The following is a 288358-nucleotide window of genomic DNA, read 5'->3' on the forward strand; positions in this document are numbered from 1 at the left end:
GGTTAGACAAAGCTTGGAGCAACCTGGTATAGTGGAAAGTTCTCTGCCCACAACAGGGCAGTTGGAACAGGGTAATCCTGAAGGTTTCAACCCAAATCATTCAGTGATTCTACGACTGTAGGAAAGGACATTACTTAGAAAGTTACAGATATATAGTTAGCCACACTGAAATAGGCAGATTGCTTTAGAGATCAAATAAACACTGAACTTCTGACAGTCACAAATAAAATTTTACAGGATCCTTTCTACATGGAGCCCCATTGTACAGATGAGAAAATAAAGTTCAGTGGGCACGTTGTTTTTGCCCAGTTTCACAGTGCAAGTCCTTTGGCAAAACTTGAGGCTGATCTCTGGCTCTTTTACTCCCCGGTGCTTCAAGAACTCAACCATTCTCTCCTCAACTATACAAATAAAGATCTTAAGTAATTAAATATAAGTACTGAAGCGAAGCTCATAGCGAGCAAGAGTGAATTGGCATGAAATGCAAACACAAGCATGAGAAAACAATCCATGTTTTAACCATAAATGCCTGTTTTCTACAGGAAAAGCTGTGTTCTCCCATAACATTTACAAGCCATCTTGTCCCCAGCAAGGATTAACATTTGGCATCGAAGTACTGATCTGGCAAAGGGCTGCCAGTAACGTAATCTTTTTTACAACCAACAACATGCTTAAAGTCTTGACAGACTTGACCTCTGCCCATTGCTAATCCCTAACTTTCTTGCCCACTCAGATATACATCTTTAAAGAGATGGCACCGAATGTACAGCAAACAGCTAAACTTTAACTGATGGTGAAACAAGAGCTGCCCAGGGAAAATCACTGGATGGAGTTTACCCAGCCTGGCTGGGATTTTGGCTCCATGGTGGGTAGAGGTGCCTGCTCAGTTAGACATTTGTGGAGACTTTGTTGCTGCCCAGATGGGAGAACACACCTTTTGGCAAGAGAGGATATAATGTATTTGCTTGGATTACTGGAGAGCCCAAACTGTAATCAGACTCTTTGTGCTGAGAAAGTCTGAACAGTTCTTGATCCCAAAGGATAAAGCTAAACAAAGTAGATGAAACTCACGCATGGAAAATTGAGATATAAAGAGACCTTATATTTTACTGAATCAGTTTCTAAACTCCCAGTTCAGGCATCTGGTTGAAAAAACAGAGTGGTAGATTTACATTATATTCACAGAAAATAACAGTCAATCCAAAAAGATTCCAGCTGTCTTTTCTTTCATTTGTATGACAACCAGTCCTGGGACACATGCCAGCTCCTCAGATATTGCTGCTCCACAGTCTAGTTATTTTAACTTCTGGCAACTGGTTATTTGACCTCTTGGTGGCTTGTCATTTTAGTATCACTTTCTCTATGTGGATAATCTAGTGGGAATCCTTCTTTTAGAAGGCAACATGGTAATTGGCCAGAACACTTAAGCATTGTGCTGTAAAGTCCAGTCTTGAGCTACAGCTGAGGAGCTGTGGCACATGTGAAGCACATTTCAGTGTCTTGTTCATGAATTGGTAGTCATCAGACACTGGGAGAAAATGAATTTTTTTCTAAGCCATGTGTTATATATCAGTTTTGGATCACTCCATAAAGCCATGTGAAAGCAACCTGCTTTTCCTGGATGAGCACAGCCCGGGCTCCAAAGGACACACAAGGAGGAGAATTGAACAGCATCACCCTCAGCTTCTACTGGCTTGAGAATGCTGAGTTTGATCACTCTGGTCAGAGAAACCAGCCAGGTGTAAGAACTGATCTATCCTGCTCCATCCAGTCATTCCAAAGTGGCACAAAAGCCAGCGGAATTCTCTGTTTCCCATGGACATCCTCCAGGGACTGGCCAGCACTGCTGGATGAGGGTTGCTTTTCAGCAGTTTCCAAAGCAGCCTGAAAACTCTTCAGAAGAGCCTTGTGTCTGTAAACAGTTTCATCTGATGAGAAAAAGCAGTGAGAAATGTAAACGAAAGAGGCAGCCATATATCTTTGATTTAAGGCAATATTCCTTTGTCCACCTTGAGCAGTCAAAGCACAGCCATAGATTTTTTTCCAGTAGTCTGGGAATGGGATCTTAGAAAATGGTGTACTCAGTCTGACATGGACTTAAATAGGTTTCAGAATAATCCATTATGCATCAAGTGTTTAATTGACATAATTAATATTTTTAAGGGGAGCCATTTACATTGCAAGTTCTATACACATTATTTACAATTTCAACAGTAACAGTTAATGCTCTGTGACAAACTATATTGTTTCCAGCTTGTTATCCATTCATAACAAGGTCAATCTATTACCATTATTTTTGTGAATGTAGCTGTTACCTTGAGGCAAAAAGTTAATTGTAAATTACAGAGGAGGGATTATTGAGTTGGATTTTTAAACTGTATTCACTGCAATGTATGGTAATGCTGCTATTTTATGAAACATTTACTTTTAAAAGCATTTTGTTATTCATGTCACACATGCTGGACAAATTCACTTTTAAACTTCTCAAAAACTTACTCAATGGGAAGGGAAGAGACATTTGGAAGGATCCAGCTCAACACTTCATAACCACTGCAGTTAAAAACCAGATGGAGCCTCATTTATTTTTCCCCTTTGTCTGAGGCTGGTCCCTCTGCCATCACCATCCAACACAACTCTGAGAAGTGCTTAGTGCTCTGAGGAGCAGGAGCAGATTTGATTATAATTTAGAGTAACATCACAAAAGTGATCTTTAAGAGATGGAGCTGCAGATTTTATTCAGCCCCTGACACAGAGCAAGTACACAGGACCACTCTGATGGCTGAACTCTTCTTCTCCCTTCTTCTGCACAATTTCTACTGCATTGGTTGATGCCCTGGCAGGCAGAGCTAAATTTTATATTTACACCCTGCCTTGTTTGCTCCCACCTGAGCAAAAGTCAAAGGGTCCATGGCGTTGCTGCTTCCCAGATGGCAGTAAAATTGTCATTCAGAGGCTACACAGAAAAGGATGAAGAACCATCATAAAACCTGTCTTTCCCACATCATTTTAACAATGCATCTCAGGGCAAAACCCATGAGCTTTCCATTAGATCATGGACTTGTCCATCTTAATGGAGAGCTGACACCATTTAACTCCAATCTAGATCTGTCTGCAACATTGATCTCCACTTTAGTTTTCTTCTATATTGTACTTGGAATTAGGTGATTTATATAATCCCATTCTAGTCTGTCTTCAATTAAAACACTGTCATTTTATCTTCACAATCACTTCCAGAATAAGAGAAGACAAACTCATAAACACTGAATATTTTGAGCACACTAAAGAATGTAAGAGACTGATCAAATGCAGAAATGCATTTGCTGACACACAGAAATAAAAAAGCATGTTAGAGTTTTATCTTCCTTTCTCTACTTAAGAGAGGTGAGAGTTGTTGGGATATTTCCTTAACCAGCCTATAAGAGGTAAGTTCTAACTTCTCAGTGATGAAATTTGTGTAGTCTGCTGAATGTGTTTAGGTGAAATTTTATAGAGAACAATTTAAGCCTGTTACAATCTGAGTTGCTCACTTGAAAAAATTTATTCCTTTCTTCCTCAAGCCCTGATGAAAAATAAATTTGTCAGGCTTGTGTCTTATATTACAAATGTTTAATGTGCTATACCAGATGAATGTTTTTTCCTACCTCATGCTCTCAGAAACTTCAAGGCATCATCAGGTATTAGCATATCAAGCTTGGAATGGGTTAATTAACATTATTTCTGTGGTCTCCTTTGCTGGTAGCATGTTCAAAGTGCACAAAGCTCAGGACATGTGCATTCTTCATCCAATAACTTGTCCAGTAATTGGTATATTGATTGCTAATGTCATCATGTTTTAGTATATATAAACCCTCTCACTCTATCACACAGCCGCCAACAATCCAAGAAGTCATTGTTTATTCATTGTAACTCCCAAACTGGCCGTGTCAGATTCTGCTTCAGGCCTTGCTGATAAAAATCAGCAGATGATTGGGCACACACATTCTTGACATGGCTGACCCATGACATCTTAGGGCCAGCAGGGAGCCTGTCATTATGTGTACAATACTCTTCTTTCTTCCCCCTTATCTATTCCCAGATGACTTTGAGATTTTTATTAACTCATTAATGACTGAAGATGTCATTAAAGAAAGTGGGGAGGAAGGGGGAAGAAGGACACTGTGTTTGTTTGTTTAAAAGTGGGGAGCAGCAAGCCATTGGCTCCACTTAGAGAAAGGTGAGGAGCCTTAAAGACAAAGCTGAAGTATATCCAGAGGAAAAGATCATCAGTTCATTAGGATGACTAAAGCCAAGCTTTGAACAGAGAAAGATTATATTAGGTCATATTTGAAACAGAACTAAAAAGGGAGGGATTCATTTCTCTACAAAAAAAGCAAAAAAAAGGCTGGTCAGGTTTATTTAGCACAATCAGGAGCCCTTACAAGCAAATAAGAATATGTGCCTGGCACTGCCTGAGTGTTCAAACACTTTAGTATTCAGTCAGAAGGAGTTTTGTGCTCAGGTTTAGAATTTTATCATGTTTTTAAAAGAGCATCACTATACACAGAGAAATAGTGCCTGGGTATATGGGCTTTTTTGATTTTCGTGTATACATGTCAGTTCAAAGGACATTGAAAAGCATTAAATAGTAATCACACGTGAAGTTTTTCTCAGGGATTTTTTTTATCCTAAGTTTATAAATGCTATCTGTAAATGCAGAAAACTACTGTATATATAATTTTGCAGATTTTTACTATTTGGACAGAATTTTATTGCATTCAAATATATGTGTTTCAAGCAGAATTTTCATGTGAGTCTGTTGATAGCCTATTTCTGATCCTACAGTACGCAGTCCCAAAAATTACCATAAATTCAGGATAAACAGTCCTACCTTATAGATTTTTCTTCCACCTCAAAATATTGTTTATATTTCTTAATTTCTCCCTGAAACAATCTCAAATCTGATACTTTATTGGAAGCTGTATTCATATGAAAATGAAAGTAGCCTTTTTCTCCTGAAATTTGTGTGTTTCCTATAATTAGAGTCCTGTCAGTTTAGAACCAAGGACTTAATATTTTAAAGACTGCAATTATTTTATTTTAATGATTGCCATTTGTGGGTTGACTGAGGAATAGTGAATGTTTTCCTTTCCTGGGCAGCTGCCCTCCATATGGTTGTTGATCTCAACCTAAAAAACTCTGATGTGATTCTGTGATTCCTGGGTGCTAAAGTGACACAGAGCTTGGTGTCATCTGCATTGGCTGGCCCTTAATATTCCTTGTTTCCATGCCTTTCTGCTCCATGAGGTGAGTGGAAGAAAAATCAGCCTGTTTCTCAAAGGGAGCTGCAGGTATTGGTATAAAATTATGGAAATAACCTACACAGATTGGACCTGTGAGTTCCTGCAACCAACTCAAACAGGAATCTGCTTATTCCATCACATAAACTGCAGACAATGGATCAGATGTATCAATCTGATCTTATAGACTGAGTACAGTCAGTTTAAGTACTCCTAATAGGAGATAAATTAAAATAATTGAATTAAACCACATTGTTTGTGGCAACTCTTCATTCTCTCCACTCAATATGTGATCAGATCACCTGGGTCATAGGGTAAACATTTATTCTTGGGAATAATGATAATATTTGCTGTGTCCTAAGTCCTTGTTAAGACAGTGGATATTTTCTGCAATATTAGATGTAATTTCTGGTTTGCTTCTAGTCATTTCTATTCTTCTTTTGTCTCCTGTTAATTAACAGAACATTGTTTGTATTGTAGTGGGAGCTGGAGCTCTCCATCATAGGTCACAGACTTGTGGAAGATGCTGTCTGGGGCTTTAAAAAACTGCACATACATATATTTTTATATCCCTCTAGTCTCCAAAGGAGCACAGATGGGTTTAAAAATTAAAAAAAAAAATAGTCAAGCATTTGCTGGCCTAATCAGCTATGCCCTGATTAATCAAGGTGTGTCATTTCCCAAATGCACCTTTCTGAGAGCAAGCTTTCCTTTCTCCTCCCATTCTGCCATCCAGCCTCTCTTCCATCGTGTACCAGAGTGGGAACCTGTCATGAATCTTTGGATAATGGACTGTTGCTTTGACAAACTACTCCTGGTGAAACACGTGCCTGTCTTGGCAACAATAATAGCAAAGTGCAGATTTTGTGGAAGAAATAGAGGTTTTGAGGGCTACAGTGCCAGACTTTGAGTCTATAAATTGCTGGCCTGGGATGTTAGATGCCTTTTAATATTTTCAAACATCCAGTAGAGTAATGAAAGAACTGTAGGACTACCCTGATGTAAGACCTCGGGAGAGTTGTTTCCAGAGATCATGGGAGCTCCGAACTTGTTTAAGAACATGAAGTCCTATCCAAGTAATAGCTGGAAATAAGTTGCTTGATTTTTCTGTCCCTAAAGACAAATTCTTGTAATAGCAAAAGTGTAAAATCCAACAAAGAGGGGCTTGATACTTTCAGATACTCCAGCCACTTCACAGTGGGAAAAAAAAAAAAAGAAGAAGCAGACTGACAGTGAAACTATTTGGGGTAAATAATGAGGACAGACTTCTCAGAAATAAACTGGCATGGATTTGGCCATGAGATGTCAGATTCATAACTTGGGAAATGAAAGCCTCTATATACTAGAAAGCAGGCCTAGCCCAGCAGTGGCAATTCAGCCTTCTGAGCCACAGGGATTTCTTTATAAGCAGTGGTATATTAAATGTGGGATCGGGTAGGCCAAAGGGACAGCAGTAAAACAGAGACAACGTGCAGCGACCAAAAATGAGCTAAAGCCAGACACTAATTACTACACAGCAATTTGGTTTTCCTCTAGAGTTGACTAATACTGCTTGCTCCTGGAAAGTAAATGCTTCCCCTATCAGTTGGGTTTCAGGCCTAGTACGTTTTGTTTTTTTGCGTTTAAGTGAAACTGGGGAGAAAGCAGGTTTTGTTTATTTATCTGATTTTGCACCGTTTTCAACGTGAAGATGAGAGGTGGATTGTTACACTGTGCACATAGATGGAGTGGGCTGAGGAGGAGACAGGCCTAGGTCAACAAAGCAGATTCATCCATCACAGCTGCCAGGGTGGGAAGATAGTTGTCTGAATGTTCGGTCAACCCGAGACCTTTCTGCTGAGTCAACTGACAAGACTGCAGATACTCGTGACAACGAGGACACTTATCCACTAGCAAGTGGACTGAAGACCACCAACATGTTCTGGCGGTGGGTCTTCAGCTTGGGAAGCTCTGAACTCTTGAACACCACCAGTTTGCAGCCCTCCTCTCCTTACCCCCTGAGAATCTCTACCAAAAATTAAGATGGACTAAGATAAAAGAACAAAAGGAAGGGATTCTGAGGTGCTAATGGTGGAAGGTGTGAGAGTCGGTAGAAAGTACAGTAAAGAAACCCATGACAAGTCATGATAAATGGGTCGTTATAAAATTCATGTTTAGGCTGCACCAGTCTGGGGATAATGCCATTCGTCATGGCAACACTGGGGCACTAATGAGCCCTCATTGCATATTCATGGGTTTGGTGCCTCTCTCCTCTCTGCCTCCCTCCCACCCCGAACCAATGCCTGGTAAATATCTCCACCTCAAGCTGAAACTCGACTTAGGCTGCTTTTTTTTTTTTTTATTTGTTATGTTGCAGCAATTACACTGTAAAAGTGCTGCACAAGATTGATTGCTCTGATCTGTAGTTCAATTGTAAATTAGAATACACATCCCCCTGGGGACACACGGCCCCTATTTGTGATTAAGAAAAAAGCCCCATAATAGACTAATAGCTAAAGTTCTCTCTCTTTTACTTTCAGGCAATTAGCTTGATGAAATGGCCTCTTTTTGTGTACCCTGGAAGTGTAAACCGATATCATAATGAAGTATATGATGTTTATTCTATTATTTTCACCTTGCCATGTATGCAGGAATGCATAAATAATGGCTGCTTTGTCTAGTACATTTACTGATTCAGAAGTAAACTCTGTCTTAAAGATGCAGCGAGTGATCCTGTAGCCTCCTGGACATTGTGACTAGCCCCTATAAAAACTCACATTCTGCCCAAAGAACTTGGAGACCATTTTTAGACAGGTGATTAAATACTGTTTGCAAGACATTTTCATTTATGATGAACCTTAATTGGAAAATCCTCCTAATAACCTTGTGGAAAACAAGGTACATCCATTTTGCAGAAAGGAAAACTGAGGGGCAGATGCTGAACACGTTACACAAGCCCACACAGGACCTTAATAAGTACTTAAGAAATCCTACCTCCTTGAAGGTTTTTTCAGGCAATCAGAAGCTCCCTTTCCTCCCTCTTGTAAAGTTATTAATGCTGTCATGGATGGGTCATGGAGGGGCTCTGACCTTACTCTTCCTCAGCAGCATGTGACTCCGCGGTGTCACGGTTGCCTTCACTTCCATGTGACACACATGGCTAAAGCTCCTTCACCTGAATCCAAGGTGGATGTGGTCATGCCCATTCTCAATATCATGTGGTGGATGTTGGCTTTCCCAAGGCTCAGTTTGAGCTGTCAGTCTGAGCCAAGCAGTGGTGTTGTGCAACGGTGTTAGAACAGTTGGTGTTCGTGCAGTTGAGCTCCAGATAAATATCTGGGAAGAAAACTGCCATGTGATGATAGCTCTGGGCATATCTGCCTGCTGAGGAAAGGTGTTTCTGCATTAGCCTTTCACATTGGCCCAGGAGTGCACTTTTGAAGAGAATCCTCCAAATAACCCTTCTTACCCTGTCCCACCAGGCCAGGCAGCTTGGAGCACGCAAGCAGAATTCTTTAGTGTGGGATTAAAGCAGGTGATGTGGTCTGGGAGCTGCAGCAGCTAACGGGAATTCAGTCCACAGGAGCATGATAGGGATGGTCTGAGTAAACCTCTGCCATGCAGTGACCTGGGCCAGTCCCTGCTCCTCAGAGCACGGTGGAGACAGACCTTTCTCTGCCTACTTGCTGAGTGGAGCAGGGCTCCTATCCAAGTCATGACCAACTTGGGTAGTATGGTAGGGAGGACACGTGAAATGGCCTGAAAATCCTGCCTGAGGAAATGCACTGCTTTATGTATAACCCCATCAGTTCGCCTGCAATAGAAATGTCTCCATTTAGTTTAAATCCTGTGTGAGAAGGGTTCTGTAGGGGAACGTAACAGAGCTTGGAAACATTTTGCAAAGAAGCACTACCAGTGCAAACCTTCAAAGGGTAACTCTGTACATGGCTACAAAACCATATTCTGTTTAAACTTGTTCATCATTGTCTTCTTGCATGACAGCCCTGGCATTTAAAATATGTTAGAGGTGACACAATACTTTCACCTGGTGCAGACATATATCACTGGAAGGATGTTCTCATAAACAAAGTGCTGCAGGCTATGATCTTATCATTCTCCTCTTCCTTCTTCTCAGCTCAGTTCAATGACAAACACGTATTTCTCTTCTTTGCTCCAGTTTCTGCTCTACAGGAGCCTGGTGTTGGAGCAACAGGTGATGTTGCAAATCAGGAATGACAAGCGGTGGTGGTGGCCTGATGGGGGGAATCATCAGAGGGGGCAGAAAACAAATGCAGCAAATCTTATCCCAGTCTTATCCCAGCTCAGCTGGCGCTGACTCCGTGGCACGGGCAGAGGTGCCTCGGTGCGTGCCCGCACACGCGTGAGTTTTTTGAGAAAGACAAAGCAAATTAGAGCGTTCATGTGTAATTAGCTGACTATTAGTGCGGTTCAGCCAAGGCAATAGGCAGACAGTTAACTTGGAGATAGCTCGCAGATAAAAGGGCTGGGAAGGGTGTTCTGGGGAAAGCTGGAGGTAATAGTTCAGAAGATAAAATCCTGACAAATTGAGCAGGCATCTCAGAAGTTCTTTCCCCACACCATTAGCACAGTGAAGCTACACAGGCCTTCCCTCTGTGCCCTACAAAGCTTAACCCTTCACGGCATCCGGGGCTCTTTTTCCTTGGATAGCTCACTTCTAAATTATTTAATTACCATTTCCTGTTTAAATTCATTAGTTTGAAATAAAAGGGTGAAATTTCCCGCTCGTGCTTCCCACCCTCCTTCTTGTGCTAGCATATGAAACAGAGATTATTACCCCTGTAGAGGCTGGAATGCCTCCAGCTCTTTATCTGAGAGTGTCAGTGACCAGTCTAGTAAAAACATTATCATTAAATATCACACCTGGGGAGAAACCAAAAGTGTGTCCGAGTTCAAGTCTTTGCAACTTCTGTGAAGATGTGGGTGTTTTAGTAAATCTCTGTGCTAAATGAAAATGTCATTATAATTTTCACTCATTTTATAGCTGACAGGGAAGTGCTTTTTTCTGTCCTTTGGGAGTTTTCAGGATTTCATTTTTTTCAGCTAATTCTGTGGCTAACCAATAAGCTGCTAAAAAGTGAAAAATCTAACTGAGCCATTTGCTTCAGTAGTTTCAAAATATTTCATTTTTTTACTTTCACTTTTAAATTAAAAATTAAAATCAAAATATATTTCAAAGCAAATAAATGTTCACTTAGAATAATATGTATTGGGACACTTGCAATTCTTTTAGAAGTCTTTAATATCTTTTTTTTTTTTTTCAGCAGAGAAGCCTCATGAAAACTGCATTATTCAATCCAAACCTTTTTCTTTGTTTGGTATTTTCCAGGACAAAGTTCTCATTGAAAACCCTAGCCACAATCCACTTTTATCATTAATTCAGTGTATCAGGGTGTCCTTGGGCTTTTGGGAAAGAATAATTGAGAACTTCATGCTGAGTTGATCCAGCAGTGAAATTCTCAAATACTGTTGTAATTATCCATACTTCTGCGTATCCATTCCTGGAAAACTTACATTTCTCAAAGCTCTATATGCCTATGCCCCCTTCCATTCCTCTCAAACAGGATTAATTAAATTGATTATTACTTTTGTAGAAGTAAAAGTTTATCATGGGTTTTGTACAACCTGTGCACTGTTTCTCTGTCAGTATGTAAACTCTGTAGCAAGACTGTTAGAACTTTTTCCTGCAAGGAAAATGCACTCAGGGTATTTCAGATGAGATGTTCTTTTCTGTCATGCCAGACACAGAATTTACCAAACAGACAGGAAAAGCTTCACTGTTGGAGTGGGCAAAGCCATATTCACTGAAGAACACATTTTTTGCAGGCAAAAAAAACCCACTTCTCAGGGTACAGTTAGCAACATTTGTTTCATACCTATCCTTTAACCCCCAAAAGAAAATTCCCACTGCTACTTTTAATGTTTGTTTGTCCAAGCCTTGTGTAGACATTTGTCACAAGCAAAATTTGGAACAAATTCTCTGCAGAAGAAATGTGGAATCAAGAGTGGGCAAGACTGTGTTGGTGTTTCTGTTCATCTTGAAGGAGGGAGCCTTCTGCTGCAGATCTGAAGTGATGCTCGAGGGGAAGAACAGCACGTACCAGGAGGAGAGCCAAGTGCCTGCCACTAGAGAGAAACCCTGGGGACAGTATCAAGGTAAGGGCCCTCACCAGCCACTCAGCAAACGCTTTCCTTGTGACTCTTGCTGCCCCACTTACCTTCTTCCCATGTCCTGTTGTTTCCCTCATCCCATTCTGCACAATGCCAGGAAAGCCTGAGGTTTCACCCAGGTTTCTGGACAGAGGAGCAAGCTTTCAAACTGCTTGCCTGGCCTAAAGATAGCAAAGTTGGGTTACACCAGAGGTCCTGCAAGCCCTTCACCATCTGAGAAGCAGCTGAGGGAACCTGGGGTGTCCAGCCTGGAGAAAAGAAGGCTCAGGGAGGATTTTATCACTCCCTACAACTCCCTGACAGGAGCTGTGCCAGGTATGGGCCGGTCCCTTCCCCCAGGTACCAAGCAACAGGTCAAAAGGAAAAAGACTCAGGTTGCACCAGGGGAGGTTTATGCTGGATATTAGGGAAAATTTCATCACTGAGAGGGTGGTCAAGCACTGGAACAAGCTGTCTAGAGAAGAAGTGCAGTCAGTATACCTGGAGGTGCTCAAAAATGTGTGGATATGGTGCTTAGGAACACAGTTGAGTGATGGACCTGGCAGTGCTGGGTTAATGGTTGAAGTGATGATCTCAGAGTTCTCTTCCAACCTTAATGATTCCATGATTCTATGGCCCCAATGGCAGAAACTCCCAGCAGATACACAGAAAAATGTCAGAAGTCAAATTAATTCTTCTCATGAGGTATTTTCCCTGTTCCTATCACTCAGTGCATTAGAGACTGGCAGTAGAAGTTGCATAAAACAAGAATGTTTAATGGTATTTTAAGTTGATTATATTTTTTGTATCCTTTTGGCAGAAAGTCCTGCAATTTAATTAACTAATTGTGCTGCATGACAAAATTTTATTCACTTTAAACCTCTTTTGCTCCTTGTATTAACATAGTCTATAAATATTCCCCTCCTAAGAACATTCTCCATAATATTTGCCATGATATAAACCTCAGCCCCCTCCTTCCAAAGAGATCTAAATTTATCTAGTTTATCCTGGCATGGAAGCAGATACATACAATTACTGACAAGACAACCACTATCAAACCCAACTGTTGTTACTGAGACTGAAATTCTTCCAAAAATTAATTATTTAAAATAATCCAAACAGTGCAAATATCCAAAGATCAGACAGATCTATAAAACTTGCCTGTAGCAAAATCATGCAATTAGAATCATGCTCATAAGTGTTGCAGTCTTAAAACATTAATGGAAGGAGTTATTAAAATTGTATTTGATTTGCATTATTACAACACTGAATGCACTGTGGAAAACTGAGTCCATGAGTGAGGTGCAGCACAAGCCAGAGTCTTATTATTATCTGAGTTGGAACTTTAAAATAGACTGTGCTTTACAGTTCTGCCTGAATTTTCTTTAGTTTTATTGCTCTTCTAAATTGATAAGGATTCCTGGTTTTATATTAGAAATAGAAAATGAGGAGGAGGATAACAAAATAGTTGTAGATAAAGACTCAGAAAAGCAATTCAAGAAAAAAACAATCATTTCCAAAGTAAGTAATTTCTATCAGAAATGAGATGCGTTGTTGTGATCATAACTGCCATCAGAAGCCCCAAGAATTGCAGGGCTTCTGTGGACAACCTAGGGAAAAGTTGCCCCAAATGTGGAAGTGATTATAAAGAAATTCATGACTCACAGTAAGAATTTCTGGTTTTATTTCCATTACAAATAGACAGTAATTTGTGCATCTCTATCTGACATTTTTTTATTGGGCACTTACCCTCCCTGACATGTTTATAAAATTACCTGTTTCATTAGTGGGACATCACCAGGAAATCTGATGCACAAATACTGTCTTTAATCCAGCAGGAAACAGAGTTTGCTAAAGTCAATGGAATCATTTCAATCATTTCCAATAGAATTAGAGATAAACCTGTGAGGGTTAAAAAATATATATATAACCACTATTACGAAGTGTAAGAAGGAATACAGGGAATTTTCTTTGCAACTGAGATATTTTTAGGTTTTTTATTCTTTAGAATCCCTGTACAGGCACGTCCCTCATGCACAGTTGTCAAAAATAGTGTTTAGACATTTAGACTCAAGTTGATTTAATCCAGTACAGAAGTGTGCTCTAAATTTTTCAGGGCAGTGAAAATGTGTAAAAATGGTGTCTTCATGTTCAAAAGCTCAATTTCATTCAGAAGAACAGTGCCAATAATTTTTTTTAAATGAGATTATTTCTATTAAAAATATAAATAATGTCTTGTAGAAAAAACACTCTTCTAAACTCAAAACATGTTTTAAAATTCTGTATTCAGATCCTTAGCAGGTGTAAATCATCACAGAAATTATGCTGTTACACTTTACATGATATTACCAAATTGTCTTGCTGGTAATTAAGAATATCCTCTACGGAATAAGGACCAATGACAGGAGAAAGTATAAGTTGATATTGTCTCAGCACGCATAAGTGGTAGACAGAAATATTCATGTACATAATCTTGCACCTTCCCTACATGATACCCAGTGGGCTAAAGTAATAGTGTACAGAATTATCTTGGAAAAGGCAATTCTCAACAGAAACTAAAAAATCTTATGAGTTGTCTGTGTTTCTCATAATTATACATGGCAAAAATGAAGATAAAATTAACAGGCATGCTCTTGGAAAATGTTTATTTAATTTTTTTTTCTTTATAAAGTTTTTCTTTAAGCTTTCAGCATATTGTAGTCAAATGTTTTCCAAGCCCGAATTTTCTGTAATTCATTCCAAGAAAATCAGTATCCCTTTCTCCACTTCTTTTCATGTCTGTAACATACAGCCCAGGGAAACCAATGTCATTCCTATTACTCAGATGAATCAGATTGATTCATCTGATCAAAGATGAAATTTCTGAATTTCTGGTGTAAATTTCAGGGGAATTCAACAAACACTTCCATGAAGAGCCAAACAGCCACTCTGTCTTCTACAGCACAGCTCCTCTAACTCACCAGCTTTTCCAGAGAGAGTCTTTTCCAGAATCAAACTTTTCCTTAAAATGCAAGTGCTCTCCTTCTTCAGTATTAAAAGTGATTCTCACGAAAACTATTTTCAACAGCTCCCTTAAGGAAATGTCCATTATGAGCAGCAGAGGCTCAGGGCTGGAATTTCAGGTTTGAAATTTATCACAAAATGTGCTCTGACCTATGTGTTCAGCTCATGGCCCTTCCCAGTACCCTTTGGCCTTTAAAAATCAATTTTCTTTAATTCTAACTAAGTTACTGTGAGGATACAAGGTCTAAATTCCATGTAACATGATGTTATATCCATGGAACATCAGCATACAGCTGATGACCAAGTCCCTGTTTTCTCATTTTGGATACAAAGGTCAGTATTGGTTTCACTAGCCCCCCAAAAAAATCTGGAAATAGTCAACTGAGAGAGGAAAAAATACAATGCATAGTGGTAAATTATGCTTGGATGCATGTGTTTAAAATGTCCTGTAAGTGCAGAGTAACCAGAATCATGATGTCATAAACACATGACATTAAAAGGCCAAACATATTAAGACCAAAAAATATTCTGTATAGATGACTTGTGGGCATCCTTAGGGATATTCTAGATTCTAGCAGGACTCAAGAAAGAATTAGGCATGTATGTGTATATATAGGAGGAGTTTTTGATCTCATATAAAATGTAGAAGGTATAAAATACTGTGTATTAAAGTTCCCCAGAGCAAGAATTATTATCTCAGAATCTACTGCAAATACATTACCATCGGAAGACTTCTTCCAAGGTATGAAAAAAATCCACTAACAGCAGGAAATAGAAATGTTTGAAAGCTCCTCTGGAAGCCTCAGAACCAAAGCAGGATGCCTCTGTGTGAGGCAGGCTCCAGCAGCACGGTCCCTCCAGGAGCTCTGATCAGGCACTTTCCTGATCTTCATGTCTGCACACTCCACACAGGGACATGCTGAATATTAGCATCTTTCTGCTTAATGTGTGAGGCTCTATTTTAACCTCTTGGTATCCTGTCTGCTCGTGGAATGCAGAGAAGTGTAGTTTTTTCCTTATTAACACAGAACTTAAAAGTGAGAGATCACCTGTTGTAATGCAGGAAGAAATTTTTTACAGAGGGAAAATCCTGTGTCCTGCTCAAGCAGTTCCTTCTGTACATCCCATTTCGTTGCACATTGGAGTTTTCAAACCTCCAGAGTTTTGTGTTTAGCAAAGCAGATGTGCAAATGGAGATCTGGGTGACCTCCCCTCTGAGAAGCAGGCCTTTGACACACATTACTCCCCTGCTGACAGCAGGAGAAATGTGGATCAGTTGGCATTTCACACCTGCAACTAATGTAGAAGTTGTAACAATATGAGTGAGCATTAGGGAGAGAAAGGATCCTTTGGACATAAACCAGCTATATTTCACAGGAAAGGTGCAAATCCACATTATGACTCAGGATATGTATTAGCTGCAGCCCTTCGGTAACCTAGAAAGAAAGAATTATATCCAAGGGAACTTACCTCAAAGAGTTTCTCTTTCCTTAGGCAGAAGTGATGATTAGGCTAGAACTGGCCATTTGTTTTATCTGTGGGTCAGGAACAGACAATTTAGTCCTTGCAGCTTCAGCTGTCTTGCCTTGAGATCCTGACCTACAATAAATACCTCTTCCAATCAATAGAGCACTGAACTTGGAGCAGAGCCGAGGACCTTTCCTGGCAACTTTGGCCTGGACTGAGCTGACCTGGTATATCTGCAGGGTTTTGGGAGAGATCTCACTGAAAATCCTGAGTTCTCCAAGTCCTCTCTGCCTTGGGAGAGTCTGTGCCTCCAGTTAGGCTGCTGGGGACAAGAATTACAACAGCTTTTCACAAGCTGTTTTCTTACTGACAGATGCTCTGCACTGCTCCTTGGGCTTTTTGGACTTCCCTAATGCTGCAGCACACATCCTACAGCACTCATCACTGCTCAGGGCTCTCTTCACTGATCTGTCAACTGCAGAGCATTTGGGCTTGGATGTGTTTGCTCCCCCATTTAGGTGTAGCAAATCTTGTTGGGTGGATAGGAAGGCACCACCATCCATGGTCTAGCCCTGGGAACTTGTCTCCTCTGGATGAATTCTGGAGGTTTCTTTGCCAATGTCTAAAGGTGGCTGCCCTGATCCCTCCCTACAGCCTGATGCCTTCTGCCTTTCTTCCTGCCTGAGAAATGTCACAGCACTGAATGAGCAGCTTCAGCTCCTCCTGCCAGGGTGGGAAGGAGCAGCACATCTCTCCTTGAAAAGTCAGGGTGAAACCCCCGCCAAAGCTGGCCCCTGGGCAGTTACGTGACATTTCCTTGGGAAAGGAAACCGGTTTGTCACCTCTTGCTTAATGGTGTCACCTCAAGGCAGAACTGAGGAGGACCTATGGGCACGAGAGAGGAGATTGCATTATTAACACTATATTCATCTTGTTCTGAAGATCATAGAATCATAGGAAAGCTTGGGTTGAAAAAGACCTTAAAGATCACCTAGTTTCAATATATTCTATTTTCCAGCATCAAAATGTGATACATTAAAAATGTGGTGAGAGTCTCACATAAATATTAATTTATAGATTGTCCTACCAAAGAAAATAATGCATCTTCCTGATTTCTCTTAGAAGATACAACAGCTCCAAAGTAGCTGAGAGCTGTCATCATCCATGACCCCTTGGGCTGAGAGCTGTATGAAAACATAGAAAAAGTGCTCTTAATCCAGAATAATATAAACTACAGATGAAGTATGTGTGAATACTTTTGTGTGAGGTGATTGTATGTACTCTGCAAAATGCATTTTGGGTGTAGTTGAGAATAGGAGCGTACACAATTCAAAGTTACCAGGAATAGTAAGGTAATAATAAAGCAGGTGGGAAGGGCACAGAATAGACAAATTGTAGATAAAGGTAGGAAAAAAGGAAAGGTGATAGATGTGGACACAGCTAAGAGGATGACAGGTGTGACAGGCTGGAGCAGGTAGGACAAATCCAAAATGCCTCTCTGGCATCTGTTTTCCCACAGTGGTGTTACAGTTCTTTTTCTACTGCTACTACAAATGCAGCACTGAAGTCCTCCTGATTAGTTTTCCCCCCCTGTGTAAGATGTCCTTTACGCTGTGATGAGATCATTTGTGTATTATTTCATTTTAATCTTTTCAGAAGGAATCCAGGAACTGTGGTGAGGTCATGGCTGCAGTAATGTCTAAAAGGATGGTTTTATAGAGGAGGACAGAAATATTCCTCTCATTTAGCAAAGCTGTAACAGAATTTGTGGCTCTCAAGTGCATTGGACAAGTTAAGTTTTGGGTTTTTTTCTGTTGTGTGTTTGCAAAGGACAGCCTGCTTCATACTCTTGTTTTTTCCCTAAGTATTGGATAAGTCTAATAAAGGTTGCAGACAAAGCATCCTGTTAGAACTCCACCTGAACAATCCTCTAGGATCATCCCAACCCATGGCACCTCCCAGTCTTACCATGAAGAGCAGGGTAAAAATACCCAGACTTCTCTGATGGCCTGAGTGTCCTCACATCAGACCTTCTGCACCACTGAGAAGGCAGATACCTCACTGAAAACATTCTTGTTCCCATCACTTTCAATGAGAAAAATCCTTGGAGCATCCCCCAGGGCCATGGTATCACACTTTAATAAGATATATTTGTGCTTCATGGGTCAACGGGGCAATGTCAGGCATGAATTTGGACCGTGACATTTCGGGCAACGACCCAAAAATAAAAGTGCCAAAATTTCACTGTTACTCTGATTTTCACCTCCAGTCTTTTCCACTCTCTGTGGACGTGACAAGACTTAATGATATAATTCTGAAAGGTCTCTGTATGTATTTAGTACTGGAAAGAGACATGTAGACAGATGGAATCATGTGCCTTTCTTTGCCATGGCAAATATTTTAATGTGTTCTAATGAACTTTAAAATTACTCCCCAGCATGCATTGGTCAGAGGGGTTATTCCGAATGTGCCATCTTCCTTGAGATCATTCCCTCTGGATCTGCTGGATCAACAACAGAGTGGTGATAACAAATACACTGCTGCTTGAACCCAGCACTGTGCTTTCCCCCTCTTTGCTAAGTGAATTTGTGCATACCAAGAGTTACACTGCTCCTCTTTTAGCAACTTCAGGGCATTAGTCATGTGCTCAAAACCAGTTCCCCTTTCATATCTAGAGACCAAACGTCTTGGATGATCCATGGGACAAAGAAGGCACCACAGGCTTAGTTTTGCTCCAGGGGATTGGGAGATTTAGCTACCCAGAGAGGAGTGGGAGATTAATGGTGCTCGTTGATGGTGACAGGGACCTGTGTGCTCTAAATCCCATCACAAGCAGAGAAGAACCCACCTCTACACACTACTAATATGCATAACTATGGAAAGTTTTAAATAAAAAAGACTAATTAATAATGCTTAGTGGTCTAGGTGTCTAAGTATGAATTGTCAGGAATTTCTGCAGGCTTAGGGAGGTGGGGAAATGGGTTAACATCACATTGTTTCAAATTACAGGGTTTTAGATTGCTTCAAACGAGAAGCAGAGAGGGTTTCCACGCCAGATTTGAGACGTTTGCTCTCTTTTATTTGTACTCAAATTTTGGCTTCAGCTCACACAGTCATTCTACCCAGGCTGCTTCCCAGACCAGCTAATTTGTCTACCTGTGCTCCATTTTAGGCCTTGGTTTTAATTTGAGGATGATTCCTGCTAATACCAAAGACTGGATAGGACATCCATTAAAAGTCTACACAGCAATTGAAATGGAAAATTCCAAAAGAAACCCTATTAGAGTTTTTCTCCATCAAATCAACATTACAGACTTCTTATGCATTTCTTAATTAGACATTGATATTAACTGGACTGTTGCATGATTTAAATCTAGCTCTTAATCTCAGCTATTCTATGCTGCTGTAGTTTTTATGACATCCAACTAGCGACTGCTTTATGCATTAATCTATCTGGAAAACCACCTTCACTTTTTTTTTGTCTTTTTTTAGAAGAATAAAGGCCCCAAGAAGGAAATGAAAGCTTTTGGGTTCAGCCATTAGTAATTTTCTGCTTAGTATTTGAAAAATTGCTTATTTTAATTGCTTCATAGAAGAAAAAGATATCAAAGCTAACGTTCTTTCTCTCCAAACTTTGTAATTATTTCTCTCAGACTCTTATTTGAAATGCCTTGAAAGGATTTTCATTGAAATGTAGATTTCTTCTCTTTCAAAAGTACTTTTATTCCCCCGTGCTTCTTTCCCTTTTTTTTTTCCTATTGACTTCCTCTCTAGATTTAGAGCAAAAACATAGTCTCCAATGTCTGGGCACTGCAGCATGTGTCACACAGATGTCCCTAAAGTGACATCTTCTTTAAACCTAACCTTCCCATGGCCTATAGACTGTGCTGACAATTTGCCTTAGGTCTTAGTCTGGTACCCTTGGGCTTCCTCCAGGGATAGCAAAGAAAATTCATAGGTGATAGAAGGGTTTGCTCTATCAGTCTCTCCTCATTCTGAAAAGTATTGTGTGATTTGCTAATTAATATCACCACCACAATTAGGAACCTAGTGGAAAAATTCTATAAATATGAGTGAGGGTGTCAGTGAGCTGAAGCCATGGCACAGTATAGTTTGGGTTCTGTTTCCAGTAGTGCAAAACCTGAATATCCTAATCCAGAAGGGAATTTACTAACCAAGCCCTGTAGTTAATTCTGCATTGTATTTAAATGTCAGTAGCACAAAGCCTCAGGATCGTGTTGGCCTCTACAGTAAACTTTGATACCAATACAGCAATAGTAGCAAGTTCTTTATTTCACCTATACATTCAGAGAGCATTATTTACTAATAGATTATGATCTGGTCAAAATGATCTATACATTCATTACATCTGGAGTGGGCTTTCATAACTCACAGGACCTAAGAATGAGGCAAAACTCACATTTGTTTATAGTGCTGCAGTTCTGCTCAGCAAGAAAAGGTGCAGAGAAAACACTGTCCTAAGCACTTGTGGTCTGCTCTGGGTCCCAGGTGATTTCTCATGCCAGCTCACAAATATTTTTAAGAGCCTCAGAAGAGTGGGGACTTGGCTGCCTCTGAGCCACCTCAAAATACAGCTGTTCCTTTGCAAATCAGCCACCCCACAAGCCTCGTGCAGTCATGGCTGGGGTTATCTCCCAGGGGAAATCTTCCCAGTGGAACAAAACATTTGAAGAATAGACGATGGAAATGAAGCTAAAGCATTCTCAATATCAGATTTTGCACACATTTTTTTTTTTTTTGCAATAACACAGAAGGAAGAAAGAGAATAAGAAAATGAGTTAGAGGGAGATGGAGAGAGAGATGGTCTATTAAGCAAAGCTACTTTTTTACTCTCAGAATTTACAGTCCTGATAGACATCTTTTTTCAAAATTACTCATTTTTTATATTCAGATACTACAGCTTGCAGTACTAGGTCCTAGATTTGTCTGGACAGATTACCCTCTTATTTCCACAATGAAACTTAATTATCCTTTTTATGTCTTCAGATACTTCCAGTTATTTCCTGAACTGTTTCTGGGGACAGAAAGCAGCTGATGGGTCAGTCAGTGAAGTAAATACTATGCATCCCTACTGTTTTTAAAGTAAAAGCCCTTTGGCCCCAGGTGTTTTTAGAATATTTTGAGGGCTACTACATATAATTTGCTCAGATATACTTTTCAGAGCTTTTTTCTTTTTGTGACTAGGCAGAGAGTCATCATTTTCTCAGCACCTTTCTATGTATTACTTGGAAGCATCTAAATGTGACTAACTCACCTGGAATCCATAGAGGGATATTTGAATGCGTCATCTCTGAGACAAGAATAACTCCTCCTGAAATCCAGGGTGGAAAGGACTGCGTGGTTTCAAACACCCCTTCCTGTACCCCTGCTGTTGCAGCAAGAAGGAATTCATATGACTACTTAAAGCCCAAATGAATAAATAAATTGGTTCAAAGCAATGGTAGGAGCACAGAGGGGTGTGGAAGTTGCTGGTGTTGTTACTGGATTTTAGAACACTGTAGGTTTCATCTGTAAAGAAACCTATAATACATGATCCACTGTCACTGCCTTCTATCTGAGCAGAACTAACGCAGAGCAGTCAACATGAAAATGTCACCTAAGATAACCCAGGACATGCAGGACATGCAAGTACTGAACAGAAAATTATAATGAGTATCCATTCAGACTTTTAGAGTCATTTTTTAGCTTTTTATTTTTTAAGTCTCTGCTGTTCAAAATAGAAAGTAAAGAAGTGTTACAACTAATTAAAATATAAATTGGCTACAGAAAATCACCCAAATCATCAGGAATTTGAGAGAGAGCTCAACTAGGCATGTGTTATAGAATCCTTTATTAATTAAATGCTAAATCCTAAAGGGCTGAACTGACAAAATAATCTTAATATCTAAATAGAGCAGGTGTTGCTGTGGTACTCAGGTACACTTTACTGGATTGAATAAGTAGTGGTCAAATGCAGTTTAACTAGGCTGGGATGAACAACAGACTTTGTAAGGACTTTACATATTGTATACTCCCCAAATTAAACAAAACTTCTCTTACCCTGGCACAGTGTTCACACTGCAGTCACATCTCTGCATGGAAGTTTCTTCTTCCAAGTCCAACTTGTGTCCCCAGCCTGAAAGCAGGAACCAGGATGGTTCAGTATCACTGAGTCTGCCATACCAAAACCAGAAATTAAGATGTCACTGCGGTATAAAACACAAGTTTCTCTGTCACACCCAACCTACATTTTCTCCAGATGAGTTCATCCTACTCGGTTTCCATTATCCTCAGAGAACAGATAATCTGTTTTCTATAAATACAATAAAGAGTGCTTCAAATGACATGACATTTTTTCAATTCACCATTTCGGTGATTCAAAATAAGTGTGAAAAGAAAACATGCTGAAAGCAACAAGCAGCAGGATCTGAGGACTGAGGCCCTCAGGAGGCTGAGTCCCCATTTTTGCTGCTGATGGATTCTCCCAGCTCAGAGCTGCCACCTGAACCTTCACCTGGGTGTATTTACCTGCCTCCACAGGGTCCTGCAGCCCCGTGTGCTGCACAGTCTGCACAGCAATAAACTGGGTCCTGATCTCATCCCTGCAACTGGAAAAAGAGAGATAAAAAATAATAATAAGCCCGGAATAATTATGTATTGTTTTTATAGTGAAACAGGCCTTGAGCATTGTGAGCTCTCCACTGGGAGAAGTCCCATTTAAAAAATCTCCCTGGCACAAAAATGAATTGGGTCCTGTTACATGAATGGCCTGTGTTTACTATTCTTTTCACTTACCTTCTAGTCGTTCATTTTCTGAGCTGACTTGCGCCTCTTCCTCTGTTGTCAGCAGGAACTGGGTAACAAGAACTTGCTGGAAATGGAGTGGTAAACAAATAAACAAATACAGAAAAGAACCTGCTGACTTGGCAGATGCACTATTACAACCATGATGTAAAACTATCAAACAACAAATGCAACTTCTGGATGTCTCATGACTCACATCACAAACAGAAAGGGAGGAAACTGAAAGAGGATTTTAATCAGTGATAATGAATTTGGAACAACACTGGAATTTCAGATCATAGGAAAATCAGGACAAGTCTGGGTTGAATTCTTGTTCTGAATCAAATATTCTTCTTCCTGCAGCCATCAATCACTGCATCCATAATCTGTAAAAAGTCAGCACTTGGACTACCCCAATAGCAATGACCACTCTACTATAACCAAAAAGATCAGTCAGCATCTTTGCTTTAGGGTAAGGAAAATATTTGACACTTCAAAAGTACTCATCTCTCCTCCCAAGAGCCCAACACCTCTAAGCATGTAACCAGGGCTCCTTGCTTCATCTGTTTCAATTTTGAAGCTCTTGGAAAAGGTAACAGTTCACAACTGCTGCAGTGGTCTTGCCCCAGGGAGATGGACAAAAGATCAGGACAGAGGCAGAAACACCACAAGGAACCTAACGGATGTTTTCTTGGGGAAAAGGGGAGATTAATTAAAGGGCAAAATCTGCTGGTCATTAAGTGTCCTGGAGCAACTATTGTGACACTGAAGCAGTGAGTTTCTGTGTGGCTTTAAGACATCTGCCCTGAGGAAACATTCGCAATTGAAACTGCATCCTCTTTTTCCCAAGTCTCCGATTCCCATGGGCCAGCAGTTGCCTTGCTAAATGAAATGCTTCTTTGGGGAGACTGGCTGGCCCCAGGGATTGGTAATGCAATATAGAGCCTTTCATCTCTCACCCATGAACCCAAGTCAAACAGAGTTTGGTAAATGGCCAATAACCCCTACCATTCCAGGGCTGTTTGGTGACCTGTGTGAAATGAGGAGGGTCATCTCTGTGTCTGTTTACTAGAAGGCAAGTGTCAACTTCACCATAAAAAAAGAACACAGTTACTACTCATTATCACCCAATTTAACATTCTGAAGACAAGAGAATGAGCCTGGAAAACTCAGCCATCTTCTGACCCAACCATGGCGGTCCCAGTACATCAGGCCCTGAAGAACATTAATGAGGACAGTTGCATTGTGGCAAACCAGGCTGTGCCTCTCCTGCCAACAAGAAATCCAAGTCTGAGCTACTCCCAGCTGCATGTGATTACAGTCCTTCCCAGATCCACGTGGAAATCCACAGGATTCAGTCCAGGTTTTGGGTGCACCAGGCACTAAGGCACAACCATGAAGTCACAGAATGCTACAGACTTCTGCAAATCGGCATTTATGGTCTTAAACAGGCACAGGCAACCTTCACAGGGACCCAGAATCCAGCACAGACAGAGTTAATATGCTGAGAAGCCTGCACTGAAAGGCTCTGTTCCCTCACCCATCACGAATATACTGTTCTGGTTACCAAAATAGCTGTATTTGGCAGGGTTGAAGGCCAGAAGCTCACTGCAGTACCCACTCTTGCCCTATGCACTGCTCATTTTAAGGTCAGACCTTTAGCATCAGGAATCTGTTAGAAGAAAGAGGAATCGCTTTAAAAGTTGTTGCCACTCTGGGGATTACCCTGCAAGGTCTGAGAGGGTAAAGGAAAGGGCAGGGGCAGATAAACACTTGGCCACATGAAAAATCAGCTGCCCCTAAATTTCAATACATCTGCATAAACCTCCCAAAACTGCAGCCAGCTTGCTCTTCCTCACGGCCATCACTCTCATTTTGCAGCCCTTCTTATGCCACAGCAATGCTAACTCTGTCATTGTCCCCTCCTATCTTGCTTAATTGCATTAAATTGGTATACCTATGTTAATTAAACAGAAGATGGCAGAGGCAGTTTTACTTCTTGTTCTTTTGTGTAGATCATTTCCTAGGGCTTCACAGGTTGTGGAAAAATAACAATACAGACACAGCACACGTCATATTTCAGCACAGCTGATAAAGCTATTTTACTCATACAGTAGTCCATGATTCTTTTTGCATATCACAGCATAGGTTTAATTACCAGGCTGCTGCTGCATGGCAGCTCTTCTTGCTTTTTCTTTTTTTTTCTTATTTGTATTATTTGCAAGTCATAATCATGTTTTCCTGTCATCCCCGAGCAATGTGCATGCGTGCGTACAGGCAAATGCCAAGCCTGGAAAAGAAATTTGATGCGTGTCCATGAATTAGAGTTTTCAAACTTTGGCTGAAGATTAGTACATGTAAACATAGCTCTGCCCCCTTCATCTTGGATAATTGGTCACAAATGCTACTTGACACTTCTCAAATCAGACACTTTACATACTTCTGAGCATAGCTGAACTTTTTTGGCAGGAATTAATTTGCTTTGCAACTTAGCTGCTCATTCCTGGCCCGATCCCTGCTCCAGTGATTTCAGGGCAATGTTCTGCCAGTGTGAGGAGCACAGAGGCAGGACCGGATCTGTTTGCTAGCGCAGACGAGCCCGGCTTTGTTGACTCCCTCAGAAAAACAATTACTGCAGCTAATGTTCTGCCCTTTGCCAGCCTTGATTAACATCGGGATTTTTACCTTCAGGCCTCTCTTTCTATTCCAATTACTGAGCAAGTTACAATGCATCAGAGGACATCTTAAAATAATGGAGAAGGTGATGTAGCATCACCAGAAAATGAAACTTTCGACACACCGAGACCCTTCCACAGCATTTCCAGCTTTGTGGGAGATGTTACAGACACCATCCGAGGAGACTCTCTCACTTTTTTTCCTGCTCCTCCTGCAAACAGTGCACGCTCCAGCAGAGAAGGGAAATCCATTTCTGGAGTAGTGATGGAGTTTGAAGCAGGCACAGAATTCCGTGCTATTAAAGAGCCCCCTGTTTGCTCTGACAGTTCAGCGTGTTTACTCACCGTGCACCAGAGCTGCGAGAGCTGAGCAGACCATATGCTCACTTCGAAGGGCTGCCAGGTCTCAGGGAGCATTACTGTGCCTATTCCAGGAGGGGTTTGGGGCAAGAACACATTTCATAAAGGATTTCACTAGGAATATTGTATTTTATCTGGTGATTTATTTCTGTCCAGTCTCTGGACTAAATGGCAGATTATCAGCATTCAACCATGTAGATCTGTGAATAACCAGTGGAAAATCTCATTTGCCCTTTATTCACTGGGTTGTTGATAAGATGCAGCATATTAAAAAATTTGTCAGTTTGCTCTTCTCAGCTATCAAGTGGGGTATGCGCCAGCATTCCCTCCTCAAGCTGGCTGCTTCCTCCAGAAAATGGAGAGAAAATGATGCAACCATGTTGTTTCTAGAAGAGGGTGACCCTCTGAGTTATTTTAGGATTATTGCCTTGCTTCTAAACTAAAATCAAATCCATAAATTAGATTGAGCTCCTACCTGCAGAAGCAAAGAGTGGAACTTTGTGCAGTGCTTCAGGTGTAGACTATGAGAGGAGCAAATCCCTGGTGGTGCACTCGTGCTGCCTTGGTTCTCAGGGCTTTGTGCAGCTCAAAGCACTGATGAGGAGTAGCCAAGACAGAAGCAGTCCCCACCTCTGGTGGCTCGTGCCATGAGGAAGGGCTGACCACAGCACAGGGCCAGGGAAGCAGCTGCATCAGCCAACTCCCTGAGTGCTTGGTCCCCACACTTTCCAGTCATGGTTTTGTGATGGTTCATCTCTAGAAAAGAAGGGTAGCTCATGTTATCAGAAATGTGGCTGATTCACTGTGGAGAAGCAATAATTTGCTTCCCCAGAATTCCCCAGAATTTGCCATGGAATAACGAAAAAATCCACATTGCATATTAGGATGTCTTGAGTTTTTATAGATTCATGCTTTATAATAAACAAATTGAGATGTATTTTGCTTCCTTCTGTTTAACTCTGATATTTGAATCACTGTGGTAGTGGTGGGTATGATATTTCTAGGTGAGCAAGGCAACAATTGGCCAAGAGATACAGCACAGCTCTAAAGTCTGAACTAAAGAGGATGCTTGGTTTCCATTACTATTATCTATCACTATAAATTTAGCTTTCAGGTCCTAGACATTTTAAAATAACATGTCTAGTGTTGGAATAGGAGACTATCAGAAAAAATGAATTACACGTTACAGGCTTCCAGGATTTGCAGTAAAAGAGCTATTACTGTAATTACACCTGTAGAGTACTCATTTATGTTGTTATTAGGGGAAAGGGATGGGAGAATTAGGATGTATGGAAAGAAAACATTGCAGAAGGGGAGCTAAATAGTCTAACTGGGACAAAGCTCCTGGTCACACTTCTGTTTTCAGCATGTGAAGTCACCATGTGCATGTGGACCTGCAATGTCCAGGGATTTAGGTGAAACAATAATAGATCACCAATATCTGCTACAAATGGACACAAACCCCAGCCCTCAGAAAGGCCCAGCCTCACACTCAGCCCCCAGATTGGGAGCTGATACCTTTTGTACCACTGAACATCTCCATGGTCTTTGCTGGGTGCAAATGGGGATTGATCAAGTGACTCCATGAGCTCCATTCTTCAGAGACAAAAGTCCTTCCCCATCCTCAAAGAAGATCAAACCCAGATTCTTGAACATTAGAAATGAGACTAGAATAAGGAAAACCAAAATATTTATTTTCAGGGGAGAGGTGAATCTCCATTTTGACTCGTTATTTTGCCAGGGCTAAGTGGCCATTATTAGTCCATAGGTACATGCTGGTGTAAATCCACTGTGTCACTTCCTGGATGTCATTACTTAAAATCAGCAAACTCGTGCTTCACTGGCTGAAGGTTTGCTTGCTTAATGCCTGGTTTCATCAACAAATTTAGGCTGGCAATGACATCCTACTTGTCTAAGCTAACACAGAGCCCTGCACTGTCCTTGTTTCCCGTCCCATTCAAACTTATGCAGTGTTAGTGACTACCAAAAACCAACATTACAGCTGAAGAGAATGAAGTGATGAATGAACATGAGGTTTGCATGTCCGGCTGGGTAGATCACATTATTTAATGTATCATTATGTTTGTATTTAAAAAGCATTTAAAATATATTATTTCTTCTATTACTCCATCTCTTCAGCGCTCTGACTCCAGAGATGAATCGTGCTGTGTGTTTTGGTAGAGATTTGTTTTCTAAAACATGATGGAACCATGTGGATCTTAAATCATTGCTGTAATAAGTGAGTTGTCCCTACTTAAGGAAACTCTTGTGTCAGGAGTAAAAGTCCTTGTGTAGCTGTGCTGCAAGAAGCAGGATAATATTTAATTATGACAGTTGAAACTCAACTCCAGGTGCAGACAATATTGATTTGTTCTAATATAGAAAAGGTGGAATTAAAAAGCTGGTTTATTTAGAAATTTACGTATTCCTAGAAATGTCTGTTCAGCTCATTTTTAAATTTGATTTCATATCCCAGGTGGATTACACTGTATTTCTGAATCTCAAGAACTGCCTGTGCCTGATAAGAGCTGATCAAAGTACTAGCATAATTCAGTTGTTTTGATTGTAAGATTTTTGTTTGCTGCTTTACTGGACAATGGCGTTTGCAAAAATGAGGTGAAGAGCATCAGAGATAGAATTACAGCCCACAGTTGGTGCATGAGACTTAATATTAGTATAGGCCCACAATCTATAAGGTCAATGGCAAATTATACCAGCTGGCAGTCAAAATCAATGCCTGGTTCTGAAAAAAAAACAGCAAGAAAAATCTGTGCCAGTGTCCCAAAATGACAAGTGAACTTGGGCAAGTTGAAGATAATTATGATTATTTAATATTCCACAGTTTTACAACTTGATACTCTGTGGACAAAAGATCAGAAGTCTGCTGAATCCAAAGGTTTGAATCTTTGGGTCAATATGCTTCTCATGTCATCAACATTGTTTAATTTAGGAGGAAACAGTTCTGAGCTAGGATAAGATCTCAGACAAAATTGACGTGCGCTCACAACATGGCCTAACATAACAATTTAATCTACCCTGTGCTTCCCCTGAAAGAAGGCTTAATAACTGTGGCATGATTTCACCTGCTGCTTCTAACATTTGCTCATTCTTTTTTCCTGAGCAAATTTGGATTATCAGATGGCAAGCAGCTTTGTTCATGGTAGACAAACTTGAATTCATTTAGGATTCATAACAATAGGTTCAATCTTGGATTCAATGGCAGTTCTTAATGAATGGAGTCTTTGGAAGATAAATGTTTGTTTGTGTTAAAAGAGAAATAATTAATTCTCCATTTTTCTGGTTATGAGGTGATTACAGTACATATCACAAAATGTTTTCCCTGTATTTCCAGCCCTGGGTATAAGAACTGCAGGAATGTTCCCCAAGCCCCAGCACTGCAGATATGAGCCATTCTGACCTTGTCATTTCAAAATCTGAAGTTTTGCAATGAATTGCTTGGTGTGAGGAAAAAAAATGTATCTCTTACTCACAGTGCTCTCAGTTCCTCCTGGTGATCTGATGCAGGGCAGCGAGGAGGGAGGAAGGTCCACGTCGCTGCGATCCATCAGCAGCCATGGGTCAGCACGGGGTTACTTGGATGAAGGAATCAAGGCTGGATCTGGATTTTGGCCCAATCCTCACTATTGTCTTAGACATGGGCATCTTCCAAATTCCTGTGGGAAATCCCACGTTCTTCATGACTGTCCCTGTCCCTCGGGAAGCAGCCGGAGCACACGCGACCGCCGTGCCCGGCCAGGAGAGGCTGTGCTGCCCAGCGCCCGGTACCCGCTGACCTCAGGAGGAATTAACAGGCTTCAGCAAACGTACCCTGCAGGCAATTTTACCCTGGAAAAACATCACCCACATTGCTAGAGTTTAGGACAACAAATTAAAGCTTTTAATATGCACTGGCTGCTTTTTGTTTTCCCCCCCATCCCCACACCACCACCATCCCCCCTCCCAGCCCAGTAACATCCAGTTGCTTAATTCCATTTGAAATCAGCCGGGTTAGGCACCTAAATAATCTTGTCCTTCATGCCTGTCAACATCTTGAGGCACCTAACCACCTTTAGAGATGTGGTGTGAAAGCTTGTGAACGATGCAATCGAGGAGGGAAACAAAAGACAAGTATCCCTATTTGCTGCCCAAGAATCCACAAAGAATGCTGCTTCAGCTCTGCTCTGATTTCTAATTAGATTATGAGTGATGTAGGACTCTGAAGCCAAGCTGGAGTTTGTGCTAGCACTTTGCATGTATGAATGACAAAGGGACACCACTTTCATATTGATTTAAGCAAGCCAGTGGAAGAATGTTTAAACATCAAGTGCTTGATGTCCCAGTTTGCCAGAGCACCTGGAAATATCAAATTAATTCCAGGTGTTCTGCCATTAAGACAGGCTTGCTGCTTTTACAGCCACACATACAAAATGTGGCTCCCAGTTCCACAAATAAAAACGGAATGGTTTCTGCTCCTAATGCCTCGATAACTCCGACATATTGCAAGTTCTGGAAAGAATTTTAATCTACATAGTTTTTTTTTTAATGGGGAGTGGAGCAAGGGGGGAAAGATTTTAAATATGCTGCATACAATTTGTGATGGTCATCTCTAAAATGCAGCTCCATTATCCTTTTCCATTTGGAATGAATGAGGCTAATTAATTTCAGGCCATACTTGATGAGGTCAGCACCATACGAAGGGTGCGTGCTAGACATTGCTAATCTCTTTCAGCTGAGAGTGATGAATTAAAGATGAAGCATTCCTTTGCAGGCCTAATTTAGAATGTATATCAAAAACCTACAGCAAATAATACTATACCCTACAACAAAGGAAAACTTGTTCTCTCAGGCTCCCATGTAGGGTTGATTTTAAAGGCATTTTCATTTCGCTTTGGAATTCCAGCTGTGGATGGGTGAAACAGTTCAGAAAATTCAAGCTTTCTCTCTTTCTATTGCTTTTATGGACAAAAGTAGGCAAGGGGGGGCTAAGGGGAGAGAGAAACTGGTCTGTGTTTGATGCTGTATATCCTGTGATTCTGACTGTACGCTCAGTGTTTGGGAAACCAACTACCTGTGACGTGACACCCCCCCACGGCCCACACTCACACCTCACTGCTGGGGCTTTTGAAGTCTCAGGGGAAAGCAGCCAAGGGTCCCCTTTGGTTCAGCATCATCCCAAGAATGTTTTGTTGGACGTTGCAGGCGGGAGACAGGACAGGTCCAGCAGTTCTGCTGGGTCACCCAACAAGGACAGGAGGTTCCAAGCCCACACAGAGCTGTCACTCCCTTAGGGATAAACGCCTCCCTGTGCAAAAAAGGTCCCATCATGCCTAGAAGTGCAGAGAGCAAAACAGAATAGAACAAATCACTACGAAAGCAACCAGGTCTGGGAGCAGGACAAATTGCTGCACAGCTCCTGAACTGGCTGGAGTTGAGGCTCAGCCAAGCTTTGTCACCTTTCCCTCAAGGCAAAGCCACCCACAAAGTCAATAGGGGTTTTCCCTGAGTGAGGGACTGCAGGATTTGTTCCTGTGGGCAGCAAGAACCTGAATTGTCATTTTGGTAAAAGAGGGACTTATGAAATCTTAAGCCAGCCTCGGAAGAAGGCTGCAAACAATAGACCACCATCCTCCCCACCACTTCTCTGCTCAATACCTGGCAGTTCCTTGGAATTCTTGACAGGTTGCTGCAGCGAGTCGAAGTTCCCAACTGGTGGCCATAAGCGGCTGCCGTCTTTGTATCCCAGTAGTCCTCATTAGAACAAAGCTGCTTCGAATTAAATCCAATCTACATGCCGAATCAATCTTTCAGCCCTTTGATTGCTTCTGAAAATATTTATACTTCTTAATAATGCACATTTTGTCCCAAAGCCTGTGATTAAACCCAGACAAGGTCCGGAGAAGCCTGAAGTATATGTGGAAGGGGTTATTTTGGACAGGAAAAGAAAGATAAAGACACAGGTTTTTCCTATTGTGAAATCATTAGAGTGTATAAATCTAGCAATTGCAGTTGTATAAGCATCAGAGTGGGGTTGTAATAAATACAGATTGGAGTATTATAGTAACCAAATGGAGTTTATGGATTATGTTCACTAGTTCATATTTCTCAGCTACTACAACCTAACTAGCTTCATGCTGCACTCACCTCTGTTAATATTCCCTATTAATATTCTTTTTACGTGTTTGTGGGAAAAAAAAAAGTTAGGATTCAACTGCTGCTCTGTGTAAAACAAATATGTTTAAAGAATCATGCCCTCCAAAGAAAAAAAATAAACACAGGGATGCTGCAAAGCAACTGTGTTCGAAGGGCACAGGCTGTGGCTGGCTGAAATCAGCCTGTTCTGCTGAAAGTTAATAACTTCCATCTGAGGGGGATCTGGTCCTAATGCAGGGCATTTGCTGTGTGAAAATTGGGGTGTAAAAATAAAGAAAATAACTTCTGCTGTCCCTTACCCTGGTGAATTTTTAGGGTGGTAAATAATAAGCTTTGGCCAGAGATGAGAAACGCACAAAGGCTTTGAAACTGTGCTGCGTGGTAAACAGCGTGTTGTTCCCTTCTCAAAAAGCATCACAGGTGAGACATGAGGAGATGAGGGGTAGGAAACATTCCTTGGCTAAGAAGAAACCCAGATAGGGTCAAATCCTCCAGAGTGGAGATCTGCCATCGATGGAGAAGGTGGTGCTGCCTGGGGACGCAGATCAGATAAAGGCTCTGTACCTGTCTCCCTCCCCAAACACAAATAACTGCCTTTGTCTCAATAACAGGGAAAATTTACTTTGGAAAACACATAATGATAAATCTCCTTGGATATAATATGCAGTGTCTGGGTGAGAGGGAAAGAAATCCTAGATACTAAAAATATGTAGTACTTATTTAATATCATTGTCATCAGCAGCATCAGATGGTAAATGCAGGTAATATTCTTTAAGAGTGGGCTGGTAAATGCTCATGGTAGTTTTGCTTTTGACAGTTTCTCCTTTCATAAAGAAGAGAAAGAAATATTCTCAGTTCAAATATTATTCATTGACTCTTTCATCACGTAGTTCATTATATTAAGTTGTTATTTCCTAAATATGTTGGGGGGTGGTATTATTATTATACATATATCCTGAGTCATGATGGCTATTTTGCATTAATGTATGATTTGGATGCTCAGTCTTTAAGGTAGAGAGAAGGGGTGTGTTTATCATGGCCATAAATAAGGGGAGAGCAGGGACTGAAAAAACCTCTCATAAATGGGGATGGATCCAAAATCTAATGACACACATGAAAATCCATTTTGGATCAGAACCCCATCTGAACTATGTATTATATAACCAGCATTTTCTGAGTATCTTCTATTGTTTGACAACCCTGATTTCACACTGAACTTGGAGTTCATTTCCGAACAGAATCTTTTTGTATGGAAACTTTTAATCATATCCCTTTGTGAACACACACATACCATCGAGGATATTGTCTTATTAAGAGTTTAAGCCTAAAGGTGTATGCCTACTTTTAAAAGAAATTTTCTGATTGCAGATAACTGCTCAATTTGATTTAGTGTCCAATGATAGTGATGGGGTTGATAACTGAGCATTCATCGGTAATTCATCTTGTGCTAGTAGAAATTTACAGCAAAGCAGTGCTTTCCCAACACTGACAAGTCCTATTAATCTTCTTCAGACACATTTCAATAGGTGTCTCCATCTGTGCCCAACATCTAAACACTCTGGCATCACTGGGGACTTGGAGACACCTTCATTTCAGGTTACACTAGTGAAAATGTGATACTAGATTGTACTCTATTTTTAACCTAATTCTCTCTTTTCATTCAATTAGCCTTTCTTGCCTGCATTTTTCTACTCATGTGTAACATCCTTTTCCCAGGAATAGCTTAAAAATAAGATTTAGTTACTTAAAGAGACAGAATCTGCCAGGGCAAGAGCAACCAAGAGCTTAGTACAGAAAAGCAGAATAACAAAGCTCAGGGACACAGCGTGGAGACCGAATTGCCAGTCGCCAAACACATCCCGAGCAGCATTCCCACAATATTCCCCTCCTGATGCACCTCTTGCAGGCACCACTGGGTTAGGACAGGTCTGAAACCAAAGCTGAAAACAATTGCAGGATATTTGGGTGCTGAAATCCCAAAGAGCTCTGTTTGTTCGTGCTGCACGGGGATCCCCAGCATCCATCCCCACTTCGCTTTACATCTACAACTAATGCATGAACAAACACAGAGCAGTCAAATTACAGCAATAACATTTATGGGTGGATTATGTTCCAACTTCCTCACTTATTATTAAAAGCGAGTAAATTGCGAAGCACATGGAAGAGGTAGGGTGCAAATGCAGGCGAATTTCCACTCTGAACCAAATGTTGTTTTTTCACTTTCAAAGCTGCGATGAGTTTGCGAGCAGACGCAGCACAGCTTTAAAGCTTACTCATTCAAAAATGTGTGTTTGGGTTCCTTTTTTTTTTTTTTTTCCCTCTCCCCTCCTTACTCCATTTACGTTTGCCTTTCAAAGAGGAGCAGATGCACACCATTTGGGTTTGGGTGGCTCCTACTTGCTCTGAACTTTCTTCTGAAAAGAGCAAACCGTGAGCCGTGCGTCTGCTCTGCGCCTCAGAGGCGGTTTCAAACTTTGTTTCTGGCTTTATGAAGTTCTCTCATGAGTCGTATTATAGATCTAAATGACCTTATTGTAGGTGGCAAGTTTAAATGTGCCATATTAATAACTTGTTATCCAAGACAAATTAAGTCCTTATGTGTCAAAAGCACTCTGTTCTGGATTACCTACAAGACAAGTATTTATTGAATAAACGTTGGATCCAATTTCATTTTAATGTGACTGACTGTATGCTGCAGCCCCTTAGAACGAGATAAAAACACTCAAACCTACAACTGTGTTGCAACATTACACCTAACTTGTCTATTTCTATTATTGTCTTTTTAACATGGGATCTCAAAAGTGTTTGGGGGGGGTTAAAGGATTTATTATTATTATTGTTATTATTTTTTGTGAAGAGCAAGGAGAGGCGTAGGAAAAAAAGACTGGCATTCAGCCTAAAGAGAAATCATTGAAACAAATTAATCCTATGCCGTTTAAATTGACATGGTAATCCATCATCAGCAAAGGGAAACTCTGAAAGCAATCTAGAATCTGCAGTGTTCTTTCACTGGCCCTCAGGCACAAAGACAGATAGTAAAAGAGGAAGGGGGGGAAAAAATCATAAAAGTTAGCAGCACCTTAGCATAGGGAAGGGCTAGGGAAAGCAGCTTTCACTTTTTCCTGCTTTCAAGCACCCAGCTCAGAAAGCAGCGCTGATTAACCTTCAGTCACTGCCTGCTAACATTTACTTGTGTGTCAGATCATCTTCAGCTGCTGGGAGAGGAGTTATTTCAAATAGTGCAGAGCCCCCATCCTGTATAAACTCCACCACTGAAAACTCTGCCAAATATCAACTTGGGCATTTCTGCTTACAGAGGGCCTTTTATTAGCCTAAACTTGATCATTCCAAATGGACAATAAATTCTATCTGCAGAGCCCTGCAGAAAATAGCTGTACTATCCTTGGGAGTTTAATAGCCAGGATTTTCATAGAGCTAGCATGAAAAAACCTGGGGGGGTTTATTTGGGTTTGGACTCAGGGTATTTTTTTTGTCTATCCCCTGCTTTCTCAGTGGGGCTATCCACCATAATATATGTTTCCCAAGAGATTTTTCAAACTAGTTTTAAATATCTAAAGTGATGAGACTTTGTGCACCTTTAAAATTTTATTAGACTCACGGTCAGAAGAAAACATAAACCTCTTGGGCCTTGAAAGCCCATTGCAATACAGCCATTATCCCTATAATGTCAACAGAGCTACAAAATTCTCTAGAAATAAACCTTTTAAGAACAGCTTCCCCTGCTTCATGTTTTCTTTTAAGGTCAGTGGTGCATCACTTTTTTGGAAAACGTTTCCTCTCTCTGGCCAGGTTTAGCAATGTGAAATAGAATGTATATTACTAAATGAATAGGTTTAATTTTAGACACTGAAAAAATAAATAGAAGAAGAGAGCCAGGGAAGGAATAATACCTTTCAGTTAGAAACAGACATAGTAGAAAGAAAAAGTCAGAACTTTAGTGCCAGGGGCAAAGGGGTGAAAGGCTGGCTAATATGAACCATATCCAACATCTGCCCTATTTTAATTTAGCAGGGATAAAGTTTCTTCTTTTTTATTATTAAGAAAACTTTATGTGGCAGAGAAAGCCATGAGCTATGTTATCAAAACTGTTTTATTGTCACACTGAAACTTAGAACTATTAAGAACTGGTGGGGCAAAGAGATAAAAACTCCCCTTCTCTCTCCTTTTATACTCTGTGACAAGCCTGGGCTCGGGTCCTGCTGACTGGGATGTCCTTTTCATGTCTTTATGAAGTACTGCACTTGGGGCTGTAATATAAAGGGGAGGTTAATTGTTCAGGATGGGTCCAAATGATTGATTCTCCAGGTTAAAAAAAAAAAAAAAAAAAAAAAACTAAATTAATAAATAAAAAAAATCTGAATATTTAAAACAAAATCCTGCCGCGGTGGTCGCCCTCAGAGGTGAGCGAAGGTGGTGGTGCACAACAAGTGTAAAGAAGGGCTGGGCTGGGAACCTGTATGAGAAACAGCCCAAATTGCCAGGCTGGAACATGATCTCATTCCATCTAAAAGTTTTCCACCTCCATAGTGCAAATTCCACTATAAAATAACAAAGTATACCAAACCACATGTGAGTAGCTGTAGGAGTAAGAGAGCAAATTGGTTTCTGACAAAAGAAGGATGAATACCTTTGGATAATCTAAAGTTAAAATTTGATTGAAAGCATAACATTCCTCTAAGCATCAATATGCTTAGGATCCAAAATATGGTTATTTTATTACCAGTTAATACTTAGATCAAAGCAAAACACTGTAGCTGGAAGGGACATTCTCCCTGGAAATAAAGTTCCATGTAATTATTTCCTATTAAAAACTAAAACTGGTCTTAGATTCAAAAATTTGGGCTTCCTTACATGTGATATAATGCAAGCTTGTCAAGAGAGAGCAGATGTAGCATTTTTCACTGTTTGCTGCTATCTCTTTGCTTTAAAGTTTTTGGTTTAGCTTTAACCCTTTGAATGTGAAAGATTCTCATCCAATTTACCTTGATCAGACCAGGGGGAATGTTTTGGATTATATTGATTCATTTCTTATGATAAGAAATTAGGATTTGATATGAGCTAACATCATTTTAAATAAAGCTTGCAAATGTAAGGAGGTGAAATCTCAAGAAAATGATATGGCGATGGGCAAGGCAGCTGAAAGTTAAATATTAAATTGTAAACAAAGGTTTTATTCTTGGGCAAAACAGCTCATCTTAATTCAGTTTGAGACATGGAGTTTAAAATATGCACTCAAAATACTTCCAAGAAAGCTGCAACCTTTCAGAGGAGAGAGATAAGAATGTATTTTAATTATGAGGTTATAAATATGCGATAGATTTAATTTTTTTACCAACTCCTAATGTGCTACGTAACATTGTTCAGATACAGTTACACATTTATCTGTCTGTCTCTATTCCTGTCCAGGGTTTTGCTTTTATTTTATTCTTTCTCTTTTATTTTTTCCCCCTCCTGATAGCTCAATCTCTATTTATGGCATCATTGAGGCAGGCCCTAGGAAAAAATAAAAATAATCTATCCTTCTGTATTTATAAAGCAACACAGAATAAATAAGGAATGGTTCCTTTTTACAACTGAAGGGCTGGTATTATAAGTAGCAATATGAAATATTTAGACACATTATTTCAAGCTTCCTGGCTGCTTCTGATTCTGCTAATTATTTTTGATCTGTCACTCAGAAATAAAATAAATAAATAAATAAAACTTTAAAGAGTTCATTAGGACTGCAGAAAGGAAGAAGAGTCAGATATAAGGCAGCAATTATAATTTGGTTTTAACATGTATTTTTCATTTTTTGCTGACTCCTCAGCTACATTGTTTAGTATAGGATGGCTACAATATACTTCTGCATTAAAGCCTGTTAAATAAGGAAGAAGCTGAGACATTCAGCTGGGATATTGTTTGCTAGCTCAATTAGTATCCCAAGAATTTGAAAGTACAATAAATGTATCTGAAGATCATATCTAAACATACTTACCAAAAAGTACCCACCTCTCTCAGCAGTTCACATATTTCTGCCTTCTAACTGGGAGGGGAAAAAAAAAAAAAAGAAAAAAAAAAGGCAGTTCGATGTGTAGGTTAAGATTGGCGTGTGGCAAGGTTTGTGTGAGATACAAAGAAATCTGTATTTCACTCAACAATTTCATTGCTTAAACATATAGTTTAGAAGCATCTTTTCCTTAAACATGTGGTTCAATAACATTTTCTTCAAAGGAACAACGCAGTGTGTTAAAAGATTTAAGAACAAAGAATGTGCTGCAAAATGCAAATTCCTCCAGTGTTACACTGTGTATGCAATTATGTATGTAGGCAGATAGATATAATTTGAGAGTTATTAACTTTCAACATCAATGATGTATCCTGAATCAATACAATGTAACTACCTATTAAAATATAAACCAGGTGTGTTCCCAGGCAAATACAGTCTGAGAAGATTTCTAGATTATTTTTTTTTTTTAATTTAAAGATTACAGCTCTATTATGGACAAGAAACTCAAGTGATTGGTGCTGGTCCTAAATATGGAGATTGCTTTGCTTTTTGCTGATGGTTCTAGAACGTTTGGGGGGAAAAAAAATTAAATGAATAAACAATAATGAAATAGTGCGAAGGGGATGAATTACCTCACAAACATCCGTACATTTATGCACCTCCGGCTGCATGAGAAAGAGAAAAGTTCCCTATTTCCATATATATATATTTATTTTTTTTTGGCTGAAGGGAGGGAAAGAATGGAGCAGGAATCATTTGAAGCTTTGCCCTCCCGGCGGATGGACCCCTTTTGCAAATCCCTTTCTCCTGGCCGCCCTCCCTCGCTCCCCCGAGCACACAGCCCGGCGCAGTTAACCTTGGAGCGGCGCCGGGGAGGGAAGGGTTAATGAAACCCAGCTCTTTACGACCTCCAGGGTCAGACTCTTCCTATCTGCAATCTAAGGAATTAGGTAAGGAGGTTATAAGATTATAGTGAAAGGAGTTATAGGCCCTCGTAGCCTCACACCTGAACATATTGGGCTAATCCACTGGGATTCCTAAAAATCGCTTCAGCTCTGGAAAACTGTTAATTAGGCTGAGTCTGTCCCGAGGTTTCCTGTTGCATTCGAGACCCAGCCGAGCTGCCTGCACTCCACAGGCTCACATCAAACGCTCTGAGCCTGCCTATACTTTTTGTCCCTTCTCCACAACTGAAATCAGCATCAGCCCCTGATTTCGGGCTAAAAAAAAAAAAAAAAAAAGCAAAGCTGGGGGAGAATTCAGCCCGAGAGACGAACAAAAGTCAACCCCCTCCAGTCCCTGAGCCCTGGGTGCCCGGCAGGCTATTTGCAGCTGTTTCTAACTTCAGTGTTTGTTTACAGTAGCAAAATTAGCACTTGGAGGAGAAGTGAAAAGCTGTTTTCACATCAGTTTTACTCCTCGGTTTCTAGCTTGAGATGCCTTTCCTCTCTCCCAGCAATCAGCATCATTTAAAGTGCGGTTCAAACTTTCTCTCGCTGCTTTGACTCAGTTCTCTGCAGTCGCATCCTATTTTCTGCTAAAGAAAAATACGCGGAGAGAAGGTAGCATGTGCACACGGGCCAAACATCACGGATTCGAGGCAAAAAAAGAAAAATCATAATCTCGAGCATCCCCACAGAACATATTTCAACGTCGCATGGCAGAGCCCTGCCCTACTCCCAGCTCTCTGCCCTTTGGCACTCAGATATTTGCTTGTCTCCAGCAAAGTTTTCTTTAATCCGCCGAGACACCCCAGGGCTGTACCTGAGCCACGGTTAAATTGCTCCCTACGACCGACAAAATCCTGCAGCAGCAACTCCCCAACTTCAATACTTAAAGCAAGGGCTGGTTTTAGCCATTTTGTCATTTGCAGAAATGCTGAAAATTTTATTTTTCTAATTTTTTTTTTTTATGCCACTTGTGGTCACCCTCGAATGGCAGTAATCTGTAGATTACATATTACGAGCCTTGTCATTACGTGGATAAAATGAGGTGGTTAAACGCTAAAATCCATTTTACTCACCACATTTGCTTGTGGGGAGGGAGGGGGGCGGGAAGGAGAGGGGAGGACAAAGTTGTAGGATTGTAGGAGAAGGATTTAAACCCTCGGATGAGAGCTGGATGTGCTGCCAGAGCCTCTCTGCCTGCTGGGTACACGGGCTGGGGACCCTCAACTTCACCTCCAAGGCAGGCGCCCGATCACTCCAGCCCTCTCCCTCGCTCCTGAGCCTTTTGTCCCCATTTTCGTGGTATCTCAGCTTTGCTCCACAGAGGCGACTTTTCTCTGCCTCTCCTGGATTTGCTCTGTAGCATTTCTAGGCTTCTACTCTCCAGCTCTCCCCCCGTTTGCCTCTTTCATCTGTGTCCCTGATCCCTCTCCAGCTGATGTGATTCTTTAGAAATGTGGGTCTTATCCCGTCCCTACCTTTGCCGGCTCTGATTAGATATTATTTTTTCATTGGCTCTGCTACAATGGGTTCCTCCCTTTAATCTCTCGGTATATTTTCCCCCTCCCGGTATAACCAAATCCATGAAATTCACAGCCTCTCTCTTTGACACGACTGGTTCGTCTAATCACTCCATATCGATTTCCCTAACTCTTTTCATCCAGCTGAAGACACATTTTAAAACACTCCAAGCCAGAGTGTGCTCTTTGCTTTATACACACTAATAAAATGATTTACCCTTCTCTCTCTGCTCTCCTCACAGGAGAAAATCGTTCAAGTCGCGGCTATTTGTGTGTGATCAGTAAATATTTAGTGTGGCGACATCCTCAGCTCCTCTGCTGATCAATACGCAGCCCAACAGGAGGTGGACTATTGTCCGGGTAGTGACTTGCTGAGATCTCCTTTAGATGAATTCTTTGCCCCCAGTACCGTCTGTTATGATTTATCCTCGAAGGTGACCAATAAAGAAAACCTGAGTCTTTAAAAACCTCTGTTTCTAACCTGTTTACCGTGCCATTAAAGCACCTAAGCAAGGAATGGCTTGTTCATCCCCGTCTCCCACATCCCTGGGATGGGCTGACACACGCAGGGCGCTGCTGGAAAATGGGGATTAAAGCGGGCAGACCCCGAATGCTGGCTCTGCATCCCTGAATCCCTCGATCCCCTTCTGCCCGAGCCCTCCAGCAGCAGCCCGGCCGCTCTCTGCGGTGTCACGGCGAGAGGACGATTCCCCGCCCGCACCCTGCAGCACCTTCGGCCGCAGGGCTCGCTGCCCCAGCCCAGCCTCAGCGGTGCCAGCGATGTGCCAGGGATGGATGGAGGGCACCCAGCAACTTCCAGCCCGCCTCCCGCCTCCTCCTCACCGCATCCCGCGGCTCTGCCTGCCCCAGCACCAGGCTGAGCCAGGGCTGCTGGGGGTTCAGTGGGGTTTTTTTGTTTGTTTGTTTGTCTGGGTCTTTTTTGTTTGGGGTGGTGTTTTTGAACGACATGGAAAAGCTGCAGTGAAGAAAAATAATAGTAATAATAATGGAAATGGAGAAGAGCTTCAAGCCCGTTTCCTGTGGTTAACCGTAACGAGAGCTTTCCCAGAGTGATAAAATGGGCATCAAGAGAAGTTCGCGTGTGTATGTGTGTGTTTTATATCCTGATCTGCTATTTCACTCCTGGGAAAGCCAATGCCACCCCTTGCAATTACCCCAGGACGGGGCTGTGCCCGCTGAGATGCCCGGGACAGCAGTGCCTGCTGTGTGATGCAGGCTGGGTGCCCCACACAATGGCCACACAGTGATATCTGCATCGTCCCTGTGTGCTCACACACAGCATGTCCTGCAGCCCACAGAGGTGCCCAGATATTTATTTTATTCCCGTGCGTGTGCATTTGCACCTCAGCTCTAGGTCGAAGGCGTTTATCTCTGCAAATGGACATTGCCTGCACAGGCGCTGCATAAATCCGGGGCTGTGTCTTACAGATGTGCGACTGTTATTCAAATGTAAAACCAGCTACATCCACCTGTTAACTTTGTTTAGAAACCACTTTCACTAATGTCTTTTCTCTAACTTATTCAGCCCGTTACTCGAGTATAGGAGGCAATGGAGGGGAAAAATCCATATGAAACCCTGCTCACAGCCTCTCTTCGAGAGGACACTTTCCACACCTTGCCTAGACAGGGCTCCTATAGAGCGCTTATCTCTCGAATATATCTTTATACTAATGCATACTTAATTGGTCTGTCTTGACTGTCCATATAAAACAATTTAATTAGGGTGCTTTCTGCTTTGGAAAGAAAGAAAAAAAAAATCTGCCCAGCATTTATTGTATTTAGCACCAATACAGGCAGAAAATGTTGCACAAGTTTTTGGTTGAAAGAGCACCTATGTGTCCATTGAAGGGCGTTGATCCGAAAAGACAGAGAGGACAAGTAAAATCGATTTGAAGCAACCCTCTCTGTCCCTTTCACACCATTCAGACACTCCATTCCTTCTAAGACAAAGACCCAGCGCCTTGGGAATGCTGGCAAGGAGGGAGGGGGGGAGAGAGAGTGGGGGGGAGAGGAGGAAAAAAGGAAAAAAAGAGGGGGGGAGAAAAAAAAAAAGAAAAAAGCTCCAATCCCCCCAAGCGAAAGGGAGAGCTCTGAAATTCCTTCATATTGCTGTTATTTACCCCCGAAGATATGTTCAACTCCAGGATTTTCTTCAATTCGGCGTCTAACACTGCTGCTGCGAGGAATGTCCCTGGAAGGGGAGGAGGTAATTATGGCTATTAGTGCTGCGAGCCCAGCCGCAACCTTGGTCACTCGCAGGCTTTTAGGGTTAAAATAGCCCTCACCTCTGACCCCTGCGGAGCAAAGTTGTAGCTATTGCCACAAGTTGGGCCAAAGTTTTCAAATCCAGGGCTGGGCAACACCGGAGGGGGCAAACTTCTCCCTGGAATTATTTTTGGTTGGGATTTAAATCATCTTTAGTCTATTTAATTGCCTTTCCCTCCTCCTTTGGCCAAATAATCCCTTTCGGGGAGGTGGGGGGGATTTCAAAATGCCCTGCTCTCACTACCTTTCCCACTGCTCTTTCCTTTTAGGTTTAATTTGGCAGATTGTTTTCAAGCATGAAAATGGTTATCATCAAACTGAATTACTGGGTCAGCTTTTCATCCAGAGATCTCAAGAATAAAAGAGGGGGAGAGGTGGGGGTCGGGCAGGGGTGTCCCTCCTTTAGGCTTTCCCCGCCATGACCCGTTCATCTTTATAAAAAAAAAAAAAAAAAAAAAAAAAAAAAGGAGCATTTGGGAAAATGAAGAAAGGACAGAAAGCTTGGATTTGTCTCCTGTGTTTTCTGCACACCTTCACGATCCTCCTCTGCAAGGGGGGATTTTGGAAGGGGGGCAGGGGGCTGCTCAAATTGAGGAGGGGAGGGAGCCCACAGATGCAAGCACCCCTCTGGCAATAATAAAAATTCATTCAAGTGGGCTATGTCTCCATCTTCCATGTACTGATTAGACTTAACAAGAGTGGAAACTTGTGTAGACCATATTTATGGTATTAACAAGCAGTTAAAAGATTTATCCTTCTTCTGATCAATATTGTTCGTGGCCGGTCCTTCCCCCCACCCCCGGGCCCTCCCCGAAGGCTGCAATGACAATCGCCTTCATACTTTTTCATCACCGATCGAGGTGGCAAAACCCTTTTGTAATTTTCATTAGCCCAGTAAACATGCAATTAACATGCAGCACTGTGGTTAACTTAATTCCTGTTTTAAGGCAAGGACAAGCAAGAAATGGAAGAGCGTTTGTTCCATTTGTCAAGTATGACACACTCCCTACCCTAACAGTTTCTTAAAATAAAAGCTCGGCTCCCCACCACCACGACCACCACCCCTCTTTCCAGAAACCCCCCACACTGATACACACACACACACAAAAAGGAGCAGGAATCCATTAGTTGGAGAGTATTCTCCTGCCAAAGGCGGTATAATGTATTCCGAATTTTCCCAAGCCCTCACTGTACCGGGGTCCCGTCCCCCCCACTCCCCCCTCCCATCCCGGGGAAGGGGGCTGCCTCGCTGATATTTCTCGTGGGTGAAAGATTCAGCCTTTTCCTTAACCGTATTTTTTTTTTTTAATAAAATAAAAACTAAACGTGCTTCCCATGACTAAAAGTTGCCATGTTTGTGAAGGGGGTGGGGAAAAATGTCTCCAAGGGTTTCAATTAGCAACAAATGATTATTGCAACGGATTTTTGGTAATGAAAAAATGTGGAGTACCTCTTTCGAGCTGGGATCTCAGGGGCAGTGAGAGAGAGAGAGAGAGAGAGGGGGAGAGGGAGAGGAGAGAGAGAGAAAGAGATTGCTGATTAGCTCGGATTCTTTCCCAACTTGCTTTAGCGTGTGCTTGCGTTCCCTGCCGACCCTACACAGGACACTATATATTTTTTCCCCTTCGGTGCATGTGTTGATAGTCCAGCCTGTAGTTGTTTGCGGTTGGCTTTTTTTTTCCTTTTCGTTTTTTTTTTTTTCCTGCCGGGGAGAGGGGAGATGGGAAAGGGGGGGAGGGGGGGCTGAAATCCGTCGCATCCATCCTACCCCCAACAGTCATTAACTTAGGAGATTTCCCTCTCTTTTTTTTTTTTTTTTTTTTCTCCCCAATTGGAAGGGTGGGTTGTGAATATTTTTCCCCTTTTTCTTTTTTTCTTTTTTTTTAAGTCTCGCCTTTCCAGCTCCAAACAAGGTGTAGCGAGACGCTCTTCCTTCTAAGGAATGAAATGAGACAAGGATCACTCAAAGACATCTCCTACCTTGGGCTTGGGGATTTTTTCTTAAAGGCAAGGCGCACATTCCTAAGCAGCTGTGTACAAAGCCCCCCCTGAAATCTTGTCTGTGTAAAGTTAGAGTGTGTTCAGGGTGTTTTTTTTTTCCTCTCTCTCCCAAGGCTGATCGCTAATAATACATCGAAAGCACTTCCCTTTAGGTTGTGGGAAATCTACTCCCTTCACCTTGCTTCCTTTTTTTCCCCCCCTGAAGGCTGTAACTTTACTTTTTTTTTTCCTCTCTCTCTCTTTTTTTTTTTTTTAATCAGTTTGCACAATCGCTTAGATAAACACCAAGAAGGAGACTTCTCTTTAATTACCCAACGCACATCTTTCTGGGGGGCAAACAGCGGTCTGATTTTTTTTTTTATTTGTTTGTTTCACCTGCCAAACTAAAGGAGAGGTAGAAAAAGGAAGATGCAAGCGATTTGGGACCTTGAACAAGGCAAATATGGTTTTGGTATGTTTACTTATAGTTTTTTTTCTTCTTCTTTGACACTTTTTTCGGGCAATGTGTTGTGATTCTTATGTTTCTCTTTTAAGGAAAACAAAAAATCCAAAAAAGCAAATGTTAGCTAACGTGCGTCTTAAACGATCGTTTCTAAGGTTACGTGGGTTGCTCTAAGGAGGGGAAGAGGGGAGGGGGGCAGACCCAAGTATGTGTAATTGCAGCACCATCAGTTAGCACGTCCTTTAGCTAAATAAAGCAAAGCAGCAAACAAACAAACAAGCGAACAAACCCAAGGAGCGGACCCGGTTTGCAGGTCCGAGGCAAAGCTGCTCGGAGTCATTCCCCGGGAGCGGCGGCCGGAGCTGCCCGGTGCCGGGGCTGCTCGGGCGGGGCGCGGACCGACCTGCTCCGGAGGGTGGGAGGGCAGGACCAGGCTCTTAACTTAAGTGATAGGTATTAAACTGCCCCGCGATCGCGTCTCTGTGTGCAGCTGGCAGCGTTTATTTTGGTGGGGAGAAGGGGAAAAAAAATTTTAAAATAAAAAAAGAAAAAAAAGGTCGGTGGTGAAGGTAGAGAACCGAGATCCCCTCTCCCCCTCCGGTCCCTTCCCTGGCTAAGCAAGTACAATGGAAAGAAGCTGGAATATACTCACCATCCGAAGGTGTGGTTGGCAGTTCGGCTGAGGCTTTAAGGCAATAATTTATCCTTTTTTTTTTTTTTTTAAGTATTATTGCAAAAGACGTGGATCTGACTTTAGGCAGCAGAAGTGTTTTGCTCTGACAACAGCAAGCGAGGCTCGGATCCTCGTTAAAAAAAAAAAAATCACAAAACAGGATCTCCCCCCCCCCCCCCAATCCCTTACCACTATCCCTTAAAAATACCTATTCGGCACAGCTCTCGCAGAAACCCTGATGCAGAAATCTTATAGTCCGGTCTAGGAGTGCCCAAGCCAATTAATTTTAAATCCTTAGGAATTAATCAGATTAAAATGTACAGAAGTTTCATTCTCGTATGCATACGTGAGCCAAAAGTCGTTTCCCTTTAAGAGATCCTTTTCTTTTAAAGTTGAATTTTAGGCAGATAAGAGACTTACACTAGGGGGCAGCCAGATACTGTACTTGCTCCAATCTTAAGCAATTTTTTTTTCCCTCTCTCACAGCATATGCTCTGATTTAGCACTGTAAATTTTTCAGAGGACCCAACTCTGACAGCCCCTGGTGATTTTCAAAGTACCACAAGCCAGTGGTTAAAAATTGCATTGACTTGGAAGTTCAGAGGCACACAATAGGAGCCACTTTCCCTATTCATGGAACTTCAGTGTGGTGGAAGAGAAAAACACACACATACTACATTGAGGGAGAAGAGGAATTCATTGAATTCTGTTAGACGTAACTGCTTTCCACTGAGTTCAGAGCGAAACTCGGTATTTGTTCGATGCTGTATTCATATTGCGATTTAATCTAGAAAGAATTAGAGGACTGTTAGGCAGCTTTCTGCCAGGAAAGCAGCTTCCCCCTCCTTCCTCCTCTCTTTTTGAAACCTAAAGATTTACACCGGCTCTATCCCCAACTCAATTTTAGCAAAATAAATCCTTCCACTCCCTCTCATTAAAATAAATTTACATCTGCAGTAAAATGGCAGGAGGGATGCGTTTGTTTATTTGGAAAACCAACACGGTCTCACTTTTAAACCAGAGCATTTCTATTGTCATTAGCCTCGGAGAAGGACAGTGGAGAATCTCCCCCTTCCTTGCGAAGCGCTCAGGTTTCGAGGATTATTTAGCGAAATTAGCTGCAGTTCATTTTTACATTCATCTCCTCTATCTCAACCCACTCGCAGGGGTGTTTTCAAATAAATAGCAAAGCATCTAATGGTGCTAATAGATAGTTATATTGCTGCATCCCTCGAAGAGCAAATAGTTAATCTGGGGCATTCTTCATTAATGCTTGAGCAATCAGCGTATACGGCGGCTTTTAAGCGTATATCAATGGTTTTTCATTTTTACGATCATACGTTCAAACTATTAATATTGTGCGTCCTGTTAAAACCGCTTTCTCTTCTGATTTCTGCATTTGTTAGGACGGCGTTTATGTTTTTTCATATGGTGAATTAATCCTGTTTACTTTGTCAGATTCGAGACAGGAAAGGTTGGTGTTGGGTTGTGGTTTGGGTTTTGGCTTTTATTTTTTTCCTCAGGAAATCCAACATCAGCAACAATCTGTGGCTATTCTGCGTTTTGAACCCCCACCTTCTGCTACCCTCCCCGAAAGGTCACCTCCTCAGCTCTGGGTTGTTTGGAAATCATAAGGCAGTTCCCCACATTTTAACCAGGAAAGATTCCTTCCCCATTTTCTGTCTTCCCAGTCCCTCCTGGTCACTGTTCCGGGTAAAGGTTATTTTTTGCTCCGTGAGGATCAATGGGAACGCTGCAGCCTTGTCTTTGAAATTGAGTCGCAAAAACCTCTTCGCCCCTGGGGTCTGAGCACACCAGGTTTCCAGGCAGGACACTCTCAAGTCGAGGTGCTTTTTACAACTTTCCAACCATCTCCGCACCTGCGGCTTTAGCCACACGTATTTTTTCTGCGGCAGAAGTGTGTGGGCATGTGGCAGCATGAAAAAGTGTGTGTGAGGAGGTGAGGGGCAATTAATCCCTCACAGAGTTGTGCCCAGGTCTGCGTCCCCGCGGCCGTGCCTGGTGACCGGCTGGGATGTGAGCGCTCACAGTCGCGTGTGTTCGCAGAGGAGGAAAGGTCCGGCCGGGCATTTATCTGCTTATGTTAACGTTTCCTATTTTATCTCTCCGTCCCTTCGCTTGTACGAGTGTCTTTTGGCCATTTTCACCGGGAGACGGACTCGAGTCCCCGCTCCGCTGGCCGGTAGCTCCATTCAGCGGGAAATAAACACGCTCCCGTGCTTAGCTCTGTTACCTGCCCGTGGTACAGAACGGAGGTCGTGTTACAGTGTCGGGGTACGTGTGGTCATCAAACCCCCGAACCCGCAAATAAAGTTAAAGGGGTCGAGGCGAGCCACGCCGTGCGGAAGGCGCGGCTGTCACGCTCTGCGGAGCGCCGTGCCGGGCTCGGAGGTGCCCGCAGCGGAGCGCGGTCCCCTCGCCTCGCTGCGAGCGGGAGCCGGGAGCGCTCGGGCGGAGCGGCGGGGCCGGGCTGTGCGAGCGGCCGCTCCCGGAGCGCGGGGCGCGGGCGCGCTCGGCTCGGCGCGGCTCGGCGCAGCCCGGCGCGGCTCGGCGCAGCCCGGCCCGGCTCGGCGCAGCCCGGCGCGGCTCGGCGCAGCCCGGCGCGGCTCGGCGCAGCCCGGCCCGGCTCGGCGCGGCTCCGCGGGCGGCCGGGGCACGGCTCGGGCGGGCGGCGGGGCACGGGGCGGCCGCGGCCAGCGCAGGTGCCCGGAGCGCGGCCGGGGGGGCTCCGCCGTGAGACCCTCCCGCGGTGCGCTCCCCGACCGCTTTCGGGCGACCCGCGGCCGCCCCTTCCCCGCGGCGGCGGCGGCGGCGGCAGCGGAGCCGGGGCTCGGCTTTACTTTTATTCCGTGGAGTTTTACCTCGCTTTAGCGCCTGCTTTTCCGCTTTGCACCCGCCGCCCCCCCTCCGACCCCCCGAGGCCGCGCCCCGGCGGGCAGCCCCAGGTGAGGCGGCGGCGGCGGCGCCGCGCTCCGCGCGCCGGGCTCGCCCTCACCCCTGGCCCCGGCGGGCGGGAGGGCGGCGGGCGGCGCTAGGACCGCGCGGGCGGCGGCGGCGGCCATGGCGGGCGCGCAAGGGCGGCGCGGCCCAATGAGGGCCGGGGGGCGGGGCGCGCGCGCCCGGCCAGTCAGGCGCCGGCCCGGTTGCCTTATAAGGCGCGCGGTCGCCATGGCGACGCGCGCTGAGTTGCAGCAGCCGTGTCAAAGTTCACTCTCCCGCCAGCGGGGCGAGCGGCCGGCGGGGAGCGCGCTCGCCGCTCCTCGGCCCACACGCCGCCCGCACCGCCCGCCCGCCCCGCCCCGCGCCGCCCCTCCCCGCCGCCGCCAGGGGAGGGGAGCGGGGGGGAGCCCCTGCTTCTTTTTATTTTGGGGCGGGGGGGGGGGGAGCGCTGGCGCGCTCTCCCCGTGGTGATTTTTTTTTTTTTTCCCCTCCTCCCTCCCTCCCTCCCTCCCTCCCCGGCTGAGGAGCGATGCTGCGCGCTGGGTTATGATCCTTCCCTCTCCCTCTCTCTCTCTCTCTCTCCCTCTCCCTCCTCCTCCTCCTCCTCCTCCTCCTCTCCTCCTCCTCCTCCTCCTCCTCCTCCCGCTCCCCTCTTTTATCATCCTGGCTGGCTGGGCGCTGCTGCGCTGGCGAGTTGACTCCTTCCCTCCCCCCCGCCCCGCGGCCCCCCTCCCCCTGCCCGCGCCGTGAGCACCGGCGGCGCGGAGGCGAGAGCCCACTTGCGAGGCGGCAGAAGCAGCATAAGGCAGCGCGGCGGCGGCGGCGGCAGCGGCGGCGGGAGCGGCGGCGGCGGGAGCGGCGGCAGCGGCACCCGAGCGGCGGCGGGAGCGGGAGCGGCGGCGGGGACTCGGCGCGGCGGGAGCGGCGAACCGGCGGAACGGGGCAGAGCGGAGCAGAGCGGCGGCGCCGGAGAGGAGGAGGAGGAGGAGGAACAGGAACAAATAAACAATCATAATAATAATTCATAATAATCGTAATCGTAACGATAATAAGAATTTTTTTATAAAACAAAAAAAAAAAAAAAAAGAGAGCGAGGAGGAGGAGGAAAAAAAAAAAAGCCAACAGCCCCCCCACACCCCCGAGCCCAAAAGAGGGAGCGAGAGAGAGCAAGAGCGCAGCGGCCGGGCGGAGCGGCGGAGAGGAAGAATTAAAGCGAGCGAAGGAGGGAGGAGAGACAGAGCAGAGAGAGAGGAGGAAAGAGGAGGAGGAGGAAAAAAAAAAAGCCCACAAAAACAAAGCGATCGCAGTTGATGTTGCTGCTGCAAGCTGGACTTCCAAAAACTACGGCGAGACCGACCGCTCTCCGCGCCGAGAAGAGTCTCCTCCGCTGTGCGTGTTTTTTTCCGCTGTGTGTGTAATCTTTAACCTTTTATTCATTCTTATTTTGATGGCTTTCCTGAATGGCTGACTGCGAGCTTCCCTGGACCTGGCCCCCAGACACCCGCCTCTCCTCCTTCAACTACTCTGCTGCAGATCAGCTCTAAGAGAGAGAGAGGGAGATCTTTGAAGAGATTTTTTTTTTTTCTCCTCTCTCTCTCTCTCTCTCTCCCCCTCTCTCCCCCACCCCCACCACCCCTTTACTTTGCTCTCCTGGAGCCCAGACAATCGACTCGCACCTCGCCCCCCCGCACACACACCTCCATCGCCCCGTGCTTCTGCACCTTCGCCGGTACCGGGAGATCCCCCCCACCCCGACCCTCCTGAAAAAAAAAAAAAAAAAAAAAAAAAAGGCAAAACAACAAAAGAGAGAGAGGGAAAGAGAGAGAGAGAGAGGGGAGGACAAAAAATAAAAAGACTGCTGCAAAGCTGATCTGAAAAGCAAAGCAAACAAACTTTGAAAATAAAGGGGGAACAGGAAGTTTGGCAACGGTGTCCAATAGATATGGCAATGGTAGTCGGTGCGTGGCGAGACCCCCAGGACGATGTGCCCGGAGCTCAGGGAACGCAGCCTTCGCAAGCCCCGCCGGTGCAGGGACCCCCGGCCGGGGCCCCGCACACCCCACAGACCCCGGGGCCCGGGGGCCCTCCCAGTACGCCAGCCCAGACCAACCCGCCGAGCCAGCAGAACCAAGGAGACAAGCAGCAGCAGCAGCAGCACATTGAATGTGTGGTTTGTGGGGACAAGTCTAGTGGCAAACATTATGGCCAGTTTACCTGCGAGGGTTGCAAGAGTTTCTTCAAGCGGAGTGTAAGGAGGAATCTCAGCTACACTTGTCGTGCCAACAGGAACTGTCCCATTGACCAGCACCACCGCAATCAGTGTCAGTACTGCCGCCTCAAAAAATGCCTCAAAGTTGGCATGAGACGGGAAGGTATTGGGATTTCATTTGTTTTGCAATTTTTTTTTCACTCGCTGCGTTTTGGGGTTTGTTTGGTTTTCCTTTTTTTATTATTTTTTAATAATATATATAATTACTCTTAGTATTTTTAACCTTCCTCTCCAAACCCCAAACCCAACCAGAACCTTTCCTCTCCCTTACCCACCCCCCTCGAATAAACCAGCCAGAAACTTTCTCGTAATGAAAGAAAGCGGTGTTGGGGAGGGTGGGCAGGGAGGCAGGGGCTCTCGCATGCTTTCTCCTGCACTCGTAATTGATTTGTGTTTGTTTTGATTTTGCTGATGGAGGTTTATTGAAAGTGGATTTTTAGTTTCACGCTGCTTAGGAGCGAGATGATGATTCTGACGTGTGGTTACTTTTCCTTCGTGTTTCCTCCTGCATGCTCAGCCTTAGCCCCCGTCCCCCGAGCAGCCCTGTGTGTGTGTGTGTGTCTGTGCGTGTGTGTACACACACACACACACGGAGCCTCCCGAGATGCACACACACATACACACACACATGCACACATATATATATCCTCCAGCACCCTGCCTTAGATTGCAATTTTACACAGGCGGTTCAAATTACTATTACAATGGGACTCACCCTACCGAGGCTCTACAGCACTCCACTGTGGATTCCCAGCCGGATTTTTCCTCCTTTAAAAATATAAATACATACACACACACATCTCCACGCGTGTGTATGTGTGTGTATATACACACTGCCGTGTGCCTGCCTTTCCTGGCTGTTATTACCTCACTTTTCTCTTCTTCCTCTTATTTTCTTGTTCCTCCGGGAGAGGCAGGAGGGGGTAGAAGGGATGGGGTGGGGGGTGTAAGGAGCAGTCCAGAAGTAAGTGTGGGGTGCTCGGATCTCTGCAAGTGGAGTCTTTGTGATATAAAATTAGACGGGAAATGTGAGCCTGCAGTTTTCCAGTGCGTGCTCTGTGTCTGGACGCTGCTATGTAGGTTAAGGGTGAGGGGGCTTGGGACTCGCCGGGCTCCTCTCTTTGTGTTTCTGCAAGAGTAACTAACCTTGGAATACAGGCAGTAACAAATATAAATCAAGCACATTTTTAGGCGTTCTCCCTTCTTGTCGTCTCTTTGCCTTTGAGCCCTTTTTCTCTCTCCTTTTTCTCTCGCTGTCACCGTGTAAATTTATTAACAAAATGAAAGGCCCACTTTCCATGGGCAGCGGGGGAAGGTGCCTTTGGATAATGCTCTCAGCCTCACCAGGGGACCTGCCGGGGATGTTGTGGGGTGATTTTGCCTCCTTTGGTATTTTTTACGAGAGGGGGGGATGTATTATACCAGCAGCAACGATGTATTCAGTGGGCGAGAAACGCGTGTGGGACCAGAGCCGGGGATTTCGAACTGAAGTGTTTCTTCCTTCTCCCCTCCTCCCTCCCCATCCCGCTCCCCCAGCCTCAAATCAATGAGCTGGTTTAGGTGTAACGGAGAAAAAACACACAAAGACGTATCCTGCATCTCTTGAAGGAGGGGGTGGCGGTGGAGGGGAGGGGGGATAACCGGACTGTGGTGTGTTTTGGGAAGTGAAGAGCTGGGCTCCCACAGCAGCCCTGGCCGAGCCCACAGCGTCCCTCAGCTTTTGTTGTTGCTTGACTTGACCCGAGAACTGCGGAGCCTTAGAGCGGGGCCGGGGCTGAACCCTGCCTGGGAAAATGCATGTTCCCCCCGAAGCTGGCCGGCCGCGGGGTCACACAGGCACGCAGGAGCACACAAAGCAGGCTGTATTTGAACCGATGGTCGCAATTCAGATATTAATAGCTGTAGTTTCTTCTTTATTTACTGCAGCGGTCCAGAGGGGCAGAATGCCACCCACACAGCCAACTCATGGTCAGTTCGCCTTGACAAATGGGGACCCTCTCAACTGCCATTCCTACCTATCCGGATATATCTCCCTTCTTCTGAGAGCAGAGCCCTACCCCACCTCCCGCTTTGGCAGTCAGTGCATGCAACCCAACAACATCATGGGCATCGAGAACATTTGTGAACTGGCAGCTAGGATGCTCTTCAGCGCGGTGGAGTGGGCCAGGAATATCCCCTTCTTCCCAGACCTCCAGATCACAGACCAGGTGGCCCTGCTGAGGCTGACCTGGAGCGAGTTGTTTGTCCTCAACGCTGCCCAGTGCTCCATGCCCCTCCACGTAGCTCCGCTCCTGGCAGCTGCTGGCCTCCACGCTTCGCCAATGTCTGCTGACCGAGTGGTCGCCTTTATGGACCACATACGAATCTTCCAAGAGCAAGTAGAAAAACTGAAAGCATTGCATGTCGACTCTGCAGAATATAGCTGTTTAAAGGCCATAGTCCTCTTCACCTCAGGTAGGCGGCATTTCTTTGCTCCTTTTTTTGTTTTGTTTTTGTTTTTGTTTTGTTTTGTTTTTTTCTTCTTCCCCGGGCCCCCCTTGAGAAGTGTTTGCTCTTGCAAAGTGTTATTGCCTGCACCCCATCCCCTGCTCCCTGCTCCCCGAGAACCAGCGCGGTCTCTTTTCCTTTTAGGAAGCGGTGCCCTGTGCTCTCCCCTTCAGGGCCTCGGATCCGAGCATCCCATCTTCTAGGGAGTGCAAATCAGAAAAAAAATAAAATCAAAATAAAATACACACACACCTTTTTTTTTTTTTTTAAAAGAAAAAACCAGACAGCCAAAATACACCCCAACCCTTGCTGAATAATGCTGGGGACTGGGAAAGAAGGGGCCCGGGAAGAGGCACCCATTCGCCACGAGAGACTGCGCTCTTCCCATTGAAAATAATATTTTATTTAACAGTATAGCTCTGGGTTGTTGCATTTAATGACACGCATCCGAACAGCAGCAAAATCTGTTTGATGTTGTTAAATACAAGTCGTCCTATCAGTGAAACCACTTAAAAAAGAGGATCATTTTATGGGCAGCCAGGAAGGGAAAAAAGCCCTGCAGGATTAAAAATTGAATTAAAAAAAAAAAAGTTAAATGCGCAAATCTGAGTTTAAAATATGTTCCCTGCCATCTCATAAAATAAAATAAATCAACTTTGCAAAGAGCTGTCTCTGATATAAACAGAATGTGGCAGTGAGCAGTTCTGTGTCATTTAAGCTAAGGGGAAAAGTTTGCATTTGTACCCAGCAGGAACTGCATAGTCCAAAGCGAGTAGCGGGTGCGAAAAGATCATTACCATAAGTAGACAGGGATAGTATGGAAAAGTAAGAGGAGGCTGAAGCTGCCGCTCCGCGGTGTAATTCCGGGGTGGCACAACCATGACTCTCCCGAGGAAAAGACCTCGAGGTGTTTCTTAGATAATCAAAGAGGGGAGGAGGGGGGGGGAAATATGTGTCAACTTTTGCTGCCTAGAAATAGTGCATGAGTTATAAAGCAATAATTGAGTGCGTTGTGAAATCTAATTAGCTTGCACTAGAGTTTAACCTGGGTGAGTAATAATCCTGATATTAACTCTGGAGGCTAAATTTTTTTTTTTCTTCTGAGGGGAAAAAAAAAATCATCTGCTCGCTAATTTGTGCAATACGTTATCTCAGATCACTAACTTTGAGGCTGCACCGGCAACCCAGTGTGCTGGAGCCCTCGAAGTTTGGGGATTAAATTTAAAAATACATATATTTCGCCTGTAACTCCTTCGGACACTTGGGAAAGTGGCCACGCGATAACCATATGAATGGAAGCAGGACCTGCAAAATAATTACTCATCAGAGTTTTTTAAAGCCTGATATCAGGAAACAGGAAAAAAATGTAGTTTATGTGGGAAAAGAAGGGCTCACAATCCATTCCTTGTTGTGTTAAAGGGGGTCTGGGGAACGAAGTCATTTTCTGGACTTTGTCCAGGTTCTGGGTCGTGACCTAAACTTCCTTTTATATATTATTGCTTTACACATAAAAAACTTCTCCTTTTTTTTTTTTTTATCCCCCCCCGTCCCCCCCCCCAGTTACTGGTGCTAAATCCTGAGGTGATCAATGAGCAGGGCGCATCTAGCCACAGGGAGACAGGGATCCCGAGTGGGAAGGGGTGTCCATGGGGTGCTTATTTTATTTTTCTATCGTTTTTCTAGGATGCATTTTCCTCTCCCTCGCTCAGCCGCTCAGCGAGGATCCCACACACGCTCACATCCCTCCCCAGCCCCTGCCCAGCTCACACCCACACCAAGGAGTTTATTTCCAATCCTGCTTTTTCTCCCAAATCACTTTTTTTTTCTTTTTTTTTTCTTTTCCTTTTTTTTTCTTTTTCTTTTTTTTTTTTTAGCCTTCTGAGAAAACAATCGTCCGATCCTGTCGTAACTGTTTAATTTATGACTATTTTCAAAATGGGAGGCCTGGCGTGTAAATTGCCTCCCAACTAGATAAACGTTTCTTGTTATCTGATTCTGGGCAAGACAGCCTCATGCAAAAAAATATAGGGTGATGCTTGCAGCTTCTGCAGCACCCCAATAACCCTCCCTGATGTAAAGCAGACGCACATAGATGCATATAATGTTTGCTGCAGCCTCTTTTAAGAGGGAGGGGGGAAAAATCTGGGTTCTAATGACTCGCAGAATATGCATGTGTTAGCCCTGTGCCTAGGAAAGCCACAGGGAGGTCAGGTCACAACCTGTGCTCTTTCAGCACAGACGTCTCTGATTTAAAGGGAACTTATTGTATTTTAGCGTATCAGGGAAAAAAAAAAAAAGAAAAAAAAAAAAGAAAAAAATGTCCAGACCCTATCAGGGAGTTTTCTTCTTGTAAGGGCCTTTAGGTTTAAAAAGAAGAAGAAGAGGGGAAAAAAAAAAAAAAAAAAAAAGAGGGGGGAGTGGAGGGGGGGGAAGAAAGAAAGAGAAAAGAAAAGAGGGGGGAAAAGAAACAGCTCAAATGAACAGAGAGATCACAGTTTGCATGGCTGCCTCTGAATAGGCTAAACTGACAAGATCAGTTTTAAAGGGCCACTTAAATCAGTTTCAAAGACTGAAGAAAAACGCGTTGTCTTCTTTGGGGGAGAATCTGTTGCTGGATCCGGGGCGCCATTATCTTTGGCTGGGCCAGTTTTTTATTATTATTATCATTTCTATCACTATGACTCGTAGTCCTTCTCTCCGCAGGGTTAGGCTCCCCCCAGTTACTTTCCGAGAAGGGGGGTGTGGAGAAATAGTGGCTCCCTTTCCCCCTTTTTGACTCAAGCCTTCCCCACCCCCCCAGCCTTTTCCCCAAAAAATACAGAGATGTGAAATTAGGCTTGGCCAGCACCTCCCTGCCACCCCTCAGGTCTGTCGTGCCATTAGGAATCTCCACTCTGGGAGCTGTGCTCAGTCCTAAAGGAGACCCTCTAGGAGAGAGAGAAATACAGAAACACAGACACACACATGCACAGAGAGATTGTCCCTTTTGGTAAAACCCACGTCAACTCTGGGGTGCAAGGTGATGGCGCACGATCGACTCTTAAACCTAGACATTAAAAAAAATCATCAAATTAAAAAAATAAAAAAAACCACAAACCACCAAAACCTTTTTAATCTGATTATTGCTTTCTTTTTTTTTTTTTTCATTTTCTTTCTTTTTTTTTTTTTTTTTTTTAATACACTTTCTTCTAGATGCCTGTGGTCTCTCTGATGTAGCCCATGTTGAAAGTTTACAGGAGAAGTCACAGTGTGCTTTGGAAGAGTATGTTAGGAGCCAGTATCCCAACCAGCCAACACGATTCGGGAAGCTATTACTACGTCTCCCCTCCCTTCGCACTGTCTCCTCTTCTGTCATAGAGCAATTGTTTTTCGTCCGTTTGGTAGGTAAAACCCCCATAGAAACCCTAATCAGGGATATGTTACTGTCTGGCAGCAGTTTTAACTGGCCTTACATGTCCATTCAATAAAACATTCAAGAGAGAGAGAAAAAAATAAAAAAGGGAGAGAAAACAAAATACGTCAAGACAAAAATTTAAAAAAAAGAAAATTTCAAAATTGAGAAGGGAGATGAGAGTGAAAGGAAAGCAAATGACATTTGGGTTCTGGTTGTTTCTTAAATTTCCTTCTGCTAAGAAAGGATGTAAAAGGATGTTACAAGTTTGCTAAGAGAAGACAGGAAAAAATTAATGGACTGTGAATTAAAAAAGAGACTGTCAAATGAACTTTTACAGAATGCATTAAAAACTCCCGTGTTGTTCAGAAAAAAAACTTGCTACTTATCATTTTTTTTTGTAAAAAATAAAAAAGAGGGAAAGAAAAAAAGAAAGAAGAAGAAAAGAAACGATGGTGGGCTTTTTCTTTTTTTCTTTTTTCTTCTTTTTTTTCTTTTTTTTTGGGGTAAACTTTTTAAAAAATCTCGCTTAAAGTGCATTTAAAGGAAATTTGGAGAAAATTAGCAGAACGGAAGAAAGTGAGTCTTTTTTTTCCAAATTATTAATTGTCCTATGTGTCTATGTACCTATAGCTGTTCTTTTTTGTATTTTTCTGGTTTCAAACCAGTTTATTCTGTGGTTCTATAATAATTTTTGATATAACCTTGGCTTCTTTAAAAAAAAAATAAACTGTGTATCCTTAAAATATATGTTCTGAAAGAATTAAAACTGAGTCCACGAAAGTATCATAGGAAGAAAAGGAAAAGAGAAAAAAAAAACCCTCAACAACACAATGATGGAAGCGCACTTAAGGTGGTGACCCAAAATCTAGCTTGAAGCTGAGAGAGCTATAATTATATAGACCCGAATGAACCACACGTGTCATATAACTCCCCCCAAATCTAGGTTTTTTTGATATTTCCGACAGAAAATGAACTGTGGGGATTTATTATAGGTAGAAGGATTTTGTGTCCAAGACACACTACGGTTTTGATTAAAAAAAAAACAAACAAGCAAACAAGCAAAGTGAACTTTTGTAATTTGAATTGGGTTCCACATAGTTCATCATGAATTGTTATTAAACTCCTCTATCTGTTTGTATATTTGCAAGCCCTTTGTATTATAATAATTGTTGATATTTTCCCTTTTTAAAAAATACCATTGAAATCAGCATGACAAAATAACACTGTTGGCACTTATAGATAACGTGATTGATTCAGTATCTTAGAGTTTACAGTTTTGTGTTTAAAAAAACTGAAGGTTTTTTTTTTTAAGTGCAACATTTCTGTATACTGTAAAAGTTATAATAACTGAACTGTTTGGTCGAGTCTTTGTGTGTTATATTCCAAGGAAAATTGAAAGTATTCAGAAATTAAAATATTATTTGATATCTGAAACTTGTTTGGCTGTCATAAATGTCTTTCAGAAACCACATTACTTCTCTATAGTTTGCAGTCATTTAAGTCCATAGGCGATTGATTTGTTTACTTGTCACAGTAAGTTTCTAGCAGATGTATTGTAGTGTATTTACCTGTTTAATTCCGGGATGGGGGTGGAGGACTTAAGTTCGTGGTTTATCTCTGGTTTTAGGAAGTACTATGCTGAAATGGTAAACCATCAACCCCCATTCATCTAATCCTCCTGTTAATTAAAAATGGATTTTCTGGGAAAAAAAAAAAAAAAAAAAAAGGCCCTTATTTTTGTCACACTTAAGTGCCTGCGTAGGAAAGGTATTGTTGTGAAAAAGTATTAGAAATCTGGAGATCAGTATCTATTTTATGATCAGAATGGGGCGAAAAATCTTTTGTAAATGTCTGACATACGCGCACAAGATCATTCGAGCAAGGTAATAGCAGTATTGTAAATATAGGTCAGTTGTTTGCAATGAGTTTTCTTTAAGTATGTGTGATTTTTTATAACACTCCGTAGTTGCCATCTATCGTTGTCATTGAGAGGTCTTCAAATGGAGTGGCTTTAGCTTCTAGCACTGAGGAGTCGGTTTTTAATGTATATATACTCTCAAGTGGATTTATTTTTTTTCTTTTTTTTTCTTCTTTTTTTTTTTTTTTTTTTTTTTACCTTAGACTGTGAAAGCATGCCCACAGGTCATGTCTCTCTCTTACATATGGGCTCCATGTCTGTGTGTTTGCTGGCACCCAGACACGCGTGGGCGCCCATGGGTGTCCCCTGTGGTGGCACAGGGCCCTCCAGCAGCCTGGCACCGGCCCGGACCTGCCTGGGCGGGTGCCACAGGACCGGACACACCACTGGGGAACTGAGGCAAAAAAAACCCAAAAAAACCACAAAATAACCCAACCCAAACCTGCAGGAAGGCAAGATGATGTGGTTTTTGCAAGGGGTTGATATTTTATTTTGTGTGTGTGCGTTGTCATTTTTTTTTTTTTCTCTTTTCTTTCTCTCTCCCCCCGCCCGCCCTCCCCTTGGTCTATAGCAGATGCTTTGTATGTGAAAGCTTGCAATTTTGTTCTTGTCTGAGGCTTCCCCCTCTCCCTTTTTACCACACGTAACTACACCATGTTGTGGTTTCACAAAAAGAGAGAGAGGGAGGGAGAGAGATCATTCTGTAAAGTCGATTAAACCCTGATCTTTAGTGTGTTCCAGTTAGACACATCTGTACTGGGGGCTGAGGGGCGTATGACTGTGAATTTGAGCAGAGTTTTACATCTGAATCATGGCTCCTTTTCTATAAATATATAAATATATATAAATATATAAATATACTATTATTGCAGGGGAATTGCTGACCTCTAGATTTAGCTTTTTCTATTGCAAGTGCTATCCATGTGAGTGTGTGTGTGTGAAGTTTTTATGCTTACTAAGAACACAGGATCTTGACTTGTTTGTTTTGTGTTAGTTTATTGTAAACAACCATTTGTTGTAAATTGTTATTGGCATTAAATTATAATTTATGATTTTCAAATCCAAAACATTCTCTGCTTTTTATGTTTTAAAGCCTGTAAGCTATCTCTGTATTTATAAGTTTCTTGCAGCGAGCTTTGGTTCACAGAGAATAATATTAAACAGAAAATGCACCAGGGTTAAATAAAAACACACACACACACACACACACACACACACACACACACACACACACACGCACACACAAGCCCCGTGTATATATGTTTGGAATGCTCAGAGGAGGATTTGTTTAGGGACTTCAGTTAGTTTTAAGTTTATAGCGTTTAAAGAAAGTTTTTCTTTTCATGCTGAGTTAGAACAAAAGATCTATCCAAAGATTGAATTGGACAAAAGAGGAGGGTTGGGATGGAGAAGCTTGTTCTATGTTGAATTGAGGAGATCCTTTTTTTTTTTTTTTTTTTAAGAAAAGGAAAAAAAAAAAAAAGCTGTTAAACATGGCGACTCTTTCCCTCTAAGTGTCTAATTTATTTTCTTTTCCTTGCGGTTCCCCCACTTCCCAACCCTCCCTTTTATTATATTTTCTGCTTTAATCTGCTCTCAGCTCGCTCTATTCCTTCCCCCCCACCCCTGCCACCGGGACTGGCGGGGAAAGAGCCAAAGGCGACCCGGAACGACAGCGAGAGCTGCGGAGCCGCCCGCGGCGCAACCCGGAGCTCGGGAAAGGTTCTTCTTCACCCCCCTTCCCCTTCCTCCTCCTCCTCCTCCGCTCTGCCCTCCCGCCGCCGCTCTCCCAAACCTCCCCCGGCCCCGCGGGGCGCGGAGGGGGCGCGGGAGGAGGCGGCTCCCCAAGTTCAGACAAAAGCGGGGCCGGGGGAGGCGGCGGGCGGGCGGTGCCAGCCCGCGCGTGTCCGCGCGTCCGCGCGTGTCCGCGCCTGCGACCGCGCGGAGCTCCGCGTGCGCGGGGCTCTGCCGCGGAGCCGCGCCGCCGGCGGCCGGGCAGGCCCGGTGGGAGGTTTCATTTTATTTATTATTTTGGAGGTGGTTTTTTTTTTTTTTTTTTTTTTTTGGAGGTTTGGAGGAGGAGCGGGGGGTTGCGCGGCCGCGGGGGCGACGCGTGGGAAAGTGCGCGGCGGCGGGTCCGTGAGCTCGGCCAACATGGCGGCCCCGCGCAGCCGGGGGGTTCCGCGGCTCCGCTCCGCGCCCCGCGCAGCGCCCGCGGGCCGGGCCGGGCCGGGCCGCGCTTGCCCCGAGCCCGGCTCCCATCCGCGTGTCAGTGACCTGTGGAAGCATCTCCCCCGTGCGAGCGCGGCGCGCTGCGGCGGGGTCACACCGACCCCGGCCGGGATCGCGGGGTCCGCGCCCGCGGGCAGCGCGGCATCCTCGGGATGGGCCAAAAAAAATGGGAGAAAAAGAAAAAATTCCATAAAAGATAAAGGGGAGAAAGAACCGGTGATAGCGAGGAGAAGGCAAGGAGAAAATGGGATGTTTCGAGGCGCTCCGCAACCGCCGTTGATAAGGAGCGGGATGTGGGAATGGAGATGGGTTTTATTTTTATTTCTTTCGCCTCTTTTTTTTTTTTTTTTTTTTTTTTTTAATTAAAACTTTAGTGGGTCCTGGGGATCGCGCTCGCTTCGCTTTGCTTTGTAGAATGGAAAGAGATACACGGAGAAATGCAGGCCTTGTCAGGATTTATTGAAGTTGGGTTTAAAAAACGTGCTTCAGATGATTTTTCCCATTTTCTCAGATTTCAAAGGCTCCCCGCAGTGCGGCTGCCTAATTAATGGTGAAATTCAACTAAATCTAATTATGCAGTAATTTTAAAGCAGTTAGTCCTGGGCGCTGCTTTGTAATAGGAACCCAGTTTTTAAAGTTTGCTTAATGTGTTGGTTTAGGGAGCTGGGGAGGAGAAGGGTGTAAGGGACAGAGCTGTGGGGTTGTTTTTTTTTTTCCTTTCCCCCTTCTCCCCTTCCCCCCCCCCCACCCCCACCTTTTGTAAAGCAAAGAAATGCAAAATATAAACCCAAAACAGGCAGCGAAAGGCAAGGAGAGAGGCTGTCTTATCCCCCCGTATGTGATAGGGGTATTGAGTGAGAAGCACCAGCGAAAGTGTAAATAACACAGTAGTTAATAGGGACCATAAAGGTATTCCTGGCCTGTGGATTTCCAAGTGCCGAGCTGTTTTAGAGAGGATCTTGAATCCTGCGGTAATAAAGGGGCAACGGAGACACACAGCGTCTCTTCTTGGGAAATAGAAACCAGATTTCTGCTATTGAACATCTATTGTCATTAAGAGGAGAGGCTTGTGCTGGCGAAGTTATAAATCTTATCACCCTTTTGATAACACAGTTGTAATCAGTTAGCATCGCATTCAAACCCAATTGTAAAACTGCCTAATTTAATATGTCATACATGTCATTAAAACTTTATTTTTCCCACTTCTCTTTTTTTCCTCCCCTCTCTCTACCCATCCCCCCCCCCCCCCACCCCACGTAAAATGTCAACAGATCTGGCTGGTAACGTGCAGCAGGGAGAGCCCGAGGTGGCTGCGCTGCTCCGGGGGCGAGCCCGGTGCTATGATGAAGAGGGTTTGCTTTCTTCCCATCTAGGTAATCGGAAGCGTTTCTATCATATTAGAAGTATAGGGGAAAAAAATAATAAAAATAGAGGGGGTGGGAGGCAAGGGAGAGAGGAAAATAAAATCCTTCTCCTTCCTTCAGAATTGCCATCGCTCAATGAAGTTCTTTGAAAGAAACTTGTCTTATGATTAGCTAAGCAAACACATCTGCTTTCCTAGTTTGGGCTTAGCTAATTATCAAAACAAAGGGGCCGTTTCTTCTTCTACCTTGCTGGAAAGAAGATGTTATTTCAGGAGTCCTGTCCCTCCTCCTCCCCCCTCATCCTCACACACACGCAGCCCCCGTCCCAGCCCTTCCCAGCGAAGCACCACGTTCCTTTTATTGGGATTACCGATGGGGAAATGAGTTTGCGCACTCCTCTTCCTAATGTTAAGCTTTATCATTACCTTCCTTGGAACAATATTTTTCCAACCAAATGTCCCTGCGGCAGGGCGGAGGGTGGAGGTGGGAAGGGGAAGGGAAGAGGGGGAAGGTGGTTTTGAATTGCGGACCAACTTCGCAGCTATTTGAATCAAGGCTGCACTCGGTTGATTTTAGTTGACAGAGCGTGTGTTGAAGCTGAACTCTATAATTTGCACTTCTGTTCTTTTATTAGACTTGGACAACGAACTAATGAGCTTTCCCCCACCACTGTGTCACTTGTATTTATTTTCTTTCGGAAACTTTTAGATAGAAGAAGTGTTCTCGCAGAAGGGCAGAGGTGGAGGGAAGGTTTCGCGTGGTGGCTATTTATTTATTTATTTATTTTCCTGGAGGTGCAGGGATCAGCTCAGTGCTTGTGCGGATGTCTCTGTGTGTGTGTGTGTGTGTGTGTGTGTGTGTGTGTGTCCCTGTCCCCGGTGAAAGGCGACCCACGCGGTGTTAGAGGAGGAGAAGCTCCGAGCTCCATGTGTTATCCGGGCGATGCTGCCCTTGGAGTGACTCGGGTGGTGGGAAGGTAACGCGGAGGCGAGCCTTGCGAGACGCCCGGAAACAAAATAAATCTATCTATATGTGTATAAATCATTGGTCCAGAGGCAGAGGCTCCGCGGTGCGGGCGCGCTGGGGAGAGGAGGGCAGTGAGCGGCGTGAACCCGAATTTGATCGGATCTCTGCAGGAGCGGGTTCACTTTATAAAAGCGAGAGGTGGCTTTAGACATGTACCTGAGAGACGCTAAAAGAAAGGGGTTTGAAAGCAAATAAAAAGGTTTTAAATATATATATATATTTAAGAAATGGAGAAAAAGCCCAAAGGAAGGGTTTCCATACACAAAAAAAAAAAGAGGGTGAAATGTTTGTCACTACATGACCACCAACGCACGAAGCCGTATCCATCGCTCGGAGCCTGCTCCATCCGTGCGAGTCGTGAGATATTTTGAATTTTGATTCCAGCGTGTTTTCTTTGAACTGGGCCTTTCGGTTTATTAAGGCAGGAAGAGGAACTCAGCAATCCTCTTTGAAACACGCTTGGTTTAACTATTTTACACAAGTTTGCCCAGGTCCCTGGAGATTCTCCAGTTGAAGAAGATTGAAATTAGAGTTAAAAGCTGGCGGGGGGGTGGCGGGGGGGGTGTAAGAGGGGTAAGGGGGTGGAGGGCGAGTGTGGAAGAGGGCGATGAATCTATTGTAAATGCTCTCCTGTATTCTTGTGTGTTGGGGAATGGAACAGAAATCTGCGTCGCCTTGTTTGATCCATTCGCGCGCATCTGCGTGTGCGAGTGCATGGCTCTTACTCTATATGGAGACATGCACACTCATCTCTAGGCCACGATTAATATTCCCAGAAATGCAGGAGAAAAAAGCTGGTATTTAGCGGCCATACGGAGAGGCGCACGCTGCCTGGTTCCCAGCAGCTTCACTCCCAAACTTTGCCTTTTCTTTTGTTTTCTTTCCTTTATTCTTTTTTTTTTCCCCCCTCCTTCTTGTAAATTGCTGTTAACGTGTGTCTTTATGTTCTGTCTATAACTAGGATGTAATCAGGCGCCCCATGTCTCTCTCTGAAAGCATTTAATAAATGTCTATTAAAGCGCTACAAATGTAAGATAAATTTAGTGGCGCTGCTGTCTCCCTGTATCCAAACGGTAATGATGGATTTATCAACAGGGATTCGCCTTCAGCGCGGTGAGAGAGATTTACTCAACAAATAAGTCGGAAAAGCACCCACCCAAATACAATCATTTATACGGAAACTGATTTCTTTACAGCACCACAGATTCGAGGGAACATACAGCTTATTGCCTCTTTCCCCCTTCGCTTTTTATTTTTTTTTTCTCTTTTCTCACCCGTCCTCCTTTTATTTCCCTCCTTTTTAACATAATCAGTGGAGCTGGGAGCGTGTGTTGGTCTCTGTTTTGGGAGTGTTTGCCTGCTTATTGCTGGTGGAAGCTCCCAGACTCGATCAAACCCGGATCAATGCCTAATTTCTCGGCATCACCCTCTCCCTTCTCCCCCCTACTTTCACGGGGTTTTTTTTGCCTTCAGCCCCAAAATATCGAACATACGTGTATTCGGTATCAAAACCCGTCGAGTTTCGAAGTCCAAGATGAATAATAAAGGTGGGGGGGGGGGGAATTGTCCTTGAATTATCTGCGTGTCGCTTCATAAATGCTTGTGAGCGGCTCAGGAGCCACACCACCTCTCAGAGATGCTGCCTACCTCTGCTGAAATTTCTCTCTCCTTTTTCTTAGCCTTTGCTTTGAACCCTACCCAATACCCTGCATGCGTGTAAAAGGAATGAACTCAGAAAGAAGCACCATTCATTGTTGGATTCAAGCACTGTCAAAAAAAAAAAAAATTACTGAAATGCAGCCACATAGCGCCCTTAAGATTATTTCCCTTTCCTAGAAAGTAGCTCCTAACCTCAGATTTCTCCCCCCTCCCCCTTCTTCCCTGGTTTTATTCCCCCCCCTCCCCCCCACGCACACACACCCTTGACCACATCTTTCTCCGATTCGCCTTGGAAAAAAAAATTGCATGTGCTGATGTGATGGAGCCCTTTAAACAACGGGCATGCGAGGGCTGTGTTCACTCTGAAACATTACCCCTATTTTCTGAATTTCTTTCCTTTCAAATAGCTGCTCGTATCTTACTATCCTGGATCCCTGATTTAAATATCCTCAGTTCTCGGAGCTTGTTAGATACATCTACATTTTAATTTAATTTCATTTCGGTATTGTACTTAAAACAACAATAAATAAACCAGAGAATTCGTGTTTTCCTTTGCAGAGAGTTTTTTATTCTTCTCTAGAAATTTCATTGAGATGTCTCTGTACTTTGTTTGTCAGTTATCTTTGTTCCTTTTAAATAAAGGGCTTTTAAATGGACTTATTGCTCCCAGCGTGGGTTCTTCTCTCTAAATGTTAGAAAATTGTGCCATCTACCCGCTATTCTAAGTACTGTCACACTCGGAGACCTCCAAGGACCTTCCAGCCCCAACTTCAATACAACTGTGTCAAAGGGTGCCTAGTAGCGAGAGGAGAAAGGTTTGCGTGGATTTTACCGATTTCCAGCCTGAATCGCTCTCTGAAGCGCCAAAATGATCTGCAAAGATGCAGTTTGGCTTCCTTTGATGGCTGCAGCTCCGGCCCCAGCTCCAAGCCAAGCCTTTGCAGCAGCTAATGAAGCCTCGCTGCCTTTAGCTCCATCGCATAGTTTCCCTGCTAATTTTAGACACGAAAAGTGTGGGTGTGCAGGGAAAGGGGGGGGAGGGGGCAGTCAGTCTTCTGTTGTAATTTTTTTTTTTTTAAGAGAAATAGTCAGATATTTATAGCCATGGCCTCTAATGCTGAAAATATAGTGTCGTTAATTGAAAAACAAAAGTTCGCTTGCTGAGGTTGGTTCTGCCTGATTAGCTGGGGATGCTGCTGGCTGCGTTTCCAAGGGCGGGATGAGCAAAACAGAAATGTATATAAACTTTACAGGCCTTTTTATCTCCACCCCAATACTTTGCACAGTAACCCAGTTCTACCTCATTAGCCCAAGTGGAACATTAGTGCTCGGGTTTAAAATTAGATTTCGAAACCTTTCTTGCTCGTGGGTAAGTAGAAATTGTTGAGAAGGTGTCTTAATTTTTTTTTTTTTTCTTTTCCCACTAAAACTTAAAATCAGAAGTGCCTTCTCAATAAGTTTAAATGGATTACCAATTTCCAGGTGTCTGTAATGGTGTAGTTACATGTCCTCGAAATTATTTTTGCACCTCTTCAAATTCATCAGAAGAGAATTGAGGGTGTTGGACGAGTATGTGCGGGGAAAAAACAGTGATACGCCTTATGACTTTTATGACTTGTTTCACACTGTTCGAGAAATGGAGTTTTAAGCAATGTACAATTAAAAGTATATTGCTGTTTGGACAAATTCCAGGAAACTTCAGAATCAATTAGTTTAGATCGTTGAATACTTGTTGCTAATACGTATATATATATATATATATATATATGATATCAAAGAGCAAGAACGACTTGCCAGACAGCTCCGCTCCAGATGTAATTTTTAAGTCCCTGCCATATAGCTGCGCAGAATCTCTTCTCCGCTTTCTCATTTTTCATTCATTCCTGTCGGAATATCCAGGCATCACAGAATCATTTTTCTCTCCCTTTTTTCCACCTCCCCTCCCCTGCCCAATCCCCTTTTTCGTGCCCTTTCGAGCTTTCGGGGAAGTTTCACAATTTGGTTTTGCTTGTTTGTTTGTTTGTTTTTCCGTTTGGTACTTCCCAGCGGCTTTTTAACCATTCCCGTGATTATTTCTATTGGCCAGGTACGAGGGTTAAAACTTTATCCTTCGCTCCCCACAAACTCCCGCCCCGCAGGCGAAGCCACATTCAGCCACTCTTAATTCCCAGGTTTAAAGATAATCCTAATTTTGAAAGCGGCTTCACCAGCCGCTCTCTCCCCTTGATCACAAACTGTTTAGTCATCTTAAGTGCGATTTTCCATCCTTCTCCAATATTTTTTTGCCTTGCCCCAGAGCCTTTTTCAGACCATTTTTCTGCTGCCTGGGGTTGGCGGTGGGAGCGGGGCTGTTCCCATCCTCTGCAGGGCTCCGGGCATCCCAAATCACCCCAGCGCCTCCCGTTTCTTCCTTGGACAGCATTGTCCCTCCCTATTCTTTGAAACGTTTATTTTTCTGGACAAGAAAGTCGTCCCGCGCTGCAGATGTAATGGATTCCACTCGCAGGTTTTCCTTCCTGCAGAATCTAATGTCAGCCAACAAGTTTCTGCCTTATCTCCTGCGTCGTTATTAGTGAACGACCCCTGGAAATTAGCTGTACAGTGACCTCAAATTTCATCCTCTCGGCAGACACTTTCACTTAGCCTCAAAAAGAAGCTAAAAAAAAAAAATTAAACCTCACTAAAGTAAATAATAACAACAAAAACAACAACAATAATATTATTAATAATAAACTCTGACAAAAGCATATGCAAAATATCTTGAGGATAAAGCCTTAAAAGAGACATTGACACCCAAACTAATTTTTGTACTGCCACTGCGTGAAGCTCAAAGGAGCAGTGAGAGGAAGGGCTGCTATCCAGCAAAGTTTGCTGGACTTTATTCAGATAAAACTCGAGCTTTCCCTCGCTGAAGCCAATGGCGAACTTGTACAATAGGAGGCAGGTCAGAGCACATCACACTGCCCATATTGTCTTCTGAAACATGGCAAGAAGCATGTTTTCAGAACCATGCCACCTTCCTCAGCTGCCTTTAAAAATATATATTTTTATTATGTTCCACGCCTGATAGACACCCCCTCCCCGCTGCTGTTTTGTGTTTCCTAGTCCCTTTATAGGAGGATGATTCATTTTTCACTGCTACTATTTTCAATTTTGTGGGTTTACTGATGTCTTACTAAAAAAAAAAAAAAAAAAAAAAAGTACACTTTTCCTACCCCAAAGGTCTCATTAGCCTCCGCTGGCTGCTTTTTAGACAGCAGCTCAGTCTCTGTCCTCCAGCTGAATTTGTCCAACCCCTTCATCTTCTCATGTTTTATTTCGAGGTGTCACTGAAAAAAAACCCCATTAAATCCCAAAAAGGTCAGCTTCTCCTCGCTCTAATATCCCCGCAAGCCTCCCGCAGCCCCGGGGTTCCCGTTGGGATCCCGGTGCGGGGACGTGGCAGCCCCGGGGAGCGCCGGGGCCGGGGCCGGGCGGGCCGGGAGCTCCGCAGCCTCCCCCGGGACAGCTCCGCGCACCTTCCGCTCTCCAGCTCCTCGCACGCTCTGGCGAGACCTTCCTCTTGTCGATATTATTATTATTATTATTATTATTATTATTATTATTATTATTATTTTCATTTCTTTTCATTTCATTTCATTTCATTTCATTTCATTTCATTTCATTTCATTTCATCATTTTATCATTTTATTATATTATATTTTATTATTATTAATTGTTGTTATCTATTGTTATTATTTATTGTTATTATTATTTATCACTGATATTCAAATGGGTAATATCAGCCTGTTTGTCCCCGGCAGCAGCGTGTTTCAGAGCGATTATCTCATATCTTTCCTGCAGCAGTAAGCTATCCTTCAGCCCCGGGTCAGGCATTGATCTCTGTGCAATGTAACAAACGGCCGGGTTAATTTTCCCTCATTACCATTTCCATAGCTCAGGCTGCACACGCAGGACGGAGCCTCCAGCCGCAGCCGCTGTGTGCGGCTCAGGGCGGACACACAGCCGGACAGACGGACACGGGACATGTGTGCTGCCAGCCCCCCAAAACCCGCTCCGAGCACCCCGGCGGCTTTTCTCTCCCGTGTCACCTTGCCTGACCCCCCCCCCCCCCCCCGCTTTGTATGGATTTGGGGTTGTATTATTTTTTAAACGTTGTTCTGCTCGCTATAAATTAGAAAGATTTTTTTGTTGTTGTTGTTCACCCCGTTTACTTCTTAATCTTTTTTTTTTCTTTTTTTTTCCTTTTTTCTTTTTTTTTTTTTCCACCGAGTCTTTTCATTCACTGGTGCAAAAGAAAAGGGGGTTGGTCAACACCAAAATGGCAAAGTTCAGCTTGGAGAAAAAAAAAAAAAAAAGTAAAAAAAAAAAGAAAAAACCTCCAGCTACCTACAAAGAGGCTCAGGGCTTTGTAATGGCAGAAAGAAACAAAAATGAAAAGAAAATTGCAGTTGAGGCTAAAGTGTGAGAGTGTGTTTGTGTGTATGTATATCTGTGTGTATTTTTAAAGGTTTCTTTGAACTGCCTTTGTGCTGACTAGGCAAAGCTCCTTGCCAATGCTAGTCACGGTTTAAGGAACTTTGAGTTAACCTCTTATATCGAATGAATCTTTTCATTTGGAAACCAATAAATCTCAATCTCTAGCCACCTTTTGTAGAACAGGCTGGGGCTTACCAAGGCGAGGCTGAAGCTTATAATAAAGAAGAGATAAAGTTTGCCAAAGTTTGGGTTGTTTTTTTTTCCTTTTTTTTCTTTTCTTTTTTTTTTTTTTTTTACCTTCCCCTCCTTCTTCTTCCTCTTCTTCTCTTGTAAATAAAAGTTTTGGAGATGGCAGCATTTGGAAGCAATCCGGAGAAGGACTTGGATCTATGCATTGTTTCACAGTAAGCCTATTTACTTAAATAGAGTCTTCAGGGATTGAAACACGAAAATGATTTATAGTTTTCCAACAAGTCATTATTTTGGTCAGTTGTTGAGGGTGGGGTTGTGGAAAAGGAGGGGGGTCCATACAGTCTAATAATCAATGTGTGTCTATGGAAAGTGAAAAAGGAGGGGTGGGGAGGGGAGGGTTCTGTAGATAAGTAGGGTTAACACTATAAACATTGCAGACAATTGAGTTTTCCCATCTGAGCGGGAGTTGGGGAAAAAAGGGGTCTTCACATTTATCAGGCATGGGAGAGGGGGAGTGTGGGTGAACGGGAGAGAGAGGGAAAAATACATTTCTCAAGTCACTCCGGACTCACTCCTTTGGTTTCTGCCTTGCACTTTTGCATTTTGGGGATCATTTCTTTGAAGTACTTTGAAACCCAGCGTTTCATCTAATCGTTGGATGGGAGATGTGACCACGAGAATCAATGTTTTGATTTATTTTTTTCAGTATTTGTCTCCTGTCCAGTCTCCCTCGCTCGCTCGCCTGATTATTCCATATTTATACTTGTGTATACATTATGTACATATTATATATATAGTGCCCCCGTAGACATCTTTTAAAAAATCATTTGCAATTTCTCTTCCACGGAGGCGCAGTTCACTTCTCAACCCCTCTCTTTATCCTGTTTTGTTTCAAGACGCTGTCTTCTTGCCGTCTCCAAATTGTTCCCATCCAGGAGTTATTAATTACTCTTACAAGGCGGGAGATTCTTAACTAATAACAAAGTTGTAAATTACCACCTTCCCTCAAATATTTCTCATTTGTCAACCCTGATTGATTTGATTAATATTCCACCGGCTGAGATCATTTCAAGTTGCACTATATAATCAGCAGCACCAGGCTGCTCAGCAGAGCTTCTGCTTGTGGAGAAGGATTTTCTCCAGCCCTTGAGCTGAAGTGTATTTTGCACTTGCTCCAGAGGAGGTATAAACGTGGACCTATCGCTCAGAGGACTTTAAAGTGCAGAGGCTGAATACGGTGTCGGGAAATTAAATGAGAAAAGCGTATCTGTTTGGTTAAGGAAAAAAAAAAAAAGAAAAAAAAGGGGAAAAAAAAATCAGTAAAGCAAAAGAAACGAATGATAAACCCTGATAAGCTTGGAAGAAAAAGAAGACACAGGGCTCAGCCCTGCTTTCGGGGCTGGCTCAGCCCTCGCCTGAACTCTCCCACACTCTCCTCGCCGTGCATCCAGACTGTCATACCGCCTGGAATAAACACCCGGCACTTCGGGCTGTGCTTTGCTTGTGGCCTCGGACGCAGAGAAATAATACCACTAGCGCTTCAATTAACCCCCATCCCTTGAAGTGATAGACAATAAACTTGGCTTCAGCCCCTCTCGCTCCACCGCGAGTGGGACTGGGATTCTGCTTCGAGACCATCATATTGACTTAATTACGTGGCTGTAAATAACGGCCCAGAGATCATCTTTCTCTGCTTTTAAGGGAAAAAAAAAAAAAAAAAAAAAGGAAAAAGGTCATCTGGGTGAGCTTTCTGCCCAGTGCCAGAGCGGCACCTACGCGCACCGCCGCGCAGATGCGCAGCCCGCGCCTAAAGAGCAGGATATAGGAAATAAGGTGGAAATCGCTGAATAGAAGTGACCCCTGAGCCGGGGCAGCAGATCCCGCTGCTGTCCTTGCGACCCAGCGACAGCCGCTCCCTCCGCCAGCACTTCAGTTTTAATCTGAATTATATTAAGTGAAGTAGCGGGCTGGCCGTGGGGTTGAACCTGGCGGCTGCCTGGAAAAGCATCGATCGTGACTATCGCCTTTCTATCGCTGCTCACAGTGCACCTTGTCCGCGGCCGGGGACGTGGTGGGCTTTTTGCTTCTTTCCTTTTGCCCCCACCTCCCCCTCCCTTGTTGTTGTTGTTGTGGTGGTGGTGGTGGTTTTCGTGCGAGTGTAAATGTAAAAATGAGAGACACGAGTGAAATAACATTCCGCCCAGTCACCTGCAATTCAATATGCACACAAGAGACGCCGATGTATATGAGACGATTTTAATTATGATTAGAAGACACACTCTGAGCAAGAAAATAGATTTGGAGGGAGGGGAGGGGAGGGGGGGGGGGGAAAGGGGAGCTGGAGGAGCATTAATGAAATCTTTCCCCGCGATACTAAAAGAAACAAGTGGTTGATACAACGGAGGTGATTTGTCACCCAACTGCAAAGGGGGGTGGGCGATGGGATCTGAGCATCATTCCTTTCCTCCCCCCCCCCCCCCAATCTTTTGAAGCACATGATATGCCACGATGCCTCGCAGGCAGGGCTCGCACCACGCCTTTGCCGGAGCCCCCCTCCTTCCCCGCCGCCCCCCGCCGCCCCCCGGCTCACCGGCACGGAGCGGCCGCCAGCCCCGGCTCCGAGCAGCGCCGTGCTCAGGCCTGAAGGAGATTTTTTCATGTTTGTGCACATGAAACCTTTTGTCTCGGCCCGCGGATCGCCGGCCTTTCCGCAGACAGCCGCCAACAGTTCAGGGTCAGCGGCAATTTCCAGCCCCGGGGGGGACACAGGCAGAAGGTGACCCGGGCCGGTCCCCTCCCGGACGGTTGTCGCCTTGGGAGCCGGAGGGAGGCGGTGGAGGTGCGGGGCGCCAGGGGAGGGGACAGGACCTCTTCTCCCCCCGGCTGTGCCCTCCCAGCCCCGCCGCAGCCCCCGCCCGCCCCGCGCCGCCGCTGTGGAGAGCCGGCTATTTTTCTCAGGATGTGACTTCCAAGTGGCATAATCTGTGGGAGTGTGAATCTGTTCTCGTTATGTTTGTCCCCTTCGGTATTTCTACAGGCTCTTTTATTTTTTCCTTTCTTTCCTTTTTTTTTTTTTTTTTTTTCTTCCCTCATCTCTCTCTCTCTCTCTTTTTTTTTTTTTTCGGTATAAATTAACTCCGACTGAAACCACCAGATTGTTCCGAGGAGACTACCTCCCTAATGACTTCATCTCCAAAAGTTGACTGACACTCTAGCGAACTGCCAACACCTGTTTCCCAGCACCCAGACTCCAGAACCCACCAGACCTCGTAAATTTAGCTTCTCCCTTCTCTCCCCCCCACCCTCCCTTAATAGATGACGTGAATATCTGAAGGGAAGGGGGGAGGGGGAGATGGAAGTAGGTCACATTTGAAACTTTTTTATTTTTCATCTCTTCGGAGCGAAATGCGGAGATGAAAGGGCCGGACAGCTCCTGCCCTGCCCGTCCCGGCGGGGTGCCCGGGGCTGCTGGCACCGCGGGCTCGGGGTCGGGCTCCAGGGCTGGCAGCTGCCCGCGGGTCCTGCTTAGGCGGGGTTTAGGGGCAGAGCTCATGCCTGCCCGGCACATCTCAGGAGCTGGAACCATGACCCGAACCCTTTCCTCGCCTCTGCCTTTTCCCGTGGGTGCTGCAGCTCTCGGGCTCTTTGGTCCCACCTGGCCCCGCGGGTCCCTCCCCAGCGGGGGACAGGGATGGGACAGGGCAAAGAGTCACTCCGAGGAGAGGGACAGAGCGAGCGGCTGCCCCTGGGGGGAGGAGGAGTAGGACGGCGGCCAGCATCGCCCCGAAGCCTGCGGGAAGGATAGAGGTGGCCGGGACAGGGGAGGTGGCAGCTGTCCCCCCGCCAGGTTCCCGAGCTGTGTGGGCGCTGCCCGGCTCCTCGGGGCGCCCGTCGCTCCCTGCACGTGTTGCAGAGGTTCATTCTCAGGAGAAAAATTTTTTTAAACATAAAAAAAAAAATAAAAAAAGAAAGAAGGGAAGAAATTCAAAAGAAAACTATCTTATCAAATGGGGAAAATTTTTTCCAGCTGCAGCCTTGCTGGAGAGGCTGCGGGGAACGAGGACCACGAGGCCGGGAACGGGCATCCCGAGCCCCGAACCCCACCTCTCCCTGCTCACCGTGCAGGGGGGCTCTGCGCCCTTCTCGAGTCCCATCCCTCCCCCCAAAGCTCCCACCCTGCCCCGGAGAGCCTTTGCGACCGGGCCTAGAGCCCAGCACGGGAGGAGGGCGAGGAAAGCCCCGCAGCGCCGGGTGGCATCTCGGCAGGGTGCTCCTTAATCTCCACATCTTCTCCTTCCCACCCCTCTCCTCATCTCCCCAGGCACCTGCCCGCCCCGAGAGGAGCCGCTCCGCACCCGGAGCAGCCGGGACAGAGATTTTACATATCCCGGCCAGAGGGGAGAGATTTTGGGGGGCAGTGGTGGGGTAACTTTGAAGCGGTGCTCACCCCGAGCGGAAATCCCCAGCCCTTGGAGCATCCCGCCCCCCACGCGGATACAAAGTTGGAAGTTGTCTTCTCTTGAAAAGAACCTCCTGAAATTAATAGGCTGCAAACATAATTAATAGGTGGAATATGCAAAACGTTTGCGGTGTTTAAAAGGCTTATGGCAGGTCCGCGTGTCTGTGCGAGATACTGAAATGTCACAAGGGCTGGTTATTAATGGGCAGGTTTTACGTAGTTTAAGAAGAAGGGGAAAAAAAAAAAAAAGAAACCAGGTTTTCTCTTTCTCACTTCTCGCTCTCCCTCTCTCTAATCCAGGAATCATTAGCAACCCCCTCTGGCTACATGTTTTGCATCAGTGAAACATTATGACATAGTTGTAATACAAACTCCGCTGACTTGCTCTGCATCTTGTGGTAGGAAGTGCAATAGCAATAAAAGCATTAAAAAAAAAAAAAAAAGACTCCGGGCATTAAGTTGTCTACCTGAAACACTCTTTCCTAAAAAAAACACCCAAAAAACCCCAAAAACAAAACACCCAAAAAACCCCAACCAACCAAAAAAAAAAACAAAAAACAAAAAACAAAACAAAACAAAAAAAACCCAAACCAACAAAAAACCAACCAAACCCAAACAAATAAAACCACCAAAAAAATCCCAACCAAACTAAAAAAAGGTAGTGTTAGGACGGGCAATTTCTCAGTCTGGGGGATCCACTGTCCGCACTGGACAGGGGGGATTTCTTCCCTATCTTTTCACCCTCCTGTTTTGTTGGTGTATTTTTTCTCCTTTTCCGTAATTCTGAGCGTTTTTCATATTTTCTGAGTGTTGCTGCATCCCCCGCACTGTCTCTTTGCATCCCTGGGCTCTTAACAAACCCCGACCGGGGACATTATCTCCCCGCGATATTAATTGTCAAAAGCAGCCTTTGCTCAATTATCTCTCTTCCACCTGTCGCAGCTGTTGGGTTATATTGTTCCCGCTTGAAATTCTCGCCGGAATTAAAAAATAGAGCGATTTTCCCTCTTCTTTCCTGCTTTCTTTGAAAGAATCCAATTGTGCTGGGGCCGGCCGGGGGCCCGCCGCCCCGCACCTCTCTATTTTCTCCATTACTCATTAACTAATATTCGCTACTTTCTGGTAAAGTCAAATGGCTCTTAATAGCTCTTTACATTATCGGAATAACATGTGGATGCTCTTGATCAGTGCTTAATAGCACGTTTCATGCTAAACAACTGCCGTGTGTGCTGCTGGGCAGGAGTTCTGTGCACACGGGAGGGCGAAGAGGAGCCGGGGCATGTCCGCCCTCCGCTGTCACCCAAAGCCACCAAAAGCTTGGGAGAAGGGGACTCTCCTTTCCTTCCTGCCTGTGCCGCCGCTCCCTTCTCAAAAAGGATCCCCCCAAAATCCTCCTCCCCGCGCACCACCTGCCCGCGAGCCGGCCCGCGGAGAGATCCGCGGGGTGCTTTGAAATGCGCATGTGACATTGTCCCTATTCTGAGCCTGCAGGGGCCTTCCTCTTTCTTATTTTTTATTTCCTTTTTCTTTTTCATAATTTCCCAAATGGGTCCTCCAAGTGCTGAAACTATTTCGAGACTTTACGTTTTCATCATCTTCTTTACATTGCATTATTCACTGCTTCCTATTCCATTATTATCATGATTATTCCCTTAAGCGACGTGGGAATTTCAAACTATATCAGCTAATTCTGGCGTTTGGGGGTTTTACCATTTAATTTATTTTTTTTTCCTGGGGAAAACAAACAGATTAAAAAATGTTAAATTATCTTGAGAAATAGAAGTTGTACGTGGTCCATAAGGAAATTACTCTGCCTTCTAAGTATCATTTTGATTCAAACAAAGTAGTTAATAGTAGTTAATAGTAGTTAATAATTTTTTTTTTTTTTTTGGTGCAAAAATTGCTGCCTGAGTACTCGGGCCATAGCGGGCAGAAAGATTTTGCTGTTTTTAACAGAATGTCCAATCCTATCACAGTAGTTTGCGCTCCGAGCTCAATCTCCTTGCGAGGTCAGGCACCACCGCGCAGAGAGAAAAAAGAAAAAAGAAAAAAAAAGAAAAAAAAAAGAAAAATGTTGCCGAGAAAGCGAGAAAACTCTTTCTGTTCTTTTTGCGGCTTGGCCGCGGGAGTTCCGCGGGGGCGGTGCCGCCGGTGCTGTCCCGGAGCTGTCCCGGTGCTGTCCCGGGCTAGTCCCGGTGCTGTCCCGGTGCTGTCCCGGGCTAGTCCCGGAGCTGTCCCGGTGCTGTCCCGGTGCTGTCCCGGGCTAGTCCCGGTGCTGTCCCGGTGCTTGTCCCGGTGCTTGTCCCGGGCTTGTCCCGGGCTTGTCCCGGTGCTGTCCCGGGCTTGTCCCGGGCTTGTCCCGGTGCTTGTCCCGGTGCTGTACCGATGCTTGTCCCGGTGCTGTCCCGGGCTTGTCCCGGTGCTGTCCCGGTGCTGTCCCGGTGCTGTCCCGGGCTTGTCCCGGGCTTGTCCCGGTGCTGTCCCGGGCTTGTCCCGGGCTTGTCCCGGTGCTTGTCCCGGTGCTGTCCCGGGCTTGTCCCGGTGCTATCCCGGTGCTGTCCCGGGCTTGTCCCGGGCTTGTCCCGGTGCTGTCCCGGTGCTTGTCCCGGGCTTGTCCCGGTGCTGTCCTGGTGCTGTCCCGGGCTTGTCCCGGTGCTGTCCCGGTGCTGTCCCGGTGCTGTCCCGGGCTTGTCCCGGTGCCGGCCCCGCTGCGCGGCCCCGCAGGTGCGCGGGCTCTGCGCGCCTGCAGTAGCGCCCAGCGCAGCGAGGTGGCGCTCGGGAGCGCGGCGGGAGGCGGCGCGGGGGGACGCGGACGCTCCGCGGGCGCGCAGCGGGGTCACCCAGCCAAAATATTGCACCCTCTTAACCTATAATATCTATTTTTTTATTAAAATCCAGCCCGCCCTGTGGCGGCTCGCCGCGGGCTGACCCCACCGAGAGTCCCCTTGCAGTGCTCTGCAGCACGCACCTTCCGCACCCGTGCTCTCCGCACGCCCCCGCGGGCATCCCTGCGCGGCCGCGGAGCGGGGTCCGGCTGTGCCGGCGCCTCTGCTCCGTTTTTAGGGTGGTCAGTCGTACTTTAGCACTGACGCGCCCGGCGTTAAGAGAGAGCAAAGGTGGGGAGCAACCTGTGTGCTTTGTTTAGAATAATTCCCCCTCTCCCCCAGCTCTGCCCCCTGGGAGCGTCTCTGGCGCGGATTTATTAATAAACGCAGGTTATTGGCAATAGTTTTCTAGAGCCAAACACGCTGCGGGAACCTGGAGGCGCAGGGAGAAGAACTCCCACAAAGGTGAATTCCCAGCATGGGCAGCAAACACGGAGCCGCCAGTTTTTATGTGGCCAGGGAAACTCCTGAGAGCTTTGACGCGTGCTGTCATTGAGGAGTGCATTTCTCTGATTTAGATTTCTCTTTTTGTTTACTCTTTTAAGGCTCTAAAAAACGTGAATTTTTTTTTCCTTTATGAGTCTATCCTTTCCCTACGATACCTGCAACCTTCTCAGAGATGATCGCTTGTCGCTTTTAAAGAAATGTCTTAATAGTGTGTGAAAATTACTCAGTGAGCTAAAAGGATCCGAGATACCTTTCCTTTAATGTTTTTTTTTTTAATATGATGATGATTACTATTATTATTTCCCCCTAAGCCACCCCCCCCCCCCCCCCCATATATTAAACAGCCGCGCTAGGAGTGTGAGGAAGAAATGGACACGAGAGAATCATTTACGGCGAACCCAGTGCTGACTCCCACATCTCTGTGCGTGGGCACATGTGTGATCATACATGATGCTTCCTCCGTGTGAGTGCAGCATCTCTGTCCTGCTCTTCCTCAGTCCCCACTTCCTTGCCTTCCCCGTAACTTTCGGAGGCTGGTGGGTTGATGTTGATTTTATTATTGTTTTTAATCTCGGCGTTAAGCACGCAGGTTCCCCATGCAGGTCAGGTCATTAGGAATGTTAACGTCGAGACAAAGAATTATAAACACGATCTCCAAGTCTCTCTCAATTCATTTCTTCAACCGTTTATTCGGTTTAAGTGATGAAAAGTGACAGTTCTGAAATAGACAGCTTTTAAAAGTAATGAAGTCAGATGACGCTTTAACCTGTCGATTGCTATAAATCAACTTTGAAAAAGATGAATGAACAATATTATTTGCTGGCTTAACTAGGAGTTAATACAGTGTCGCAGTAGGAGCTGCGGGAGCGCAGCGGCGTTGGGTGCTGCCGCCTTCCCCGAGCCTCACCCGCCGCCAAAAATAACAATGTTAAAGCAGCGAAACATTCCTCCTTGTGCGGAAACCAGTGTCATTGTCACCGCTTTTATTATGGACCCTCGAAGGGAAAAAGGGGTATTTAAACGATCCCCAACATCCAGCTGGGAAAGGGAGGCATCGGCTATTTTCTTTTTTTTTTTTTTTCTTTTTTTTCCTTGTCATTTTTAGAGGCCTTTGGAGCAGAAGTCTCGCCGCGTTACTTGCATTTAAGGCCAAACTGATCCTTGTACCGAACCCACAACCTCCACCAGGAAGGTTTTCAAAATAAATATGGGCCGTTTCCTCCCCTTTACCTGATTCGTTTACTACCTGCATGCTTGTAGGCATAGCGTGGAAAAAATATAAAAAGGGAAATAAATGAAAAAAAGAAATTCAGGAGAGGAAAAGGTCGATTCTTTTCGGGGGGAAAAAGATAATTTTCGTGGGCTAAACAAATGCAAGCGTGAGGGAGATATCGCCTGTTCCTCCCGTTCCTTCCTGGCCTCGCGTGAAACCCGAAAAGTATTGCAAAGGAAGGAATTGACGCTGCTTTCTAATGAATTATTAGCGATAAATCAATGACTGGTTTGATGTGCGGAGGGTTCGCTCCCGCAGGCTCTCCTTGCGCCCTTCCCAAATCGCTCCGGGCTGCAGCCCCAGGACGGGGTGAGGAGGCTCTGGGGAAATACAAATACCTCCCGGGGGTTTATCAACTTCTTCTAGTTTGCAAAACGGTTTTAAAATAAGTTGTAAATAGAAAAACAAACGACGAGAACTCTGCTTGGGATTCAGGGCCGGGATGGATTTTTTCATTGCCTTTTTTCCCCCCCCTTTTTTCTTTCCCGAAGACAATGTAAATCAAAGCGCTGCTCTTCCTTTCCCAGTACTGCTGACTGTCCTTGTTTTTTTCTAGTCCTGGGTTGTTTTTTTCCCCCCGAGGTGGCGAGGGGCAGAGGTGCGCGCCCCAGCGCGGCGCTCCGCGGGCGGCTGCGCGCGGTGCTCGCGGCCCCACCTCGGCACCAGCGGCCACGAGCGCGGCCACGGGCTGGGAACTGGGGGTGAGGGGTGTCTGAGATGTTACCCGGGCTTATTTCTGTAAAGCGTTATCGATTTTAGGCAAGTCTTGGCGCCCTCGCCCCCCCGGGAAATGTCAGAGCAGAGAAGTTGAGAGAGAAGTTTCTCTGCTGCTTTAAAGGTGACCTTTGGGAAAGTTTCCGCACTTTCTCTTTCACCGCTCAAGGACTTTATTTGAAGTTCCTTGTCTGACTACACTCTCTCCGAAGCTGAAGCTGTCTCTTACATTGCACTTCTCAAGTCTTTATCCTTGAAAAACATGGAGACGCAGATACATTTTTCTTCCTTTTTACATATTTTTTTTTTTTTTATTTCCCTAAGAAAAACAACAGATCCTCCGCAGGGACCCCTTTCCCTCGGGGAAAAAAAAATAGCCTCTCTCTTTAGAGAAGAGCTCGGGAGGAAGGCAAATGACTTCTCTACCTGTTGCAGATGCAGCTTGCCCCAGTGACTCCCCGTGCCCCCAGTTTGGAAGAGCAGCTGGTGGCCGCGGGGAGGGCTGGGTCCGGCGGGAGCGGTTCCGCGCTTGGCAGGGGGGTCCGTGGGTGCCTCAGTGTCCCCTGCCTGTCCCACAGCCCAACCCAGTGTCCCCCACCCCGCCGCTCTGGGGAGACGCGATTCCCTCGCCCGACACCCCGCGTGGATTTCCAGGAGCTCCAGGGAGGTTTCCCCGAGGTTTATTCGCGCGGAGGATGCGGAGGCAGCGGCAGGAGAAGATTTATTTTTACGGTAGGAGTTTGTGGGGCGAGCTGGGCCCAGTTCCTCTCGCAGCCCTCGGGCCACCGGCCCGGAGCTGGCCTCGCCTCGGGCGAGCGAATCCCCGGCCCGAGCAGCCCCGAGGTGCCGGCATCGGGAAAAAGGCCACGGAAAGAAACTTTCCCCTCTCTGATTGTGTTACCTTTGGCTGAACGTGTAATGAAAATCCTCGGAAAATGTTACACAACACGAGGATACCCTTTTGGAGAGAAGCGTCCAGAAAAGCCTGGCCGCTTCCCTGGGGGCGAGGGACGATGCCGGGGGCGCCGTTATCTGCCGGGAAGCACAAGCGCATCCTCAGCGATCCCGCCGCGCTTCCCCCCTTCCCGGGCCACCGAAACCTGAGCCCGAGAAGAATATAACCCGTCTGCGGCCGCAGCCACGGCTCTCACCCTTCCAGTGTTACAAAAAGCATTTCAATTAATCAGGGCGCTCCCCACGGCTGCTAATGAGGCGGGGAGGGAAGGGAGGGCCGGCCGGGAGGAGCCCGCGGGCGCAGCCCCGGCCCGGGCCGAGCGCTGGGGAGGGACCGGGGCCGCTCGCTGGGGTTGTGCGGCCGCTGCGGCTGCAGAGGGATGGATGGGGAGGATGGGGATGGGGCTCGGCGGCACACGGGGACACGCCACTGCCACCCAGCTGTCCCGGGCACCGCGGGATTAGAGAGGGCACCGCAGCCAGGGAGCTGCATCCCCTTCGTGCCCCCTACCTCCCTCCGTACACCTCCGCTAAGAACTGAAGGGTGGGTTGATGATGTTTTTTAAAAATTCCATTTCATATTATTTTAATTGCCCAGATCTCGCGATAAGGCAAACCTGGCGAGAGCTGGCTTCCTCCCCCCCATCCCCGCCCCCCTCCAGCAAAGTTACGATGGAAAAAGCGGAATAAATCAGTCTCCGCACCTCTTCTCCGCCCGCTACAGGGCAGATTTCTTGCCCGGCGCGGGGGCAAGTGAGGAGGGGCTCATCCCTAAAGCTGCAGTGAAAAGCTCCGGCTCGGGGACAGGAGATGCTGGAGAAAGGCGAACATCCCCCAGGAGGAGACCCCCTTCTCCCAAAGTCCCGAACTGGATCTTGCAATGTTTGCAATCCACCCCCCCCACCCACCACTTCACCACTCCTCGCAGGAGCCGGTTCTATTCCCAGCCAGCCGGGCTTCACGCTCGGGGACACACCTATTATTATTATTATTATTATTATTATTATTATTATTATTATTATTATTATTATTATTCCTCCCTGCTGCTGCCAGGCGCCACAAAGCTGTGGGGTTTGGGCTGATTTTTTTTTTTTTTTGGCAAAAGGAGGGGCTTCAGGGCGAGGCTTCAGGGGCTCAGGTGAAGCGCGGAGCCGGGCCCGGGGCCGCAGCCGCGCTCCGCCCGCAGCTGCCGCCGCTCCCCCGCCCCGCAGCGCCGGTGGCTCCGCGCTGCGCAGGGTGGGTGGGAAGCGGGGCAGGGGAGGGGGTGTAGGGAGGGAGGAAGGGAGGGAGGGCTTGGAAAACCGTCCAATTTTCCTGTGAAAGAAAAGAAAATAATCAAGGGGGAGAGGGACTGTGGTGAATTGGTGTGAAGGAAGTGGGATTATTGCCTTAATTTTGGACATTGATAAGGGAATGAGGTAAAAACAAAACTCGCTTCATTATATACAACAAAATGTAATTTATACCCAGGGATGCCTGTCCACTGAGATTTACATCATTTGCTGATAGCGATCACACTTATTACTTTTCTTCAAAGACTCTTTTTCCCCCCTTAAAAAAAAAAAAAAAAAAAAAGAGGGCATTTGTGCTAAATTGCCCAATGCTAGTGTGATAACTGTCAAAAGTTTGACATCAAAGGGAACTAATATTATTCAGTTACCAGAGGAGCTGTCTGTCCAAATAAGAATATCTTAATTACTGAATCACAACGGTAGAAAAGGGAACAGATCTGAAAAGGAGAGGGGCTGGCGGGGGGGGGGGGGGAAGGGGGGGCGGGCGGGGTGGGGGGGGAGCTTTCAGTCTGTTCCTTTTTGATGAACCATCTATATTAGGCCACTGTGCGATTCTTAATCATGTTTAGTGGTTTATACCCTTTCTCTCTCCCCACCGGTCCTCTGAACTTTATAACTATATGTAAACACGTTGTCAGTTTGAAAATAATCTTCTCTGGGTTCTTGTTAGAAGAAATTTCAATCTTCTTCAGTTCTAGATTAGGCAGTCTAGTTTTCTCTATCAGTGAATGGACTGGGTTTCTTGGACAATAATGTGCCAATTGTTGATGGTTTGTGACCCATAAAATGTGAGGGTGACTATTCTGGCTTTGGTATGTAATTATGCAAAACACTTTCTATAAAGGCTTGCCATCTGATCTAATGACAGTCCCTGCGGTCTATTTCAAAAAGGGAGGGTCTCTATACACAGCTCCTGAGAGAAAGAAAAGTAACATTTTGTTTTAATACAAGTTTTATGGGAAAAATGGATAAACACAGAAACAGCTGAACGCATAGGCAAAGCGTTTTCGGGGCAAACTAAACCAAGGAGGAGATATTTCCACAAGTTCAGCTGAGCAACACCACAGCTCTACAGCATCGGGGTAGGGACAAATGATGTGAAATCCCCATAGGGGAAAAAAAAAATTATCTTCAACTCCTAAGCACCTTGGAAGAGATGGGAGGTCGCCGGGGAGGAGGTGGACGCCGGGGATCCCGCTCCAGCCTCCCACCTCTGCGGGCTTGTGCCATCCCACAAGAATCATTTCTTTCCCCCCTTTTTTGGCTGCGGAGTAAGGCGGGGTTCTACCTTAGCAAGCGTGTGAAAATGAGCTGGGCACTTGGGGTGACACCTCCCATGCTATTCAATGTTCCACCTGAGGCATTAACGCCAACAATAGAAAATGTAATAAAAATAACCAGGATCGGCATCACCAGCTCCACCTCCCTCTCCAAAGAGCCTGGACAACAGAGGGTTCTTTAAACAGGTGGACAGCAGGGTAGGATGAGGCATAAAGAAAAAGGGGAAAGTTAGAGATGTTTGGGGGTGCTTTGTTATATTATTTGTATTTTTCCCATTCCTCCTCCGGCCCCCCTTTTCTGCTTTCCTGAAAGGAGGGACGCTAAAGGGCTTCGGCTGCTTTGGTTGCTATCAAATGACATTGCTGCTACGTCACGGGACAAAACATAAACACTGCTGCCAATTTAAACTGATGTATAAAGATTAATGGGAGATGAAGCATACTAACAACCTGGATTATAATGGCAGGAATAGTTATTATTTCTCCAGAGCACATCCATATATACAGAGAGCCATAGGGAGCGCACACTCATGGCTGGAATTTTATCTCTCCACGTAGGCATGATGTGTGTCCACTGTGACATGTTTAATTCCCCCGTGGACTAAACTAATACGAAAAAAGGAAAAAAAAAAGTAAGCAAGAAAGGCTGATTAAAAGGGAGAATCAACAAAATATCAACACGCCACAGAGAGGAAGGAGGAATAGATAATTAGAAGCAAAAAGGAGCAGGTAATTATGATCTGAAATTAAACATGATGTTTAAGACGTCTCCTTTGTACTGCAGTGAAGATTTCAGATTCATACACATAATAAACACTCAGGTTGTCATCTGGAGGTGCAAATCTGAAAGATATTCCAACAAATGAAGTGCTGGCAGAGAGAGGTATAAAGAGATCTCCGCCTGTCAGGGGTCAGACAGCCTGAGATTGCTTCTAGAGATCTTTTGAAAATTTCACACGATTGAAGGCTTAGGGGCTTTGCTGTGTTCGCATTTCAAACTCAGATCAGCGGGATCACAATCAAAAATAGAGGTCTGGAAAATTTTGATGCAAAGATGGCCACAGGCTCCACTGATTTTTTTTTCCCCCTTCTTCTTCTTCTTCTCCCAGACAGACACTCTGACATGACTATGATCCCGGGGATGACAGAGTTGTCAGAAAAGAAAGGGAAAATAGCATCTTGTCTTGTAACTTCCTATCAGTCAAAAGGAATTTAGGATCCTCTTTCCAATAAAAGAGAGGGAGAAAGAGCAAGAGGGGGAGCGGGGGAAGACGAGGCTTTCTTACCAAGCAAAGAAAAGTGAAGAGAGTTGTGTGTTTCATAATTAATATTCCACACCTAAACGTTTCTGATCTCTTCCCTTTACAGTGCTCCCACCCCATCACCTTCTTCTTCTCTACAATTTCAATTTTAGATCAATCTAGGTCCTCTGAAACAGTGTGCACGAGTGATAAAATACTAGCTACATGTATATTCGTGTCTAATACTGTATCATTCATCCTATATTCTTCCACGAGAGATATTTTTTACTCGAACTTGATGTAACATGATTTTTGCTACAAACATCTCGTACCCTAATTGTTTTATTAAAACATTAAATCGTTCTAATAAAATATGTTTAAAGTCTGAAAAAAAAAAGCCATAAAAACGGGAGGGAATAGAAAATTTAGAAGTGTCCTAAGAGCCGAAGAACAGCAAAAGAAGGATTAAAGCAACGGGAATTGAGTTAAAACATATATTCAGTATATTCTATTTATAGCTCTTTCGGCAAGGTCAGGTGCAATAGGAAGTGTTTTATCATCTCAGCTATTTCAAATTAATTGCTATTGATTTGTTGACCAGGAGGAAGAGTAGTTAGCTCAGGTCTAATTATTGTGGTTTCTAAAAGAAATGATGCGGGTAACTTTGCAAAGGAAACGAGCTGGGTTTGGAAACCGGACCCTGCCGGGATGCTCTTTCCTAATTAGCTCCGAGGCGAGAGCTTGGGACCTCGAGCAGCCCCAAAGTTTCCCTCTCTGCGTTTTACTCCTGGGTGCTCTGAAAATCAAGTCCTAAGAATTAGTAAAAAATTCCCGATACTGCACGTCCTGCATGGATTTTTGTGGGATTGATATTTTAAAATCAATTTCTGTGGTGCCGTGTGTGTTTCTTCAGGTAAAGAGAGCACAGGGAAGCAGCAAAAATGTGCTTTTGGTAATTGACCATTTACATATATAGATGCATATTTTTTCTCCTTTATGAGGAAAAAAATATTTACAAGAAAGATGAATATTTTTTTGTCTTTGGAAAGGGTGAAAAAGGATTCGAACTCCACTGAGTAACCGAAATTTCACAATCTCTTCAGAAATAAAACATAACTGCCCGTGTCACGCTGGGAAGCAGAAAATAACCTCTGCAAAATGCCCCAAATGATGGTATTTACATTGTTAAAGTTATGACAAGAAAGTCTGTATTTGAAACCGCCAAAGTTTCCCGTTCCCCCGCTCCTCCCCAAATGTGACAGTGGTAACTCTGGCAAGTGACATCTCAATAATGAACAAAACATCTTTTTTTTTTCTTTTTTTTTTTTTCCTTTTCCTAACATTGACATCTGAAGCATCCAGTTAATTAACAAATAACCCCCTCATTTTTCGTGGACCTCACTTTTTCTAAATGAAGGATGAGAACTTTAAGATGAAGAATTAACAACGAACTTGAGGGTGTGAAAACAATTCCAAAAAACTTTTGAGGGATGCGCTTGGGGTGTATTTTCCTCTGCTGGGAATATATCAGGGTTATGTCACAAAAATAAACCTAAGCGGTAGTGGAACAAATTTTCTGGAGATAATAAACAAGGCTAAAAAATTTAAAATAAAATAATTCGAATATGTAGAAATGGGTTGCGTCAAAGGATTGTTAGAAATGTCTTTTTGGGGAGCTTTTGTTTTTTCTCCCTAGAAAAGAAAAAGCAGAATTAGGAGGATTCGGGTTTTTGTGCCCCTCTGTACCTGGATGGTGATGTGTTTGCAATCCAGACTTTCGGGTGCAACTTTAGAAATAAGGAAATAAAGACAGAAAATCGGAGAAACAGATTTAGAAAGACGCAAGATTAAAAGCATTCTACAGAGAGCGGGGAGAAATAGAAATAAACCAATTTTTAAGAACCATTTCCCTGCTTGGGGGGAAAAAAAATCCGAGAATTTTTCCACATGTACAACGTAAATTCCAGCTCTGCCGAATTTCCCGCTTTCAGCTGAATAAACTGTATTCGCGGAGAAAAAAAAAAAAAAAGCTGAAAAAATTATGGAAGTCTTAACTTTGCCATCGAAGTGCCCTGTAAATCAGCACGTTTGTGCTCGCATCGCGTGGGTATTTTTTAATCTCTGCAAAGGTCCCGTCCCGCTGCGGGGAGTTCGTACCTGGGCAGAGGGGAGGGAGGGGAGAAAAAGCCCAAAACGAACTTGGCAGGAGGAAATCGTTGCCATTCTGGCCAAGGACGTGGGGCAGGAGTTTAACTCTCAAACTTTTACTCGGGAAGAGTGGAAAAATTGAACTATTAACGAGGCGGCTTGCGGGGAGGGCGGTGGGCGCAGGATTGAAGCGGTGATGCCTCCTCCTGCGGGCTGAGGGAGAGGAGGGGGGAATTTGTATTCCTTTCACCCTAGAGATGGACAAGATTGTCCTGACAACTGCAAAACGCGGGGGTTCGGACCTTTGTTCCGGGCTGCCGGTTGCGATTTGGAGGTGGCGATTTGTGTTTTCTCCCTTTTTAAAGAAAAACAGGACGATCCGTGGATGGACTTTTTATTCCCCTCCACTGAAGTTATCACAAACCGAGAGTGGGTTTTTGGGGGTTATTTTTTTCTCTTTTTTAGATTTTTCCACCCCATGCTTTTCTTTTTGTTTTGAAGCGTGGCCAACAGCTCGCTAAGAAACGTGGAAATAAATGGGAATTCTCCTGGTGACTCCAGCCCGCTTGCTGAAAGCGTCCCTAAATCGGGGCAGGAGCTGGCGAGCGGGCCCGATTCTGTCTCCCTTTTGCAGGGAAATCCACCTGCCTCATATATGGGATTTCATCCCGCTCTCTGTAATTTTGGGAGGGGGAGTGGGAGGTGTGTTCGTTCGAAGTCCCCAAATCTGGCTGCCCCATCCCATCTTCCTCCCCGCCCCGCCTCTCGCACCCAGCCTCCCCACGGCCACGCGGGACCGCGCAGGGCGAGCAGCGGGATCGGATCGCGGCCGGCTCCGGGCGCTGGTGCGGCTTCCCGGCGTCTCTCCCTTGTTCCCCACGCGTGTCCCCCCGCTCGGCCTCAGCCTCGGAGGAAACCCCCCCCACTGCCGCGTGTGGGGCTGCAAACACCTTTTCTACACCCCCAAATCAATGAAATCCTCCCGAAATCTTCCCAATTGCAGCTGGAGACGGCAGCTGATGCTGCGAGCTGCGCTTGGGGGAAAGTCCCCGTGTTTTTTGGTTTTTTTTTTTATTTACACGGGGGATTTGGGGCTTCTCTCGCACCCCTTTTTCTGTGAGCACCTTGCAGCCCTGCCGTGAGACGCCTCCTGCACGGGGTTAATCCCGGGCTGGCAGCGAGTGTTTGAGCGAAGTCTATAGGTCCGGCCTGCGATGTATATAATGCCCCGCGCGTTCCGCACGGCCGCGGGGCTCGCCGAAGGTGCCAGCGGGTGGCACCCCCAGCCCCAGCCGCGGGTGGATGTCCCTGAGGGATGCCAGCCTGTGCCCCGAGGTGTTTGCAGAGGGCTCGGTGCCTCCGGTGGGTTCGGGGGAGCAGGAACGGAGGGGGCCGGCTGAGGGGCACCGCCGGGATTATTCCCAGGCACCAAACACCGCTGCGGAGATTTCACATGATCTTCCTAATTCCACGTTTTATATTTTATGATTTCTTGCCAGCATCACAGTGTGTTTCTGTTTAGATATACTAAGCTCCTTGAAATTAATTAACCTGTGGTCAGCAAAAAAAAAAAAAAAAAAAAAAAAAAAAAAAGAAAGAAGTAATACTGGTTAAGCTATATTCCTTTACAACGTTTGGTCACAGTTAGTTACAGAATTTTCCAGCTGTGAGGATGATGTACACTATTTATTGTAATTGAATTGCTGTTATAACACCTTTCAAGAGGAAAAGTGATACATGACAAAAGTTGAGCCGACGCAGGGGCACCCTTTCATCCCTCCCGCCCTCCCCCGGCTTATCTGCAACACAAACTTCACCACGGAGAGCCCCCACTCGTGGCTGAGGCCCTCGGGTGGGTGAGGACCTCGGCCCCGCGCAGCGGTGCGGATCCCCCGCGGCCGCGCTCCGCTGCCAGCCGCAGCCAGGGGCGCTTCGGCCGCGCAAACTGCGCATCCCGCGGGGATTCCCGAGTGGAGCGGGCCCCGCGCTGGGCTCCGCGCATCCCGCGGGAATTCCCGAGTGGAGCGGGCCCCGCGCATCCCGCGGGAATTCCCGAGTGGAGCGGACTCCGCGCATCCCGCGGGAATTCCCGAGTGGAGCGGGCCCCGCGCATCCCGCGGGAATTCCCGAGTGGAGCGGGCCCCGCGCATCCCGCGGGAATTCCCGAATGGAGCGGGCCCCGCGCATCCCGCGGGAATTCCCGAGTGGAGCGGACTCCGCGCATCCCGCGGGAATTCCCGAGTGGAGCGGACTCCGCGCATCCCGCGGGAATTCCTGAGTGGAGCGGGCCCCGCGCATCCCGCGGGAATTCCCGAGTGGAGCGGGCCCCGCGCATCCCGCGGGAATTCCCGAATGGAGCGGGCACCGCGCATCCCGCGGGAATTCCCGAGTGGAGCGGACTCCGCGCATCCCGCGGGAATTCCCGGCCGGAGCGGGCCCCGCTCTCGGCGCTGCCCTTCCCGATCGCTCCATCCGCCGCAAACTGGCAGAGGATGAGGAGAGGGTGCTCGTTTTTAGCCCAAAGCGGCGAAAAAAAGCCCTTCTCGTGTTCGGTGGCAATTGGATTTATTTCCGTCCCACGCGTAATAGATTCTCTGCAGCATCTGAGAGATTATTTTATAAAGCAAATTCAGACCAGGCTGTTCATTAGATCCCATTATTATGAAAAGGGAATGATCAGTTGGGAAAAAATCTATCTAATTTGGAGGGAAAGGACCACAGATTTTAAATAATTTCTGTAACTTTTGCTACCTTCGGCAGTTTTGGCAAGAGAACAAATAAAAACCCTGAGGAGTTAGAAGTGTTTTTTCCTCTCTCTCATATTTTTTCCTTTCTCAGTGCCACACAGCAGCCTTTCCTCCTTCAACTTCAAAGAGGACTGAAAGGACAAACATTCTGATACAGCTAATAATACACGGAGAGAAAGAATTTGCATTCCTTAGCAAATATAAGTGCTCATTAATAGAATCATGTATTTGACTAAGAACATCTTGCCAGTACAGCTGGGAGATAGAAAGTGGTCGTGTGGGGAAGGTTGGAGAAAGAGTTCTGATTGACGCTGTAGAAGCCACATCACCCCCCTTTCCCCCAGTCATCTATATCATGTCAACGATTACTATTAAAAAAAAAAAAAAAAGGTAAAGTAATAATCATAAAGGAACAGATGGGGACAGAGTGCCCTGCGACTTCTGAAAGGCACAGCAAGGACTCGCTGCCTAGAAATTCATCAAGATAATGCTAATTGCACTCTCAGGCCGTGCCTCACCCGCCCTGCCGGGGGTCCCGCATCCGCGGAGCATCCGCGGAGCATCCGCGCCCTCCCAGCCCCGGGGATGCTCGGTTCCCTCTGAGCCCGCGGCCAGGGAGGGCTCGGGGGGCGCGGAGGGGCGCGGAGGGCAGCGGTCCCTCCCTCCCTCCCTCCCCACGCTGATGACTCTACCTAATGGGTGTGATGGGAACTGATAAACCAAATTAAAGTTGCCTTCTGACTGAAACTTTGTTGGCTTGAGTGAGCTGGAGACGATTCTTGTGATTATCCTTATTTTACACTCGTGAGAACTCTAATTTAGTTCTTATATTCCCTACTGTAAATCTGAATTTAGTGTTCCCTGTAGAGGGGTCTTCTCCAGGAGGGAGTATGTAAAAATCAGCTTGACACAGTCCCCGGGAAAGTTTACAGACACCCAGGTGGGTAAACCTTTCCTGTTCTCAGCACAATACATGATCTAAAAAAGAGAAAACCTTAGAGAAATTAAAAAACAACTCAGCCTTTTAAGGTGATTATACTAACTTACACCTATGTTTACTGATTCCCACCTTTCTACAAAGAAAAAATACAGAAATACCAGGCCAGCAGAGCCTGAGTAGGTGTGTCTGTGAGGAGACTTGCAGTGAGGAGATGCTGAATTGGAATTGCAGCTCAACATCGGGGCTATAATTTGTTCTCCTCAGTTCCCAGTCTTAAAAGTGTCATAATTATCAGGATTTTAAAGGTGAACAATATAATTCAAACTGTTATTTTGAAGGACCCTGTAAGTTTATTTTTTACTTTAGGCTTGAACATCAGGTCTGGATATCTTTGTAGAAGATAACCCTTAATTGAGCTGCAAGGTTGAGAGCTTACACAGAGTAAGGTGAGAGTCTTACTCCACCAGATTTTGCTGCTAACAATTTCTTTCTAGGTTTTAAGTCTTTCAATCTTATTTATAGAAGTTTTATCTGTGAGCTTCTTTAGCTTTAGTTAATTTGGAAGTGCTTTTTGCACATTAGGTGAGTGTGTTTTTATTTCTCCAATGCAGCTGAACGTAGCTTGGCTTTGACTTTAGTGGACTTTATTTCATTGGAGATGCACATGAATGTCAGAGGAATGCACAGGGAATGCATCACATGTGATTTTCCAGGATGGTTTGTGTATGGCAAGAGCAGAAACGTGCATTGGCTTCAAAGAAATCCTGTATTTCATCAATATAATCTGTAGAAATTATCAGTCAGGGGCCTGCTGTTGGTTTAGGTCCAGTGGTCATGGGTCTAATAACCTTCTGACTGAATTTGGGATTAAAAAGTCAAAAATCTGTGCTTCATTCAGCAGGTGGGACCCTCCATCAGAGCACACTGATGTCTGCAGCCACTCTTTGTTCTGTCCCAGTGGTCCCCAGCCACGATGGCCCTGGGATAATAGCATCAAGCAAGGAATGCACTGTCTTTTTTTTTTTTCCCTCACCTCTCCCCATCCTTTTTAACTCCCATGGCTGTGAGCAGCCTCGGAGGGTCCATAAGGTTAACAAATTGGGAATTTCAACCCCCTTTGTTTCAGCCTCCCCTGGAACACGCCTGTTGGCTTTGCTGCAGGGCCTTGAACCCAGGAATCCCTCCTGAGCCACAGCCCCAAGGCCCCCGAGCTCACAGGGACAGCCTCAGCAGGGAACTGCCCCAGGGTGAGGAGCCCAGATCTTTGGGGATGAAACAAAATGTTTCAGATGTGATGAATTGGACATCTGTTTCATCAGAGGGAAAAGAAAGGGAAAAAAATAATCAGCTCTAATGAGAGATGCAAAGATATTTTGGTATGTTGATAGGCTGCCTCCTGCTCCTCACAGCTGGAACAAACACTACCTAATCTATTGGCCTCTAGGAATGATTTTTTTTCCCCAGGGCAATATCTTTTCTTCACATCAGATCACTGGAGTATCAGTAGCAGGCACTCGATGCTTTGCATTGTGCTCTTTAGCAGTTTTGGGTTACTGCCAGCCTCCAATTTACCTGCAAGTTCCCTTCTCCCTGGCATGTGGATCCATTCCATACTGGATTCCTTAAACATGATCTTGTCTTCCTGTGCAAGCTTTTATTTTTTATTCACTAGCTCCATGAGATCTAAAAGCATTTGGTTTCTCTGTTAACGTGGTCAGGGGATCTGCTTTTACCCCAGCATTTTCCTGTAGGATTCACCACCTCCAAACAGGGTGAAGAGGCATGAGGGACACATTCCTTGTCCCTGAGAACATCTCAGTGTCGCCCATCCTGCACTGGTCCGAAGCTCAGTGCTGGTGGACACTCTCCTGTGCCAGCTGCTTTATCAAGGGACTGATAAAACCTCCTTGAGATTTTTATTAGCAGCTTTGTGTGGACTCTGAATGGTGTCACAGCACCTCCTGAGGACCCTTTCCTCTTTGGACATGCATTGATTTCATGCACAGATTCAGTTTTTGCAAACAGAACCCTTCAGTTCTTTATGCAAAATTACTTTTCCTGTAAATACAGTATTATTAATGAAGCCTTCTCTGGAAAGAATTTCCTCTCCAGCTCCCACTCACTTCATTCCCATGTACTGTGTTATTCTAGGTGCAGGGTTTTTGCTTTTATTTGTGCTTTCCTCCTTGTAAGAGGTGGCAAGAGGCCAAGCTCTGTCCCAGCCATCCTGCACACCACGGGCTGAAGGAAGCCAGGAAAGATGTCTCTGCTCCTAACCCCGAGTGTGTGCTTTTCATCTGAAAGGCTGTGGCCAGAGATGATGCAAGCTCAGCTGGGATTTTAGCCAGGCACTTGCAGACCGAGTTTTACAGCATTGCCTGAGAGGGGCCAGGCAGGCATCTGCCTTTTCCTGGACATCCTTGCAGCTGCCCCAGTGGTGGCCACTTTCCAAAGTGCTGTCACCCACGTTTGTTCAATCCTTGATGTAGTAGAGGCTCTTCAGGAAACTTCAGGCTCCTGTCTGAAGCCCCTGATAACACCTTGTTGTGCTGTTGACATGGTTGCAGATCCTGTGACTCTGCATATTTCTTTTTTTAGATGTAGCATTCCAGCTTTCTCTCTCTCTTTTTCTTTTTTTTTTTTTTAAGCTTCCCTTTCATTAAATTGTGCTGATGCCACAGAAAATTGTCAGCTGTCCATTCTTTCCCTAGACAGGGAATATGTCTGTATGTATATATATGTATATATGTATGTATAATCAAGGCAAGGGGAGGAAAGGGTCAGGTGTTGCTATGGAAAGAGACTATTAATCTGTGACAGAACTGCTACTCTGGGAGGTGAAGTCTTCCCCTGCACAAAATAAGCCTTTAAAGGGAAGCTCACAGCCTTTCTCCAGGGGACACCTGCCCCAAGTTTGCTGATTTGGTAATTTGTTCCCCTTGTTGCTCGACTTTGATGGTGGCTATTCAACCAGATTTCCACTGCTCTGAATGTAACCCAGTCTCAACTGGTCTGGATTAAATTAGAAAGAAGATTTGTATAAGGTATTGCCTTGAATGCTTCACAAAATACGTGATGGCCAGGTCCTGGAGATTTTCATAAGTGTCTCAAAAATCCTGGGATGGTTTATGCCAGACAAGCAGCTGCTTACACACATCAAACACTTTTCACTTTTAATAGATGCATCCAAAAAGAAAGAAGTGGAAATTGAAGCAAAGGGAGAGATGAATCCCTTCCTCCTCTATTCTGTTAAAATGCAGACCTCACTTGGGTGTCACTTTGGTCCATGCTGGGCATGATTTCATCAGGGGCTGTCAAGTCAACCTGCAGCAATAAAAGCAGTTCTGCTTTCATTTTCTAAGCCTATTTCTGACCAGGAGGGTGGGGCAGAAGGAATCCTCCTTTGGAGGTACCTTTGCAGAGCTGGTTTCTCTTTGCTCCACGCATGGACATCCAAGCACACACAAATGGCTTCATCCTCCCAGGGCTCCCAGCGAGGAGGGGTTGAAGCAGCCACTCCTGACCCACAAACTGCTCTTCATGTGAGGGCCCCACAAAGCCTAGGAAACAATTATTAACTGTGGCAAAGTGGTTGCATTAGAAGTGAATGTGATAAAAGGTAGATTTGCCAGCTGAATGCCTCATCTATAAAACTTGAGGCTGCACTCTGGGTGCTCTTGCACCTTTGGAAGGATTCTCCCTCTGTGGGTGTAATTTCAACAGCTTGTCCCATAGCTTTATCCTGGCCTAGCAATGGAACTAGAACTAAAGAGTTAAATTGTTTTCTTCCCATACAGCAGGATTTTTCAAGCCATTTCACTTTTCCAGCCCCTGCCACTCTTCCTGCTGACTGCAGAGCTGCCAGTTGCTGCTGCCTCTCCCGGTCACTTGGAGGTTGCCTCATGGACCACAAGGTCTTCCCTGGCCAGGGGCTGGGAACAGCTGCTTGGAGGAATGTGAATGAGCAGAACAAGCCTCTCTCAGGGTCACTGGCCTGGTGTGATGTTCACACACACACCAAGCAATGTGCCACAAGCAGCATTTTATTTTTACTCTGCCTGGCAGTCTCAGTTTCAACTTTTAAAAATTTTTCCTTTGCCACAGGAAGCGTCAGAGGGCATTGAGTACTGCATACAATAAGAGTTGGTTTAAATATTAAAGTGTTAACATTTTCTTTGGTGTCTATCTCTTGCATTTTTAAGTTTTCTTCAGCAGTCATTTGATTGATTCTGAGATTTTTGTGCTGCTTTGGACCTTTAAAGCCTGGTAAGAAATTACTGTGTCTTTGAAATCTTTGAGATCTGAACATTTCTCCTCGTGGGCACAGGTGTGTGTTTGTGCATACACATGTACACAGGAAAATGGAGGTATGTGCCTCTCTGGAAATCAAACTTGGCAAAAGGAGAGTTGCTCTTTCCTCTACAGCATTTAGAAAATTTCTCTGACCCCTTTCTGTCTTTTTCAGAGTAGATTTTTGCTGCAAAACCAGTACTCAAAGAGGGGATGTGGCCTCAGCATTGCCTTAGGGGCATTTCTCCTTCCCCACCCAGTTCAGCTGCTGTGTTTTTCGTCAAGAGTGGTGATGCACACAGGGTATCAATCACAGGGGCTCTCATGAACTTCCCAATCATAAACCAGGTAAAGTTCTGTGGTCCAACCAACACTGCTCAAGTAATTTGAGCATCAAGGCATACTGATGATCAGCTGCTGCATGGTTCTGCCAGGCAAATTAATAGGAGTATAAATTAGGAAAAAACCCACCAGGCCTATTCAGAATATTGCCATCCAATTCAAGTTGCTGCCTGGGCTGATTGTCAGTGGTCACTTGTGACAAGATGACTGGTGAGAAGAGGAAGGAGGTGGTAAGTTACAGGCAGACAAAAGAAAAGTCATGAAGAAACAAAGAATACTTTCCAGAGCAAAGAGATTACTCTTTGAGTAAATTACTCTTTGAGAGAGAGGGCTGTTTTTGCAGCAAAGAGCAGGTTTTCTTCACAAATGGGCCTGAATGTCACCATTATCGAGATGGGGGTGCATTCCTCCTCTTGGGAATCCATGGCTTGTTTGCTAGTGAGGGAAGAGGGATGCAATCTCCTTGGTCCCACCAGTAAATCTATCCCAAATAAAACCAAATCTGAGTAAACTTTGCTTGCTTTTGTGGGGTTGTTTTGCATGGAAACAAGTGCCTTGTTAAGCGGAATCCATGTACATCAGTGCAAGTGCTCCTTTAATCCCAAAGTGTTAACAGGGTAAATTTCAAAGGAAGAAAAACTCCCAGTGTCCATTTTAAATTAAAGGACAACTTAAGAGACAGATGTTCTGCTACATTTGACCTATCCGTTATGGTCTTGGCAATGTTTTTAAAAGCTGTCACCTCAGTACCATTTCTGAAGTGATGGGAAAGAGGGACTACCCACTCTGATGCAGGAATGCCATGAAAAGAGGATTTGGGGAATGGAGGAAAAGAGGCAGTAGTACAAATTGTGGCTAAACAGAAGATCCAAGCTGGCATCACTGATGAAAAAGAAACTGAGATATGGTAAGAAATAATGGAATATGTGAAAGAAGGAAGAAGATTGGATCTGGGAAGTGAGGGTAAGAAGTATGGCCTTGCTGAAGGCTGGGAAAAAAGCAGTGGAAAGGGTATCTGGAGGATGGTGGGAACGGGGATTTGTCACTTGGTTTTTGGGATGGGCAGACAGACGGGAGGCTGTGGTGGGGAAGGAGACACAGAAAGGGGCACACAGCAGACCAGGCTGGCCCTCAGAAGGAGGTGGGGAAGGTGGCAGGCGGTGCAGGTTGGGGGAGGTGGGGATGGCTGCCAGCCTGCCTGGTGACGGGGTGGCACTGTCAGTGCTGGTGCTGTCAGGGATGGCAGATGACAGGAGCAGGAAATGGGGAATAACGGGAGAAGAAAACGCTCTCAGCCCCCACCACTGCCACGGGAGGGGTGAGTTCAGCTTCCATCTCTCAGTGTAGCTCCTCAAAATCTGGGGCCATCTGGACACAGTCCTGTCCCTCCTACAAGCTGTCAGCAGCACCGAGGGATTGCTCTGGCAGCCAGGACTCCCTGGCACATCCAAGAGCCTCCGTGCTCATGGCCAGAAGGGCAGATGGCAGCGGATCCACCACGGTGCCTTTGCAGCACCTGGCGTGCCCTGCTCGGGGCAGCCCTGCAGAGCCAGGGGAGCCTGGCCTGGCCACTGCCCTGTCACCCAGCCAGGGGCAGGGACACCTCAGCTCCCTGGGGCATGGGAGCCACGGTGGGAACGTTCAGGATGGCCAGGTTTGGCTCTGGCTGGCTCTGCTGGGTCGGGCATCAGCAGAGCAGCAGCTCGAGAGGGGTGACGGGGCAGGGCAGTGAGGGCTTGGCTGACACAGTGTCTGCACAGGAGCAGACACGCGCAGTGCTCAGCTCAGCCCCATCTCCTCAGCACCTCCTCCGCCCATACATTGAAATTTGGACTGGTGCTTTGAGTTGCTTCTGTGATGGGTATGAATAAGAGTTGCTGGAAGTATTGGCTATTCCTGATCGTGCTCACCTGTACATCAGGGATTATTTTATTCATGAAATGTTTCACTAACCCTCAACCTTCCCAAGAACAACACTGCTTTATTACAGCAAATCTGGTAAGAGACATCTGCAAAGTGAATGCTTTGGGCTAAGAAAGTAATGTGTGTTTTTTTTACTTAGAGCTGCAGAAAATAATACCAAGGATTGCAGCTCTTCATTCTACAAAAAAAAACCAGACCAAACCAAACCCAACAAACAAACAAAAAAACAATTCAAAAATCATGCCAAAAAATCAAGACTTGTAATATGAACAGTATAAAATTTTGTATTAGAGGACATGACATGGGAAGTAAGTGGTGACTGTGAATTGGTTAAAGAGTCAGTTCTCCCTGGCTGTTTCTCCTGTCACCCCAGGCATTGCCTCCTCACAGATGTTGTTCCTGGGAAAGGGAAGAAGTTGTGGTTGACTCGTCCAACCCTCAGCCCTAACAAACTCTTCTGGCAGAGGAGACTCTGAGACTTTTAGCTTAAATCCCATATGTGCATGTATTTCTTCTGCTGGGAAGTAAAGATGCTTTAAAAAATGTCAACTATTTCTGTTAAACTGTAAGATTTCTCCAATCTAGGTATGACATTGTGGCCAAAACCTTTGAGGCAGAAATCCTCCCAGAAGAAAAACAAATTGACCCACGGTGAAGATATCCACAGAGTGAAGCAGAAAAATAAATAGGTTTGAACACAAGTTTTCTCTGCATCATAAACAGGCTCCCTAAACATTGATTTATTAGTCATTCAGTAAAGAAGAGGAGAAAGAAGAGAATAAAAAAGATGCTAGATTGATAAATTTGTAAATGCTTTAAATTTATTTTATCACGTAACATGAAAATTTATGCAATGAATTCATACATAAACAAATAATGAGATATCTTTAAACACACAGATAAGTGTGCACACCTAATGCACTATTAGGAAGCAGAGCCCAGTTTGAAAAACTGATCTCAGACCACAGTGGACTGTCCCAGCTGTGCCACTGTACTCTGGGACAGCATCCCCTGCATGGCCCACCCCAAATTCCCCTTTTAGCAGGGTGGAAAGATGAAACCCTGTGACACTGCAGCCCTGGCATAGATATCTGATAAAATGCTGTAAGTGCAGGGGATGTGGCTCAGGGGAAGCACATATTAGCTGCAAATATCATTAAAGCAGCTACCAATTTAAAAATGCATAAAGTGCAGAAGAAACTGAGCCACAGCAAAACCTGTTAGTGATAAAATTGGAAAGAGAAGCACTGAGTGCCCAGCTGGTTAAATCATGATGGAGGGCAAAATCGAGTGAAAAATAAACACCAGATTTAGAAGCACACTTGATGTATCTGGCAGCCTGCAGGAGCTGGTGCAGAGATGTCTGTGACCATGTCAAAGCTGCCCAGCTCTGTTCAGACGTGCACATGGTCCTGGTACCCTGCAGAGCCTCAGCCCCTCCACTCGAGCAGGGAGTGAGCAGTGACCCACCCTACCCTGGCTGGCCCTGCTGGCAGAGAGGACTGGACTCAGGCTCTCAGAAGAGATTCATCCTCACAGAACCATGGAGCCACAGAATCCTAGAGTGTTTGGGTTGGGAGGGACCATAAAGATCTCTTTGCAACCCCCCTGCCATGGGCAGGGACACTTTTCACCAAGCCCCATCCAACCTGGCCTTGGACACTCCCAGGGATGGAGCAGCCTCAGCTTCTCTGTGCCAGGGCCTCACCACCCTCACAGGAAGAATTTCTTTCTAGTATCTAATCTAAATCTAACCTATTTCAGTTTAAAGCCATTACCATTCATCACTGTACCCCCTAATATCTTGAACATCTATATCCCCTCGAAGGATCTGGAGGCAGTTCTGTCATCAACAGAAAAAAAATTCAGGAGAATGGTATTCATAACCATTAGGTGACTTCAGTGCTCAACATCCATTGATTTCAACACAGGAGAAGTTTTTAAAACATCTTTTATTTTCCTGATTAGCTCCTATGAACTCAGCTTCTGGGTGTCCAAGCTATCACGAAAAATCAAAGGAAGCCTGAATGCAAAGCAAAAGCACAGTTGTCACTTTAGTTTACTCATGCTTGTCCCAGAAAATGAAAAGAGGCTTTTTCTCACTTTGTTTTTTTTTTTTTTTTTAATGCACTCGTGCAACACAGTTGTGTTTGGAGTTAAACTTCTTATTGTCATGTTGGAAACCCAAACTGTGAATGCAAATCTCCTGATGGCTCAGTACCAGACCTGTGAGTCTCATTGCAGAGACATCTTTGAAAATTTGGCCTCATTTTGTAGTGACAAAGTGACAGATTCCTCTGGTAAGGAAATTCTGGTGAGCAGAGTGCCTGGAGGTTTGGCTAATTTGCTAGGATTACAATTTGGGTTTTAATGACAGTATCTTAGTTTTCCCTCAAACCAGCCATCAAAATAGAGCTCTGCTTCTAGAGAAAAGTAAATCCACAAAGATACAAAAGTAGATTTATCCCATCTGACTGGTGCTCCAAAGCTCCCAACTAAGCCTGTGTTCCCCTTGTCACATTTCCTCTGCCAGAATCTGGGTCTGGTTTTAATGTTCTCACATTGTTTTGAGCAGCCAGGATTCTTGGGAAGATAATTTTCACCCTGTTTACTTCAGAAATTAATTGGGATTTCTGTCTCACACTGCTCCTGAGCATATACCTTGTCTTCTCCTCTTAGGTCCTCATTTAAGGACCCAGTGGGATGGGTGGGATGGTTCTCCTGCCATCCTGGGCTTGTGCTGCTCTGTCACACAAAAGGGAAGCCTTGTGCCAGGATCAAGTCCACCAACTCCTTCACATGTTCAAAGACACCTTTTTATGATAGAAATTCTTCTCAAGCCCTTGCCAATTAAGCCCACTTTAATAACTTTGACCGTTTATGTGACATGTTTCATCTTGGAAGAGCTAATAAAATCACAAATTACTGTTCACAGTGCTCCCAAGAGGAAGCTCATCATTATCACATCCTCACTCCTTTGATGGGGAAACTGAGGCAATGTGTTTTAAGGACAAAGAATGGAGTCTTTGCCAAACCACCCAGGTGAGTTCAGTGCTCTGCAGGCTCCCATGTGGGACAAAATCTTCTTCTGCTGGGCAAAAAGGGAGAATCCCCTGGTTTTCCTCATCAGAAACATGCAAAGGTGAAAAAGGGTCATGAAAATGATGTCTGTGGATCTTCCAATTCTCTGCTGGGCATTTGAACTTAAAATGCCAGCAATGCTTCTCTCCCTTGCACTCAAGAGGAAAGCTATATCTGGAGTAGGGCAACATGCCTTAATTTGAGAAATTTAATGCCTTCGAAGCGCTACCAAAGCACAATTAGCAAATAAAAAAACCCCAGAAGTCAAGGCAGGAGACCTGAATATGCAGTTCAAACATCAAAGGAGTATTACCTGTGCTTTCATCTCCCTTTCCTCTTGTGAGTCAAAGATACAACATATCACTGCATATTTTAAGCATTTTCTGTTTTGAAAGCTTAAATGTCAGTGTAATTACCCCAATGGTAATTTCTGTTTGTTGTTCCAGGCTGGTACTTCAGCAGAATCTCCCAATTTTCACATGATTATCTCCATCTCTGCCTTTGATAGGTTTGTGTCCAATTCACTCTGGATTTGAACCGCTTCACATTCCTTGAAAATCTGCTTTGAATGCTGTCAAAGGAGGTATGGAACTGACTGTTGTGGGGCATTTTTGATGTCCTTCTTTCCCCTGGTTTCCCCATCCTCTTTCCCAAGTGCAGGATCACCTGGTTGCACCGAGACCCACAGTTCAGAGCAATCTGTAATGTAACCACCTGGAATAACTTTTACCTTTTTCTTTATTTTCCACCTTTCTTTCTTTAGAATAAACTTCGCTGTTGAGGATTATTGACAAATCTGCTTGAAAAAGACACATGAAGAGCATCCTTTATGGTCCATCTTGTGGTAAAACATGGGTATTTCTTTGCTCATTTGAATGTCAGTGGATTATTTATGCTGGTGCAATGTTTTCAAGAGATAAAATACTCCCCACTGTGCTACATGCAAATCTCTGCAATGTAAACATAAATAGTTGTTGCACATGCATAATCAAAGACATTTTTTATAATTATTGTTGGATAGTTCAGTCCTCTAATAGCATCATCTGGTGTAAATCAGTGGAGCTCTACTGAAGCCTGCAAAGCCCCTACCGATTCGTACCAGATGGGGCTCAAACTCTTCACTCTAACTTTAGTCATTCTAAAAAAAAAAAATGGAGAGAAAGCCCTGGTAGTCCTTGCAAATGAAGTTCTTTGCTCATTCATGGGAAGCTGGTAAAGCAAGAATGGCAGGGACTTTTCTTGATCCATACGCAGCCCTTATGTAGGAAGAACATTTCTGCCATGAGGAAAGGAGGAGGTTCTGTGCCAAGTGAGCTCTTGGCCCCTCTGCTCAGACTCCTGCAAAGATTTGCCAGATAATGGCATTTATAACGTGAACTCCTTTCTGCCAAGATTTGGACCAAGACCACCAGCTCTCTATTTAGCATGGGCCAGCAGCCACTGCCAGATGCTAAGAATTTTCAGTTGTTCAGATCCTGTGCTGCATTTTGAGACACCTAAAGGTGAAGGGCTGGAAATCTGGTTTTCTGTCCCCAGAGCGATCTTGTTTCACTGTCATTCAGCATTATCTTTTCTCCAGCATTGTACACAGCACAAATAACTTTCTAAAGGTACTTTGACACCTGGTTTGACTCCAGCTGAAGACAACAACCTCAATTTCATCCTTGTGTTCTGTAGAAAACTGCTCTGAGTTAATAGAAAAGACAATATTCAGTAGCATCTATTTTCACAAATTAATTCAGACTACATCATTCAAATAGGTGCTAGTGGAAGCTGCCCATGCAGATTTCAATGCTATAAATATACAGTTATTTCCAAATCATCAACAGTGTCTTAACTGCTCTATACACTGTTTTATCAATAGACACAAAATTAACTTTGCTTGTATAAAAAGGGGTGGAAAATTAGGAGTTTGCTCTCCCTCTTTTGAATGCTGACAGCAAAAATATCCACTAAATACCAAAAATTACCTATTAATAATAGATTGGAGGAGAGAGTTTTGACAGAAGTGAAGAGTACACATATACAGCATAGATTTCCTCACCTTGCAAACAACTTAAAGTCTGCATTACTGTGCTCAGCTCTTTCAGGTTTACCTGTCAGATTTTTTCCCCCTTGTGTTTTCCATTTGCCGACAAGATCCTCCAAAAGAGTTGCTGTTATTCTTGCATAGGCTTGACGTGGACATAAACTTTTTTGCAAGAAGCCTGAGCTACTGTTAGCAGCTCTTGAAGAGCTCCAAGTCCGATGTAGGTTTAATTTGTGGTGAGTGCCATGGCAGAAATGTCTAACAATATAAGTCTGTTGGACATGTCGTCTGGGCTGTCACGTTCAATTTGCACATGACCTCCTGGCCAAAAAATGGGAAAGAAGTGGTAGAATGTGGGACTGAAAGCTTATATTATTGCTTTGACAGCTTCACTCATCTAGAAGTAATGCAAAATGCAATTTATATTTATACTCTCTGACCTTCTGTACAGAGAGTGAAACTATCTAATGATGGGCCATGGTAGCAGAGAAAGAAACAGATCTCAATGCAGCTGGAATTTGTCTACTTTTTTTTTTTTTTTTTTTTTTTTTCCTTTCAACCATTCAATTACAGTCAAAAGATAAATGAAACATGAAGAGTGTCTTGGTTAGGTAGTGACACAATTATTTTATAGCGGGTAGGTTCTGGCTCTGAGCCTTGGCAAAGGTTGCCATGCACACCTTGTTTCACTAGATACAGATAATCTGCCTGCTCCCACCAGACAAATCCCCTCTGCTTGGAGGTGTGTCCTTCTGCCCATCACAGGAGGAGAAAAAAGACACCAGCAACTCGGTAGCACTCTTCCCCTGCATTTCAATCTCCTCCAGAAAGGCTGATGCTCTAATCCTATTAACCACCATAAATCAAGTCAGGCTCTGCTGTAAACGGGGCGTGAGGCATTTCTGTGGAAAACAGGCAGAGAGGCAGAATGAGCCACGTTCTTCTCATCTGAGGAGCTTTGTGTCCTCCCAGGGAAAAGAAATAAATGCAGCAGCCTTTGATTCTGACAGGAACCACCAGGCAACACCTGAAGATCCTTAACAAAACATCCCAGAGCTGGGATCAGCTCAGCATCCTTCAGAGGGGCTCACTGCAGCCACGGCCAGAGCAGCAGAATTTGGCTCGAAGATTCAGCCTCCAGCTGCACCTGTTTCTACCTTCTCATCCAAATGAGACACAGGATTTGAAGGAAAAGTTATTTGCAGGGATGAGCATTAAGAGGAGATAGCAAACACAGAAAACACAAAGTGTGGTGTTTATGCATCTCAGGGTATTTTGGACAAAAACATCAGTTTGAACTCATCCTTTCATCCATTGATCCATTCTGCTTTAAACAGGAGTCGATCCAAAGTCCACTGACCTTAGTAGTGAGAGCTTCATAAGTGGTTGGAGGCTGTGAAACGGTTTTAGAAATTAGGTGTTTGTACAAAGCAGTCACTTATTTTCTGTCCTAATTGGTTTCTTGTGGTTTGCCATGTTTTTCTCTTGTACACTGAATTAATAAAAATCACTTGATGAAGATTTCAACTGATGTCTAACTTTCTCCATGGAATTTTTTTAAAAATATATGTGTTGACCATAATGAAACATTAAACTGATGGTCACTGTACAGTTAATATATCAGAAAAGAATAAAAATGCAGAAACAAAGCCTATGAGAAGGTCATGTTTCATAAACAAATACAATAAGATGAGACAACTAAGACAAAATAGTTCAATGATGAGAGGCTGAGTGAAGATTAATATGCAATTTATCTTTCTTTTAGTTCATTTCTGTTCATTTCTCAGTGAGAAAAAGCAGTTTGTCCAAACTATTAGTTAACCTACAGGTTAAAAATTACTTCTACACCTTTTGGAGCAGAATATGATTATTTATTTATTTATTAAATTATATATTTATAATTTATTATGATTATTTATTAAATATTCTATTGATTTAAATAGAATATTTATTAAATTATTAAGAAATTTAGCATCTAGCTGATTTGTGGAGCTTCTTCCCCTGGTCCCTGCAGGCTGGTGCACTCTCCTGACTTTCCAGGGTGTAATATTTCAGCCCATGGGTTTAAACCCTGGGCCACACATGAGGACTGGGACCCCTGGGGTGACTCCCTGGGGGCGAGGGCAGCTCGGAGGATGCCCAGGGCTGTGTGAGGGGCACTTTGCAGCATGAACATCACAGTTGGTGCCCATGGTTAAATCCATACCCACCTCCCCAGGGCTCCTCCAGCCACAGAGCACTGCAGCCAGACCAGGGGGGATCAAACCCAGGGATCTTCTTCCTTTTTGTTCTTTTCTTTCCCAAGTGGACAGCTAGAATAAAAAAAAAAAGAGTTAAAACAACCAAAAAACAACATCTCCAGAGGTCCAAAAACTTGTGTAGGTCTGACTCCTGCTGGTGCCACCACAGGCTTTGCCCTTGGCAGCATGAGGAGAGGGATGAAGCCTCTGATTTGGGTGGGAGGGAGAGGAACGCCCCCAGGAAATTGCAAGGTTGCTTTTGCAACCTCTTGCCCAGCAGCTGGTACAGCAAGCAGCGCCTCCCCTCACACACTCCACAGATCTTTTCCAGCTGAGTCACTAAATCAGGAAAAAATGGAGCAGTTGAGCTGGCATTTTAGGGCACTGATTTGGAGGGGGGTGGGAGGAAGAAATCCCCTCCTTTGTCTGTAGTGTTTTCATTTTTTTTTCCACCAAGCTGCTGGAGTGAAGCAGTTAATAGTGATTTTTTTCCCCCCATCATTTTTAATCCACAACCCTGCCCTGTACCTGCCCTTATAATCCCCTAGCATGTGCTGGTGACATCACATGGCCATCAGCTCCCAGCTCCATCCCTGTGACTGTCATTAACTGTTGCAAGCAAATGAAAAATGACTGGGAGACTCGGTGGCTCCCACCAGTGACCTTGGGTATTATTAGAATGACCTCGCTTTGGCTGGACCATAAAAAAAAAAGAAAAACCTTTCTTGATATCATCGCTGGGGCTGACTGAGGCTGTTTGCAGCGAGGAGCAGGGAAAGGAGTGGAGAAAGCCATTAAAGAAAGCAAAGTAAATGTTATGCAAAGATGCAGTGGCCATAAATACTTGATCAGAGGCACAGCCCCAGCAGCAGCCTCACAGCCTGACCCCTTGCCAGGACACGCTGGGCGACGCTGGGGTTACAGAGCACCTTGCTGGGAGTATTTTTTAACCAACCTCCTCTTTGTGATTTGTTTGCTTGGGCTTGAAAGGAAAATAAATCACGTGTAACCACTTAAGGGCTTATTGGCCTCTCACACCCTTATATTCTGACTGGCTTTTCTGGTCCTACACACAACTCTGTGAGCAGAGCAGGGGGCAGACTGGGCAGGATGAATTTTTTTTTTTTTTTTTTTTTGTGTAGTATAACACAAGGAAAATGTGTATTTATGTCTCTACGTATATACACCTCCTCCCTGTGCAAACGTATATATACAGTGCATGTTTATTAATGTGCATATGTATGCAAACATAAATATTTAGCACTTATATATGGTCATATTAATGGTCGTGCATTATTCTCAATGCACAGGCATAAAAGGAACAAATATTCATTGCATGTGTCTGATGTTGCCTTCTATATATAATATATATATAATATATATAGAATATATATAATAGTATATATAGTAGTCATGCTTCTTCCCGTGTCCTCTGGAGATATTAGCAATAAAAATAAAGATTAAAATAAGAGTAAGAATTAAAAAGAATGAGAATGACAATGAGAATAAGAATAACTCATATGTGGGCTGGAGCATGAGGATGCTCTGGTGTTTAGTGCCCTCCCTGGCAGGGACCTGCAGGCTCCCCCAGGGCAGGGCTGCCCAGGACCCCCGGGTCTGGTCCCGGTGTGGTGCTGGGTGACCTGGCCAGGCTGCAATGCTCCCCCCGGGGGGCTGGGGGGGCCCGGGGTGCCCCGGGGTGTTCGCTGTGAAATAGTCAATGCACAAAAGCCATCCTCCCGCCTGTCCTGCCTGCCTTCTCCTGGCTGTCAGCTGGAAATGGATCTGATGCCCTCTGGACTTTAACTCCCGACGAAAAGGGCGTTTTATTACAGGTTATGCCAAGTTGCAGAGAGACTCGGAGAGCTGAATAAGAAGAAACAGCGAGTGGAATCAAGGGGTGGGAGGGGGACACTGCAGATGTTTGGCAGGAAGGAGGAAGATGGGCTCAGACTGGAGGTGTGAGCAGGGACACTGATGTCAGTGTGAGCAGGGACAGTGATGTGAGAGTGAGCAGGGACAGTGATGTGTGAGCAGGGACACTGATGTGAGAGTGAGCAGGGACACTGATGTCAGTGTGAGCAGGGACAGTGATGTGAGTGTGAGCAGGGACACTGATGTGAGTGTGAGCAGGGACACTGATGTGAGAGTGAGCAGGGACAGTGATGTGAGAGGGAGCAGGGACAGTGATGTGAGAGGGAGCAGGGACACTGATGTGAGAGGGAGCAGGGACAGTGATGTGAGTGTGAGCAGGGACAGTGATGTGAGTGTGAGCAGGGACAGTGATGTGAGTGTGAGCAGGGACACTGATGTGAGTGTGAGCAGGGACACTGATGTGAGAGGGAGCAGGGACACTGATGTGAGAGGGAGCAGGGACACTGACGCCAGGGTGGGAGCACAGTCCCTGCTGCCGGGGGATGCTGGTGCTGCCGCGGGGTCTCAGCGCATCCTCCGCCGGGCAGAGCTCCCCGGAGCGGGGCGGGGGCTGCCCGGCAGAGCTCCGCTGCCAGCGGCAGCTCCTCATCGGGCAACAAGGAGCAGAGACCACCAAACCTCCTTTTTCCCCCGTGCTTTCTGCGTGTCTGGAGAGCTTCTGCCCCCTTTGCGCCGTGCAGGACCCTCTGTGTGTGACTGAAGAGGGAGGGATGGGCTGCAGGTGGCTTCCCCACCCAAACCCTCCGTCCCTCTCCTGTTTTGGGCCAGGAGGGCATCCCTGCCGGGCTGCAGGTGGCTTCCCCACCCAAGCCCTCCGTCCCTCTCCTGTTTTGGGCCAGGAGGGCATCTCTGCCGGGCTGCAGGGGGGTGCTACCGCGCCGTGGTGCCAGGAGGAGCGGGCAGGGAGCGGCGCTCCGCATCCCACTCCTCGGACCCCTCACGTACCCAGAAGGATGCCAGGGACTTTATGGAGTCTGTCAAGCACTCAGTGCTTCTGTCTTTAGTGGCATCCTCATAGACAAACTTCGCAGGTGTTAAAAAAATATGCCGGGAAATAATACTACTAATACTAATAATAAAAAAAAACAAACCTCAACAAGCTTAACAGCTGCTCAGGGACACTGCAAACCATCTGATTTTGCAGGATAGGGCTACCATCCTAATTCTCCCTGGCAGCTTTTCAAGTGCGTTTCATCGCTGGTTGCCAATGGAGGATGGCTCTGTCTCTCCCTTCGAGCCCTGCCGGGTGTCTCTGGGAGCGGTTTGGCACCGGGAAAATCAACTCCCATCCCGGGAGCTGGGGAGAAAAAAAAGTAAAAAATAAAAAAAAAAAAAGAAGAAGAAGAAAAAAAAAGTGCGAGTGTCTGGAAAAGAAATAATAATAATAATTTTTAAAAAGTTTTGAAGTGTCAGACTGTGAATTTAAGTTTCAGCCGGGGTAATGTTGTGCCTTATGGCAGGTGAGAGCTGCGCGGGGAGAAACGCGACAGTCGCAGACAGTTTGGGGACACTCGCGTGCTTTAAGAGCCCAAGGGTGACCTCTGTGCCAGCCTGCCACCCCTGCGCAAGACACGGGCACACAGGGTTCTGTCGGGAGGGCTGGGGGCAGGAATGACAGCACGAAGCTCTTCGGCATCCCTTCCCAAAGGATGCTCCCCCAGCCCCTCCAGCCGGCCGCGGGACTGGCAGCTCGCTGCTCCTCTTTGGCTCGTGGGTCTCCTTTCGGGTTTATATTTATTTTTGAAGTGTTGAAGCCCCAGTAACACAAAGGGTTTTCTCGGAAGGAAAAACAAACCCCAACGAAATCCCAGAGCAATCTTCGCGGCAAAGCAGAGCCGCCTGTTTCTGGAAATGATGCTTGCAGAAAGGGTGAAAGTCATGAGCCTCTAACCAAAAATGTAACAAACCCTGGCCAGTATCACAAGGGCAAACTTCCCTTGGGCCTCAGGGTTTGCTGTTATCCTTGCTTACACTGATAAGTCCTTTTTCTAAATCCTCCAAAGTTGCTTGCTCTTCCCTTTCATGTATAAAGTTACCAAAATCTGACAGATAAGACAGATTTACTGTTTCTGGATAAGACTCATGGCCACACATAAGAGACCACACCGCAAAAGATCACTTAAAATGTGTTGCTGATTCAATGGAAGACTGTTGAAAAAACTCTGTTTTTACTTTAAACGATAGCATGAGGAAAATAATAATATAGTAAGAGGGGGAAAGAGGCAGCTCCCAGAAGAATAAAGACATTTTCTGCTCTGCTGTCACTCGTGTTTTCACCTGTGTGTGTGCTCTCCAGAGCAGGCAGTGTGGCTCAGGGAACTGCTTTTCTTCTCCTTCTGTTTGATTTCAAAATGCAGCTGACACCTTCACAGGTACATGACATTATCGGCACTCACACTCCAAGAAAGGGCTGGGGAATGTGGTGGAAGGATGTGTCAAGGATGAGGCAGGAAAGTGCAAATTTAGAAAATCTTGGAAGTTTTTCTAAAAGCCGTCTGAAAAGACAAATTAGTGGGGATTCCTCTGATTATAGCATATACATTTTGAACTCTTTTTGGATACCTTTATAACTTAAAGACTGGTGACCAATTTCCTAAATTTGTTTCTTTCCCTTCAGTGAGAGGTTTTTGTCTACATTTGGTGTTTTGTAGCACCGCTGCTGTGGGGAAAGAGAGCCCAAACCCAGCTTCCTCACCTCACTGCTAAATCTCAGCCTTCCTTTGGTTATCCAAAACTGTTTGAATTTGAGCCAGCGAGTCCCAAAAGTTTTACAAACCTCAGCAGAGAAGAGAAATATCCCATCCAAGAGTGCATTAGCACTCGGAGAGACAAATCACAGCACAGCGGCAAAAATAAAAATTCAATAAAATAAAGTACGGGCTCTTGCTGAGGTTTATTTTTAAATTACCCGTTTTACACTTTAAAAAAAAAATAGTAGAATAACCGAAGCAAATCGGAGAGGAAGAGAAGAGCAAAGGCAGGAGGAGTGCGGCTGCTGGAAACGAGAGTTCTGTGCTCGGTCTCTGGGACAGGGAGCCGGGCAGCAGGAATTGCCAGAGGCACAGGGGGCATCGCCTTTCCCCGGGTCCCCCCAGCCCTCGGATAATAAACTCAAGTGTCTGTCCGTCTCAGCCCTGCCCATCTTCTTTAGCCAACTTGACAAAGTGGAAGAAATATGACATGTGAATTATTAAAGAGGAGGCAGTTGACTCCTAACCTCTGTTGCTTTTTTCTCAGAACCCATTACCTGAGAATTTATCTTGCAGGAATTACAGTGTCTGAAAGCTTCGGGAGGAGAAGCGAGGAGGGAGGGGGGCATTTGAATAAGAGTTTTGAAGAAATACCGCTGAAAAGCACCAGGTTTCACCTTAGCATTTGCGCCACTCAAGAGGTGGATAACGTGTAAGAGAAAACAAGCCATTCCTCCTCAGAAGTGGATCAGGTCGCCACAGGGAGCCAGGGAATAAAATCCGAACTGAATTTAAAACGGCTATCACCACTTAAATACATTTAAAAAGTAGAAAGGGGGAAAATGGAGAGCTTTTCTCGTGCTTAAAGTTTGTCCTTTAGCCCCGTTCTTAAAGTTAACGAGAGCTCTTGATAAATAATCTCCCCGCCCGCCCTGGGTGAAGAGGGGCTCTGCAGCGTGTCCTGCTCATCCCCCGGCGCCCAGGGACGGGATTTAATTCCCTGCCAAGGATGCAGAGCCCGGAATCTCGGGGGGGAAAAGTCTGTACCACCTCTGGGTGCAGTAGTCTGTACCACCTCTGGGTACAGACTCCAAAGTTTAGAGGTTCTGCCATAACCCTCCCTACAAAAGTTTGTCAGTGCGATGGAACTGGCGGGCAACTCTCAGGCCGAGCAAATTGTTGGATGATTTCCCCCCCGCTAAGGAATTCGTAGCAGAGGGACAGATCGAATGGCACGGACATTGATTTTCCTTTTTAATTTTTTTCTCTCCCCCCCACCGTCCTCCCCCCCTTAAAAAAATATTTTATTTAGGAAGGGGAAAAACCTCTTTGGGAGAGAAGAAGACGAGGGTGATTTTTCAAGTCCTTTGGGCGTCGATTTGTATCTAGCGCTGCCAAGCCTAAGGTAATAATTGAATCTCTCCCAAATCTTGGTGATAGAGCAGTCAGAAATGACTCCATCTGACAGCAGAGCCATGAGGCAAGTGATGGATACTATTGTCCAAGCCTGACCCTCCATTAACACCACCTATCAGCATCTGTATTCTGTCACCAATTCCCATGCCGGAGCCAAGAGGGGTGACTCTAATATTCTGAGCACATTGAAGGCTTCCATGCTGAGTTCAACCCTGCATCAACTAAATGGGTGGAGAGGATGACCTAAACCTTGCTCTCTCTATCTCCACTCGCCTTATTACCCCACTCCAATCCCATTGTTTTGCAGGTGCCTGCAATTTGCTCCTTATCTCCTCACTGTTTATGAGGGCTCCTTTTTATTAATACAAAGGGAGAAATGTTATTAATATTAATTAACAAAATAAAAAATGAAGCAGTTTTGGGAATCCACCAAATGAATAATCTCATCCTCTAATTGGAGATGAAGTGGTGGTGGGGGGGAGGAGGTGTAAGAGAAACAGATGACCTACTGGGTGACAGGCACAGGTTGGAAGGGTGACATTTTATTGTAAGCCTCCCTATGAAAGGAAGAAAAGGAAAGGACCAGTCAATTTAATGCAGGGACCAAGAGTGCAAGAGTGTTGCTAAGAGACAGAGATGCTGCTAAAGTTCTGTGAGAAGCTGTACCCTGACCTTATGCAAATGGAGGCTTCCAACTCTTTGTGGAAAGGCTGCAAATTCCACCCACTGTGTCACCAATACCTGGCATCGAGCCTTTTATTCAAATGTTCTCTAAAAACACACACGCAGAGGATGTGACAAAGCATGACACATTTCGGGCTGGAAGGGGGGGACGCGAAGGGGGGCAGCAGGGAGGGGGAAGGACGGATCTCATGGTGGAAATGTCACCCATCCATACCTCCCAGAGCCTGTCATCTTCCCGAGCTGAGAGACGAACCTAAGGATTCCTAAATTACCTTAATCCAGATCTATTAGGAGTCATAAATAGCATCTCCTCCTTGTGCGTGGGAGAAGCTTTGGGAAAACAGAGGAGCCACCAGGATCTGCTGGCTAACAGCTCTCCATACCTACATCTGCAGCACCTACAGCTGCCCGGGGAGCTCCTCCTGGAGCTGGCTCCATCCCACCGTCAAAACCAGCCACAGAAAACCCCTAGGCACCCCTCAGCCAGGGCTCAGAGCTATGGGGAAACATTAAATCTGGGGGAGTAGGGAGGTGGGAACACTCCCAGTTCAAACACAACCTTCACCAAGGATTCAAGGTGAAGTAAGTGACTCTAGAGCTGTTTTCTCTCACTGCAATCAGCAGAGTAAACACCCGGGTAAATCAATACAGATCCCCACCTGACGGAAAACAAGGCTAGTTTGGTGGTGTTTTTATTTTTTTTTTTTTAATCGAATCGAATTCCAGACAAGCATCAGAGTGATTGAAGAGTTATCTCGGGAAAAAAAAAAAAAAATCTAAATACCCAGTTATGCCAACTTTCTTCCTAGTATATTAAACACCTGTGGATGCTGCACACGGGGCTCCCCAAAGCCCCCAGACTTTTCTCTCCCGGCACTTTCCTCACACACAAATGGCAAATTGATATTTTTTTATGAACGTGTAGGTTTGCTATGCAGGGAAAGGAAGGGCTGCTTGTGCTCAGAATGATAAATAAAAGTAATAAAAAAGAACAGAATGACCTGGGCATCTCCCTCGAATGGCAGCGAGATAAAGTGCTCCAGGACAGGCTCGTCCTGACGGGCTGAACTTGCGGTGCTTAAATTCGATATCCCTCTGTTTTCCACGCGAGCTGGAAATTATCGGTTTACTTTCATTTCAGTTGATCCTCGGGGCACTTTTGGGACTCCGGCGGCCAATTTTCCTTTCACAGGAGATAGGATTTCTCTGTCCGCCCTGAGCAGCGACTGAAAAGTGACTCAGCTGCGGTCTGCAAAGTAAAGTGATGCCTGATTACTCATCTTTGAGACACTCAGGGTTTGCTCGGACTTCAAACCGTCTCGGAAAGTCGAGCTGGGAAAAGCAACCAAAAAACTTAAAACCCCTCTGTCACCATCGGATTCACCTGATTCTTCTCGGCCCCATCCCTCGCCGGGGAAAAGCTGCTTTGGGCATCTCCTCTCCTCAGGATGCCCCAGACCAGATGGAAAACGTGACCCTTCACGAGTGAATGCCTCAGCCCCGTGGGTGGAGGTGGCGCTGAGAGGGCCACGCTGCTTCCTGCGGTGCCACCCGGGCTCCGCGGCCGCGCCCAGGGCAGCCCCGCGGTGCCCCGCGCATCCCCCGCGGGGCTGGGGCTGCAGGTCCCCTCTGCACCAGGTGGGCACAGTAAATGGAGTTACCCGTGCAAATTGCCCGGTATATATATATATATATAAAATAAAATAAGAATTTTCATAATGTGCACAATACTATTAATATTTCATATTAGCAGTGCGTGCATGGTGAACTTTGTAATGGGAAATTCAATCGCCGCTGTAAATATTAATAGAATATGAAATGAAGCCACAGCTTTCGTGTAGCACTGACAGTAAAACGGAGTGAACATGTGGTGGCCCTGGGGCAAGATAGGCCTTTCCTCTTGTCTCTCTCGCTTTATTACATTAGCCCGAGCCTCTCCTTACAGTCCTGGGCTCAGAAGCTGAAGTTCACAGGTCAGCCATGACAAATGTCCCCACGTCTAGCCAAACAAGACCCCCTGGCCTTGCCATTACATTTGCCCAACAAGCCCCTGGAGGGTGCTTAAGGGTGGCTGGCGCAGGTAAAAGAGCTTTTTACTCTTCAGCGCAACTTTCCCAAACGCGTCCGAGGCGCGGAGCCGCCCGCAGCTCCTCCGGGGCCGGCTGCGGGCACCCTGCCACCCCAGCCCGGCTCCGGGCACAGCCTTTGCCCCCACCCTGGGTGTCCTGTCCCGTCCCGGGCTGGCATTTCCCGGTGATTTCCCCCGCCCCGAGGTGCCCCGGCGGCCCCCGCGAGGTTCGGGGCACCCCGCGATGCCCACCCGCGACACGGCGGCCGCGGGGCTCTCCAGGAGCGGAGGAGAGAGAGCACCGGGAACCAAACGCCTTCTTGCCTTCTCAGCCCCGTCATTTTTTGGCTGACATCAGCCCCGGACCGGCAGCCTCCCGGGCTTTTGGGGGTTTTTCCACTCTTTCCCCTATTTCCAGGAATTTTTTCTTGTATAAACATCACTTCCAACCGCTTTCTTTTTTACAGCGGGCATTAATCTCCATTTGTTCGGGGAAACCTTGTCAGAATTTCCTCCCGCTTTTCCCCGCGGAGGTTCGGGCTGCCCGGTGATTTATGCCGTGTCTCTCCGGCGCTCGGGGCTGACTTTCCCCGTGCCCTGAGGAGCTGCAGGTGGGCGGAGAGGGGCTGGGAGCCCCCCAAACTCTGCAGGGGCCCGCCGGGGAGCGGGGTACAGCTGGGTAAGGGCCAAAAAGCACCGGGGAGGGAATTCTAAAGGGACACTTCAGTGAGTGGAAAGCGGGAAGTTAAATGGCAGAGAATCCAAAGCATACTCGGGCTCTTTTTATCTCGGTAGGCAAAACTCACCTGAGGGGGGGGGGGGAACACATTGCACCCCGAGAACCCCATTCCTTCCTTCATTAAAAAGAAAAATCCAACCAAAAATCCTGTGATCGGCCCCTACCAAAATCTTTTATGCCAACAAATACCCGGCTCTACTGATTTCTTTTAGGAAATTCTGATATTTTAGTATTGATATGACAATGTCTCTTTTAAAAATCCAAGCACCCGCGTGTCTGCCGCTTTTCCAGCCGCTCCAGCTGTCCGAAAGCTGCGGGAGAGACCGAGCTGGGAGGGAAGAACCCCCGGTCTTTTCCTCCTTGGAACGGCTCGTCCCTAATTGCACGCCAAGAAGAAACAGTTCTCGGGAGCCTTTTAGCCACCCGGCTTGTGAAATCATGAATGAAAAGGAAATAAACCCTAATGCGCAGCCAGGAACCGACTCTGGCCACTTCTACATTGACTTATTCATTTAACAGCTTCTGTATTTTTCCAGCATCGCGGCTCACGTACTTTGTACAGTGTCTGTGGCTTCATTAAAAGCTTTCTATTATATCCCCCAGGAAAATGCAACTGTCACCTCTCCGTGCCTTTTAAGAAGAGTTGCACTTTCAAAGAATATTTTTCTCCCCTTTTACTAAAAGAAACAGCACTGAATTCAGGTTTTGTAAGTGTTAAATAACTTTCCCAGCGTGTATTAAAGGAAGATTGTATTTTATCAACAGCTGATTGATGCGGCCATGTGATCCTCTCGGTTTGTCTATAGTATCATATTTATTTAACCTGCTGGGGGACTGTGTTCAGGGGCCGCTTGCTCCCGCTGGCAAGAGCACACACATTACACACTACCCCAGGTATTCTGATTGATTGTTCCCACCCCACAGCCTTTGGATCATAATTTAACACAGCAGGTCCTACAGCACAGAGGAGGTTTTCGTGAAATGCAGTGAGGGGTTTCTGCGAGCCAGTACCGCACCGCTACCAGGCTTTTCTGAACTAAAAATCTGATGTACGGGGAGAGGTGGAGGAGAATCGTGATGCCAACGGTGGCACACGCAAACGCCATTAGCCTCTGCATTTAATCCAAGCCCTTCGTTTTTAACAAGTTCTTCCTGCAAATGAGCATTTCCTGGGACTTTCGGAGCACCCGGGTGCAGCACCACCACGCACGTCAAACGCTCCAGAGCGGCAGTCGGTCAATTATATTCAAACATATTTAAAATGCGGAGAGAGTCAGACGTCAGTTTTCTCCTCACTTTCCCTAAATGAAACAGTTCAGAAAGTCTTTTGGCTGCCAGCTGCTATTTGGCCCCAGAGAGGAGATAAAAACAAAACACTCATCACCCCCACCTCCCAAAAAAAAAAAAAAAAAAAAAAAGAAATAATAAAAAAAAAAAATCAAACCCCTCAACCCCCCCCCCCCCCCCCCCCCCAGTCCACATAATGCCCGCCCTGCAAATTGTTTAACAAGCTCAGTGATGAATTAATTTGCGCGGGGAGGTCTGGATCCCTGGATCCCGGCGCTGCTGCCCGCAGCGGTGCTGCTGCTCCCTGCCCGGGGCCGGAGCGGCGCATCCCCGGCCGAGGTGCGGGATGCGGGGCTGGGCTGCCGCCCCTCTCAGCCCCACCGCGGGGCATCTAGGGCAGGTTTAATTAAAGTTTATTTATTTTTAAATTTTTTTCATGTTTATCCTGCGTGCAGCCACATTTTGCTGCGGAAAGCAACGTTTTCCAACTGTTGTTTTATTATTATTATTATTTAAATTTTTTAAAAGAAAGAATAATTATTTCTATTTTTAACCCCTTCCTCCAGCCGCTTCAAGGATGCGCTGCGGGGAAGGTCTTCACCCCCCAGCCATCTCTCCCTGCTCGTGGGGGGTTTTTTCCCCCTCTGGCAGGTCTGTGCCCTTTGGAGAAGCGGGGATCTCCCTCTCTGACTCTCTGGGGGCTGCCAGGAGGGCCCGGACCCGGCTGACCCCGCGCTGGGTGCGGGCCGGGAGCTCGCCCGGCCCGGGCGCAGCCTGGCACCCGGAGCTGTTTGCCCATGACTCAGGGCCAGGCCAGGGATGCAGGGGCTCGGCAAGGTGCGGGAGATGGCAAAGGAGGTGCCAGGTAATGGATCGGCTCCAGTCCCGCGGGGCAGAGGCGTATTGACAGATCACGTTAATCAGTAATTTTTTTTTTTTTTTTTTTTTTCTCTAGTGGGTGCCGGTGACAAATAGCTCCACTCTCCGGGCTCGTAACCCTTTTGTGGCCGGGGCCTTTCTCCCTGCCCGCCTTCCCTGTTACGGATGTCAGCGAGCTCGTCCCGCTCACCCCTCGGGATTGCCCCCCGGGGGAGGCGGACGGATTTCCCAGGGCGCTTCTCCTGCCTAACTTAATTTTGCTCTGGGAAAATCCTGTCACTTAGGACCGTTTGTGCTGGGACCTCTTCAGGAAAGGCGGTTTTACGGTCCAAATGTCTCTTTTAGAGGAGCGCTTTTACTCCGCAGCGGAGACTTCCCGCGTTACCTGTTCTGTTGACAAAGTAAACTAAATCCCACTTAAAAACATGATTCCTAGTCTGTGTGAGAATGAAGCATATATGTTTTTAGGGCTTGTTAGTGCCAGGTCATATTGACTGATTCCTGAATAGTTGCCATTGTGCCGCGCTTGCTAAAGGAACCCGAGCAAACACCGCCCGAGAAAGGTTTGTGGCTCCCTTCCACCGCCGGCCGCGGGCTCGCAGCCAGCCTCTCCCTCCCCTGGCTAATCTCTTCCTTCTAAATTTGTTTAGGGGAAAAAAAGAGAAGATAATTCCTGGGAAGGTGGGGAGGCAGAACGGATCAAACAGCGCGGGGAGGGTCATGCACCTCCGAGGCAGTCCCGGGGCGAGCATCAGCCAGAGGGAGAAGGAGCGCGGCCGGGGGCTCCCATCGCTTTTCCCGCAGGGGTGCCGGTTCTCCCTGCCCTGGCAAAGGCTGCTGCACCCTCCGTGGGCTGCGGGGCAGGGCAGGGCTGTCGCCTTGCAGAGGACGGCGCTGTCTCGGGCAGGATGCGGGGCAGGATGCGGGGCAGGAGCCGCGGCAGCCGCGCCCTGCCCGCCCCGCGCTGCGGCAGCGCCGGGGCCGGAGCCGCCCCGAGCCCCCGGTGCCCCTCCCCGAGGAGCTGGGGGAGGAAAACAACAACGTTTGTTCATTCCAAGCCTCGGCAAACAGCTAAACTAGTTTACACAGTTGGTTTTGACGAACGAATAAATTGTTTTCTTTAAGTACACCGTCCTAAGCAAGCACACACTTTAACTAGCTTTCCTAGGAGAGAGCTTTTTACTAGATTGCTTTTTCATTGCGTGGCTATCGGAATGAGATAATGACCAAAGAGGTGGAACCTAATCAGCCTTTTAGTTGAGTTTAAAGAGTCTAGAGGTAGTTTAAAGGTAGCTTTGGTCATGTTTGCTGGGCAGCTGCGATGTTTGCACTACCACGTTATGATGGGGAGAGTAATGTGTTCGATAGATAAGGGAAAGAGGCTAGCCAAAAAGCAAGGTCAGGTGTGATAAGACTTGACACTTTTACTCATTTTTCACACACATAAAAGGAAACTTTAAAATATGAAGCAAAAAGAAGGAAAGATTCGACATGCTAACATCCATCATAAAAACTGTACATTAACAGACCTCACTTCTTATTTAATTAGCCCAAAACCTTATCATAGCTTGGAACGTGTCATGCCATTAAAAAGAAAAATAATTCATCTATTTTGTTAGCACCTAGGTATGCTCCAAAAATAAAACCTCCCTGTTCATGGGATAACCACACAATTCCCTTTCTCCTCCTTCATGTTTTATCTTCACTTTCTAAAGCAGTTAATAAAATAAGTTATAAGCTGAAGATAAGAGTCTCTGAGTGTAATCAATGGGAAAGGGAGGGCATGAGGTTCTAATAGAGACAAAAATCCTGGAGGAAAATGAAAAAAAATGTTGTCTCTCTGGATTTAAAAGCTGTATGAAATAAACCCACCAGGTACTGATGAAGAAATACAAAGTGCAATGTAACCAAACAATCTGTGGCAAAACTCACCCCCTTAAATAAGACCTGCTGTGACTTGAATGGTATTTTAGCAATATTGGTGTCCAGGACAGCTACATATTATTTACCCTACATTCTATGAAAATGAATTGGTTTTTGCTACACATGCAAGAATTCTAACCCAAAACTTATTACATTTCTTCTTTCAGGAAACTTTTCTGCCATCTTCAGTGGAAATCTAAGCTACATATTGAAGGTCAATCTCTCCTCAACACCCACCTCCTATCAGAAAATCATTTCAGTCCCCATTCAACAAAAAAACTAGAAAGATAATATTTGCAGAGCCACCTAAAACCAATTTTGAAAAGCAACTTTTGGTAATGTACAGAGGCACTCACACACCTATGTCCAAACTGGGGCTTCTCAAAATGCCCGTGCAGCTGCTGGTCAAAATAAAACCAGAATTTGTAGGCACTGCAGCTTTTTTCCTTGAAGCCTGGCAAGTGTCTGGAATTTGTCTTTGGGCAGGTCTAGGGCTCTCAATCCCTTGGCAGGGCTAAACAGTTTGGTGTTTTCTGCTTTTTTCCCTGAGCCCACAAACGATCTTGCCGTTCTTGCCCAGCGGGTCTCTAAAAGAGAAAATGAGCTGAATGAAGAAAGAGGACTGACCTGCTGTCCTTTCCCTCCTGCAAGGTGGGATTTCCCTGCCCTTCCATCAGTCCTCCAGGGGCTAGACCCACCCCAGAGAGATGGTGATCTACTCTCAAGGTCCTCCTCTGTCTGCGAGGACATAAGCTCCTTCTCCATCTCTGCTGGGAAACGAAGAGAAGTGGGTCACATTTTCATCAGTTCCTCCTGAAATGGCTGCATTCTGCAAAAAACGGGGCCAGAGGCAGTGCAAACATGAACATGGCTCCATGTCTCAGTGGTCAGAGAGGGAAAGAGAGCAGCCTGGTGAGGCTGGAATCCCCTGTGCTTTCAGGCACCTAAAGCATCACTGCTGCAAAACCCAGCCCTCAAACTCCCCAGTTATCATGCTAGCTCACACAGGAATGGGGCTGGATGTTGAATGGTCCCTGGATTCCCACTCCACGTTGGGACAAATCCCTGAGGACAGCTCAAAATTCACCCAGAGCAGCCAGGTCTTGGCACAGCTTTCCCGTGGAGCTCAGGGCAGTGCTGGGTTTAGAGGTCCCTGGCACTGCCACCGTGCCAGCAAACAGCTCCTAATCAGGTGGGGCTCAAATCCCTGCATTGTTCCCAGCCAGGGCAGTGCATGGGCACCCACAGCCAAGCACAGGATATGCCTGAACACACAGGTAAGGCTCAGGAGATTTGGGTGCTGAACACCTACAAAGCTTTGTCAGATCAGTCTGACACACACCTGAGTCACTCAGGTATTTTTTGTGGCACTGCTCTCAGGCACCTGCTTAATTGATGCCACGTGAAGGATCTCAGACCTGGCTGAGGCAGCTCACTCCTCAAAGCAAATGTTTGGGCTTTGCTGAGCAGGGATGAGCTCACACCCACTGGGGGATCATGCCGTGCCTTAACACGCTGCTGGAGCAGCGCCAGGGCAGCAAAGGACCAAAAGCACACATGGGCTAAAGAAGGTGAGCAGCAGTTTCTCAGGCTTAGCAATAGTCCTGAAAATAACCCAGCTCAGGGTCTGCCAAACCCAGCGTGGACCAGTGTAAGGATGACAGAGGGCTCTTCCACATCACCCCAGCGTGGCACACATGTTTGTCTCCAGCACTTTCTCTGTCCTTCAATCCCACAGGAAAACCACTGCTGGCTGCAAACTTTCCTTAGAGTAATGGACAGGCAACCAGATTACATATTCCACATGGAAAAATAATAAAAAAAAGATGCCTTGGGTCTTTAGGAATTATTTTCTTCCTATAGAGGCCACCTTGTACACTTTCATTTTAATAATCTATATCACTGTTGTTTTTTAGCTGATTTTAATGTCAACTGGGGATTAATGTGCATTAATTAAATTGACTGTATTTTCCTTAATGAGCACAAAAGGATTTTATGTTAATACTGATGATCCTAATAAGGATTCTCTCTACTTATCTGTGTTTTCTCAACATCCTGAAATATTTTATTAGGAAACAAATTAATTTAGTTGCTATCATAGAGTAAAAACAAAAGCTATCAGGTGACTGCTGACTGGGTCTGATGATTAAGCTGTAAGTACTGTACGTACTGTAGGACTGTTCACTGCAATGTATTACTTTAAACTTAATTTATGTCTTTTTTATGGCACTGACCAACTTTTCTAAGTTGAAAGTTGCTGTTAAATGAGTACCTGAGTAGCCTTAAAAGAGATGCAGGAAGTGAAATCTGGGTAAGGACCCATTCTCCCTACCTTGGAGTGAGTTACTAACGAGTAGGAAACAGGGAATTAGCTGGGACCAGATGCTACAGAGCGATTACAGACAGGTAGACAGGTATTCATGTACCCCCTTTCAGCTGCTCAGATTGATAATGCAAATTGGTTTTTAACTTGTTAAAACCCTATAATATAATAACAATCATTCACAACAAATGAAAGAAATACATTTATTTGCATGCATGAATATATCTGTGTCAATATATTTTTATACATTCACAGCTGTTCAGAGCTTGAAAGACACTTGACTTGCTGAGCAAGCATTTAATAAAAAGCCCATGGAAATGTTAATTAATGGTATTTGGTACTAAATGCTCACTTTGATGCTAAAATGTTACGCTGTGCAGATTTCGAATTCACTCGGCATTTTTTGCCCTTGTTACCATCTGCAAATTTCCACCCCACACCCCATTCTCACATCAGGTTGCTGAAATAATTTGATGGTATTCTAGCATATGCCAGTAATGAACACTAGGGATGGCTTCTGATCCCACTACACCTGTTTTACACCGTGGCTCTCCATGGCCTGGTTCTTGTTTGCCTCTTTTCCTTCACCATCCCAACCCAAACCCACCCTTGGCTTTGCACAAACCTCTAGGAAGAGGTAACATCCCTCAAAAAACTCCCAAGAACTTCAGCAGCTGCCATGTTTGAAACAAAATAAGAGCAATTCCAGTGAGTTCAGACAAAAAATACTCTGCTGACCTAAGTTCCTCAGGCATAAAATAGTCTGTGAGATCCAGCAGCAAGTAGAGATGTAAGAAACCTGGCAGTGGCTCTAAGATACCCTGGGAAAAAAAGGGGATCTGAAGGCTTTCAGGGCTAAAAGCCCACCTAGAATATGGAAAGGAGCTCTGTGAATGACCTCTGAATCCGACCCAAGGTAATTCTGCTTTCCTAAGATCCGTGGCATTGGGAAATTCAGCCAAGAAAATGGTAAATATAATTTTTAAGGCTGATGATAAGGTAAATTGAAAACCCATTGAAAATATCTATATGATGGAGAGAAAAAAAAATGCTTAAATTTCAAAGACTTTAAAATTAAACTTCGTTTACAAAAATGTGACTGATCTGATTATAGAAATCCTTATTTTTTCATTTACATTTGTCCTAAGTTTTCCATGTAAATGAAATCACAATAATAAATATATTTTAAAAAAACTCCTTAGACTAATATGTTAGAAAAAGGAATGATTTTTTCAAAGATACAAGAAAATTATTTTTTTGAGAATAAAATTCCCATTGGGAAAAAAAAAGGAGTTGATTTTTCATTTCTAAGGAGAGAAAAAACCCTGTAAGAAATCCAACCATTCTGTGAAATTCCACTGGATAGATGGCTGTATATATGTAGATGTTTAAGGATTTATTTCTTTATACTGCTACTTTTAGTTCAAGTTTTATATTGAATGTTTATACAGGGTTTTAATAACATTTCTGTTTACCTTGTGTCTTTCTTGACAAATTAACCTTTTTCAACAGTAACTATAAATTATATAATCACATTAGAACATTAATTAATTAAAGATATTAGTAGATGACCTATAATTAATATAAAATAATTAAAGAAATTATTGTTAGTTTCGACAATCTGGAGCTGAAACCCACTTTGAAACGTCTCATGCCAGTATTCCTCAGAGTGATTACTGTCTCTGTTACAGTAAAATATCCCACTGCCACTTTATTTGTGTGTACAGAAGAATAAATTTTTATGCCAGCTATCCCAGCATGTCCAGGCATTGACTTTTGCAAAATGGACTGGGGACATAATTATGAGTAACACATTTTGCACAGGTCACCCAAGAGCTCCAAACTATAAAAAACATTTATATTTTTGACCTTTTTTTTTTTTTTATTGCTGTAGTCTGCTGCTCTTTGAATCCTCTGTGATTTTGCTGGCATCTAAGGCTGCATTTTTCCATCCTACCTGGCAGCCTCTGCCACATCCCTCTTGGTCCTTTTGGAGCGTCTCAAACACAGTAGAACAGAGGGTCTCACTTTGCCTAAGGAAATTCAGCTGTAACTTGACAAATTGGTCAAAAAAGTGTCATAGGGGTAAATCCTGATTTTAAAAAGTGTTTTGTGACACAATTAATGACCTACCCTAACTTATTTGACAACTGGGCACAGAATGTAAGAATGCTCCAGATGCAGACTTGAGGGGCTCTCTTTAGGTCTTCACTCTGGACACTTTGTATATCTGAAAACTAGACCATAAATTTATTAAAATCCATCTTACTTTAATTATTTTTATGATGGTTTTCTATGTCTTCCTTTGCTATACATCCTTCCCCTCATAACAAAATGCATAATTCAACATGCAGAATCACAACCTCTTGTGTCCGGAGGCTGACTCTAAATTCTCACTTCTAGAAACATGGAGAAATCTCCCTAAAAAAGAGCAAAGCAGACTTCCAGCTCCAGACCATGGTCTTCCTTCCTTAATGAACATTTTCTGAAGGTAAAACTTTCCATCTTAGACTTTCACAAGGGGTAGACTCATTTGCAAATATTTAGCAGGGCTCTGCAGTCCTCCCCAGGGGCAGCTTGGGCAGAAATGTCAGCCTGAGAACTGTGGTACTTTGGAGAGAGTAAAACCACAAAGCTCTGATCTGACTATAAATGCTACATTGCATTTCATTATTGGCTTGGCACACGCTGCACAAGATGAACACAGGCATCTTTATCTGTATGTTTGAAACTCTGTACACACATCTGTCATCAGTGATATTTTTAAGGTTGCTGCCCTGGTTAGATGAAGACAATTACATTTATTTGTGCAGGGATTGCAGTAAATATTGGCATGTGCATAAATGGAGGCTGTAGGCAGAAAATAGAACACATAAAGGTTTAGGGGATGTGGTTCAAAGCACACAGATCTATGCCTTGTTCACGTGCATCTATAAATAGCAGTGTAAGGAACTCGAGGCATCAGTGTCCAGTCCAGATCATGGCCTTATAAAAGCAGCTCCTGTGCAAGGGTCCACTTTACAATTTCCTCTGCTCTAACAACCTCCTTTCATTGCAAACTTAATGAGTGCTTTCAAGTGCACGACAAAAATGAGATGAGAGAGTTTGGGGGAACCTCCTTGTCGGGGAAAACCAACACCTTGAATTAAAGGCATCAACTACTTGAGCCTCTGCAGTCAAAGCTGTGTTTTCAGAATGTAAAACTAATAACATTCATTGAACTACTGAAATACTATAAAGTAAAGGAGAAAAGTCCAGTAAACACAGCCCCTAAAACTGCAAAGAGATGCTTGCTTTTGATCTGCAGGAGCCTCCGCTTCTCTTCCATGCAGGATCACTCAGCCTAACCTGTGGGTGCTGCCTACAGCAATATTTTAACCATTTGATATTTTTTAAAAACACCCTTGCAATTTCTTTGTAGTCCTATAAATCATTTTCCCTTTTATTATTTTTTTGGTGTATGTTATTAAGCTAAAGAACAATGGGATGTTTTTCCTCCTCTTGTTTTGTCCATAAATTGATTTATGTTACAGTGAATAGTTGAATTACACACCCTTGTGTAAAACATGCTGAACACTAAAGAATAAGTGACTATCTACCACTTGAAGATTAATCTTCTCTTTGTTTGAGTATCTGAGACTACAGGGCACTCACAGCTGGAAAAGAGCGTTCTAGCTACAGGTTTGTGCTTTTAATAGCATATGAAAGCTGTTGTCAGGGTTTTTTTTGCTGCAGTATTTATTTATCATCACATCTCCAGAACAATTCACTGTAATTCTACTGTACATTTCATCCCAAAACCTCAGAGTGCTTTGCAGGCATTAATTATCCCAACCAAATCATGCAACATGTAAATGATACATAGGGATAATTTAACAACTACTAAGAGGAGCTAACTGAGGTAGCTCCAGAGAGGTTGTAAATTAGTTGTATGGGCTATCTGAATGAGTTAGGTGTAGCCTGGGAGAGCTGGAAAGCACATTACCAGCCAAAGCAGCAACATGTTATTAGCAGGCAGAGCATAATTATGATTTGGCCAAGCTCTAGGATCAAATTATAACACTAAAGTGAAGCCCACACTGAGATCAGTAAGAGTCCTGCCTCAGTGCCATGTGTGTGCCAGCATCTTTGTGTTCCCCATTCACCAGGGATGGCATTCATTGATGCAATCTGCAGAAGGTAAGTAATTTTTACCTAGGCAGACCAAATTTGTGACAATTGGCCCCCAAAACTAAAGGTATAGAGGGGAGTTCTGTTTCTTTTATTCTATTTTTAAAGAGAATGAAAAACAATTCCTCATAAATTGCATTTGCAAGGCTTTTCTCAGTCGTATCCCAAAGACATTTCCAACAGCGCAGGGAATGGCACTGTTTTGCTGGAATATGAGTCAGTTAACTCAGGCTGGAAGTGCCAGCACTGAGCTGTTTTCTGGTGAGCTGTGATGGGATCACACGCGAGGCAGAAAGGCTGAATGCTTACAGAAATACAAATATTTCTATTGCACCTGTACAGGAATCACAGGAGATGTTTCCAACATGACTGAGCTCCTGGTGTGCTCCTCACTTCCAAGTGGAAGGAACTCAAAACTTGTCTTTTGAATGCCTTAGAGAAACTTTAATCAAGAAGCAGAGCTCATTTTAATCTTGAAGGGAATGCTGATATTTTAAAATTTTACCAAATCTGTGGTGTATGGAATATTAATAGTTTAAAAACTATTTGGAATAACAATGTTAATTTTCTTCCTTTTCAGGGGATTTATTAAAAAGTAATAGCCATACTTTCCATCAGCTGCTCACCTCAAAATGTGGCAGTCTCTGACATCAGTCAGGTGTTGCCATGGGAAAAAGTAAGTGGTCTTCATTGCACATGTTGTCACTTAAAAACATCAGAGGAAAGAAAAAGACAACTCACAGGCAAAAGCAATGACCAGGGAATATCTAGATGTGCTTCTAACAAAGGCTGGAATAAATATACAAGTAATGGAAACTATTGCCTGTGTGAAGACCAGCAAGTTCAATTTCTAAGCAACCCCGCTAAGGTGATGTTTAGGGATGCATCTCCTCGTCTCAGCTACAGCAACTCACTCCTGATTATTTCAGGGATATGACAAAGGCTTTCACCAGCTGAGGATATGACCCCAATATCACTCAGATGCCACGTGAGTGCTCCATCCCCTGGGCTTTGAAGAGGTGTGGAGTGGTAACCTGTACACACGTGTGGGTTTCATAGCAAAGGGTTTGTCAACAGGATTCAAGGTCAATACGTATCAAAACATGAGACCTGGCTAATTTACTTTCATTCATGCACTTGGAGTTAAGCAGCAAAGAAGGGGTTAACCATAAAGTATTTCACCTTGAACCTTGCACTCTCTTTATCTAGCACACCATAATAAAAGATCAAGAGTTCCTGCTTATTATCTTATTTTTCCTCCTTGTTCCACTAGGCTAGGGCCCAGACTAGTTATGGATTAACACTGTGATCAATAGTAAGCTTGCTGTCTCGCTCTCAGCAGGGGAAAATGAACTCAAAATGCAGTCAAACTCTTATTGATCAAGGATATAGGTCTCACTTTCATTACCTCTGTCTCCTGATAACCCACATATAATGTGATGAGTTGCTAATCTCTCTGCTTTTCAATGGACCCTTCACCCCTCCTGTCTGCACAGTAGAGCTTTTATTTTTGCCTCTTCTGTGTAATGCTTGTAGCATTAACTCTCACTCTATTACCATCATGCCTGGTCAATCAAGACTCATAAAAGGACTTTTAAATAGAATTGGGCCAACTGTGTTATGATTTTATTTGGGTATCTCCAAGCAAATGAGTTACCCTTCAACAACAAGCCCTGACAGGAGTGGCTAGTCTGGACTACCCAGACCCATCTCAGAAGAAGATGTTTATGTGGATGCTTGCATTAAAAACAGATGCTCTGCCTCAGAGAATGTATAGCTTTAATTTCATTCTTCTGTCTTTTGTGGATAAAGACTTATTTCATGTCCATTCATCTCACCTGTGGGTACTCACCTAGAAATACTTATTAGTTCCTTTGAATAAACTCAGTTGGGTGTACAGAGGCATTTTGTATGGAAAGGTAACATTTTCTCATATCCCCTGGAACAAACAGCTCAGCACCAAAAGAAAGGCAGAAAAGCAGTTTATTGCCTGGTCCTGATAGCCAGAGACATGCAGAGCATTTGATCACCTTCTGCAGAGTTTTAGTGAGCTCAGAAACCACCTTCCAGTTACAAATTCCAAATGAAGACATCTCCTTTATAAATACAATGATTTGCTGATTAAAAAAAAAAAAAAGATTTGTTTTGATTTCTTCATTGAATTTTTAACCCTGAATTATAAAAATATTTCCTTTTGGTAGATTCGAAATCTTGTTTATTTATTTTCCATTTATAATAACAATTGTAATGATAAAAGTCAGAAGACTGAAAATAAAAAAAAAGGAAAAGGTTCCTAAAATAGTACAATTTGAAAGGATTTTGTTCTGATTTGAAGAAAAATAATGTTTAAAATTCCAGAATTCCCTGCAAGATGAGATTCCCAGTGTCAGCAAACCCCACTATCTTGAAAAAAGATAATTTGCTGGTAAGCTAAGTCACTGGATTAAAGTAATCAGAACTGTGTTAGAGGGTGATAATCAGTGTCCCCAAGCAGTGCTTTCCCCAGTTTGTCTCAAACAAGAAGTCTGTGTACTTCTGTCAGGTAATTGAACCAGGTCCCCTTGCATGCAGTGTCACAGGAATTCAAACGACACTTCTCGAAGATCCACTCCTTGCAGATCCTACAAAGTCAGTCATTATTAGCATAATTATTTGTGTGATCTTCAATCGAGGATGTCATCACATTTTCTTAAACATAATATAGATTAAAAATAAGACCTTATTGATTGGTTCTGAAAGAGAAAGGTCTCAAGTTTCACGCGAACTGTTTGCCTCCAGTGGTGGTTTTCCTTTATACATTAGATAACACTCCTAACCTTGCAGCCATTGTGAACGCTGAGTTTCCTTTTGAAGCTTACATCAATCATATAATTAAAACATCTTAGTAGTACTTTCACAATCTAGCCAGATTGCGATCTGTGCTCCCTGGGCCTGTTTCTGAAACTCCAATTCATGTTCTTTCTTTTTTTGTGTGTGTGCATGTGTCACGTAATTACCGCTCTTCTTTCTTTCTGCTCCTTCCAGGTACTCTTTGCGGTTGGTCCAAATTTCTTTAGAGTAGCCTTCCTGTTAGCTCTAAGTCTTTCCATTTTATTACAAAGAAAAATTAATTGGGTTCTAATAATGAGGTAGGCATGTGGGGCACTTACCAATGAAATACAATTGTTTGTGCATAATAGAATCTCTATGGTGGCATCTGCTTGAACAGCTAAATCAAAGCCCAACCAAAATCGCTGGTTGGAGATAATTATCTTTGCTGTAAAACACGCTCAGATCTATGTGGTAAGATAAAAGCTCACCCATGATATCACTAACTGATACCTTTTCTGAGGGAGAGAGGCACTAATGCATTAGTTAAAAAAGCAAAACCACAGACGTCATATCAGATCAAAATATTCACATGCTCCACCGTTAAGCAGCTGATCTTTCATTTTATCATCTTAATGAAAAGGGGTCTGGGCTTCAAAGGGGTTGTTGACACTTCATGCTACCCTGACTGCTATGTCTCTTTTTTTGTTTCTTCTCAGACATGTCCTCTGACACCAAAAACATTCTCTGCTGAACGCGACATATCATCAATTTGTGTATGAGAGATGAGGTTTCTTAAAAATTGCTCATTTAAAGGCGTTGGACCTCCCCATATGATTTTCTTTACTGCTTCTGTTCTGCACTGAATAGACACAAACAGAGAATGAAGAAGGCAGATGTGAGGAGGAAAAGATATTTTATAGTGGAAAATATCTCTGTGGAAATGATGAAGGTGTCCATCATCAGGAAGAAAAGCGAGCTGAATTTTTGATGTATAAACCTGAGATACAGTTCTGCATGTGTCAAATGGATATGTCAGAAAAAGTGACAGTGGTATTTTTTCACTTTATGACCCAATCTGATTCTTATCAAAGTCACATCCAGCCCATAAAGATCATGGACATCAGCTACTCGATAGACCTAATAAGGCAGCTTTAATCTCACAGTCTCAAATGCATTTTATCATTGAAGACCCAAAGCACACTTAAAAAAATGTTGCATAAAAAGCAATGTAAGCCCAGGTTATAATTTGATAAGACATGATAATGCTGGCAAGATCCCCACTATGCAGACAATTTGTTTGTAACAGATAATTTCACAACACAGAGGTTTGGTGGAATAGCTGTGGTGCTAAACCAAAACTGATTAACCTTTAAATATAGAGAATGCTTGAGTTTGGCATCACATTTGTGCTACTTTTCCACTCAACTCAAGGCCCAAGTTTTACATTTAGTTATTATTCCCTTTCTCCAGAGACACAAACAGGGACAGGCCATCACCATGTGAATTAATGAATCGCTGGCAATAATTACAGTTATAGTTGACAGTCACACTGTGGTGTTATACTTACTCATCATGACACTATGAACAATACCTGAGAGGAAGAATTAAATTCTCCAGAAAGGAAAGAATGGGTTAAAAAGCCATATGGAAATTTATACTAGGGAAAATTTAAAGCAACTGCTAAGATTTAAAAAAAAAAGTATAATCACAAAATGTCCACCAATTAAGCCTCAAGAAAATATCTTTTTTTTATTTTTACTTTCTTGTTTCGAGATGCAGAGTTCACCCTAGAGCGCTGAATTTCCATTCATGAGCATAGTACATACATAATTAATGCAATCTGCTGTCTGTTATGACTAGAGATGACAGAAATTTATGTGACAGCTACCAAATATGTATATATTTGGTTGTTGTGTATATGGCTGTTAATAGGTTTGACTGTATCTAGCATTGATAATATGCCACCAATGTGGTGAAGTAAAACCCATCCCACGTCTTCCAGGCCTGGTGTGTGGTAGGGCTATCCAATTTGAATGGCTCCTTTATGTTCTTTTTCAAACCAAACGTTTTTATTTTTGTCAATAAACTGTGTCATTTATTATAGTTAAGAAAACTCATGTTGTTTGAGGTCTTTATCAGAGTTCCTACAAATCAGGTTAATTGGTGATCAACAGAGCTTTTCTGCCTTTAATGAGCCCTGGTAGCCCAAGGCAAGGCCCAGCTCTTGATAAGGGACTTTCCCTTTCCTTATTCAGGACTCTTTGATCACTTTTTTTAACTGGGAGAACAACCGCCGGGAATGTCATTGTTTTTTAATTGCCTGATTACCAAATGTTGGAGATAAAAGATAGATGTTCTCAATTAATAACATTTACATAGATTAGCATCACTAACAAGCCTCATTAGTAGCTGCTGACTTTTGTTTAGACTGCGTCCCATGTCAGTTGTGCTCTGATAGTGCACTGGTAACTATGTTCTCCATATTAAAATATATTTCTTTCTAACCTCTTTCCATTAATCAGGCTATATATATGACATTTTAAAGCACAAACAGGCTTTCATTTAAAGTTAACTCTTATTTCCCAGAGCATTCAGAGCAAAATTGGATATATTAGGAGGCTTTGCATCAAAAAAGCCTTGCCTTCAGGAACGGGAGTCAGGCCTGAGGTATGTTAATGTATTTAGAATAATAAACAAGCCACTGCAGCCAGTTGCTTGTGTTCCTCTGCAACTTGTTTTGCTGATTTAGTTATTAATTTTGAACTGTCAGATCATTAGCTTTTGCTGTGCCTCGGTCTACTCATCCATGCACTATTTACAGTGAAACATGTTCTCCTTAAAGGTGCTTTGAAAGCAAGGGCAGAAAATACACTGGTGGCACTCACAACATATTGAACAAATATCTGTAGCGAGAAAATAAATCTCCTTTACACCATTCTGTTGGTGCAAGTGTTATCCTTGAAATCTGACCTCCTCCTGAGGCCGTTCCTCAGCAGAGCACCTCGGTCCTAATGATTAAATCATAGATGTCAAGGTCCTTCAGGTTTGCGCTCCTTGGTGCTCACCCTGAGATTGGCTTTTCCATCGGCCAACGACATCGTGAGGGCTGTTGGGGCAGCAGGAGAAAGCAAAACCCAAAGCAAACCCTTCAAGCAAACCCTCATCAAGTTGGCTGTACTTTAAACATGCTTGATTTTTGGCAACAAAAATCAATTTGAGAACTTGTGCTTTTCTGCTTCAAGAGCATAGCAAAATATGTATCATGCAAAAGAAAGGAAACAACATGAGGGCTCTGTTTAAAAAAAAAAAAAAGCTTAACATGTATAGTTTTTCACAAGGGAAGGGAGAATGATATTCTGACTGAACTGTCAGTGAAAACAAGCTAAAAGCTGAACTATATATAGAATGCCAGATACTTTGGGAGTTAGAGACACACTTCTGCATGTCTTTGTGTGTGTGTAGAGAGAATTGGAGATACAAACAAGTATGGACTTGGGCAGATTAAAAAAAATACTTCTATCTATTATTTTGATCAACGGTCCTCTTTTTTTTTTTTATATTTTCAACACCTATTGCACCGATACACACAAACCCAATATCTTTTACTTCATCAGCTTGAAAATCTCTTGTGTCATGGCCTTTGCTTCAATGTTGAAGCTGATTTCAGGGTTGCATAAAAAAAGTAAGCTCTATAGTTCAGTCAAGCAGCAACAGTAAAGTGCTAAAGCAGAAGCTTCTGTGCTGTCAGTGAATGGATTAAATAAATAAATCAATCAATAAAGGATATAATCTTTAAAAAAATCTCTCCTTTCAGTAAAAAAACCAAGACATAGAATCCTCTACCCATAATCTTTAGGAAAGAAATAGCTTTGTTGACTTCCACTGTGGTTTAAGATATGTCTCCCTTGTCAGCAAAGGATATAAAGATATAAAATGAAACAGAACTCGGGAGGGATAGCGTGTTTTGATTTGTCCAATTTTCAGCCTTTTGGTCATGTATGTTTAGCTTTAATATTTTTTAATAAGGGAGAAAATAGCCCTGATCTTTATTTTATTAATGCAGAAGTTTCAAAGGGCAATACAAAGATTGGAGCAGAAAATAAAGACAAGAAAGATACGAGATATTCCATTTGTAGGTTTGCAGCATAAGATGACAGAACTGTGATTGCAGGTATGCACACGTACTTGTTTTTTAATTAAGCACCAGTTTTAGAGGAGAAAAGGCAGCACCAACATCCCTCGTGTGCACAGTACCACGACTGCTAAGCACCATCATGCAAAGTGTCAGAGCCCTAAGATGACAGATGTGTTCAGAGAGTGAAATTCATCTTTGTTTGTAGGGCCTGTGAACCACTGACACCCCGACCTGGGGAGGGACACGGCCACAGACCCACCAGCCCTTGGGCAGCCTGGGATGCTCATGGCTCCCTACTCTGGCTGGGTTCAAGCTGTTTTCCCAGGGGAACTTCTTGTGTGCCTTTATCTGACTCCTGGACTATCTACTCCACAAATACACATTGTCATTATTTATATTTTAGTTCTTCCATGTTTTTCCTTTTCAAAGTTTCACCCTTTCTTTGTGACCAACAGAAAAGAAAAATAAGTCTAGAGGAAGATAAGTCTAAATGAGCGAGCCAGGCCCTTTTCTATCCCTACTTTTTGAGACCAGGTAATTCCAGCATTCTAGTCCTCCAAATTCTTTGATTCATGCTCAGCCAACCAGAATATTTTCTCTCTTGACAAGGTATAATTTCAATGGAGCTGTGTTTTGTCTCTGTATGATGCACTTCATATTTTTCATGATTTTGCATCCCTCACACAAGACTCTGTCAATTAAAATGATAGCTACTTATGTGGGACAATAAGTGACTATGAGGGAAGGGATTTGTGGAGGCAATTTACAGCCTCTAATTCAGCTCCAGGGATGTGCTCCAGCACAGCTACACTGCGATGGCTGTGCCAGGTAATTTGCTGGAACACTCCACTGAGGCGTCAGCCTGTTGATTGCCTGATGTGTAAGAGGCCTCAGACTGGGTCATATTCCACAATTAGTTACAGTAAAAAAATTGGGAATATCTCTTTCAATGTTTGTTTCAAGCTATATTAAACACTTCCACATTGCAAGGGTTAAAACATGCAAAAAGGGGGAAGCTGAAATAGAACACTAAATAAATTAAATCACTGCTTTGGTTGAAACAAAACATTGGAGATTTACCTAAGATCATGTTGTTTGTTGCACTGCAATAAACCTTTACATCTGTCCTTAAGTACTGACGCAAATCCTATTTACATCTTGACCTTCAGATGCAGAAGAAAGAAACCCCAAGCAACTATTTATCACCTAGATCTAATTTTGTCCACATTTTCTCCTTAGCTAGTAGAAAAGAAACTGATTTCTAAAAAGAAACAGATGGTTTTAACCATCTTTCCAGTACCAAAATATAAAACTAGTTTAATTAGTGTGCAAGCAGTCATGGCCATGCTCTGCATGTGCAGCTCCCTGCAGCATCTTCTCTCCTCTGTCGCTGAAATCCTCCCGTTCCCATTATTCCCATAAACCTTTAGCCCAGATCTTCGATTGATATAAATCAGAGAAGCTCCACCAAGTTGGATGGAATCGTGCCAGTTTGTGGAAGTTGAAGTTTCGTGCCTGTCTTAATTTTTTGTTTATTTCCCCCCACCCCACCTCCCCTGCCAAATGTATTAAGAAAAAAGGGGAATATTGAGGGAATTCTGAATGTGGTAGCCTTCATTCATGGTTTGGCCCTTTCCACTAATGCAAATGCACCAGAATGTTTTTTCTTTTCCCCTGAATACTGTTCTCATTTACATATGGACTTTTAAATAAAACAGGAGATTTGCTAATGAAATGATGCAATTAGAAACACATTCTCAGAGAATCTGCAGCGAGGAGAACAGCAAAGATGATAAATTAAAAGAAAATAGCTTTTGTAATTGTATTTTTTCTCACAGTATTTTATCCTTTTCTGGTTTCTATGGAAATTATGATTATTTTTTTTTTTCTTCACCAAAACAAACTGTTCCAATTTAAACCTCACGCTGATTTAGGGCAGCTTAATGGATAAGGCAGCCAGAGCTGACGGCCAGGACCTGGGCTTGAACCAACTGCAGGTTATAACCTAATTGGCTTCCTCTGCTGAGCTCAGTGTCTCCAGGTTGGGCCATGGAGAGCTGCCAAGGCACTAGGGAAACTTGCAGCAGAGTTGTGTGGCCTGGAGATAGACAACTTCACTCACAAGCTGTGGCTGGCCTGACCCTGATCCTTCCCTTGCACGAATATCCTCTGCCTGCTTAAAAGAAGAAAGAAAATCCACGCTCTCCCCAGATCAAAACCGTCGTTTCTCTCTGCTTTGCAAGGCATCCGGACAAGGGAAAGGAATGAAAAGATGGTTTCGGTTTGTTTGGTTGGTTTTAATTTGAATAAAGAGCAGAGGTCTGAGAAAAAGAAATATAAGTTAAATCGAATCGGTGGAAATATAATGTTGATGTAGTGGCTTTGAGGCAATTGGACCCACGTCATCAAGGATTTATGATTTATAGGAAAGAAATAAAAGAATAGGTCTAAGAAGTGGGACAGATCCAGAGCCATCCATTATCCCAGTTGGAGTTTATTCTTATTATTCGAAAATAAGCAAAACCAAAATCATAGAATCATTAAGGTTGGAAAAGACCTCTAAGATATCCAACAATAAACCTAAAATAATTAATTAATTCTTCTCCTTAAATTTTGCTATAATTGGACTACATCCATGATGGAACTGGTTTCAATGGAGCATAAAATTTGAGACTCAACAGCAGAAGATTGACACTAAAAAGATGTCAGCAGAGAGGGACCTGCAGTAGATATTATTTTTTTAAGAAATGAGATTTTTGAATTTAGTCCCCTGAAATATCTCTCAGTACATTCATTGTTTCTCCTAAATGGTTACCCAATGAGGTGTTTCCATGTCCCTTCATGGAATGGCTCTCTTTCAAAAATCTTCTATTGTTTTTGTGGTTCTGTACGTTAAAAAAATAGATTAATCTCTTCAGCAAACTGGTATATAATTTAAGACTGATTATAATTTGGATTTGGATTTTTTAGACTTTTTTTTCCTTAAAGTATCTTTTGAGGACTATTTTTAATAGAGGCTATGTACTTATGAGTGAATAGGCTGGCATTCAAAAAATACTTAATTTTCTACAGAACAGAAGAATATGACTACAAAACCATCACTTGAAGTAGAAATTTTTAAATTCTATTCTCAAGGTGTGATTTTTAAAAATATTCTGGATGGGAATAAAAATAAAAATATTTGCATGGGAAAAAATGTGCAAAAGCATGTTAGTGATTTATTTTTCCTTATCTTAAACTCTTTTTTCTCCCAAATTTCTTTTTGCTCCTTCAGAATTTTTAAGTATTTTCTGGTTCTTAGAAAGTGGCTAGAGGAAAGAGGAAGATATAGTTTAGTCAGAATCTATTTCTTTCCAAACTGAGAGAATATTGAAGTTTATGGAGGAGAAAAGCAGAGGTGAATAAGAAAGTAACAAAGTAGACCCTCTGTCCTTTCGAATAAACAACACCAAACCCACCAAATAAAAACAGAACAAAAAAGCCAAACCACAAACCATGTTGTTTCAGATGCTCTAAAAAGAAAACCAATGCCAAAAAGGGGAGGAGACCTTTTTGTTTTGTACTTTTGCAGCAATAAGTTGTAGGACTTGAACTAGGGTGACAAATATTCTGGGAAAAAAAAGCCAAATTAAACTATGAACAGGAGCCTCATTTTGCATTTTTCCTAAATACTTTTTCTCTCCCCCCAGCATTTTCTTATTGCAATTCTTTTGCTGTGTACTGCTTCTAATGACAGTGATGTTCAGTTTTACAGGGTCAGGTGTGCCCCAGTTTAACCAGTTTATACTGGGACATGGAGCACGATTCCACCATTTCGTGCCCTGGGGCAACCACCATCACAGACCATGTCCTTGAGAGCACTGGGAGAGGTGTCGTGGAGATGGAGCTCCTGGTAATTCACCCAGGTGCCATCCCAAAGATTGCCAGAGCTGGACACCAGTCACAATAATAGTTTTTGGCAGCCTCAGCATCACGTGGGAGTTATACCTGCTAGATCTCAGCCCTGACCTCTGCACCAGCTGAGAGGTGAGTTAGACTCCCTAAATCCCTGTTTTTCCCAGAAACTGAAAAGGAGGAATATTCTCAGTGAGTGAGGAATGCCTGCCACGGCTCTGTTCTGTACAAATCCTCCTGGAAAACACCAGCAGGACACTTCAAATCAAAACCTAACAGGTAGCGGGTGCCTCTTACAGTCTTTAATCCCATTATCAGCCAGGTTTGGCATCTCAGCCCTGTGCCCTTGGCACGAGCACGCTGTGACAGCAGTGCCAGGTGCACGTGCCACGGGCTAAGAGTCATCTGTCATCCACTCCCCTGGAAGCAGACAGAAATTATCTTTTGTTACATTTGGAATCTGTCGTTTGTTAAAACCAGTCACGCTTACGGGCTGGGAATTTTCTGAGTTCTGTTAGGAATATATTTTTGAGTAATTTTGCATCATTTACAATTTCTGATGCATTCAAATACTACAATAGGTCCCCAGAGCAAAGCCTCTCTGTCAATACACCTCATCTGACAGCAGTCGTGGAAGGGAGCTTTAAAACTCAAGCACTACTTCTGAATGCTGGAAAAAGCTGCCCAAGAGATAAGAAAAGAGGAGATAACTGGTAGTTCTCTTAAAAGTGTTTCATGTCACCCTGAGAATCTCTTGAATATTTTATAAAAGAAAGAAAAACCATGGCATGAATCAATTAAAATTAAATACCATAGAAAACATTTTCTAGATAAATCAGAATGCCTCTTATATAAATTCAAACACCTCAAACCAATTTTTCCATTGTGTGTTTTTCACCATATGAGTGGGTATAAAATGCTCCATGGATACTCCTGTCATCTTTCCCTATCACATTGCAAATATATTTATACTTGAGACTTAGTGTCTTTTCTTACAATGAAAAAAAATAGCGAATGTTCTTTTCTATTCACCACATTATGTGTTTTAGAAACTTCCAGAAATAAGTCAGAACAGCAATATTTATATAGTTAGGCCTGGCATATTTGTGTATATTAGGTAAACATGGTTATTTGGAACCAAGCTGTGCCTGTATGGTTTCTTCATGCTGTTTTGTTGTCTAGAGGCACAACGAGGCCAATTTTTTAGAAGAAAAATGTGCCATATAATTGCCACTTTGTGACGCATTCAGCTAAAATTATGGAAAAAAAGAATTTCGGTTCCCCCTTTGATGCATTGTGCTGCTGTTCCACTCTAGCTTTTACCAGCTTCCCAACGCAACTGTCCTGTTCAGTAGGAGAAAATACCTGAATTACATACACAAGTACACAAGCATACTGATAAGGTTTGTCTAACCCCTGACTTGAGCACACAGCTCAAAAATTGCCATAGAGAATAGGATATATTTGTTTGAAGGGGAAGAAAAGCAACACTGTTAAGAAAGGTGTGGGCTGACACGGTAAATAAAAGCAACACAAGTGAAGACACAGTTGGAGCAGAAATAGTTGGGAGATGTGATTCAGCACTCAGGCTGGGAGATTATGTTTAACATGAAGAACGGGAAATATAAGGCAGTTGCCCCTGCTATATATCCATTCTAATGTGACAAATGGAAAAATGAGGCACCAAGCTCCTTTTGAGACCAATGTTGAGGCCAGTGCCACAAAAAGAAAAGCTGTGTATCCCCATGTTTCCCCCAGCACCATTAGAACTGCAGGAAAACCAAAGGACTCTGTCACTGGTGCAGTAAATCACTCAACACATCCACCCAATGCTCTGTGGCACAAGGAGGATATTTTAAAAGGGTGCAATTATGTTTTCTGTAAGACAAAGATGGCCCTCTGGAAAACACTGAGCATGGCTTTTGTTTGACGCTGTCACAACAGAAAGGCAACAGCGAGTACCTCTCCCCTCTGCCCCTAGACACTTGATTTATGCAAGGAGAAAATAGGAGCAATGTTCGGATATTTATGTTTAACATCAAAGAAAATTCAGGTTCAGGCCAGCAGAGAGGAAAAAATTGCTGAAAATCTGTTTGTCATGGAAAGGTAATCTCTGCAGTCTGCCCAAAGCAGGAAAACATCGTGTTACCTGTGATGTGATTGCCATCGGAGCGAAGGGATGGAGGTACCTTGGCCATGCTGCAATTTCTGCAAAAACACTCGGTGCATTTGTGATGGTTTTGCTTTCCTTTTTTTCTGGCTTCTTCACCATTTCCCCTTGCAGATCATGCTGGGAAATGCCTTCAATGTATCCACAGTCTTCCCAAAAATGTCACTGGAGTTCCAGTACCTGCATTTTGTTCCAGCAGGATGGTCCCATACCTGTGGACTAAAAATTGAGAAACTGTATGTAAACTTGGAATTTAAATGCCATTTTGTTTCTTCCTAATTTTGAATGAAAATGCAGAATTTTAAATCTCAAAAAAAATGGATACCTTGCAAATATTTACATTTGAAGGCATCAACATTACTGTCTTACAACAAATTCTGAAACAAAACTTGCTGTGTTGAAAGCATCATCTGAATGTTTTCTGGTTTAGAACAGAATATCCTTTTAATAGAATATATTTGAAAATTCCTGGTTGAAAACATAACATTTTTCTTTCCTAATTATTGAAAATTTTCATGCAGATACATTGATATGGCATCATCTCATTAAAGTGCTACATGAAAAAAAATCTCTGCATGTGGCATCATATGCCAGAGGATATGTAATTTAAAACCAAAATATTAACATTTAATCAGAATGGTGAAGTCAAAGTGAAACAGGAAAATCTGACAGATGATACATAAATAAGAATAAAATGAAGTACAATTGCATTTTACAACCAGTCATGAGCACTGTAGATCAAGCTGGTAAAACTTACAAGCTGGTTCAGCTGAAATGAAATGACATTCTTTGCATATTTTTTTTCTAAAATTGTGCAGGAAGTTATATGAATTTAATTTCATATGAAATTGAAATTCCCCTGAGTCCAGAATCCTGCTCAAAACATATCCTCATCTCTTGTCACAAAACATGAAGGCATGTAAGACCATTGGACTAGTTTCAACTGGAATTTTTTCCTGATGGCTGGACTCTGACCACAAGAAAATGTTATCAATGCACATTTATAATGGAAGAACCATTCTTTAATAAGCAGTTTATTTTGGTTTTCTTCTCTAATTACCTGCAATTTTCCAAATGCATGAAATGAGAACAACTTCCACTCCTTGCCATTGGAGAGGAGTAGCCATGTCTTAATTTTGTAGGGACAATGGCTTGAGCTGGCTGCCAGCAATTTCACAACCTACTTTAGATCAGTCACATCAAGGAAAACTTATGCTGAAATTATTTTTCATATTTGAAGAAACAAGGTTTATGATATTCCTTGTTCACAGGTGGTCAGTTCAAGGACTCATTAAAAGTTATGCAAGTTTCCTATTGATAAATATGTGGGAATTATAGTCAAACTGTCTTAAGAAGTCAAAGCCATTAAAGAACATGTGAAACATTAAGGGAAATAACAAATTATTATTTAATGAGACGACTAGTCTTGCTATTGTTGCTTTATTTTCAAGCAACACTGAAATGGGCTCCCTGGTGTTTGTAGTTTCTGGCTATCTTTTTTTTCCTTCTCATTATCAATTCCTTTTTCTCCATGCTAATCAGCCGAAGCACTGTGTGTTTGGAAGACTGATTTTTATACTCCATTCCCTTTGGATTTAAGGGTTACTTGTCAGCCTAGTGCCAAAAACTTCAGCAGCAGGCAAAGCCAAGGGCACTCCTCGTGACCACGGTGACACCGCTCACGCGCGGAGTTTATGCGGCCGCCACACCTCCGGGTCAGAGCTCACCGCGGATTTCCATAAATCCAATGGGTAATGTGCCAAATAAGATTAGAGAAGACTTCACATTATTGTACAATCCAATGAAAATATCATCTGCTAAGCTCCTTCTGGTGGCGGCGGGGAGGAGGTGGCTAATATTAGCAGGTGTTTGTCTCAGAGGCAAAGAGGAGGCAGGAACACCTGCCCGTGCCCGTGCACAAGGTGGGAGCAGCCATCGTGACTTCACCTGTGGCAAAGTCTTCAGTAAAAATGCAGTTTTTAAGAGCTGAAACTCTGATCACTGCCATGTTGTGTCAAATTGCTTTCTCTACCTTTTACTACATTATGTTTAATCTCACCCTGTTTTGTATTCCCAAATACAAATTTCTTTTTAAATTTATCTAGCTGTACTTTTAGATGCTGCCTAATTCCTGACACTGTATTTTCACATGTAGAGTTGCATTAATAAATGGAGCAGGTGGATTTTTGCATCTGATCTGTGCCTGTTTTATCTATACACATATTTTTCTTTCAAACCTTGACCTGAAAGAAAGCAAGAAGGAAGAGTCATCTGGCAATTAGGCAATAATCATTCAATATGTTTGTATTTGAGAATAAAGGAAAATGATTCTTTTTTTGTTCCATGAGGCAATAGCAGAGGGAGACTCAAAGAGGCAAGTGCATTTGCATTCTGTATTTGTCTTCTTCATAAATGTGGTTAACTAATTGCCTCTCCTTTCATCAGTTATCAATCCTTTGTTCCTGAACACAAGAAGAATCAGATTCTGATGCCATTGCTGAACTTGATGAGCTCCTGACTCCATTAGTTATCCTCTTGAACTCAATGGTCCAGATTCTCAAATGGTATAAATCAGCATAGCCCATCCCATAATCACAAAAGCTGACTTATGGAGATAATCTGGAGAATAAAGTCCTACATGATGAGAGTAACAAAATCAGAATCATAATGTTCTAAAATTTTATGAAAAATCCTTATCCATAAAACCTGAAGAAAGTAAAGTGGGAATAAATACTTCTGGAAAAATTAGTTGTGTTATTCTTCGTTAATGTGGTTTGATGGAACATGATCTGCAGTTCTTCTCAGGAGTAAAATGAATATATAGCATGTATAATACGCTGACACTTATGCATTTAACCTGTTTAAAGATTGTCCCTTTTTTTCAATACAAGCCATTATTTATAACTGTTGGACACCTGTGAATAATCCTAAATGTTACTCAGGATCTGTAAATTGTGAATGTTGCATTCTGAGACCCCTGGAACTGAGATGCATGGCAGATGCAAATAATGATACTATTACAGCAGCCTGTCTAGATGGACCTTATCTTTTTAAACTACTGTGTTTGCATAAAAATGAGTTTTGCTTCACTGCAGCACAAACCTGAGTTCAGGCCACCCACAGGCTGGTAGCTTGTAACTGTACCAGGAGTAGCTGTAGTAATGTCCACAAAAAGTTGAATGGAGCAGGCCGAGTACAAGATCCTGTCTAGAAGTGACCAAAATGTTGGAGTCACAATAAAGGAACAGTGCCCAAGCCTTAATCCTCTGATGTTGACATGGAGGAATGATGAATTTCCACAGTTGGTGTGCAAAAGTGATGCCCCCAACCACAGCCTTGGCAATCACTCAGACCTCAGAGCAAACGAATGCAGTCTACAGCTGTTCTAAATTTTGCCAAATCAAAAAACATGAAGGGGAAAAAAAAAAGAAAAGCATGTATCCCATTTCTGGCAGGATTCTCATTTGCTTGTTCTCCTTCTGGCTCACTGCCATTTGCCTTCCAGTGACTCTTACAACAAGGCATGGAAAACATCTCTCATCTCCACTTCTCCCAGACCTTTAATAGTGCAGTGGCTGTGGGAGACATGCAGAAAGGGAGAAATTGGATTTTAGTCTCTGCAGGCTCAGGAAGAGACTTCAGATCTCCCATTGGAAGCCTCCAGAAAATGGATGCTGTCCCCAGGGCCATGGGATGTGGTCTTCTGCTCGGATGGAGGGTGTGGAGCTGCTCGGCCAGCACAAGACACCGTGGCACTCACACGAGTCACAGTCAAGTGTGTCTGCACTTGGGAATCTGTCCCCTCCTGTTTTCAACCACAGAGCATATACTACACAATTCAACTTTGTTGACTACTCTAGAAACACAGTTAATCCACTACTGAGTGTTTGTAAAAGACCAACCTGGTTCACGGTGAGGAAATGCTACAAAAATAGAGTTCTGCTCCTTTCAGCTACTTCCAAAAGTGCCACGCTATCAGTGAAAGTGGGAAAGGTCTGCCAAGGTAACACATCCCACATCAGCCAGAGATGGAGATTCATGAGACACAGGATGAACTTTATAAAACACTTTTAATCTTTGGCCTTTAAGCAGCATAGCCAACAACAGGTTCACATCAGGGTAGTGGCATTAGCCAAGACAAGTTTACAAATCCCTCAGTGCGCTTCCGTCATCCTGAGCTTGAGATATCTGTCAGTCCATAGCAGATGCTGCTGTTGCTGTGCATGTGTCATGTTACTGAAACCCCTAGATAATGATTACGACCGATTATACAAGATGCCATGTTCCTTAATCATATCACTTACATTTCTGCTGAACGGCAGTGACAAGGTTTTGAAAGGAGAAGATCACAGCTGTCCAACAAAAAAAAAAAAAAATCAGATAAACCACACAGTGTTTGCAGACAGAAGATTATGCTAACCTGAAAAGTAGCTTTAGTGCTCTTGATATTTGCACTCTCCCTAACTGAGCTGAACCCTCATTCATCCTCTCTGTTTGGTACCATGTCTGAAATGGAGACGATTGATGCATAAGCAGGTATTTTTCTGATTTTTTTTTTATTGTGTGTGTTATTTACAATTTTCTTCTCTCCTAGTGGGCATCTGAGTGGTTATTTACTTTTATCTATATTTTTATCTATGTATCTTTATAATATATCTTTATTTTTATCTATATTTTCCCCCTGCTTCCCTCACCAAGATTGCAGGTCTCAGAGTACCAGGCAGTGAATACCAGTCCCAAAGCAGACAGCTGGAGTGAGAAAATCCCCTCCTTGCCCTAGAGGTAACCCCAGCTCTAAGCTGAAGACATTCCTCTCTTCATATGCTGGCTCATTTTGGAGTCTCGCTCGTGCAGAGGCTGCCAACTGTCCTGAATTAAATGCAGAGCATTTTGATATGAGTAAGTGCCTACTAATGACTGAGCAAAACCAGTGTATTCATTTAAGCAAAGGGTTCAAGCAGGGCTCCAGGAACGAGGAGCCATGTGCCCTGCTAACAAAGCTATCTAGTTCAGTGCACAATCTCAACGATGCAAAAGAAAGAACCTTCTACATTTAAGCAGTTTTAATGCAGTTCTGCAGCACTTAGAGTTTTTGGTGGAAAAGTCAGATGTAATTACTGCTCGACACAAAGGGATTTTTTTTTTCCCCTAGCTCTGCTGACGTTCTATTTTAAATAATTAAAAGTATAATTTAAAACTTAAATTGATCGTTTCAATAGACCTGATCCTGTGCTCAGAGGGAGCCTCTTGTGTCATAGTTAAACTGTTGATCAGTCCAGTGTCACTGTTTCTCCTTCATCAGAACATGTACCATCAGATCTATAATTCTTTTTTCCTTATAATGGCAGAGCTCCAACATGGGTGTAGTTTGACCCAGGTTAAGCAGATTTAGCTAAATGCATAAATTGTTCACATTCTGTCATGTGAAAGATGTAGGCCTTGAGCCAATGTTGGGAATAGATAGCTCACCCAATGAAGAAAGTAATGTGTTTGCTAATTTTCATATGTCTGGACATTACTCTCTTTGACTCCTAATTGTCCAAAGGAGCTATAAGGTCTAAAGCAATGTCTTTGATTTTTAGAAGAGCTTAGATGACTGTGTGTTCTGATATTAATATTCCTTGGAAGCAAATTTCCAGGCTCTACAACTCTCTGAAAGTGAGCTTTCCATCCCCTTTTGGTTTTCCTGGCCCATTTCCACCAATAAAATCACATGAAGAGTAAACCCATAAGCCAACTAGTAAGTTCAAAGATTTTCATGGTGTAAATCACAGACCTAACAGGATGTCAATGCCCTGCAGAGCAGTTCCAATCCTCTGGATTGCTTGCACCATAATATGGAATCTGTGTGTTTTCAGTGCATTCCTTTGGTGGAATTGTGCAATCAGAGGTGTCCTTCAACACCTGTACTATATTTTCACACTAATTTTCATGAATGTAAAAGGAAATTATATTTATCCACATGGCATAACTTCCAGAAAACAACTCTGAGCCACAAAAGCATCATTTATTTCTGCCTTAAACTACAATTTTAAACTATTATATGTTATACATTTAGTTTCATGAGTTTCATTCTCCATCATTTTTGTTCTATAGAGGTTACTAAGGAAACTTCTTGACCAAATGTCCAAGTCATAATGTAAACATCTATAAAAAAAACTGTGTTTAACCGGTGATAGTGATTGAACTTGTTGATCTTAGAGGTCTTTTCCAACTCAAAGAATTCTATGATTCTATAGGCATTAAAACATTCAGTCTCAAAAACTATGTTCCACAGGATGAAGATTTGCTCTTTCCCCCTCATTTTTGGATACTGGACTTCACTAAAATCAGGACTATGTATCTAAATTAAGATATATAGCCCTGTAATTGCTCTTAAGGAGGTGAGTTAAACCCCCCTAAATAAGGGAAGCTGCTTGCCTATGGTTTTCCTAAACCCCTAAGATGACATCCACAGCCCATATGTGACCACATGTGGTATAAATAAAATGGAAGTTTAAAAGAGAAAAGAGATAAACATATAATTAAAACCAGCATAGCAAACACTTGTGCTCATTCATTTTAATGACTGCATGCTCCAGTTTACAGAGCAGTTGCAGACCCAGGCCATAATAGCTGGGTTGACCACATGCCATAAAATACATCAGTGTAGGCTGGGTCCAAATTATCCAACACTTGTAATAAATCCATCCCATTAACTGGATAAATATGCACAAGCAACAGCTCTGGAGATAATGCTGGGAAGTGGCCTGTTGTTATTTAGCAGCAATGCCAGCTCACAGGACCTGACAAATAGCAATGCTATTGCCTTTTATTATGAAACAAACAAACAAAAAAGATCAATTTAGCTTTTAAGATCTCATAACTATGTCCCTCCTTCTGTTATCTGTAACTTGAACTGAAAAAAAAAGAGATTGTGGCCTTGAAAGCTTCAGTTCTGATTAATTTTTTGTAAGCCTAATAAAAGGCATCAGTCACACCATGTATTTGTGAAAATGAAATCTTCATATATTGAAGGTCAATTTTAGTTGAACTAATATAATCAGTAAAAGTCAAGGTTCCTTTACCATTAAAATTGTCCATACTCTGAGTCTTTTGATATTCTATGCTTAACCTTGAATCATGCTGTGTGTGTTGTATGCAGGGAGGATGGTGAATTCAAGTTATAGTATAATGACTGAGTCAACCTGGCCTTGATTTTCAGCTGGGCAAAGCAGATATCCAACAAACACAAGACTTCTTTAAAATTATTTTGAAATTAATACACCCTTGAAGCACTTCCTCTCACCTCAGTAATAAGCAGTAGGTCACCCCAAAGTCTACAAACAGCTCTTTGCTACAGTTTTATGAAATATTTAATATCACTCCTGAGCATATTTCTGGAAGTTGAAAGATGGTTACATGTAACTAGAGCAAGTGTTGATATTAAGAAATGCTTTGAGGTTTGCACAGCAGAAATCACACAATAATCCTGACAGGAAGGTGTAGCCAGGTGGGAGTTGGTCTCATCTCCCAAGTAAGAACTGACAGGACAAGAGGAAGTGGTCTCAAGTTGCACCAGGGAGGTTTAGGTTGGATATTAGGAAAAATTTATTTCCTGAAAGAGTTAAGCACTGGAACAGGCTGCCCAGGGAAGTGGTGGGATCACCATCCCTGGAAGAATTTGATTGGTTCCAAAACTTTTCCCTCTCTCTACTTCTTCCCTTCTCAGTACAACCATAAAATAGGAACCTGATAATTTGCACTGAGGAATGAAAAGGCAAAGCAGTGTGATACTGCCAGCCCTGATCAGGGCAGGGTCAGGCTGGATGTGAAGGACATTGACCTGAGAGCACTGACAGGGCAGAGATCATCACAAGCATGAGTGCCACCTGATTTTTAAAACAGAGCTCTAATTAAAGAACACATTCAAATCAGTTGTCTCAGAGATGTGTTAAAATCGTCACACACAAAACTGCCAAAAGTAAGAAGCAGGGCAGGTTTTCAGCAATACCGTGCTGCTCACTCCAGTGGAGTGAGTTCTGATTTTGATCTGTGTAAATGGGATTAGACCAAGGACTGACTCTTATCTCTCTGGAACTGGATATATGGAGATGACATAAAAATATCTATTTTTGGTTTTAAAAGAAGTCCTGCATCAAGAGAGAGTCTGAGGGATTTATGTGCTGAAAGACCTAGAGAAAAGGTGTACAATGGGAAATGAAAACTAAAGATATGGATGTACAGGATGAAGTGGTAATTCTATTAATGATGGCTCTGTTATAGCAAAAATAATTTTTAACCCGATCCCTTAATTTGTTTTTTCTTTCCCAAAAGGCATTCCTGTTCCTTCTGAGTAAATGATTAACTTGAAGCAAAGGATATGTTGATTCTAGTATTGATCATCCACTTCTAAATTTTAACTTTCTTTTCAAAGTGTCAAGTTTAATGGAAGGTTAGAAAAATACTTAATAACAAACCCCAAGCCAGCAAAGACAAGCTTCTGATGCAGAACTGAGAGTTAATCAGAAAACAACTCTTTGAAAACCTTTTTCAAACTGGCTCAAACTTATTATTATTATATTTTTTTCCCCAGGATATCTGCAATGAAGAAGAGGCAGTGTCAGCAGTCTATAAATAGCTCAGGACAGTATAAACTTTTGAACTGTGAAATCTGGGGGATGTAATCTTCCTGCTAAACAGAGGCTTACAGCAGATATTTAATGCTCTGATAGGAATGTCACCAGTGTTTGAGCTATGAGAGGAAGGGAAATTCTGAATTATTGTGAGCACTGTGCACTGGTGTGATAGTTCAGGTTTGGAACTTGGTTTGGAATCCCTTGTCTCAGCTGAATAAATTTGTTTTTCTGGGTGCAAATTTGTGCATAAACATACTGCAGCCCAACAACAGCATTACCTGCCGTTGGATCTAGAACAATTAATTTAGATATAACATACTCTTTAATTAATTAACAAATAATTTATATATTATAGCATTTATATATTTTAACATACTCTTTAAGCAATGGATTTGTTTGAAGAAAGCAGCCTGTATTGCTGTTTTCATCACTTTTTGTGGCGCAGTGCTGATTTTCATCAGCTGAGAGTTTGTCCATCAGGAATTACCACTGGTAAAAGCTCAGAGCAATTTCCCTGCTGCTGTCGAGCTCCTGCCTGTAACTCTTGGAGCAGATGCAGGACAGTGCCACCTTTTACACAAGAGGAGGCTGAAAAGCAACATCACTTCCCAATATGACTATCATGCTATAAATTAACGTCCCTGTCATGGCTAATTCCACAGAGCACTTGTTCTGTATGGAGAAGCTGCTTTCCAAGGCCATGGGCACTTTGTGGGAAGGAGAATGACCCCACACTGGGATTTGGGTGTGTAAAAAATGAAAAGGCAAGTGTAATCCTTTTTTATTTTTTTTTTTCCCCTCTGGTAGCACCTGTGTGTTTTTGGAGATAAATATTTTCAAGCAACCACCAAGGGCATGAAATGGACTATAAACACATAGACCTCTTGACTCCAGGAGCTGTGAGTGTCCACAGCAAGATGATGCAGTGTGGTGGACATCTCCCCTCTGTGGGGCCAACAGCAATTGGGAACACTCCTTTCCTGGTCCTACAGCTGCCATGTGGGTGGGAGGGGCAGGGTTTTAGCTCAGATCCCACCCTAAAGGAGGTGAAATGAGTTTCATTAGGGTTCCCATGAGTTCCAGGAGGGTTTGGCTGCTGGAGGTGGGGTTGTGGTGCTCCCTCCTGAGTGTGGACATCTGTGGGATTGCAGCAGGAGCTTTTGGGCTCACTTCTCCCAGAAGTCTCTAAAATGAGGAGCTATGAACAGATAGAGCAGACCTTCCTGCAAGGTTCCCTCCACGGAGAGATGCATCAAGTGTGTGAGTAACTTAGAGTCTACAAAGATTTTGTTAAACCTCTTGGTTGTGCAAGGGGCTGAGCGTGCTGGGGTTGTTGCTGGGCTGGGGGCTCTGGGCAGGGCAGGCTGGAGGTGCTGAATGCCACCAGCAGCTCTGGGTGCTCCTACCCTTGAGATGCTCATTTTTGGTTGTGCAAAGTGCTTTAGTGAACAGTGGTGTGTGGTTAAAGCTGGCACCCAGCTGCTGGAGACAGGGTTGTTTGGTGGCCCTGGTGGGGCAGAGACAGTGACCTCTGTGTTTTCAATCTGAACATTTATTTGTCCTCTTGCAGAAGTCTCTGGGTTGTGTTTCCTGTTTGGGCTGGTGTTGTGGCCATGGTGGTGTCTGTGGTGGCCCTGTGGCACTGAGCTGTGTGCCTCACCCTGTCAGGGAGGGCATCTGCCACCAACACAGCTTGTGGGCTCTCGTGTTCATAAGGGCTTCAGGAAAAGGTTTTTTTGGGGAAGATGATCAAGTTCTCCCTTGCCTTTGTAAACTGAAGCTTTGTGATGAAAGGCAGAGTGAATAAGGACTTCCCCTCGTTAGTGGGCCAAGCAGGGATTTCTGTCTGGTACAACGGTGTCCTTTGGGTGCTGGGATTCCTTGGTGGGCTACAAGTAGAAAACAAGGCAGCTGTGACACAATCATGCCTAAACTTCAGCTTTGGAAATCACTAACAGCTCTGCAGACCCCTGAAATGGGGTCCTAAGAAGTGAACACTGATCTCCCCAGTGAATTTGCCCTGCAAATTGCTAGAGACAGAGTTTCACTTACTTTGCTTCTGTAGCTGTATTGATTTTTTTTTGCCATCTTTCTTTTTAAACCTGAAGGAAAAATTCAAATAAAACCTAATGATGTCTCTCTATTTCTGAACAGTTTTGGAAATTGCAGAGCAATCAATATTAAGTACACTTTACACCAATTTAGAGCCCTATTCTGTTCAGACATGTGCTTTACAAAGCTCTGATTTTTGAGTAATTTAGGCTGAAAAGTAGGGTAATGTGGATTTTCTAATTAGATTGTGTTAAGTCAGTGTTCTTCCACCTGAATATTTTTAATAGCTTGGTTTTTAAAAGCATGTGTGTATATATCCAAGTAGGCAAATAAAAAGGAAGATAATCTTTTCAGAAGGATGAAAGACAAGTGGATTAATGCAGAGTTTGAGATTTTGTGAGAAATTCAGGCTCACAGGCTGCTGCTGCAAGGAGAGCTTCTACTTGTGAAACTGTCACTTGTTAATTAAGTTAATGTCTACGGTGCTCTGAAAATGTAAAGCAGTATGTAAGTGCTAAGTATTATTATTAATGATGCCAATTTTGACAGGTTTACTGGAATAGGCTTTGCAGTACAATATAAGCTAATGTTCTAATGCTTTACTCATTTACAAAGAGACTGTTAAAAATAAGAAAGTGGGAATAGAAGGCCAACAAAGGCCAGCAGAATAGATGGAGTTCCTCATTTGGTGTTATCCCCAAGTGCTGCCTGGGAATGAGGTCAAAGATAATGTGGGGCTGTCTCTCCATCTTGTAAAACTCTTGGGGGAAAAAACCTCAGGTGTGTGATGTTGGGCTGCACCAGATTATGGTGGCTTCCAGTTGTCCTTTTAGGACGTGTGCTGGCCCTTGGAAGCTGTACCAGAGTGTTGTACCCATGTGGCCTGTGTGTCCTGCCTGTCACCTAAAGACTCGTTCCTGTCACAGGCTGCAAAAGGGGAATGGAGAAAGGTGTCAGCTCCGTGTTCCCTAAGACTGCTTGCTCCTCTAAGGGAAATCCCCACTGGCCAATTAATTTGGTTTGTGGCCCCTGCCTCTCTTGCCCCAAGCTGCAGAAGGAAACAGTTCTGGTGTTGGCTGTATTGGTATTAGTGCCTGAATAGGTGCAGAGAGCTTGTCAGTAAAATATATATATATATGTGTGTGTGTGTGTAAAAGCACATAATAAAAGAAGTGACTAAATTACCTTTCACATTGCATGGAGATGTAGTAGTTTGCATGTCATTTGGATATGGAATCACAGCTGTACATAGATATCTGACCCAGTAAATGGAATAGTTTCCTAAATGTCTTTGGCATGTTTCCTTTCATGCTTTTTCTCTGAGCAAAACTATCAGATCTGCCCTGTAAAAGGGACAGCCCAATCTTCAGATGTTTTAGATGCTCTTTCATTTATTTTTTTCATTACCAGCTCAATTCTCTCCTGTCTTTAATGGCTTCCAAATGAAGAAAACATTTAAGTCATATAGGAGTTGTATACCTATGTATTCAGGTCATATAGAAATTTGAACTCAGTGTTTTCCTGCAGGTGTGTCTTTCTGTGTGTTCCCATTCAACCTTACAGTAGTTTCCCCACAAATCCAGTCCAGTGGATGTTCTATTGGCACAGTCAGGGTGGTCTGTTTGGCTTAATTGCTATAGGAGATATTGATGGATTCTCTTGCAGTTGGGCTGAGTTCTGCTAATGTGTCAAGAGTGCACGTGCACACACACCTACACTCAACAGTTCCAGCCATATGAGACCAGTACTCCAGTGCCTAATTAAATTCATTTACTGGCTGGCAGACACTCCACCTTTCAGTGCCATGTGGATCCTAGTTGCTGGAAGAACTTCAGGGCCAGTTGTTTTGTTGTGTGTTAGAGACTGAATTGTGGTGTCCTCATTTAATATGAGCTTTGGTATTGTGCTGTGTTAGTCAAACGGTGCAGGCAGTATTGGAAGAGGGATGATATGGTTACTTTGTGGGCCTGAGAACTTATTTCTTCAAAATGGACTCTAATAAAACTATTTTCTTGCCTCTTGCTATGTCATCAGTTACTTTAGTGTTGGGCTTGACCAAAGGCTGTTGGAAACCAGCCAGGACTCTGTCCTTATGCATCCAGAAAAGTGAGAAGCTGTATTTTTTTTTTTCTTTTTAATGTTGGTCACTGATGAAGTGTTATGAGAATATTGCACTCTTCACAAGATGGATCAGTGATCTGTGTAGAAATGGCTGTCTGGAATCAATGCTTTGATCTGTCAAAGTATCTAGAAAATAAGTCCTCCTCTGCAGACAGGTAACAAGGAATGCCTTGGGTAGAAAGGTCTATCAGTTCACCCCATTTTCTTCCCATCAACAACCTGTCAGGTGTTAATCACTGTGTAGTCTTGAAATCTTGAACTGCTGCTGCTGGGGCCTCAAAGAGGGGTTTCTGCCTTGGCCTCCTTGGAGCTGGCTCAGCTCTTGATGCCCAGCTGTCTCCTGAGCCTGTTGTTTCCTGATCACAGAATTGCAGTGCTGGGGTTTGCAAACTAAGTAGGTTCACACTATCCAGACTCTGTAGCCTATTCCCCATGCAGAAAAGAAAGGAAAGCGACACAACAGAAATAAAAGAAGAGACTCCAGCAGTTGCTGCCTTTTTAATATGGAAGGAGAGGTCTAAAAATCTAGGGTCGATGACTGGATGTTGATCCTGGAACTAAACTAAATATCAGTTATATTGAGATCTGAGTCTTTTGAGGCACAACCTTAAAAATTATAACTTTAAAAAATGTAACAAGGGCAAGTTTCTTGCCCTTTTCCAAAGTGCAGTAATAGGCAGTAATTCTAAAGCAGGTATATGGGCATCTGCTTTGGATGCTCTAGTTACAGAACACGGTGCAGGTAGTACATCAACCCTGTCATGAAAGCACAATAGTCAGGACAGAGTCCTTAAGGCATCACTGTCTATTATAAATCAGTTAGAATAATTCATGCTATAGATTTCCCAATGCTGCAAAGCCTCTTATTCAGCAGCATATAAACATATATCACATTGTATAGATTTTTTTCCCCTTCTTGGCATGAAACAGACATAAAAGAATTATGCAAGAGAACAATGCACTGTACAGAAAATTCCCAAAAAACTTTGATAAACAGGAGGTGGAATGGAAAGATATTATTTATCTCCAGGATCATTTTAACAGCTCCAGTCACACCTTTGTTATTAAGTTTGGAGCACGTTGTGTAGGAGCCAACATTAAGCCTGTGTGTGGAGCATACAGGGGCTGTGTCTGGAATCAGGCTGAAAATGCAAATAGGACTTTCTTTTCTGGTTTGGTTTCTCAACACAAGTTAGAGCAGCTTGCACCAACTGGTAAAGGCTGCAAAGGGCCATTTTGCCAGCTGGGAGGTGCAAGGGTGTAATAATGCTGCTGGCTCCTTGCCTGTGCCAGCCACAGGGAGGAGAGTGGCAGAGAAGCCAATGTATGTCTCGGTGCCACAAACCAGGCTTAAAGACAGCTTGTACCACTTGGGAGTGGGGCATTATGGATCTGAAGTATCCAAAGGCCTGCCACGAAATATTTATGCTGCAACTTCCCATATTCTTCATATCACTTACAAATCCCTAACATTTCCAGAAACCCCCATTAAAAGGAACTGATTTCAGTCACAAAGCACTGGCTGACGCACGGTCCTCTGGGTTCTGACAAATGGCCTCGGCAGTGAAGGAGTTAACTGACCATCATCAATTACAGCATCAGAGGGGGTGATTAGGACTGAAATTGCAGGGAGGTTTTTAATTTAGCAGAGTAGAGGAGACACCCCCAGCTTAGCCAAGCTCATCAGATCATGCACGTCTTCCTGCTTCATCCGCTTACCGCGCGCTGCCACTCAGGGCTATTGTGCCTGGAGAGGGCACCGAGCAGACTCCAGCATATTATATTATTTATTCCCTTGTCCAGAAATCCACCTGAGGCTCACTGACACTCTGCCTGCCACACAAGTGCCTAGTGTGCAAAATTCTCAAAGACCCCAACTCGGGAATCAATCAGCAAATTATTTGAAGGAAAAAAAAAGGCGACATTTAAAGCTTAATATGACCTAATTCGTCTGATTTTTAAAATTTTTTGAAGTAAGTAGGACTGCTTCTAGGACTGAAGATGCATTTAGGATTATGTGTTAGGATCAGGGATGAATCTGTTGAATCAGTGATTTTCCTGGCTCTGTGTATACCAACACTAAATAAAACGTATGGAATGCAATGTATAGACTGTTTTAACTTCTCTGCTCTGTTTTTCTGGTAAAAGTGGTTACCTGGGGTGCTTTGATCATTGCCTTGGGAAAAGGGCAGCAGGCTTCAGGCCTGAAGAGTCACAGGAGGGAAGGGAAAGGACCGGTAGCCATGATATTCAGTTTTTTGGGGGTTGCAGGCTGCTGGTGGGATGAGCCTCCTCTGCCTGCTGGGACCCTCTTGGTCCCCTTGGGGCTCCTCTGTTCCTAGGACTGGGGTCCCAGCTCCAGTCTGGGGACTGTGTTGGCTCAAGCTGCTTGTCAAAGCTGTGAAATGCAGGAGAAAAATGTCCTTGACATGTACCCAACCCCATGGTTTTCATCTACTCTTTGTATTTCTGGTTTCTAATGCTATTACTATTTTCCTTGAGAATTTTGCCTCTGGATTTTAGAAAACTGGGGGGTTTGTAGGATGAACTGCAAGTGGACACTGTTTATGAAGGCAGACCTCATGTTCCTCATGTGGGTGGGAGAAAAGGGGAAAGGAAGACAGCAGTAATCCAGCTAGAAAATGTTCAGGATGGGCCTGACTCAAAATTCAAAGGTAGCTGGGCTTTGGTGATGTAAAGATAAATTTTTAGCTGCTTTTGCATTCTGAAGTCTTGAAACAAACCCTCTTTGCTAGTGGAAACTTGAGAATAACAAGAATTGGGATCAGGGAGGTGCTGGTGCTGTGGAAGCAGTGGGAAGCAGCAGCCCTGTGTGCTCCTTCCCTTGGGTTTTGTTGCCTGTAATGTTGCAGAGCCCCTGCTATTGAGGCTGGAGTTTTCTATATGATCATGTAATTAAAGATTGACTCATAGTGTGCAGGCATATGGAGGCTAAAACAGTTGCCCGTGAAGCACTCGGCAGCATTTTGTGTGCTGTTTGACAAACCATTTTTATTTTGATTTTTGTTAATATGGCACTTTGTGCAATCATGGAGACACTTAGCATAGAACATCAGTCACCTGTGTAATCCTAATGAACTCATGTAAATGGAAATAAGGGGCTTCTGAAGACTATTAACAATGAGGTGCCATGATGCTGGAGGAGACTTGGCAGCCCTCTCAGCCCACCCCTGATTTTGAAATGTGAGAGCATAGCTTTCCCCATTGCTGTGGAAGAATAATCAGACCTAGTCCTTGAAATGGTCTGTAGTGAAGCAATGGATATTTTAACTCCAGGGTTATCATCCTTACTCCAGCAAATTCCCATTGATTTCAGAGGAGTTATGCCTGAACACAGAGAAGTGTAAGGCTTGAGGCAGTCTTGGTGTGACCTGCTTCTGTTGTGTTTCTCCTGTTGTGAATTGTTGTGTTATTAATACAGTAATTTGGATATATTGATCACTGTCAGTTCCCCTTGTGTGGTAAAATCTACATTATTCATGTGAGGCAGCTGGAAAGGAAAATCTACCTCCCAAACCTGAGAGCAGCTTGTGGGGCTACAGTTGCTTTGCTTTGGGTGTGCTCTGGGCAGTGTCTCTGTATTGTTGTTTCCCTTTTTCTGTGCTCTTTGCAAAGGTGGGAAGCAGATCCTTGTGTAGGCAGGTAGAATTTAGGGCTGTTCAAGCTTTTTGCCTGAATGATCCACTGGATGTGGGAAATTTTATAGCTAGAGGATGTAGAAGTGTTTTCTATGTCAGAAGTAAAGCCTAAATTTTCTGGGAATTGCTACAAACAGGCTTAATGCAAAAAGGATTTGAAAGTTGTTAAAGGGTCTGAAGTGGAAATTAGAGGTATGAAGTGTTTTCTGTAGACTTGGGCAATTTCTTCTTTCCTCCAGCATTTAAGTTACATTTTGTAAGAAAACATGACTGCTTTGTGCCTTTGGACACCTTGTGGGTCCTCTGCACTTCCTAATGCCCCCAGAAGGTTTTGCAGACCCCCCCAACACAGAAGCCACAACATTTCTGGGACTCACCAAGGAGCCTCAGCGAGTGAATCTTTGACAGGTCCATGCCCAAAGTTGCTGCTGGCTGTTTTTCAGCTGTCTGCTTTTATTGTGGTCTGCCTTGCTGCCCTGAGAACTACTGCATGTCACAGCCCTGGTGTGATGTGTGCACCAGCTGCTTGTCCAGACCTGTCACATTTTGTGGCTTTTTTTTTTTTTTTTGGGCTGCAACTATTTCTGTGCTGCTGTTGAGTAGGAGGGGATTTGCACCCTGGGCTAAAGCCAGCAGGGACCTCTCTGTGCAGGTTGAAGTTGTGTATTTGGGGAAAATTCCCTGGGCACCAATATTTCTGCAGGGGGACAAGGAGGAAAGAAGCCACCATGTGCCCAAAACTGCTCAAAAGGGTGTTTCTGTAAGGGCAGCCTCCCAGAGATTGCTCCCTACAGAGCCTTAATGTGCAATGAAAAGTAAGATTCTAACCCTGGGAGCAGGCACATCTTCTCACGCTGTTTAATGTCACTGATGCTCAGGCAGTGATAGCAATTATTATTATTAATCCTAAAATAGATTATAAGACAAAAAAAAACCAAAAACCTGCTGTCTGAAAATTAAAGTAATTGTGGAAGAAAGTCAAGCTGCTGCAGTTCTTCAGTTTGAGAGTAGCTCATATCAAAGGAAAGAAATTCTGTGAGCCTGTTAAGGATCCTGGTCTGAGCTCTGCTGAATTTAGGGGCACTGTTAGAAATATTTTGGTCAGATTGCAGGACATGGACCAAATGAATATTTTTATTTTGTTGGAAAGGATTTTTGCATCTTAGTTTGCCAAATAGATTAATGCTTGCATTTTCTAGTACCAGCATATTAAGTGTCCTATACATTTTTCATATTTTCTAATTTCTCTTATTAGGAAAAATGGGTGAATAACAAATATGTAAATATATAATGGTATACTTTAATATAAACTGTATGCTACCTTCAATAATGAATATTGTTGACTACAGTAATTAAGTATGATTCCAGCTCTAGTTATTTACTGGAATCGGGTTTATGTAAAACTGGAGGCAATTTTCTGTTTTCCATATAAGCAGTAATTGTCTAAGTATTTGCTAAAATATTATTTAAGTCTAAAATCAGGATTGCAAGTGGATTTCAATAATCTAGTTAATTTACTTTAATTGTGGAATTCTGTCTCTGCATGGGAAGAGAAATATGAAAAGTAATTTCATCTCTGTACAGTTGATTTAATTGTATGTACTTTTGATGGATTAAGTTTCCAGTTAATTGTGGAAAATGCAACATTATAAAAAGAGGTTTAAAATAAAACAATTGCTGTCTGCTTTGCATTCTGTTTAAAAAAATGTTTAACATTATTAATTTTACAATGGTAATTTATAAATATTCGTTACATCTTCCCACTAAGCCCCCCCTAGATAGATGATTTTAATCATACTTATTGATATTATCTACCTAATTATTTTTCATTATGCAAATATGTCTCAATTGCTGTGTAATAATGTGATGGAAACTGTTTTCAGTGCTTTAAAACACTTGCTTAACTAAATGCAGGAGATAGTAGAAAACTGGTGTGAAAACCAGAAAAAAATTGGTCAGAGATTTTTTTTTTAAAATAGCAACAGTGTTTTTATACCTTTAAGATATTATATTTTTGAAATCACATGAAAATTCAATAAACCATGTAAATGTGAATGAGCAGTAATGGCAATTTAAGCTTTTAAAATAATGATCTTTAGTCATGCTACTTTCTCTCCTTAGTTAACAATGACACTTGATTAAAACCTAACATATTTCTAGTAAGTGACAGGTTTTGTTACTTTGTATATTTGCAAAAAAAGTAAATAACCAGCTTCTAATTCACATACGTTTCTTAAAACATAGAGGGTGTCTTTTCCCAGGGAGAAGCGATATCCAGGTTTGGAAGATTCTGAAAAGTTTATTTGGAAGTATAATTGACAGAGCATATTAAAAAAAATGGGCATTCAAAAATAGAAAGGCTTCATTTTATGGATTCTTCTCCTTGGAATTTAAAGATTGTTGGGAGAAGTAGAATTAAGGAGGTTGCTCAGGACAAAATTGCAGCATTAGATCTAAGTTTTCTGACTTTTCAGGATAACTGTATGATTGTGAGCTTAAATAATGTAGATAGTGCTTTCTTTTGTCAGAACAAATTATTATAATTTTTAGCACTTGGTAATTTGCAATTTGTACTTGTCTTTCTTTTGGTGTAGATCGTTAAATAAGCAAATAAGACCACTTTGTTTTTTTTTTTTTTATATGGATGGTAATGAATTCAGTGAAGTTTTAGTTTTAAAACAAAGTAAATGGTTATTATTCTTTGTGAAAAAAGCCCAGGTTGTCTGAAAAAAATTATTGGATATATATTCTTAGTGTGTTTTTCTTATGAAAGGTTGCTTTAGCACTTTATTGTTTTGTTAAAGAAATATATACATTTATGTAAAACCCTCCACATGAAAGTGTTGCTTCAGCATTTTTTAAAGCATCACCGTCTGCAGCTACAATTTCAGCCCTAAGCTTAACTTTTTTTTTTTTTTGCAAAGTATGTGGTTTCCCCTAAACCTGTAATTAGTATAATTAATAATTATTCCCTAATTGAAACGCAGGTTAACAAACTTCCATATGTAAAAAGTAAAGGGGAAAAAAATGTCATTCATTCACACTGGGCTTTATAAGCCTATAAAACTCTTCAAAGGACTTCAAGATATCAAGCAATCTTTTATTCAGCTAAACCTACCCCCCACCTTCCCTCTTACACACACTTAAATACGCAGTATGCTCACAGCTTGGAAAAAAGCAAGAAAAGCCTTAATGGATCACTGATTTTAAGCAAAGAGGTAGGTATGTATTCCATATAAATGGTTTCCAAACCATTTTGGTGTTAGTATTAATAATTTTCATCAAATGCAAACAAGCGTCTGGGTGCTATAGAAAGCGAAGCTTTCAGCTGTGCACTTATTAACACAGCTTTTCTTCCCAGCTCCAAACATCTAAAACAATTACACTGCAGCAACTGTGTAATTTGCTCCTTTCTTTGCTACACAGGTAAAGCCTTTTAGACAGAGGCTAATAAAGATTTAGGGGTAAAGTGGTGAGTTGAGGTCCAAATTTTGTTTGTCTTTATGCCCGTCAGTAATTAAACTCCAAATGAATAGATGGAGACAAATAACATCAGGAGAGGAATTCACATCTGCATAAGTTGCAGTGCCCAGTTCGAGTTAGATACTTTACAACTGATGTATAATAAATCAAAGAACAGAATAATTATTTCCCAATTTGCTGTGACACGGATATCTTGTCATCACCCTGGCTGTATGTACCTTTAAGAAGTGGCGAATTCTAAAAATCCATTTAGCCACATCAGTGAAACAGATCTAACACAGCAGGAAATATTACTTTGTCTTTTTTTTTTTTAATATAAAATCACTTGTCAAGATATTTGCTCATATTAGAAACCAAATATTTTCTATGTGGAACTGAGGATCAGAATTTTGTACCTAGGACATGACTATTTGTTTTTAGGTGTTAACTTATTTAAATAATTTAAAGTCTCTTGCTGTTGGGGATATTTTATGTTCCTAGAAAAAGCACTAGAAAACTCCTGTATTTAGTTATGTGCATTGTGAGCTGAAATGTTTATTTGCAGTTTAAAAATAGATTATCTTAACATTTGCACAAAATATTTATTATTTAGATTGGAGAAGTCTGAAGCACAGGTATAGACACCCTCAATGCGTGCTTGTTCTGAAGGCGTTTGGAACTGATGGAGTTATTTGTTCAGAAATATTTCTGCAGTCATTTTTCTCTGCATTTAAAAACACAGCACTGAGCTAGAATTTAACATTCTGGTAATCGAAGCACTAAAGTGTTCCCTAAATATCAAACTTTAAAATTAAAGTAGTAATAAGTCATGGAGAAATTGTTGCTGTGAGGTCCAGCGGCGGGCACTGAAATATTATAAGCTCTGCTTTCATAATGCTGCCTTTCAAAATCAGTTATCTGTAGTTATCTTCAAATTTGAGTGCTTTCCAGAACACCAGATTTAAAGTTTCTCAGGAGAATATACTGTTTCAATCAGATAGTTTTATAGTGTGCATGTTAAAAAAAAATCCTTACAATTCCCTGTTATCTTTGTCCTTTTTTAAATGGGAGAGAGAATGCAGGGGATAATGACTTATGCTTGAATGCAGTTCAATGTATTTGTGTTTTATTGGTAAAAATACACATCTATATATATATATAAAACCAGGCAGAGTTATGTGTTTATTTGTTATTAAGTTAAAAAAAGCTTTTACGGTTCCCTCACCAAGATTTAGCAAGTTTGTCCTACTTGCACATTACTGATAAATATCAAATCCAGCTCAAATAATCAAATTCTCAGGGTGACTGAAACAGCATATTTTCCTGACTTAATCTGTCTAAACAGGTATGGATGTATTAAAAAAAAAAAAATCTAAAACCCTCGCTGTCCCTTCAGCTTCCCTGCTGATGCCTGTCAACTTTTAAAAACAATTTTTAAGCTGGGGTTGGGAAGGCAGGGAGAGAGTAGAAGCTCTTTTCAATTACAGATGATAACTGAGAACTGTGACATGATGGTCAAGCTTCTCTTAACTCTTAAGGGTGTCCTTCATAGTTCACAAATATGTTCAAACACTCAAATGTGTTTGAGACGTGCACTGGTGGTAGGGGGGAGTCATAGCTCTGCTGGTATTGAACTTTTTTAGAGCTGCTAACAGGTGATACCCATTTCTACAGCTGAATCCACACACTGCATTACAAACTGGGGACCAAAATGTAGATTTATTGCATCTACAGGATCCTGCTGCAGTGTCCTCATAGATAGCAATAGTTTATATTTTTATTTCTTGATTGTATTGCAGAAGTTTGTAGTACGTGCTTGTTACAAACTCCAAACTTATTTCACAGAACGGCAAATATCTAATAGCTAGAAAATTGGTGGTATGGTCTAGTCATGGCACTCAGAGATGTGTGTTCTCTAAAAATCAATACAATAAACTTGCTTGTTCATTGTCTGGCTAGTAAAGTGTTCTGTCTCAATAGGATTTCATTTACACTGGGTAGGTCACCCAGGAGAGAAACAGACCTCTTAGTTAACTACTACATTTTGCTTTGATTCTTAATTTGTGAGAAATGACAAAATATGCTTAACTATTACTTTTCTCTCATGAAAATAGCACAAATGCATTTGAATGCATCTCTTGCATAGATTTTTTTCCTCACCTAAATTGTAAAGATGATGTTTTTAATTTAAGGATATAAGTTTAATCTATTACTTATAATTTGTAGACAGAAATATTCAAACAGTGGCAAAATCTCTGAATATCCAGAATGAGGCATTTTTTTTCTCCTTCTGGTTCAGTTTCCCTAATTTCTTTTATGGAGTAATTTTAATAGATTAGGTCATTCTGAAAAAAGTATTTTGCAAAGTAAATTAACTATATTTTTGTGGTAGTACAGAGATCTCATAAAGGGTTGAATCTTCCAGCATTTTTCCTTGTAAGGAAAATAAGGTCATATACGTGTGAATTTGCTCTTGTGCCAGAGTTGGAATGCGTAGGTAGGATACATATGCACATATTTCAAGTACTGGAAAATAAATCAGTGTAAAATAGCAATTATTTAAGGTAGGGCATAGTCTTGACATATATCTAGGAAGTATTTAGTGTCTGTGGGCATTATGATAGCAAGAAAGTAATATTGGAAATTAGCTTGGATTAATTTCACTTGTAAAGCTGATTTTTTTTTGAGTGCAAAATACAAGGTTTGAGCCCTAAACTTGTATTTTCCAGTATGCACTGCCAAATCTTCACCTTGTGCACACAAAACGCTTCTGCTTTAGTTGGCAAAACACTTATTTCTACAAGAGTAAGATGCAGCCTACATCAAAAACATTCTGATTGCTCGACAGCTTTCAGCACTTAACACATCTCTAAGCATGTACGGGGAAACTACTTGGGAGGAGATGTATGTGCATGCATCTTACCCCAAAACACTCTAGAAACTGATTAATCTGTTTTGTTAATCAAAGATTTCATCTTCACACTACAGCACAGCCAGATTAGCAAAGATGTGATGGTGGGACACGGGATAATTTGCTAAGTAAAGTCAAAATTAATGGCAAATAAAATCAGTTTCCCTTTGTGGTTATTTCCAGCCAGCTGCATCCAAATATAAAAGAACTATCAAAGGGAGTAAAATAATCAACCCATTAATTATTAACTCAGAACAACTTCAGAAAGCACTTCTTAAACCTCCATTGACATCATCCTGACAGGCTCCTAATCTCAGAAAGTTGTTGGTAAGAGTTGCATTAGGCTCAGCATGGCACCAATTCTGAGTGGAACAACTGCAGCTCGAGCTGTGCTGCAGCACACACAGGAGCACATGGGACAAGCTGCAGTCTCTTAAGACATCTGTGAGTAACATTTACAGCACAACACGCTGCAGAATTCCCCACGTAGCTCTACCTCTGCTGTCAGCATAATAGAGTTGTCAACAGCCTAATTGCAAGATGCAATATGTAGGGGGGTCATCCAAAAAAAAAAAAAAAAGAAATCTCAGTGGAAAGTAACACAAATCAGCTGTCATTATTATAAAGCTGGACCAACCTTTGGCTAAACCATTTAAACCTCCAGATTAATCCCTAGATTTATCTTTATAGATTGGATCAAACTCAAAGTTTGACTGCAGATGAAAGAGGAACTTCAAAACCAAGGCTCTCATTTATGCCCATTAGACAATGCATTCGGCTAATGATCACATTAGCCTGGAAACAGTGGTTTTAAGGCTTAACTGTTGCATCTTTTTTTTTCTTTTCATGTTATATTTCAACCTTCATTTCCAGCTTCTATTTCTTAAAACATTTTTGCCAGAAGGTGAAAATATTTTTTTTTAACTGAAGATTTATTTTTTTTAGTTTCTACCTGTGCCTTTCTGCCAACTTACATGATGAAATATCTGGTCTAGAAGTTGGAAAGAGCTTATTTGATTATATGGCATCAGTACATCTCTGTATTGAAAAAGATATATGCTAAATCAATCAGTTAAATTAATTTGAACATTTTTTTTTTTGAGTTTTATGTCACTGATATAAAATACAGGCAGCAAAAAAACCCAAACAATTAAAACCAACCAATGTTGGAAAACCACTAATTCAGTGAATTGGGTTGGTTTTTATAACGGCCATCTGAAGCTGTTAAATTTATTCCTATGTACATTAAAAAGATCATGAGACAATTCTACCTCCGCTGTTTCTTTTTTGTTTTTAAAAAAAGCCAAGCAAACTCAGTCAAAGCTGTCCAGCCCCCTCCTCCCCCCTGCTGAACAGCACAGGCTAGTAGTTTTTATTCTTAAAAAATATACTAGCCATTCTTTCATCTTATGGGGAGACATTTAAATTTAGAGTAATTACAAGACAACAAAAGCAGCACTGAGCATGAATGACAAAATGCAGCTCAACCTGATGTTTTAATGCAGTTTTCCCCTCTCATCAGGGATATTAACCCTTCTGACTGCTTCACTGAAGATTCTTACCCTTATTTCCCAGACCATAATGTGAAAGCCAGCTTATCAGAATATTAACAGTTTATAAGCACGGATGAATGAACAATGAGTTCAAGTATATATTTTTCATATTCTACCTCAAATTTCAAGACTCTGTATTTCTTGCTGTTTATGATATAGGCCTTGCAAGGAGCTAGGCAACAGATCTGTTAGAATTGTTCCTGGTTGGATGTAAAGAAGAGAAAAGCAAGTCTACTGCCTTATCTCAATCAAAATAATTAGTTTCAAGAAAACTAGAATCAATATAATTTCCTCTTTTAAAAAATTGTTTCCTACCTTTGCTGGCCTGTTTCATCTGTTTCATTAAAGGTGCAACTTTTATTGATGCTTCTGCTCATCCTATGTTTTCATCAGTGTGAAACCTAAAATGCTCTTTGCCTAAAGTGTAGGTTAATATAATAGCTACTTGAAGCAGGAAACCTCTGCTATGTGTCTATAGTTGTCTTTATTTGGGCCTGTGCAGCATTTTGTTTGTCCTCTAGCCTTTTACGCCAGCTGGACCCTGACCTTCAAGTTCTTAAAAAGAGGGGGGGAAAAGTATTCTTTTCAGATTCCAAGTTCCTCCCTTTTTACCCTCCCACTGACACCGTCCCATTCAATACTAGAGATAACTTTATTCATCTATACATCATTGTATCAAATTCAATAGGCAAACTGCTTCAACATGCTTCAGAGCTGGACAGGGCAGTAATGTCTTCATTTTTTCTTAATGCAATGAGTTTCTTATCGCAGTCCTTTCAAGCACAAAACAAACACTGTAACAAAAAATGATCTCCAAGTTTTTCCCACCCTGCTATTTCACCATGGGCTTATTTCTTTGTTCCATCTTTTAGTGGACAGCTACAGCTACAAAGATGTAAAATTGATTACATGCATACCTACCTAACAGGAGTTAAAAAGGGAATTGGAGGTGGGGGGGGGGAATCTTTTATAATTAAATACTGTACTGAGAAGATTTACTTTGGGCTCACACCAAGAGCGTGGAAGTAATTTGTTCCTGAATCAGCTGTCATCCTTTAAACAGGATACCAAAATGAAGTGGCATCTAAAAAAGCCAGTAGGAATTCCATGTCAACTGCAAATCTGGCTGATCACTATCAGAAAAGACAGACCTTTTTCCCAGCTCTAGTCAGTGTGGATTTATACACCTAATGTTATAAACTCTCAGCCTGTCATTAACTGCCAAGCTTGACTTTAAGCCAATGACAGCAACGCCATGGATGTTAGGAGAGCTCCAGGAGCAAGAAGTCCAGCTTTTCCTCATTTTGCTGAATCCTGCTCACCTGCAGATGAGTTTAAAGGAAGGAAATTGAATCCTTTTCCCACGTGTTCATGTTGTGTGGTTTAAGCTCGTTAGCTGAGCTAAAAAAAAAATATGCTATGAACATACTGATAAGAGGGATAGATCAGTATTTTAATGAATCACTTCAAAGGTTTTGTAGTGCCTTTTTATTGTAGCATGAAATATGTAATATTAGGATACCCAAGTCAAGCTCATGTCTCATTGACATCTTTGTCTTTTAAATGGAAAGTGAGGCTGGAGGGGAAAAAGTTGGTTAAAATACAGAACTTCTGAAGTGTTTAAACCAGCTAATGGTAGTAGATCTCATTTTAGATTCCAGGGATGAAAAAGAAAGAAATAAAAAAATCAGACTTACATCCCTGACTGGGTGTTTTCCACTATAGGCCCTACATGTTTATGTAGAGGGTATTGCGAACGTTTGGAGGGATTTGGGAGTTTCAAAAGGAAGAAGTTTATACATTAGTGCTGCAAGTTGCAAAACACTGTTGATATTCAAATGTTTATTGTGTAAAATCTGGGATAAGCTTCAGCATGAGAGCTCCTTTAAGTGCCTACAACTATTGCTAATTCCCCTCAGCATTGAGGCTTGCACAAAGGCCTTAATCCAATTCCACTTTTTTTTTTTTTCAGAAAGCCTATGCTATTTTCTCTCACATAAACTAACAACACTATCCCATCACACTGCAGAATGGGTCAAAGAAAAAGGGCTCTGTGTTTATACTTCACCAACACTTTGTGTTTCTTGGCCAAGTATGGCAAGAAACTTTAAGTGGGTCCCCCAGGCCCCACGCCATCTTTAGAAAGAAAAATAAGCCTTCAGAGATTGAAAACACACTATTTTAGGCACTAAAAAACCTATGAAATGTCAACTATTCTTTCAGTCCCTATCCCTGAAAAGAAATTGATCACCCCAGCCTCATTCTTCCAGCTCTGATTTAAATTATGAAACACAGGAATTGCTTTGATATGATCGTGTATTCTACCTAGCATATAAAATCCTTGGAGATATTTTAAGAGTGTTCTCATATAATATTTTTGAGTGCACATTTTACTCTACTACAACACTTGTGCCTACTCATCGAAATGGCTTAAAGCAGTAAATTCCATCAGGGAAAAGAAATTTTATAATGTCTCTAGGTTTACTTTTGTGAAGTGCAAAAGAAAGTGTCCTGCTTTATAAAGCATATTTGTACTAATACATCAAATTATTCATCAATAATCTGTTCTGTACAGGAGATCCCAATGCAGCTCCAAGTGGTCAGGTATTCCCTGTGTATAAATCTTCACTTATTTCTGACAATGCCAGCAGTGTTGTCAAGGTTTAAACAACAACAAAGCCTGGGCTGCTCTGAGGATTGACCTTCTACTGGCAGGAGGGGAGAGACTGGTCTGGCTCCCATCTGATCATCTTTGAAAGCCTACAACAAAAACTCTGCTATAACTAGTGAGGGTGCTAAAATGCTGGAGCACAATCCAGCCTTTAAAAAGGAGAGGGGAAAAAAAAGAGTTTGGTTTAAAGCAAGAATTAAAATTTATTTTATAATCGGGGCTGCTTCCTCTATAGCATGAGAACCCAGGTATAGCACCAGTTGTGCTAATTTAGACAGCATCCATTCCAGTCTCTAGAGTAAGCTCAGAGTTGTTGTACCAGAAGGAATTCAGCCTGGAAGGGGAATCACTGAAGGTTTTGGAAAGAGAGAAGTTATTCTCCAGTCACACAGACTTTGTTCTTGAACATGTCTTAGTGGCCAAGCGAAATCTTCCGGTGGTGTTTGGTTTGGGTTTTTTGTCTGTTTTGTTTTTTTTTTGTTTGTTCAGATTTTTTTGCTTTTTTTTTTTTTCTCCTCTCTGATTATTTTGATACATCAACCACAGCTAGTGCAGTAAACTCAAATGAGTTTTTGAATGCCTTTCCATGAATTATATTCAATACACTTCATGTTCCCGTGGGTTTTGCTTCCCTGAAGAGTTTTAGTTTGTCCTGGGGATGTGTTTCCCCCAGGTCTCTGAGGGTTTGTCCCCACTGGGACACTCGGGAGGGAGGGAAGGACCTGCTGCCCTCCTGGCCTTGCACTGCCCCATGAGCCCAGCTCCCGTCCCCCAGGTCAGAGCAGGGGGACATTGAACAGATGTGCTGGGCAGAGGCTGTGACATCCCTGGGGTCACAGCAGTGAGGCTGCAGCAGGGCTCCAGTGTGGGCACAGGCTGCTCGTGAATTTGTGTCAACGTAATCCACACTTCTATCAGAATGTCATTGGAGACTGATGCTGGCTGCTCTGAGGCACTATTTCTTATCAAATACTGAAAAATGCACATTTTCCAAGGTGGTTTATTTCCTTCAGCACTTTTTCTGGAGTAGTTCACATGTTTCCATGGCTCTTCTCTCCTGACTGGCTTTTAGCCTTTTGGATCGTGTCATACCTGTTAGCACACATGGATTAGCTGAGTGCTAAAATCACAATTTGAGGGTTTGGCTTCTTTCTGAGCGGCTTGCAAAGCTGTAACTCTAAGAGGGTTTTATGGGGGTTAAAAATCACCCTGCATATACACAGCTAAAACAGAACTTAATTATTCCTGGGTCATGTTTAATTAATTTGAGCCTTGTGGCAGGGCACAGCCATGGGTTTTTTTCCACTGAAACATGTCCCTGAAAGGCATGTTTCTGGGACATCCTCTTTTTTATTTTATAATTTGTGAAAAAAAATATAGCTGTGCAAACTAAAAACTCTTAATGTGCTCCCCTGTAGGATGTGCATTAAAGTTAAACCCCCAAATATTTCAGAATAGGCATCAGAATTCTTCATGCGATTTTCATTTTGCTATACTGCAGAAGTGAAATTAAACACATGCATTTTATATCCAAAAACACATGAAGACAAGTTAAGTTCATTTTGCCCCAGGAAATAGAAAATCTAGTTTTTTTTTTTTTTTTGGGATCATCAAATGACTAAATCTTTCTGGTGAGAGATTAATTTCTTCTGCATTGTACTGTGTGCAGTGCCTATTGTGGAGAATTTATAAGAGTTGATATTTTAGTTGACTGACAAGTCTCTCGATGTATTTAACAACTTTAATTATACTTGTCATTTTCAAAATGAGTGAAGAAATGTACAAAACCAACAGAAATATGTCAGTTGGTTATTAGTTACAGCAAAGTCTCTCTTTTATCTCTCTTCTCTCGGGTGGAAACCATCCTTTCTATTAAATAGGAAGTCAGTTCAAAAACTTGAGACCCATCACTGTCTTCAGGGTTTTTAATTACTCCTCTGCGTTTTTCTCTTTCTTTTGGATTATTGCTGTGTTAGAGGACTTCTGCATTTTGAGATTTCCTCCTTGCCTTGCTGTCAACACGTGGCATCTTCCCTTTATCATGTCATGCAGTCCAGATCCCTGCTTGTCTCATTTTGGTGCCACAAAATGTCCTTTGTGAGGGGGAATGTGCCTTGTCATCATGAGAAAAGGAAGGGAGAAACGAGCTCTGGTACTGGGAGTGAGGAGTTAAAGTGGAGGAACTATGCAGGAAGTTGTGGCTGGGGTTTTTGCCACCTAAAAAAGTCCCCTGGGCTCCACTAGTACTTGTTTGTGGGCCTCAGATTCAGTCAAAGAGAGAAACAGAGTTTTTATCCAGGCAGAAGCTTGGGAAAGAGTTGGAGAAGAATGTAAATAATTCTTCATCTCTCTTATTATTCACATTGTTTATAGTTAAGTTCTATCACTGTTCATCAAGCACCCTGCACCAATGGTGTAAGTTGTTTCCACTTCAGGACCAATAGAATTGGTCCTCGCAAAACTCTATATAAAAGAGTAATACATTTAAATAAACCAAACTTTTACTCTCAGCAGCCTTCTGAGTCAGCATCTTCTCATTCCCATCCTGCCTCGACAGTGACATTTATCTTGCTATTTTATAAATTAACTTTCCTTAAAGGCTGCATTTTCCTTTCTGCTCTATTTGTGGTTCAGTCTTTCCTGCATGTGCAGGATTTTTCTGTTGTCACTGCTGTGCTTCCCTGAAAGGTTTCCGTGAAATGTGGATGTCTTAGAGGGTTTCCTTTTGGCCTGGCATGGTGCTTGGAGGTTCCTTCTGCGAGCGCTGTAGGTTTGGATCTAATATCAAAGGGTTTAAAGCTAATGATTTTAAGTATGGTTGAATTTTATTGCTCCTCTGGTGGGCTAAAACCTTCAACAACTCTTTGACCTCTTCCCAGTCAATCCAATTCCATCTAATACTCTGTGACTAATATGGTGGATATTTAATCTACTTTGCTGCTGAAATTACTTTTAGAGTCACTTTTTTCCTGAAATCTTCCTCTTCAGAGAAATTGCTGATCGTAAGCTCTAAATATGTTGCACACTACCACATAGGATTTTTTAGAGAAAAAGCTTTTATTTTAGTAAAAGAAAATTAAGAGATGTAATTTCTCTTTATAACATAAATGAAATGACGAGATATAATTATATTATGAAAGTAAAAGCCAGGTTAAAATGAAAAATTGACAGAAACCTCTCTGATGATGCTGGTAATAGAGATACTATGATGAATAGCCACACCTAAGCCAAATATTTCCTGTAATGTAATTAAGCTTTGAAGAGCAAATTAAAGAAGGCTCCTGAAGACAGTATTTCCACCCTCTAGGCAGTGCTCAGTTAAAATTTGGAACATGGATTTTTAAATATAAGTAGCACTAATAAACTGTGCTGAATTTTGTTTGTACCATTTTTTTTTTCTTAAAAAGTGACCAAACTAAATATTTGAGGCCACGCTTGAAAATTTACCATAGTGCCTGTGATACTTGGCTGCTTTTCCCTGTTTTCATCTCTTAAGACATCCAGGATTGCAAGGATTCTGCAGTGTGCAAACATGAGCAAAAGGGATTTGCTTATCTGATTCATGTGAGGACCCACCAAATTGGGTCATGGATAACGATCTCTACATCCACAATCCTGTGCCTTATAATTTAGTCATGGGCATAGGCACATTGAATTCAGTGGGCTTGAGTAATTTGAATTTAATGGAATTATTTATACGCCTGAAATTAGGTATTTAGGCAAGTTTTTGCAGGATTGTGGCATTAACCTTTTCCATATGTAACCTCTTTAAATAAATATACCATTGCATCAGGTGAAGCAGTGCAGGGTTCAAGTCTCAACTTTCTGTCTGAGTCAGAGCAGGCTGATTTAATAGCAAAGGTGATATTAAATGAGATTTCTGGTCACTAAGAAAGATGGACTTGGTGTATGTGGAAGCTGAATCTTCCACTGCAAGGAGTTAATGGAAATAAGAATCTTAATTCTCTTGCCTGCCCATAACACCAAGAATATTATTGGTGCAATAACATGGTGCTAATTAAAAGGGTGAAAGTGAGAACAAATCTTTGAAAAAGCAACCTGAGAATAGGAACAATGGTAGGAACAGAGAAGGTGAGCCCTCAAGGCAGATAGTTCTTGATTAGCCTGTGGAAAGGAACGTGTGTTCTGCTGAGAACTGGATTTGGTGATCCAGCTCAGCTTTCCTAAAAAGATATATCAAGGCATGAGATGCATTAAGGTAACAGTAATGGAAAAGATTGTGCTCTACTGCTCTTGCAAGAAAGTGAAGGACTTCACTCTTCAGAGCTGCCCATATGGCAAATTTCACATGTGCTAAAATTAAGAGAGGGGTGAGGTGACCCAGCCCACATGTACCAAACATCCGTCCCGCTCCGCACGGAAGCGTGTGCCGAGGGAGTGGGCGGAGAGCCTGGGGCGTTCTGTGATCAGCCTTGCTGGAACAGGGGCCCTGGCTCCCAGGAGCAAGGGGCAGGCCTGGGGTGTCTTTAGAGCACGTAGGAAATACCTGGGATCTGTGGATTTCCTTCAGAAAAACTCCCAGTAAGGGTTTAGCTGCCGACATAAGTGCTGATTGATACTGGAGAGCATGAAGGAATGGCTGGCGTTGGGATGGGATTACTGTGTGGATCCTACTGGATGATCTGCTCTGCAGACCACTGCCACTAAATGTTCTTCTGTCTGTAAAATCATGGGATCAGGATGGTTTGGGTTGGAAGGGACCTTAAAGGTCATCTACACCTTCCACCTTCCTGTCCAGCCTGTCCTTGGACACTTCCAGGGATGGGGCATCCACCACTCACTTCAGACATTGGGATTTGAAGAGAGTTCAGCTCTTGAGATGCAGTAGAAAGAAACACAGGGTTACTTTCTCACCTTTTTTACATATGGTTGATGCCTTGGGCATAAATTGCATATAAAAATGCAAAAATACGTAGCTATGTTTATACTCCTCCTCTTTTTGTCTGATGACTTGGGCTGTAATTGAGGGAACACAAGTGATGTATTAAATTTCTTGAACACATGGATAAAATAAGCCAATGTGAAAACCACCATGTGCAGTTAATTTATAGACAAATATATTTGGAGCAGGTACAAACAAAGGTGTAAAGTACTATGTTTTAACAGATTTTCATGCCATATGCATTTGCTTTTACTGCCTGAAGGAAAAAAAAAAAAAGACTGAACCAGATAGTTTAAAAGAAAAAGTTAAAATACCTTTTGAAAATTAACTTTTTTAGATTGCAGGAACACTACTCTTCATGGCTTATTTCTATGTTAACAGTTTTAACTATTTTAGATTATTTAAAATAAATTAATGGCTTTTTCTTGGCCACTTATTTAAGAAAGCAAATTCACAACGAAAAAAACCTGAACTTTGACATTCTTCCTTGTATTTATTGCATATGTTTGGAAATTACCTAATTTTAGCAGTTCACATGAAAAGAGTGGTCACATCTCGTCATTTGAAATTAGGTCTGACAGCTCAGAAGTTAAACCAGTTTAGCTTATTTTAACAGCTACACTTCAGTGAGTCTGGGTTATTAAACTCTTTGGGAAACCTTGCACACTTTATTAGGGAAAGGAAATTTATACAGTGGTAAGAAGAAAAATATATGTAATTGCCAACATATACATTGTAACTCTGGTAATAACATCACTTTGGATGGATTGTTAGTATCCAGTTCAAAACTGTGCTTTTGTGTGAAGGGAATTATATTGGCATGACCAACAGCTTCCCCTAGAACAATCCTCAAGGCAAACATGAGTGGCTCTTCTGGGAAGCTAAATTCAATGAAGTGAATTTTACCCAGAGCGTTACTTCTTCAGACAGAACTCTTTACTCCAGCATATATATTAAATTTGGTCAAGGCTTGCAGCTAAATCTGAACATGAGGTTTGTCTCCTGCTGTGGTGGAGCTGTGGGAGAATATTGAGAATAAGGTTCAGCCTGTCTCCTGCCACAGCTCCTGTCTCACGCTCTGTCCTCTGGAGGCTGCAGGCATGTTCATTCAGCAGGATGTGATGTACCTGTAAGGATCATGACTCTCTTCAGAGAACAGAAAAGCATCTTGCTCATCAGATACATGATGTTTCTACCTCAAAGTCAGGCAAACTCTTCAAATTTGTTATTTAGATTGATATATTAGATCTCTTCCAACAGAGCAGCTTTTCCAAACTTTGTCTATGTCTTAAAAAAATTCAGGGGGAACAATCATAGTTTTCTATATCAAGTAATTTGTTAATGATTGAATATAAATGCTGCATATATTGCTTGTTCTGCCTCCTTAGTTTTTCATCCCTGTTTATACATCCAAGCATTACAAGCAAATTTTAGTCACAGCTGGTGATCCAGCATATTCTTATCTACTTTGAAAATTTGTGAGTATTCTATTTGTTTCTGGTTTGTTGATGTATACACTCTGCAGCAGTAGATCAAGACAAGCTGTGTAAGGCACATCTTCACAGAAATGGCTGTTTTTTGACTAGATTCCCTATTAACAACATGTTGAGAGTCATCATCCAGTTTTTAAACCCTTTAACATATGCACAATTAGTTTTAATAAAAATATCATGTAGCACTGATTGTGTCTGTGCATTATCAACAAAACTTGAAGCCCAAAATATCTCTGTCAGAACTGTTTGCCAAGGCTTATTTTCAGTATGCTTGCTGGCCAGTGTCAGGCCAGCACCCTTGCCCTGAAGTAAATGTTTCAAGGGCTTGTAAAATATTTCAAACTGACAATAACTGCTAATATTGGCTGGTAGAAGATAAGTAGGAACATATTTTGCTGTGTTTCATAGTCTAGGTAAATACCAAGGTTTCAGTAAGCATTCAAACACATGCTTAGTTGTCTTCATTATCCCTCATGAGTTATTACTCTCATTTTTTAATGAAGAGCACTGACTTGGGTGCTGATAAGGAACTTCAGGCGAGGCTTGCTGCAAAGGTGTGAGGAGCATGTTCAGAAATCCCAAGGTCATGCATGACCACTGTTGCACGACCTCATGCTGCTCTCCTGTTCAGTCAAGGTAATCTATGAGCTAAATTACAATAATTTCTATTTAAATGCCCTGTAGAAAAGCAGGAGAGTGTGTGAAAACTTTGCTTGATGATACATTTTCTTTCTTTGATCTATCTGAAATAAATGGAATGCATTAGTGCTGTTTGACTTTGCCACAAACTGTCAAAAACTGAGCAAAAAACCTGCCTGTAGTGTTGATTTTCAAAATGCTACTGTCAAAGGTTTTCCTTCTTCAATGAAGAAGAATGAAATGTCATCTTCTCTGCCATGGTCATTATATTTTGTTTTCAGAAAATTATGCTGTCTCAGTACTTGAAACTTTCTGTACGAGTGGGCAGTGTGAGCGTGATTGCAAGAGATCATTCCAAGCAGTCCATATGAAAGCTCATTATTAGGACAGGAGAGAAGAAAGACAGTTTTAATGTACTGCATAGCAAGGGCTAAAGTTATTACAAAAGCTGCTTTTGGTTTGGAAAAACCACATATCATGATTATCATATCATTAGAGCAGCTTTCAGTGCCTAAAGGAGAGCTGAGGAGGGACTTTTGACAAGGGCATGGAGTGGTAGGACAATGAGGAGTGGCTTTAAACTGAAAAAGGGTTAGATTGGATATTATGAAAAAATTCTTCCTTGTGAGGGTGGCGAGGCTTTGGCAGAGGGTGCCCAGAGCAGCTGTGGCTGCCCTTGCATCCCTGGAAGTCTCCATGGCCAGGTTGGACAGAGCTTGGAGCAACCTGGGATGGTGGAAGGTGACCCTGCAGGGATGGAATCAGATGAGCTTTAAGGTCCCTTCCAACCCAAACCATTCCAGAATTTTATGGTGATGAGTGTAGCTTTAATACTTAGTTAGATGTGGAGAATGTACTGTGATCAAAAGGTAAGTGCTGATAATTTCTGGGATGTTTGGGGACTTAGAATGATGAGGACAACTGGAGTAGTGTTTTTAATCCTTAGTTAGGAAAGGGAGAGGCAGAAGGCCGTTAACCTCATGAAAATCTATGGAGAAGTACACAGATATTAGTAAAACATGGCTCTATATTTGCTCTACACAAGGTAAAATTCTAAGACTATGCAGAACTAATTTGGGGAAAAGAAAAAGAGAAGCATTTAGAAAAGAATTCTGTAATGTGGCCCACAAAAGAGGTAAGTGGAGCAGTCAGCATAAGAATCAGAATAGTGAAACTGTGTCTTACCTCATAAACATTTTCAGAAATCCTGTGTCTGGTTTAAAAACAAGGGATCAAATCTGTGAAAATGCAATCAATCATTTTTCCTGTTTGGCAGATAAAAAGACAATTTTCAAACTTTAAAGATGACTCCTGGATGTTTGCATTGATGGGAGTTTCTCTTCAAAGCAATTTAAAACGATTGCTTGAGAAAACCTGATGTTATTAGGTTTACAGCATACTTCTAGGTTTACCATAGGTATTTTGCCTAGAAAAATGAGTTGACACAGGTTTTCTCTTTGCAGGCTTCAAATGTAAGAAGCTTTTTATCACAGCTGTTATCACTTGGTTCTCTTCTCCATTAGTGCATCCAGTAAAGATTGAAATGGCAACTTTATTAAGGAAGTTGGGATTTTAGAATCCTTTTGGATAATCCCTTCCTCTGACTAAGGGCAAGGTGGCAGAATTCAGCTCCCAGCTCCCACAAGTGCCTTTGAAATGCTCTCTGTATTTTGGTAGATGCAGGTGTATTTGTGTAACAATGCATACAAGGTCTCAGTGCATAACTGGATAAGAAGTATGTTTCAAAAGAATATATTCATCCTGTGGACCATCTGAGTTGTGAAACTGAAACTTACTTTGCAAAGTGAAGTATACTTGAAATACATAAAAGAAATTACTTGAATTATCTGCCATTCAAACACAAGGACTAGGTTTTTTGTTTTTGAGAATGCAGCATTAGGCTTACAGTGATGGTGGTGGGAAAGGCTTTAAAAGAAAGTCACACCAACAGCTCAGTGGGAAATGCTGGTGTCTTCCAGCACAGGAGCCAGTGCAGTAGATAAAAGGACAGGGGTGTAATCAAGGCACTGCAGCAGCATCATGATTATTGTCTCTGACAACACAGTGGGACTTTGCATGTAGTGTAAGCACAAAACTGGACTATGCTAGAGAGATTGGGATACTGGCAATTAGAAAAAAAAAAAAATGTAAAGTGGTTTTCAGTGCCTAACTATTCCCCCTTGAGCCTGATCAAATGCCCAGTTTAACCAGCGCAGATATGCATTGACTTTGGTAGGCACTGGAACAGACTCTGTAATTCAGGTTTCCTCTTGGTTTATGCTGTTCATTTTATCAGACTGCTGCCAGAGTGACCTTGAAAATGACCTAAAGAAAAAGTCAAATTACACTTCTGACTTTTCTCTTATTTTGTTTTTAGGCAAGATAAGAGAATCAGTAATAAGCAGGGAGAGAAGAAACCACATGAAATAGTTTCCTCCTCCCAAAATGGGGAAAGAAAGAAAGAAGTATTTTAAGAATCAAAGGAACAATAAGATGCTTCCCCTGGAGACAGGGATTTTTTCCTCCTTTACACAGTTGTAAATCAGAAATGGCACACTGAACAATTTTGGGTTATATCTGTATGGATTCAGCTGTAGTGCTGAATTCACTTTTGCATGGTGTGAGGGCCACGTGATTCTCAATCACTTTTTTGGAACACACAGAATTTTTCACCCGATGGATGCTAGTGAGACCTCATATGAATGTCCAGGACAGGTTCAAAGTGGCTGATACCCCACTGTTGGGAAATTTTGGCTTAAGTACTGATCCTCAGCTCTTTTTCTCAGGTTCAGTTATGTGGAGAGGAATTGGCTTCTTACCTTGTAGATCCATTAGGGACTAGAGTAGCCTTTATGTGCTAAGCAACATGGGCAATGTAAGGAAAACTCAGGATTAAACAGTAATCTATGTTGTAGTAGCAGCTATATATTAGTGGTACATGTAGTGACTAAAACTGCACCAGGGAGATTAAATTTCAAGTCTGCTGAAGGCGTCCACAATCTGGGCAATCTGTTAAAGGACTGTACATAATGAATGTTGTACTTCTTTGTAGCTGAATGCTTAAAACTCATTTTCACTCTCTGTTCTCTCAAACTGAGGTTGTCAAATTGGTGCCAAGTAAGACAAGTTTATAATATCTATTATGTACCTTGGAAGTTGGTGGAGGCTAGTTCCACTCAATTTAACCGTGTTGCTTTTGAGGACAATTTGTTCTGACCCGGCATGTGAAGCCTGTATATGAATCAGCTGTTTTACATCTGTCACCAAAAGAACTTGTATGAATGTTTTTTTTTTTTCTGTTAATTCAAGCAAGTCTGAGGGGGCTGGGAGGACATGGTTTGCACAGAACTAGTTAATGAGAATGTGTCCACCTACTGGTTGGTTTCCCGTCTCCAATTCAGCTGAAGAAGGATCTTATGTTTAAATTACTCCAGCTGGACTCAGGAGAGGTCGGATCCATACCTGTGGTGGCTTTTCAGCCTCAGTGTAAGACTTTGGGTAGATTACCTCTCTCTCCTGTGCCAATTTTTTTTTTTTTTCTGCTGTATAAAGTGAGGAAAATTGTGGTAATCTTTGTTATTTTTTGGAAATATTTGAGCTACAGGCTCAGGAAAGCTTCTGGTATTAAGAAAGCAAAATGAGATGTGCATGCTGAATAATGACATATCTGAGAAAACTGTAGCCTTCCATTTGAAAGATGCACTTTGATTTGTTGTTGAGGTGTAATTTGGCCTATGCACATGTATCCAGCACTTTTAATTTGATCTGTGCAAATTAACTATGTAGATTTTATTGATAAGACCTCTGAAATGCATGTGGCCATGCAGGTCACATGACATTCTTGTCCCTGACTGTGTAAGCTAACTCTTAAATTTCAAGGAAAGATATTCTAATTTTCATAGAAAAAGTAGATGATTAAGAGAAGTTTAAGCAGTTGCAGTTCTTTCTGGGTGGATTTTCTGTGAGAATACTTATAAGTTAATGAGTAAGGCTGTACTAATTTTATTTCTTTTGTGCAAAGCAATTCTATATAATTTTATTTGACAGCCTGTGAGTTTGGATACTGCTTTGGTTTATATGAAAGCTTTGGAGCTCTGGTTAAGGTATTAAAATACCTAACTCAGAGCACAGAATAAAGTGCTGGCAGGCAGAGGAGACCCCATATTATATTTCTTAATTTGGGCATTGAGTGGTGTGTTACAAATGAATAAAATCTATGTTTATCAAGACACCATTTTCACACGAGTAATGATTAGATTAAAACATGAAGTCAAACTTGTGTAACTTTACCACACAAGATCTACCTGTGAAATGCTGGGTATGTCCTGCTATTAGATAGGAAACATCCAATCCATCTAAATGCAATAAAACAATAAAAAGTCATTAGCTGTGTTTGGTGACCTCTCAGGCACAATTAGATGTTGTCTGAGTCACCTGTGCAGTGTTAGAAGGAGCTGTGTTGCAGAGAATGCAAACACAGACCACTCAGGCTGGTGATGAATAGTTATGCCAGTTGTGATTGCACTCTGATTTTCTGTTACATATCCTCTAAGGCACTGCAAAAAGAGATCTACCATTTTAATGAATCTTTCTGCTGTGTAGAGAAAGACAGTATAGGCAAGCATAGGTCATCTATAGCCCTTAGTATCAGCTGTAGCATACATGGCATTATATCATAATACCATTTTATCCCTCATGATCTTTGATCAGTGCTAATGATCAAAGTTTGCATAGCAGCCAAGAGAATCATGAGACAGTAGATATTTATAGCTTATGGCCAATTCTGATTACTCTATAGCAGCTTTCCCAGTGTTCTGTAGTTTGATTGATGTCATTGGCATGCTCCAGCATTCAGAATATATCAAATAAATTTGCTATGCTTTGAACATGAAAGGGAAGTAAAACACTGATAATTTAAGAAACCAGAAAAGTAGGGAAGATAGGAGATGCACATTGCTGCATGTCCTTTGGCAACTAACGCCACACAATGCTTTCAGCAGTACTCTGCATGCAAATTGCCAGGCATCCTCTCTGAGGCAAGGCTTTACTTCCACGGTGAGAGTTCTGCTATTCAAAGGGGCTGGTAAATGAAATCTGAACTGCACATGCTGCAATGGAGAGGAGGACAGGAGCAGGAGACAGCTGTTTGGGGTGACTGCTTTACAAGCAGAAGCCTTTCAGTTCCATCAATCAGACAGTGTGAAAGGCCCAAATCCACAGACACCAGCATCCCACCCCCTTTGATCCCGATCCTAATAGCGTGCCAGTCACCGATGGAAATGCATTACAAAGTGAGAATGGTCCATTTTCTTCCTCCTTTTGCTGAGAGTCTGTATTTATCAGATTTAACTAGTTAATGGTTCTGCCCTCTCTCTCCGGCGCGCCGCGAGGAACCGCGCTGCCGAGGTGCCACTTGTTTATTGTCACTGGAATGATGAAACCTCAGCAATCCCTGGGATCTGAGGGAGAGGTTCGGCTCAGGCCTGTGAAGGGTTAAGCATCAAAATCAAAATGGTTTCTGTGTTTTCCTGGTGGAGACAGGGTTTGGTTGAGCCCCGCGAGGCCGTGCTGTGTGGGGTGGGTGACACAGATTCCCATGGCGGGGAACTGGCGGTGGCCTCGTGCCGAGCCCGCATCTCTGGTTTAGGAAACGTGTGTCGTGTCTCTGCCACAGCCTGTGTGCTCTGTCAGTGCTCTCTGCCAACAACAAGCCCAAGGTTGCTCACCAAATGGGTTTTTTCCTACCTGTGAGGCTGCAAGCGCAGCTGCAGCGTGTCCTTGAGCTCGTGTGGCACCTTGTCTGCCCAAATCCATCAGCCATGTCCCCATGTATGAAACAGCTGTGAAGATGCTGGGGAGGACTGACTGTGCAGGAGGTGACAGGTGAGAGGCCATGAAGATGCTCAGAGTGATATAAACTAGATGGTCTTAGGCCTCAGGTTTTTGTGCTGTAAGCTTCCATCTGTGAAATGGGCTTTATTCCTTTGTCTGTCATGCCTGTATAAGCTTTTTTGGCTATCTGGTGCCTAGCCCAAGGGCTCCAGTTCCAAGCCCTACAATAATGAAAATAATACTTCTGTATAGAAGGCTTGTGGAACCTGTCCCTTCATCTGTAAAAGTCACTGTCTCATTTTTTCCAGTGTGCAGCATCTTATTATCAGGCTTTCTTACTGATTTGCAAACAGGAACGTTTGCAGGGTAATAAAGAAATGGGCAGCACACTTGGGTGATCTTCTGCTTTTTTCTTCTTTAAAAGCAATTTTCTTGGCAGTGAGTACGATAACAACAGAGTTAAGCTATGTCATTAATTTCCATAGATGGTAGATGGAGAATGTTAAATTCTAGGCACCTGAGTGAATCATCAAACTCTTCTACCACATAATGACTCTAAATAATCGTATTCATCATAATTAGTACCGTTAATAATGTTAAAAATAAACACTTGTACCTCAGACCATTAGTAATAGTAATCTTGTCATCGTCCATGAAAATTGCTAGGCCTGGTTATTTTTCACAGTGGGGAGCAGATACATGAGGTATGTAATTAAAATATTTATTACATATTTGATAGAGCTTGGACTATCATTATTGTATTACCAATGGCCTCATTATTATACTTTCAATATGTTACTTTGTATATATTGTGTTTAATAAAGTGTTAAAAAGTGGCTTTGGGTTTCTGAGATCAATATGTGTTAGACAGAAAAATGTACATGAATCGAGAGGCAAGGAAGAAATGGGATTCAAACTGTGGTTAAATGAATTTCTGTCATTCAACCCTGTACTAAGAGGTGACACAAAGCTGACACCAAGCTAATCCTAGTGATAAATCCCCAAAATAGAATTTAAGTGATACTTAGGTGATATTTAATGGTTATTTTTACCTGAGTAGATTAAATGAAAAGAGTACTAGTTAGCTGAATGGGAGAAATGAGCTTTATACAAGAACAGTGTGTCCTAATTTTTTTTTTTTACTCTTTTAGCTACAAGTTTTTTTCCTGGTAACTGAAACAGGAGCTCTTCTGATGCCCATAGGGGCAAGAGGTTCTTTTGCATGCTAAACTGAATTACTACAAGCAAGGGGCAGGTGTAATTTGAGGATAGGTAATAGTGACAAAGCACATCTTATTAAAAGAGATGGTCCATATAAGTTTGCAAAAATCTTTTGACAGGAGGGGTTTTTTTGGTTTGTTTCTGTCATGATTAAGTGCCAATTTATTCCTTGCCTGTCTGTAATAGAGTTTTGCAGGCTTAAGTTTGTAGCCATTATTTGAAAATAGTGTCATCATTTTCCTGTAGTAAGCTCCTATTTCCATCTGTTTCAGATCAGGACATACTTACTCTAAAAGTAAATGCTCTAGAACTAAAACAGATCCCACTATGATGCCTGCACCCTTAATCCTGGAGGATTTTGAGGAGTTCGCTAGGATTCTGGTTGTGCTGTCTGCTCCTGTTGCCTTGCTTTGCAACATTCAGTGGATTTTGTGGTATCTTTCAGGAGCAGAAAATCATTGGAGATGATTTCATTGTGAGAATGGACCAGAATTTGTTTTTCCTCTTTTAAATTGTGTTTTTGAAAAGTTTTCAGTATTTCATTTAACTGTTGCATTTAAACACTATCAAAAGAAACTGTTTCCAGTCAAGTTTTTTTTAGCAATTTCTTGAAGAACCTTTAATGTACTTTTATTCCAAAACACCTCCACACCTTCTGAAGCTTAAAAGATAATTAAATAATGAAGTTACTAAACTTTAGTTTAAAAAGGTAAAAAAAACCCTAGCCCCCAACCACCAAACCAGGTTATATCTGTGGAGGATAGTGGAAGATGCTTCCTAAATATGAAGTTGTTTTGCACGGACAAAAGAGAGTTCTCTCCAATTCCTATCAATGATGTTCAAAGGTGTGGTAGGGAACAGTGACAATGTCCCTTTCCTGGGAGCAGCTGATGGCTGTACAGACCAGGCATTTTTGATTTGCTTATTCATAAACTGGAATGAAGAAAACCCCAAAGATGCCAGAGTTGTTTTCCAGCCTGTGTGTGCATAGCTGCCATCCTAACACCAATTTCAGGTCAGAATTCTGCTACTCTGGTGACTGAGCAGTTTATGGGGATGTGACCCCTGTCTTGCTGTGCTGCAGAGCACTGAGGCACCCACACAAGGAAGTCCAGTGTCTGCTTTTGAATATTTCCATGTTCAGGCAGCCACTTTTCACCTCCCACACATTAAAGTTTTAACATGGTGGGACTTTTTGCCCTCCTTCTCCTCCTTCTCTTGGAAAGTCAGATTTCCTACCGAGCCTAAGGCTTCTCTAATGTACAGCTTTACGCACATGGAAAGTAATTTCTTTCAGAAGTAAGCAGCAATAGTAAAACCTTATCATCTGCTCCATGCCAGATATTATGAGTATGGTTGTAAATAAAACTTTATCACCTGTTTTAAACCCGACAACATAAGCAGTGATCACGCTAGGATTTCATTTTTTGGTTTGACCCACTTTACTGGCTTTATTTAGTGAGACAGGCTAAAGCTACTTTCCCCCTCAACACGTCTGATATTTCACAAGGTTTTGGGTGCTTTGAGTTATAAATTAATTTAGAGGACTCCTTTTAATAGTGTGGGATATCTCGTCTGGTAAACCATTAGCCAAGTCATAGTCTGTGTGAGGCAGTCAGATGAGGACAGTCAATACAAAAGTCTGGGTGCCCTGACTGTCCAGAAAGTAATGAAGTTTTTTTCAACAGCTTGGGAAAATTAATAAAGCTTGCCAAAATGCTATTTTGGATGCTTTCTGTGCTGTATATTACTCTCACACTGAAAAGGCCTTATGGATTTTTTCATATTATTAAAAACCGATAATTTTTACGTCTACCCAGAGCTACCCAAGAATGACATCCAGTGGCAGGGTTTCAAAATGTAGGACACGGACAAATTTTGTCATCAAATGGAATTTTCCTTGTGGAAATGAGATGTTTATTCTCAGTAAATTGAAGATAATCTCTTCCAGATTTCAGAGCTGTCATGACTGAAGGCATGGACTTTGGAGGAGGATGATGAACCTAATAAAACCTCTATGAAAAATTCAACTCTTCATTAGATCCTCCTTGTCACTAAGGCTTATTAGAGCTGCTTATTTGGGATTAGCACAGAAGACAGAATGTGTTTAATATGTTATTAAACTATTTAGACTTAATTTTGTCCCTATTTGTTGTACTGAGTCTATCAGGGAAAAACCTGAGTTGTTCTGTATGTACGTGATTTTGTTTTGCTTAAATAAATTGGGTGTCAGATTTTTGTTACGATGTCTGAGGCATAATTTGGGATTTTAAAATTTAATGTATAGATTATTAGATAATTTCCATCTTCCCAGAAAAGAAACAAAACTTCATCTTACTGCATCCCTTGATAGTCTGAGGTGTAGCTGCTTAATACAGGAGTTGAATCACTTATGGATTCCTCACAAATGGTATTGTGGCAATGTGTAAGAATAGCAACAGCATATATTAAAACATCTTTATAATCAGAATAATAATGAAGAGCCTGTAGATATGAGAATCCCAAAGTTTTCCCAGTGCTTTAATAAGTACTGAGCTACCGTTGCAATTCCTGAATTATTCAGGGCTATAATTTGGAGTCACAAGGCTTTAGTATGCTGTAGATGTAGCACTCAGGCTTCCAGGGTCATGGTAGATATTAAAAATTGTTATGGAGAGATCTAGATTGCTAATCACACAATGGCAGATATGTTGTGGAGTGGCCTAGAATTACAAATAATTTAACAGGATCCAACTGGTGCTAAATCCCCTCTCTCTCATTCCACAAAACACAGGTTGCACAGCAGTGCTTCTGTGACAGTAAAGGGGTACAAAATGTCCTCAAGTGTATATCTGAAGAATCCTATGAGTAATGGAATAAGAAGAGCACAGCATATACAGGAAAAAAGTCTCCTCATGGACTGGAATGACAGTAACTAACCACTGCAGTGAGGTTATAATTATAATTTTGTCACAAGACTAGGGAAGTCAAGGTTTCACAAGGAAAAAAATCTATTTACAGGAAAATATTATGCTTTTCATTTGATATAAAAAGTAATTATTGCAAAGGGACCCATGGAAGATCTTGAAGACAGTCACCCTCCTTTTAATAAGTGCTTGTGGCAGCTAAGTGGGGATCAGGAGTATTCTTTATCAGGTTTGCATTCAAGTAGTACTAAATATATGCAGGTAGGAATTAAATAGTATCTGAGTTTAATTAAAATTATAAAAAAAAAAGGGGGAGAAGAATGGTTGGTAGACTGCTCGACTGCATTTTAACCAGTAACCTCAGACCCTAATTAGAAATGCTTTTCATATCTCCTCCATGCAAGGGCTTAATCTGACGTGAGTCTGTGAGCGAGGGCTTGGGGGACCAGTGTTAATTCTGCATTCGATCTTGGTTTGTATGGAGGCAGGCAATGCTGATTGACCGAGTTGCAGCACAGATCCCATGACCTTGCTGGGATTTTCATGTGAGGTGTTAATTGAGAGGGTGGGTTAATCTTGGAGCATCATTGTCCCCGAGCTAAGGACAAAGTTTGTGCTCTCTGTTTCCTTACTCAACAGTATATTTGATCTCTACCTCCTCCCCTTTATGACAGTTTAGCAAGCCTGCAGAAAATTCACTTGTGATAAATTTATTGGTGGGGGATTATCTCATGCAGGTTTTGTTTGATTTTTTTTTTTTTTAATGATCTAGTTGTGGAGAAAGAGTGGTTAACTGGGCTGAAAACCAAAAAACCAAAATATCCTTCTCCTGACTGTCCCCCCACAACCCACTCCAATGAGACTATCATAGCGGGTGGGGGGAGTGACATCTTGAGATTAATTATACTGAAGAAAACTACAAGGCATGATTTCAAAGTTATTTCATCAGAGTGCTGGGGAAATATAAGCTCTTTTTATTCCTCCTGAGTAGAAAGCATAAAATAATTACAAAAACAAAGAGATATTACAGGCGACAGAGCTTTTATAATAATATACAGGTTAGAGTTTTCATACTGGATTTGTGTAATGCAAGAAAAGACAACCCTGCCATTCTGCTTTTTTATAAATAATGAATGGCTTTTTTTATTCATGTTTTGTTTTACAGGCCTGTCATTTTTAATGTAAGGGGGAAATTTTTTACTCTGGGCAGGACTAATGTGTACTGGTTGACCTTAAATATGACTCCCAGGGAGCAGGATAGAAGTTAAAAGTGGCAGAAGCAATAGAGCTGTGAAACAACAGTGATAAAAAAAGCATGAATGATATCTGTCCTTGACATGCAAAGAATTTATCTTGTTTTACTGTAAAGTACAGGCTATTTGTTCAAAGCCCAGCAGGGAGCTCTGTGCCCTCTGCAAGCCCCAGAACCTGTGGTATGGATGGGAAGTGACAGTCCTATGGTGGGAGATGGTGTTGGTCCACTGGGGAGAAAGAATGGTCTTTGGGCCTGCTTGGATGTCTGTGGGATACATCCAGAAAAACTGGCAGCCATGGCTTTTACATGCCTGATTGGGTGGTAGTGTAACCTTCATGAGAATATTTTCACCTGAGTGGTGCTGTTGCCTATGCCAAAATAATTCCAGAGGTCTCTGGCACGGTGAGGTGTTCCTGTGCAGAGCCACAAGAACAAGTGGGATGCCTTGATGCCACTGCAGACCTGGCCTCACAATATCTAAGTATAGTTCTGAGGCAAAAATCACAATCCTTAGGTAATTACCCTTTGAAGGGACATTGGGAGATTTTTTTTTTCCTTTTCCTTCTCAAGAAATGGCGCATTACTGGAGAGTAACTTAAATCAGCAAGAATTTAATAGCTTCCTTGGCTGGGTGAAAAGCTACAGGTCAGCCCTTGGATTTATATCCCTCTATAGGTTCCAGTTGTAGAGAGTTTCTTGTAGCAGTAGTCAGCAGTCTTCTAGGGCTGTTACACCAGATTGTATTTTTCTTTTTTAAAGTTTAAGAATATTGATAGAAACTCAGTGGGAGCTAGGAAATGCTGGCGCTCGCTCCAGTGTCTATATCTTGCTTTGAGGAGAGGCACTGGAGCTCGCCTGAGCTTGGGATTCTCTGGAGCCAGGAGCTGGGAGTGCTGGTGCTCCACTCTTCCCTCAAGATGCTCTGAACTCCACGATCCCACCCTTGCTCCCACCACACTAATGCTATTAAAATCCACCCACGTGTTATCTGTAATTGCTGACCACTATCTTAAGCCACCCTGCAGCCTTTGAGGGAAAAAAAAAATAAATTTTGGAGCTGTGAAAGAGACAGAAATTTTGTTTCGCAAAGGATTTGGAGAGTTTGAAATCTGGCTTCTGTTCATCCTGGAATGAAATGTGACATTTTCAAATTCTTGGCAGAAGAAAAGTCTCAAAAAAAGCTGCCTTTCAGATTGATCAAAATGGTTCATTCTGGGTTGGACTTGCTTGATTTCATAATTTACCAGAAAAAGCCTGAAAAAAAAGTCACATCAAAATGAAAAATCAAAAAGGTCAAAACAAATCCCCCTCCCCAAAAACTCAAGGTAAATTGGCAGGGCTCCTAAACCCACTTCAGTTTTATTAGTCCACATTCTCAAATTTGAATGGAGGCTGTTGATGTTTTGGGTTTTTTTTGGGTTTTGTTTTGGTTTGTTGCTTTTTTTTTTCTTGTTTTTTCTGCAAACACCCTGAGATTATACCTCAGTTGCTTGTAGAGGAGGAACTGAAATGAAGGTGGCATCTTGGGAACTATATTGATACCCAGGTTTTGATGAATTTCAGTAAAACGTGTATTTATGGCCTGGTTGTTTGTGTTGAGAGGTGAGAATTTCTGGTGTTTGTAGCAAAAGCAACTTAGGAGCTACAGAAATGCAATTTGCTCTTTGTGTTAATCACAGACAGTTATTGAAAGGATACCCTTAATCATTGGGGTGATGTTAATATTTTAAGGGTTTCATAATAGCAATAGTTATTTTTAACACTATAATTAACTACTGTCTACATGTAGCTGCACTGTTTTAAATAATTTTGTCTTGGTATAAAGGTATATTTGTCTCGTCTAAATGTAGACAAGATTTTCTTCACTAGGTTTGATGAAGCTATGGAATTCTTAATGACTTCAGATGTTTCTCTAGGTAAGACTCAAGGCTTGTGCCATCTTTCATTAGGAAAAGGAAAACTCTGAACTCTTCCTGCCCTTGCTGGTGGCTACTCACAGACCCTGTTTATGCTTTGGGGTAATTAGGTGAATTTTTGAAGTTGATAAAAGGAGGAATGAGGATGTTGGAGAAAGGGTTGTAAGATATTTTCCCTTTCTAAGTGATGAAGTCATTAATGGAAGAAACCAACTGCCAGTGTGGCATTCCCCAAAGGAGGAGCTGCTTTCTGCTCCAGGCTCTGTGTAGGTCCCTGTGATCTGCTGTGAAATTTTGTGTGGAAGAACAATTCTGTGTTGCAGTTGAAGTGATGCAATGACCTGCAGCTTGGGGGGTTTTCTGTGTGTGTTGTGTTTCTGTAAGAGCATTTTGGTTTGGCCCTTTCTTGTAGTCAAAGGGAAGAGGGATGTCCATCAACATCATCTTTATGGACTGGCCATAGCTCTATTAATAGGCAAATATAACTCTATTATTAGGCAGATAGTTAATGTTACCCCATGTAATTTTGGACAAAGTACAAAATGACTCATGCAGCAGATGAATTACCAGTTTAATTTTCGAGGCTTTAGGCATAACGGTCTTATAGTGGTTGTTTGTTGTTTTCTGTCACTGCCTTTAATCTGTTTTTTTAAAAATTCCACTGATTCTGTATTTATAGCAACTGCTTCACCTCATTGCTCTGGATGATCTTACCAGTTAAAATATGTCCAGCCCGACATAAGGAAGCGGTCTTCTGGTACGTTCCATCTGTGTGATGTACTTTGTCTGTAAGTAATAACAAAAGGCTTCATTAGAGAGCTAATCAGCTCCCTCACCTTTGAGACCTAAAGTAATCATGTATTTCAGATGCACATCTATAAGAACGAGCCTGGTAATGGTGGAGAGCAGGAACTGTCTTTAGGCGAAGGCGGCAGGTGCTGCACTCGGCTTCCTCCTCGCCGGGCTTTGCCTCTCAATCCTGAGCCCCCTCTTTCAATAAAGTTTTACTTTGGCTTCTTGCAGAAAAAAGGTTTCGGAAGCTGGGTAAACAGAGCCTGAGCCTGCACGAAGGGGATTAAGGAGGAGAGGCAAGAGTGGAAGGGAAAATGAGGATATGACAGAGGCCATAGTGAGTTCAAACAAAATTTGGCCTGCAGAAGGCAGAAGAAATCCCACTGGTGACAGGTGCCATCTTGTGGGTCATTCTGCCACTCTGCCTCCTGCCACTTTTTATAACGAGAAGAGATAAAGGAGGACTGAGTTCTTAGAGGCTTCGAATTGGAAAAGTAATTCAAAGGGATGTGAGCATGGTTGGCTTCGGGGTTTGCATGATACTGTAAACATCAATACTTTCCTTGTCAGCGCTCTATGCTATTTAAGAATGTTAAAGTCCTCTATGAATAGAGACTATGTGCGTGTCTAGAAACATGTAATCATAAATAGCACAAATGATAATCAAATTATTTTTACTTTATAGTAATGCAAATATAATATTCATGCATCATGTAGGCCTAGGAAAGGTTACAGCCTGCAAACTGTGCTAATTAAAATATAATAGCACCGAGGAGTATATGTAAGAGTTACTAATGTCCATATTTTCCCTCTTTCCTTTAAGATCTTATCTTTAATGAATACATAAAAATGCAATGGTTAGCTGGTACTTTAGTTCTGTGGGGTTTTTTCAGGAAATTTATTTTGAAAGGATGTGCAAAAATAATCTTAGCATCTACTAAGCCAAAATCAAATATACTATCATAAAGTATATATGATTCTTTTTTTTTAAAGGAAAAACTAGTATTTCAGGCATGATCCTGAATTCAGTCAAAAAACTACAGCATGATTATTTCTTAAAGATTTCCCAGTTTAAAAGAAATAGAACAGTATTCCTGTCAAACACGATGGCATATCTCAGTATTATTTTTAAACCAAATTTGAGGGTCACATTTTTAGGGAAGAGGTTTTAAATTATAAATTACTAATTTTAAGTATTGTCAAACAACTCCAAGTTGGAATTAGCCTTAATTTCCTTTTCCCATGTTTATACTCCTGTCTGAAATAACATTGCTGTTTTGTGGACATTTATGAAAATTGCATTGGGGTGAATGAACTGCAATGAGAGGAAGCTTTAAGCTGATATGTACAAAAATTCTAAATATGCCTTATTGCAAGCATTAATGCCAGAAGTTGAGTAAGGAATCTAACATTGTCTGGGTAGGGAACAGCAGCAGTGCCATGTGAGAGCACCCACCACAGCTCTAGGTGAGGTCTGCTAAGAATTCGTAAGGAGAAAGCAAACCTATGAAAATACCAAGTAAATTTGACTGATTAATGCATTTGAAAGGAATTCTTATTCCTTGGCGAGCGTTGCATTGTTATGAGGAATATGAAGATCATGGAGTGCATTATTCTGTCCCCACGATTCGCTTCTCCCCGCTCGTGAATCAGTGCATGAGACTTGACTGTCAATGGCTGGAGTCAATGGCTGTATTGTGCATGGGCAGAATTCCCGGCCATGCAAACCGAGCTCAGCCTTCATATTCTTTAATCACCTCAACTTGGGAAGTTGCATAAATGTGGCTGTGCTTGAAGCGCTGTGAAATTCTTCTTTGCCCGTTAAAAAAAATAAAAATAATTATGTATATGTTCAGATGAGCTTAAGGGCAGTGAAGAACTTTGGGCTGTGCCTTTCGGTTAGTTGTTCACGAAATTAAAAAATTATTTGTAATAAAACTTCTCGGTGGTTAATTATGACATTTTAATGGGGCGAGCTTGAATTCTTTCACGGGGTTATGAAAACAAATTAATGTTAAATATGACATTTTCCTTTGGATTTATGACATATGCCCTGGCCCCTCCCTCACCCCACACAACGTGTACAAAAGGAGGTATTAACAGAAAAACAGAGATGTTGTGTGTTCTGTTATGAACAAGCTTTGTGATCTCATCCCAAGGTTTTATCCAAGCTTGAACCATCTGGCTTTGAGCTGGGGAAAAGCATGTCAGGCTCTCCCCCAGAATTTCAGTGTCAGGGAGAAGGGGCAGAGTGCCTGTGCTTAATGCCAGGCCCCCTTTCCTTCCCTCCACAACCCTGCGAGAAAGACAGGAGTCAGGCATTGAAAAGCATACCAGGCATTTTTAAACACAACCCTGACATTTCCTCAGCATTTCCATAGCTAAGGCTTTCCTTTTCCCCATCCCCCTACCCCTCTTTCAATCAAATAAGGCACCCGCTCTCTCATGCCTAGTGCAAAGAAGGGAAGGGAGGGAGTGGGGGGGGGGGGAAAAGTTGGCAATTTAATTCAAACAAAAGAAGCTTGAAATCTATAAGCACAGCAACTCCGAGGCTTCTGGCAAATAGAATTCTAATTAGTATGCTGCTATTTTTCTTTTAGACAGATGAGGGATGCCCCCTATTGACTCTAGCAGGCAGGCTGGTTAAAAAAAAAAGGGAAAAAAAAAGGGAAAAAAAAAAAGAGGGGGGCAGGTGGGGGCTAGCCAGCAAACACTGCAGATTGCAAATTATATCGCAAACCCTGCCAAGTCCCAGCTCTTGGCATCAGATTTTTAATGACACCCTGGAAAAGGGAAAAAGAAGCCCTCAGCTAAGGGATAAAAATGAGGGGTTTTACACTGTGATAAGTCTTTGCTTAAAACCCAAATGGCCAAGCACACATTAGGGTTTTAAAATATTCATAGATAGAAGTGAAAATGAGGATATGAGGATGTACATTTGTTGCTTGGTCAATTGACAACTCATTCTGCATATTAATAAAAGGGATGATCTAATTTTAAAGGGACAGTCTGTCTTTTTCAACCATGACTTTTTGAGTATTATGAAGCTGAGGGCAAAACATCACAGAGGAGGCCAGTGATGACACAGAATGTTGTTCTCTTTTGATGTAGACCTGGTACTAACTACTACTTTGCTCAGGAATTCTGGGGTCTCTAAAAATATGATACCCTTCTTGTATAGTCTCTCTGATGTATGGCTGCTGAACACTTTGATTTCCCCCCCACTTTTTTTTTTTTTTTTTTTTTTTTTGCAGTGCATGAGGCCTTTCACAGTTGTAGGATTTTATCCACAAACAGTCAGACCATCACAGAGATGGAAGCCATTTCTTTTAATAATTAGGCCACCTTCTGTTCCACAGAACTGCTTTTGGCATGCCTACCTCGAAATAATGTTTTTTTTAATATCACAGTATATCTCCTCCCATCCAATACTATACAGTAAGCGTTCACAGCAGTGTGAGTTTGTATTAATATTACGTACAGTACCTTAGTTCAACTAAGAGAAATCTCTTGGTCAGAGCTTTAAAAAATAAATTTGGGCCCGTGCATCTCAAGTACTTCTGTTCAAGAATCACTCGAGGGTTAATTTAAAGATAAAAAAAAGGCACTTTGATTTCATTACACCTGCAAATCCTAGTCACAATTAATGCCATGATTGTGTGTGCCTATCCTGAGTCATAGTTAGGCAGTTAAATACCAAAGAAACTCTGTCTGCTTATAATTAAAAATGCAAAACTGGACTAAAAATTATTTGCGTTTACAAAACTGTAGGCACTACAAAGTGAGGCTGTGTTAATACCACTCTCAAAAGTCACAGCTAATATTAATTATCTTTAAATACACACCCATATACAAATGAAGCTTTAACTCAGATCATGTAGCTCACAGTATTTCTAGCACAGGGCTTCAGACATTCCATAGATTTTTAGGGCATCCTTTAGGCTGTGGATGTACAAAAATGAGGTTTTACATAATAATTTGCTTTACCTCTCAGTCCCCTCCTAGTGCAGTTGCTTTTCTCAACTGAATTTGACAGGAGGGCGGAAATGTCGGCGATAATTAAGTTCTTCTAAGTTTGGTTAAAGTGGGTGGAGGAGGGAAAGCCAAAGGAGGGCCCCCAGTGTGGGGGAGGTTGGCAGGACTCAACCCTCAACCCTTCCACGCTGGTTTGGGAACAGCTGGCGGGCTGCAGCATCTCCTCGTGCTTCCTGAACGTGTGCTGAGGAGAGGAGCAAGGGCTAAAGGACAGAAATCTCTAGGAGACCGTGCCAGCAGAGGAATTCAGATGTGTGGTTTTCAGGAAGAGCAGCTAGCTTACCTTTTCTGACATCAAGCCTTTTTCCAGAGCAGCAATTGTGTTTGCATTGTAAGGAAAAATTGCTGCTGTTATTTAGGAGAGTCTGCCGATCACTGTTAAAAAAAAAATAGTGTTAGCCCTATAACAAGATTACAGTGTTACTAAATGGATTCTTGAAGTTTGTATTTAAAGACACTACGATGGGAAGTTCCCAAAGTGGGATGCTTTATTACGTGGATCCTGTTAAAATTAGCAAGTTCATGTGGTTTGGAAAGTGACTTGCACCATAGTTTGAATGACACAAAGAAACCTGTGTTAGGTTACCAGTACTTGTACTCTCCCACTGAACAGCCTTTTAAGGAAAAGGAACTGAAATGCAAGAAGCTGAAGAGGAAAGACTGCAATAAGATGGACCAGAATGGAATTTCTCAGCACATTGATGAATTAGTCTTGGTGCAGTGTCCAGGCAGTGACACTGTTTGCATTTAATCCTGAAAGGAAGAAAACCAGTCCATAAAGCTCCCATTGGTTTGTCAGAAACTTTCCAGGGTGACCTCTTGGCAGGAGCTCATGGTGGCACCTCTCTGGTAGCCGTGGCTGTGAGTCAGTGGGAACCATTGTAGGTGTTAGGAGAGTGTATGGTCTAATCTATACAGAGTGACATACAACCTAAAAAACAGAGCTAAGGTAAAAAATATTGTGTGGTCTAGCTGATTTAATTGGGAATGCCATTGAATTCTAAGGATACAGGATCAAGTTCTTCATAAAATTCCTGTAGTTACCTGATGATTCGTTTGCTTGGTACTTTGAGAGATCATGAAAAGATATCACTGTTATTGTTGACATACACAGAAACAAAACTAAAAAAACCCAAAAAAAGCTCCAAACTTGAGCTTTTGGTTTGTCTGTACCTACTGCTACTGAGTATAAAGCAAATTCAGTGTGCTATTAGAGGCAGGGTGGGAGAAAGAAATGTTTTCTTTCTTTTGGCAGTTGCTCCAATATTAACTGCACATATCTATGTGGAGTTTTAAGGTCAGAACAGTAAGCTCAAGTGTAAACTTGAACTGGATGTTGAACAATAGGTATCCAGTTAGTAGATAAATTAGATTACCAAAAATTAACTATACCAAAGGAAGAGTTGAAATGGCTCTGTCTTTAATAATCCAGCCCAGTGGGAAGAATAGGAGGTAGTTTGAAGATATCATCAAGAGTTCTAGGTAGGAGTATCAAATATTGCTCTCAGGTGGTGCAGAACTGCTGTAGTAAGAGTCAATGCCCTACCAATTAGTAAAAATTGCAATTACTACTTTCAGGAAAGGTTTTTGGCAGAAAATAATTTTCCCCTCCTTTTCTTATGGACAAGTTATATTCAGTCTGTAGGTGCAGGAATCTGACAAGTAATTTTAGCACCCAGTGGCTTAAAGGAGTTCAAATGACCACTAAAGTCATATTAACTTGTCAAATTGACCAGTATTTTCTGCCACTGAAACAGTAGAATGGATGGCTGGAGACAATAAAATTGTTTCAATTATACTGCATTAAGCATCCTCACGAAGAAGTGAAAATGCAGAAAGCAAATAGGAAAGGATCTAAGAGACGAGCTCAACAATGACAAGAATTTCAGTGGGACTCTTGAGTGAATACCCCATTAAAGAGATATATTGGAGGAAATATCTACTGAAGGTGCACGCAGCTAATTTGTGCTTAGAGCTGTAGAATCATAGATTTGTTTAGGCTGGAAAAGACCTCTAAGATCATTGAGTCCAATTGTTAACCAGCCCTACCAAGCCCACCACCAAACCATGGCCTGAAGTGCCATGTCTACACTTCTGTTAAACACCTCTAGGGATTCTGACTCCACCACTGCCCAGGGCAGCCTGTGCCAGTGCTTGACAACCTTTTTGGTGAACATATTTTTTTGAATATCTAATCTAAGCATCTCCCAGCACAGCTTGAGGTCCTTTCCTCTCATTCTATAATTTTTTTTGTGGGAGTAAAGCCTGACCCCCCACCCTCCCTTCAGGGAGTTGTAGAGAGTGAGAAGGTTCACCCTGACCCTCCTTTTCTCCAGGCTAAGCCTCTCCAGCTCCCTCAAAAATACAGAGGCAGGAGCTTCCTCTTAAATATTAACATTGGTCTAGGAAACAAAAGGTCAATATTCTGAAAAATGCTGTTGGCCTTTAATATGTGACAAAACAAATGCTTTTGCTGTCTAAGGGTTGCCAGACTCAGCATTTCCTCGAGTTTCCTGCTTGGGAGAGGTGTTTCACTCCCAATATATACAAATAAAAACTTCAATGGCCAGGAAATTTGAGAGTCAGTTGTAACTCTCATCTGAACATAGGAAAACCCTTATGCTCTCTAAGTGCTTTAGCAAATGAGGTTTTTTGATTTTGTAACATAATGTAGAAGTTTTTCGAACCATAGTCATGCTTTCTATGTTCACATGATGATGTGGAATGAGGAAGACCAAACTCTTGGTTAGCTGAGTAGAGCTTCATTAAATTCACACTGAAAAACACCTGGACTAAAAACTGTAAAGTTGTTGTAGGATGTGATATAATGCAATCAACAGTACAGCTGATTTTAAAGAAATAAAGTAGCTGTGGTGCTTTCTTTAAATTGGAGCTATTGCTGAGGGGTGGGGCAGTTTCAGAAAGAGGGAAGATATGGGATAGAGGTTAGAAGAGAGGGCTGGAATAGTTTTGGGGATATTTTAAATGAAACTCATGCTAAAGATTTAAGATACTAATGAATAGATATGCAACCTTCCTTCACTTCCATATGCCTATACAGATACTTCCATTGATTTCATAGAAAGTTTTCTTCGAGATGGTGGATTTAATCCAAAGCATGAGTAGAAAATACATGAGATCACATTCTGCTATTCTCCTCACAGTGAGCTTTTTTATAGTTTGCACCTTTTGGGCATAATCTGAGCAGGAACAGGGCAGGAGGGGCAGAATTGCTGATGGTAGAGTTTGGTGCATCTAAGGCTAATAGGGTGAAGCCACCCCTTATTTCACACTGTGATTGGTGACACTATAAAAAAACACACATAGGAATTCTGCCTCTTGTAAACTGAATATCCAAAGCCAAGCTCCAAAGAAAAGTAATATGAAAATCAACTCCTGCACCCAGAAAAACATTGCTTGAATAAAACCCCCAAATTGGTGTTAACTCTTGGGTATTTGTCAACCCAAAGCTGGAAGTGTTTCCTTTGTGCTCGAGTGTATAGGACTTTTCTTTACTCACTGGAATGCATGAGAAGAGCATCATGGATAAAGTTCCAATTGGCAAAAGTGGAAATGAAATATATATTTTCAGAGGATAAAAATGTTGCAAGCATGTACAAACAAGTGGCAGAGAGTTTGATATAGTAAGAAAATGATGACCCATGACCTTGCTCTGATTCAGTTTGATTTCTCACTTAAAACCACATTTTTTTTTATATGTCAGGTTATATATTTTACTCAGTGAAATGTTTGGTTTATTTAAAAAATACAGAAATATAGCCAGTCTCACCATCCAATTTTTCTTAGAGCACCCACTCCAGTCAGTGTGCTCCTCTGCAATGAATAAATCCAGCAGTAAATTATGTATGATTCAAACACACACACAGAGATTTATATTTATGCTTACAATGTCAGTATAATTTTACAGTCAAGACACAGTACATATACTCTGCTGTAAGTACTAGCTTGATATAGTAAACTCAAAAGAGCACGTTGGGGGTTAGCAGTTAGAGCTGAAAGTGAAAATCAAGAAACAGCAGTAGGACTGCTTTTGTCTTCAGCATGCTCTTCAAGATGTGAGATGCTCCAGTGGGTGGGAGACCTATGCACCACCCCCCCAATTCTGGGGATAACCCCAGCAGATATGCTTTACAATTACCTTTTCTTAAAATGCCAATTAACCCTTTCAGGGTTTTGTGGCATACTGTGAGCAAGCAGGAGAGGGGCACTCATTTATCCCTTATATTGAACATCAAAACCAATTATAAGGGGATTGGGGTGGGAGGAACAGGTCTTGTGCTACTGGAGATGTATCTGGAGTGCTTCCTGGGTTTATTCTTGTGGTTTTTAACACTTAGGAGGGTCTGCAGTTGCAGTTAAAAATACACTAAAAGTTAAAAGAAAAATAAATAAAAACCTACAGATAAAGACATCATTAAATGAAATAGAAAAAAAAAAGACTTTAGTTCTCTTTGGTAATATTGTTCATACTTGTTAAATTTTACCAGCTCACAAGGCAATGACAGTTTTAATTTTATCAAATGTCCTAGTGTTTATGCTCACAAAAGTAGCCACCGGTGTAAATTAAGCCTTAACTCTATCAAAGTAATTAATACCAGGCCACAGGCAGACTGAAATTTCATAATAAAAATAACCCAAAAATATTAAGGTTCTTAGGGGAAATAGAATAGTGCTAGGATGAACTAGAATGAAATATTGCTAGAATAAACCTAGAATGGCATTAATTAACCTGCAGATTAACTTAGCCCACTTAAATATGTTTTGCTACTTGGACTCTGATCTTTCAAGTCTCACATGGAGATTGACTTTTCCATGGGGTCTCATTAGGGGAAGTGTTAGTGAGTGTGAGTAAAGGTGAAGGAAGCAGTTGTGTTGTGAGTACTTTGTCACATTTAGGCAGTGTACACAGTGGGTTGTGGGTTTTTTTTTTTTTTTTGGATGCATTTGCTTTGTAAGTTGTTGGACAACTTTGTGAGTTTAAGTTATTTTGTTATTAACGTGAGAAAGGTGAGAAGGAAAGGGTGCCAAATTTATGAACTGATTTTTGTAATACATAAGTAAGTAATATTTTAAAATTTCTGGTAACTTCCCTTAAACTGTATCCATAACCTTTCCACATCCCATACCTTCTGCGGTCAGAGGAAAGAGCAAGACCCTGATGTTTCTCATCACAAAACCTGCTATCTTCTGATTCAGGGTAAAACACTCCACAGAAGCTCTGTGATTGCTAATAACTGAGGTCAGACTGCCTGTTTGAGTCAGGAAGAGATGATGCATATGGAACTGGCTGGTTGCAAGCTTTGAAGGAAAAGCTGGACTGTGACAACTTCTGTTGAGCTGGAACAGAAAGAATATGGGAAGATGTAGGCTGTGGGTGTCTGCATTGGCAGCTTCACCTCCTGGAAATGATTCCCAGGCTCCCATTAAGACAGGATGAGTATCACCCTTACCAGAGGATGCAGCTGTGCTCTGTTCAGATTTCTGCACACGTTCAGCTTGGGGCAGAGGGAATTTGGCTGAAGTAGATGAAACTACACAAGGTATGAATTGGACCTGGACCAGTGAAAGGAAGGTAGCAATTAGGTGGATTTTTGATTAAAATAACTTAATTCAGCTCAGTTTCATCCAAAACATTTGCTTATCTTTGTAGAAGTGCAGTTTTCAGCTTGTCTTTGGCATTGGATCAGGATCTAAATAAGTTAAGGATGTTTTCCTTCTTGTCTTAGAAGACTCAAGGCTGAGCACTACCAAGCAGCAGGAAAGCAATGCCCTCTTTTACACTGAACTTGTAGCCAGTGTTAAGTCTTCAAAGGTAGATTCTTCAATTATTTGTTATGCAAATGCAAACTGTTGCTGATGCTCTGAAAGAAGAATTTTCATTATTAAGTTTTTGCAGTCAGCAATCATGAGGTACTAGACAACAAATGAAAGCTAACATTGGCTTTGTGAGACATTGAACATACTGAAAAGGTGAAACACACAAAATTCATCAAAATAGCCATGATGGCACCAAAGGCTGTCTTTGGGACACCTGCATTTTGAGAAGTGCAGCACCTACTGAACGGCACATTTGCAAGCATTGAGGCATTTAGAAAAGATGATATATGTGTCCTTTATATACACATATGTATATATATTTATATCTGGTTGAGTGATTAGGTTTATATAAACATATATATGCCAGTTTTGAGCTGCATGTGAGATTGATTACTGCACACATTAGACATACATCTTTAAAATAAAATGGATGTAACCAAGACAAAAGTTATGTACCTTTGCTCTGTCCAAGTCTCTGCCTTTTACCTGCTGAGCAGGAGGGTGAGGAGAAAGGATTTACTACAAAGCAGAGAAAGTGCTATTAAAGTCTTGAAGGAAGGAAGGAAGCAGTGTCTATCACAGTTTAAATTGCTTTCTGGATGTCCAGATGTAACACAACAGCAGAACTCTGGGTGATTGTACGTGCTGCCTATGGTGCAACAGTGAGGTAGAGCAGGGTAAAGGAAGTATAGTTTTAGCAGCCCCTGACAGTGTAGGTAGAGAAACAGGGGTCTGTTATAATGATTTCCCATGGAGGTGAGTGCTAATCAAGAGGGGGAAAAGAACCTCTGAAGGTCATCACCAAGGAAAATTACATGCTATGCTTTTTCTGGCATCCAAGTTTGATCACAGTGCTCAGGAAAATAGCAGGAAGAGATGTGTGCTGGGCACACACACCTATGTGCATTGGTTTGCTGTGTACTACATAATAATACCTGGGGTTTGCAGCACCTGGGGTTATAATGGGTTCTCTTTGGACAAGCAGAGCAGAGGAAGATGAGATGTTTGGGTCATGTCTTGCAGAGAGAGGGTGACAGCCTGAAGATGGTGATTCTGCAAGATTGAATAACACAAACATAACTATAGGGTGGGAGGGCTGCTGTGGCAGTTGAAACATCCCTGATGGGTACTTGCAGGTTAACCAGACAATGAAGAGACTTGGGGAACACTTACCATTATGCCATTAGCAGTGTTACATTGTGTAATTGATACCTTTACATCATTGCTTGGTTTCAAAATTTTTAGCCAGGTTTCCATCTGCCTTTTTATTTTTGAGTTCCATAAAATATTATTTAATGATACTGTGTTTGTATTTTTCACACAATGCCTTTGTGTGTGATACTCAGATTATTTTTTGAATTCCAAGTTATCTGACTTTTTAGTTAGTTTGTCTTAATTGTTCTTGAAATCATTGTGCACCCTACAGGGAGCTCTGTTCAAAAAAACCCAGTAGGGTTATCCTTAACTCCAAAAATATATAAAGATCACCAGGCTCTACCACTGTGTCATAAATTCTGTGTTTCTTCATGCTATTCCTCCTCTAATGATTCTGATTTTTAACCAGTTAGCATATTCTTATTTTTAACCATATCCAGTTAGCAAAATACAATTATCTCCTTGTTAAAATAAACAGACTTCATTGGGCTACTGAATTCATACATATTTTAGAAAAAAAAAAGTGTGTCAATAAAGTCACTTTAAAGAGAATACATCAACATAATATATAAATTATTTTCTCACTTCTCTTCATCATCTCCCCTCCATCCTGATACAAGTCATAGGTAGCAACTAATCTGGAAAACAAAGTTGAGGGAAAAGGAAAGGTACAGTTTTCTTTCTTGTCTAGAAAAAGCTTTGTACAGTCTCAATGAAAGACAGTTTCTTTTGGGGAAGAAATGCTAATGTGAAATTTTCTCTTTCTCTGAACACAGTCATACATTAGAGATATTTGTAGCAGTGGAGCTGCCGACTGTAATAGGTGGATGGATATTTACCCAAGAAAATTTGAGCCATGCCCTTTCATTTTCAGAGAGCTGCTACCTAATCTCAGTGTAGCATCAAGACAAAGGACACATCATTCTGTTTGCGCCTGCCCTGCAAAAAAAAAAAAAAAAAAAAGGGAGGAGGATTTGTGGGGGTAGAAAAAAAAACCTACAACGCTCTCTGAATGCTATTAGAATAATGGTCTGGGAAAAAAAAAAAAAGATAAAATACAAATTTCACTCCGATCTGGGTTGGATTACTTCCCCATGCCCCGGCCTTTATTGGGCAATTTGGAGTTTCATTAGAATTCAAAATTCCTGCAGAAAGAAAAACCACAGTGGCACGGACTTCTCTTTCAAGGGGATTGCAGGCTGACCCATCAAAATGAAAAGGCTCAATGTTTTGCTGACAGGTCCCTGAGCAGGCCTGAGTGACAGCTTCATTTCAGCACTCCTCAGATGAGATTTGAATTGGGGGGTGGAGGAGGTAGTAGGAGAGAGACTTTGTTCCCTAAAAAGTGTCAGTGTCAAACTCTGCAGTTCAAGTTCTAGTGTCTGAGGTACAAAACCGAGTCAGAAATCATCTCCGACTTGCCTGCTTCCCAATTTATTATTAATGTCTCTCTAATATTAGCACGCATGGAGCTTCATTTAAATCCTAGAGTTCATGTTGAGTGTGCGTTGTTCCTTTTATTGGAAATTAAAAAAAGATAGAAGGAGTTGGATTAAAGTACAGTGAACTGTTGTATAATGTCTGCATCAAAGATTACTTAGTGGCATTTTTCTGTTGTAATAATCAAAACATCAGTGAGAGCTTGATCCCACCTCTTGTCTGTGGGAATACCAATTTTTTTCTTATAAGTTTACCTGGGTCTTTTTGCTTGCAAAATAAATTTGGATATAAATTTGAAGGCATTCTCAGTTCAGTAGCAGCTTTGTGTCTACTTCACAATATCCTCAATGAGCAACACTTTATTGTTTATCTCAATAGAAAAGGTAAAAATGTGGCAAACCTGTCTCTGCTATCCAGGCAAGGGGAACCAAAGGAGCATCTCAGCCTTCTCATATAAGGGAAGTAAGAGTCATTCACTTCCTATTTGTTCCCTTACTAAAGGTTGATTTGGTATCTGCAGGGCCATTGGCAATTATTTTTCTAAAATGTAATTTAAATTTCAGGTATCAGTTACTGGTATTCAAAGCTTTTATCTCCTTTTCCTCCTGTCTTGTGCATATTGATGTGTACCTTGGTGTGAGTAAAAAATCCAGCTGGTGGAGTTTGCTTTTAGGAGCCATCAAAAAAAGTTAACCCAATTTTTCAGATAATATTGGAAAATTAAGTTTCAAAATGCAGATCTTCAAAGTAACATTGATCCTTTTACCCTATTCCTATACCTTAGAAGTCATCTCTTCAATGACTATCAAAATGAGATATTATTCCATAGCACAAGGCTGCTCTTCAGAATCAAACAGAATTTTATGTATTACATTCACTTTGGAACGAATTCCTCTCTAATTTATATTGCTGGAAAGATGTAGTAACCTCAGCAAAAGTACAGGCTTTACCATCTAGGTGGAAAAAGTTTCAGGCTGAGACAGAAGCATATTAAGCTCTAATTCTTCTGTGAATGTGATGACCAGGGCTGCATCAGTGGTGTTGGATTGTGTTTCTATTGAGTGCAATGGCCAATAATGGCATAAAATCCATGTAAATGATCAGAGTGTCTCTTGCACTATCCCAGGAAAGCTCCATCTTGTAAACTTTTGCTAATTGCTCATGGTTTGTTTTTCTTTGAAGAAGTATCTGCATTCCAAAACAGAGAAAAAACATTAGAACTGCAAAGCCTCCCAAAACAAAATTTACATCTTGTCCTGCATTTAAAAAAATCTTATTATATTTAGGTTCTTATGTTTTATTGAGCGTGGAGCAAAAAACTTGCAATGCTCAGCACATGCCTCCTTGTGTAAAAGACAAGTGTTCTTCCCTCTGATCCCAGGGAAGCCCTGCATTATATTCCTTATATACTCTGATACTTATTTTTATAATCATGTTTTTATCTCTTGTGAAACTTGGGGCCTAATTTTAGTTCCCAAACCAAAGATCTTGCAGCCTCAACACTTACTTATTCCAGGGAAGAATTTGGTTTCAGGCATTTAAAAGGATCAACTGAGCACTATCCTAGTTTGGAGGTTAAATACGGAATGAGGAAAAAAATGTTCCACATAGAGGTACAAATTCTCTTTGTGAAATCAGGGTATGAGTTCAACTGACTTTGTAAAAACTGTAGAAGATGGGAATGAGAGAGGACACATTTAGAAAAATTACTTAAAATATAAAATTATATATTGCACTTTGTGAGAATCCACCTTGATACTCCAAGATATTTTTCAAGCAGTAGGGGTAGAAAAAGGATACTAAGAACAGTAAGGCAAATGCTTAGAGAAACACAGAGTTAGAAGAGGAATATACAATCTGAAAATTAAGACAAATAGATCAAATCCAGTTAAAGTAAGGCATGTACTGCTTAATGGAGGAGGTTCTTGTAAAGCCAGAATGGACAAAATATTAATAAATTGCACTAGGGAAAATCCTGTGCTGCTTGAATTGACCTTAATGTCCTTTGCACAACTTCAAAAAAGTGCCAGTATCACATCGGAGCAGCCACAGAAGCTGAAGCCTGTGCTGGGGATGTGTCAGGATTCTGCTGTGGGCCGGTGGCAAGGCTGGCTGAGTTGAACCTGCTGACAAAACTGCTGTTTTGTTCAAGCTTTGTGCTGAGAAATTTGTGCTCTGCTGACTTTTCCTCGCTCCCTGTGTTTGGCAAGAGCTGGGAGGTGCTGCTCGAAGTTGCGTGCTGGGGTTTGTGAGCACCTGCCTGAGCTAATGAGGGAGGGAGGGCAGGAGAGGACCTGGCACTGCACGTCCCATGTCTGAGCATCATCCCCCTGTTCTCTTTTCCACTCTTCCTGCAAACTTGCTCTCCTCTTCGAAACCAGTTTGGGTAAATCTGGTGTGCTGAAGGGGAGTTTGAAGCAGTGAGGTGGGCAAAGTTGAAGGAGATACCTGCAAACTGTGCTCCTGACTCATCATCCTTGTCCTTAATAGCAGGTGACAGGGGTGGCTGCAGGGACACAACAGCTCAGCCTGTGCTTGAGCTGGGCTGGATCTGCTCTGTTTTACTCCTTTGTGTCGCCCCCCACCCCACCCAGTTTCAACAGGGATGCCCTTCTAAAGAAGGTAAGTCAGAGAGGCTTAAAAATGTGTGTGCTGTAATTCCATTGTAATGTATTAGCTGGTTTATTTTTAGATCAATCTAGCCGCACTGTGCTTTTATCATTGAAACTATAGATGTAGAGTCTGTCAAGGGAAAGGGGGATATTTTTTGAGATTTTTGAGGATTGGAGATACTCAATCAGCTCAGGTGTGACAAATATTGCATAAAGAGCTTCCAGAAGAGAGCAGATAGGCTGAGAGACTGTTGTAGAGGAGTTGCTTAAAGAAAGATACTTTTGCAATTATGAAAGTTAGAACCAGCAGTATGCCATAAAAAGCTTAAATAAAACATTTACCTGGATACTGACTCTTCATATGAATAAGCTGTGCAGACTTTCAGGCCCTGACATCAGCCTGACATATAAGCAGAGGGGCTTTTCCTTAAGATGGGAAGTTTTTTTTTTTCCTTAAGTACTTTTTGCAATACAATCTATTTCCCACTAACAGAACTATTAAAAGCATTGAACTTTTAGTTTCTCATTACACTGTCTTCATCTGACATCCTGACCCATCTCATGCTTTCCATGCAGCACTTCTCAGCAAGGAACTATCATCTCACGTTGGCATCTTTGGGTGTGACGTAAGCCAAGAACAAAAATCCCCATCCAGTTTTACCACATCATCAATTTTGCTGACACTCCATTGTTCATCAAGCACCAAAATGCAACTCTTGCTTTCAAACTCTTTCCCCGAGTTCAACATGATAATGAATGTGAAGGGTCTGCATGGAGGTGGCAAAACTTTTTTTTATTTCCCCCCCTGCTTTTTTTTTTTTTTTTCTCCAGGTTCACACCAGATAGGCATTTTTTACAGCCTGAAAGGGGATGTTTTCTTTTGTTAATAGCTTACAATCAGATGAAAGGACTCATCACTCTATTTTAGTGCTCCACCACATGGCGTGTATCTTTTATAAATTACAGGCTGGCGTTGTGTGCACTGGGGGAGAGAAAGGTTGGTTTTCTTGCTGTGAGCCATCCTGCCTAATTGTCGTATGCAAATAAAAGCAATTATAAGGCTTTTAGGGTGAAGGGATGACAGCTGAGTTTGGCAGTTGAGGAGGCCTCACCCACCTTGTTGTCATAGCAACAGGGAGGAAAAGGACAAAATGGTGTGTATACAGTGGAAACATTTATTTTGGTTAAAGAATTAAAAATACATATACTGCTGTTAGCATGCAACATCAATATGTGTAATGAATGGGTTTGTTTAAAACATTAGAGAAATTAAACTGTATTTATTCCTTGGCCCTTTAAATGATCCTTGTCATCTAACTACCATTTACAAACCATCACTTGTGATTTTATCTGCTACTTTTAAAGTTATGAACAGATCATAACAATCCAGTCAATAATTAGGAGATTACAAGTTTCTGTGTTTTAGTGCATCTATTTCAGTGTTGCCAGACCCAGAGCTGCATGAAGGAGAGGGACATTGAGTGGTGTGTCCGTGAAGGGGAAACAGTGAAAAATAATAACCTATTAGCAGTCCATAAAGTTCAATATAAAATATGTTTGTGCTAAAGTGTTAAACAAGTAGAACAAATAGCGTGCTAGTAGCATACAAAATTAAAACGAGTCACAAATGGATATTTTCTATGGCAATTTATTTCACAATTACTCTTGTGGAAGCTTTCATGAATTAAATATGAGTTCTATCTTGAAATTAGGTGTTATAAGGCTAAATTACAAGAGGCAGCCAGTAATTGAGGTGGCTGAAACACGGGGTCTAGTGAACTAATCTCTTGCTGTGCCACGTGGCTGTCCCCTCGCCAATGGGAAACCTCCCCATGACAAAAACAGAGGCAGCTGAGAAAAATTGATTTCTCATCTGAGCCATATTTGATAGCTTTTGAAATCGAAAATTGAAATTAACTAACCTAAGCCCCATTGTAACAAAAGAGCAAATTAAATATGCAACATGGCTTCCTATTGGCAGCAAGAGGGCCTGCCAAGGTAAATTTGTAAATAGAGTTTAAGATGCAATCCTCCCCCCTCCTCTTTTTCCTTTCTCTCAGTGCAAAAAGTATAAGTCTGCAATAGCTTAATAAATTATTTATAAAAAAAAATCATCAGCTGCAAATGGCCACTGTGGTTAAGGTCTTCCATGGAGAAAATCATTGCATTAGAAGAGCTCATTGAATAAAGCAGAATTAAAATTATCCACAGTCATCCCTGAGCTTGGAATAAACTGTACATGAAGAGGCTGTTTTCTTCTCACAAAAAGTTTTATGAATGGAAGTTTATCACAAAAAAGCAAAAAAAAAAAAAGCCACCCCAAACCAAACCAGACATTTAGACTTTACAGATATCTAGGGCTCAGATACACATTTTTATTCTTTCTTTTCATTAAACCCAAACAATAATGGCATAATGGCTATTTGAGCTTGGTGGAGTATCCACATGCTTGCCTTTTGTCTTGCTTTTACACATCCTAAGACGTTACAAAGGATTCTGACAGTGAATGCTAATGATTCAAAAGGTGCTTCTGCAGAGCTGTGGATTTATAGTGGGATTCCCTGAAATGAAGGCAGCCAACAAAATCAGTGATGCCATGCTCTAAATACTGTTTTCTGTCCTTTTAAAAGGAGAAGGGGGGGGATAGAAACAAACACAGCCAAGACATCAGCCCTCAGCATTCCTCTCTTACAGGGTTTCTGCTTTTTTCTGCCCAGATTTGCATGGGAAAACAAATGATTTCATTCCAATACTTGAGCAGAAGCGTGTATAAAGATATAGAGCCAGATCCCTGTCTGCATAAATCAGGATAGCTTCTTTAACTTCAGAGGATTTATGCTACTCTATATCATCTAAAGATCTATCTCATGAAATTGTTCCACTTTCCTGCCGAGGCTGTTCAGATCTGAACTGTATAAAATCTAGTGACAACTGTAATGGAGGATATTACACTTAGCCTGTCTGTCATCCCAGGGATCTTGTAAAATCATTTTCTGTTCTAATTTATTACTTTTAGTGTCAATCAGCTGCCGACAAGCTGAGTAACATCATTAGGCATTGAGTTCATCTACTCAGCACTTTTTAAATGCAGTTTAAGTAGTTGTCTCATTATGTGTAGTAGGACAGAAAGTCAAGGTTCAAGGACTTTTCCTTTTTGGCACAGATATTGTTGAAGCCTCTGCTATTATCTTTGAAGGAAAAATCTCCACAAGAAAATAGCTCTTTTTTTATTTTTAAGGTTTTGGGAAAAAAAAATGAAAAGGCAGCAGAGAAATGCAGTAAAACTCAGCGTAGAAACTTAGGTGATGATTTCCCACTGCTTCACTTTGTATTTACCTCAGATGCAGGAGTTGAAAGGTGTGAGGATGGAGAGAGTCAGTGATGAATCGGGATTTTTGTATAATGTGGAGCTGATGGCTTCCAGCCATGAACTAATAACTGGTTGGGGTTCATCTCCTTTCTGAGAGCCTGCTATTGCTGTGCTGAGGATACAATGGGTGGAAATAAACCATGCACCAATCCTGTAACAGAAAACATTGATTTCACCAGCCCCTGAGTAGAGCATGATTTGATTTAACACTATTATCCATCACAGGTATCTCCACAGCACTGACTGTGAGGCAAGGTAAAAGTCTGCTGCAAGTTTGTTTGCAATAATTTTCAGGGCTGTTTTTAAAATGAAATATGAGTATCAAAATGCCAGGGCAGACAGTAAAAGCCCTCCAGCTTCATCCCCTGCTAGAAACCTGAGGGTTTGACTCTGGGCTGGAACCCAAAGAGGGCCCTCATGGCTGTCCCCCAGCCACTTCCCTGCAGCAGTCCATGTCAGAAGATAACGTTCCCCTGTCAGTCTTACAGGAATTTCTGCTCCATCTGACTGTATCCAGATAACAAATAGTTTAAAAAGTCTCAAAGCTGGTGAGATGCAGTGACTCAAGGACAGTTAAGAGTGATGGTTCTTTTTGTGAAGCCCCAACTCACGAGTGTAGTGTGAAGCTGAAAAGAAGAAATGCTGTGCTGGGCTGTGACTGTGTGATTTGTGTCTCTATAACAGGCAGAATGTGGCCATTTCGTCCCTATTCCTTGTATAGTTCTATGTTGTTTGATCAGGGAGACAAAGTAATCATCATTTTGCAGTGGAATGGAATTCACCAAAATTTAGGATGGGCTAATTTCAGCCTGGAACAAGTGGTTAAACTGGTGGGAGGAGGTCAGGAGGGGACAACTTTTCTAGTGTGAATGACTACTTAAGATTCTACTATCTTATTTTCTTACAAGTCAGGGGAAGAAGAGCAAGATATGTCATGTAGAAATAGTATAGAGAAAGTATACTGCATGTTTTCTAAAGGGTGCTGGGAATATGCTCCTTTGATGGAGTAGTGGAAAATATTTTATAAGTGGTTTATCATGTTCATGCTGAATTGAATATTTCATCAGGGAAGTTGAGAATTCCATTGCATCATAGTGTGGCTGAAGCTTTTTCTAAATGCATTTTGATTTATAAATAAAAATAATAAAAAAAAGTTTTTGGACCACATACATTGCTAATTAATAATGGTGTCAAATATGTGTGGTATGATGTTCCTGTTAAACAGAAGGAAAAAAGGTAATATCAAAGAGCAAATATGCTGAAAAGCATTCCCAGCTCACAGAAAATGATTGTTGGTTTACAGTCCAGGCTCCCTCCCCCCTTATATGACATTCTGTACATTCTAGATGTAGTTACCAAAGGCAGCAGCTTTCATGGTATCCATCCAACAGGATATTATAGTCAGAGTGCCAGTAATTCTAGGAAGCATAAAAAAAAATGTTTTAGAGGATGTTTAATCAGAAGAAAATCACAGCAGAGGCAAATCTGAACTGTTTGAGCAAAATGAAAATTTCCTGCTGAACTGTAGAACAAATTCTACAAATAAAAATTGCTCCTACTGGACAAGTTAGATAAGGATGCAGTGCACATTTTAAAATAGTAATCTTGAGACTGCATATTTAGCTGTAGAGTGCGTATGGGTACATTTTGCTGTAAGTAGTATCTTTTGTATTACATGTGAATGGCTCACTTTGAGTTTACCTTTAAAGATAATCCTTTTAAAAATTTTTATTTTATTTTAATAGGTCAATCATCAGAATTAGGAGAATGTTAATATATGGCAACAGTTATATTGTAGAAGGGCATCACTTTCTGCATCCAGGAGTGTAATTCTCTTAATAGGCACAAATCCTATAGGGACCCCAATATTCAGGTTGTAAACTCCTAAATTAGACTTCAGACTGGAATATATTTAAACAGATTTAATATGAATAATTTGGCTCATATGTGTACATCAAGGTAAGCAAATGAGAATGGGGGGAATCTCAATTTTTTAACTCAGTTGCTTCAAATTGAGTCATAGCTTTGTGCTTTATATAGCAACAAGGCCCTGATTAAGCACTTAAGCATGTGCTTAAGGTTAAGCATGTGATTAAGTGCTTTGCTGACCTAGGGCTTAAGTACCCTGTAAAGCATTGGGAAAATGAATAAATCAAATTTAGGTCAAACCCAGCCCTGTGCCACACACCTATGGTAAGAGCAGAGCAGGAGGGAGGAAGCTTTGCCTCCAGAGGCTGCAGAGAGCAGGGCAGGGTGGCAGCCTGGCACTACTGTGCCACCCCTGCCCGGGAGGCTTTGCCAGCTCCCGAGGTGGCTGTCACACACTCGGGGCAGCCACAGCAGCCCGGCTCTGTGCTGTTTGCAGGGCAGCCTTTACTCCATGCTGCAGGGCACATCCCTGCCCTGGTGCTGCAGGGATGCTCCGGGCTGCTCCTCTCTGTCGTCCTCCTCACCTTCCACCCCGGGAGGGAAATGCTGCAGGAGTCCCAATTTCCTCTGGGGATAACCAGCAGGGACAGCTGGCTTAGCCTGCTGTGGAATTTGAATGTCCAGTTTAGATGTTGGTGCTGGGAGCTCTGCTCTGGGGATCTCTGCCCATGGGATGGTCCCACCTCTCCCACAAGGATGCACCAAACTCCTGCTTTCGTGGCTGATGGAAACACATGGGAAAGAGGGGCTGTACTGATGGGAAATGGACAGGCATTTAAGAAAAAGGAAGGGGTTCTTTATAGATGAGCATTCCCAGAAGTGCTGGACATTGTTTTGAAGTTGCCTGGAATTCTGTGATCTGGCATTCAAAAGCGTAATGAAAAAGATATTTTTGATTTTGTTATTTTCTTGGTCAAGACAAGACACTGCAGAATGTGCTTAAAAATATTTCTGATTTCCACAAAACCTCTTGTGGTTGTTACAGGATTCAGTGTGCTTGGGAAAGGTAAAGCAAAGACAGATCGATAGAGAGCCTCAAAGATGAGGGCAAAGTGAAATTTAAGGGACACGGATCAAGTGTGCATCCTTAGAGGAAAAAAGGGATATAAAAAAATTCATAGCTCCTACTGAGAGTATTATTGTGCCACTTTAAACATTTTGATTCTCTCTTCCTTCTTATCCCTGTCTAAAACCTGAATTTTCTCTGGAAGGAGAAAAAAAAAAAGAAAATCTTTCAAACTCCATAACTTCCACATAGTGGACAAGAGGAACACATCATGTGCTGTCACTGCAGAGTTATCCTCTCCAGTACCACCTACAGTGGAAGTCTAGCTGCAGGCTAGAGTTATACAATATCACAGAGAGAGATTAAGCATTACATTTATTGTGGTTGCTGGAAGGGAATATTATTGCTGTTTCAGTGGAGAGATTTATAGCAATACTTAATGAATGCTACTAGTTTTCTTATCAGTTGGTAACCATGCACATGTGCATGTGGAAATATTGCATTAAGTCTTTACAGAAACCTCAGAAGAAGTTGGGTATTAGTGTTTGTGGCAGATTTGGCAGCATAATGGAACTGTGGTAGTATAATGGCATGGTGCTGTCAGGTTGGGCATATGAGGTTGGATAGAATACAGGCAAAATCAGCCTGATTGGTTTTAGGCATTTTTCAAATGAAGAAATTCTTTGTCATTTATCCTCGGGAATACGCAGTGTTATAGTTATCAGTCTCAGTCTATTTTTATGAAAATATCATAGGTCAGAAACAGTTCAGAAACTAAATGCAAATTAAAAAAAAATACAAAGCTTTTAGTGGTATTTTCCATTTTAGGTTTACTTAAATCAGAGTTATATGTGAGTCATCAGCAAAATAGCAACTATTAAGATGGATCAGAAAGATATGAAACTTAGGAGTTCCTGGAAAAAAATTATTCAAATTTTATTGTAATCAAGCTGATCTGCTGGCACCTATTCCTGGTTTTTATGTTGTAGAAAGCCTTAATGAGAAGCCAAAAGATAGCAGTAAGTGCAGAGAATTGACTTTTCCCTCTCCAGAATCTTCACTTAGAATCACTAAACACTGAGCATTCCAATAAATCTGTGAGAAAAAAAAAAATCTTATTTAAATTCTTTTAGATATAACATTTATTCTGCCCTCTGACTGGGTGCATTAATATTCTATGATCATGCACAGATAGCTGCATGGTAAATATATATTTGTACATTGAGCTGAAGTGAAGTTTTCATTAAGCTGATCACAGGCAAATTATTAGGCTTAGAAGCAGCTTTTTATGTCTCAGAGCAACATCTCTAAGTTCATGACTGGTATCAAGAGTCATTCACTTGAATGCTTGTAGGTGCATTTTTTTTTCCTTCAGGAAGAGAGATTTATTACAAGATCCTGCTATTGAAACCTCAGTCAAGATTAGGTGTAAAGACAACACAGAATAGGTAAATAGCATCTCTGGCACTCGCCATCAAAGGATGTGATAGAGTATTCTCAGATGGAGCAGACAGGTCTGATATTTCATATTAGTGGAGTTAAAGAGATATGAGGTATTGAAAATATTCATGCCTCTGCAGTGATGGAGAGGAGGCAGAAGCTTTTGGCTTGGATGTTTTAGATAATTAAGAGCAACAAAAGATTATGTTGGAAGCAGATTTGCTGCAGATAGATAGTACATTCTTACTAGAAAAATGGGATATCTTGTATAGTGGTCTGATGGACCTTTTTCTTCTCTCTTTTAAAAGGGAAGAGCGCTTCTATCTTTTAGCTGAATTGTAGGATGCATAATCAGACTCATGGCAAGTAATGAAATTACTTTTCTTCCTCTAATAATATTCCTTCCAGAATTTATCGGAATTTTGCAACAGTACTTGCAGTCTGAGATAACTATTGCATAGATATATTCCAAAATTTGGATAAAAGAAATCTACAGTATCATGGAATTATTAAAGAGAATGTGAGTGTATAAATTAATTTGACTACTGTTGAATAAAAGCACCTCATTTTATTGAACTTCCATCACCTTTTTCTAAATGGTAGTGAAGCAGTAATTAAGACAGGCTAATTATATATTATTGTAAAGTGTACATTTGTTATTAATTTTGTGATGTTCATGCTTTATTTTTTCTGTCTGCAGTTTTTTGCATAAACTCTCTGTTCTGACTTACCTTTGGGGATAAAAGGCTGGGGTTTGATGCTGGAGGCATCTGTGAATGGAGATTATAAAAGCTGTTTCCATAAATTGTACTCTCCTCTTTCCCTGCATTACATTCCCTTTCCTGGAAAGTGTTCACAGTTATCTCCCAGAGTGAAGCTTCCTGCCTGTGGTTTGTGGTTCTTTATTGGTCCTTTATTGCTCCTTCCTGGTTTGTAGTCCTTTATTGGTCCATGGGACCACCCACTAGAGGTTTTGAACCAAGTGTAGATGTGATCTTGCTGGGTGACAGCATTAGTGCCTCTCTCTGGATAAAGAGCACCAAAGACATCCTGTGGAATAGGGAAAAATCCCTTTTTTTTTCTTTTCCTTTTTGCCAAAACCTGTGTGGAAAGCTCCAAGAAATGTTGAGGACTGGAAGTTCCCAACTGATCAAAACTAACGCAATACAATACAGACTCAGAAACATGATGGGCTTCTTTTTGCTTTAAAATTATAGAGTGAAAATAAACTAAAATCCCAAATTAACATTCTGCAGGGTCTCCTGCACCTGTAGATGTCTGCAAATGAAGCCATGGTATTGTTGCCTGTTGGTGACTGTCATCACTCTCAGCTGTGTCACCTTGGGCTGTGTTACAGACCTGGCCTTAGAGGAGTCCATGTAAGTGGCCATTATTGATCCATTAATGTAAAATTACCAATGTTTTTCCTGAGGAAATTCTCAGGAAGTGCCATTTCAGACCTAGGATGGGCCAAGTACACAGGAAGATAAGTTAGACACAATTTTTATGTTGTAGTTAAGAACATGTAGCCTAGCTCTTTACATGATTAGTTGTCTAAGCACAGATAGAAAATTTTGATGTAATTTAGAAAGAAATTAGACTTTATAACATTTCACACCATCTATACATAGGAAATGCAGATGCATCTTTTAGTGTTTACTTACTAAAGATGCAAATTGTTTGTCTAAATAATAAAATATTTAAGATTGGAATTCATCTTTTTAATTAAAATTTCCCAAGGCAAATAAGATTAATGCAGCATGGAGAGATTTGCAGATACTTGTGTAATGTGTTTTTTATAATGCTGATGGTGCCAGACAAAGTCAGTTATGTGCCACTCTTGTTGTCTGTTATTAATATTTTTGTATCAATGATGAGAAGAGCAGCAGCAATGATTGCAGTTGATGAGCCACAATAAATAGCAGCAAATGCATTCTAACCTCTGACTCTGTGACAAACAGCATGGGTACTATCTGCAGCTCTGGTTTTAATTTCAACAGCATCAAAGGGAAACTCAAGAGCTTCGGAAAATAACTCTGGCACCATGGCTTAGATAAAATAAAATCCTTACCCACAGACATAAATTACCATGGGAATAAAAAGACTACACCAAAATGACATAGTTTCATAATGCTCTTAAATCAAGAAATAGAGGACAGTGAGCACAGCTTCCAAATTACAACAGTCACAGAGCTTGATGAGTGGCTTTTTTTTGGCACTAGCTAACCTAACAGGTTTCTTCAAGAAGTGGTACTTGATGGCATGCACTGAGATTGTGTGGGGAAATTCAGCAGGATGACACTCCCTTTTCATGAGAATTAATCCCCAGCACACATTAAAAAGGTATTTTCACAGTTCTGACTGAAGCGTTGCACTGCAGGCACACATGTTCTGTGAGCAGGATGCTTTGTTGGACTTCCATTGCCACTGAACTCATTGAATTTGAAGCTGCATGTAATTACTTTAAGGCATAGTAAATCCTGCTCACCTTGCTAGTGATGGCACTCCAAGAGCTACTGTATTTGCAGGCAAAGCCAAGACAACGTTGCAACAAGCTGCAGGGTGCTGGTCAAAGCATTTGCAGGGGGAGGCACACACATAAATGTCTGTGTGTTGTTGCTACAGCAGCTGCATATTCTCCTTCACTAGAATGACTAATATTTTTTATCTGTAAGATCCTCACCTCATTTTATTGTATTTTTTTTTTGTTTAGTCTGGGGGTTTGACAAGCTGACCTGGCTGTTCTGGGATTGGCAATATATTGACATTCAGGCCAAGCTCTGATCACCCAAATGGTCATCACAGTTCAGACCATACTTTCACATGCATTGAAGAAAAGAGGGAGAAAACCCACTTCTGACTGTATTATCCTGTATTAACACAGAGTGACTGATATTAATGAATCATGTTGGTCTCTAATGAAATCACTTCTTCATTACTGCAAGAGGAATGGGGCCAATTCCACTCTGGCATGGATCCTATTTGTGGCACCTGTAGTGATGATTCAGTCTGGCTTCCCACAAGAATCTAAAATTTCAGCACAGTTCTTGATTCTCTTCAAATTCACTGAGGCACAAGTGAGCTATGAATGAATTACTGTTTTTTATTTGTAATTCTTTTAGTTACCCACTGAAATTTTAGTGCATCATTTTGAAAACGTCTGTGTACAATTCCTCATGTGAAACAAACCGAAGCTCACTGGTGCTGCAGTCCCAAGTTGATCTACTCGAGGTTCTGAGAATCCAGTGGCTCAGAACAGGTTGTCATTACTGCAGTGAGAAGCCTCTCTGTATCTCCTGTCTCATTTTAGGGGGTTTTAAATGTCTGATAATCACAGAAATCAGTTTTCTGCCTGAGTCATAGAAATAGTGCTGGTTGTCAGACACACTTAAAAGGAAGTGACCACTGAACCCAATTTTTCAGTCCGAAGAAGGTTTTTTGGCAGGTTTTCAGTGCAGCTTCCAGAGACTGAGTCTTCACACAGAGGAACAAAAACCTCGTGTTTAAGTTCATCTTGTGGACTTCTTTCAAGAAGTAAGGGGTTCTGGTACCATTTTTTTTAATCTCAAGGGGGGAAAAAGTCTTTTGATACTTTTATTCCTTCAAAAAAAATATTTCAAAAGAAGAATAAGAAAGGACAAAAGCAGAAAAAAATAAATGTGGTGTTCTTTTCTTTAGTGATAGAAGAGAGTCCTATTTTGACCACTGTACTTGGAAAAAAAAAGTTCCTCCTCAAAACACTGGGGAAAAAAAGTAGACATTTATTTTGAACTGTAGAAAAACTAGTTTTCTTTTGGAAAGTTAAAAGCATCTACCTTTGGAAAAAATACTTGTCAAAGTCTGTAGGGGAAGGAAAAAAAAGACAAAAGCCTGTATCACTTCAGATTTTTTACTAGATCCTGAGGTACAGGTGGTTTTTAGAAAGCACAGGTGAGGTGTGGGCGTATATGGAAGCTCACCTTTGCTCTCCTGTAATAGTCTCTTGTTCCAAGCTGGAAGATGGCTCTAACTTCTTCCAACATCAAATAGCACCTGGCCCATTCTGTCTGTGCCTGCTGCTCCCCACAGGCCATCTGTGATCTGCATACCACCCTTTGCAATTATTGATACAGCGAGTAATTACTTCTGATGTTAGATATAGCTCCAACTTTCCATTAAAAAGAAAAGACACAGATGAGGTATCCTCTCTGGAATTCTTGGTGCCAGAACTAGAAGTAACCTGGCAGGTCAGAAGGTGTGCAGGTTGACACATGCTGCATTCAGTCAAGAGACTTGACTTGTCCTCACTTCAGGCTCAGGACACCTTTTGTGAGAGTGCTTTTGATCTAAAAGGCTGATGAAAAGAACCTGAGTGATCTGCATCCTCTGGTGCTTGTAACTCTGTGCTGTGCTGGTCAGCAGAATGCACCCTTCCAACAAACAAGGGAAAAATCACAATTTGTCTTCTGTAAGTAGGAATTGATGACTTCTTATTTAATTTTTTTTGTAAACCCGGTGCTTGTGTGGAAATGTTTTATGTAAATATGTTTTATAACACTTGTTTTTCCCTTGATTCTGTATAAGGCTGACTACTTGCTGTATACTGGAGTAGATCTTTAAGCCAACCCTGAGCTTTTCCTTCATTGTGTGAAGCAGTTTAGAGAATCCCAGGCAGTATATCCTCCTAAAATACGTGACCCATGCTGTCCAGTGATTTCATACTTCATGAGTAATTTGGTTTAAACAAGTGAGTGCCATAGGGAAGAATCACTACCAAATCACATTGTGGAAGGTGAAGCCCAGAGGCTGAATTTACACTGCTGAGCAGCACCAACCTTATCTACAGATAAGAGGAAGAAAGGCCTGTCTGTTATGGTTGGGTTTTGGATCTTCCTCAGAGCTGCTCTTTGCACTTCTGGCTCTGTAGGGCTGCACCAGCAGTTTGCTTCAAATTTGTCTGTCCTGCTATGATGTTATAATCAACAAAACCCACAAGGCTGCCGTGGTAAGTTTTCCCAAAACAGTTGCACAAATATATGGAATTACAGGCACTATGAAATCCAGCTGGCATTCTAGACAGTGAAAACCTTACCTGAAAAAGAAACTAAACATGAGTTGGTAGATCATGTCCACCTTCACTCCTGAGGTTCACTGGCTCAGGTTACAGAGTATTTTGTCAGAAAGACCAAGCAAATTCACAGGCCATATAGAACTGAAGTCTGGCAGAAGAAAGTTCCCAAGCTTCAGGCCAGCACAATAATACTTATACTCAGGAAAACAAGGTTGTATCCCATGGATTCCATATGAGCAGCATAACAAAGAAGCGAGTAGGATGTTCCATTAAATCTTAGTCTAGTCTGGTTTTTAAATGGTTGCAGGTTGTAAAGGTTCTAAAGCAAATCTGTAGAGCTGCAGGTAGAAAAGAAGGTATTTCTATTTTGGTCAGGATATTTGCTTAGATTTCAGCACAAAACTAACCTTAAGAAATCACCATGTTTATGTCATGCTAAATATTTAAAGAAGGAGAGGCTGGAATTGCTGTTGGCTGTCACTGGGGGAGGATGGTTTGATGTGTTTTGTAAATTACTAGGTAAAATAGGTTCTGCTCCAGCAATCTTGGTTCTTCCAGGACCAACCTGGCCCAGCTCCTTAGCACCCAGAACTGTGGGCTGGGAGGGGGTCATATAAGTTTGATTTTTACTCCTTTCATTAGTGATACAGTTCATGCTGCAGACTAACCTGGGGGTATTGCATGTAATAAATGAGCACATACAGTGGTGATTTAATTACACAAAGCCCTTTCTACTCAGCCACACACCTCATTCCTTGGTCTTAATGCTGACTCCAAAGGCAGAATTCATTATCTGATTGGTCAAAGTGCTGCTCTGGGCCCATTGCTTACTTAGCAGAATAGATGTGGGTTAAAAGGAGGATGAGGGGCTATTTCTATGTGGGCTGGGTTTTTATTATTTTAAAATTTAAATAAGAGTCTGAATCACCATAATATAAAGAGACCAAAATCAAACAACCATGGTTCATTCCTGTGCTTTGATTTTTATACCCATGCATGTTTAAAAAAAAAGAAAAAAAGGAAAACTAAACATGTGTGCTGCCTTTTAATAAAGATCATATTAAAAATTCAATAAATAGCAATATCTCTGATCTCTTAACAAAAGCGTCTGGTGTACAGGAAATTAAATGAAAAAAACTTGTTAATCCTTTTTGATTTCTGTACATGGTAGCTGGAAGCAGAATTCTTTAACTTGCAGGATTCTCTTTTTGTCCTCCCTCTTTTACATTTCTTCTCCTTTTTTTCTTTTTTTTTTTTTTTTTTTTCTTTTTTTTTTTTCTTTTTTAATCTTCTCCAGCACAAACGTTGTCTGGGTAACCTCGGTGTAAATGCAGTCTGTTTCTCTGATACATTAAAAAAATAAATAATAAAAGAATAATAATAATAGTAGAAAAAAAAAAAAGAAAAAAAAGCTGTCGTGTCATTGTCTCATCCCTGTGGCCTTGCTGTGAGGGATCTGTCTCGAACCAGGTGATAACCTGATAGACTTTATCTTGTCTTTTCTGGGCCTCCCTGAAGCCTGCCAACACTTCGGCTGGCTGTTAGGCATTTTAAATATCCCCCATGAGCCCTAACCTTACCCCTTTTCTCTTCTTGTCATCTGGAATGTCTCAGAGCTGTCAGAGGCTTGTTGCTTATTGATGTTTCCGTGTGTTTTATGTCTTTTCTGAGATATGACAGCCCCTGACACAGTGCTGATTTCAATCAGCCGGCTTCTGGAGAGGCCTAAGATTTTGTCCTCGCGCGGTCCCAGCCGCCAGCGCACTTCAGAGGCCTCCATCTAATGAAAATGTTTCAGCAGGCGGAATAAAGGCCCGCTGCTCAACAAACAGCAGCTGATGAATTCACAAAATAAAGAAAAAAAAAAAGAAAAAAAAAAAAAAGAAGACGAGGAGGAAACCCTCCCCCCCCCACAACCCTTCTGCCTTTGTTATAAGAAAAGCAAGAGGAGAGAGTGACCTCCGGAGCCAAAGGTTTTGACACTGAATCAAATCCCTTTAGGCCTGAACTGGCAGGCTGAGCCCAGCATTGGATTACTTTATCACATCTTAGAGTGACGCTTGTATGTACCTCAGGACACCCGACGTGTAAGGAGTGGATATTTTACCCCCCTTGCTTATTAAGTCAAGTCTCGGTGTCTGGTGGGAAGGGAAGGTCTATCTGCCAGAGCACCAGCAGGGGAAGGAAGCACATCCTCGCTGGAAGCAGGCAGGGAGATGATTTGCATGGAGAAACCTCTTTGAAAACAAGCAGGTCGTGGGCTTGGCTTGAAGTCACTGTAGGGGAACAGATATTTTTATTAGCTAAAAAGAGAACAAGCTTTGAGGCGACGTAGAGCATTTGCTTTGTGGGTTTTGGTCGGGTCTTTTAGGTAGCAAGGAGCCACCTGCCCACCCTGGCTGCTCCCAGCTGCTGTTTGTGTTGCCTTTGTCACCCAACCTCGGGTACCAGTGATGCATCTCCTGGCTCCTTTCTGCACCTCTGGTGGGGGAGCCGCCAAGGCAACGCTCATCCTCCACCTCCACCTGGAGAAGCTGATTGTAGAGTTCCATTGCATCATCCCAGGCAGCCCCATCCTTCTCAAGGCATTATCTGAAGCCACACAGATTCCCTAATCCCCCCATTTCAGCTGAAATAACGCCCCTGTGAGGCATCATTTTTATCCAGGATCTGGTGTGTGCATCAGGAATCAGCCCCTACCCTGCAAGGTGCAGCAGCTGCAGCAGCACTCTGAGTTCCTGATGCCAGTGCTGTGGTCATTTCCTCCAGGATATACTGCCCTTTATGCACTTTAACTATGTAATGAAGCCCAGTGATATTTTTTTTTTTTTTAAGAGGGATTTTACCTGAGCCTGGGCTCTGGGATTAGGTTCATCAGCAGGTGAGATGTGTTGAGGTTCATGTTTACTTCTTTATTTACGTGAGTTTGGTTGGGTTTCTTACTGTTTGTTTTTGCACGGAGGAAATACAATCTTTCCCTGTTCATCTAAATAACTAAATAAACACAGCCCACCCTACTTTTGAACAACATCAGTGAAATTCATATCTGCAACGACTCAGATGGTTTTGTTAATAACAGGCAGGGCTCTCAGTGTAGCCTGATTTTGTCCTTCGGATGGGAGGCTTTAATCCCGAGCCTTATTTTTCACAGCATTCAGCTACTGGTCTTTGAGCAACAAATTACATCCATGCCTCCAAGCCAAACAAGGAGTGAAAATTTCTATTTAAAAAAATGTGGAAATAATACTGTCTATCTACCTACAGTTCAATTCCATTTTTAAAGTGCTTTGATATTTTTAACAATATTAATATAATAACAGCAGCATGTGCCTATTGGATTAGTCTGTATTTTATAACTTGGTATCCAATTTCTCCCTTGTTTCCTGCAGGACTGTCACTATTAATTTCTACTCCCATTTTTTCCGTCAGTGTGAACATTGTCATTGGACTATTGTTTGTAAGTGATAAGCAGGCCCTAGTATTATTATTATTTCACTCCTGCTTGTTGAGCATCAACAAATCTACCAAAAATATTAAAAATTTGGTGGAAGTTTAACCCTCTCTTTGCCAGTTGTTCCCCTTTTCTTCAGCTCAAAGGAGCATACTTGCTACTGTATTATCCAAGAATGAAAAAATAGGAAACCAGTAGAAAGGCAATCTGTCACAGGGAAAAAAAAAACAAAACCTCAGGGGGTAAAGAATGCCTTCACAGTATGGCTTTAAGGTTTTAATTTATATTGGTCCTGACTCATGACACAGGCAGATCAAGCCCGGGCCTGGGAGTCAGGTCTCCCACTGACCCTTGCCTAGACTGGTGGGGAGAGAGATGTCAGCTGAAAACTCCCAGGGATCACGGGGCTGCCAAGCGCTTTGGAAATGACTGCCAATTTGGCCTAGTCTCAGCTGAACACATGCCCAAGAGGGAGGGAATGCCAGTAATAAAGCAGTTTAGAGGGGAGGGAGATTTCTTTTGAGCTCCCAAACCTTTCCAGCCTTTTTCTGTGACAATATGGTTTGTATTAGTGTGAGCTGTTAGACATACCTGCATGCACGTGTGTGTGCTCACCTTCAAAACCAGACACAGTCTGCAAAGTAATCCATGAGGCTGGTGTCCTTGCTATGTTCACTGTGCAGCAAACCAACCCCTCTTTAATTTCAGAAGATTACAACAATAAAAATGAGTGAATTCCAAAACACGTTAAAAACCCAGACTCGAATCCCTGCAGGCATTTATGGTGCAGAACAGGTGAATACCAAAGACACCAGCAAGCCCCATCCTGTGAAATTTAGGTTAAAAATGTTCTGATTTTTCAATGGTGGGAGACAATGTAAAACTGCAAAAAGATACAACTTTGTTAGTAAGTTGTAAAAGATGCAATTTTGTTAATAAGTTGTGTCTTTGTGGACAGTTTTTTCCCAAATTAAGGAAAGATTTCCAGATTTCAGTTTGTTTTTTCCCACTCTTGCCTGTTAGCTCTAAAAGTACAGAACAGATGTGGAACTCCTGTTCATGTGAGCTCTTGTAAGAGAAGCACAATTTTAAACTTGGTTGTCCTAAGATCAGTTCTTCTTCTGTTTTATTTTATTCCATTATGATATTTCAAGGTTAAGAATGGAGGACGGAAAAAAAAGCTTTATTGGATTGACTAAAATATGAATTACTGTGCAGTTCAGTCAAGCTTTTTGCTATTTGTTTCACTCAGGTTAGTGCCACTGGAATAAATGGTTCTGCTCATTTAAGTAAAGGCTGCAAGATGAGGTCTTATATGAAAATGTGTAAAAGAGAATAGGGAGAAGAGTGAAGGGGAAAAAGCACCAGCTGTATTATTCATGTCCCAGAACAGTGCATGAAGTGTGCCAGAAGTAAGAACTATTTCGTGCATGTAACATGACAGTTAAGAATACCTAGATAAAAAAATAAAAGCAACAAACAAAGCATTGCTTGGCAAGCACGTTCATCTGCTGCAGCATCTGCCTCCAATATGCTTTATACTTGCATAGATGCATTTAGGAACTGAAAGGTAACAAGAATTTACCACAGGATTAGAAAGCCCTGATGCTGCCATTCACAACTGTTACAAATATAAATTGTCATAATCGTATTACCCATTCCTCAGTTTAATGTTTTGCCAGGATGTCTTTTGTCTGAAATGCCAAAATGTAATCTGGAATTGGATGGATGATGACACAGCTGAAATATTTTGCATTAGTCACTGTGTAAAATGCTTCCTGAAGTATGGGGTTTTTGTATGTGTGACTGTACTGGAATAGAAACTTAGAGATGATAATATCTCCACCACTTTTTCATTTCATTAAAGAGTTAGAGTTTCTCTTTGAAGGTTTTTTGAAAAATGCTGGTAAAGTGTAGGGTGTGGATGGTGTCAGTTTAAGAGACTCATGACCTCCAGTCCCACAGTTACAGTCTGTATGTGCAATTAGAACATAGATTATTTCAAAGGTGTATTTATTTATTCAGACCAGCACAGAGCAGAGAATGGTGTCCAGTAAGAAACAAATCCATGGTTATTTCAGTGACACATGAAAGACAGAATGCAACTCTGAAAAGACCTGGTAGTTTTGGGAATGGTGTTGAAGACAATAGTTATGTTTCACAGATTTCTGGTTTACTTGGTGAGTTTAGCACAACCCAAACCAAATTCTACAAAAAACCCACTAAGGACAAAGTTGATCAATGTTTTGCTTCCATTTAATTGAAATACTGTATTAAAATCATCATAGCTCTGGATCTGGCATTAGTTTTTCCTCTTTAGTACAGATCAGGACAAGAGAAATTTTACACAATTGGGGTTTTTCCATGTCAGGAGCACACATAAATTCCTTTATATTCCTTTATTTTGAACGAAAAGTATTCTGAATTATTTAATCTCTAGGTTTGGGCATTCATCCAGGAGACTTGGGGTTAGATCTTTGCTATGGCTTGATTGACTTCATTTTGCATGCACTAGAGAAAGTTTAAACCTCAGGTGGCAAAGTACTGAAGTATGAAACTGTGGAACAGGGTCTGGTATGAGGAAAATGAATGAATGTTCTGCTGCCCTTTGCTCACTGGGACTTTCTAGTGGAGGCAAGGAGCCACAGTTTAGTTCAATCTGCATGATGAATTATGTGTGTTTGATCAACATGCTACATTTAATTGTATGTCTTACAGTGTTAGTAACTTATCTTACTCAGGTAGTGCCTGCCAAGTGGAGTTGGTTTCTTGGAAGAAGAACAAAAGACGAGTAAGGAGAAATTAAAACAAAGTTTACCTACTTTTTATTTTTTTCAATAACATTAATGTGCTGGATATTTTCCAAACATGAAGAAAGCACAGTTGTGTCCACATGAGTTCACAACACCCAGACAGTGAGCAGGGGAGAGCAGTACAATAACACTGAAGGAACAGTGTGACAGCCAGAAGACAGAGATGGGGAATTTTAGACAAGTTAGTGACCAGGGAAAAGAATTCCAGTGAGTGAGCAATAGTTATTCATTGTTGTACTAAATAGAAGGAAATGGAAAGAAAGGGAAGGGGAGGAAGGGGAGGAAAGGAGAGGGGAGAAGAGAGGAGAGATGAATTCTAGGGATATTAGATAGATATGCTTATTCTTCTATTTGCACATTGCTTACACAGTCTGTGTTCAGATGCTAGAACAGATCAGGTTGTGAAATAATGCAGGCTAGGACAGAGATTCTGACAGAGGTAAATGGGAAAAGATGGGAGCCATAAAGCAGGACCTTACTCTCCAAGCCTCATCTGATGTCTCATTTGCTGCTTCTAACACTATTGAAAGAGCTCTGAGCACTGTGATACTGTTATTAATAATAGCTGTATCAGGATTTCTGCTCAGCAGTAACAGCCTTAGGCAGTGCCTGCTCAGTGATCTGTGAGCAGCCACTCTCCACCTCCCCGGTTGCCAACACCAGGACATTCTCAGCTCCTCTCTTGTTTCGTTTGTTCCCTTGTCCACACCTCTGATCTCTTGCAGCAAGGTCTTCTCTTATCCTGATACTGAAGTTCTTGAATTTATTTCCATGCTGTTGCTTTTCTCCCCAGGCTTTTTTTTCAGTAGGATCAGTGCATGTTGAGGGCAGACAGAAAACTTCATAAAGGGAGATCAAAACTGCTCCACAATCCAGTGTCTTTGCAGCAGGAAGGACGTGGTTGTGGTCAGACAAAAATGTGCAGTGGCAGGTCTTGGGTAGGAATGAGATAAATGAACCCCCTGTGTGCCCAGCAAAACCTGTGGCTTGCCCTGTGACCCAGAGAACTCGTTTCTAGTGAAAAATTAATAGTTTTCTGAAACAAAATTTCTTTGTGTAGTTTAATATGGGATGTTATGAATAAAACAAGAAAGGCAAAGACTTTGACAAACTAATCTGTAGGAATTTACAGAAACTTGTCCTAACTGTTGAAGTGATTTATTTTATTGAAGAGGAATGTGGATTTTTTGTGTGATCAAAGGTAACTTTTGACAATACCACATGAGGATGGAAAGGTGGATATCAGTGAGTAATTAATAGCAATATTTGCTGTGTGTGCTGGTTTCCTGAGGAAAATCCAGAGTGTTTTCCTGCAGTGTTTTGTTGTTAGGTGGTGCATTGATGAGCAGAGGAATGAAGCACTTCTCATTGCTATTTTGCCAGTTAGGAACAGCAGCTGCAGAAGAGAATACTCATTTCTTTTACCATATTCATCACCTTACTATCCAAGTACCCTCCAGTAGTACATTAAGCATGACTAACATCTGTTCTGTGTTTGTTTTCTCACCTCCTCTCCAAAGGGAGTGTACATAAAATGAACTGTTCTGGTTTGTTTTGATATATATGTTACACTGCTAAATGTTTATGTCAGAAGAGTAAGTCAGAGAAATCCTTTCTGAACTTAGAGCACTGGCTCTCTATAAAGCTGCCTCTTAAGTCATGGAGACCTGGTGGTTTTCTTCTCTTCCCCATGCACTCAGAATGGCCAGAGGAACTTATACTGGCTATTCCGTTGGATTTTTTTTTTTAACAAGGGAAAGAGTGGTAAAGAGAAAATATTTTTTTATTTTAAAAACACAGTATGATAGTTTAACCAAAACCACATTTTGCACCACTGACATCATGTCTTTGCATCTTAAATGATATGGGCCACTGGTGACCCTAGTGATCTATTAAAATGATGTACCTAAGAAAGATATTTGAAAGCCAAATGTATCAGTGGGAATGTGCAACCAATCTGTCAGTGCAGTGGTGATGTAACTTGGCATTATCCTCTATCAATGAGCTGCAGAAACATATCTGGTACTTGAATCTTTGGGGAAAGATCAATATGGTCAGCCCACATATCAGCCAGGAACATTTAGAAGAAGCAATAAAGAGAGTAATATAAAGATATTTTGTGCATATGATGAAAAAGGTGGTGCCATTTATCCCTTGGAGAGTATAAAATGGTCATTGTAGAAATGAGATGCTGAATCAGCCCAAAAGAGCTATCACTTCCATTAATATTGAATTGGTTTAGGATAGGAGTTTTGAATAGTAGTAAAAGGACAGGACAGTTGCATGTTTGTCTTTAAGCAGAAGATTTTGATCAGTTAATGAGTAGGGTTGTTAGACTTGTTTGCCAATTGTATTTATTTGTTCAAGATTTATGGATGTTTTTTATTAGAGACTGGGTGCAGACAGTGTGAACTTTGCTACATTTCTGCACTTTTCCTCCCTGAAGGTGTCTAGTAGCAAGCAGCTCCCAAAGCAGCCCGTGGTTGCCTATGGTCCCTCACTGTCCTGAGGGAAAAGGAAGTTAACACTTTCTAAAAAGGTTTTCAGTTTTCCTTATTCTCAGCATTTATCTTTGCCTGGGTTGTACAGCAGATTTGCTGTGTCAGATTCTGGCTGACTACCTGCCCTAAATCATACAATTAGTAAATTTTTGTACTCCTGGTAGTCCTGTGTCTCTATAATTCTGAATAACAGCCTTTCCAGTGTGATGAATGTAAACTTTCTCTACAGGAACACCTATGTATCCACTCCTCAGGCTGGCAGAGCAGTAAATACTGACCATGCACATGTCAGCCAGTGCAGAAATGTCCTTCCAGCCTCTACAGATTGGACAGACCTGTCAGTTCTTACCTCTGGACTATGGATTGGCAGCATCTCAGCTCAAAAGCACACACTGGAAATCAACATTTGGAAAAGTGCTTGTCTTCTTTGTGTAAGCGTAAAAATTTAGCACACATGCTTAATAAAAGAGAATCTCTTCCAACGTGACATAGTAGGAGGAATGCAAATCCTCTCTGGTGTCACGTAGCTACAAGGAGCAGAGTTTCCCCAGGACTCGGAGAGAAGCCTGCCATATCAATGTCTGCCTAGCAACTGAAAGGTGACACGTGGAGCCTCCTTTTCAACTCATTTCCTCTTGATGAGAGGAAGGGATCCTCCTGCGAGTTATTACCTGAAATAATACCATATGGTAAAATGTAAACAACATCTGCATATTCATGTAATAATTTCATCTGTTTAATTAGTTCCAGCAAAGCAGTTTACCCTCTGAGGCCCTTGCTGTCAGCTCCACGCTCATACATCCATGCCCTGCTGTCGAGCCTGACAGCCATCTATTGTTCATTCACTGCTTCCACCTCGCCACTTAATGTAAGTGAATCTTCTGAGGGGTGGAAAGCCTGTCCCCATTGATCCAGATGTAAGGGCTGGGGGGAGGAGAGTAAATATCTGTCAGCCTGGAATATGGATACTAAGAGCAAACTTGACAGATCAGGTGGCTTTGTGGGTTTTTTTGGGGAGAGGGAGGGCGGGCTGGCTGTTGGTTTAAGTGTTGATCTAGACTGCAGACTTTGTACAGTTGTCCAACCTTTGCTCTCAGGACAAGGAACTTCCAAATGTGGTGAATTCAGTGGTGGAATAGCAGCTTTTCCAGTCAGCTGTGTTTCAGTGCCAGAGTAATGACAGCATGCCTACTGGTGCAGCAAAACACAGGGCCCTGGAGGGCTGTATGGATTGGCCAAACGGGTTTTTGGAAATGCACGTCAACAAACGCTGCTCAGGACAAACTGAGAATGTAAAAGCATTAAGTCTAACTGGAAAGGTCCCTGGAATATATTTCTTGAGTCTCCTGGCTCATGTAAATAAATTATTTTGTGGGTCACATGTAACAATAAGCTGTTCAACTCGCCTTCCAAAGGAAACGCATTATGGAGATACAAACACGTCATGGCAATCTTACACCTAAGTAGAGGAAAGTACTGCAGTTTCATGTGGTAAAGTCAATATCATAATAAGGTGCTACTAATAATACTGCTGCTTATATGGCCTTTCACAGATTTGAGCAAACATTAACTGATTAGTCCTCCAAATACCCTGATAAAAATAGGTAAGAAAGAATTATTGCCTTGTTGTAAAAATAATCTGTATCTTATCACACCCCCATCACCATGATATCTACACAAACAAGTGTCTGGCAGACAGTATTTCCATTGCCTTATGATGCACAGAGGTGAGATTGCAAGGTGTAGATGCAGCTCGAGAGATTTATGTTCTGCTTTTCTGAATGGTGATCATATCTATATTATAGCATAATCCTTTTCGGAAGATTTCCAGACCTTGTGCCTAGTGGTCCAGGAAGGAGAGATGTCCCATGTGTTTTTGTTCTTTCCTCATATAAATGTCCCTGTCTGCATAGCAGGGAAGGAAATGTTTCTGAACTATCCTGGGTCCAGACATTCAAAAGCAGAGAAAGATTAAGTGTACCTAGATAGGTACACTGCACTGGAATGGTTTATCCTGGTTCTGTGTTCACATGTGATTCTGCATGTGCATCTTGGATCTTTGGATCTTTTTTATATTATGCAGTGAACACATTTAGGCACAAGCTGTCGTGGTTAAATAAGAGGTACTATTGTGTTCATCTGTATCATACTGTTAATGAAAGAGGTAAAGAGGTCTTTCCTGCTTACAGAAAGGCTGGAAGCACCAGAAACCATCTGCATGCTGTCAGTAGGAGTGCTTCAGGTTTCCCTCTTAGCACCTTGGAACTGTGTTAGAATTATGCTTTTAATGCTCTTAATCTGACCCATAAAATAACAGCTCACAATAGGCAGAAACCCAAGCCTTTTTAAGGTGAGTTATGTTGCCAAAGTCTCCATGACCAGGTAACATTAGAAAAGGGTCACATACATCCCGCTTGCGGAATTATACATAAGAGAATCCTAACTTCTGTATCATGCTACCTTTTTTGTGGGCACACAGTACAGAAATTGTAGTTTCCTCCTTATGACTGTTTCATGCAGTAAACTGAAATAACCTTCAGCTCACGGAAGTTGGAACAGATTACCTTTATGAAGCTAATGAGTAACTGTTCTAATTGTTACCTTGCACACAGTGTTAGAATGTTTTCATACACACTGCAGTATAAAAATTAATTTCTGGAAGCTCTTTGAAAAGCTAATTTGTGCTAAATTAAAATAATAGCAATTTAATAACAACAATAAAATTACATTGAATTAATAATGAACTTTACAAAATAATATTGGATACGAGAAGAAATTAATAATGTGTTCATGATAGGTTCATCAGTCTAAAAAAACCCTAAATGAAGTTCTTTTTCCCTGGAAAGAATGGATGCCTTTTACCCAAGAAATGGGTATGTTGTGCTTCCCCATCAATATAAATCCAAATCTATATGAAAAAAACTTCCAGGTTTGAGAGAATCTTGTCTTGGTGTTCATTTTATAGTGCTGTATGCTGAAACAGGAATTATGCAATGGTAAGTGGATATAATATCACTTAAATTAGGTCAGTGTTGACTAGCATTAGATTAGTCACACTGTTTAAAATGCCACTAATTATCATTTTATAAGAAAATGATTCTTTATGATGAGAAACAAAGTAATCTGAGTCTGACTTTTAGACTTGCAGATTTCAGGTATCCTATGTGCCATTATTTAAGCCAATCATTCTGGACATTTATTTTTTCCTATGAATGTAATGCTTTTTCTTTATCTCATTCTCACACTGAAATTATATCTATTTTAGACAAGTCTGTGAAGGAGTAAAGACCTGTATTGAATTTGAAATGATGACCTATAATTAATATATTTAGTAATATGAAGTACTAGATAGTCCAGTCATGTATGGGTATTACCTATGGTATTATAAGAGTTCAATTACAACAGGAATCTAACATTATCCTACATACCTCAAAAACAGTTGTATTACTTCAGTACTAATCTAATAGTCTCTCAAGTCAGCCAAAATTATAGCAAAGGTAGTTGCATATTCTTGCACATTTCAGCAAAGCTATGTTTCATTAATATTCTGGAAAGGAACCCTAAAACTAATGGATTCTTTCCTCCTTTCTGCTCTGTAAGTGCAATAAAATTGTTCTTTGCCATTTTTTCTCTATTAAATAACTTACATGAAGCAATTTCAGGCAGGCCCTGAAATGCTTTCTAAATTAGGTGAAAGAAAAGTCCATTATATTTTAAGTCTATAATTGTTATGGTGTTTTTATGCACAGATCCAAAATAGTTTCTAATGGACATTTTAGGTAGGAAAGATAATGGTGTTTTAGTGAGGTAACACTGCTGGCCACAGCAGGGTTAATTTATCAAAATAATTTTAAATGTAGTTGCTTGAAGAGTGTAACTTCACAAATTTTGCCTAGCTAGAAGCTTCTTTAACATGTTCACGACAAAAGTAAGTGCATCCAGAACTGGCATTTTTATTTTTAATACGAAAGTTAAGCTATCTGGGTTATGTCCCCAAAACAGAAGCCTTAATGACCTTTATTTTATATTTCTTTCCATAGATTATTGCGATAAGGAAACCCTCGTGTCGCGACCCACTGGCGTCTGGCTAATCCGATGGTATTCGTCACCGCATTGTCCGTGATCAATAACTAATTATCAAAGTGGCATTTCTTTTCAAGAGCTCCTTGTTAAAAAATGGCTTTTGGCTGAGAGTGGAGGAAAAAGGTCGCCACTTTGACATGGTTGCAAGTCTTTCAAAATCCAGTGGGCCGTCCGATTGAATTACTGTCCCAAACTAATTGATACAAATTTGAACAGAAGAATGCTTGTTACTACAGAATGTCATAATGATATCCCTGGCATAAGCATATCAGTGGGAAAAAAGGAGAAAAGACCAGCACTAGTCTCAAAGCATCCAGACAAGTTGCAGAACAGGACTATTAACCAAATTAACAGGAACAAAACTGTACACCAGTTCCTTCTTCCCAGCCAGTCTGATCAGACAGTCAAGAAAGAAAAGCATTAACATTTCCTTTTGAACCTCATCCTCTATTTGAAAATGGTCTTTAAAAAAACCTACTGGAAAAAATAATTGCAATGTCAAAGGACTGGAACTTGATGATCAGGACCAGAAGTGTCATTGACTCTACGGGGATCATGAGTGAGTATATGTTGGAATTCAGCTTTAGTCATAAGACAGAATTTGGCAGGTAGTTTCCTTAGCAGGCTTTTAAGCAGCCTTAAAAACTGTGCCTTTGAAATATGATAGCCTTCTCTAGAGAAAGTTGGACTGTATAAGCCATGTACCTTTGAACTGGGAGAAAACCTCCAAACACTTAGGATACAGTAAGAGAAAGAATAAAAAATATGGTGAGAATGGGAAAATGATTTTGTACCATCAATGGCTAAAATCGAATGCATTTCCTTGAATGTCATTTTGAGACTGTCTGCTGTGGAAAGCTTGGAAACCTCAATTTTCATTACAAGGCAACTGGGCTTGTGGAAATTCTGGCTTTTGGGTTTTTTTCAGATCAGACTAAATTCTGCTTCTTGTCCTACATTCTCCGCTGAGCTAGGAATTGCTAGGAAGTTCAGGAAATATTACCCTGTAAAGGGTATGACATGTTCTGGGAAAGGGGTGTTGTAGAATCCTTTTTGGGGGCCATAACTGGGCTTAACACATGACAGAAATTGATAAACTGAATCTCTTAGTTCTGTGATCAGAAGTGTTGTCAGGTAATAGGCTAAAATATTCCATTTTAATCACAGCCAGTGCAAGTCCTATGGCTGCTGAGGAAGAGAGGAGAAAAAGACATTTGTACCTAATTGGAAGGAGTGAGTTTATGTGTTTTTTAATTTCTGATCTTGAAAGGCTCCAGCTGGATCTAGTAAGGAATATCTTTCCTGCAAACTTACTGCTTTACATTTCCTAATGATAAAACGAAGTTGACCAATGAATTGACACAAGGACTTTAATCTCTGAGTAGATTTGCAGATTCCCTTCAGACTGTTTCAATCAGTAAACTGAAATTTGATGACTTGTAGTGGTAGTGATAGTGTGAAATAATGAGCCTCCACACAATCCTTATGGTCAAACCCCTGTGCCACCCCTGTGCAGTATTTTTGGCACAGCTTCAGCATAGGGGCTCAGGAACAGATGAGTTGGAGACACCAAGCAGGTTTTGCTGGTGGAAATCCTCTCATTTGGAGTGGGTTGTAGCAGGTGGTCATTTTGAAAACAGGTTGGTAATGCCTAACTCAGATTTCATAGAACTCAGACAGGTTGTTTCTTGAGATGAATTTCTTGTTTGGATAAGATGACCATCAAGCCACATTTTCCTGGTATGTCAAAGCCACAGAACAAAGTGGGAAACCACAGGGGTCTGGAGATTCAGGTTCACATGGTTCTGGTTACAAAGAGGGACGCCTACTTCTGCTGACAAAGGATCTAAGGTAACGAGGTTCACCACAATCAGTTCCCACTCTCCCTTCCATATATGACTTTGTGACTGTCCTCTTATGCTGGGGGCAGGAAATGCCTTGTGATGGCAAATAGCTGAGCCATCTCTGACAGACTTACATCATCACAGAGTCACTAGGGAGCCGTCTTCTTGTCTTCCATGGCTGCTTTAAAGACACTTTGTGAGGCTTTCTTCTTTAGCAGACCAGAGAATTCAGTCTGAAAGCCTGTCGGGCGGGTCAGCCCCTGTCTAGGTCAACCAGTCTTGCCCCTTAATTATTCCCTCTGGCACTACATTCACAGGGTGATGGAAGTAGAGGCTAAATATAGGCCCTCTATATATAGGATCTCTATATTTTTGGTATATATGAAACCATGTCTATACTGTTATTATTGGAATATGTGTTTGCATTGTTGTGTAATCTGGAGAAGGAGTTGTAATGTGTGTTATAGAACTGAAAAAAGACTATAATTTTTGAACTAGTTTCAGATTCAACAAAAAATATAACACTATCAGAAGTGACATGATATTAAAGATTTTAGAATTTATATCAACTCTTAACAGGTAATAGCAATTGCTCTGAAAGAATTAAAATTTTGTTAGTGATTTGATGCTGAATTGCTTCCTTACAAAAATTGGTGTAGTCCAAAAATCAGTGTAGGCCTACAAATCAGATTTAAAGTCAGTTTAAAAAAATCTGTGTCTAAATGATATTCTTAGATGTACAAGAAGGGGAATATTGAAAAAGAGTAAGGTATATCCAAATACCAAAACACAACAGGAACATTTAAGAGGATTTTAAGTAGAATGTCTATAAATTATTTGAGTTCTTGAAAATACTTTCCCCGTTGAGAACTTTTGAGAAACTTGGAGAGTTTACTTAACTTTTCTGACAGAAGCCTAGAAACTTATTCACTCCTGGTCTGTAAGACAATTCTAATTGCTGACAGAAGTGCTTTCCTGTAGCTTAAACCCCAAGATGATTAGCGCTAATAAAATTTAAAACAGAAGAATTTAAATTTGAAGTAAGGTGATACTTTCAATACTTCATTACTTTCTGCAATATTGTTAAGAGAAATGTGACAAAATATTCATACAACATTTGAAATTTCCTTTATCCCTAGATGGGAATCAGGGATCTGATCTTCACACTTCCTAACAGTACTGGTAATGTCATCAGTAGGTGACTGACATTCTTTATTAATATTGTAATCTCTTCCACAGAAGTAAAAACTGAATTTTAATTATGTAGTAAACCACATAACAATGAATCCAACTAATTGTCCCAAAGTAGTGACTATATAAATATCTCTGAATATCTCACACTTACTGCTTCCATTTAACACTTCCTCTGTTTCTCCTTTTGCTGTTTCGACACAGAGCCAGAGCAAAGGACCATATGTAGCTAGATCAAAGCAGGAGTCTGTCCAGAAAGAAGTTGTGACTCATGAATCATAACTAATCCCTTGATTACCCTCAGATGGTACATTTTATTTCCTTTCTTGTATCTGGCCAGCTGTTGCTCCTACTGCTGATCCTGCTGGTGTTTTACTGCTTTTATTGGCACTGCTGATGTCTTTCGGTAGTCGTGTAAGAACTGAAATAGGGATCCAGGAGAGCAGTTGTGCTCCACCCAGAGCACTCATGGCTCAGAAGCTGCGGCAGAATTGGCAGGAGAGTCTCCTTTCTTCCTCTAACAACTCTTAAAAAGGCCTTGAAGTTTTATTGTGGCAGTTATCACTTTAATATCTGAATGACTCCCAGGTTAGCTGAGTGATGGGCAGGAATCTTATGGTTGCTGGATTTTGGCTCCTCTGTTAGGAATCACTGCTGGTAAATGTAGAGGAGAAAAAGCTCAGAGGTCCTTGTCTGGATCAGTGTTACGATGGGAAAGAATTCTCAGTACTTCCAAATTCATGTTAACATTTGTTTAAGATTATTCACAAATGACTAATTTATCTGTGTACATGTATAATCCTTATTTACAACTGTAATTTTCACTTTGTTTCCAATCCATTGCTGTAGTATCACGAGTAGTAAGCCTGGCTTAAATTTTTTATTTGAAATTTTGATACAGCATTTGAAGGAAAAATTGGCAACAAAACAGGCCCAGCAAAATAGTTTAAAATAGTTATACGTGCAAACAGACACCCAGCTATAGCTGTCTGAATCTGAAAATCTGTGAGAAAAGCAACTATAAAAGTTGCTAATATTATGCACTCAAAAAAAGAATAGAGCTAGAACTAACCAACTCTGTAAAACATGGAACTGTAATCTTGCAGCTATTTCTGTACTGCATACATGCACAAGCATACAGGTAGATTTTCAATTTTTTTTATTTTAGCAAGCAACAAATCGGCTAAGAAAACCCAGCACTTCATTTATGAACATTATTGATCTAAAACGTGTTTTTCCACCTAAGTCAAAGTGACAAAAACTTCTCTAAAGTGAAACAAGTTCAAGCACTCTCAGCCTGGTTCCCATTAAACATCACAAGAACATTGCAGTTTGACATTTATCTGGCAGCCTTAAATGTGAAAAACCAGTGTAGCTGGTAGACAGAGAAAGGAAAGGCCTCTTTGGCATCACTAGGGATGCTTTTACCAGGTTAGGGTCAGGTGGGATGACAGCAGAGTGGAAGGAGGTAGTCTCCCTTCGCTGCAGACTTGAACTATACTTGACCTCCAGGGTACCACTGACTTGGAAATTGCAAGAATGTGGAGCTGCCCTTTATAGAATTATAATTCCTTGCCATTCAAACAAAAAAAAAAAGCTAATTAAGTATCCCTTATCTGATGTAACCCTCATCCAAACAGAACCAGAGATCATCCTGTTGCCGTTCTTGGAGAATGTAACTGTCGGAAACAATGGTGCTGGTGGCTGCAGTTTCAATGTAGACCTTAAGGAATCATGATTCCAAACTTCTTGGTGCCCTTTCCCTATCAATCAAAAAGAATAGTATGAAATAATTATTAGGCTACATAATTATTTTACAAAATAGAAGGCGTTTTCACTGCACATTTCCATTTTAGTACCAATCATTACTTCCCTGAATACTAATAACAGCGTTAAGCATTAATAGCATGTTTTAAGGTAAAGGGTCAATAGTCTAAGACCTATGAAAGAACTCGAAGCATTTGCAATGTAAAAGAAACCTTTCACAGAAAAGTGTTAAATAATAAATGTATTTCTGGGGGAAATATATTGTGATCCATTTGGAGAGAAATGACAATTTATAGGACGTCACTCAGCTGCCCCTCTATAAAATATCTTTAATAATGCTGTGGCTTCATACTTGATACAGAGGTTCAGAGAAAGCTTACAGCTCTTTGCAGAGGTCAGTATCATCATACTCATTGAGGGGAAACTGAGGCACGTAATCACTCAGTGCACCAGTGAAAGGAAAGGGATCTGAACTGGTGACTCCTTCCTCCGAGTGCAAGAAAATGATGCCTATTCTTTATTTCCACCTAGTAAGCCACCTTCTAATAGTTCTTTTAAAAGTATAATATGCACACAGGGGATAGTGAACTTACTCAGGAAAGGTAAAGGTGCTTGAAACTTCTTTATTCAAGTTGATTTAAGCTGCACAATTTGAGGAATGGAGGGGGGAAGAGGAAGACATACTGCATACCAGTTTGAATTTCCTTTTTATGCGTTCATATGGGTATTGACAGAGGACTAGAGGAGCTGAAGCCTCAAGAAAGCCAGCTCAAGTCTAAATTTTTCTTGGGCCATTGAAGTCAATAAATTGACTCTTCATCAAGAAATCATCTCCTCTCTGTGGCATTATAAGTCCCCCAGTTTATTTTTATTTTCAGGTTTACTCCAGTTGTTTTTAAGGACTAACTGTGGTATGAATATTTAAGGTCCCAGTAAATTACCATTTTTCCTCATTAATTTTTTCTCTCTTTATCCTGTAGGTATTTCCATCCACTTTGTATTCATAATTCCAAATGATTTTTTAAACTGAATTACCTCTGTCTTACAAATCCTAGTATGGATTCACTCATAGGCACAGGCTGAAGGAGCAACCATAGCTTCCTATTTATTATTATTAATATTATCACTAATGTTATTATTATTTACTGATCTGTGAATAATTGATCTATGAATAGTATTAGGAAAAAGGTAACACAGTTCAATTCAGTTGCAGTGGATCCAGGTGAATCACAGAGGTAATAACAGAAGTTGTCATTTGCATACCCAGTACTTAAGACAGTCCCTCAAAAAAGGGAAAATACCTTCAACTTAGATTTCCACTTGAAAAATGATTGTTTATTTAATGAAACTTTATGTAAAATGTACCCTATCTAAATCTCCTTTAATCTTTGACTAAATCTGAGTTTCCTGAGTTTTTATTTCTTTTTAATGCCTAACCAATTGAAACATATGTTTGCTCAACACATGAAACCAATGAATACTCTTCCAGTGGAGCAGATTCTTTTCCCAGAACCCGCAATGAATCAACAAGTTTCAAGTGAGATCGAGACTACTTGAGATTCTTTCAGACTCAGGTTAGTCCTGCAGGTCTGCTCATGTTTCCTTGAGCACCACAACTCCCACATGAGTCAAATATTCCCCTTCACCAGCTGTCAGCAGATTGCTGGGAGTTTCTCTCATTGTGGAAGGGAGCAGAATTTCTTTCTGGGAAGAAGCTCCAATATCAAATACAACACAGAGTCTGAGTGGAAGGTTGTCTCCATCAAACTGCCCCATGTTCCACTGTCATGGAGTTTTTCCATGCATCCATAACAAGAACTCAAGAAACAGTAAGACAATAGAACTTGTGCCTGTTCTTCTGGTCATTAACAATTATTTAATAATGCTGTAGAATACATATCTGACTGTTAAAGAGTTAAAGAAAAAAAATGAATCCTGTAAAAAATCAGGCCATCGTATAATGCCTCCTCATTGCTATAATGATATCAGTTGCAACAAGTCCAATGGCTGACCTCATTACAAGGGTTTAATTGCATTGTTACACAGTTTCACTTCTTCTCTCTGGCCTCTTTCTCTTTATGACAGCTTTAGAAAGGAATTTCAGCTTGAGGTCAAAGGAAATTAATTACTGCTTTCTTAATCTGTGCTCATCTACATTTAGAAAACTTGGGGCTTTTCACTAACATATTTGTGTCTCATTTCTGTGTAGACCCAAAGTTATAAGACTTTTGTCCTTTGTGAAAGTGCATAAATAGCCTTTTTCATATCAGAGGCCAGATTTTTTTTTCACGTCATTTACAGTCATGCACATATGGACGGATGCCAATGGAACCAATGGAATGTCTCTGGATATACATTCAGTGTGGCTGAGGTAAGGCACTTGCAATGTATCTTTGCTTCAAACTGAAGATTCATGGCAGATGCCAGGTGTTAAAAGAACCATTAACTACAAAACCAACCCAAGAACAAAGAAAAAAACAACCCAATAAGAAGTTACACTTAGGATAAAAGTCAGAAAGAAGGATCTTCAAAATTAAGTAGATACTTCCATAGAGAGAAGGGTGAAAAAAAAATTTCTTTATGACACCAGATTTTGTCTGCTTCCTATCTTGTGTTTTTACTAAATACATCTCTGCTTAGTTAAGGAATATCCAGTTTATGTCTCAAATAATTTATCATCCAAATAATACATATTGTGTGTGTCAGAAAGGGACAGAGACACCATAACAATAGTCCTCAGTTGGAAAGCAAAAACATGCAAAATGTGGTTGTCATGAAATATAAAAACAAAATCTCACATATTAGGGCCCCAATTATATTCTGTAATTAGGTCATTTGGATTGATCATTGCCTCTTCCATGAAATCTGACTGGTTTTGAGAGTAACTAAACTTCTACTAAAGAAAATAATATTGTTTGCTTCTTGAGGCAACAGTTTTGGAAGAGAGATTACAATCAGAAGTGTCTCTGGGATGATTTGACAGATTAATGTGAGAGGGTATGCCATGCACTGAAGATAATCTGAGCAAGTTTACCATCCTGCAAGCATGATCTGGTAGTTTAAATGTGTGAAAAAATTGTTATGTACTATGCATGTGTAAAACTACAATACAAGAAATAGAAATTTTCTTCAGAATGTAAGTATTTCTTACAGGTACTTTGTGGTTCTGATTAAGTAATGAAAATGTGGACAAAGATGAAAAATTGTTAACTTTTGAGTCCTTTGACATAGAACATTTAAATCTTCACAGATCTATTCACTATCTTTTGATCAGCTTTGCCACCCACTGAAATTCCTGCTGCCAGAGCTGTGTGCTCTTTTTATTTTATTAGTTACTGCCTCATTCTTCCCTTTCAAGTAGTAAGATTGGCAATAACAAAACTGCAGCTGCAAAACAAAGTAAACTCATTGAATAATTTACCCTTCATCTATATTGACTTAAATTCAACTCTGTTAAAAACACCTACAAAATGACCAAGGTTTCATCTAAGTCACTGTTGAACCCTTACCATGAGACCTACTAACATTAAAGTGAGTTTCATTCTCATGATTGCCCAGTTTGTACAACAATCTGTGTATGCCTTTTCCTTAATAGTTGTGCTTTTAAGGCAGGCTCGGACTTAAGAATGGGTTGTGGCTTGAACAGAAGAAACCATCAATGTACAGACATAAAGTTCACCAAGACGTGAAAGCCACAGGGAACAGAAGTCCTGAACAAACCTGAACTTCTCTGCAACCATGAAGAGGTGTAATACAATACAAGGTGGATGTGTCTGAACTAAATAAAGCAAGTACCTTGGATAACAGTGCTGGAGTAACAGCCACGTGAACTTCGATGTGCAGTTGTTACTCAGGTGAGCAGCCAAAGTTTCATGGGCCCCTACTCAGTCAGTTGAGAATACACTGGGACTGATACTTAAGGAACCCCAGGCAGCTCTAATCATGTTCTAATCACATTTTTAATTTTGTGAGAGACATGCCCATGTAGGGCCTGGGCCAAGTCACAATGTAGCAGAGGTCACTGAGCTATTGCACTGATTGGCGCCAAGAGTTTTAGTGCATCACTTGTCCCAGAACTCCTTAGATTGGAAAAGAACTCTAAGATTATCGAATCCACCTGTTGATACAACACTGCCAAGTCCACTACATCTTCATGTCAGCTGGGACCTCCCCAGGGGCCAGGACTGCAGGGAAATGACAAAGGGTGGCTCAGTGAGCGCTTCCAGCAGCTCCCTCTGTGGCTTGGGTGGATCCCATCCAGACCTGTGTGTCTTAAAGGTGTAGCAGGTCACTGATCATTTCTTCTTGGGTTCATTTTGCTCCCTGTCCTCCAGCTCAAGAGATTGTTTACCTAAAGAACAACCAGCCTTACTAGTAAAGAATAAGGTAAAGAAGTACCTCAGTCTTTTCCTCATCCTTTGTCGCTTTGTTTTTCCCCTGCATCCACGGAAGGATGGGGATTCTCTTTAGCTCTCCTTTTGTTGCCAGTGTATTTACAGAAACATTTTCTTATTGTCTTTTACAGCAGTAGGCAGATTAAGTTCACATTGGGCTTTGGCCCTTCTAATTTTCTCCCTGCATAACCTCCCAACATCCTTGCATGTCACACTGAGATGTGAAGGGATTAAGTTGAAAGGCCTGGTTAACACAGACATGGCACTGGTGACAGAATTAAGTGCTAATGATATATAACAAAATACTATTACATGAAACAAGATCTTTTTCACCCAGTTTTTCTATTCTGTCTGATAGGACTAGTAGAAGAAAATGAAAAACTATCCATCAATCAGAGGTCTGGCTGGGTCAGACACTGTGGTCAAGCAATGTGAGCAATTCCACCTACCTGCACTATAATTTATTGCAAAATTAATGCTGTAACATGCAAAGCCATTGTTTGATAAAGGTAATTCTTATCCTCAGAAAAAGAAAAAAAAGCAAAATTTGTTTCTTCTTTCTCTCTTGCTCCCCCCCCCCTTTTTTTTTTAATTTGTTATCCTGACAAGATGAAACCTCTATAATAACTGGGGGGTTGAGGATGAGCCGCTTTTAATGACTGAAGAAAGGACCTTGAGCAACCAAGGACCTTGATAAACCAAGATACACTAAGAAAAAAAGATACTACAAAGTATTAATTTTTGTTAAAGTTTTCCTGCTTCTTTACAACAGAATGAAATTGAGGCTTAGTAGGAAGAATAAATTTTGATACACACTATTGGCTATGGGACTTTTCAGGACACCTTATTCTTAACCAGGATAAAATACAATAATTCATAGTCTTAATTGCACTGTTGCAAGGTAGGGAGACTAATGGCATATTCTTATTTTTAAAATGTTTAAAATTATAGTTTGTTATAAAACAGGTCACTTACGTCTGGTATTTGATTGGCCTTGATTGCTTTGAAAAATTAAATTGTTGCATTAGCTGTGAGGGTATTCTGAAGTTTTCAATAAGTATCATACAGACTTCAGACTTCATCAGAAACTGAGTGGAAATTTAAAAATTGCCCAATGCCTCCAGAATTCACAGCAAACCCTGACAACACCCTGTTGCGAACCTTACGATGGCCATTCTCCAGAGGGAGAAGCTGAGGTATGCAGAAAGGATTTTTCCTTTCCTAGACACTCATATCTATTCCTCCAGCTGCACCTTTTATTTATTCCTTCCTATGCTTTTCTGGTGCATTCTGCTGTGCAATGTGAAGAGGAGCAAAATCTCCTAAAACTCCAGGGAGCAAAAAAAGGAAAGAGCATCTCTCACCTATCCATTGCTCTTTCTCTTGGTGTGCCTCATGAATAGTTTGAAAGATGTTGAAACAGATGAGATTCTTTACCTGCTCTCTATTCCACCACTCCATCCCTCCATCTCTTTTTCATATATACAGTGAAACTGATAGCAGCAGTTGCAGGTGGGATAACAGGAGGAGGTAGAGTTGTTCCTTGCAGAGGATTTACCCGTGTTGTGTGCTGTTTCTTTGGGATTGCCTGAATGAGAATAGATTTAGGAGAGGGGAAACCCTGACTAGAATGAATCTGAATAGGAAGCAAAGGAGTAGGGAGCAAGTGCTGCAATTGTAAAGCATCTCCATATGGGTTGCTGCAATACAGGGTTTCGGATTTTTTTCATTATAGGTTTATTTACTCTGCTAGGTATTTGAACACTGTGGTGAAATAGAACTCCTGTCTAAATTTTGTCATTTATGTTAGCTGATTTTAGGAGAAAAAGAGGTACACCAAAGACCAGGAGCTAAATCAAGGGTGTTAATATAACTTATTTAATATATTAAATAATATAAATATAAATATATTTAATTTATAATTTGCCAGATGACTTTCCAGGATAAAAGGCAAAAAATACAGATACAATACTATATAAAATACAACTAATCAATTAGAAAATAATTTATGATAGTTTTGCATTTTGATGCAGGTGAGGCAACCACACACAGCAGTAATATGGTTTATATTTCAAATAATATCTCAGTAAAAAATATACAATGGGAAAAAATACCACAAAGATTTTGTCATTGCCAAATCTTTCTTTCCTGTATTGTTTCTTTTGAAACTTACACTGAGGGGTTGCAGTTTGCAATATCTGGTGACCTGCATAAACTTGTATAGCAGCTACTGTAGTGGTGTGATTTTATTATCCAGACTTCACAACTTACCTGCTGAGAACTTCCAAGAGATGATGTTATGGTACAAGCAATCCAGTGGTTTGTTTTCTTTTTGGTTGTGGTTTCCCTACAAATATTATTGTGGGGACCTTCAAGCATACAGTCTCCACCTGTGAGTGTGTATACATGGATTTGCACCTGAAATTGGGTACCTGCAAACACCTGCAGAACTAAGAATAGTTTCCATTTTATCTAACTAAGCCTTTCTGTCATCTAACACCCACATGCTGACTGCCCCAAAAGTTTGCTGCCACAAAGCTGGTCTGGACCTGCTTAAGAAGACACGAGCACAAGATTTTGATTTGCATTCCTGAACTTTGCAGAGTCTGGACAGAACTTTCAGGAAGAGGATCTTAACAGCCTCATGTGGTTATCACATTTCAGGGATTTAAAGGGTATGTGTGACTCTCACCAGTTTTTGCTGGTGTAGTATTCTGGTCAAGGTCTGCATTTTTTCAGGATAGCATCACGGTGCAGGGATTGTGTAGTTACCTAGTGAAGCACCACTTGAAAGTCCTTGCCAAAATTCCGTGGAGTAGTTTAGGAAAAGTATCAGATGGACCCTGTGCTGTCCCTGGTAGGCAAGTACAAGTACAGGTGTTGGAAACCCCTCCTGGAGGTGCCACGCTGCCAACTGCAGGATTCAAAAGAAGTTTTCTCTTTCACAAGAGCTTTCACCCATGCAGACCCCATTGCAGGGTAAGCTCCTTGCTTTTAGGTAATGCCTATTTCATCTGCTGTAAAGACACACATGAAAAAGGGGCTGGCATTAGCCACATATCCATAAAAGCCTCGTAGCCAGGAGTATTATCCTTATTCAGAAGAAGTATAGCACTTTTAAGGTTCAGAAACATATATAAAAATTGGGTTCTGAAATGGTCATTTTTCCCCTCTGCTATGCCATTATAGCGATCAGCCAAGCTTCTGCAAGGTAAATACTTTTGGAAAATAAGTGGAAATTTGCTGCAAATCAGTCCCTTTTGTGCATGGCCACAGGAGCATGTTGAAATGTTTGGACACTAATACCCATTCATTTTCTTGGCTCCATAAATAAAAGCCGCCAGCTATGTGGCGGCCGTGAAATGGTATTCTTCAGGACCCAGCAGGAAGCCCCATCCTTATTACCACTGCAGGGGGCAGGACAGGCCCAAAATAGCAAGACAACTAAATCAAGACATTTTCAATGTCTAACAAAATGACTGTGGTTTAGAGAGAAGCAAAAGGTTGGAAAAAATTGGACAGCTTTTATACTTAGCATAATACCTTTGTTAAAAGAGTTCAGATAAGAAAATCAGATCTCAAAAAACAAAAAAGAAGAAAAAAAAAAGGCACAAGCATATTTCTGAATATAATTTAAAATATGCAAAGACCTGATGGAACCACAGGCAGAGCATGGTGCTATCTGAAAGGACATCTTGCTCAAGTCATATTTTCCAAATGGTAGCCTATGGTTCCTAGTAATTAGTGTCTTCTGGCAATATTGTTTCTTTGGTTTTGATGGAACTGAAAGGTTTGATAAGAGACACTGGAATTTTGTCAGTAAAATTCAAAATTTCTTTTGGTCTACAAAAATTGTAAAAAAATTACAATAATTACATGGAGGAAAGGTTTTGGACTAAACTCTTCATTTTTTTTCTACAGGTTTACTTAATTTTTATGGGTTTGCTATACCAGGCAATAGGATGCTAGATTTTGGTATAAAAACGTTCTGAAGGGTCTCAGTCAAAATAAATATGGTGGTGTAACTTGATGTTTTACATAGCTGAACTGTGCTGATCTGGGAAAATATTAAAGTAGTTATAAAAACTGGACTTCAGTTAAATGGTATATAAGTGTACAGAAGATCTGTTCTGGAGGTATTTTGTGTAAGATAATAAAAGATTACACTGTTGAGGTTTTAATAAATTCACATTTCATTGCTGTACTCCAAAACTAGTGTTTCATTCTCTACAACCACACCACTAAAATAGATATGGGAGAAATGTTATTTTATTTTAATTTTATTCATTTGTGATTCTGATTATAAATTTGCTGAAACAAAGTTGAATTAAGGATATGCCTGACATTCAAATTTCAGTGAGGTATATATATGGATACATATCTATACATTTATATTTCTACATACAAGTTTCCACACATTTTGGGGAATTAAAAAAGTTACTTGGAATGTCTTATTATAGAAGGAAATATTCAGTGTTAGTAGCAAGAGAAAATAACCATTTTACCTGAACATTAAATTTACATGAACTGCAGAGGAGAAATTACTAAGGTACAAAATGTCAAAGAAAAATTAATTCAGTGTAGTACTGAATATTGTCTTGTAGACTAACCAAGTGCTTTTGATAATAAAAATAAAGCCTGAAAATGAAAAAGGGAGCCCCAGAGTGACAATTCAGTGCTGTTTCCATCTTTACGGGGACTTGAGACTTCCACCAGGATCAAACTCTGTGACCATTCCAACTTCGTAATGTTGGCTTTCCTAGCTCTGCTCTGGAGTAATCCAGACTGTCCAGGGAAGTTTGTATACATCAAAATATTTGATTCTTTCCTTACAAGCATAAAAGAGAGAATTGACTGGCTCTATGTGGCTCAAGAACTTCCAGTCTGAAGAGTAAAATCATGATCTATGCAAAAAAAAAAAAAAAAAACACAAACCCAAACCAAAACAAACAAACACCTAAAAAACCCTTGCATGATCATGTTCAAGGGTTGAGAGGACATGTCCTTATGCTTAGACATAGGCACATATGGGGTCTTATACAGTCAGAACTCTGCTACAAATAAGAACACCAAAAATGAGAAAAGTGTATTTGTTGTCCTTTCTGCAGTAATTGAAAGAAGCATTAAGGGGACAATCCTGCTTGTAGCTGGTAAAGACACAAGGAAGTTCCAAAGGTGTCATTATGGATGTGGAGCCCAGTGTGCTCCATCCTGTGAGATCACAGCATCATTTTTGTTCCACCTCCTGCCTGAGTGGCACAGATTTTACAGAGAGGGTAAGTTGTGCATCCAGAGTGGTGGTGACCATAAACCAAATCCTCGTGCACTGGAGCACAGCTGGCCTTGTGCTTCCCATCACACCAGTAACTTCAGGCACACCTCTGGGGCACTGGAGTGACTCAGATACAGGAGGCTGCTGGCTGCCCAGCTGTACCACTCACCTTCCTGACCTCCCAGGCTGAAAAAGCAAAGGATCAACCAGTCTACAAAAGAAAATGGAGCAAAAGATACACTGGTGTCAGGACTATCACTATCATAATTGACACTACTGAAATAATTCAGACATTAAGCCTGTAATCTCTGCTGCTGTTTGTATCTGCTTCATTTAAAAGTTACGAGGCCAAAATTCACTGAAACCAGTGGAGGTAAGAGGGAGGTAGGGGAAAAACAACCCGTTCATTTTATTTCCAGTTTGGCCTGCTGAGTGCTTGAAAAAACCTTGCCAAATTCTTTGAAAGCTTGTAGTTGAAAAATGAATTCCAAAATAATTAACATTGGAAGTAGAACTTAACAAACGTACACTTGATAGGTGGTCGAAATAATACGTGGAACATCTTTCTTATGCTCAGCCTTTTATGACTCAGATTTTAATGATCCTAATAAACATTAGCTTACCTAATAAAAACTATTTGGAGCTGGTGCATAGTATATTAACTGCATCTAGTGTCAACTGGAGCTAATTAATATTTTTATAGGTGTCTTCCCTCCACTATGGCTTAAGCGGAAATATTGTGGGGTGCTTGCATCAAAGCTGGAGGCAATTGAGAGCTGTGCTTGCTTCCCAGGCTGAACTGATAGCAAGCAGACCAATTTTTATAGGATTGTAAAAGCTGACTGTGGCTGGGGTTCATGCAGAGAAGCACTTTTCCCTGTAGCTCTCACAATTCAGCATTAATGCTCGTGGCTTGTTTGCTGTGAGGTGGCTGGTGAGATGGATGGAGGGACAGCAGACAGATAAACTGGCAAATAGTTCTGCCTAGACTTAGACAAAGCACACAGTGACCCAGACAAACCACACTTTTTTCTTCTCTCCCCCTCCTTCTAAAGGCTTTAAAAATGTGCTCTATCAAGCATTTACTTGTGGTGCAGATAAGATTTATCTAACAAGACTGGGCTAAAATTAAAAAGAAAGATGAAATAGCACAAGCGGTGCTAATATGTGTTTTGAAGCGTACCAATCGGCCAGTGCAATGTCACAGCCCTGGGCTACATTTGCAAGTGGTCGAGCATCTCCTTTTTTAAAAGGTTAACCTACAAAGAGCACACAAGCCCCTCTCTATGAATATGGGCAAACACCCAGGGAGCTCCACAACAATAAGAAAATAATGACATCAACCTGACCATGCTTAAGTACATAACATGCTGAAGGTTCACGGTTGTGTGGCCTGGAACAATAAAGGAAAAATAAAGAAGCCTGCTTGGTAGGCCCCAGCTGTTATTAGCCATGCTGTGAGATCAAGGGAAGGTATGATATGGGCTGCCATTTCAATTGAGACCAGGTTAATCTCTCAATTTGTGAAAAAGAAAAACTAAAAAAAAAAAAAAAGAAAAAACAGGCAGGGAGAGAAAGCAGTCTTCACTCCACAGTGCTACATATGGGAGAAATAACAATATCCCTATTTACATAATCTGTCTTTAACCCTTTCTTAATAGAGACTTAATTTCCTAAGAGTCACAAACTGCAGATTTAATTTTCCTGCCCCCTGAAATGAAATATCAAACCTTTGTTGACCGTTTCCCATTGGTGCTGCCATCATTTGTGGCTGACATCCAAAGTTGCTGAGTCTTACCCAGGGGGAACCTCTGGTTGCTGCTGGAGGATCAGAACTGGGTGTAAAGACCAATGGATCCCTCTGGTTTTCTGTCACTAATCTGTCTCTAGCACTGGATAAGTAATTGAAATTTTGTCCTATAATTTACAGGCATGAAATATGGCATATCATACTAAGCTCTTTTACTAATGCTCTCAACTAACACAGTGCAGTTTTCAAGTGAAAAATACTCCTGGTTTTTGTGGCAGTAATGTGTGGAGGCAATGTGGGGTCTGCTCTCAAAGATGGTTTTCTTGTGTAAGAGATGGAAGCAGTGAGGGAGTCCAGACTCCACAGTCACCCTCCAACCTCCCTCCCTGGGACCCAGCTCGAGGCAGGATTTCCAGCAGGTCCCTGCAGACTTGGAAAAAACTGAAGTGGAATCTTGTGGCAAGCACATTTCTCTCCCTCTCATAGAGGTGCACAGAGAGAAATGATAGAGAAAACAATTTCTATTTCTGCTCCTTGTTTTTCCTATGTAGAATGTGTTTAGAGAATTGTTTACCTGGAGTGATTGCTTGATTGGATTCTGGTGAGGATTGTTTGATGGCCAATCTAATCCACCTTTGTCTGGACTCTCAAGAGAGGGTCACAAGTTGTGTTAGAGTCAGAAAAAGTAATATATAGTTTTATATAACATAATATATTTCGCCATAGTTATAATAAAAAAAATAATTCAACCTTCTAAATTAAGTCAAGACATTGTCATTTCTTCCCATTAAGTTCACCTACATTTACAATAGAATCTCTTTAAGATTATAATTTATAAAATAATATCCTAGAGATAGTGCATTTTACTGTTTGGAGTTTATGATGTGCAAGCCAGTGTGTGTGCAGAGCCCACGAGGCTGCTGTAGATGTTTGACTTCATCAGCCCTCTGGAGTCAGGGGAGCTTGCTCCTTCCTCCAGAGCATCTGAGCATCATCACAGGAGATGAGTGAGGGGAAAAGGGGCCCTGGAGCTGCTGGGGCTGGGCTCTGCAGGGAATACTCAGAGCATGCGAGGGAGCCAGGGGACTGTGCACAGCCTGCCAACATTTAAAAAGTCACTGAGCTGATCCAAGAGCAAGCCTGAGGGAAGGGACCCCCTTGGTTAGGACACAGGAGAATTTTGCCCAGTTTTTCACTCAGTTTTAATTTTTCTGAGTTTGTTTTCTTTTGAAAGAGTTCGTTGGTCTCATGCCTGGTTTATGCAAAACTCTCCCTGACATTTAAAAATTCAGCTGGGTTCTTGGGTTGTTTTGGAAGAAAAAGATGCAGCAGAGTCATCTCAAAGCCCTGCTCACTCAGCACCACAAGTACTCAGACTGATTAAAAGCTGGTGCTTTATTTTCCAGGTATCCCAATGATTTGAATGAGTTAAAACAGCTGAATGAAGCTGAACAAGGGCAGAGGGAAAATAGGAAGGAAATGGCAAGACAGAAAATATCTCCCTAAAAACCCAGGTGAGCAGAATAGCCACTATGCAGTCACTTTTCACTGAGTTAATATCCTCTACCATCCTCAAAAACTATAGCAGCTGTTTTTATTATTTTCTCTCACATGAGCACAGTTCAGGTTCTCATGACTTCACATTGTGACATTTCATTGCTAGTTCAAGACATAAGCACACTCTTAACTATTTAAACAAAAAAGAATTTCCATGTAGATCCAGATTACAGTAATTTTGCTTAAAAGTCTTAAAAAAGGAAGGAATATCAGAATTTGTTGCTGGAAGATACCTGGGTGGCATTAATTTTCTTTTATTAGTATAACCATGGTGTTTCTATTTTGAAGACTATTGCCATATAAGAAAATCCTGTTGGTATTATAAAGTATAAATTATTGCAGATAAGGAGCAATAATGATAGGCTGTAAAGCTATTTGCATTTTCTAACTGCAATAATATATATATACATTTTAATGAATGTTCTTCTGTTACAAAGTAGAGATGGGCAGGATTTGCTTAAAATATTAATGGTGACCAACAATTCTGCATTAAAGTTTTTGGTAAAGATTCTTTATCATTTTCATTTCAGTGAAATCAGTGACTTTGTTAGAACCTAAAAATCTATATATCCATAGAGCATTCTCCTTTTTTTTCCTGCCATATCAATTTTTTCATATCAGTAAATACTGAAGTTCAAAGGACTGGAAAGCACTGTTTGTTTCCATTTATTTTTCAGTATTAGATGAATTCATTTAAAATATATTTCTGCAACTGTGAGGCCAAAGTGGTCAAACAGTGATTAAAACCAAAATCCACTCCTTAGTCTCCTGTGTAGTCATTTCTCAGAACTATTCAGCCTGTGTCTTAGATATTCCTTCTGCAGTAAATATTCTTCCCTTCTCAGTGGGCTCAGTAGCTCACTTCTTTACTGAATTGACAGAGCTAACTTCATCTTTGCCAGATTTATGCAGCTTTCTTGAGGAAAAACTGTGCTCACATCCACTGAGCTCTGCGTGGTCTGTGGCCACATCCCCTCCTGTACCCATTGTGTCTGTTCCTCAGTACTTTAAATTCAACACTTTCAGATTATAATGAAAAACTTCCTGATGCAGAGTTTGAATTTTCATTGCCTATGTTATCAGCAGGGAACATCACGGAGTTCCAGTGCCTGAATGAGTTCTGTGAGTTACCTGTAATGTAAAAAACCTCAGCAGCAGCAGGGATATCACATCCTAATTAACCATGATATTCTTGCACAGATAAAAATAAATCTATAACCCACTTCTCCTGCTTGCAGACTCTTGCAGCAGGAAGATGTGGTCCCAGTCCTGGATGTGGAAACATCTGGCTGCCTTCCTTCACCTCTGTAATGTGAGGAGTCACTTCTGGATCTCTGTTATAAAGAGAGGAGTCATTAGAAAACATTTCTTTTGTTTTGTTGGCATATAGTTCCCAGCAAACTCTAAATCATTGCACTTCACAGCAGTGCAGCCAGGTGTTAAATAATAATAGAGTTATGTCAAATGGCTGGATGGTTCAACTGGGAGAAACATCCAAAAGTTCCAGATACTTATCTGGAGCCCTCCCAAAGAATGTTGGTCTGGAAACTGAGCTTTAAAAAGATAATTAAAAGAGCTGCTTTCTAAAGCAATCACTTTTTTTGTGACTTGTAAGGTACCTTAATCTATAGAGGTTGGAGTACCTGAAAATAATTACATAATCTTTAATAAAAATTTTATGTAAAGCAAAGGATTCAGGAATTGCTGACTTTTAGTATTACGTTGTTTTATGTTTCCTATTACAAAGGAAAATAATCAATAAAGTACCTTTAAAAATATATATCAGAAACTAGGAACAGTCATCTTATTTCTTTTAAAGTTTAGCAAATTTGTTTTAATATTAATAAATAATTTATTTTTTAAAATTCTAAGCTCCTCATCTATGCACATACATTATTTGAAGGGACAAGCAAACTGAAAGAAGAAAATACATCTGAAAGGAGAAAATACATTGAAAGAAGAAAATGCAAATAAAATACTGAAAGAAGAAAATTTTGGTAAGCACAGTGTTTTACTGACAGCAACAAGCAGGTTTTTATCCATTATTTCTGCACTTATGAAACTTTTGGCTGCTTTCAAAGAGAAATGTTCTGGCTTTTCTGAGCTTGGGAAAATTAAGGTTCAGTTAGTAGAACACCCCAAAGGAGTCCTTGCTTTTGAAATCCATCTGAATTTTCCAGTAGGTGAGTTCAGAACAGAACCCAGATTTTCTGAGTATGGGCTCGGAGGTCTCCAGTCTGAATTTTCTCTTCATGAAGTTTTGTTCACGAGCAATGGGCTACCACATTCAAATCCTCAGCCTGTGCCTTTTAGGGGGCATTTTTGCTGATGAGAGATTTTAGTCTAAAACACCATGTTTATATAAGTAATATCTTTGATTATGCTCCCAGAATAAATGACATATTTCTCATTTCCCTGTGGGAGAGATGATTATTGTTGTGGTGAAAACAGGGTGATTGTTCCTTGCTCCCCCCTCCCCATGTTTTCTCTTTGGACTTCATGTAAAAATAAGATACCGTTGGTGCTGTGTACAAGTGTGAGACCACCAGCTAATTTTGCATAGCCCACTGAACAGTTAGATGGGAATTGCTCTTCAGGGTGTTCTCTTTGACAATAAACAGAAGCCTCAAGTCTGTGTTTGGCTGCAGTTCAAAAAAATTACTAAGGAATGGTACACACTTATGTATATGAATACAAGCAATTGCACATTCCCATACAGTAAGCTTTGCAACCACAGTTATTAACATTTTTAAATGAGTAAATGCAAATAAAATGACTGAGTAATACATGTTATGTTAAGATCAGCTATATGAAAAGCAAAAGGATTAAAAGTTAATTTCATCCTTTTTAATTCAAGGGATATATAAATGGCATTCTGGGTAGAGTCAACTCCTCTTTTATCAGTTCTTTGATGCTGCTTTCTCACTGATTCAGTTGTTCAAATGCTACCTACATAATAAAATCCTGAGTTAATTTACTAAGATTTTACACCAGTGCAAATGAAAGAAGGGAAAGTGCTAAACAAGGCAATTAGCACTCTGTTTAGTGCACTCCCAAAATAAATGTAGGCAATTTACAATTTGGCAAATGGTACTCTATCCAGATCCAAGTCATTTCAGCCTAAGGGGCTGGGGAAGTTCATTAGGGGTGAAGGGAAGGGTCTTTGTTTTGCTTTGCTTTTTAACTGTATGGATATATATACACACATACAAATGCACACGTTGCTGTTAAGGTCCCCCCCTTTCACCATGCAGCAACAGATGTGGCCCCTCCTGGGCTTATGAGGATTTCTGGTGGAAAAATGTCAAGCTCTGTGCTCACACTGTCCACGTAAATGACCTCATTTAAGGTGATAATGCTCTTTCCAAAGTGAGGGAGTCCAAAAATTGGCAACTCACTGATAACCTCCTCTGTGGCTTTCTTGCCATGATGGTTTTTTGTGTCCTTACATGTTTATTATCACTGGAGCTGCTCAGATCAGATCTGTGAACCTGGGAATGTCCTGAGTGAAATGATAAGATAAAGCACTCTGCAACTACAACTGACTCTCCTTTTAATTGACAGGAAGGCTGCACTATGACTTCCATGTTTATTCTTGTAAGCTCCTTATTAATGCAAAAATAATAGCTGTTATTAATGCAGGATCACAGCCAGCATTAATATTTAAGATGTAAGAATGAAGGAGGTTAAATACGTGTTTATATTAGTTTTAAACAAAGAGCTTTGCAAAACAGTTAAGGCAAGTAATGATGGCCAAATTCACAGCAAGTGTGTGCAGTGTGAAATACCTGCCACGTTCTGGGGTTTAAATACATATTCTTAGTGGGACAAAGGTCTTTGATGAGTCTCCTGCCTTGTCATGCCATTGTCTCTCTGAATTGCTACTGTTTTTTGTGAAAGAGAATCGGGATAAAGATCCTAAACAAAACATGTAATATGCTATGATATTAGCACTGATTTTTTTTTTTTATTCAGGCTGTAGAGCTCTTTTCTATGATAGATCATAAGGTAAAAGCATTCTTTTGTGCCCTCTAGCTGCTGGTTGCACAAATGAAAGAAAGAGGGAGAAAACAACCCTGTGATTATTAAATTCTCCTCATCTTTAGGGTTAAGTACCCTGGCTAATAAAGATCTCTCATGAGGATAAAGTTTCTTTCTTGGCTATGTCACATCCATTTAAGTAAAAATCATCTGGATGCTTTCAGGGATTCAAGCTGTTACCTTTACATAAAGCATCTACACCAATTCTTTGTATTGTTTTTATCCTCTCAGAAAGCCTGACATTGCATTTCTTGGTTAAGCAAACCTCCCACTGAGGGCAAGCTGTGGGATTGGGCCCTTTTGTGCTATAGAAACCTGTTTCACAAGAAGGAAAAGAATTTTTTATTTGTTCTTGGAAAAATTTAATATCATTAAAAACACTATTTCAGACAGTGACAATTCAGCCTGATCTTGTACAGGGCAATCATTATGACCTTTGATTTCAGATTTATTTTTGTTACCATCACATTTGCTGCTGATCTTTGCACCTCATATCCCAAACTGTTTTGTTCTGTTTGGCAGGTTGTTCTAATAATGCACACTTGTTAAGACAAGCAGCTAAAGTTTCTGTATTGTTACAGCCTATAAAAAATAGCTGTATTTTTTTTTGAAATTGTTCTCTAAACAGCCTCATCACCCAAGATGTATTGTATATGCCCAAGGTGTTTGAAATATATTACAGGCCAAAACAACTCTGATCTTTTTCTCTGAATTCCATTTGGCTGTGTGCAGATTTGGATTTATGCAGCCTTACTTCATAGCAAAAAGGATCTCCTTTCAGCAGCAAGAAGAACTTGATAACGTGTTAAGCACTGGCACGGATCACCAAGGGAGGAGTCAAGCCTCTGCTGCTGCAGGTTTGCACTGAGAGGTCAGAGAAAAACCTGAGAGGTTTGCACTGGGAGGTCAGACAAAAACCTGAGAGGTTTGCACTGGGAGGTCAGGAGGAGCTCAGGTTCTGCTCCTGCCTTGGGGCAGGTGTGCAGTTTGGGTGAGCTTCCTGCATCCTTCCCAGCTGGGTGCTTCTATGATGCTTTTGGTGTGTGAGTGCCTGGGTTGTGGTGCCCTGGGGGAGCTGCTCCTTCCCTGGAGGCTGGGGGCAGTCAGTGGCACTGATGCCCATCCCCTCCCACTCCAGGGAAGAGGTTGATCAGCCTCTGGGCAGCCTGACAGCAGGCTGTCCTCTTAAGCCATGGTTTTAGTGTCCCTTTTCAGCCCTGCTCATCATCTGTTTAGGTGGGCATTTTCCTCCTCAGAGCTGAACCTTACATAATGCAGAGTGAAGCTGAACTGAACGTGATGCAACAACTCTGAGAACACATCTGAATCTCATTCACATCTCAGGAATGAGAAGGGAAAAGCCCTTTCTCCTGGCATCAAATATTAGGCGTTGTTTTTTGTTACATCCTTGCTCTTTCATCAAAGGTAGGATTGCAGAGGAATACCTGTGACTTCTCTTTGTCCCTGTGATACAAATGCATATTTTTATTTTTGTTCCTTCCTACAGACTAAATAAAACTAGGAAAGAACCATGCAAGATAAAAAGGAGGAGCTTAACTTCTGAAGAAACTGTTTTGCTCTGCTTCAGATTTTTCCAATATTGTCAATTCTTTGTTTTGAATCCATTTTTTTCACTGTTAAGGGAAGAAGAAATATACCCCAGCCAGCCTTGTGTTCCAACTTCTTTACCTTTGTCTGCCTAACTCAGCTGGTATTTAATTGGTCAGCAATAGGAGGGAAGTCTCCTTTGAGGTAATGAATATTGACTGTTTATGTTGAAATGTCACTGTGAAAAGAAAGCCCAGCACCAAAGAGGCGGAACTCAGTGTGAGAGTTTCAGACACAAAGGAGACACCAGCAAAGCACAGGCATTGAAAAGCAAAGCAGCTGAAATTCAAAGAAAAGATGAAACAGAAATGGGCTACATGTGTGGGAATTTTAAGCTGTCAGTTGACAGGTGAAAAAGTCATTATTCCACCTGTTAGAACTAAGTGTAATTGCTTGTTTTTCCTAAAATAACACAGAGGCCATGACTCATAATTTTTTTAATTGAAAATTTGTTTAAACTTATTTGCAAATACTTCACTTTTTCTTTTGAGGTAAGTGGATTAAACTCATTAGCCAATTTTTCTACCTCGGACATGTGATAGGGAAAGTTCCACATTTTCTGTGTTGTATCAGGAATTAGATAATCAAATCTTGCATTCAGCCAGTTGCTTTTTGTCGTGAAGCAACTTGAATAGCAACTTTGGGGTTCGACATGGGAGTTTATCATCCATTCTATAGCACTCATTGATCTGGAATGAATAAAGGCTGTTCTCCAGCATCAACCCACTGCATGATGTATGGCCTGGAAGTTTTTGCTGCTGCATAAAAGCTGTTCTTTGTTCCCAGTTGCGTAATGAGGAATTGTATGAGGTTCTGATATATTTTAAGCCATTTCTTATCTGGATGGTGTGGCCATGCCAGCAGATTTCTGGGCTCTGTAATTCAGTTTTGATTGTTGAAGTGTTCTCTCTCCTCCTTCATAACTCTTTAGTGGTGACCTTTAGAGAACTCTGCTGAATAGTTTTTGCAAAGTTGACCCACTGCTATGGAGTACAACCTCCAGTTGTTCCATTTTGTTCATCTGAGTCATTTAGTATTAAGCTTTGATACACAATGAATTTTTTATTTTTAATGTAAACACTGACTTCATTGTTTTGGGTAAAATTTACTATGATATATTTTAATTTATGTACATTCTTCTGGCTGAGGATCTTCATGGATATCAGTCAGGGGCTGAGCTCACCATATTTAGTCACTAGATATTGTTTCTACAAACAAGAAGTCTTCTTTTTATATTCTCTCTTGTTTGATTTGATATTTCATAGTAGGAAATTCCATTAAACATCTTTTGGAAAGCAAGAGTAAATAAGAAAAATCTCTTCTAAGTCCATGTGTCTTAAAATATATTGCAAACACTTTCCAAAAAAATGCTCAAAAAACTTAGATAATTTCAAATCTACCTTCATATTAAAACCAATATTTTTTATTATAAGTAGATAAGAAGATTGAATGAATGGTGCCAATATTCCTTCAAAAATCTGAGCTTTTATTTCAAATCTCCATTTTAGCTTTGGCACTTAAAATATTCATGTGGTGTTTTTAAAATGTTCCCTGAATCAGACAAGTGTTTGAATCCAGTAGGCTTTTGTTTTTTATTTTCTCTTGGTGAATCATTGAACAATTTCTGCTTTAGCTTCAATCTGGGCCCATTCACACAACGTGTCCATCTGAAATATCCTGCAATCCTGCAAACAGTAGGCTCCTTTAAATAGAAAAGTATCACCAGGATCTGGACTGTAAACAAAGCATTAAATGAATTAAACATGTAGGAAATATCTGCAAAGAAGAGAGCTAAATTTTGCTGCTGCTCCCATTTCTCTACAGTCAGCAAAGGCTTTGAAAGTTAATGCTTTCTACAGCCAGTCAGAATTCCCAGTGGGAGGGCTGTGATCTCCCACAAAAGTTGGGATGAGCAGGCAGTGTGGGGAGGCAAAGTCAGCAAAGGTGATCTCTGTGTGTTTGGTTCTCCCCTGTGGTTTGGGTTTTGGGGTTTTTTCCCCAGAAGTTTCCAATATCTTTAGGGAACTTTCTGTATGTCCAAAGGACAAGCTGCTTTCCTCGTGTATGGAAAAACAGCCGAGGCATTACCTGAGCCTCCTAATTTGTTCTCTTGTGCATTAAAAAAATACATATGTGCATACAACCTAGCTGGAAATTAATTTATTTTTGCCATCTGAAAAGTTGAATCTAAATATACTAATGTATAAAGGTAAAAATTAAATTTTGCATTTATTCTTTAGCTTGGAGAAATGAATAGGCTACACCAGCATCCAATATCTCCCTTTACTGTTTATTCCTTCTCTTAAAAAAAAGATTCCAGACATATATTCTTAAATCTTTATTGCCTTCTTTAAAAAAAAATATAATTGAACTTTTCATGATTAAGGTCCTCAAAATGCTGATCTCTCCAGCAAAAGATTATTTCATATCTCTGTGTCATTTAAAAATACTTAGATTTAGACTTATATTACTTTGTTTTGATTTTGGATGTCTACACAAATGGCAGATAACATCTTTAGTCACAATTCTGTGTTATGCTTGAACTCTAACCTGTGACATTCACCTAGCTCGATCTAACAAGCTTTGTGCTCCCTGTCCAGATGAAGAGTGATACTTCTTCATTAGCAAGATCAGTTTCACCTTTAAAAACCCTTTGCTTCCCGTTTGCATTAAGCCAGATTGAGATGTCTTGGGTCATGATGACATTTCAGGAGTATTCAGAAGCAAAAGAGGAAGTCATTACATCTGCAGTTCACCTGCAAAGAAGATGTCATTAAAAGAGGAAGCAAAATGAACCCCTGTCAACTTGTTAGGGCCCAAAAGGTAATTCTGCCATCATATATGGAGCAGGGTAGGATACAGAATCCTATTATTGCTGACACCAGGTAACTTGCTGGTGTAAAAGGTTCTCTTTCCCAGAAAAGTTCAGGTGATACTAAATTTATTAATGTGTCAGTTTGGGGAGATGTGATGTCATTTCTGTTGTCTGTGGGGATGGAGACTGGAGTGTCCTTGCTCCTGTCAACACACTTTCATCTTAATTTCTTTCACTGTGCACCTCGTTGCCATCTGTGAGGGGAGAGCAAGGGATGAGGGTGAAGTGTCGGGGGAGATGCCTTTTTAAAACAACTACCATTTGACATTTATCATTTTAACCTGCCTTCTTCCAAAACACAAATTTATTACACCAGCATTTCTGGTGAATGGTTGGCCTGATCCTGCCAGGATCTTCTTCCTAGGAGTTGGAACATTTCCTGATATTTTAGCTTTAATGAATCAGGATTTTGTTCTTCTCTAAGAATCACCAATTCAGAAAAGATAAATATTATTCTGTTTTCTACTTGATGTAAAATCTAACAGCTGCATTACACTCAGTGTAACTGAAAAGACATTGATTTTCAGACTGTAAAGGTACCTGATACAGTTCTGCAAAAACAATTATGTTACTAATTTTGAGTTGGTGAAAGTCTGAATTGTGTCCATTATTTCAAATACTTTTGCTTTGGTTTTTTCAAACGAAAACTGGCATTTTTTTTGTAAAGATCCTAGTTGTAGAAATATGGCCAAATATTTGATTTTAAGAAACAGGTGAATGACTTTTCAGGTGTGTTGCATAAAACTACTTCCCAAACATTTTCTCTACCTTCTCTACCTGGAGCTGAAGAAACTAAGCTGAACCCTTTTAATGAAGATGATATTACTAAAAGGGTATATTTCCAGGTGAAAACCATTTTATCTTGGCCTCAGAATGCAATCTAGAGTTTTTCTATGAACATTGTAGTAACAGGAAATATTTTCTTTTAACTCCAAGGTGTCACATGCTGATTGTGTGCAATACATTTCAAAATAGGTATTATAACAACTCATCTGATACTGATCTTAATGGATTTTTGAACTGCTAATATTTCAGATTTGAACTGCTCGTACTTCAATTGATGATCTGAGCATTCCACAAATACCAGAACTAGCATGTTTACTGCCCTGCTGTTGATTGATATCTCCTAATGAAAAAAGCACCTGCAAAAGTGATAAAGGAAAGTTACTAATTGGTTTAACTTAGGCCAGCCACTTCATATTTCATAAATGAGGAAACTTTTAAGGAATTGTTGCTGGAAGCCATCTGCTAACTAAATAAAAATGAATGATAATCATCAGGTTCCATGTGCCACTTAGAGCAAATATCATCAGAAAAAAAAAAAAATACAGCTGCTTACTTTGAAATAAAAGCAATGCAGGAACTTGAATTCAAAGCCCCTAATAATCATCTTTATTATATAAAGTGTTAATCAGTTTGGTATACACAAACCTGTCAGCAGGTCTGGATATCAGAGATACTACTTGTGGTCAGTTTTAAGAGCTGCTAGGAGAATTTACAATAGCAATCTTGATTTATTATTCCTTCCAGGACATCTCATGTTTCTGTTCCAAATTCTGCTTCCCTCCTCATCATCCTTTTTTCAGCTAAAACCGTATCAGGCTGGGAAATGTTCAGGATGTGTGTTTTCCTTTTGTATTGTGCATAATTTTGCAAGTCATTAAACCTTTGTTTCTTGTCTTTTCTAACCTTCTCAGTAACCTATCTAAACAACTCTCAAAGGAAAATGAGTCAATCAGGAAAGAAACAGCTCTAATGCCAAACAGAAAAAAAAAGAAACCAAACAGTAATAGAAATAAAAAGGGAGAAGCTTTCACTTAAGGAATGCAAGTCCAAACCAACTTGAGGCTCCTTTAAAGACATCTACAATGTTTTAATTTATTTCTACTGCCTGTGAAGTTGTATTGAGTCTGAAAGGTTACTCACGTGTGTAAAATTAAGCACACTGAAGAATGTGGGAATACTTCAAGCTACATTTTATTATGAAGGTTTCTGCATAGGCACAAAAGACAAGATTCTTCTTGTAAATTGAAAATAAAGACCTGCAGAATGTGCTGTTTTGTATGAGTAAATGCCAGAAACCACATCATTCTGTATCAAGGGCCCATCCTGTTTACCATGTTGGCATGGCAGTCCCGAGAAAATTAAATTTCCTTCACTAGAAAGACACACTTTCTTCCTGTGCTAGCAGCACTTCGGTGGTGCTGTGTGCAGCAGGACCATTTAGAACAACTGGGTTTAAGCAGTGCAGGGTGTTTTGTCAGGGTGACAAAGGGGAATTACACTGCACCCATACATGGCACACAATGCTTGGACAACACATAATATTCTCTGTGGGTAAAGTTCACTTCTGGGCAGAAAGCCAACAAAAGGCTCATGCACCACTTAAGTCCCACTTAAACCCTATTTTGAAGGCTTAATAGTACACAGGCCATGTTCTGGCCTCTTGCCCAGGAGAGAATTTTACCATGTTCGATCCCCTCTCTCTGCATGCAACGGGGGCAAAAGGGCACTGCCTTTGTGCTGGGCAGGACACTGGTTTCGGGAAGAAAACACCAGTCTCCTCTCCTCCAAAGAAAGCCCCAAATCCATAGAACAGCATCTATCCTGGTTTTTGGCTAATCCACCTTCCCTGGTGCAGTGAGAGGTCACTGAGCTCTGTCCTGCAGAGCCAGGAATCCACCTAAGGACTGGCACTGCCTGGGGGGACACTTCCCTCCTGAGCTGCTCAAGATCTTCAGCTGAGCCTGCATTAATTTTACCTCTGTGCTGACCAGAAGATTTTTTTTCTCTGTCATTTCAAAGATTTCTGTGCTTTCAAAGGCTGGAATCTAGAGGGGAGCTGGTAATGCTTCCTTGGACAATGCCTGCAAAGTTGTTTTCCATTTGAAGAGCTTGTGACATGCAACAGTGTCCAAATGACTGTTCTACTGTCACTGAACAGGAGGAGATGATCTATTGCAACAACATTCTGCATGAATAACTCTCTCTGTTATATGAATAACTTTTTCACTGTTATTTCACATTTGAATGTGCAGTGTCACAGTAATACAAACTGTATTAAACTATTCCTAGAAAATAACTACTCATGGTTATAATTAGCTCACAGTACTTAGTATTTTGGCCTGATCTACTGTAGAGTTCTCTGCAAGGTTGGGGACTAAAGGTACTATTTACTTGCAGGCAGTTATAAAAACAACAAAGTGCAAGATTTCATATTAAAGATGAACACGATCAGTCTGTCTTACAGCTTAGACTACATGCATGTTGTTATATTAATTAATGAAAACTCAACAAGCAGAATTATTTTGAGATACTGCTTTCTGTGAATGGATTCCAATACATAGTGATTAAGTAGATTGGAAATATTATTTCCTGATCAGGTTTTTTTTTAAAGTTCATTTCCTTCCTAATTAGCAAGCAGAACACAGAACGCAGTAAATATACAGTTCCCTTTAATAATTATTTTATCTTTATTTTTCAAACAGAATAGTGATTTACTTAGAATATCTTTCAGAGATCATTTAAAAGACAGAAGCTTCTGCCCATTAAAACACAACTCCTCTCTGAAGACTGACTTTGTGTCACCAAACCACTTGTGAGGTTCAAAAAATATTTTGACACATTTTACTTTTCAATCATTATAAAAGCATTTTCCCCCCTACATATTCTTATTGTGCCTTCATTTCCAGAATTGTTTTTAATGAAAAAAGGACTGTTTTGTTACAATGAATGATTTCAACCCACAAAATATCCTATTGTGCTTGCTATCAAAACAAACAGGTGCACCCAGCAGCATGCACGGTATGCAGTGCAATTGAGCAAACAGTTTGTGCAAAGATTTCAGCTCATCTGAACAATGTGAGTTCAAGTGATAGGAATTGAAGCCAAATATTCTGGATGAAGGGCTCAGATCTGAGGGAAGCTGGATGGAGCCCAGAACCTGTTGATCTTTGTGGGAGCTGTGGGCACTTTAGGCTGTGTAAGAGATGAGAGTCTCTGTCAGGGTTAGTTTCTCAGTCTGAAATATCCATGAATCTTTATCAATAGCAGTTATATTTCTATTGAAACTGTACTCCCACCTGCCCACATATGAAAAAACTCAGATGTTTGCAGAGATTTCATGAGATGGAAAGACATGGAAACTAAAATTTGCTAAAAGTCAAAGATGACTGCTAGTTAAATAAGGTTATCTGTGAAGTTTCAGGATGTCTCAATTTCCTTTGTGGTTGGCTTCTATGGGTTATATAATTTAATTCCTGGATAGCCAAGTGGCCCAGCGTGGTATTTTTATGGAGAAAACACACTTTACAGCAGTGAGATGCCTTTCCTTCCTACAGCCTCAGAGTTGTAATGGTAGGGAACACAAGGGGACAGTGATAAACTAAAATTCTCTTTGCTGCAAGGCAAAGCAACCTGTCCTTTACTGCCAGAGTGTTGTGTGGCCGTCTATGAATATTTCATTACTGCTGGGCTGGGGCCACTGATTCAGTTCAGACTCCCAATTAGCACTCTGCACCTAACTGTCTGTTGTTATCTCTTTTTACTCTGCTGTGATGTCTTCATTTATCTCAAGTGGTTGGTTCCTTTATGTGTCACCCTTCCTACCCTTCTGCTCCCTTCTGTGGTGCTTCAGTGCCTGTAGGTTCTGTATCCTCCTCCTGCACTGCCAGGAGTCCCTGGAGCTCTCTGGGATGGAGTTCTCATTGTCCCACACACATCCTAATCCTAACAACAGTGACTGAATATTTTCCTAACCTCCCAGATTTCTCAAATGGCTGAGAGGTCCCTCCATCAGCCATCCCTTCAAATCTCCTCTCTGTGAACAGTCACTACACACTCTTTTTGGTTCTGATCTATAATCTCTTCTGGATAAACTAGGACCTTTATTTGTTCTGATGAACACTGTGCACATCTGTAGGGCAATTTTGGTTAATAATAGAAATTCATTCTGGTTATATGCAGTCCAGGAGATCCCAGACACAGGAAAAGATGATTCTCCCAGGGTCTCAAAATCCTCTAAAATCAATTGTGGTGTATGGTGATAGGAAGCAGCTTCACATATTTTTGATATGGAATTGTTTGAAACTCTGAACTGGACTGAATTATTTTTTTCTAAGATGTTAAAAATATTTGAAACTCTTGAACTCAGGATTAATGCATCAAGTACAAACTCCTCCAGCTTGAAGTTAGAAAGTGGAAGGAAAGAAGTACTTTCTGAGGTGAAGCTCCTAAATAGGCAGTATCATTTTTCCCAGTTGGCAGTTACAGTTTGGTGATTCCAGACTTCTACACGCAAAAATACTTGACTGTCAAAACATACTTATTGGCTAAAAAAAGGAGAAAACGTTTCTGCTTCTGAGAGGGGGGTGACTACTCAGTGTTTGTCAGCCTCTAGTTCTGGGTGTTCATTATAAAATTTTGACTGCACATCCATGGACAGGTTTTTGGCAACAGGAGATGGTTCAGCTTTGTTGCTACTTTCATTAATTTTACTTCAGTTTTTGGAGAAAATCTCATAAAATATATGTTTGTTTAGAATGTGTACGTGCATGTTGCATGTGCAAGGTCTTTATTTATCTGCCACCTTGACACAGCAGTTAATGAACCTCTATAAAAGGGTAAAGTGAGGGAAAGTTTTTCCCTTGGAGAGCTGCATTAAGGGTTGTAGCTTTATTAGATAAATTTAATCTCGTAGGCATTTTGTGCATAATTCTCCACGGACTGGTTCCTTCTGGGTCCTTGCTTTTATTTCCAGTAGTCAAAGTATTAATAGGGTTAAAGGTGGTGGCGTGGTGAATTTATGGGTGACATCCCACAGTCCTTGAAAGCAGGATCACTAATGGGTGACCTTGAGGTTCGACCATCCCAGACTTGGGAAGATCAAGTCTCAGACCCCTCCTGCAAGTGCTCTGACCTCTCCATTCTTCCCCTCCATGGCCTAACCTTTCACTCACTGATCTTTGACCAAATTATTAAGCAAACACCTGCTTATGGCTATGACCAAAGACTGTAGACCAGGAGAGCTGCCATAATTCCCTGTGAATTAGCTTTAATAATAACAATACTGGCCTAAGGAGAAAATCAGGGGGTAGGTTTACAGTAAATAATCATGCTGCTACAGAGCACATCCAGAATGGACCCTTCAGCAGCTCTCACCTACAGTAAATCAATGCTAATCTATTTGACTGTGATAATAACGGCTTGTCAGCAGATACAGTTTCTTTATTTGACTTGACTAGGACAATGACTAGGTAAAATTTATTTCCTATTACTAAAACAAGACAAAGACTAAGATTAATCCTTTGATGCCAGGGATTTCCCATTGGTAATAATGCAGAAACTGCATTAGTGTTCAACACCGTTGCTAAGAGTAACTGGAACAGGAAGAAAAAGGCTGAAAAATATCTGATGTCAAATGTTAAGCCTGTGTAACGTTATCTGATTTACAAATTGAAGGAATGGTCTGAATTTCCCCACATTTCCTTGGATTGCTTTTTGGCTCTTGTGGTGTGATTTTATAAACCTGCATCATCTGAGATTAACTCAAATCTGAGTGGCTCCATAGCTTCTCCCTAAAGAAACTGTGAATATTGTTTAAAGACTTCACTCACAAAAAGTGTTGGAATCTGAATTATTATTCCATAATAAATAGGATAAAATCTAGCTAACAATATTGCAAATTGAATTAAGGGTAACAGTATAAACCGTCTCCTGCCTATAAAGAGTATGAATTGTTTTTTTTGATCAATGTACTTATTTTTCTGTGTACAGGGTTATTCAGATTGACTGTCCAAGTTTAAACTGATTTACATGGATTATTACTTTTCATTCCTTGACTAGATTAGTTGTAAGATTAAACTTGCAATAATTGGATAGATGGCATGGAGTAGATGTATATATTTACTTGAAAACCTGTGTAATTTGTTGATATATAAATATTTATATTCAGAGACGCTTTTCAGTAGGTCTAGAAAAATACCATTCAGATATCTGGGAGTCTGTTGAATAAAATCTGCCCTGGACTATGTCCTTAAGCAAAACTGGTGGCTTTTTTTCTGGAGAAAAGAAATGGAATTACTTATGACGAGGTATTGGTTTGAGAGAGGAGGTAAGTTAAAAGACAATCAATACTCAGTAAGCACTGTAAAGAGTAAATGGATTTTAAAATGATGTTTATTTGAATTCTTTTGCTTTACACAGCCATTAATTAGTGAAACACAGGACCAGATGATTACAGCACAACAGAGATGCTCAGTTAAATGCATTACCTATTCTTTTCTGACGTGCCAGTATACAAGGTCAGTTTTTGCCCAGATTTACACAAAGCCAGCATCACCAAACTAATTTTCTGCCCTTACTCATACCAGACAATGCCACAGATGATTATATTTTCCATTTCATGAAAAAATACACAGAGTCAAGGGCATGACTGAAAGCCCAGTGGAACCAGGGAATGTCTTCCCTTTGACTGCAGTGAGCTTGGAACCAAGCCTTACATAATTGTGAAATATCCATAAGATATTTGGCCACACATGAATTTGCAGTCTGATACCTTCTATATGTATTTTATGACTGTAAAACTAGTTCACATATTTGCTGTTCATTTATCAGGAGGTGTTGTTAGTGCTTCAGATGGGTGAGATATGGGTTGTAGGTATGTTGGAAGTTACAGAAATAGAAGCAAAATAGCAATCCATAATTTTTTTCAGATATTTTATCATAGAATCATTTAACTATATCTCCCTTCAACGATATAAACCCCTCTTTATTTAGAAATTATAGAGGGTATTTTTAAAGTATGAAAATTAAAGAAGTCATGTTAATATATGAGCTTATTACTAATTTTTAATGTAGATGGGGGCATGTTTTACTGATATGTACATTCAGTTCTTTGTTCCCTATATCATTCTCATACAAAAAGTAGCTAATTTATTTAGAAAAGCAGAAAATATGTGTGTGTGTATGTTGTGGGATGTGTTAGAGATTTTCTTATAAACAGAAATGAAAAGAAAAATGTTTTTGTCTTTGCTCATACCTGCTGCTGGTGGTTAAAAGTTGCATTCTTCTACCCATAAGAATAGAAAATATTTGAAATATAGCATTATAAACCAAGGATATATGACATGATTTTATTTGAAGAATGAACTAGTTTTGTACTTATTGATAATTCAAGCAGAGAATTGTTTTAAGATATCACTGCAGGTAATGCCAAGAGGAAAGTAGCTTCTCTGGCATATTTAGGATGGAAAAAAGGGTATTCCTGAAAGAGGAATGCACATCAGTCAAAGGCATCAATAAATAAAGCTCTTTTTCATATGTAAATGGGAATTTTTAAACTAAAAAGGTATTGTTTTATAAACAGTGAGATAATATTCTTGAAAAAGGTTACCAGTGATTACATAAGTTATCTCTACCATAAAGAAATTTAGAGCTCATAGTTGCTCTTTTCAATAAAAAGGCTTTTCATCTACTCTCACACAGAAAGCCAAGCTCTGCATTTTAATTAGAGATAATAAATAATTATATTAGGAAACTGAAACTGTTAAAGTCTTTTTGTGATGCTGTATAGCTCTATCCCTCTCTAAACATGTGAGTATATACATTCAACTTTTGTTTCACAGAGCATGTTAAAGGAGATAATACTTCTATAAATATGATCAATATTTGGGGTCTTTTGACAAGGGCAAAATACCTTTGTATGCTTCAAGCAGAATAAAGCATCTTAAAATCTGTCCAGCCTACCCAAAATATTAAGTGGCCTGTATATAAATGCAGATAAATACAATAACACCACCCCAAAAAAATATTATTAAATTAAGGAAATACGAGGTGACTGGATTATTCTGGGAAATGTGTTGCCCTTGATGGGAGCACACTCAGGAGGAAGCCCTGCCAGAGCAAGGCTCTGGTGTTGGGTTTAATGCAGCTGCATCAGCTCTAAAGGAAATACTGGAATTGTCCCTCTTGTTTGTGCCTCGAAGCATAAATTAATATTTTCTTTTATTATTATTATTATTATTATCACACAGAGGGACATCTTCCCTGTGTGAAATTGGTGCAGCAGAGAGTCAAGGGCAGGGAAAAATCACAGAGGCAGCCTTGCCCGAGTCTCCCCCCGCCCAGGGAGCAGCTGAGGTTGGGAAAGCAGAGAAGGGAGCCATTAGAGTGGGGTTTGGGATTGACACTGACCTAGGGCTGCCATCCCACATTGTCCTGCCATCTGCACAGACGTGAACTTTGCCTCCAAAATTTGGCTTCTCAATTAACATGTCCAGCTGGGGGGAGAATTCCGTCATTTGCCTAATATCATTATTGCCACTGCTCTGACATATTAATATTAAAAATATATGTGAACGGATCAAGGATTTGCCTAAGCACTTCTCTTTTTATTTCACATAATAGGCAGGAGGTGAAAGAAGACACAATATAATTTGAAAAGCATAACCCTGATTAGGCAGTGATTGGTACACAGTTAGAGCTTACACTTAAAAACATTTTCATTATTAGCAGTGCCTGTCAAATACAGTGGTTTATATTTTTTTCTATCTGTTGTGCAAGTAGATGCAAGGTCATATATGATGTTTTGAGGTTTCAGTAAACAGAAAATTATTTATATCCTACCAAGGTTTTTGCAGAATAGACATCTTAAGATGATATTTTTGCCAGTGGATATTCTTTTTTAATTGGTGATTTTGAGAAAGCAGGGCTCGGGCTTCAGTTGTGTTGTTATGGTATGGTGGAATCAGTGACTTCTCTGGATTAGGCCTTGAATGCTCCAAGCTTGGTTTTACAGCATTTGCAGGTCTTTTGTCTCTCCCAACAGTGGCAACCTAATAGGATAATGAATGAGACCTTAGATGTTGGGATCTGGGGAGATTGGAGATAGAGTATCATTGTAAAGCTTGGCATGATGCAGCTCCTCTTAAGCTCAAAGATGTTTTAAATGGATAACTAACAATAACATTATATTTATATCCAGTCCCCTCTGGAGAAAATAACCCATTTTCCATACTCTCAGCAGTATTGTACTGTGTGCAACACAGTGCTGTCTTCAAAAAATACTTCTAAAGTGAAGAAGTCACCTTGAAAATATTCATATTCTGCTTGTCTCTGAGTGCTGAATTGTTTTCAGTCTTGAGCCTATTCATGTGTGTTTACTGCTTATTTTATGCCTCAGAGTAATCACACTGAACTCTCAACAACTTGTGAGTAAACCTAAATCTGCCAATAGCTGGACATGTCTCAGTAAAATCAAAAAGTTCCTTTGAAAATTGCTCCTGTAATGTGTTTGTAAAAGGGGGAACTTTTAAAAACAACTCAGTTGCAGTAAAACCATTTTTTCCTACAATGTGGAGTTTCTCATGGGTGTTTGTTCATGACTTTTAAAGTTAAGGGTAATTCACTTCTCTGTTACAAGGAATCTTTTTGCAGTGAGATGAAATGGTGCAAGCTTCCACATGGTAACATGAGTCTTTGTACAGAATTTAATTCTTCCTGGTCTTGTCTTAAATCAGTATCAGTGCAACATATAGATGAGAACTGATAAATAATGACCATCAATAAAAGTTCTGAGGATTAAATAATTTTTTTAAGTATATAATGTACTTTTATTGTAACAAAATAGGGCTGTGCTGTCTCTCATTGAAATATTTGTTTGTCTCTGGTTTAAATGTAAGGGAAAGAAATTCAACATCCTTATATTCTTGATGGAGTGGATGACTTGTGGCACCTTTGTTAACCCTGAAACAATGGAATTCTTTCCAGAGTTTTCCCATGCTGTGCTTTAGTGACATTACAGCTTCATCTCAGAGCATTTTAAACCCTGGCTAGTGCAAAATATTAAGGGCAATAAGGAAAAGAACCAAAAGAATTGCAGCAAGAAGCAAATGCCTTGCAGATATTGGCTGTAGAGAGCAGAAATTGAGTCTCACTGTTTCTCCAAGCTAAGTGCAAGCTCTGGGAAGTTGAGAGTGCTGCTGAGCACCCCAGGTCCGTGGCTGCAAGGAGATGAGAACAGCTGATCCACCTGTGGCACACCCCAGCAAGGCAGTTTATGTCTCTGGGGTGTTTGACTTGAGACGTCACAAATGTTTCAAGCTGCTTTTACATCTTGACTCAAGCACATTGGATTTGCTTTTTGATCTCCTCTGTAAACTCTCCTTGCTGAAAAAGTTATTGGGTGGACCAGTGGTAAAATGACTGAGTGATGGTAGGGAGGCAGCTTTGGGATATAGACAATGGTATTTTGAGAGGTCTGTGGGCTGGGAATGTCCTCACACACTACCCTCATCCCTCCATGACCTCTTTTCCCTTCTCAGTGAGAACAGATTTACCAGACATGCTTCAAAGCTTGGCTTTACAGCATTTGCAGCTCTCTTCTCCCTCCAGTGTTGTTTTTCTTTGGGAGGTAGGTGATATCCCTCCTCTGTTTGGTTTATTTCCCCTTGTGAAAAGTAAATCTGTTTTCAGAAATGCTTCAGATACTTCCCTGTGAGCAATTCTATCTTCTGCCTCATGCCCTAAAGGCACTCTGAGCTGAGCTGATTTAAGGATTTTAAAGGAAGACACTGGGACTGTTGATATACCATATAACTCTAAGGCATCTTTTTAAGCAGATGCTAAAAATGGATTATGGTTTTTATTCCTTACTCACACTTCATCTTTCCAAATGGCTGATTACGATTTTCAGCTGCTTATTTCAACATCATTTAGTGAGTAAGAGGAGGAAATACACATCCTGTTCCTGCTCCCATCTTCTGATCCTTACAGTACAGTTGTGATCCCACTGTTAAGGTCCATACTTGAGAACTATCCAGGAGCTGGTCTGGGTTTTGGAACACAGAGTATCACATGTAGAAAGTTTGTGCATCAACAAATGAACTGAAGCTGAATGAACCCAGGACCCAAAAATATTCAACATTATATTTTAGATGGAGTGGATGACTTAACTTGTGGGACCTCTCTTAACCCTGACACAATGGAATTCTTTCCAGAGTTTTCCCATACTGTGCTTTAGTGACATTACTGCATATTCTCAGAGCATTTTAAAACCTGGCTAGTGCAAAGTATCAAGTATCTCCATCTCTACGGTAAAAAATAAAGCAAAAATTGGTGGAAGTTTCTGGAAATGGCAATCTCTTCATTCCTGATGTTCCCATTCACCATGATAATGAAGGATCCCAAATAATTTTATTGACACAGGTGAATTAGGGCTAAAAAATTATTAGAGAAGTATTTAAGGTGAACTGCCACCAGGTTTGCCCTGCTACATTCTTCACCACTTTGAAAAAAGAAAACATGGAAATAACCTGGTCTAGTGGAAGGTGTCCCTGCCCATGGCAGCAGAGTGGAATCAAATGATCTTTAAGGCCCCTTTTAACCCAAACAATTCTTAGATCATAGGACAAATCACATCTTTATATAAGCTATGGTTCATAGTCAACAAAGCAATTCTTCAATAAATCAAATAGTTGGTTTCTTCAGGCACTTAAAAGTAAGGCTGGGATTAGATATCTTTCAGAGAGCACTGTAAATTTTGCTTTGACAATGCACATTCCAGAAGGAGTTATGAAATTTTCCTGTACGTATTTATGATACATCACTGGGACGTTATGGGAGAAGCAGCACACCACCACCACATTTGTGGAAATAACACTTTCAGAATTAATAAAAGTCACAAATGTTAAGAGTTAAACTGCAATTGGGATCACATCTGAAGTTGATGCTTTATTATCTGTGGTGTATTTGTTACCCTACTGGTGTGCCCAAAACCAGGGCTCTTTTCTTGATTCGGAATCTCATCTATTATCTGTTACAGCTTAGCAACAATTAACACATCTTCCCACTTCCATACTCAGAACTTATCCAACTAACTCTTCTGACAGTTTCAAAGGCTGTAACTTCACATTATTTTTTCATCTTTCGCACATGAACTTCTCTGCCTTGGTTTTATTAAATGGAAATGCTACATAACTACTGCAAGGAGACTCAGACTGAATCTGGACCAGAAGCATTAACTAGCTCAAATGAGAAATACAAACTAAAAAGCTGTCTGTCCATTTTGGAAACATGCAGATAATGTGTGTGTCACTTGAAATTCACATGCATTTGGGATCAGCAAAGAAAAGTAATATACAGCAATGATATCTTTGATCATCGAAAGAACTCAGAAACATAGGAACTGTGTCGAGTGTGGTTATCATCAACCCATTTTCTATTCCCAGTGCACAAATCATTTCATGCATTCTACAACCCAAGCCACGATGCTGGGCTTCAAAAGCAATTTCAGCAGCAAAATAAGGTGCTTTTCTTCAATTTTCAAGCCATTTGTACGAGGTTAGTGTTGTTTACCCACCTGGTACACTGATATTTACATACCCCTTTAAAGAAAATTGGTAGGTATGATTTATGGAGTACTGTAAGAGCACAATTTTCCATGTAGTGCACCTAATCTGAAAGGGCACTTGCAAAGGTCACTCTGGCCATACAAATACCAAGTCTTCTCTTTGGAATAAGTTAGGATATTCATTTTTCTTGGAAAATGTCAGCAGTACCCTACTCCAGGGGTTAGTTTATGCAGATAAATGCGTAAGCCTTTAATCTTAAGGCAAAAATACTCCACACAAATGTAAGAGAAGTCCATCTATCACTGTTAAGACCTGTAATTTGTTTTTATTTAAATCCCAAGCCAGGGCAGCCTGGGCAACAAAATTGTTAACATGGTAGCTCACATCTGAGCCAAGATTAAAGTATATAAACATACATCTGCTTTCAACCTGGGTGAACAATACACCATGTCTTCTGAAAGCCATAATCTGGATTTCCAGCATCTCAAATATCTGCTCTTGTTGTGCTACTGTGAAGTCTCAGAGTGCCTGACCTGAGCATGTTAAATTGTCCAATAAGTGCACCGTGTATTTCCAGCATTTTATCTCTCAATGAAGAACAGTGACAAATGTTTTTATAGTAAACACACCATAATAATAAAAAAGATTCATTTTCCAACTTTGGACAAAAAGGACATAAACTTAAGAGTGGTTTAAAATTATTCCAGTACTATTTTTCATATAAAGGATTGATTTATATATATATTTTTATGTGGAGAACGCTCCAAGGGTTTTTTGTTCCATTTATATTGGCCCATCTTTATCATTGCTAGAAGTTGTTATTGACAACAAGAAACGCTTCCATCTTGGTTGTTAATCATATTCATGTGGGAAGTTGTTTTTATAGATAGTTTTTCATGCCTGGTTTTAAATCATTTGGCAGAATATTTTATAATGAGGAGTCCCAGCTTTATTTGAGTTGTCTCAATAGCCAGAAACAAAGACTGTGATCTTAATGAGGTCTAGGAGATTTTAAAATGGAAATAATTTTGAAGTGCTTTTTAGAAGTGAGGTTTTAAATGACTAAACTGGGGAGACTAATACATTGGGAGTTCTTTTCAGAAAATGCTGGTCAGTACTACTAAAATTTGTCAAAGTGCATAAGGATGATGGATATAGTTGGTAGATCCAAGTCCACTGCTATTATTTTCCCATTTATTTTTTTCCTATTTAAGCAAGGGAAGGGTGATGCAACATACAGTGCATCCTTATTTCACATGAGCTGCCTTTAAAGAGATGTGGACACTGTGTAATTTATTATAATAATTGCAAAGATGTGTGGTTCAAGCAAGGTGAAGTTAGGAAGCTCCTCAGGACTTGATGCAACACAGTGATTTGTTCTGGAAGAACAATTCTCTTTCGCATGTTGTAGAATGTACAAAATAGAACTTATAAATGAAATCTGAAAACATGTTTTTGTTAACTATCTCATATTTTCTCCTGTGTGGTTTTTGTCAGTTATTTCTAAAGGTAGAGGCACTTTGCCTAGTAACATACAGGAAAATCTCAGATAGGAATTTACCTGCAGGTCTGAGCCTTTCAGTCACCTTGGATGATATCCTGGGCCATCATATACCTGTGTATATATACACTGTGCATGAACACTGAGATTGAACAGTTCATGGATTATGACAAGGAATCTTTGCAAGGTGTTTTTAATTGCAGAGAACAAGAGGTACATTTATTTCCTTTCTAGATTTGTGGGTACTGATTTTTTATGGGCCTTGGAAAAATTGATACATATCAGAGGCTTTTCTTTTTTTCAGACTGTTTTGTTGTATTTGGCTCATTAGAACAAACTTAACACAGGGAAATGAAGTCCTTCAACAGAAACATGCAATACTGGTCAAAGCAATTACAGATTTTTTTTTTGCTAATACCTCTAAAAGTGATGTTAAAAATTTCCTCTATTAGAGAATCTCAGACTTTCTCTATGGACCATGCTGAAATCTTCTGCAGCATCTCCATCGTGCCATTAAAAAAAGTAACACAAACTGGATGAGAGTCCAAACAGGCGATTAGTTTGCCATTGAAGCATAACCAATGCCTCAACTAAAACAAGCAAACAAGCAGTCGAACATGTGAACATAATTTTCTATCATTTCTTTTTGATGTGGATTGGATGGCAAAAATCTGGGATGCAAGCCATGGTGTAGATTTTCAAAATTGATTAGCATTTTTGGACAGTGGCAGCAATATCCGTGGTGGTGTAATTTATTTTAAGCTAAAATTGATTAGTGACGTTTTTTTTTTTTTTTTTTTTCTTTTTTTTTAATGTGCACCAAAATTTCTGTGCAAATCAAGGCAAATGGAGCCACAAAATGATGGTGGAAACAAAAATGATAGTAAAATGTTAACTCAGGCTACTGAAGGCCAGTCAATATATGTGGATGTCTGGGAATGGTTTTCCTTGGGTTTAGATGAGTGTTTTATAAGTGTCAAACATTTCTTGTGGAAGAAAGATGGTTTTGTCCATTGGCATAATATTGATCATGGATAAATTCTCTTTAATTCTGATGTGGGTATAGCAATTCTGCAGAAATTCCATTGTAGCTTAATGTTAATGTCCACTTTAATGCTTTGGTGACCTTAAGAGTTGGTTTTGCAACAGTTCAGTCTATCCCAGCTGACTGGTGGTGTAAATGGATGGTATTTTTACAGCTCTTTGACTTCCCCTCTATTTCCACCACACAGAACCATTCCTTACAGAAACTCTGTTCTTTTGGTGTTATCAAACGCAAACAGAAAGTTAAGGAGTGAGTCATACCAGGGCAATTCTCAGAAGAATGAGATCCTGCAAAGGTCAGCTTTTCTTGCTCGTCAATTGTTGACATTTAAGCATTTATTTCAGACGTTGCTGATAATGTTTTCTGAGATAGTGGGGAAGAATTGCTGTGGTGGTATGCAATTATGAGCATAATGAAATGCAAAAATGCAAATAAGGTGATACGTGCCAGTCCTTTTGAGTGCCTTTTGTCAGAATTGCAGGCACCATGAGACTTTGATAGATACCATGTCAGTACTCATTGCTGGAGCTGTGATATCTTTTAAAGAAGCATCTCTAGCATGTTATCACTGGATGCTAATTAGGAGTAACCTTTGAAGATGAAAAATGCAGAGGTCATATTCAGTAAACTCTAAAACCAGCATTGAACTAATTGTGTTGGTATCATTTTGCTGCACAAGACAGCATTACCCTTTTTTATGCTGTATTTATACATCAGCTCTCTTAATACCCAGTTCAATGATACTTAGCATCTCTTCTGCCCAGGAATTTTTTTTTTATGGGGCTGTATCCTGTTCATTAAAACCTCTGCATTTTGGATAAACCATGAAGATACATTCTTTTATATTTCTTAAAAATATTAGCCATTATCCAAGGTCTTTGTAACCCAGGATAATATTAGATCAGGGAAAGAACAGCTGGACAGAGTGGACAGGATAAACTACAAATACAGTGAGGCTGGAAATCAGAAGAGCAACTGTTCAGTGAGGAAGCAATAGGGCTAAAATTCTTTGGTAGTGTTAAGATGGAATATGAGCTACTTTTAAATTGTTTTTAATGACAGAGTTGCCTGCAGTAGCTGGGACATGACTTTGCTGAACCAGAAGGTCCTGTGTTCCTGTAAAATGCTGGATTTTCACAGGCAGGTTCCATATCTGCCATACAGTTAAAATGGAAAGAAAAACCCCATGCATTTAATACTTTTGACTAGAATGGTTTTGGACCTGGAGCATGCTGGTGTGATAATGATGGTTTTTCAAAGCAAATGCTTTAAATTCAGCATTTAAATCATTCTATTAAGTTTAGCATCCATAATTGCACTTACTGTAATGACTCCATACAAAGGGAGGCACTTAAAAAGTTCACTGCTGCTTTGGGGCCACTATTTCAGCCCATCACAGAATTAGGCTCAAGAGCCTGTGTGATTATTCCACTTTGCAACATTGGGTACAGGTTATCTTTTCTTTCTTTCGTAGTTCAAGTGAGCATGATGTAAAAATAATTATTAAAAATTTGTATCCATGAATTCTGCCTGTCAAAGAACCAGGACTCAGACATGAGAAACATTCAGATTTTGTGTGATTTTATCCAGCTGGATTTACTCTTCCAAATTCAAAACAATAAGATGTCAGACACAGAGAAGGACTACAGGAAAATGTGAAATAAAAACAGAAAACAAAAGGAGGAAATACTTTCAAACAGTGGACTGGCTTAATCAGCCCTTATACCAGTTAACTCTTGTAATTCCCCTAGAAGCAGGGATGAATCAGTTCCTGAAAAGATTTCTTCAAAAATTGTTTCTGTTGCCAAATGTTCCTAAGAAACTGAGAAGAAAATTCCAAAGGCAAACATAGTTGTTCAACAGCCACTGAAAAATGGGGCACGTTGAACTTAATTGCATGGAATAGCTACAGCTGTCAATACTTTCTTCTCTTTTGCAGCATCTAATGTATTCAGATTTTAAGTTTTTGACATGAAAACCTTAAAAGAATTAGAATATTTTCTCTGTTTGTGGGTTGTTTTCCATACAATATATATCAGCTTTGATGTTATTTCACTGGGGAACTAGTTGTCAATCCCTGTATGTAGTTTTTTTTTTTCCCAGAACTTTTAATGTGGTTTTCTTTTATGATGCTCTCTCAGATATAAAACTACTCTACTTTGGCTACCAACTTAATCAGTCCTCATTATAATTATACTCAGCATATTATCAACTTTGTATTGCACTCAAAATTACTTGCCCCTGGGGAATGATGCCAATAAGAATATGAAACAGATCTCAGGCAAAACTTGTCTCTCATGTTCCTTGCAGATTTAATTTTTCGAGGGCTATCTCTGACACTTGAAATAGAAGATGCTGCATTCTGAAAACTCCTTTCTTGCTCTCTCTTTTGTATTTTTCTGTGATAGGTTCCAGTTGTCAGTGAAGGCTCCCATGTGCAATGATAATGAAAGTGATAATAATTTTTAGTGTTACTGTAAGATTGTTTTGCCTCTGTCACAAAGGCTTGGCTGTAATAGAAAAATCTCTATTATACCTGGACTCACTAAATGAATTAAAGCAATGAGCATATAGCTGCTGCTTTAGTCCTACTCTCTGCAGCATGTCAGTAAATTTAGCTTATGGGACTGATAAATGAAAAAGGTATGAGGTAAAAAATCCTTGCTGAATTCAGTGGAAAAAATTCATTCACTGCCCATATTTGCAAAGCTTATTTTCAGTTGTCTAAATGGACAGTGTGGAAACCAACTGGTTGTACTGCCATACCTTCAAGTATCCCATTTTCCTATCAAATTATGACCATAATGTGGTAACTCTAGTAATTAAGATTAGTCCTGGATGAGGATCACTGCTCTGAGAGGGATGCTGGGCATCCTGGAATTGGATCTGTGTCTCATCACTGTTCATTTCTAAATATACCAGTTCAGTTCTACTACTGGGTGTAGAGACACAAAGTCCAGCCTGTGCCTCATTCTGCCAGTTTTGCTTCTGTTCCAGGAAAACACGAGCATCTGCCAGGACTGGGTTCAACATAGAGTGCTTCAGTTTTGGAACTTGCTGCATTTATTTGTGACATTGCAGCAAGTACAATTAATGTTTAAGCTTAATTCAGGACCTGAGAACTAGATGAGTATTTCTGGTGGAGGCACATGCTGTAACCAAAACACAAAATCCCACGAGGTGCATTGCCTGTCTTCTGTGGTCTAGCAGTCTGTCTGTACAGATTTCCTCACAGATATAAGGAGACTGCTTCTGACTGTTTTCCAGTGAAACAGACTCCAGCCTGATTTTAGATCTAATCCCCAGTTGGTCTGACATTTTTATGTGACATATAGTTTGAAGAAAAATCTGCACAAGTTGCCAATGGTTTGTCTTCCTCAGAAAGGGTGGGAACACTGTGATGCTTTGTCCTTGATTACCACTGAAGCTTACAGGTGTTTTTCTAATGCTGTTGCTGCTTGGATAGGGTAGACAGGAAATCCACAGAGTGCTACTCCAAAATTCAGTGATCTAAATAAAAAGATAAGTTTATACAGTTCAGTCTGAATCAGAACAAGATAAATGTGACTTAGCTTTCTCCTTGTTTGACCAGCATGATTTTTAAGGATGCGCTTATAATTCCCATAACTCAAAAGAGTTTGGATCTGTTTATTAATTGAGGAAAAGCCCATCATCACACATACTTATATAAATACTTAAAAACCCTTAAAATCATGTTATTTGATGTAGTTAAAGGAACCATTCAAGTGAGGAGCTACCTGGCAGCCTACATTTCCCAGGTTCCCACACAGGTGGAAGCAGAGGGTACCACCCATTCCCAAATAGAAATACTCATACGAGGCAGGCTCTGCCTTTTGCTGCAAAGGCAGATGTGCCTCTGTGTGAAGGTAACTTTCTGACAATTATAACAGAGATTTCCCAAACTCTGCCTTCTCCACTATCTGCTGTTCATTTAATTAACACTTTTGCTGTTTTAACAGCTGTAAAAACTTAACCTTTGAAAAATACTCCTTTCCTTAGTGCTTACTGCTGTGTGTTTTGCCCTAAGCTCCCTCTATATTTTGGGCTTTTCAAGGACAAAAGGAGTGTCCTGGTGGCTCTGCTGGTGCTGCCTGGTTGTGGCAGAGTTGTGAGCACCTCTGCTGGCAGTCACCTGTGTTTCTGCTGCCAGATATTTCCACCCCTTGGTCCAGGCAGTCAGTGGCTGCTGTAATTACAGAAAGCTCTTGCATCCCAATAAACGTTGGGCTGTGAGCTAATGAGGCTCAGCCTCTCGGGGAGGGAGAGACCCTTCTGTGCTCTGTGAGCTGCCATACCCAGGGGTGCTGCTTGCTCCAGGGGTGCAGGGGAGTGTGGCAAACATCAGCTCTTTGAAGGCTTTGCTTCTTTACTGGTTTCCCTGCCATAGAGTTGGGAGGGAATGAGAACACGTTGCAGTCCACCCAGCTCAGACGTGGCCTGTGACCCAACTAATGCTGCTGGCACTGCTTGATTTCTTCCTCTGGATTCTCCAGTGTGAGCAGCCAATTTATGGTTCCTTCTTCCACTGAAGGGGGGAGCAGCTCTGTGTGCCCTTTATGCCCCACTCATAAAAGTCTGGACTTAATTTGGCCCATGTGAATTAAGGCTGAAAAAACAAAAGGCAGGTGAGGTTTGCAACGCTGGGCTGAGTGAATAAATCACTTCTATTCTTTTTTTTTCTTTTTATTCTCCTTTTTATTTTTTTTTAATATGTTAACGTGATACGGTGAGCCTTAAATAAAAATCCTCATTAATGAAGGAAAACGAAGGTGACTCCTGAACTGTGTGCCACAGCCATGTGTGTGACACTCCTCCACTTTATTAGCCTGCTCCACACCTCACGGCGCTCCCAGCCTGCCCATGTGTTCCTGGGATGGGAGGGTAATTAGTTCCCCATGCTGCCTGTGTCCTGGGCCTCTCCTGAGCAGAAGCTGACAGCCATGTGTAGCATTGTGATGTGGAATAGTGGTCATTAGGGACAGAGCTGAGATTACCTATCTTATTTCCTTCCTGACCTTGGGTCAGAGCTGAAGCACAGTCCCTGAGGTGAAGGGTTTTTGTTTTATACCCAGCACTGCCATGCTAAGCAGCTCCCTGAGAGCTGCCAGCTCAGGGAGATGGCAAATCTTAAATAAACATCAAACTAACATGGGTAATGGGAAGGAAATGGCCTTCTCCCAATAGAAACACACTTTGTCACTTAAGGGCTGTGTTACCAGCAGGGCAGTGAGAGACTCCACTATGTGTGTTTGACATTTCTTGCATTAATTGTAGCCTCAAGTCTGCATTCCTCACAGTGTAATTCCAAAGTGGGGGGGGAAACCCGACCCCAGACATGTGCAAAAGTTGAAAAAAGGTGAATTTCTGGTGTGAAAAGGCTGTAAGCGGGACGGATGTTTCCCCAGGGCAGGAAATGCCAGGGTGTGGCTGGGCTGGGCAGGGTGCTCAGGCTGCAGGGTGAAGGTGGGACAGAGCTCTGGGGGATGCTCCCTCTGGGCCAGGACTGTACCTGGCAGCCAGCAGCACCAGCTCTCCTGGAGAGCTTTTCCTGTTCCATGCAGATGTCGAGAAGGAGCAAGCTGAGGACATCAGGGACCTGCCAGGGAAAGGAAAGACAAGAAAAGGACTGTGAGTCATGTTTCTGCAAACAGTGGCCCAGAGCAGCACTGAGGTGAGATGATCCTCTATAATTGGCTCCTCTTAGAACTTTTGGGGCCCAGGGAAGGTGTAACTAAACCATTATAAGTGATCTACACTATCAGATCGTCCTAATAACCTGACTCTAATATAAAAATTTCAAGTTAAAGCATAACACATAAAGGAATATTTTTTTTCCTTTTTTACTTCACTCGTTGCTCTCCATTAGTGGATTTACACAAGTTTTATATTCCAAGTATGGCAGAAACACATGCACAGATAAATATCAGCAGAGAAATTATAGGATCACCTCTTAAGATTCTTAGGGCAATAATTAAAACCACATTTGTTTTACTGAAATTTAGATATAGCAAATCTTTACATAATACAAGATTTTTATCTGTATCTATATAATTTATGTAATGCAATGTACTCGATTAGCCAAAGTTAGTTTAAATTCTCCATGGTATTCACTGATTTCATAGCAGTGCCTATTTTGTCACAATTCAGCCTGTTATTTTACAGCTGGCTCCTACCACTGCTGGTAGGTAACTATGTGATATATAACTTGCAAGCAGTCCTGCTGTTTGTTACTGGCAATTAATTTCTCTGGTGCCTTTCTTCCATTCAGGCCAGGCCTTTATGTTCTAAATCCAGCTATTCTAATACTCCCCACTTCTGCTGTGTAGAAAAGACTCAGACTGACAGATTATCGCAGGGCAGTTAAGCATGTAATTGCTCAAATGAGTTAAAATCCCTTCAAATATCTGTCTTTGTACCTCATCACACCACTTCATGGACTCAAATATTTGACAATTGATGAAGATAAACTAAAAGGATCTTCATTAGCTACCAACCACCGTGACAAGCTTCTTTCAGCTAAAGGCTGGTGAAGTTTGGGACTTATTATCTACTTAAAAACTGCAGGAAAGCAGAAAAATACTTCAGTGTACTTTAGACTAGAGAAAACTAGAAGCTTACATGGTAGCTGGGGTCAAACAAAACCATGGTTTGCTAATCTAGAGCCGTACTCATTACAAATGTGCAGTAAAATACCTTTATGTTTTTATAGGATAAAAACATAAAGGAAATATTTCAAGCTTCTGAGAGCAGCAATCACCACTGATGGTAAATACAGGGATCTTATTCATTGCAATGCAAGTGTGCAGCAGAAATCCAGTTGTTAAGTGATGCCCCCTTTTGCAGTTGTGCTCGTGGGAATGGAAACTTTGACTTTTAGTGCAGCCCCCCGGATTTCAGGTGCTGTGTCTGAGGATGCTGAATGTCATTACACTTAGCTGTGAGCTCACATCTGAAGATGCCCCAAGCCATCTTAAATTTTATACCCACCAGTTTTATGATGGTTAGGGGTTTTAAAGTCAGCTGATTTCATGCTGAAGTGGACTGCTGGAGCAGTGCCAGTTTTACTGGGTGAAAATGGAGCTCCATTGCAGTAAGGTGGGGCTGGTGTCTCACTAAGCAGGGGAAAATAATCGTGGCATCTATGCATAGTTCTGAACCAAGTGGAAGAATTTTAGCAAACATCAATTTTCTTTGCATTTTTTCTTGAAAATCAGTAATTTGGGTGGGCTGCTGAGGTCCCATGGGTTGCTCAAGGGCTGCCATCCCTCAGGGATGTGTGTGATACTGTGGGATCCTCCACGGGTGTCCTCTTAAGGGTCTGCTCTCAGGCATGTGTCCCCTTCCCTTATCCCTTACCAGTGCAACCACTGAAATCTGTCAGATGAGGATTTTCCATGTTGTATTCTGTGACACTGTGGTACCAAAATTGCCCTGGGGTAAAAAGAAACAAAGTATTACAGTCCCATTTATCTAGGTACAGATTATTTTTTCTGTTTCAACTTTTTCTATCACATTTAATGGGAATATAGGATCTTAGATAATTCATATATAATACATTTATGGTGTGTGGAAGGATCTTCTACTGTTTATTTAGTGTTTAAAATGGTTTCTGTGGAGATAAGAGCAGGGACAGGACACTTCCAGTGCACTTCTGGCCCTATTGAAGCAGGGAACTCTGCCAGACTTCTGCTACTGCTAACTCCTGGCCAAAGAAACTGAATCCCTTATCTGTGGTGGAACACTGGACTTGTTGTGTTTTAACCTCCCATCTGAAATTAAAATACAGTACTGCACTTTTCAAATACATTTCAAAAAAAGCATGACACCTAAAAAGCTCTTTTTGATCCTTTCAAGTGCTGGATGTTCTTTCATCATCTTATTCACCACATGTTTTTCAAACCAAACAAAACAAAACCAAGCCAAAAACTTATCAATGGTTTTTTTTAGGTCCTAACCCATGTTCTCAGTGACCAGTGTAAAACCTTCCACTTGTTTAAGTTTCCTCACACAGAGATGAAGCTTGGAGTGTTTTGCAAAGGATTCTGCTCGATTCCCTCTGCACATAGTAAGTTGAACTTTAAGCTTTCTATTGAAGTTAATCACACTTTCTCTCATGAGTAAAAACTGTTTTTAACATGAAACAACAATCCACTGAGGTTTGACAAACTATATTTTAATTGTAATTGATTTATACCAAAAGATAAAATGAGTTAATTAGGGCATGCTATCAGAATTAGTGGCAAGGGAAATGCTCTATAAAGCTGGCAGGTAGGGGGTAGGAGATGAGAGATTTTGAAAGGGAGTAGGACACTGGCATTTGTAACCTGTAGTGCTGAACTGAGGAATGAAAATATGATACCTCTGGCTTTTGTACAGATTGCACATGTGGATTTTCTGTACTAAAGTCTAGATGGAGGTTGAGTGTAATCCAAAGAGATTTAATTGGATCTGTGTGACTGGTACTCCTTCATATGATATGGAGAGTATTTTCTTTTTTCCATCAACAAAGTGCTTCACTGCCCTCAGAGTTTGTGTGAAGGTAGGCTCTGGTTCTTTGAGGCTGCCAAGCTGAGCCTGATCCAATATGAGCAAATTTTAGAAAAAACAGCCCCTTATTTATTGTTTATGTTTCTGGTCGTACCAACAAGTTCCCTTTCAAGCTGTTGTTAGCAGGTGTCACTTTATGCTGTTGGCAGTGGTGTGCAGCGTGTCATGATTATGGCTGTAATTTGGTCATGGAAAGCTTAGCAGAAATCCAGTTATCATGGTGGAGGCATTACAAGGGGTTATCTCATCATCAGAAATGTGCCTTGTGGGGGCTTGTCGCTGTGGGGACACGAGTCACGAAATCTGACGCGCGCTTGGCTTCCCTCGGCTCTTCAGGGGATGGCTCTGCGGGCAGGGCTGTGTCAGCAGCCTGAGGTAAACCCCTTTTCCAATCTGAGCAGAACAATAATTGCTGTTGTGTGCAGTGACACACAGGCCTGTTGTACAAAATGATGTTTTTTATCTGAAAAAACCCTTTTTGTTCCGTTTTACATGCAGTGGTTTTCAAGGTGTGTTGTGGTTTAACAATTCCAGCTGTTCTCCTGGTGTCAGAACATTCCAAACACAGGAAGCTGTGTGATATTTAAGCCAAATTTAATTCTATCCCTTGGAGAAATGAGCCTGGAAAGACTGCAATTTAGACTGTCAGTTCCTATGTGATATTATTTCTTCTGTGAGATGTCACCAGAAGATATCACCAGATACCTGCACTTCTGATACCCTGTATGCAGACCACATGTGGAAGTCACAGGGAAGAACATTTTCCCCTCAGAGAACTCTTGCAAATAATTTATATATATTTTTAAGCAGATATAGTGGCATAATCTGGTTTAATATTGCAAGGCTGAAATTTGATATAAAGAGCTAAGGAAGTTACATGTAACACTTCAGAGATGATGGTCTAATTCACTCTCCCTATGGGACTCTGTCAGATCATGCCAACCTAATGTTTGTCATTTTATTCTTGATTGAGGTAATTGGGGTCCTGCTATCGTAATATCTGAGATAAAATGATTATTTGTGGAAGTTTGATCAGTATAGACATTAAAATGTTATGGAAGTATTTCCATATGTGAAGAAATTGCGATCCTTAGGAAAGGCTGAAAAGCCACAAATGTTAATTTTGCAAATGAATCTGGGCCATCTGCATATTCCTGTTTGTTGGGTTCAGGTGCCTTGAGACCCTATACCATTAGGAGGACTGGGTGACTTGGTAAATTTTTAGGAGAAATCTCTTCTTAATTCTGTAAAAATCTCTGTAATTACAGACTTTAGAATCACAAAGAGCTGGTGTGGAAAACACACAACAGAGAAGGGATTTTGGCGAAATTTAGTGCTGCCCTTTGCATTTCACCTTTGTCCTTCTCATCCATTTGTGGAGTCCTTTCCCCTGTTCCCGTTCTCCTCCTGCATGACAGGTGAGGTTGGATGTGAGACAGTCAATACAGTTTCTCATGTATATTTCAAAGAACAGCAGTCAATTAACCTTGGGAGAGTTGGGTGTTCTCTTGTCTATAACAATAGGCCGAGATGCTAAATGCAATCAGAGTATGGGGAGAGAAGGGAAGAGCTTGAGTCTCTCACATGCAAATAAGTCATAGTGAGATCCTCTTCCTGCTTTTAAAATCATATTTTAAAAATGTAATATCTTTACCGGGCAATATTCTGACTTGCAGCACTTTTTTTTCCTGGTGTGGCAGGGCATTATTACTGCTGTTTCAATAGCATCATGTTAAACTCATCTTTTATGACCATGAGGACAGACAGGGTCATTGATCTGAGTGTATCTAAACTAAACTTGATCAAAGATGCAACAAGGCAATTGTCACTGGGGTGAGGAAATGGGCTGCATAATCATCCAAAGCCAAGCTCATTAATATTTCTACTCATATGGCCAAATTTTGAGTACTCAGGCTTCTTGTGAGAGCAGCTCAAAGAGCTTTGCAATTTGAAAATCTGGTAAAACCAGTGATACTTCTAAGGCAGGGAAAAGAGTCACTTGCCCTAAACTTCCCCTTTGCAATTTGGAAATTTAGAATTGTCTTTTGAACTATTTACCCATAACATTGTCAAGGCAGAATTGTTCCTATTTCTTTTTTACAAATGTAGCAGTCACATTTTAAAAAGAGTGTAGGTATAAAAGCAACAGATTATGCTCTTAGAGGGAAAAAAGTTGTTAGGATCTGACTCATCCCTAAATCAAAGATGGGGCGAGTATTAGAGTGGACTGTGTTGTATTTCAGGAAGCATTGCTCTCAGGTGAGGAGTCCTGTGTATGTATATGTTTGTGAAAGGCATTTTATATGCAGAAAGGATCATAGGAAAGTAGCAGAATGAAAATTACTTTTTCATATCTGTCAGAAAGAAACCCCTGTAGACGTTGATATCCTTGCAAGGACTCATCTTCACCTTATATAAGGACTGCACTCATCTAGTTATTTTAAATTGGTTGCAAAATACAATTATACATAAAGAAGCACAGTAAAGGGCTCTATCAAATGCAGTAGAGCAGTAAATACTGTTTTCAATTAAACACTAATCTAAAGGATATTATTTCACTGTCCAAGACCTCTCCAGATTTTTTTTTAAACAAACATGTTTTAATTACAGAATTCCATTTGCTGGCTCTGAAAGTTTGTCCTTTTAATGAAGAAGATATTTTAAAATTACTCTGTATAGTTACTTGCAGAAGGCCTCATCCTGAATTTCATTAACCACTCAAAATCCCTTTGAAGTTTTATTTTTCAGTGAAAACATTATCAGGCTCAGAGTTGGTATGCTTCTAAAAAAGTGTGGGTCAGAGACTCATACTTGGCAAATCAGCTCATCTCTGATTTAGATGAAGTTACACTAATTTAATTCAAATGGGACTCTGAATAACTGTTTTAGTGTCTAAAGATGTAGTATAAGATTGTTAAATGTTTTAAAAGCACAAACCCATGGTTTTTTTTCAGCACCTGAATTTTGGTTCAAACAAGATATTCACAGAATACTGGGTTGGCTTCTGCCATTCTTGGAGCTGCTTCCCTCCTTTTCTCATGCTGTATCTAATTATACTGTGTTTTTTAGAGCTGATTAAACAGTTATCCAATAATGAGATTCAACTGTAAACTACCTCAGGAAAAACATAGGTAATTAGAATTGTTCTCACCTCAGTGTGACAGCCTGGACAAGCACCCCTTTTCTCCAGGTCACTGTGGGATGCTGCTAAACAACACATGGCTGTTTGTGGATGCAGTTTTTGCATGATGTAGATGCTGAGCTGCCTGGATTTGCCATAAAAAGCAGCACTTATTTAAGTTTTCACATGCCCAGAAGTATAGGATGGGGAGAAAAGGTCAAAGTATGGCTTAGAAAGTTGTTTTACAGTTTTTAGTTGGTCCAGTCTTAAATTTTTGTAGTTGGCATTTAAACAGCAAGGAGTCCATGTGCACATGGACTTTGCCAACACTGAAGAGTAATCAATAATCACTGAATTCAGTAGGAAGAGATTGCATCTTGGGTCCCCATAGAGGCAGAAGTTACTCCTGACTCCCTAAAAAATGTTGTTTTTTTCTTTTTCCCTGGACTTGTTCAGGAATAAAGGCTGTTCAAGAGATCAGTTACAGCAGTGCTAAAATATCTTACCTATTTGTGGGTGTGCAAATCAGCATTTGTAGAGCAATATCGATTCTCCAGACTCACCTGGATCCACCAACCAGGTGGATTCATTAGGGATTCATTACAGACAGGAGGTGGAGTGGCAATGCAGTAGTTTACCAGCAAAATGTTCCTCATACATATAAATAAATTCCTTTATTCTTTTCCAAAAATGAGACGTGTTTGTCCTTGAAACAGTTGCCTCCTCTTATCTATGTTCAAATAACATTGTCCTAAGTAGTGTTGGGTTTTCCAAACACCTCTGGAATAGGTGTCCTAATTCCATTAGAGGTCAAAAGGCTTTGTATGCCTAAAGCCCTCGGAGTCCACTTGTAGAGCATGGCATCATTGGTTTAAGCAGTTCAAGGCCACTTCAAGGACCCTCCAGATTTCTTTGGTCTTTTCCCAAGAAGTTCCCAGTGTTTTTGAAGGTCCAGCTGCCTGTTTAGGAGGCAAAATCTGCCCCACATAGTGTGTTTTAACCATCACAGCTGTTGTGAATAGCAGTCTCTGAACCAAAATATTGGAGTCCAGGCAGGACTTTCCCATAATCCAAAAACATCCAGCCCCTTTGGCTTTGTAGTGATTTCTGTCTTTGCTTGTTTCCTTGTCCAGGATTATGACCTCAGGAACACTACTGCTCCACATAAAAGATTACTAGGGTAAAATTAAAACATGCAAGAAACTTGTTAAATGTTGTCAGGGTTTATAATTTGAAACTGCTATGTTATTAGATATTGGAACAGTACAAAAGGTAACTCGTGCAAAGGTTTTAACCTCTGGCCCTTTCTATGCCAATTAAAGTATAATGTATAATGAAATTTTAATCTCATGTAATTAAGCACAGTATTAATTTTGTAAAACTGGAAAGACTTTTTAACCTGTATTAATCTTCCTTTTTGAAGAAAGTGTGTTTCTTACATTTCTTACAAGTTGCATTGTTTCTTTTTAATGAAAGGAAAGAATTAAATTTCTTTGTTTATACAAGTTCATAAAATATTTTTCTCTACGTCTCTTCTCCTAGGTTAAATATCAAAAGCAAGTTGTTTGGGTTTTTATTCTTATTAAGAAAAGCGTTGTTGAATATCTTAGTTTCCTCAGGGTAAGGCAATAGACTACACAGATTTAATTAATCAAGAATATATTTATACTGTAAAATGTCTAATGTATCATTAAATCCTTTCCTCCTTCTTTGAAGGAACACAGTATCTCTGCTCAGAAGGTATTAAGGTTTTAATGAGACTTACGTCATTCATTAATCTTTAAAATAAAAATTCTTGTAGCATTTGCACAAACACATTTTTTATAAACACTCTAATTTTGCAAGAACCAAGATTTCCAATGTGCAAGATCAGAATAAGCCCTTATAGGATGAAAAAAGAGATTGTAACAGGAGGCTGCCAGTAAAATGTCTGAGCAGGGTAGAAGGAAATGCCTGTAGCCTAATAAGTGCTTTCTTTAAAAGTTAAAAAAAAAGAATATGCAGCTGGAAAAGAGTCCAGATTTCTTGAAGACTGGGTCTGCCTTCATCTGATGGCAGACACAGTCAAACCCTTCTAGGCATGGGTAGTACATGGTCAGACACTACAGTGCCTTTTATCTAAATTGCCCCTAGAATATCTTAAAGTATTAAATCTCCCCCTCCCTCCGCACACACACACAAAATCGAGATGTATTTTTTTTTATGTCATGTTAAAGGCTACTCCTAAAAAATAAACCCAAGTTTGAGAGTAGTCATCAAGCCTGATGGTCAGCATGGCTTCTGCTAATGTTCCTGCCTTTCTGTTTAAAACAAAAGCCAGCATAAAGCACCAGAAATGTGGGGGTTACCAAGAGGAGCATCTTTGGCTTTTATCGATACATTCACCAGACTGTCAAATGATGATGGATAGCAGGCAACTAAGATAAATTAGCATCCTGTCAGGCCTGAATGGAGAAGCACAGCAGCTTTCATGCAGCTCTGTACTGCTTCCCTCTGTGCATGGTACAACTGGGCAATCCATTTGGAAATACCATGGCATTTGTTTCATCTGCCCAAGGCGTAGCTCTCCATGGTGTTTCAGGTGCTGTTAGGAGATCTCATCACCAGAGCTTAGTGACAGTACCAGAAGTCCTGATTCTTCGTGGAGCTGACATTTTGAGATTTGTGGTGAGGTTTGTTATTGGAGAGCACGGGGAGGACAAGGTGGTAAAAGATCCACTTTGGAAATTATAAATGGACGTTCCTTCAGTATACTGAAAACAGAGGATAAGGACTAATATATATTTCAGGCAAAAAAGCAAAATGTTAATGCTTTCTGATTAGTATCCTTCAAAATACTATTAAATTAATAGTAATTTAATATTTAATTATTTTGATATTTAATATTACTATTACTTTCAAATTCAAAATCAGTATTTTTCAAAGTTTTTTTTTTTTTTTTCCCCCAGAATATAATTTTCAGAGTTCTAAACTCAGTAAAAAGTAAAAGTAATGGGAGGACTTATTTGTCCAGTAGCCTGTTGTGTGAAGAGAGCTGAAGGAATCCAAAGGATGAATCTGGTGTTGGCCCTTTTGTGTGTAAAGCTGATACAGTTTTAACCTATCTGCCAGCCTGTGGATTTTGTCATACTGCTGTGGAGAGCAGAAAAATCCATTTGGCTCAGGCAGAATGGAATATCAGACTTCTGTAGGTAGCAAAAAGCTCCTCACTGTATCTCCAGCATATTGCCTCGATCTGCCCTTACCCCACCCAAAATCTCTTGTTTCCTCTGAGGGGTTCTTTGGTGGCAGAATATTTCTGTGTAATTAAGAAACAAAAAGTAGGGCTTATAAAAAAGTCTCATGTTGATGAGACTCTCAAACCCAGCATAAGCTTATTTAAAGTGAGCAGAGCTATTAGAAAAACATGGAGGCTGAAAAAACAGGACAATGGAAGGAGCGGGGAAATCAATGATATTAAAATAAAAAGACTGTGCACTGGGCAAGTTTTTCCCAGATTACCTGCTTTTAATATTAAATTACTGTTTTCTGGCAGGATCATCTGCAAAACTCTGATTTTGTTTCTTCTTCTGTTCATAGTCTGATAATTGAGGCTGAATTCCCTTGTCTTTAATATGCCATATATACTCCACCTGGCAAAGGACTCAGACAGATACAGATAAATACCCTGTAGACATACAGACAGAGAAACTGCTGTAATTGCTTTCATAATGACTCTCAGACATCAAAGGAAGGCAAATAATGGTATTTAACACTGTTTCCATTCTTTAGCTGAAATCTAATTTTATAGAGTTATTGTCAGGCAGTACAGTGAATGTACAAGTGCAACTGTCATAGTCTACTCATATTAATTAGCTGCCCACAAGAGGTCCAGGATAGTAATGGCAAAGTTCTCCTCATTTCAGATGGTCTGATATTCAGACAGAACCATAAGTACAATAGCTTGATTAACATAGTTGCTTAGATCAGGTTTTCCCTAGGAGTATGTCAATTGGCATTTTGAAGAATCAATTAATTAGCACTCCAAATAATCCATTCTTGGGTTAATGAAAGTATTTTGTACAGCTGCAAAAACTTACATGAAATAAAATCCAAGCCTTTCCAAAGTGCTAAGGTGGAAGATGTGTGATTTGGAGAAAGCACTGTCCTCTATGGACAACTTCATAATAAAAAAGTTATTAAAAGAAATTCAGTTGACCAGAGCTCATCCAACAGTTGAGCTTGTTTTGATTTGTTTATATTCCAGAGGAGAACAGTATTCCAGAGTGTATAACAGTGCAACAGAAGTTAGAATTTTACTGGGCAATAAGACAATTAAAATGCAAGGTTTATTATGGTAACCACGTATCAGCATTTTGCCTAATGTTTCTTAACTGTTGCTGAAGTTAGATATTGAATATAATTTAGTTGATTTAGCTTCTGAAAAGCTTTACTCCTGTAAATAGTCAGTCTAGACCCATGTGGTTACTTTCACTGAGGTCACAGAATTTTTTGTTGGTAGCCCAGAAGGCTTTAAAATTAATGGAATCACTTACTCAAGCAAAATTCTTTTAAGGGAACTTTCTGAAATGGGCTTCTGCTTTCAAGTCCCCTGGCAGTGAGATTTGAATCTTGTACATCTGGAAATTGCCCATGGGAGTGAATATTTTATTATTTTTTTTTTAATTGCATCTGTAAAAACATAGCATTTCTTGAAAGACAAGATTTTGTTATGCTTTAAACTCTAACAGATTTAAGAGTTTACAATTACAGACAATTTTCAGTATTTTCTGTCACATACTTTCTCTGGGTTTCTTTGAAGGTAATTTATCACTTTTTGCTCTTGATGCTCTTGATGACTGATGTGCCAAGGTGGAGAGCTTCCATGACAATCTGAGCATGGCTTATATGCAACACCAGACTCAACTTATCCCAGCCATCAACTTTCTGAAAATCAAGGAATTTCCACACCGAAAACACAGTGATTTATTAAGCAATTAAATATTCCATTAAATACTTGTCTATAAATACTAGAATGCACTTACATTACTTATAATCTACACCAGTAGTAGTAATGATCTGATTTTTCTCACTGTCCATAGTGCTTGAGTTCCAGCTAGGCCTTTTTAGACAACTTTTTGACTTTTTTGCCTTTCCGTCTTCCTGCTTTGCCCTTCAGTCTGGTGAGAGCCAAAAATAACTTCAATAATAACTTCCAACAACCTCACATGGAAAAGCAGGTGTCTTTCCCCTATGCAAAAGCCAAAAGAGGGAGAAAAACAAGGTGCTGGTGTATGTGAAGATTGTATTAGACTCAATTTCAGTAATTTCTATTTCGAGGTTCATTTCTATTTCATTGGTTCTCCTACCAGCTGGATAAGGAGTGAAGCTGGTGGGAATAATAAGGGATGAAACTATGAAAATTGCAGCTGTGCAGGTGTGAAAAAGGGGTGTGGGATTAGAATTAGTCTGTACAGGTGAAAAGGTAGAGGTGAAATTCCAAGATACTCATTCCTTTGTGTCGGTGAAGCACATTCTGTCATATTTTCTGGTCTTAAGGGAGCTCAAATGGCAGCTCCAAACTGGGTAGGTTTTGCAGTTTGATAAACAGTCTTAATCTGGCTCATTAAAGCACATTGACTGAGACTCACATTTGGCATCCTCAGTACCAAAGTACTGAAATACCACTTGGCAAATCTCTATCTATATTAAAAAAAAAATTGATTTTTTTTTTTAAATCACTACAATGAAAATTTGAAATCATTACAATGCTGCAGTGATCTGAAGTAAAGAGTCTGGCATGGTGGAAGACTGGGATTCAGTTGAGCTGAAATGATTTCTGACCTGCAAGCATCCTCCAGCCTCAGTTTCCCACCTTTAAAACAAAAATATAAATAAATGTTTCTGATGATTTTGTCTGTTTAAATCCCGATATTTTCTACAAGGAAAATTTCTAATTAAAATACCTAGAATACCCCATGTAAGTTCATCTGGCGATATAGGGGTGTGTGACAAAGAAACCCCCACAATATTTTGAGGTTTAATTAATTTTACTGAGGGAAAGGTCATTGGTGTGCAGTAAATAATTTAGCTAATATAATTTTAGCCAATGTAACTTATTTATATATTCACTTCCTTTTTCATGGATGGATTTTGAGGAGCTAAACAATGCTGTCCAGGTATATGAAAACAGAATTACAAACTAAAATAAGGTTGAGTATTTCCAGCATACAAATCCCATGTTGGAAATAGAGCTCGTTGTCCAGCTTTTTAGAAAGGTTGTTATGTTCCTGATGCTCCAAATCTTCCTTTAACTGCAGCCAGCACTTAGGAAACTGGTTAAGGTGTATTTATTCCACATTTTCAGGTCCCTTTTGTTTTAAATGCCGAACTCTAAAGTTAGTTGTCAGAGCTTATTATGGACTTACGCCAGGAGTGAGATCTTCCTTATTTTGCTAATCAGCTTCCTCCATATCTGCATGCTCATTTTCTGATATCTGATGAGGCGACAAGGTCATTGGACGTACAAGTACTTATTTAAAAACCGACATGAGAGTGAGATAGAGGTTAGTTGGGTCTATCAGAGCTGTCAATCAATTAATGAAAATTATTGAGCAAGGACACCGTGGGGGAAGCGAACAGAAGGAATGAAAATGACCATGGAGATGCAACATAGGGAAAATGACAGAGCTGACTAAATGTGCTCACGTGAGGACTAAAACCAGACATGCTCGCATGGCAAATGAAAGACAGCACTGGGAGACGCTTGGGCCAGAATATTTGCCATTATATGGACCAAAAGACTGACAGATTACTTCAGCCTTTTGTCCAAAAGCACATTGAAAGCAGCGTTTGCTAAGTAGAGAATAAAGTTGAGCGGTCCCCCGTGCACTCTGAATGGCTTTTGTTAAGGTTCTCCAGACTTACTGCAAATTTGTAGCATGTTAAAAAAAAAAAAAAATGAAATGTCTAGGGCTAGGCTAGAGTTTGCTGCTGTGGTCTGGAATTTGAAATTAGTCGAGGGGGTGTAGAACAGATTCCTACCTGTAAATAAACGACGGATATAAATAGCAAAATAGGGCAGCACTGACAGAGCCTCACAAAAGCTCACTTAAAAGCTGCACTATCACTACAGTACATGGTGTACTGGCACAAGACAAGAGTATACTGTTTATCAGTACAAAAAAGAAATAATTTATAACTTGATCCTTGGGGGGAAAATGGAGAAATAAAAAATAGACAAAAAAAAAAAAAAAAGAAACAAGAGAGGAGAAAAATTGCCAATATGTTTGTGTGAATGAAAGATAGTGAGGGGAAAAATGAAAAGAGAGCGAAGTCAGAAGCAGGGAGATACTGACACCAAATCTCTGCAAAGCGTTCAAAATTCTCCAGCTGCCACGCTTTTAATTTGCTACCATTCTAATTAAAATGCAAATTAAATTTATAATTAGCATCAGCGCTTTCTAAAGAAACCTCCTTGTGTGCAGCACAAACATATGGGACGATGGTATAGTGTAAAGTTTGTAAAAACAGAAGGAGAGACACAAATGGAAGGACAGAAATGTTGCTACCAAATAAGTTGCTGAGGAGGAGGGGGTAGGGGAGAAAAAGGGGAGACATAGTGGATTTTAAGGGATGGAATTGGGTAAGTGTCCCAGAGTAACAAAGAGATTGCTGAATATGAAAGATCTGTCCGGGAGTTACTTTTTGTTGAATCAGGTGTCAGAGGTCATGCTGCATGTCATTGGTGTTGTATAGAGCATGCCAAAAAGGCATAAAGGGTCACAGCTTCTAATCAAAAAGTCTATGACCAAAAATGAACCGCTGCTTGCTTCCAGATAATTAATTTAAAAATTGATGGGAAACAAAGTACTAAAATCACATCATGATTTGAGCACATATACCGTTTTAAAGCTTGCCACTTGCCGTGTGAGAATCCCACCAGAAAAGCTAGACACAATGACATGGAACATGTAGAAAATTTGTGCCTTAATTTATCCATGTAAATGTGGTAGAATTTCATGGTAGGACCTTTTATTCTATTTCTTTTTAAAATTAATTTTACTTTCTAGCTGGTGTGGCATAAAAGTTGGAAACAATCAGAAGATACTCAAACTCCCTGATGTCGAAATGAGTCATTCCCATTAAATCCATGTCAGCATTTCCATAACTGAGTGTTAGTGGGGGAACCCAGTTGTGTTCATTTATATTTGCAGTCATCTCTTTAAGATCTGTGTGTAAAACCCTCACCGTGAATCCCCCTGCAACACCCAATCAAAGAGAAAAATGGTGTCATGTGAGCGACCAGACACATCACCACTGAGACACTGTCCCAAATTAAAACGTTAATTAGAACAAACTGTGGCATACATGCTCTGGGTTTTTTTAATTTTTTTTTTTGTTGACTATCATTATTATTATTATTCCATTTGCAGAAAGCTTGTGGCTATTTCATGAGCAGCAAAAGCAGCTGCATTAATCTGATAAATGATTTGTTGCAAATTTTTCCTTCATCTCTTCTGAGACTGCAGTTGGATGCTGGTGCTTTTCTGTTCCTACTTTCACTGGATATTAAGCAGCTAATGTGGTATTAAAGGTTTGATAAAACTACTAAGGAC

The 288358-nt window shown here is 41.4% G+C and overlaps 1 protein-coding gene and 4 long non-coding RNA genes across 50 annotated transcripts; 3 read left to right on the forward strand and 2 right to left on the reverse strand.

Annotated features, from left to right (window-relative positions):
• Nucleotides 1-13712: 13712 nt before the first annotated feature.
• Nucleotides 13713-48298, reverse strand: LOC110482985 (uncharacterized). Of its 43 annotated transcripts, XR_014957676.1 has the most exons (7): nucleotides 45741-48275; nucleotides 37895-37928; nucleotides 31385-31633; nucleotides 30836-31059; nucleotides 29224-29578; nucleotides 27251-27399; nucleotides 13713-26488 (listed from the first exon to the last, which is right to left on the reverse strand). It is a non-coding gene; the product is annotated as an uncharacterized LOC110482985 (long non-coding RNA). The 43 variants fall into 43 exon arrangements; XR_014957635.1 differs by lacking the exon at nucleotides 27251-27399 and having other exon boundaries at nucleotides 13713-21303; nucleotides 21975-22050; nucleotides 22443-22522; nucleotides 22710-22785; nucleotides 29224-48278; XR_014957637.1 differs by lacking the exon at nucleotides 27251-27399 and having other exon boundaries at nucleotides 13713-21303; nucleotides 21975-22088; nucleotides 22443-22522; nucleotides 22710-22785; nucleotides 29224-48278.
• Nucleotides 48299-49359: 1061 nt separating this feature from the next.
• NR2F2 (nuclear receptor subfamily 2 group F member 2) lies at nucleotides 49360-59857 on the forward strand. 2 transcript variants are annotated; one of them, XM_085588918.1, is made up of 3 exons: nucleotides 49360-51094; nucleotides 52897-53445; nucleotides 56671-59857. In XM_085588918.1, exons 1-3 carry the CDS (start codon nucleotides 50665-50667, stop codon nucleotides 56943-56945), a joined length of 1254 nt encoding a protein of 417 aa, XP_085445044.1. In that variant the 5' UTR covers nucleotides 49360-50664; the 3' UTR covers nucleotides 56946-59857. The 2 variants fall into 2 exon arrangements, with proteins under 2 accessions (XP_085445044.1, XP_021408309.1); XM_021552634.4 differs by having other exon boundaries at nucleotides 49372-51094; nucleotides 52918-53445.
• Nucleotides 59858-68730: 8873 nt separating this feature from the next.
• LOC116183995 (uncharacterized) lies at nucleotides 68731-103316 on the forward strand. 2 transcript variants are annotated; one of them, XR_004148713.3, is made up of 5 exons: nucleotides 68731-69954; nucleotides 97263-97366; nucleotides 99613-99719; nucleotides 100267-100341; nucleotides 100522-103316. It is a non-coding gene; the product is annotated as an uncharacterized LOC116183995 (long non-coding RNA). The 2 variants fall into 2 exon arrangements; XR_014957678.1 differs by lacking the exon at nucleotides 68731-69954 and having other exon boundaries at nucleotides 88789-97366.
• LOC144246939 (uncharacterized) lies at nucleotides 98781-165508 on the reverse strand. Of its 2 annotated transcripts, XR_013340651.2 has the most exons (5): nucleotides 161843-165508; nucleotides 141456-141503; nucleotides 137131-137370; nucleotides 103998-104099; nucleotides 98781-103180 (listed from the first exon to the last, which is right to left on the reverse strand). It is a non-coding gene; the product is annotated as an uncharacterized LOC144246939 (long non-coding RNA). The 2 variants fall into 2 exon arrangements; XR_014957677.1 differs by lacking the exon at nucleotides 141456-141503.
• On the forward strand, nucleotides 115059-121348 carry LOC146766549 (uncharacterized). The gene is made up of 3 exons (XR_014957679.1): nucleotides 115059-115711; nucleotides 115802-116288; nucleotides 116376-121348. It is a non-coding gene; the product is annotated as an uncharacterized LOC146766549 (long non-coding RNA).
• Nucleotides 165509-288358: the final 122850 nt, after the last annotated feature.

This window comes from Lonchura striata, chromosome 10 (genome assembly GCF_050655825.1).
Source record: "Lonchura striata isolate lonStrDom1 chromosome 10, ASM5065582v1, whole genome shotgun sequence".
Taxonomy (NCBI): Eukaryota; Metazoa; Chordata; class Aves; order Passeriformes; family Estrildidae; genus Lonchura; species Lonchura striata.

Coding starts and splice junctions, on each gene's coding strand:
- NR2F2 (XM_085588918.1), top strand. CDS start 50,665: ATGGCAATGGTAGTCGGTGCGTGGCGAGACCCCCAGGACGATGTGCCC. Junction 51,095..52,896: donor AGTTGGCATGAGACGGGAAG/GTATTGGGATTT, acceptor TAATAGCTGTAG/TTTCTTCTTTATTTACTGCA. Junction 53,446..56,670: donor CATAGTCCTCTTCACCTCAG/GTAGGCGGCATT, acceptor ACTTTCTTCTAG/ATGCCTGTGGTCTCTCTGAT.